Genomic DNA, 256,005 nt, shown 5'->3' on the forward strand with positions numbered 1-256,005 from the left:
CATGGCCGCCTATCTATATCTAGCTTACTGAATGATGACTAAGCGAGCTCGACCCCAGGGGCAGGCGGTACCAGAGGGCAGTATGCCCCGACATAAACAGTATGTTTAAAGAGGAGACGGACTAAATTACGATAACCGTGGTATGGCTCCCATTTAAATATGTATATCGGGTTCAAGGTGATTAAATTGTCGAGCGGGTTTGCTACGTATCCTATCAGATACCTTACGGTCTAGTCGTCACATGGAAGACTGCGAGCCTGGCATATAACCCTATCTTTATAATTTGCGTGGCTGGGCAGTGGCATCACCTTTAATTTAAGCACATCCTGATATGTCATTAGTGCTCGAGTTGATCTACCCTGTGTGCCGCTAAGACGGTATCTCTAATACCATTGATTAGGTCATTACTCTCAGAGCACGTCTTTTTTCCTTTTTTTTTTTCCTGTCTGGTTGTTCTGAGATTTTCTCCAAACCATATTGACAAGTGTATCAATGCGATCGCTAAAGGGCATAACAATGGTATACGTATAAAATGGTATGCAATACATAAACTCGACCTTAAGTTAGGCTAAAAACGACTTATTTGTCTAAATCTCGTCATGAATCATGTTGCCATGAATATAAAGCAGATGATGAATTAGACTAGTTCAAAATGGGCAGGTCCTCGGCGATATCTCTCATTCACCTACCAAGGTAGGTATAGGTTAAGCAAAAGCTTGGTGGCGGACAAGCCTTCTCCTAGCGAGGTAGCATTGCTTATCTCTCCCCTCTCCCCACTTCTCTTCTTCCTGAAGCGATGATTGGCATCTGGGCCTCATCTCCTGATCTCCCGTTGGGAGATCATGCCCGTTCCTGTCTTGGACGGCGACACGGAGGTAACCTCAATCTGTCCACCGCTGATCATAGGTCACCGGCTCTACTCTACCATGCGTTTCTCCACTGTTGCACAGCTTATAAATGACCGTTCCGCTGGTCGTGGTGATGGGGGTGTGTAAGAATTAACTTTCCGCTCTTCCCGCTCGAGACCGAAAGACAGGATTCGCAATGAGGGTCGGTAATGTGTTATCTGCTGCTGCTGTAGCTGTGTCTCTATGCACAGACTACGCTGCAGCATCATCGCCTCATGGCCGGTTTGGCCAGCGTGCTCGCGACTCGGTCAATCTGGCGAAGCGTGCCTCCCACCTCCATAATGCTACTGCCTCTGGAAAACTCCCGAAATCGGACTTTCGGTTCCTGACGGACCAGACATCGCGTACGTATAAGACTTTCCTAATTATTCCAATGCTGCTTCTTATGCTAAACATGCCAAAAGCCTTCCTCGTCGATCATCTTCCCGACGTGTACTTCGACGTGGGCGAACTCTACTCGGGGCTGATTCCTATCGAGAAGGGCAATGATTCGCGCGCGCTGTTCTTCGCCTTCCAGCCGAAACTCGGCGATCCCGTTGACGAGGTCACCATCTGGCTGAACGGCGGGCCGGGGTGTAGTTCGCTTGAGGGCTTCTTCCAGGAGAACGGCCGCTTCTTGTGGCTGCCCGGTACCTACCAGCCAGTGGAAAATCCCTATTCGTGGGTGAATCTGACAAATGTCTTGTGGTACGCACCTCTTCTGTCCCCGGATTTACGTGCGAGAGTATGTTCTGGAGGAGTATAGGGCTAAGATGTTGGATGCTGTTATAGGGTCGACCAGCCCGTCGGAACGGGCTTTTCGGTCGGCAAACCGACAGCCATTTCGCAGGAGGAGACCGCCGAGGATTTTGTCAAGTTCTTCAAGAACTTCCAGCAGACGTTCGGGATCAAGAATTTCAAGATCTACGTCACCGGCGAGAGCTACGCGGGGCGATACGTACCCTACGTGAGCGCTGCTATGCTCGATCAGAATGACACCGAGTATTACGATCTAGCTGGTCAGTCTCACCATCCGTACAAGTTGAAAAAAACAGAAAGAAAAAGAAATTATGCTAAAACAATGCAGGCGCCCTCGTCTATGACCCCTGCATCGGGCAGCACGATGTCGTGCAAGAGCAGATCCCCGCCGTTCCCTTCGTCCAAGCGAACGCCAACCTCTTCAATTTCAACAGCTCCTTCATGGCGCAGATCGAGGAAATGCACCAGACATGCGGCTACGCCGACTTCATTGACCAGTACCTCGTTTTCCCGCCATCCGGCGTCCAACCACCCAAGTACTTCAACTACAGCTCGGAGGCGGACCTTGCCTGCGACGTCTTCGACCTGATCAACAACGAAGCCTTCGCGGCGAATACCTGCTTCGACATCTACGAAGTCAATCTCATGTGTCCCCTGCAATGGGATGTGCTCGCTTTCCCAACAGAGCTTACGTACCAGCCCGACGGGGCGCCCACGGTCTACTTCGACCGGCCCGATGTGAAGCGCGCCATGCACGCACCGCAGTCGATCGAATGGTCCATCTGCTCAAACCACGCCGTTTTCATGGGCGGAGACGCTGGCCCCGAGTCGGAAGGTGATATCTCGGCCAATCCAATCGAGCACGTCCTTCCGCAAGTGATCGAAGCGACGAACCGCGTGCTTATCGGCAACGGTGACTATGACATGATCATCATCACGAACGGCACGTTGCTCTCGATCCAGAACATGACCTGGAACGGGAAGCTCGGGTTCCAGGAACGGCCAAGTGAGCCGATCTACCTTGGTGCGGACCTGCCAGATCTTGAGTGGGCAGAGGTCCGCGCGGAAAACGGGCTGGATGTTAACCAGCCGCAGGGGACGATGGGAGTCCAGCATTATGAGCGTGGGCTCATGTGGGCCGAGACGTATCAGAGTGGACATATGACGCCGGAGTATCAGCCGCGCGTGGCGTATCGGCATTTGGAGTGGTTGCTGGGAAGGGCCGAGAAGTTGTAGAGTTTATCTATCTCGGTACAGTTGGTTGCAAGCAGTGTTCTTCCGATTACTTCTGTCTTCTGGACCCTATGCCAAGATAGCGCAGCGCCTCTTTCGTCACAGATCTCCGATTTATTGAGTTGTGTATTGTATAATATTCAAATATGCCTATATGCTAAAGTGCAGGGGTTTCTTGAGGCGTAGCCGATCTATCTAACCTTGCCAAATGATCCTATTGTAGATCTTGTCAATCATATATTAACCAACATAACGGCACGATTTGCTCAGTCCACTATGAAGATAATCTCTAATATGATATGGGCAAAGAGTTTACGATGTCAGAGCCTGTTAATTGTAGTAAACAAACAGTCAAGAATCATGCGTCAATGGTTAAATATTCGGCAGCGTGACAGCACTGCCAAATAAAGGAAGACAGCCACGAAATTTGGCCCTCTTATGATTCAAGTTCTTTGGAACCAGTCACTAGACCGCGGATATACTCTGAAAAGATGGTTGTTAACGGTTAGAGAGTATCAGGACCTGTAACAGAATGGAGTGCCTCATGTACTGAAGCATGAAGGTTGGACAGAGAAGGCAGCTAAGCAAAAGCCAAGGACGCGTTCAGGATTTAAAGGATGTCTATTTCCGTCATACTTCGAGTTCATTGTTTCTTTTTCTCGTTTAAATCTTATATGGATGAGTGCAGACAAGATAAACGGATATGCTTTAGGAAAAGGGGTGGTCTCCCTGTCTCTCATTGTAAGTTCTATGGTGTTCAGGAATATCAAATCCCTGACCTTATGCACGTTGCAGGACATTCCTGCCCTATGTTTATCACGGTTAGCAGACTTCTTCATTCTCAAAACTTTTCTTACAAGAGTTACTGCATTATTATGGGGCATGGTTGGAATAAAAGCCTGTTCATGTTATGGATAATCCTTTGTTTCACTGCCTCGAAGAACTAAACAGTTATTTTTGCAAGCTGAGGGTCAATCTTCTACATTTGCCTCTATGCTTACCAAATTTAAACGCCATGGAGGAACTCTTTGCTAGAAATAAAGATTTTTTTACAGCATTGCGCGCCTAAGGACAATCTAGCCAAGGCTTTCATACATTCTGTAAGTAGTATGTTTAGAATTAAAGGAAACAGAGTGCCGTAGGACACCCCTAGAATTCAGGCTTGATTGTTAAGTACCTATGAGTTTCCATGCTCAGAAGGCAGACCAGGCAACTGTCTCCGGTAAGAAAACGTATACTCAGAAACGCGGGACTCATTACTTCCGACTAATGATGTACATAATGATTCTTTCAAGGACGATCTTGACCATGATTAAGTAGTAAGATAAGTATAATGTCCCTATCAAAATCTGCCTCAATAATTGCGATACTTTCAGCCAGCTCAGCGTCCCAGAATATGAACTGTACATATTTTCATTGTTTATTTCAGTCCCTGAACAAGGGGTCGTCCAAGATTTTTCTCGCCGATGCTCTGCCAGACGAGTCAAAACGCAGCAACTTTTGGATAATATGCCCTAGCCTGCCAATATCTTGAGCCGTCAAATCTTCTTTTCGTTCACCGTCAAAATACATCTCTTCCAACCATTCTTGTAATCTAGTTTTGGGATCTTCTGAGGCGACATCACCGCTCATCGTTCCCCATAATCCCAGCCATCTTTCAGGTAGTGGTTCGTCAGTTAATTCCTGCATCTGATCCACCAAGAATTTAGGTGTTATCAAGAAGCTGTCGAAGGGTGGTTGGCCAACGAAAATTTCAAGAATCTGCCACAAGTTAACCAGGCTCAAAACGCCGCAGCCTTTCTTACCAAGCACCTCAGGCTCCAGAGATCCACCCGATAATCCAAGCGGTCTCCGAATTCAGGCGCACGAACTGGTAACGGCGTATAGAGAACGCGGGGTATTTTGCGGGCAAAACGATTCACCAAAGTCGACAATCTTGATTATTTTGGACAAAGGCAATGAACTGGACCTTGCAGGCCTGACAATGTATTTGGGAATGCCTGATTCAAGATCTTTACCATTGCTTCTGTAGGCATGCCCAATTTCCGGTCTCCCTAATGTCTCAATAAAATCATGTTCTGACACGTCGTCGATAGCGTCTAAGGCGAAAGCTAAATTGCGAGTATGGAGATCTGTATGAAGTGAGCATCGCGTCAAAATGCTTTTTTGGGAGGGTAATATAAAAAAAGTAAACATATGAAAAACACTGGTGTGACAAACCTCCATGTGCGATCTTTTGTTGATGTAGAAAGTCAAGTCCAAGAAGAGCCTGCTCTGTAATGGATTTGGCGATTTCTCCTGGAAGTCTCCCATCGGAGGAGCGTGTATCTATCGCGTCAGAGAGACTTGGCCCTAGATGTTCGAAGACAAGACACTGATGTTTTCCGCTGGGTCCGTCTGTGTTGAAGTTATCAACCAAGCGCACGACATGTTGGGAATGAGCATGCTTTGATGCCAATTTCTTCAACATGTTTAGCTCTCGCTGGATTCTATCGCATTCTCTCTCAGACAAGCAGATCTTAACAGCAACATAAGTTCCCTCCCTGCATTCAGTATAATATTAAACCCAGATGAACCAGGAAATGTGACTTTCGATCTCTTGCAGCCCAGACAGTTGAGTAACCTCCCCATCCTAGCTTATGAAGTATCTTGTATCTCCCATCGGACAAGAAGCTTCCTAGCAATATTGGATGATAGCCACCTTTTCTATAGCGATCCAGAGGTTCTGCATCAACAGGACAGGCGTACATAAGTTTGTCTGTTCGAGGTAAGGTTGAGAGGAATGCGGTGGCGTTCAAGGTGATAGGCAGAGAAACAGCACTGCGCGAGGCATAATATATTTTTAGGACCATCCTCTAAATCCTGTTACGCACGATACCGCTATTCAAGAAATGAGGGCTCATATCCTCCAGGCACAAGATGCCACGCAGGCTCTTACAGTGGATAACATCTGGTGTTACCTCTCAAATACAGTAAGTACACAATAGAATAATTACGGGAGTATTATTAAGCCGCGTTATCTGATTATTACTAGCATATTCTTGACATATTGCTTGGGAGAGAAGAACGACTTCTAGAGGACACGCTTCTGCACCCTTTGTATATAGTGGGATGGTGACGGACATCGCAAATTTAGTGGGAGACTCTTCTATACACATCCTCTGGGCACTACACACCGTTAGAAGATTCTTTCTGCCTTCAACACCAGTTGTGATTGGGAGTCATTCTTTAATGCTGGGGAATGAGATTATGGGAATTGAAGAACTGCCTTTATGAGCTTAACAAGAGACTTAAGGAGCTCACTTATTCTTGGAGCCCGGTTTACGACAAAAGGAGTTGGCGAACAAAAGAATAGAGACCCAACGAGTACTGGCATCACGGGATTGACCTGGCAAGGGACGAATCTCTCCAAAAAGGTTATAAAAGGATTGTTGACCTCCGCTACTATCGCATCAAAGAACCCCAGTCGCACCATTCCCACCTAAGCAAGGAAACCCTAGTTGCTTCTGTCTACAGCTCCTGAACATGGGATCTTGGTCGACATCCTCATCACCAACTTCGAGTTTGCGAAGCCGTGCTTTGACTACAATGCTGGCTTCTGCCCAGGCGCATACAGTGCCCGACAGGCCCTCGAAGAGCGAAAATGGGTTGTCAGGCATTCGATGACTATTGGACGCGGTCTCCGGAGACGCGTTGTACGGTGGGCTCTCTCGTGCATAGAGCATCATTGCAATTGCCCGAGAGAGAAAAAAGTCTCCTGAGAGAAGACTCTCAGTTGCAGCCAGATCTGATGTTCGCGTGGTGTAGTTTAGTCTGGCTCTGTCTAGGATGGTGCTGCTATACTCAAAGACGTCATGGAGGAGGAGCAGAGGCCATGCATTTCCCGCAATGCCATGACACAAACCTCCGCCTTTCGAGAGAAGACCCTGCTCCCACACGCGATCCGTGGCAAGACAGACGGCACGGTTCCAGTTCGGCTCCCAGTGCTCCAGGACCAGCTCTGTGTGTTTCAAGGCGCAGCCAAGAAGGCCCAGGATGGCCGGTGCCCCATGACACATCTGGACTAGCGGTGATTGGCGAGATGAAGATCGGAGTGGGATCTTGGTTGGTAGATGGCCATTGTGCGCGATACAGATCCTGCATAGCGCGCTGATCGTTCCTCCAATCTCCGGCAGACAGTCAGCTAGTTCGTCTAAGTTGCAAGCAAGAAGAACCGGTATTATCCCGCCTGCCTCAGTCAGTAACTGTAATCCGAAGGTATCAAAAGTACTTACACAATCCGTGAGCCCTGCAGAATTGTACTGTTAGCGAGGGTTAACCCTTCCGGTGGACTACTTACCACCCAACTCCGTAGTACCCAGGCTTCCATGGCCACATCAATGGAAGGGCGTCGGCTTTGCCATGGCTCTTCTTATACTTTGCAGCCCCTTCTCTGCCAGCATCAGTGATCGAACGGACAATTTCAGGAATTTGACTAATTATTGGTTGGAAAATTTCCTTTTGCGCATGTGGAAGGTCAGTCGTCGCTGCCCTGATATTCAGAAGCGCCCACAGCAGCCCAGCACGGCCGAAGAGAATCTCATCCGCGCCCAGGTCATGGCCATGGTAGAAGGCAGTGGAACCATGACTTAGTGCCAGATGTACCGCATTACCAAGGCACTCAATATCGTGAGCGGAGATAGTTTCAACCCTCCCAGTGGCGCATTTATGGAGGATCCTTAGTACAACAGCAGCGATTGGCGATCTAGACGCCAGAGGTGAGAGACCTCCAATCCGCAGAGGGATTTCTGGACCACGAGTTGGGATTCGCGCACTGGCTAGACTTAAGAAGTCCGGCAGGGAGCTGGCAGTATCTTCTAGGACAGGCTTTTGTTGTGCTAGACGAAAGTATGCATCAGCGATTCCTATGAGATGCGATTAGGACACCAGATCATGAAAAAGCTGCTATGCTATTCAAGACTATGCTTTTTGGAAAGTTAAATGAAGGAAACGATACCTAGCTCTCCGGTATACAGCCCGCGGCCATCATACTCGCTACTCGCTAGTGCACTAGATTCGATGATACTGACGCCATTGCAAACCGCACTGCTGAGGACCTCAAGTGTCCGGCGCAGGGTTGCCTTCTCGATCTGAGGCAACTCAAGATTATTGCTGTAATACTGCAGGTAGTCTGACATTTTATTATGAGGAAATGTCAATTAAGATAAAAGAGGCGCATTGATCCGAGGCCTTGAACGTGCTGTTGCGTGTCGGGGAGACTGCAGGCATCTAACCCCACGTCACCTGTGCCTATGACGTATAAAGGCAGCAACATGACTAAATCGAAAGAATGAAGGCTCGGCATGTAATCTATGCCGCTCAATCTTAAAAAAAACTGAGAAACTGTGTGTGATAGTTAAATACGGATTACATGTGGGTTTTCTTAATGCGTATACCTTGATTGATGTCCCGATCAAAAGAGGATGGCATGGTCATCCCACAGCCCAGAATCTTTAACCAATTCATCCCACCAGGCCTACACCATGTCAGTACAAAGCTACTTATAACAAAAAAGACGACTGACCCAGTCGATGCCAGAGTCATCAAACAGACCATAGTCATGCCCACAACTTCCGCCGTGGCCGGGAGAGTGCAAGGCCTCCGGTTTTGTGGCTACCTTTTCACCGCCAGCTTGGTAGCTCCGGAGCATATCGTCCAAGATTTTGTACACTCTTGAAGTTTCATCACCAGAATCCGATGCACTCTTCCAAAGAGAAACAGAGATCTCCAGTGCCTGGATCAGAGTGTCAGATTCGACTTCTGAGAACTTACCCGACTCTCTTCGTCTTATCGCCAATTCAAGAGCGATAGTCATGGCCGCAGGCGCCAGCATTTGTCGTGTTCGAGAGTAGGCGTACCAGGACGGCTGCAGTAGTCTTTGGTACTGCAGCAATGCCAGAGATGATGTGAGGCAGCGAGAGCGGGATATGTCGCCCGGCCGGCAAGTTGCACGTTTTCGGACGAACCGTCGATGCAGGGTACAGATGCCATGGTGGTACATGCATGCTAGCTGTAATTTTGAATAGTCGGCCGGAGTCCGGGGTGAGCTGTACTTTAGGTCATTTGCATCCACCCTCATATGCATCGGAACATCCGACCACACATTGGTTAGCAACTGATCGATCTCAATCACCTTGGCATAGTCGTCCGGGCAGGGGCCATTGATGAAATCAATAACCTCGCCCAGAGCATGAAACACGCGTCCCTTGATAATCAGATACGAAGCTGACGTTGGTTCTGACAGTGGTCTTGGGGGCGGGAGGCTTTTGATATCTTCTCCTAGTTCCCAGTCGTGAACATTAAGTGGTTCCTTCGCATCCGAGTTAATTGCTGGAGTCATCCGCGGGAACCCAGACAGAAACGATGCCACTTCATCCATGCTCTTGACAGAAAGCCATACCCGTCGTCTATATTCACCTTCGACGGTCGAGAAAGCAGATGTATGTTCAGGGTCGCGGTGGAAACCCATATTTACTGCCGCCCTTACAATAACTCCTGTCATAATCCACAAGCCCCGGCTATTATCGTCCTTCCTGTTAAGTTCGGCGGTCGCATTGAAACGCAATGTCTCGACCGTATATGGCAAGCATTTGGCAATATCACCAAGTAATAGACACTGTGATGTTCGTAGTCGGTACAGATGGAATCTTTCCTCGGCCTCTTCTTGGTATCCTTGTTCCCCAAGCTGCATGGCGAGAGTTGCAATTCCAAGAATAGAGAAAAGCAGTCCGATCCAGATGACATTGCTTTGAGACGGATTGTTCAGGTGGGTGTTATACTACGAAGTCAGAGTCATATCACAGCAGTGGAGGACAGCCATACCTCCCGGATAAAGGTTGGTTCATGTATGATGGCTACGAAACAATGAGCTCGTTCTGTCAACAATATACGAAGAACTCACGAGGAACTGATATGGGAAAGTTCTTTCTATCAAAGAACCACTGGATGAGTTTACTCATTTCATTTCTCGGCGGCAGAGACGACAGGATCTCTGGGATATCTACCCGCTGAACATGGCCGAAAAGCAGACTGGTCCCATCAACCGAGTTCGTCAAGGTATGCGAGACAACTGGTTCGTCCGGAGGCTCACCCCACGCCACCTTCAGTTCGCTGATCTGGGCTAGTTAGTGTGGCGACCTAAGGCATGGGGTAACGAACTTCTCTCAGCACATCCTGCCAATCGTCCGCTGGTTTATACACAGAATGTTCTCCGTCCAAAAAGGTCCTGCCAGCGCGAGTTGAACTACGAACATCTACACCTCTCAGTGCTGAAGAGCCACTGAAAGATGGAGCAGCGGTTGACGGGTCACTCTGGTTGCTGCTGATAAGTCGCTTGACCATCTCCTCCAAGCGGTCAATCCGTTCGCGCATCGAGTGGCCATTCTGTTCCGTACGGGAAGATGACAGAGCTCCATGTGTCGATCCCTGGAAGATACATGCTGACTCCTCTCCCCGAGCTGTACAATTTTGACACGGCTTCTCTCTATTACATTTCAATCTAGTTTCGTCAGCATCTGGAGTGTTCTATGGGGCTCAAAGGTATCTAGACTTCCTGACACGGCAGGACTCGCAGGACAGTGGGATCCGACGCCGACGTCGCTTGGCAAACCGAGTCTCTGTGGTCAGAGTCTGCATTTTATGTCTTATTTAAGCTTCCGCGGGGTGTGGACGAAGCAAGAAACGGTGCCACGCTCGACGCCGCGCTCCATCCGTATCGAGAAATTTCGGGAATACACATTTTCCGGTGCCGTCATATCATCTGCCTGCTCACCATTTCTCTTTCTTCCTGCTTCAACATCTTGCAGCCTCTTCCACGTATTTCTTCCGTTGTCTTGTCTCCATGGGTAGGGAACGTTCCCCCAAGAAGATATCCCTGTCTCATTGCAGTTAGTAACGCATTCTTGATAAATAACATGATCTAAGCCTGGATTTGACAATGATCCTTTGTCCTTTGGTATGTCACGCTTCACTTTTGCGTAATCACAGGCCAACGAAAGAAAAACATGTATATTTGTTTGTTTGTTATGGTGTACATAGTTACTTCGAAGGTCATTCAAGGTTATTCTAGAGTAGAACTCATCTGCCCCTCAACTCGTAGGCACCTTCCTCTATATCCGTTCCCCCTGATTCTAGAATCTATCCCTGATATCCCAGCAAAGGAAAACCATCACCAGTGTGGCACGCTTCCCTATGTTCGACGAAGTGGTAATGCTGCTTAAGTACTTGCTCTCATGCACGACAAGCAATCTACCCTCGACCCAGGAGCATTCACAAAGTGAAAGACTAGATTCGACCTCAAGCCAACCTCTTTTGTGTCGAGTCTATGGACAACGCCAACAGGGTCCTTGGTAGGACACGCTGAATTAAGAGGTTGGTCTCCTGGCCGGAGGTTTATAGGGTCGTGGGACTGAGCAAGCACTTACTGCCTGATCTTGTTAGCCGAAGATATAATCACCATGCAGGGGGCCTATCAAAGTAAATCCCTCCTTGTCCTGGACTCTGTGTACAAGAGAATATTTAGCTGTAATTACGAAGGCCAGGGTCAGCGTTTACAAATCTGTACTGAGTATATTATTGATCATGCATTCACTACTTTGAAGGTGGCTACTCGACAGAGGAAACACCAAAGCCTTAAGAGTAGGCAGACCCATCTCTTAACAACACTCATCAAACAGATACTAACTCGATGCCACCTTGACCAATAGTCTTCTATCCCCACATGCAGTATCATCTCCCCGTCATCCAGATCATCATCACGTTAAATCGTCGACTTAGTCAGAGTAAGCCGCAATGCCCCGGTCGATCTCAGCGACAATCCCCTCAGACAATTCATTGGCGATATCCTGCAGAGCGGCCGGAACCTTGGGCGTGATCGCATCCCGCAGACCCTCAGCGGCAGCCTTCTGATCCTGAAGCGAGGCAAGAACATCGCCATCAAGACCATCTGCCACGAAGTTGGGCTCGGCGGCGATCACAGCATCAATAAGGTCGCTGATGTCGGCCGTCAGGTCCTGGATGGGAGCGACTAGCTGAAGGGCCTCGAGGGAGGTCAGAGAGTCAAAACCGGCGACGCTGGCCGCGCCGTCGTTGATAATCGTCACGAGCTCGGTTGACGCATCTTGTACGGCGGAACCGGGGGTCGAGCCCGCCACGTAGGAGGCCACTGTGGAAGAGACAGTGGCGACTTGGGCGCTGATAGCATTGAAGACGCCGGTGTAGTCGGATAGCGCGCGCTTCGCCTTGGGGATGGGCTCAGCAAAGGCACTGTAGGCCAGGGCGAGAGTGAAGAAACTGGTGGTGAACTTCATTATTGGACAATTGGGCTGACAGCGAGTCCTGATGGCAATTGGATTGTATTATTGGAGAATCTGGAGAGCTAGTCTTTTCGGTTTTTGTGGGTTGAAGACTTTGCAGAACTGAGGACCACGTCCGCTATTTATCACCCTGAGCAATGTATCTCTGCCTTATGACCAGTGCAACCTCGGAATCACATTCCAGAACCTCGATGCAACCAGCGAGGCTGATGAGCATGTGTTGGTAGGACGAAATGAGGCAATATTGCGCCATCTAGATGGCCCAAAGCTTCTATAATTCTCGCCTAGTCCAGTTCCCCCGCAAAATGAGCACTGTGGCTTGCATTCTTCACAATTCTAGCGCGCCACCGTGACTGTTGGTGGTCGATGTTATACCTGGTCGACCAGGACAATACCCCTGAAGGCCTCGGCGCTGCGCCATTATTGGGCAGCCGGTCACACATCACAGTCCTCATAAGATGCTGTCCCCCATCCCCCCCCCCCCCCCCACGGGGTACCCCGCAATATCGTATCGCTGAGCCCTACGCCGAAGATCAAGGGCGGGGTTGACGATCATTCCACATTCTCTTGATCGAGAAGACTCTATCCTAATCGTATGTCGATTCCTACCAGTTTCAAGAAAGGATTTTCGTAGGGCTGGGGATCTTCAAAACATACCTTGATTGGCTCTTCTGCTGCGAGCCATAACTCTGATCTTTTGACATGTCCTTCAACCAGGTGCCCGCAGTAGTCAAATACCTTTCGAATCTGATAGAATGGGCTTACTCCGCTGACGAGGGATCTTTTTTACGCAGGCTGGCGCCAGGTCGCACAGTTTACCTTAACAGGAATGGAACGAAGGTGCTTGGCAGGAGAAAGTAGCTGTTAGGCGCTTGCAATTCAAAGAGACACGGATCACACTACCCGGTACTTTGCCTACAGCTAATCACATCTTATAACGAAATCCCGTGAAGTGCGGGGGATGCAACTCTACGAGGAGGTCTTCAGAGATTAGTTTAGGCCTCGGCTGTACCCGTGATGACCTCAATTCCACCAATGCCAGGGGTTCTTTGGTTCTAGGGCCGCGAAATCAAGCTCTTCATTCCGATATATGGGTTTTTCATGCGGGGTGGCGGAATTGGGTATCTGTACTGTGGACTCTGTTCTACGAACTAGACTCTGAAGGCGGAAATATCTCCGTATTGCGCCTAATGAAGTATCTGCCATCACGTGTGTAATCCCCTAGTGTACCATTTGGGAGGAGATACACATTTTCCATAAGCGAGATTCCAACTAAGCACGGGATACGCAAAGCACGGGTACATGTTGAGATTCAAGCCTCCCAATCCCCCAATGGAACGACAGAAAAATATGACGGTGATGGCCATCCCCATTAGCGTACAGCAGCGTTATCCCAAGGGACCCATAGCAGGAACACCTATACCATGAACATTTTCAACCACACAAGACAACAATGCAAGTGCGTGATGGAATGTCCCAATAATTTCGCGAGCCACCTGAATCTGGGATCCCACTCTGCTCTCTACCGGCCTTCAGCGCCAATCTGATTCCCTCGATCACCTTGCCGGGCTGGCTCAAAAATGGTGAATGGGAGGCGTCGATATGAAAGGTCACTGGAGTGCCTAGTCTTTCTGCAAACGCTTCCTGAACCGCCAGCGGAATTCCTAGGTCCTTATCGCAGAAAAGATACATGGAAGGAATATCATGCCAAGGCTCATATAGCGCCGGCTCCGTGAAGGACACCATCGGCTGTGGCTTGAGCAAAGCAATGCATTTCTGCTGTTCTCTCAGAGTCAGAACGCTGTAGAACACGGTTGATTCGTTCGAGGTTTAAACATAGCCGTCGTCGTTCTTAAACCGCATCCAGGGCTCCCAGTTACCTCCGAGGAGATCCAGCATCGACTGCCCCTTGCGCGACACGAAGGCTGTCATCCACACGGCCATTATGACACCACCTCGAAGCCCGGCCTTTGATCGCCGCGCATACCCCAATCCTTCCATGGCACTCGCGCCGACGGCTCCACCGTAGGAATGCATGACGACCACCACTTCTCGCCCGTGGTTGACCAACTTCTGGAGGGTGGCCTTTGTGTGCTTGATATCGAGATGGAGACCGCTGGTGGGGTGGGCAACATTCGGAGGCTGCGCGCTGACGGAATGGTTGGCAATGGCTATCGATTCGAGCCCTTGGTCGGCCATGAGGCTACGCAGGCGATCGAAGGTGTCCAGAGTGTGCCATGCGCCCGGTATGGATACAAAAATGGGGCTTTCCATAATGGCCTGAGTATTATTCGAAGCCCAGAGAGTAAATAAGGGCCCTGGTACTCATACAGATTCGGAGAAGGGTTGATGGAGAATGGGGAGCAGTCATCGGACTGTTGCTGGCCTTGAGTCAATACCAGGCGTCACTACGCCGTTCTATTTATTCAAAACTTGAGTTACCCCTTCGCAATCGCGCAGATTAACCCCTCAACTGTCCCGCAGCCCGTTGGAGAAAACCGACCCCCCACTTCTAGAGGGGTCAAAGGAGCATAGCCACTTGTTCTTGAATCTCGAGTCGGGTGTCTTCTCAGTGCTGTCCCAGCCCGGCGCGGCGGCTATGTCACTATCCCGGCACGCCATGGTGAGCACCACTGCCTAGAAAACATTCATGATTGACCATGTAAGAAATAGTCAGTCTTCAGCTCTTTCGGTTACGGAATTCGGACTCGGTTTCGTCAAAACCGGCGAGTTGTCCTGAGTTTAGCTTCCTTTAGGAGGGGCAAGGGACAGCTGGCTTTATGTGCCCGATGCGGGGGACCATAAGCCTAGAACCCTAATCCCTGCAACTTGACGCTTGAAACAACTCATTTGAGTGGCTCATTAATCGAGAATTCCGTATGAGTAACTTCTGTCGAGCGACGAACACATTATCACTTGGCACTCCACTTTATAATGGAGATCGGTAGTTATGCGTTCGTATATTTCGAGTAGAATACGTACTCTGCCGTTATACCGAATCCGCAGCTCTGCATACACAACTCCCAGGAGAAACCTTTCTCTCCCAAACGAGAAAGTGCGCATTCCATGCTCTCATATACAAGGCTTCAGGAGATACATAACGTTTGAGATGCTCATATAGCAATGAGGCTGACTTTAAGGGGCGAAGCTGGGGAATCTTCAGAGCGCCTGAAGGGGAATTGACTTTGTACAGCTGTCTGGGAATTTCATTCCAGCCTGGTGACCATATTCCATGAATCCGCTGAAGTGGAAGTCAGTGCAACTATGCAAGTGGCTGCAGTTTCGACCATGGCGTAACTGGACTAGCTCCGTCTCGGAGTATGGTCTGTCGCAAGCTGTCCCCGTTACAAACCTGGTTCCACTCTCATGGGAACCAGAGAGCACGATTTATGGTCAAAACAGCGGAAGGGAAAGGCTTAAAATAGGCGTCCTTTGGGGATTCCAGAAGTCTATTTCATTGCGAGGGTATGCTTCAATTTATCTTCGCCTTATCCCACGAGACAACTGAAGATCCATCAGCGAGGACTGACACCCGCGCAGTCCAAACGAACTGACCGCGCCTGGGAAGAACTTCCCATGACAGAAACCAGTAGACTCCAGCGCTAGAGAAGACTAGAAGCGCAACCACGGAATACAGCCAAGGCGGCAGAGCTCTGCCCGGGTCTAGCGCTGCGGGCACGAACGGCGTGACGAGCAGGAAAATCTGGGACGCAAGGAATAAATAGATGACGGGAGTCCAAGCTCGGAAAGTGCGCTTGTGGGGTTGTTTCCGACGAATGATGAATAGTGCGATGACGACAAAGACGTTGATTAGGGCGATGGCGTACTGGCTGACATCTAGGAGGAAATTATATACTTCCCCTATCAAAAAAAAAGTCAGTTTCAGTACGCTGAGGCCAAAGAGAGATACGAGCTGACCGAATGGAATAAATAGAATCATAACTGCCGATGACAAGAAAACAAGAAGAAACGCTGCCGAAGGCGAGCCAGAGGAGGTCGTAGCCGCAAAAAACCGAGAATATGGGACTATCCCCTCCCTTGCGAATTCCCGAACTACTCTCGACATTGTAAAAGATGCTGTCATCAGGTTCCCGAATGACGATAAGGCCGCCAGGGTAGCTGTCAGCCAGAGCATGGTATCTCCGAAAACCTTCCCGATCAAGAGTGCGACTACTGTGACTCCAGTCTTGCTGATCTCGTCTGGAGTAGCGACAATAAAGTAAGAGATATTGGTGAGTGTATAAAGTATCCCTACCGTTCCCACGCCCACGACGCCGGCTATCTTTAGAACCTTGCGAGGGTTCTTCACCTCGTCGAGAACGTATGCGGCATTTGACCAGCCTTGGTAAGTGGCCAGGATTTTGAACAAGGCATTGGTGTAGTGGGATACAGAAGATGAAGATCCTGTAAAGGGGGACTTCAGGCTACTGGCCGGGTCAGGGATCTGGGGGAGATCGCCTCGAAGAGCACGCAGACCGGCAACGATGATCAAAAACAGGATAAGTAGCTTGACCGAAGCCAGCACATTCTATTATCGTCAGGATAAACTCCCAGTTTTTGCAGGATGACTCACCATAATCTTCACCCCCAGTGTGCTGAAATTGATATGTATTGTGGCAATGATCGTGAGGACAGCGATTGCCAGTCCTCGCTTTACCCAATCAGTTGCGGATCCGTTCAAAGCGAGCAAGAGGTTTTCAGCTACAACCACGCTGCCAATGCCTAGACCCTTATCAGCCGCTATAGTACTTGCGATTCTGGAGGACGAATGTTGACCTGTAAACCCAAGAAAAATAATATGTACTGCAAACACCGTCGTTACAAGCATCGGGGGGCTTGGATACGCAGCCTCCAAGTATACCTTCTCACCACCACTGCGCGGCATCAGAGACCCCAGTTCGATCCAGATATACAGACCGCAGAATGCTAGAATCAGGCCAACTACCCAGAGAGCCAACGCTGCGCCTGCGCTCCCGACACTGGCGGCAATGGCAGACGGTGTAGAGAAGATGGCAGTGCCAATCATACGGTTCGTTCTACAAGTCTATCAGAATGTGCTTTCCTAGTTTCTTTTTGTTAGACGCTTACATTAAAAAGGTCGTTGATAGCAGGCCTAAGTGACGGCGCTGGTGGGAGAACCCGTCATATTCGTCCCGATCGGTTTCTGGGAGCGCGCGAGGAAGGAGGACCGCGTGTTCGTGGCTATCCTCAGCCATCGGGCTGGAATCTCGCAATGAAGACTCCATTTGAATATATTATTGTCAGCACATGGGTGAAAGATGAGGCCGTCGTGGCCGAGTCGATGCAGCTGACCTTGGAGAAGGATGGAGGATGGAGCAATCGTTTTGTCGTCGTCAGTGTTTACTGACAGTCCCGGTCACGTGAGCACCTCCGTCAGGAAATGTACCGAGTTGGAGGCAGGTGTTGAGGTAGGCAGGACCGCAGCCCTAAGAGAGAGGCATGTGCTTGCAGCAATTATTGAGCATTCGGACGCCTGGCTACTCTTCCTCAAACAACCTTTGTACCTCTTTGGAGCAGGCAATCCTCAGTTGTCTCACTTGATACTGCTGTGTGATTACCCACTTCTACTCGGCAGCATGCTGTATATGCCACGGCAGACATGTGCTCTATTTGTTTTGTATTGGTAAGTGGTCCTGCCATGATATACCATCAGCCTATATGGATCTAGGAATATCAAATATGGGGCTACAAGTCCAATAAATAAAGCAAGGTACAAAGGAAAATGCAAGATAATGCGGGTTGCAACCGGTAACTATGCAAATAAGGCCCGCACCGCGCGGCCAACAGAACGAAGCCGTATCGAGATTGGACGCAATCTGGACTGCCGTCCTCGCTGTTTGTCATTTAGTAAGGGCTTCTCATCCGCCTGTTGTGGTCCGTCGACCACCGCAGACCGGGCAGTGCTCTCTTCCTCCGCCTGAGCGGATTCAGCAGGAGTTGGAATAGACTTGACAGCCTTTACTGAGCGGAAGCTCTCCACTGCACTAGACGTCGACTCACTTACTTCGTGCACAGGGGATAGGTTGGTGGGAACGTAGATGAGCTTGGCGTCTTCCACTGGCTGCAGTGCTACGGTGGCGGCATATTGTGGCTTGCCTGGCTCTGGGAGCCTGATCGCGTCGGCAGCAGGTATCAGGGGAATATTTAGGGAGAGCACTTCGGCCTTTTGTTCCTCTGGTGGTTGGAGTTCGGAGGCTCCGGTCGATGGGGGAGTCTCGCGTTCAGCAGGCTTAGACTGTTCAGGCCTGTCAATATTCATAGATTTGTCGGTCTCTACTAACGCCGGCTGAACAGCAAATGTTTCGGCTGTCTCAGCCTCGGCTGTTGGGGAATTATTGTGAATACCGGTATGATTAGTCTCGAGTTGAGGCAAGTTGTACTCTGCAATCTTTTGAGGCTTGTCAGGATCAGCGGGTTGCGGTAGCTCATCAATGATCGCTTGGTCTCCTGGTGCATCAGAATCAGTGTTTTCTATCTGAGACAGGTCATCCTTACGCTCTTTAACCTCGTCGGGGCGAACAGGCTCCGCGTTCTCGGCTTCGTAGCGAAACCAGCAATGTTCAAGAACCTCGTCGATCGTGATCCGTTCCCTGGGGTCAAGTGCAGTCATTCGATAAAGTAAGTCCGCGAGATAGACCTTCTCCTTCACCGGTATCAGTTCATGGCACCCGATGACGCCGTTTCTCCCCAGCGACTTGTGAGGATACGCCCAGCTCTCGGGAGTGCTGACGCGGTGTCCAATGGGCTCACAAACTGCCTTCCGGATATGCCACAGTTTGACCGTCGATTCATCCTGCAGTTCCTCTTCGTTTGCCGGCTCGGTCACCTTTTTCCATGTTTCCTTCCATCGAGACCACCAGGGTTCTGGCAGTCTGCCGCAGTATTTCACCATAAAGTGGACATAGGCCTCTACGCTGTCTTCCTGGATGCGGAATAGTCTGTTGCCAAAGCGGATTTCGTACATTGTTGCTGCTAGAGCAAAAATATCGGATTCCTTGCCGGCCTTTTCGTCTAGGGCAACCTCGGGAGCCGCATACTGAAAGGGGATCCCAGATCCATGGGGCGGCGGGTTGCCGGCGATAAAGGACTCCCCAAAATCAGCGATACGGATCTGGTGACAGCATACTTGGGTTGAAGTAGTGGACCTCCATGAGACTGGGTTGAGAATATAGCGCGGGGGATGTGCATCCAGGGGAGCGTTTTTGTACACGACGACAGCTGCTCCCTCGGGCTCGCCCAAGATGTCGATGACTTCTTCCTCTGACTTGCCATCCAGACCGTTGACTCTGAAAAGAATGTTTGAAGGTCTGAAGTCTAGCTAACAGTTAGCAGGTTTCAGGAAAGCAGTTTGAGCGACAGACTCACCACCATGACAGATATTATGCCGATGCAGCACAGACATAGCTTCAGCTGCCTGGCGCGTGAGTTTCCGCAAAAACGCATCGACATCGTCAACCACATGAGATATATTTCCCAGCCCTGATGCGGCGACTTCGTAGACAAAACACTGGTGGGTGCCGTTCGGACCGTCAAGCGTAAACTCTTGCCAGGGGAGAAGACACCATTCTTCGACGTCAGGATCACGGTCCGCTATTCCCTGCAGCCAGCGGATATTCTCCTGCTCCCTGCAATCCTCCCCGGACCACTCTGCTTTGAGGATCTTGATTGCCACGTATATCGTTGGGTCGGTTCCAACCCAGCTACAGAGCCAGACGATGCCGAACCCTCCGCTACCAAGCTTGTGGATGACCTTGAATTGTTTATACTCGCCGATACGGTCGCCCAGGTGCACTGGGTGATGGCCCCCCGGCAGGTACTCCCACGGGCCTTCAGTATGCCTCTTGAGAAACCCATTGAGCGCAAGTCCCAAGTGACAGGGGCCAACATGTCGGACCTCCTCGGGCTCGGATTCTTCGCTGGATGAACCAAACTCTGCTTCCCCCTGGTTGCTGACAGCTTCTGAGGGCTCTCTATGAGCCTGTTCTAAACGATCTCGAGGCGAGTCAGCAATGGAGGAGCCTTGTATGGCAGGCTCAACGCACTCCAGAGGTGACATGTCTACCAAAGCTCGGGGTTGTGAAGACAGTTTGCGGGATATAAAGGATGAATGTGAATGGTCGGAAAACAACTGGACTGAAGAAGAAAAGGCAATGAGGGAAAATCATGAGCTAGTTAAGTATCAGTATATGGTGTTGTGAGGCTATCATCGGGATGAAAGGACCGCTCCCCTTTGTTCTCTTTGTGGAACGGAACAGGGAACTCTGCACGCCATGGTATTAGGCAGGTCTTCAGCGACGATGAACCAGGCCTTTTATTGGACATTTAAGCCAATTCCTTTTAGTTTCATCAAGTACCTGGGTCCATTCACCCATTCAGATCATGATTCCAAAAATAACCGTTCCCTGCCATCGCTTTGCTAGAGCCATCACCAGAAGAGGAATCTTTCGAGCTGATACTTGAATAATGGCAAAGAAGACTCTATATTTAACGTTTATATACATCTAAAGCACCTTAAAACGGATATTTGATCCATATCAGATGTATTCTCGAGCGCCCGCTTCTAGGTTGTTATTTCTTAGGAAATTCTCAGCACAGCGTAAAGCCTGGAAGAGACGAAAGGCACCTGCATATGCACCCCTACCACTCAGAGGGACAATAATATCCCGGGGGCGATGCAACCGACAGTCACATAAATGGCAATGGAATAAGTTTCATTTTAATAATAGCCGTTGCCCAGGGGGACACAGTAGCCCTCAAGTCATTGTAACCTGCTTTGATGTTAATGGTGCATGAGCTATTCCTGCTTCTTAACCTTCCTCTCACTATAGGACATTGGCATAACGTTATTTCATCCGTTTCAGTTGAGACGGTCTCGCCCAGCTGGACTCGAAACGCTAGAAGATTTCGAAACTTGTTATTATCAAAGACTTCAAACCTGTCTGGTTCTCGATGTCTTCGACACGCCATTGATCCAAGCCTCTGACTAGCAAGCCTGCAATTGGTTGCAGCGAAGGAACGGCTACGAGGCGCATCTACACACTGTCTACAACCCACATAAGCCAGATACTCTCCTCCGCTTCGCCCAACGGCACGAAATCAAACAGGGCTTGGACAGGACCTGGTCGGCCCAAGGCAACCATCTGGACAGGATGAGCATCGTGAGAAAGCTTACTGTCCAAAACGTCTTCCACTGAAAAGCGTCAGTTCCAATGTACAGCTCTTCATAAACACTGGCGGAATACCTTTACCAAGGGTGAGGTTAAGATTATCAAAAGCATCAGTAACCTTATACCGTTCTAGGAGGAGAGAAGAGCCCTCCTACTACCCAACGCTCTGATTCGGTTGCCACTACTACCATCGTCTCGTAACTTGCCAAAGACTCTCTTAATCTCATGATGATGTCGACATTGGTAGGCACTGAAGTCCCACTGTATTTTGCTAGTCTGCTTTGGTTTGTTTTGGCGTACTTTGTTTCGGATGTTGCTGCTATCTTTCACGCCTTTTACTGTCTGCTATACTATTCCAAGTTCCTCTTACCTGTTATTTTGGATATATTATATAGCAGCGTGTTATCCCTTAACTGGATTGAGGTCTATATACCCTTGTACCGGAAAGCGTTGAAAGTTATAGGTTTGCCATAGTTAATGACCGGACCGGCGATCGGATAGATGTCTCGATGTCTCGATAAATAATTAGTTTTTTATTCATGGTAAGGCTTACTACAAGAACTATGTAGGGTTGCCTACGCCTTCACTTGACCCGTGGAGTAGGATATGGTTCGAGTCTTCATCGAAGATCCGGACGGTAAACATCATCGAACTTGCAACTTACATCCGCTATTTCGCGACTGTAGAAGACCGTCTGTCCAATATCACCGCGGTTCCTGGCCTGTACCGCCAGTGGCGTCGATATCTCTGCCTTTCCCACCTCTGTAATGCCTCGGCCTGTTCCGTTTGGCTGCCGGGCCCCCTACCTTCTTCTAGGACTGCTGCATGAAACTTGCGCCAACCTGTGGCTTGGTGAACAGCATAAACCCCGATCTAGCTGGATTGCCTATGGGAATTTCAATGTAAAACATACGCAGATTTGAAGGCGACATTGCGAAGATTGCGCGGAGACTGGGTGGCCGATTATCAATGTTACCTTGAAACAACCTCTCAGGAAGCCTCTGAAGCAGCTGCGACTTGACGCCGATGGCGAGCGAGACACCATCATCCGGAACGGTCAAGACGATGGGAAGTACAATCTCACCACTGATGTCCCGGGCATTATCATTAAGGTTGTTTGATACCCTTGGGGCGTTAACAAATACAGACTCTAAGACTGCATTATCCCTCGCACACAGAAACAATAGCCCTACCGTTGTTGGGGGGTGGACTTCCCACGGAGACTGGTGCATGCCCAATATCATGCAACTGCAGATGTATAGGCGGTTTCAGATAAGTATGTATACAAATGGATTGAAGCTATCATGTTATTAAGAATGATAGGGCTCATCCGGTATCCATTTTCGTGGAAATACTCACTAGCAAAACGACTGCAGGGCCTCTAAGCTGCACACTGAGAGGAAAGAAACCTACAGATTACATTTATGCTACCCAATAGTCTTTTGGACTTCCTTCTCTAATTAGTTATGACTTAATTCTCACCCTGGGGCGTGTTTTAGGGCTCAGCAAGCGCAAGTGCAACCCTTATTTCATCCAAGGTTTGATCTACCACATCATTATTAGACTCAATAACTACTTTCAAGTCGGATAACGCTGAAAAACCTACACCATTCCAAAAGCTGACAGAATAGCGATAGTATTACGGAACCCTTGTCCTTGCGAGCTCAAACAAACCCATTTTTTCTCCTCCGCCCTTGCCGAGTTCTGCCCAGTCAACCACAACACCTTCTACTTCTCAGAGATTTCCACTGTAGGCATCCTCCGATTGGATATACAATGATGTCAGGAGTATCCAACAGCTAGCACCGATAACGCCTATCTTGCATACTCGGAACGTCCTCAGTGCGGATCACCCTGCACATATGGCCCCATACCCGACGCTTGATAAACGGGCTCCTGGACTCTGAACAGGATCCGGAGATTTGATAACGGTACCGAGGGTACGGTAGGACCCAGCATACTCCGCATGGCATTCTGTGGCCGCTGTTCATGAGGACGTGCTGTTAGGGGAGAGCATGTTGCACATGTATCCACGTATCAGTACCGGCTACCCTATCGTGGATGCGGTATAGATGACTTCATTCGCGCATCTTTTATGTTACTCTGGTAGATAGCTGATGGCTGATGAACATATAAACCCATGAGGTCGTCCTTGCAGCATACCTATGTAGTGTACGCACAAAAATCTTATTTGAACTGGTAACCCTATTTCCAAGGGACATAAACCGGGCGAATATACATCCAGGGGCCCAAAGCAGACATTTATCCGTTTAAATGATAGTTAGTACCCTCATCGCCTGTGAAGGTGCTTGATATCAGAATCCTCTTCGGCTGAGTGACTTGCCTTTAACTAGGAAGCAAGATTATCTAGATGCTTCGTACTCCAACGCAACGAAGCAGACCTATACCAAAAGGTAAATGCGCAGAAGGAAAAGCCCCGGAGAACAATAACATTTCTTAATTTGATTCATAATATAAGATCAATGACTTCTATATAATATTACCATTGACTGTCAGTCATTCTGGCTGTCAGTATTGAAGTCTCCCAGAATTCTGGACAATACAGGCTAACCAGATTTGAAGATTGACACCACTATGGATACAAGGTATATTGCAGAGCTAGCACGAACCTGGAACTGATATCGGCATTCGGGATTCAGAGAAGTGCCGCTTTACTGACAGTTAGATGGCCTACACTGTATAGCGAAGCCTGGCGTACCTAGTCGGACCATCGAAGTCTCTACTTCGGGTAGGCTCGGTGCTCGCTTTACCTAATCCTCCAAAAATTACTCCGTCCAAATTACTCCGCAGCTCATTCCGCTATTTTGGCCTAATTTCGCGGATTTCAACTCGTAGGGCGTCGATGACCTTTCGTCAGTCCTAGCAGCACGGCACATCCCCCTTCATCCCATGATGCTATCTCGACATAACTTCATCCGTTTCCTCCAGCTTTTCCTAAACAAGCATGTGGGCTTCGATTCAAGGCGAGATCCACTCCCTCCAAACATATGGGGCGAGATGGGCACATCAAGAGGACCACAGTAGCACAGCGGGGTATATCCTCGATTGGCAGTCTCGCAATTTCCGTAAAGGGAAAATAAGCGACCAAGATCATATCCAGGATTAAGGTTTACGTCACAGTGACATCAAACGCTAGCATGGAAACTGTGGGCCCCGGCACAGACCCAGATCTAGCCGCGGTGGGACGGTCCATTTTTCAGCTTTGGGTCAGGACAGGAACTATTCCGGAGTAGATCGGGCCCGGTCATCAGAGCAAAGATCGCATGTAACGCGTGGACAAGGCAGCCCAGAACCCGCACGGGAGACTGGTTCTGTGCCGGGAGGCTGGTTGAGTCCACAATAGAGTCCACAATCACATCGTGGAGCTTTGACCATATACTCAGCAGTTGTGGTCTCAGCTCTGTAAACCGGATACGTGGGTGCTACACTGGCCAGCAGTCGGTCTCCACGTCGGAAACATCCCTTGTTTGCAATCTCGACTGGTTCAAATTGTTCCAGCGCACAGGCATTAGAGTCCACTAACTCGGCATCAGGATTTAGTTCACACGCGGCCGAACCGGTTCTAACAATTGGCGGGCATGGTTCGTCAGAGACGCCTCACGGGAGGTCACGGCTGGCGGAAGCCGCAGAATGCCTGGCGCTCTGGTCCTGCAGATCCCACTGCTGCTGCATGCACTATGCACCTTCCTGCTAGTTGTGACTCGGCGTTGTAGCTTCAGCCATCCCGCTGTAGGTACGGAGTAGATGCACCTCGCAAGTATTTTTACGGGACAACTAATTCTGTAGGGAGCTGAAGTCGATACTAGTCGAGGTCCAGCAGCTTCAGTTACAAATCGGAGATGGGCTTGCTGGGGTCTCCGACGCGGCGAGCCGCCCGACGATCGATCGGCGCGGCAAAGCCAATGTTTTTCAAATGGGGACGATGGTATTGTAACATTGTCATATCGAAATACGGCGGTAAAGAGAGATATTTTCTTATGGGATGCTTTTTGCCGAACCAGTGAAGCTTTTCAAGCTCTCTCGGATACTATTGATCGTCAAATGTCAGTCTGGAGGTTCAACCATGCTGTTTCCTCACTTCATTGGTCTATGTACCCGAAAACAACTAACCTATATCCCCTAATGGCTTGGATTCAGTTCCAAGCGAGAGAGCAGCTCAATATGGCAAGTAGAAAAGCCGATAGGGTCGAAGCGTGTAGAGTCTGGAAGACCGAAGCTGTAAGATGCGGCTGGTAGGCGAGACCCACAAAGTGAAGTGTTACGGAAAATTCCTTGATGTGGCTGACTACAACGAAAGCTTGTTATGGGCAATACCAAGGCCTTATGGGCACGCCCCTATCCGCGCCCAGTCAGCAGAAAGGTACGTTCCCCTTCTACAACTTGCCTTGCAGATCGCAGCTCTAACTCATACTCCATCAATCAAGCCAGATGTGACGTATCGCGGAGCCAGAGCTAGCTTGAGCTAGCTTTCTTCGGTTATGGAATTGTTCGGCAATCAAAGAATAGTCACTGAATGCGGCGGTCGGCGATAACGTTGATCCTCTCAGGGCGATTCTCATTCTAGAACACCACGACAGCCATCGAGAGAGTCAACTTCTACGTTCTTTGTCAAAGTCCCTTGATTACAGTCTCTCATTATGATCTTCTCTTCTCCCTCCTGGGTACCACAAATCCCCTGTGAAATCCCAGACTCTATTCCTGTAGGCCAATTTGCGTTGGAAGGAAACACCAATCTTCCCCCGCAATGCGGCGGACGGCCTCCGTTTGTCTGTGCAATTACCGGAAAGTCATACTCGACTAAGATACTGGTTGATCGAGTAGAGTTCCTGTCGCGTTCGCTTGCGCAAGAGCTGGGATGGTCGCCGAACGAGGGGGAGCCGGAGGATAAGGTTGTCGGTATCTACAGCTGGAATACGGTCGGTGACACTCCTTTGCAGTGCTCTTCTCCTGCTAACATGACTCATCAAAAAATAGCTTGACTTCTTTGCTCTCTGCTGGGCCGTCCATCGTCTCAATGGGATCTGTCTCCCGCTTCATCCGTTCAGTATCGTCCCCGAGGTCGTGGCGCACATGAAAAGAGCAAAATGTAGAGTCATTTTCACCTGTCAGTCTCTTGTCGCAAACACTTTGGAAGCTTCCAAGGAGCTGTCTATCCCCGAAGACAAGATCTATACCACGGCATTGCCCGAAGGGTATCTTCAGAATCCCGAGCCAATTGACCAGTTCAAATCGGTGGATCAACTGATCGCTAAGGGTGAGAAGTTGCAGCCACTTCCACCATTACAATGGGAGAAGGGCCGCGCAAAGACACAGGTCGCATACTACTGCGCTACCAGTGGAACATCAGGGAAGCAGGTCGGTGGCTCTTCTTGGGAATGGAGATGGTGTCTGACGCGCGATTGCAGAAACTGGCTAAAATCACACACTACAACTTCATCGCCAACGTTATGCAAGCGTGCATGCACGAGAGCTATGCTAAGAATGGCCGTAACGAGATTGCATTCGGCGCGATTCCGTTGACCCATGGATACGGACTGAACATTGGGCACATCATGGTCTACCGCGGAGACACCTACGTTATCTGCCCCCGGTTTGATATGCAGTTGATGCTCAAGACGATTGAGCGTTTCCGTGTGGAAAGATTATACGTGGTTCGTATTCTCAGGCCTAGAGAAGCAAGCCAGGCTAATTGCGCAGGTTCCTCCAATCCTTGCGGCATTAGCAGCGAACCCCTTCCTCCTTGACCTCCACGACCTCTCATCCGTCCAAGCGACCGTCACTGGCGCTGCAGCACTTGATCGTAGCATCGCCGCCAAGTTGAATGAACTGCGACCAAAATGGAAAATCAATCATGCATACGGTACTGCCAATACCCCTAGCGCTAATTAACAGCTGACATGAGACACATAGGCCTCACCGAAACCGGTGTGATAGCAACCCTCACAAGCCCCCACGATGTCTGGCATGGCTCCTCTGGTTCCCTTATTCCAAGCTTCGAGATCCGGCTCGTCAAGGCCGACGGTACAGACGCAGAGGGCCTCGACGAGCCCGGCGAAGTCCACTTCAACTCCCCCAGTTGTTTTGTCGGGTACGTCGGCGACGACGAGTCCAACAAGAACACCTTCGACGAAAAGGGGTGGCTTAAGTCCGGAGACATCGGTGTCTTTCGCAAATCACCTAATGGACACGCTCACCTGTTCATTCTCGAACGCATCAAGGATATGATCAAAGTCAAGGTACGTCTTTTCTTGAAAGGGGTAATTAAAATCTATGAGCAAGGTTAGTTTAATGAGTACAAAAACAGGGCGAACAAGTCCTCCCACGCGACATCGAGTCTGTCCTTCTTTCGCACCCAGCCGTCATTGATGCAGCCGTTATCGGCGTCCCGGACGAGCTCTCCGGCGAGCGTGCGAAAGCGTACATCGTGCGCTCGAAGTCCGTGATGGAAGATCTGGACGAGGATGATATGGCTGACGAGATCGACGAATTTGTGCAGGGAAAGCTGCATGAGTCGCACTGGCTTCACGATCGAATTGTGTTCCTGGAGAAGTTGCCGAAGAGTGAGAGTGGGAAAGTGTTGAAGAAGGATTTGAAGGTCATGAACTAAGCCCATCCCGTAGGAGAAATATATATACTTTTTTCTTAACTAGGTAAATAATGCTCTCTAGATGAATGATATAAATTCGATCTTGAAGAATTGCCTGTCATGCTCTACGGTACAGCTTCTGTGGAGCCAGCGTGGCCTGGTGGAATGCTGAACTGGTTAAACTTCGGCTAGCTCGGAGTCTCCGCCGATGGCGGTTGTTCACTGTTCGCAGTTTGCATAGCATCAAGAGCATAAGTCTAGTAGATGAGAGCTTGTATGGATTTATCTACTTGCTATTGGACTGGGATATCTACCTGCACCTGATGTTTGCTAGGTCACTTGGGTGCACATTCAAGTCCATTCCCTAAGGTCAATGCCCTATCCTCGCGAAAATGCAGTAAGCAAGAATATATATATTTTCAATACTCGAAAATTTTCAATTTAAACCTCATAATATACTAAGGATGAAAAAATCAGGTATATCAAAGCTCGAAATAAAAATAATTATGGGAAAAAAAAAAAAAAAAAGGCATCTTTACAGTTGTACCAATTCACGCATTATACACGGAAGCCCTCTTGAACTCACAATACCTTGTGAAAGTCCCATCAGCCTTCAGTCTCTCCACAGCCTCCACCTCACACTGAACCTGAATCTCAAAGCCTCCATCCTTATCTTGCGGAAACAGGTAAAGTAGACCCGTTTCTCTCGAATAAGACCTAATACAGGTCGGGATCCCCAAGCCAGCGCCCCAGTTCTTCTTCATGGCCTCGATATTCGAGATATCCGTAACACCGAGGTCAGGCCCGGGAAAGTAGTTGTATTTCCAAGCAACATCGGTGACAGCAGGCGCGTCGTTTACTAGACCGATGAGCGTGCGCATGCTTTGCTCGGCAGTGTTTTCGGTGGCGGCGCGCACAGCTTCAGCCAGGGTCGCTAGGGATTCTGGGGTGGAAGCGCGGCAGATCTCAGCTATGGGCATGCGCACGCGGGCTGTGGGCTCGTTGATGTTTCCAATGAAGGTATCAGGAAAGGGTGGCTTTGTTCTTGCGCGGAAGTCCAGGCGTGTGGTGAAGAGGGAGGAACCGTCCGGGTCGGATCTGTCCAGTTGGCGCGCGATGCTCATGTGTTTCCAAACGAGGGCCGAGACGGCCTCGACTTTAGTGAACTGGGTGGATTTGCCGTTTTCCACTTGTGCGAGGGCATCGCGGAGGGCTTTGAGCGATGATGCGCTGAAGTACCAGGTGCTTACAGAATAAGGGACTGTAACGGGGTTTTCGCGGTCGAGCAGGTAGGAACCGCTTGGGTCTTCGCGGGCAGAGCTATCGATCGTGTATTCGGGAAGTTGATCGATAGTAACCTCTCCCAGGCCGTGATCTAATCGCCACCGATCACGGCTGACTTCTGCTGGTGTCGCAGGCAGATCGGGTTTGCCGTTTGCTAGCGACGTCGCTGTATGCCTGGCCCAGGCATCGATCAGGATGCCGATGCCTCTTGCATCGCATACTGAATGGTGCCACGAGATCGCGATGATAACTCCGCCATCAATAATATTGACCTGCAGAAACGCAGCAGGCAGTCCGTCCGCGCTTGGTTGCGGCTGTGGGATGAAGAGGACATCGTGAGGAATGTCACTGGTGGGGAAGTGTTTCGCAGCCAGATCAGAGTAACTGCCATATGCCCAAGATTCCTGCTTCGTTTGATCCACGACCCTGAAAGGGATGCCCGAATTGGGCCCGATGCGTAGCTCCAGGTCCTTGCGGTGAGAATTTGGGACTGGAGCGATGGTCGCGGCGAAGTCAGGTATCTCGCTCAAGGTCACGGCGAGGCCTTGCTTCAGGTGATGAACAAGGTCAGTCGAGGCTTTTGAGGAATCGCGCTCAAATATTAAGACTGTCTTTGCATAGAATCGCATTATCTGTTGATCTAGAGCCGAGAGCTTGATCACGTCCTCGCTTAAAGGTACGCTGAGCTTGACGTTTGTTTCTTCCATGGTAAGTAAAACCCTGAGCTTTGATCACAGTGCCCAAGTCCAAGATAGAGCCTTGTATAGATGCTTGATTGACTGGATTCTTTGCAGAAAAAAAAAGTTGTATAGGTAAACGAGAGCATATATGGACCGCGAAGCTGGAGCTGGGCATAATGCGACGCACTGTCCAGGCTTAATACAACGCCAAGCCAAACCGCCAAATGTCGATTCTCCCAGTTTCCTCTCATGTTCCTTTTCTCTCCCTTCAGTTTCACACCGACAACATCCTACGTAACAGAGTGTCAAGGTTGATTCCGGCAGCTTAGCGCTCATCCATTCTTGGTAGTAAGAGCGCATGGCAGCGGAGCCCACTCTGCTTTCCTTCGCCTAGGTTAGGCCTGTCGATCTGTGATTCCTTCGCGTCAAATGGCGGGTCGATCGACTGCAAGTAGTTCAGCCGGTCCGATGGCCTGGGCATCGCAGATCTGTCTTGACTCTTCTGGACTTAGGGAGTAACTTACCCTCCTTCTATTTCCTTCGTCTCGTCATAGTGGGCTAACCTTGTTGTCTTCGGCAGTGATTGGCCCGTGTTTCCCCATGACCACTCTGCAACGGACACGTCCAAGGTTGCCTCGGACATGGCATAGTTCGGGAGCTGCAGGAAATGAAAGTTCGCCGCTGAGAGGGCACTGTCCGTCAATGATTCCGTGAAGGGAGAATGATTCCCCCTTGGTGGAAAAGCCCTGGCAACGACCCCGACCATGGCACGTAATGAAAACGGTAACCTGAATACTGGGCATGTCCTGTGTGGACCTGACATGACGGATTCGATCCGAGGATTCGTTCCCTGGTAGGGTCTGCTGTACTTAACGCTGGCCTGGTTTCTTTTCTTCAAACATCCCGTATCTTAATCACGATACCCCATGCTATACAGAAGGTCAACAATTAGCACCGTGCCTTCCTAATATTCTACAGCCATGAGCCTTGCATCCAGGCCCCGTGTTGAGAGCGCTGATAGCGAGTCAGACAGTGAGAGGCTTTCCTCCTCGCCGTGGTCAATACTTAGCGACAATGATAGTAATACATCTGATGAGCGCAGCACAAGGCCTGGTGCTGGCTCACTGGAGCCAATCGCAGTTATCGGCATAGGATGTCGACTATCAGGAAGCGCAACAGACGTTTCTGGGCTCTGGGATATGCTGAAAACTGGTCGCTCGGGATGGACACCAGGGCCTGGGACACGGTTCAACATGAAGGCCTTCCAAGACCCGACAGGGACCAGGTCTGGAACAGTAAGCGGCGCTTGATGGTTCAAGAGGAATACGTGCTAATTCTGATTCATTCATTTTCAGACAAATGCCACAGGAGGACACTTCATTCGAGAAGATATATCAAAGTTCGATGCTACATTTTTCGGGATCAACCCTGTCGAGGCACAGGTATGTATGAAACATGCATGGCGCAGGCCTTTGTCTCAAATTAGCGATCGAATGCGGTTCTAACGCTTCGTCTTTGCAATTAGGCAATGGATCCCCAGCAACGCCTGATGCTCGAAGTAGCCTACGAAGCCTTTGAAAACGCCGGTATCACGATGGATGCATTGTGGGGATCCAATACCGGTGTATACGTCGGTCAGTGGACTTCGGATTACCACGAGATAGCCACTCGTGATGTTGAGAGACCACCTCTATACCTCGTGACAGGCACGGGGCCTGCAATCACAAGCAACCGGGTCTCATACGTCTTCAATTTGCGCGGGCCCAGCTTCACAATGGATACTGGATGTTCGTCAAGTTTAGTTGCGTTACATCAAGCGGTCCTCAGCTTGCGGAACCGGGAAACCACACAGTGCTTTGTTGGAGGTGTTAACCTACTTCTTGACCCACAACGCTTTCACTACCAGAGCCGGCTAAAAATGTTTTCTAAAGACGGTCGATCCTTTCCATTTGATGCTCGTGCTAACGGTTATGGACGAGGTGAAGGTGTCACCGGCGTTGTCCTCAAACCATTATCAGCTGCCCTGCGAGATGGTGACCCTGTTCGGGCTGTGATTAGAAACTCCGTCCTGAACCAGGACGGCCGGACACCTGGTATCAGTGTGCCGAGCGCTGTTGCCCAGAAAGAAGCCATCATTAAGGCCTACAAACAGGCAAAGTTGGATTTGTATGCCGACTATGTGGAAGCCCATGGCACCGGAACCAAGGTTGGCGATCCAATCGAGACGAGCGCTATTGCAGCGGCCCTGACGCAGAGGAGGTCACCTTCTCGGCCTCTGCCCATTGGATCCATCAAGGGTAATATTGGCCACACGGAAAGTGCCGCCGGTCTCGCTGGGCTGATCAAGTCCGTTCTTATGCTTGAGAACGGTATGATTCCGCCTCAGGTGAACTATGAGACAACGAACCCTGACATCCGTCTTGAGGAGTGGAATTTACGAGTACGTGAGAACTCTGTCAAAAACATGACGACACTGACTTTACTAGATTCCTACAAAACTTGAGAGGCAAACACTGCGCCGCATCTCTCTTAATAGGTATGCTAGCGATTCAAAGAGAACTATTCACAATGTACTAACGGCGAATAGCTTTGGATATGGCGGGACAAATGCCCACGTAATTATAGATGCAGCTCATGAGGCCGTCTCTGCATTTGGGCGGCTGTCTTTAGGCAGACATTTGCAGTTAACGTATCACTCCGAGAAACCGCGAGTCTTCATGGTGAGCGGTGCAAGCGAAAAAGCGTGCCAGAGGGTGTGTGCCAGGCTGGCTAGGTATCTTGTCGTCAATCACCGAAACTCCATTAACCCTGATGCCCTGCTCGCTCGTCTGGCCCATACCCTGGCTAAACAGTCTGTTCATGCTTTTCGCGTCATTTTTGTCGCATCGGAACTGGACGAAGTAATCAAAGAGCTGATCACTGCCTCACATTCTCCTATTCCTCGACGAGAAAAATTCGGGCAACATCGCATTGCCCTTATATTCAGCGGCCAAGGCGCGCAATATGCCGAGATGGGCCGCGATCTACTCAAGAGCTATCCCTCTTTCGTCCGCTCTCTTGAGCGTGCACGTCAACAGCTGTCGAGGCTGGGCTGTACGTGGGATCTTCTCAGCGAACTCTGTCGGCCCAAAGCGGACTCTCGGGTGAACGAGCCAGCTTTCTCTCAGCCAATGTGCACGGCTATCCAACTGGCCCTGGTCGACCTCCTGAACGAATTTGGGGTATCGCCTTCGGCTGTACTAGGTCATTCTAGCGGTGAAATCGGCGCAGCATATGCTGCAGGCGCTCTTTCCTTCAGAGATGCCATGAGTGTATCATACTACCGTGGGAAGCTGGCCAGTGAACTCCTTGCTGAGAACCAAGCCCCAGGAGCTATGATAGCCGTTGGTGCACCGCCCGATGTTGCCGAGCAGTATATCAACAAGCTAGGTACTGATGTTGGACGCATGCGCGTTGCTTGCTTCAATAGCCCGTCCAGTGTCACTGTATCAGGTGACGTAACGGCTATTGATCGTCTAAAGGAGGCCTTGGATACGGAAGGGCTTTTCAACCGCAAGCTGATGACCCACGGCGCCGCTTACCACTCTCACCAAATGAAATCAATTGAGGACAAATACATTGCAGCGCTCATGGGTCTGAAAGCCAAACCCTTTAGTTCATCCATCCGCATGTTTAGTTCCGTCACAAGCAAGGAGCTGGACGAAACGACTGTTCTTGACGGTGGGTACTGGGCGCAGAACCTGGTCAGCCCAGTCCTCTTCTCGCAGGCACTACGAGCCATGTGCGAGCAGGACTACAATGGTTTGCCCATTGACACGATCATCGAGGTTGGTCCACATTCTCAACTCGGTGGTCCAGTGAACCAGATCCTCAAGACGATTCCAGGGCCCCATGGCCAAGCGTCCTACACCAACACGCTAAAGCGAGGCGATGACGCGGAAACTGCTCTTCTCAGATGCCTGGGATTTTTGGCAATCAAGAACGGCTCGGTTCGTCTCTGTGATCTCAACAACGATTCCAAGGACGGCGACATCCAGCCACTGGTTGATTTGCCGCCTTACTCCTTCGACCATGACCGTAGCTTTTGGCACGAAACCCGCCTGTCTAAGGACTACAGACACCGAGAACATCTCCCACATGAACTTCTTGGAAACCTTTCTGCGGATGTTAACAAACTAGAGCCCCGCTGGCGGCGGTTCCTCAGCCTCAAGGAATCCCCTTGGCTCCGCAACCACATTATACAAGGGCTCATCACATTCCCTGCGGCAGGTTATATCACAATGGCAATCCAGGCCATTCGCCAGCATATGCACGCAGCCAATCCGGCTTCTACGATTCAGTATATCCGTCTCCGTGATGTTAGCTTCGGGAAAGGCCTCGTGCTATCCGATGAGAACCCCGAAGTCGAGATCTCGCTATCTCTGCGCCCACAAGCAAGAACCGCTCGCGAGTCATCAGGTGTCTGGAAAGAGTTCCGTATCTTCACTGTGACACCCGACCAGAAATGGACGGAGCACTGTCGCGGTCTTATCCAGGCAGAGGTTGACTCTGTTGAAGGTTTCAGGAGTATATTCGCGCCTGTCGATATTTCTCGTGTCGACTCAGAGTGCACTCGTGAAACCATACCACAAAAGTTCTATGCCGTTGGCAAACGAAATGGCCTTGATTGGCAGCACCCTTTCAACAACATGCACCAAATTCGTAGCAGCAAGAATTCGTGCGTTGCCACTGCTCGCGTTCCCGAGTACGAGATGCCACCAGGCGGAATGGATGATTTGCTCCACCCGGCCGTGCTTGACTCTGCCCTCTTCCACGGTCTGTCTACTGTGATCTTCTTGGAAGATGGCCACTCATCCGCATACGTGCCCACCTTCATAAAACAGCTTTGGGTTGCGAATCGTCATGCGGCTCCAGGGAGCTATTTGACTTGCTCCACGATTCGCCGGAACGAGCCATTAGTCTTTGACCTTCATGCCAAGGATGCGATTAACCAAATGGCTGTTGTCGCGCAGGGTATCCGTGTCACCAACTTGGGAGGTGACGTTGCAGCAGGAGTCTCGAAAAAGGAGGCGTGCCACTCTCAGACGCTTGTTCCATATGTTGATGCTTGGACAACAGCACATCGAGATCGGGTCTGCAAGGCTAAAATTGAGCTGGGCTCTCTTACGGAGATCAACCGTGCTCTGGATGCAATGACAATCCACTTTGCGCAAAATGTTATACGTGAAATCTCGCTGAACGACATTCAGGAAACGTATCTCCAGCGCTATTTCCAGTGGATGGGTACTCTTGCAGACAAAGCTTACGACAAGACACTGCTCGAGAACAAACCCGAAGACCTTGGAGTTATCGGTGAGGCAATTGCTGTTCTGGGACCGCATCTAGTGGATATACTCAAGGGCAAGACGTCTGCGTTGTCATTACTGACCAAAAACAACTTGTTGTCCCGTGTCTATACTGAATGGTGCTCCTCAAGAGTATACCCGCAGATGGGCGCGTATTGTCACGAGCTAGGTCGTTTCAACCCCAAATTGAAGGTGCTTGAGATTGGCGCCGGTACTGGTTCAGCCACACTGCCCATTCTGAAGGCCCTGAACGGTTGCAGCGGTCGATTTATCCAGCGCTATGATTTCACAGATATCTCACCCGGCTTCTTCGAGCCTGCTAAGGAGCGGCTAGGTGACCTTGCCAACGTGGTCGAATTTCGCGTTCTAGATGCGGGGCGCAATGCCCAAGAGCAGGGATTCGAGGAAGGATCATACGACCTCATTGTCGCCTGCAATGTCATCCACGCGACGCCACGGATTGATGAGACCCTCCGCAACATCAGACCCTTGTTGAAGCCCGGAGGCAAGTTTATGCTCATGGAGATCTCTCGTTATACCCTTTACTGTAACTTAGTTTTTGGTCTGTTTGAAGGCTGGTGGCTTGGTTATGATGAAGGTCGCACGCGCTCGCCCCTTCTAACGGACTCTGAGTGGTGTCAGCGATTGGGAAAGGCTGGCTTTGCTCATGCTGAAAAGGCCTTTGTTGATTACCCCCATGAGGACGGCGGCAATCTCAGCGTCTTCATATCTACTGCGCCTTTCCCCAGGAGAAATGAGTCGCTTCCGATCCACCTCCTCACAGATTCAAATGCCCCCAATGCCACAGAAGAGCAGGCGCAAGAGGTTCAGCAGGTCTGTCAGATGTCGGTAGCTCTATGGCCCATTACTCATCCATGTAAGCATGGGGGAGTTGCCATCTTGCTTCCAGAAATTGCCAAGCTGCTATGCGCTGAACCCGATTTGAATGTCTGGAATTCTTTCAAAACCTGGATCCTGAAATCACGGGCCGTGCTTTTGGTCAGCAACTGCACCATGACGGATTCGTCTGATGCAGAAACCGGCTTGTGGACCGGCTTCGCCCGAACAATGCGTCTGGAATATCCAAATCTGCGCCAGGTTGTTCTGGACATCCAGACTCCCAACGTGCCAGTCATGAGAAAGCTTACAGAGCTTCTCCCGATAATCCTCAACAGCCCAAGCTTTGACCTCGACCGTCCCAGTAGTGAAGTCGAGAATGAGTTTACGGAAAAGGATGGGCAGTTGTTTGTATCACGCTACGCATACCGACCTGATATCAGTAGAGATGTGGATTTGACTAGTCGACAAGCGGCTCCCGAGCCGGTTCCGTTCGTCAGCACGGGCAGAATCTTGACTGCAGAGCTAGGAGTTCCGGGTCTACTAGAGACCATTCGCTGGAAGGACGATATTGAATGCCCGCCTCTTGGACCTGACGATGTTCGCTTCGAACTACGTGGAGCTAGTATCAATTTCAAAGATGTCCTCATCGCTGCTGGCCAGCTGGAGGGCATCACGGAGATGAGAAACGATTGCAGCGGTGTCGTCGTCGAAGTGGGTGAGAACATGAAGCACCGCTTCAAGCCCGGAGACCGGGTCTGCGCACTTTATTCCCGCTCCTACACCAACTATCCTCTTGTTCACGGAGACTGCTGTCAGGTCATACCCGACTCTCTGTCCTTCGCAGAGGGCGCATCGCTTCCGATTGTTTGGGCTACGGTCTACTATGGCCTTGTTGATAAGGGCTCTCTTTCCAAGGGTGAGAAGATTCTTATCCATTCCGCCGCAGGTGCTGTTGGACAAGCCGCGATCATGCTTGCCCAGCATCTCGGAGCCGAGGTCTTCGCCACAGTTGGGAGCGAGGCAAAGCGCGATCTTCTTCACACCAAATACGGTGTTCCCCACGACCATATCTTCTCAAGCCGTACGACAGCTTTCTACGGGGGAATCATGGAATACACAGGCGGTTATGGTGTGGATGTTGTTCTGAACTCTCTGAGTGGCGAAATGTTCCGCGAATCATGCAATTTGATGGCCTCCTTCGGTCGCTTCGTTGAGATTGGACGTAAGGATCTAATGGATGATGCGTTGATGCCAATGGAGTTCCTCCTACGCAACATCACGTTTTCATATGTTGACTTGACGGCTATTATTGAGCAAAGGAAGCCCTTGGCGAGAAGGTTGCTCCATGACATTGCGGATCTTGCAACATCTGGTTCTATTCGACCAGTGACTCTGACCACAATGCCGATTTCTGATATTGAGACCGCCTTCCGTCAAATCCAGGCTGGCAAGCACACTGGGAAGATTGTCCTCACGGTGGAAGAGAACCAAGAAGTACCGGTGAGTCCCAAATATTTCCTTCAAGTGAATATAACTTGCTAATTTGTCTAGGCTGTCCCGTCTATGCCAAATCAGGCCAGGCTTCACGAAGATGCTTCGTACATAGCTGTTGGTGGCTTGGGTGGTCTAGGACGCTGTCTTACCACCTGGTTAGCTGATCACGGCGCGAAGCACATCGTCGCCCTCTCACGCTCGGGTGCGAAGGATGCAGACAGCCGCGCATTCATCAGTGACATCCGTCGCCGCGGAGTGAATCTGATCGCACCCCCCTGTGACGTCGTCTCCGCTGACGCCGTGGTTGCGATGGCTCAAGAGCTGAAGCGCTCAGGATTACCGCCTGTGCGCGGAATTATCAATTCGGCCATGGCCCTCCGCGACACTCTCTTCGACAACATGACAGAAGACGACTGGCGCACTGCTCTCGCCTCCAAAGTCCGCGGATCGCAGAATCTGCACGCAACATTTAAATCGCTTGACTTCTTCATCATGATGTCCTCTATCGTCACTGTCCGCGGCAACTACGGCCAGTCGAATTACAGCGCGGCGTGCAGCTTCCAGGACACATTCGTCCGCCACATGGTGCAGCAAGGCGAGCCCGCATTCTCCATCAATATCGGCCCCATCCGCGATGTCGGATACGTCTCGGAGAATCCGGAAGTCGCTGAGGCACTCCGCCGCAACGGGCTCGGATCAATCGGTGTGTCTGAGGTTCTCATCGTCCTGAACCACGCCATCATGAACGCTCGCAGCGCCGACCCAAGCACCTGCGTTGCATCAATCGGGCTCATCCCCTCCGACGACGAAGCCGAGAACGGACGCGATTTCCTCATGACGGACCGTCGCTTTTCTCAACTCGTCAAGCACGACGGCAGTGCGCAGAAGAGCGCCGGTGAGGCTCTCGACGCAATTACTCTCCTATCAGCGGCAACACAACTCGACGAAGCTGTCCAGATCATCACAAACGCGATTCTCAACCAGCTAAGCAAGCTTATAGCCACGCCTGTGGAGATGCTTTCACCTGCGCAGAGTCTTGACAGTTACGGCGTCGACTCGCTTGTTGCTGTTGAATTGCGAAACTGGATTGGGGCGTACCTGCAGGCAAATGTCCAGCTTATGGTTATTCGCGGGACAGGGAGCATCTCGCAACTGGCGGCAATTGTGGCGAAGGAGTCGAGGGTTGTCAAGCTCTAATTTTGCTCATATCAACTTAGTAACTCTCTTTGCTGGGATTGGTTGATTAGGATCTAACCATTCTTTTGTACTCTCTCGATACACTCTGTGGCAGACTAATTTGTCCTAGTATTCTTTGGGATATATCCTGTACTACCTCTAATGTGCCTACGCGTATATATATAACTACGTATTCTTAAATACTAATGCTTTATCTCTTGGGTGCTCGCACATGTGTTCTTTTCAGATGATGGATTTGGCTGCTATAGGTTATAGGAAAAGCGCATAAGTGACTGACCATATACAAGCATAGCACAACTCCATAAGTCGAGTCCTCAATGTAGTACATCAATTTGCGGAGTGTTGAGATCAAGAATATGTTGGCAAGCTTGTTATTTTTCGTAGAGTGTTTACAGCTTCTAAGGGTGGCTATTATCTTTCTGCAGGGTATCTGTTATCAGCAGTCGGTGGCCTTGTATTTTCGCTGTGGGGAAATTGGACGATCTTAAAATCATTGAGCGCACTTTTGAATCGAGCATGCCCATGTCTAGAGTAAACAGATTCAATGTTACTGGTACCCTATATCTTTAGATCTATATGGTATACTGCCCTATCCTATCTGGAAAAAAAGTCCGATGCAATTAGGGTAGTCTACATGGTGTTACTAGGGTGTTCATGAGATCGGAACTAGCATCGGCTATCCGAACCATGTCCGCACCGCTGCAGTAAGCTTAATTTAGTCGAGCCATTTAAGTAAACTGTAATAAATCACAGCAACAATATCGCACAGGTTTCATTATCTATTTATAAAGGTGGATTACCCTACAAATGTTTGTGGTCCAATTAGTATCCTGTCAGTCCATGTCAGCCGCAGCGCTTGCGTGCTGTAATAACTCCTATCCTATTCCAAGGGTGAAAGAAAAAATGTTTTGCCGTCGCTCCAAATCCCAGCTCAGTGTATGTGTATATGTGCATTTGCGAAAGAAATCGGGTATAAAGTGTAAGTGATATCGTCCTTGGTCGGCAGTTCATCAGGCCTGTCGCGCTCGGCACCGGCCGTGCTTTATGTGTTTGTTCTTCGCAGTCGATCGGGTGAAGCGCTGGCCGCATTGCTCGCAGGTAAAGCTCTTCGCTCGTCCACTTTTCTCGCGTAGGTGTCGCTCATAGTTTCCAAGAGAAGAGAAAGCCCGACCGCCGCAGCTGTGTTCCCAGCATCGGATGGGGCCTTTCATGTCGCGGTTGTGCTTGGTCCTGAGAACGGCGGAGGGCGTGGGCGAGGGACGGCTGCTGCTGGACTCAGATGGAGAGGAGCGATCGGTTGGAGTTGATACGCCGGACGGCGGATTCGACGAGTCCTGGAACGGATTGCAGTCGGTTGTGAAATTACGGGCGCATGGAAAGGCTGTGGGAGCCGCTGCTAACACTGGAGCCCCAAAAGTGTCGGCTGGCGGTACCCAACCTGTGGGATCAAATTGGCTATCTGGAATTTGTGGGATATAGATTGGATCGCCAGTAGGGGCCAAGCTTGAGAAGCTATAGAGGGGCAAACAAGAATAATCCGGCATCGAGGAGATGGCTGACAGCCAGCTTGCATCTGTCTTCAGCTCGTCATTCTGGGGTGAAACGGGGAAATCATTAAAGTTCCAACTCGTCCAGAATGTTTCTGTGAAAGGCGAGGTGGGAAAGTTATAAAGATGGTTGTCGAAGGTCGCCATTATTGAGGTAAGCTCTGCGCGGACAGAAAGAAACCGAGTGTCGCGTTTCAAGGCTAGGTTTCGACAAAATAAATCAGAGGTTATTTACCAGCGTTTGAGAATTCAAGTTGTGAACGTCAGAAACATCCAGGAGAAGAAGGTATGAGAGAGCAAGACCAAGAAACTCGGCGAAGCGGCACGGAGGCACGGGAGAAGTGTTGCAGCGGAACACTGTGACTGAGACAGGCACGCAGACTGCGTCTGACTCTCGAGCTGATTACAGTGGTCTAGGAGTAGCATTCGGATCAGAGCTGCCAACAATTGCGGCCAGCCAAGTCAAAACGACTCCAAACATGGCTCAGCTGAGTTTGAATCATAGACTCAGCATGGCAGAAAGATTTCCCCATTGATCTGGCCCACAGCGCTGTAATTTACCGTGCAGCGTTCGATGGGAAAATATATTTGAATACTGGTGGCATTTGGCGATGGACTGGCGACCGGATAGGAGCTCAGTGGATCCAGTATGTCTTGGATTCGACGATCAACACAAGCTTGCGAACGAGGCTTAGGTTCAGGTTCAGGTTCGCGACTGGGGTACCTGAGGGCCAGGGACCTGTACTTTGGACACGTCGGCACACCATTAGAGCCACTTCATTGAGGTCGATAGTGCCACGGCCTTGCGTGGGAATGGACCATTGGTCCGGCTTGTTCTTGTGCAGGAATTGACGCAATTGGGTAAAAAAAGTAAGCAAGCCCTCGGAGTATCTCGCTTCTGGAACTTGCAGCTCTGCCTCTCCCCGCCACCAGTAGCTAGCAGGCTTGGAGGTCGGGGTCCTGACCTTTGCCAGCCCTGCCTTGTTGATCGTCGCTGCTCCGACAATATTGGGCTCGTTGCATCATGAACAATGTGGTTCTGGTCCTGCAAAATGGTCTCGGCGTCCCGCCCTTCCCGTGTGGGAAAAAAAAAAAATGGAAACATAAAAAAGGAAAGGGGGAAAAAGAGATAAAACGAATACGTAAAATACATAAAATAAAACTGGATAAGCAAAAGAAAATATATTGCAAATGACAATCCCCATGACAGCATGCTCTCATTGCATCAGGGGCACATCTGCCGATTAGATCGGGTTCCATCAGTCCGGTTCGGACTGAGAAAATCACTTGAAAATCAGAGCGAAAATGATTGAATGGTCAAGGGCTGTCCCGAGCTTCACGTACTAGCTCGCCGGATCGCTCGCGTGCGAACCAGTATCGGAGGGCGTCTCTCATGGTCAACATGATTGGAGTCAATGCTTCTTGTGGTTGTTGGTGAACACCAGTGGAATATATATTAAGTATACCTTGAGTATGATTGCAGAATAATGTCGATGTAAGAAACAAAGTCGATGTAAGCCTCAGCGTGCCTTGCTTTTGACATAGTGATGATGAAGCCGCTGTAGTGATACCCGATTTTCCTAAGGGAAAAGCAAGTATGTAGATGGTCGGGGGGTGAAGGTTTCCGACTATCGAATCTCACTTGACTCCTATGAACCTCACGAGGGACATGATTTCCTGCTCCTTGCGTTGCTAAATGATACGTCACGGGCATTTTCTTTATTCAGTTCAGGCTCCGGATTGAATTCGCGGATATTGCCTGAAAGGTTCAATACGTACGGGTACTTGGATCATGAAAGCGGCATCAGCTTCCTTCCAAGGTTCCTCTTAATTCCAACTTTTTCAGTCCCGGCCCGCTTTGCTGTGGATACCAGACATGTCGAGCCAAGGTGAGGAAGGTCAAGTGGGCCCAAGGTCAAGTGGGCCCAAGGCACAGATCTCGTTCGAGAGGTGTGGAACAGCGTGATCGACACTTTGGTGGATATGGACGAAGGATACGGAGCTAGAACTTTGGCGAATTGGAGTATACGATAGTCTGGAGTAGCGGCGTTGTCGATGCAACTGTCTTCGCGTAGGTCCAAGGCGTATGTACCGCTCACGGTTTTCATACTTCGACTCTCAGCTCAGGAATTCACCTGGATATATCGCTCTGTTGATGATCGCATTGTTGCCGGCTTGATCTTCGCGGAGACTGAGACCATTTTGGAACCGCAGTAACATTTTACTTCGTCTTTGATATCGGCCTCTAATCATAATCATAATAATTGTTTGCAATGGAGCAAAGTACGTTTGCGACAGCCGGTCCGCCAAACCGAACAGCTACGAATAAGGCGATTGTTGAGAAGGACATCAGGGAGATTTGCGCAGAGGTGCTGCGCCGGCCGGTGGGAAAGATCAAGTTGGATAAATCCTTCATCGCGCAAGGAGGGGACTCTCTGCTCGCAATCAAGCTGATGGCGCGCTGCGGGGAGGCGGGGTACACAATCACCATCAACGACATGCTCCAAGCGACGAGTATCCGAGAGTTATGCCAGTCTGTGAAACTAGCAGAGGGGAGCAGCGCGTCGGGGAAGCTCAGCTCAGGTCCAGTGCTGGACGGGCCTGCGCAGCCCGCCGAGATACGGACGACGCCATTAACAGAGGCACAGAAGTTCTATGCTTCGACGAAGGCTTGGGATGCCAAAATCTTTCAGCTAGGTGGAATCGCAGAATCGACGCTTTATGCGGCACTGAAATTGCTCGTCAGCCATCACCCCATCCTCCGAGCGAACTTTACAACACTCGAAAATAATGACTTGAGACTCACATACAACGATACGACCGAAGCCTTCGCCCATCAGAGAATCGAGATTCCGACGATCTCAACGCAAGCAGAGCAAGAATACCTGACTGTGGGTTGGGAAGCGGACGGGAAGAGAGAGGATGGACTCTTCGCCGCCACGGTATTTGTGCAGCGAGGCCGGGACCACGGCACGTGCCTCGCCCGCTATCTTCGGCTCGACTTGCACCGGGCCATCGTTGACGTCTCGTCTTGGGATATCCTTCAACGCGATTTGGACCATGCACTACTCGGAAAGCCGCTTGCTCACGGGAATCCAGAGACTTCGTTTGACTCTTGGGCTTCGATTCAAGACCAAAGCGACTCTACATTCGAACGTTCGACACCGGTCAAAAGCACAAACGACGCGCTGAACACAAATGAAAGAAAACGACAGAATGGACACCAAAAGGTTGGAAAAATCGACCTGGCTGATGTGGCTATCCTGGAAACAGATGCAGCTGGTCTGGCGAAGCTGGAGGATGAGAGCATCCACTCTGTGCTTCGCACTCAGCCAGAGGATTTTATCATTGCCGCACTATATATTGCACTTAAAGGAGTAACCAGATCGGAGGAGACGTTGAGCTTTGGTATAATCTCAAACGGCAGGCGCAGTGGCGGTCCTGAGCTGTCAGCGACAGTAGGGTGCTTCGACAATATCATCCGCCGGTCCGTAAAAAAAGACGAAGAGGACGGTGGACTTGGATTTTTACGGAAAATCAAGGATACACGGATGGGCTTCTTCAATGTCTCTCGCATATCAGGAGTCGAAGATCTCAGTCGATATGTTCTGTTACATATGGGGCAACTGGAGAGAACGGCAGCTCCCAGCGCTGATACCCTCCATGAGGTTTTCCACCGGGATGATTTCTCCACACTTCCTCACGGGTGTCTAGCATTTGCTGAGCCTTTCTTGGAGCAACAGCAGCTAAAGCTTCGCCTTCGATCCAGGTCTGCAGAGCTAGGGCGGGAAAAACTAGGTCAGATTGCTGGCTTGTTTCGCGCTGCCCTAAAGGAAGTGATTGCTGAGTGTGAGATGAGCGGAGTGCAGGGGACACTGAGCGACTTTCCCTTCCTCCAACTGACATACTCAGAGCTGGACAAACTTGTTTCATCTCGGCTCAAGGCTGTGACGGGCGACCCTTTCCGCGACGTGGAAGCAGTATTCCCCTGTGGGCCGCGACAGGAAGCCTTTCTGGTGGCTCAAGCTGTTTACCCTTATCTGTACCAGTGTTCCTTTGTGATTAAAATGAGCTCCGAGGATCCGAATGTCGACCTAGATTGCGGGCGGCTTCGAGACGCCTGGGTTCGCCTCGTGGCACGCCATCCAGCTCTGCGGACCGTTTTCATTGAAAGCCCAAATCGCCAAGGGCACTTCGACCAGGTGGTAATGAAGCAGGGCATCAGCTCCGTCACTTTCTTAGAGGACGACGGTGAGGAGGCAGCCCGCCAGCTCGCGTGTCGCCGTCCAGTAACTTTTAAGAGCTACGGCCAAACCCACCAAGTGACATTTTGCAGAATCTCACCATCCTCTGTCTACCTCCGTCTCGATATATCACACGCCGTTGTTGATGGGCTTTCCGCTCAGGTACTAATGCGGGACCTTTTTCAACTCTATAGCAAACAGAAACTGGCCAGTCGTGTTATGGCCTACCAAGACTTTGTCAACTACCAAGCACGGCTGCCTATGCAAGAATCCATGACTTACTGGTCCAACTACCTTGCAGGTGCCCAGCCATCCCATTTCCCATTGTACGGAGACCAGTTGAGTCGCGAGGACCTTCGTACCGTCAGGTCAGACATTCAACTGGGCTCTGATGTTCTAGGGGAATTCTGTGGTAAGTTTAACATCACGCCTGCTAATATTTGCCAGGTAGCATGGGCACTAGTCCTCAGGTCCTACACCGGGTTGGAAGATGTGTGTTTTTCGTATGCAACGTCGGGGCGGGATGTGCCTCTTAAAGGAATCAACAATACGGTTGGGGCCTTCCTGAACGCGGTGGTGTGCCGCATCAAGCTGCCTCCTACTGCAACAGTTCCGGAGACTTTGAAGAAAGCCAGGAACGACTTCGTGGAAAGCCTCTCACATCAATACTACTCAGCCTTGGACGATGCGCAATCTGGCGACTTTGCCCGTTTCAAGAGCAACACATTGATGTCATGCCAACGAAAAGCTGCAACTGAATTAGCGGGTTCTGGGCTCGCTTTTGAGCTTGTCGATGCTGCCAACCCCAACGAAGTGAGTAGTGATCATATCCCATTAATTCCATTCGATGCTAACAAGTGCGCAGTATGACATGTCCATCAACATCCAAGTAGGGCCTGAGGGCTTGGAAGTAATGATTGATTACTGGAACTCACGGATTGGCCAGCGTACAGTGGAGAGCGTCGCACAATCCTTCCAACAGGCGTTCCTGAACATCGTCAAACAAGAAGATGCCGTGCTGGGCGAGATTGATATTAGTACCCCTCAAGAAATCAATCAGCTTCGTGAATGGGCCAAGGAGATCCCACCAAAGGCGGACTATCGTATCCACGACAAAGTGTATGAACAGCGACTCCACCGACCAGATGCTTGGGCTGTTCAGGGCTGGGACGGCGACTTGACATATCAGCAGCTGGACGACACGGCTAACAAGCTAGCATCCTACCTCATTCACTTAGGCGTGCAGCCGGAGACTAAGATCCCAATTTGCTTCGAAAAATCGAAATGGGCAGTGATATCACAACTAGCGATCCTCAAGGCTGGTGGATGCGTTGTTCCTCTTGGAACGAAACAACCAGCATCGAGAACCATGCTAATCCTAAAGGATTTACAAGCCACAATCATCCTAACGACAGGGAAATTTGCATCCCGCTTCAAGGACCTCGTGACCCATACAGTGGTCATTGATGAAGCGTTCATGGCCGAGCTACCACCTTCCGAAATGGTTCCCTGCCTTGCAACAGTCGACAACGCCGCCTTTATTATCTATACCAGTGGATCCACTGGTGTTCCGAAGGGTGTCGTGCTCCCTCATGCAAGTCTCTGTACGAGTCTCGAGCATATGGGTGCTAGATTCAAGCTCAGTCCAGATACTCGCACAGTGCAGTTTTCGGCATACACCTTTGACATTTCTATTCAAGATATATACACCACGTGGCACTACGGCGGCTGCCTGGTCATTATTTCAGAAGAGGATCGTATCAGCAACCTAGCACGGGAAATGGTGAAATATCAGGTCAACTGTGCGGGGCTAACTTCAACGGTGGCTGGAACGATATTCCCGCAAGATGTGCCAACCCTGAAGAAGTTGGTCCTACTCGGGGAAGCCGTCAAGCCAGCGGTCGTAGATCAATGGATTGACCACGTAGAGGTCTATAACGCGTATGGACCGTCGGAATGTTCGATGCAAGCCAGTATCAACCGATTGACACCTGGTTGCAATGCACTGAACATTGGCTGGGCGTTTGCGGGCGCTCTTTGGGTTGTTGACCCCAATGACTACAATCGCCTCGTCCCAATCGGAGCGCCAGGAGAATTGCTCATTGAAGGGCCATTGCAAGCTCGTGGGTATCTTAACTCTCCCGAGAAGACCGCAGCAGCGTTCGTCGTAGACGCGGCATGGATGATCAAGAACGGGTTTGGATCCGGCCGACGCCTCTACCGGACTGGAGACCTCGTACAGCAGAACCCAGATGGTTCCATCACGTACATTGGCCGCCGTGATACACAGATTAAGGTGAGGGGACAGCGGGTTGAGGTGGGTGAGATCGAGCACCACCTCCTACAACAAGACGCAGTCCTCGACGCAGCGATAATCTACCCTAAACAAGGACCCTGCAAAGATCGATTGGTCGGGCTTCTCACCTTGCGCGATTTCTTTGCCGGAAAACGTTCAGGACAAGAAGTTATACCTGTGCCAACTGGAAAACTTTCCCTCACAAAAAGTCAATTGGCTGCTGCATCGGAAGAGCTCTCAAACCATGTCCCTGAGCATATGGTCCCAAAGATCTGGATTCCTCTGGAAAGCATGATGCCACAGAACGACTCATCAAAATTGGACCGCAAAAAACTGGGGGTGTGGCTTGAGGCTATTGATCCAGCGTTCCTGGAAGCTCTCACAAAGTCTTCTGATGCTGGCTCTGAAAGTCGAGAGCCCGGAACGCTTCTAGAAGGCCAAGTTCAACAAGCATGGGCTGATGTGTTGCGTTTGCCGCCTACTCAGATCCCCATAGAGCACAAGTCATTCCTAAGTGTTGGTGGAGACTCCATCACCGCCATGCATGTCGTGTCCTGGCTGCGGGTGCGGGGGATTACGGTAGCGGTGCGAGATGTGCTTGAAAGCAAGTCCGTGGCTCAGTTGGCACAAATCGCAGAAGTAAAGGATGGGAAGATGGACGGCCACCAACCTCTTTTGTCGCCTATGCAGAAGTGGTATTTTGAGTCGATTGCCGATCCTGAACTGCCTCTGAAGTCCAGTGGTGCCCACAGATACAATTCCAGTATCTGCTTGATACCTTGCAAACTCTTTGACTTTTCAGAACTAGCTCAAGCCGTGGGTGCCCTTGTCGAGAGACATCCTATTTTGCGTTCCAGATTCCAGCGTCATAACGTCGCTGGGTGGCAACAAAGCCTACACAGTGATGGTGATCAATCATTCGCCTTGAGACATTACACTGTATCTACCAACGAGGAGGCAGAGGCCCTTATTGTGGAGGCTCAGGGCAGTTTAGACCTAGAGCAGGGTCCTGTATTCTTTGTTAAGTATATCCAAGTGGAAGACGCTCGAAATACAGCTCTTCTATTCATGACAGCCCATCGCCTGGTAGTCGACGAAGTGTCCTGGGGCATCATTCGCCGAGATCTAAGTGTGCTTCTGGAAGGACACCAGCTTCCAACCTCTAACCCGCTGTCGTTCCAGACCTGGGTCAGACTACAAGCCGAACGAAGCCAGAACCTTGAAAGATTAGTTTTCTCATCTGATCTGCCACCCGCTGACTTGGAGTACTGGGGCTTGAACGATAGCAATACCCACGTGGACGAAACAGTCGAAGAAGTGATCTTCAACAGCCACGACACGAATGCATTCTTCAGGGACGCAAACAGAGCCTTACGTACAGAACGTGTGGAGATTCTTCTCGCTGCACTGTTCAAGTCCTTCCACAAAACTTTCTCCAATCGCCGACTTCCAGCCGTTTTTGACGTAAATGATGGCCGAAACGCATGTGATAATGGGCTTGACTTCTCAAACACAGTTGGCAACTTCGAAAGTATGACCCCTTTACACATCTCTCTCGATGAGCCACACAACGACTTGGATATTGTAAGACAGACTAAGGACGCAAGACGCAGAGCCTTCGGAAAGGTCCTATCGGACGGCCAACAAGCTTTCACTGGCCGACGAGTTGAAGTGCTCTTTCAATATTCCGAGGGACCTGCAACCAAAACTATTTTCGAGACAGTAGAGCTCACTGGGCCTGGGACATCTCCAGTTGGCAAGAGAACCCGTCGTGGATGTGTGTTTAATGTCAACGTCATTGCGCACCCCGATAAGTTGCGTATTCACTTCAAGTTCAATCGCAACATGAAGTATCAGGAGAAGATCCGGTATTGGGCTGACTCCTATGTCAATGCCATCAGTGTCCTTGGTACTGAGTTGTCAGGAGCGTCGCCGACTTATACTGTGACTGATTTCCCGCTGTTGCATTTAACCTCTGAGAGCCTCAGGGTCCTTCAAGATGAAATTTTGCCGGACGCCGGTTTGAACTGCTCTGATGTTGAAGACATCTACCCATGTTCTCCAATCCAACAAGGCATACTTCTAAGCCAAGTGAAATCACCATCCGAGTATTATATCCAGCAATCTTTTGAGATCAGACCAACCGCTTCCTCTGGCAAACTTGACCATACTCGCCTTCTTGCTGCCTGGCAAGCCTTGATAAACCGCCACCCCATGCTTCGAACACGATTCGTCCGTTCGGCATCTGGATCAAGTGAGCAATTGTTTGATCAGGTGGTCCTTAAATCGTGTAAAGCGGAAGCTGAGCATGTCGAGTGCACAGACGACGATCTTTCCAGAAACCTTGCCGTCAAGGCTACTCTAGATGAACGACATGTTGACAAACGCGTCGGCCATAAGCTTACAATCTATTCGACCTCTTCCAACCGGACGTTCGGCAACATCATTATCAGCCACGCACTCGTAGACGCCTCCTCTCTCATGATCATACAGGCCGAGCTTGCCCAGGCATATGATGGTAAGCTGGCGCCTGACACCATCGGCGCTGCTTATAGCAAATATGTTTCGCATCTGCAGAAGATACCCGCGGATCAGGCGTTGGATTACTGGACCAAGCGCCTTGCTGACGCTGAGCCATGCTACCTTCCAGCCCTGACAGAGGATGGAATGCAGCCAGCTACTGCTGATGACTCTACACCAAGGAGGCCCATGCAAACAGTATCAATTGACATCAACTGCATTGAGAAGCTACATAGCTTCACCGGAACCTATGGTGTCACAATTGCCAACGTGTTCCAGCTCGTCTGGGCCATGGTTTTAGCCCAGTATACCGGCTCGTCTAATGTGTCCTTTGGCTATTTATCAAGCGGTCGCGACGTCCCTGTCAAAGATGTTGAGACCATGGTCGGCCCCTTAATTAACATGATGGTCACTCATATCAGACTAGATACGGAGGCCAGTGCTCAGAACACACTTAAGCAAATACAAGAGAACTTTTTTGAGAGCTTCAACTACCAGAGAGCACCGTTGGTTGAGATTTGGCACGCCCTTCAGCTCCAAGGTAGGAGCTTGTTCAACACAGCGCTTTCCTATCGCCATATTGTTTCAGCAGAGAAACATCAGCTCAATCTCGCGCTAGAACAGATTACCGGTGAGGATCCCACAGAGTATGATGTGACGGTCAGTGTGTTCGCATCGCCAGACAAGATTTCCGCTTCTCTGCAGTACTCGCCAGATTTTCTTTCCTACGATAGCGCGAACAGGTTGCTCGGCTGTGTCCAGCAGGGAATCCAATCCCTCGTTGCTAACGGAGATACGCATGTCGGACAGCTCAACACCGTAACGCCAAAGGATATCCTGCAAGTCCGTGCTTGGAATGACAAGATTCCTGCCGTTGATGGATATCGTCTTATCCATGACTTATTCAATAAACAGCGGCTACTCCGACCTGACGCAACAGCCGTCTGTGCCTGGGATGGCGACCTAACATATCAACAACTGGACGAGATGAGCAATACTCTGGCTCACCACTTAGTGACACACTTGGGAATTGGTCCCGAAGTAATGGTAGCGCTGTGTCTGGATAAATCTAAATTCGCCATCATTGCTCAGCTCAGTGTCCTCAAGGCAGCTGGCGTCGTTGTGTCGATCAATCCAAAGCACCCAATGCAGCGCCTGGAACTCGTTATCAAAGATATAAACGCCAAGGTGATGCTGACGTCGCGTCAGTATTCCTCTCGGTTCACGAAACTCGTTCCGCATATTCTGCATATGGACGAGACCTTATTTTCTACCCTTCCTCCACAATCCCAACCTCCAAGTACAAATGTTACCCCCGATAACGCTGCCTTCATCATCTACACAAGTGGCAGTACCGGTATGCCAAAGGGCGTCATTTTAACCCATCTTTCTCTATGTTCCAGCATCCGCGCTCATGGCAAGGTTTACGAAATGTCTCCCAGTACTCGTTCACTCCAATTCGCTGCCTACACGTTCGATGCCAGCATTAGTGATATCTGGGGCACTATGTCACATGGAGGATGCGTCTGTGTCATATCAGAAGAGGAGCGCATGAACAACCTTCAGGGCGTTATTGAGGCTTATGGTGTTACTCACGCGCAGGTTACTCCAACTGTGGCTGGCTTGTTGGATATTGCGAACATTAAGTGTCTTACCACACTAATTCTCGGAGGAGAGGCCGTCAGGGAGGCCATGATTGAGGAGTACGCCAAGGCAGCGGGAAGAGTAAAGGTCTTGAACGGATACGGTCCGAGTGAGTGCTCGATTTACACGACCTGCAGTGCACCTCTCGTCCAAAAGAAACAGGCACTCAACATCGGCCGACCACTTGTGGGCAGCGTCTGGGTAGTTGCCAACGGCGAATCCATTTGTCCCATTGGCGCTGTCGGCGAACTTTGGGTTGAAGGCCCGTTGTTGGCTCGCGGGTATCACAACGATCCGAAGAAGACGGAGGCAACTTTTATCACGAACCCTAAGTGGGCGAAGGCAGTCAATCTTGAAGGTCATCGCTTCTATAACACCGGCGATCTCGTTCGTCAGTCTCCGAACGGCGACTTGATCTACCAAGCTCGAAAGGACTCGCAGGTCAAGATCCGCGGCCAGCGCGTTGAAGTAGGGGAGATCGAGTACCGCGTCAAGAAGTCATTCCCAGCTGTGAAGAGTCTTGTGGCAAGCCTTATCACCCCTGGTGGCAATTCCTCTAACTTAATGATTGCTGTTGCGATGGAACTCAACGACGACTTCCTTCAGAGACATCTGTTATCCGACCCAATTCACGAAATATTCCTTCCCAACGCCCCTCATCTGCGAGATAAATTTTCTCAGCTTCATGCCTCTCTACTAGAGGTCCTGCCCTCGTACATGGTGCCGCGGCTTTTCGTGCCGGTAGTGCACCTCCCTCAGACAGCGTCTAGCAAACTCGACCGTCGCACGATCAAGCAGATGCTGGAGAACCTGCCTGGCGATGTCCTTTTTCAGTATTCTCTTTCATCCAGTTTGGGTGTTGCACCATCGACTTATATGGAGAAGAAGTTACAGTCACTATGGGCCACTGTGCTTAATGTAGACCAGGACCGTGTAGGTGTCCAAGACCACTTCCTTCACTGCGGTGGCGACTCCTTCACCGCGATGCGCCTCGTTTCACTGGCAAACGCCAAAGACATCCCGATGAGTGTTGCCGACGTCTTCCGGTATCCTAAGTTGCAGGAGATGGCCGCTCATCTTGAGACTCAGATGGCGCGCCGCCGGGACATACAGGATATTCCTCGGTTTGGACTTTGGAAAGAAGTCCAACAGACAGAGGCTTCTGTCAGTGAGGAGGAGCTTCGCCGTGTTGCAAAGTTATGTGATACTGCAGTCGACGATATTGAGGATGTGTATCCATGCACACCCCTCCAAGAAGGTCTCATGGCTATCACCACTCAGCGCCCAGGGTCTTATATTGGCCGCTGGGTTTTCCGAATCCAAGAAGCCGTTGATACTAACTCATTCAAACGAGCATGGTCAGCCCTGACGCAAAAGGCACCGATACTTCGTACGCGCATTGTGCCTAGTCAGTCAGGTGGACTCCAAGTTATAGTTCGCGAGTCTGTTGCGTGGGGTGGAGACCTGAACCTCAAGCAGTACTTGAATAAAGACCTACAACAGTCTTTCGGTTACGGCCAGCCATTGGTGCGACAGGCCTTAATTTACAGCAGCAACAAACGATACTTCGTACTCACAGCTCACCACAGTGTATACGACGGGTACAGTTTAGGAAAGCTATTTGACGCGGTGGCTCTTCTCTATGATGGAAAAGAGCTCGCTCCAATTCCTGCATTCTCGCGATTCATCTCGTACATAGGTCAACAAGATCAAAAGGCCGCTAAGTCGTTCTGGCAGTCTCAGATCAAAGGAGAAGTTGGGGCACCGTTCCCCTCTCTTCACAGACCTTCGTACCGGCCACAGCCTACTCAAAAGTTGAGCTCGAGCGTCGAAATTTGCCCAGTTGGAGGGCCCAATACGCTAGCTTCCACTCTAAGGGCGGCTTGGGCACTGGCCATTTTCGCCTACGGTGGCAATGATGTCTTGTTTGGAGTTGCACTCTCTGGGCGCTCTGCGCCAGTTTCCGGTATTCTGGACATGGCGGCACCAACGATTACAACAGTCCCAGTTCATGTGCATATTAATCCCGAGCAAACGATCAATCAATATCTCGCCATGGTCCACAAGCAAAGCGTTGACATGATACCGTTCGAGCACACAGGCTTGCAGAACATCCGCCGCTTCGTTGGCCAGATCGATCTACCACATCTTTTCGCCGTGCAACCAGCGCAAGAACGTGAAAGTTATGTACATGGTAAGCTCCTAGCGTACGAGCATGGTCATGTTCCAGAGCTCAACCTCGACGGTTATGCCCTTACCGTCGAGTGCGTCACTAGTGATGTATCCGATATTCCAGTAACCATCGAGGCGCACTTTGACGAAAGAATGATTTCAGCTTCCCAGACGAATGATCTGCTCAGCCGCTTTAGTCACATTGTCACTCAGCTTGTTACAGCCAGCAAAGATCAAACGCAACGACGACTAAAGGATCTTGATTTATTGAGCAAGGACGAGGCCAGTCGACTCTTCCAGTTCAACCAAGGTATTCCCCCGGTCAAGCAAGCTTTGGTTCATGAATTGGTTTCTCAGCATGTTTCGACCAACCCTAATGCCCCTGCGGTTTGTGCTTGGGATGGCGATCTTACGCATGAAGAGCTAGACCACCTGGCAAACAAGCTAGCTCTATACCTCACTATGCTTGGGGTAAAACCAGAGACCATGGTTGCTCTTTGTCTTGAGAAATCAAAATGGGCTTTGGTCGCAAACCTCGCTGTTTTGAAGGCTGGCGGCGCGGTTGTCCCTATTCGAGCTGATCCCATCCAGCGTGTTCAAAACATCCTGCAACAGACTGGCATTACGACGATCCTCGCCTCTGAGGGCTTTGCCTCGGCGCTTGAAGGCTTAGTTCCTAATGTAATAACTATAGGCGATGATCTGATCCAGTCGCTCCCAAGCCCTGTCACCCAGCCCATCTCAACCGTCACACCCTCCAATGCTGCGTTCGTCATCTTCACTTCCGGATCGACTGGAAACCCCAAGGGTGTCGTCGTTGAGCATGGCGCTATGTCAACCAGCATGCAGGCACATGGCAAGAAGTTCGGCATGAACTCAGAGACCCGCGCCTTCAATTTCGCCCACTTTACGTTCGACATCTCGCTCCACGACATCATATCAACGCTGCAATTCGGCGGCTGTGTCTGCATGCCATCAGAGCGAGAGAGAGTAGATAACATGGCCGATGCAATGAATCGGATGGGAGTTAACTACTCGTTCCTTCCTCCACGTGTTATACATACCATCAAGCCGTCTGACGTGCCGGGTCTCAAGACTTTAGTGGTAGGTGGTGAAGCGGTGCAAGCAGAATACCTGGAACCCTGGCTAAATGGTGTTCGTGTATTCAATGCCTACGGCCCTGCGGAATGTAGTATCGCCGCCACCTGCAATGAGGTTGTCAATAAAGCGCATGTGCCGAATATCGGCCGGGCGATAGCAGGCGGTCTCTGGGTGGTGGATGAGAACGACTACGACCGACTTCTCCCTCTTGGGGCAGTGGGTGAGCTTCTGATCGAGGGTCCTTTACTCGCTCGAGGCTACTTGAACGACCCGACTAAGACAGCCAATGCATTTATTTGCAATCCTGCCTGGATCTCCCGGTACTCTAAACACGACTATGGTTTGCAGCGCCGCGAGCGGCGCATGTATCGCACTGGTGACCTGGTACGTCAGATGGAAGACGGATCACTTACCTATGTCGGACGACGCGATGGTCAAGTCAAGATTCGCGGCCAACGAGTCGAGATTGGGGAAATTGAGCACCATGTCACCGAGCATCCATCTGTGGTAGAGAATGTGATAATTTACCCTCGCCGCGGTCCAGCCCAGTCGCAGCTCGTTGGGATCTTGACATTGCATGGATTCATTTCTTCTGACGCAGATGAGGGAATCCAAACCACGCCCCTCGACCAGCTTCCCTATGCCCTGCAGCAAGCTTCATCCGTTCGTGAGCACCTACACTCTCGTGTTCCCGAGTATATGATTCCCAACTCCTGGATATCGCTTGCGGCAATGCCGCACAACACTTCCGACAAGATTGATCGTCGCCGACTCACGCAATGGCTGGAGACGATGGAGGTGGAACATTTTGAAACCATTACGCAAACCTGCACGGAGGATACGACAACTCCAAGCACATCTGAAGAAAAGAACATCCAGGCTGTCTGGGCCGAAGTACTCCACGCCTCGATCGAAAAGGTCCCCATGAGTCGCCCGTTCTTGGCTGTGGGTGGTGACTCAGTTACTGCTATGCAAGTCGTGTCAAAGTGTCGCAGCCAGTATTCTATCTATGTTACTGTTCGCGAAGTGCTGCAATGCGAATCAATTTCTCAACTGGCTAGGAAGGCTGTGATTAAGACCACGAGTCCCAACACTGACACTCAGCTCTCTTCCTCTTCAATCGATCAAGCTCCAGCCGCCACAAGCGCACCGACGGCCTTTGATATCGACGCCGGCGACTTGGCTAAGCTTGAGAGCGACGTGCTTCCGCGGACCGGCGTCGAAAACCTCTCTGCAATTGAGGGCATCTACTATTGCTCCCCTATCCAACAAGGCATCTTGATGAGCCAAATTAAGGACCACACAACATATCAAGTGCGCCAGGCCGGAGAGATTCGTGCCGCTGATTCTTCACCGGTCGACATGAACCGACTCCTACGCGCGTGGCAGTTGGTTGTACAGCGACATGCTATTCTACGTACATTCTTTGTCCCTAGTCCATCGGGACAAGAACTCTTCTACCAGGTTGTGCTCAAAAGATACACTCCAACAACACAAGTGCTGCAGTCTCGCAATAGTGATGATTTCTTCGCTCACTTCGAGGCATCCGAACGTCCGAAGTACGGCCCCGGGCAGCCGCCTTACCAGTTCACCCTAGCCCAAGCTTGTACAGGGCAAGTTTACGCCCAGGTCGATGTCAACCACGTTCTGATGGACGCCTCGTCCATGGATCTAATCCTCAATGATCTCATTTTGGCATATGATAATATGCTTCCTGACTCGCCTGCTCCCTCATATGGCATCTACGTCTCGTTCCTGCAACAGACCTCCGCTGTCGACTCCCTGCGCTACTGGACGAATCACCTTGCGGGTGCAGAGCCGTCATACCTTCCTGCCTCTTCCTATCTGGATTCTGGAAAGCGCTGCTTGAGAGCGGTCTCCCTCGAGATAGATAACATAAAACCTCTGCAAGATTTCAGAGACACGCATGGAGTTACGATTGCCAACATCACACAGCTCGCCTGGGCCACGGTTTTATCTCGGTATCTTGGTTCCCGCGATGTCAGCTTTGGCTATATTTCAAACGGCAGGGATGCTCCAATCGACGGGATACACGAGATGTGCGGGCCCATGATTAACTTAATGGTGTCTAGAGTTCAACTCGCATACCCCGGCACTACCGTGGCTGAAGCCGCGAAGCAGGTTCAGCACAACTTCTTAGATGCCTTCAATCACCAGCGAGCCTCTCTTAGCGATATCCAGCACGCCCTTCATCTTTCTGAGCGCGGTCTATTTAATACAACCATGATTTACAAGCCCAAGCCGATCATGGATACTCAAGAAAAGCGAAGTCTAGTGATTGAAAGTCTCGCCGGCGAAGATCCTACCGAATACGATGTACAAGTCAAAGTTGTGAGTGACGACAACAGTCTATCACTAGACCTGGAATACGCCACCACTTTTATGGACGAACCGTCAGCCCGACGCCTGCTGGGTAGCTTGGGCCGCGCACTATCTTCTATCGCCGCCAATCCCAACGCAAACATCGATGAGATTGACGTGATACCAACTGGCGACGTTGAATTGCTTCATACCTGGAACTCAACCGTCGAAGAGACTGTTCCCGGCAATATACACGACAAGATTCATGAGCAGGCTCTTTCTCAGCCAGGGGCCCAGGCAGTGTGCGGCTGGGACGGGGAGTTGACTTACGCTGAGATTACAGACATGTCCGACCGGCTTGCTCATCACTTACGAAGCTTAGGGGTCCGTGAGGAAGTGATGGTGGGGCTTTGTTTTGACAAGTCCATGTGGACCATTGTGTCCATGATCGCTGTTCTCAAATCTGGTGGTGTAGTTGTGCCTCTTGGGGCTCAGATGCCTGTCCAGCGTCTGCAGCATATCCTGAACGAGATCAAAGCCCCAGTTGTTCTGACCATGGACAAACATGCCTCCAAACTCAGGGATATCACCTCTGCCAGCGTCCTAACAATTGATGGTGGATTTATAGCAACACTACCCAGCCCTTGTCATCCTCTCAGCGAGAGTAGTCTGACTTCTGAAAGTGCGGCTGTGGTCATATACACCTCAGGTTCAACCGGCACACCCAAGGGCGTTGTCCTCACTCATGGGACAATCTGCACAAGTATAGAAAGCCATGGGCCAAAGCTTCAAATGGGTCCAAATACTAGAGCATTACAATACTCCGCTTATGTTTTCGACCTCAGTCTTCTTGACATCTTGTCTACCCTTCGCTTCGGCGGTTGTGTCTGCGTCGTCTCGGAGGAAGACCGTGTTGATATCAACAGTCTTACTGCAAGGATGGAGGCTATGGCCGTGAACTTTGCGGTCCTCACGCCCACAGTCGCCAGCCTTGTTGATCCCAAGACAGTACCGACGCTGTCGACATTAGTTTTAGCCGGAGAAGTTGTTCCACCAAGCGCCGCCGAAACGTGGGCAAGTCATGTCACCCTCTTTAATGGATACGGGCCAGCAGAATCTACCATTCTTGCGACAACCAACGGAGCGATTATTGAGAAAGAGCAAGCTTCGAGTGTTGGCACGGCCCTTGCTGGCGCTATCTGGGTGGTTGACACAGAAGATCACAATTGTCTCGCACCATTAGGCGTAGTTGGTGAGCTTCTCATCTCAGGACCGCTGGTTGCACGTGGCTATCTGAATGACACCGAGCGAACTTCACAATCTTTCATCACGGATCCTGCCTTTGTTTCTAAATATGGCTTCCATTCCTGGGCTGGAAAGCGAATGTACAAGACTGGTGATCTGGTCAGGCAAGATCCCACTGATGGTTCAATCATGTTTGTCGGCAGAGCGGATGGTCAGATCAAGTTACGCGGTCAACGTGTCGAGGTCGGTGAGATTGAGTACTGGCTTCGACAACACTTCGATACCCAAACCGTCGCTGTTGACGTTATTGGTGCAAGCACAGGCGACGTAGCCTTAGTGGCTGCCATCGAGTTGCGCAAGGATCGTTCCAGCAACGAATGTGTCTTCTTGGACGTCAACCATCAGCTCAGAGAATCATTCCTTCAGCTGCAGGCGGCCCTCATCAAAGCATTGCCCGCATACATGGTACCGTCGAAGTACATTCCAATCAAGAACATGCCACTTACAGCCTCTGGTAAGCTAGATAGAAGAACACTTCGAACCTTGCTAGGGGCCCTAAAAGAAGAGCAGCTTGCGCAGTACGGCCTAGCTGATGGTGGCAATGTCGCGCTTTCGACTGAGACCGAACGCCGCATGGCCAGCGTCTGGGCAGCCGCTCTCAACACCTCGAAAGAATTCGGCGCCAACGCTCATTTCTTCCGCGTTGGTGGTGACTCTGTCACTGCTATGCGCCTTGTCGCTCTTGCTCGAACCGCACAGCCTCCTATCCTGTTATCCGTCGGTGACGTATTCAAGCATCCCGTTCTCTCAGACATGGCCAATACAATTGCTGATTCGGAATCCACCGATGACCTGCAATATGACAATGATGTGCCACCGTTTTTGCTGTTGCCCTACCCTCAACACGAGAGGCAGGCACGTCTCCAGGAGATCGCCTCGCAGTGCAAAGTTGAAGTCGATGTCATTGAAGATGCTTACCCGTGCACGCCTTTGCAGCAAGGCCTCATGGCAATCACAGCTCAACATCTTCAAGCATATATCAGTCGCTGGGTCTTCCGTTTGGAAGACACCATCGATGAGTCTCGCTTCTGCGAAGCTTGGAGAACGTTGGTTGAACTTAATCCAATTTTACGTACTCGCATTATACAAGATCCTAAGGCTGGTGGAATGCAAGTGGTTCTTCAGCAGCAAATAACGTGGAATAACGTCCTGTCCGAGCTGCAGTCTTATATCGTGGAGGACTCTGCGAAGCCCATGGGCTTCGGCGATCCTTTGGTGCGATTCGCAGTTGTCACCAGCGGACAGGCGCGATTCTTCGTTTGGACCGCCCATCATAGCACGTATGACGGATGGACAGCCCGAAAGTTGATGGAGGCTGCTTTTGCACTCTACTCTAATAATCCCGCACCATCTTTCCATCCATTCACCCGCTTTGTGAAGTATCTGCAGTCAAGTTCTGCCGAGGAGACCCGCGACTACTGGAAGTCTCAACTCGAGGGTGGCATAGGCCCTAGCTTCCCCGAGACCCCGAAGAACGGTTCTCCCAGGGAGCTCAGAATTCAAAGCTGCCGCATTACCGCCAATAACAGCAATTACTTTACTCTCTCCACGCTCCTGAGAGCTACATGGGCACTAATCCTGTCCCAGGAAACTGGAAGCCAAATCGTAGGCTTCCCAACAGCCCTTTCAGGTCGCACTGCTCCAGTGGATGGGATTCTGGACGTCTTGGGACCTACCATTACCACTGTGCCTATTCGCGTTTCTATTGATCCTGCCCAGAGCCTCTCGGCGTACCTCGCTTCAATCCAAGAACAAGCCACAGAAATGCTACCGTTTGAGCATGCTGGTCTTCACAACATTAGCCAGATGACGTCGTTGCCTCTCAACTTCCAGCATCTGTTTGTCGTCCAGCCCGCAGTTGACCGTCTCGACCAGGCAAACTCCGGCTTCCAAGGACTTACGCCTGTGCCGTTTGAGACATTTGGATTCCACAATTATCCTCTTGTAATAGAGTGCAGCACTAACATGACCGACACTGACAGCGCTGTTGATCTGCAACTTCAATTCGACCCTGCTGTCCTCTCTGTGGAGAAGGCGACAACGATCTTGGAACGATTTACCCACGTATTTGGACAACTCCAGAGCGCTGCAAATGGAACGACATGTGAGGCCCTGGTAAGCGACGTTATCTTCATGACGCCGGAAGACCTGTGCCGGATCCAGAAATGGAACCGTTTTGACGACAGAATGGCCATGGCCGATGGTTGTATTCACGATCTCGTTCATCACCAACTACTTTCTTGCCCCGATGCGCAGGCTGTCCATGCCTTCGACGGACACTTAACATACCGAGAACTCGACCGTCTTGCCACCCGACTTGCCTCCTACCTTGACGGTCTAGGTGTTGGTCCGCAAGTGCCGGTCGCTACTATTTTTGAAAAAACCAAATGGGTGGTCGTCACCTACTTGGCCGTACTGAAAGCAGGAGGAACAATAGTGCCGGTCAATCATCAGCATCCCAAGCAGCGTATGCAGGCTTTGGTGCAGAGCATCGATACTAAAGTCATCCTGACCTCCCAAGACCCTGAACGCCTCCAAGATCTTGTCACTGGTCCTGTTCTAAAGGTGGACCAAGACCTTTTTACGCAGCTTCCTGCTTCCGACAACCCTCACCCCTTTGTACAGGCTACCGACTCCGCCTTTATCATTTTCACTTCTGGTTCGACAGGCACCAGCAAAGCCGTGGTGCTGCAGCACGGTGCCATTGTTTCGAGCATGGTCAAAGGCCACGGCTCACTCTACGCAAGCCCCGACACTCGAACGATCCAGTTCTCCGCCTTGAACTTCGATATCAGCATCGCCGAGATATTCACGACTCTTTCCTTTGGTGGCTGTGTATGCGTTATTTCAGAAGATGATCGTGTCAGTCGCCTCGCGGGGGCAATGGAGGAGGCTGCTGTCAACTTTGCCATCCTCACGCCTACAGTTGCTAGTCTTCTCAAACCTGAGCAGGTGCCTTCTCTCAGAAAATTGGTGCTTGTGGGTGAAGCTCTTCGCCCTGAAGTTGCTGAGCCATGGAGTTCCAGTCACGTCGAACTTCACAACGCGTATGGGCCTGCAGAGTCAAGCATCCTGACGACTTTCAGCCAGCGCATCATGGATCCAGGTCAAGCACCCAATATCGGCTTTCCCTTGGCACATAGTAATCTGTTCGTCGTTGATGCGTCCAATTACCACAATCTGCTTCCCGTTGGCATGGTTGGCGAACTGCTTATTGAAGGACCTCTGTTAGCTCGGGAATATCTTGGGGATGCAAAGAAAACTGCCGAGGCGTTTGTGACTGACCCAGCCTGGCTACAGCAATACGATCTAGGCCCCGTTTCTGGGAGAAGATTCTACAGGACTGGAGATCTTGTTCAGCAGAAGCTGGACGGCTCTTTCATTTACATTGATAGACGGGATACCCAAGTCAAGATTCATGGGCAACGTGTTGAGATTGGAGAAATTGAGTTCTGGGTGAAGAACAAACTCGCAGATGTACGTGAAGTTGTGGCAGGTCTGTTTAAGCCTATCCATGAAGAGGGTGAACCCCTCCTGGCTGTTGCTATGGAAGTGCCGTCAAGCTCTATTGAATCGTCCGGCTTGCTATCACTGTCCGACGACCTTCGCGAAGCATTTGGCGAACTCCGCCGAAACCTCCTTGCCGTTGTACCTTCGTACATGGTCCCCCAACTATACCTGCCATTCGCCAAACTACCACTTACAGATTCCGGCAAACTCAATCGTCGAGCAACGTGGGAAATGATCCACAGTTGCGGGTCGTGGTCGCAGTATTTACTGGTGGATGATATCAAGGTAGAGCCCGCTACCGTGACCGAACGCCTCCTGCAGGGTCTATGGGCGACGGTCCTCAAGGTTCCTGCCTCTTCGATAGGTGCAAAGGACGACTTTTTCCGCTCCGGTGGAGACTCTATCTCGGCTATGCGACTTGTGGCCAGCGCCCGTGAGGACGCTCATATTTCGTTGAAGGTGGCGGATGTCTTCAGTTATCCAAGACTATCCGACATGGCCGCATTGGTAGATCGAACTGTTGGAGAACCTACTCTGACCAAGTCAGCATATTACCCGTTCTCTACGATGGCTGATGGTCATAGCATCCGCGACTCCATCAAGCCTCTCCTTTCAGTACCCAGCGAGATAATTGACATTGCGCCTACCACAGACCTCCAGTCTCTTTCGATTGCCACATCGTTGCGACCCTCTCGAGACCTAATGGCGTACGTTAGTATTGATGGAATTGGCAGTCCTAATTTTGCCCGATGGAGAGCGTCTTGCTTAGAAGTAGTCAAGAAGCACGATATCCTTCGAACGGCTTATGTCGCGTACGAAAACCAACTCCTTCAGGTCGTTCTTCGAGACTACTCCCCTGCTTTAACCCACTATCAGACAGATCAGTCTATCGAAGAATTCACCAAAGAATTGATCGCGCAAGACATGCATCGACCACCCCACCTTGGTTACCCCTTCCTTGAGTTTGCCATCATCTGCTCGCCTGTGGCCAACCGGCATCGCGTCCTTTTCCGACTGAGCCACGCCGAGTACGATGCGATATCGTTATCGTACATTGTCAACACATTGAAAGAGATCTACCAGCGCCAGTCCAGCACGGAGTATGTTAGCTTCCCCCGGTATATGTTCAACCTCACGAACCAAGACACCTGGTCTAGCCGTGAGTACTGGCGCTCGCTACTCAACGGCTGTACAATGCCCACCATCACCTCATTCTCGCAACCCAGACGTCTACCATCTAGACAGATCTACCATGATTCTCGCCGTGTCAGTTTCAAAGCCCTTCCAGCAGGCATCACTCTCTCAACGATCGTGCGATCGGCGTGGGCTCTGACCCTAGCCCAACACGTAGGGAACCCAGACGTACTCTTTGGGGAGGTCGTCTCAGGCCGCAACGGCGACCCCATTGCCGAAAGAGCAGCCGGATGCTGCGCAAATCTCGTTCCTGTGCGCGCTACGATCCATCCAGCCTGGACCACACATGACCTCCTCAAATCTGTGCAGCAACAGCTTGTTTCCCGCCTGCCGCACGAATCCCTCGGATTCCGCGACTTGATGCGCAACTGTACGGATATGCCGGTTGGTACAGTCTTCACCTCTCTATTGAACCATCTGGACCAAGCATCCGAGTGGACGCTTGACCTTGATGATGGGAAATATAACGTTTCTGTTGCAAAGACTGAAGGTGCGGGTGACGTCTCTGATGTGTCGATTACATCGACTGCTGGTACAGACTATGTTGAGATTGCCATGGCTTACCTGGAAGATGGGGTTACTGCCGAGGTTGCGGAGAAGCTACTCACTCAACTGTGTGAGACTGTTGATGCGTTTACGAACGGGGCTCTGGATGCTGAGCTACCTACTATTGATTGTGTGTCTGAGCTAAATGCTCAAGGAGTGAATGGAGCTCCAAAGTTTGAAGGCGATCTGGTTGATGCCAGTCTGGTTGCCTTTGAGCTCCAGAAGAGAGGTCATAAAGTGACTGTTGATGAAATTGTTGAGCAAGGCCTTAGTCTGTCTGGTGTCTAATTCCTGTACTTTTGATATCTTTTTTTCTCATCTGTTCCGTAGTAGCTATATTGTTTTATTATTTATTAACAATGTCAATATTTTTCCCAACAGTGTCCACTTTAGATACGTCAACCAAACCCCTGTAGAAGCAGGCCCTCACTATACCGTGGAAACATCCTCAATTCTTTGTGTCTCTACCCCCTTCTCAGTCACAGTATCGCTCTCAACAGCCTCCTGCCTGTAAACGGGCACCTCCCCAAAGACCCGCCCCATCTCCTCTAGCGTCCGCCCTTTCGTCTCGGGAAACAAGAAATAAATACAACCGATATACAGCACACTCGGCACAATAAGCACAAGATAGAACTTCCACCCAACACGATCCAGCCCTACCGGCGCTGCAACGAGGGTCACCTCACTTGAGAGATAAAACCAGCCCAGTCCCAGCGCAACCCCCTGACTGCGTAGATGGTTGGGGAAGATCTCAGCGATGTAGGCGAACTGCGTCGCGTCCACGAAGAAACACCACCAGAAGATGTAGAAGAAGATGAAGAAGACGGCGGCCCGCAGTCCAGGGGTGTTGTCTGTATTCAGGAAAGATGCCGTCAGTGCGCACAAGAAGACCATGCACAGTGTGCAGCCTGTTGCGCCGGCGAGCAGGAAACGACGGCGCCCGAAGCGGTCAATGTACAATGCTGTCCAGGTGTTTCCGATGAGCGTGAATGATGTCCAGCAGGCATTCAGGAGCAACGGGATAGACCCTGTCAGGCCAAGGGAGGCGTAGATAAGGACGCCGTAGTTGGTCAGCACGAAGGTGCCCAGGAACTGGTTTCCGACCATGAGAGTCGTCGCAATGAGTGAGCGCTTACGGTTTGCGGGCGTAGAGAAGAGTGCTAGCGCTGACCACCTGGATTTCACGATACGCGACTGGTCGAGTTCGAACTGTTTCTCCATCAGTCTGAACTCTTCCCGCGCTTTGGTGCTGTCGTCGTTGCTATGCCCGTTGGTCGAGTGCAGTATCTGCAGCACGCTTAGGGCTTCACCCCCTTTACCCTTTGCCAGCAGCCACCGCGGTGACTCCGGAATAAACGGCGCGCCGACAAGCACGCACAGCGGGAAAAGCACCTGGAAGGCCAGCGGAAATCGCCATGCAAACTGCGCCGCCGGGCTCGTCGCCTCCATGAACCAGCACGCGTACCCTAGCCATCCGGCAAGACTATAGCCGACCGCATACATGACGCCCGTCACGCAGACCATGGCACCCCTCGTCTCTGCCGTTGACACCTCCGCCTGATAGATCGGCACACTACACGCTAGAATGCCAGCTCCTAGACCGGCGACTAACCGGCCGACCAGAAACATGGCCATATGCACGGCCCCGGCGCACAGCGCGCCACCTACAATCAGCACCGCCGCGCCCAAGCGGATGGTGGTCTTGCGCCCGTATGCGTCAGAGCTCCAGGCTTGCAGGATACAGCCCATGAAAGCGCCGGCGGAGTTGATGCCATTCAGGGCGCCGACCATGTTCGTTGTGTGCTTGTAGTCGGGATCGGTGGTGTCGGCTTCTAGGTCGAAGAACGCATAGAAACTCGGTTGGCCAACAGTGGACCCGATGACGGCGAGGCCATAGGCCGTCGAGATTGTGCCTATGGCCACGAGGATTACAACGGTGAGGTTGTAGGTGTTCACCGTGAGGTGAGGGAGGATGGGCATGGTGATGGTGGTTGTAGCGGCTGGATTGCGGATGTACGGATGTGTATTTTAGGAAGTAAAGACAAGGCCAGCCGATATCAGAGGCTGGTCTATTGTTTATAGGGCTTCTCGATATATAGATACATGCATGACGTACTTACTTGATCTTCGTCCAGCCCCGGCTACTCGGGCCCATCTCTTGTCTACCCCGCATATTTCCCCAGAGCCAAACCGAACGCTCATCTGTGCAGACCTGCATCCACTAGGGAATAGCACGGCCCTCGGCTGTAGAGCAAAAGCAGGAGGGGGGATTAAACCTTGATGGAATGCGGGGAAGCTCCAGATATGCCAGGATCGCCCTTGATCTACGCATCTACACGTACTCCAACGAGCGGTGGCAAGGGGGAGGGTTACGGCGATCGTCCTCGCACTACCTGACAGGGACTCGCTGAAGCGCATGGTTTTGACGAGGTCGGTGGAGATCTGAGGGCTCTGAAGATATGGCGGAGATGATAGTTATGATCGGCGTTTAGCTACTGTCATAGAGATGCAGTGTATGGCCACGATTGCTGCGCCTAGAACTGCCCCAGCATGCTCAAGCCGTAGTATACAGACTCGCCTTTAGGTGCTACGTGCAAATCTGGGTCGGCATTCGTATTTTTTGCCCGAGGTAAAGTAAAATCGTATATAGGTAGGGTCATTTGATGACGTCAAAGAGACAGACTCTAGCCGCCATTGAGGGGTCATCGGCAGAGAATAGTAAAGGGATCGGGTATATGGATGGAGGCGTCAGGGCAAGTTGGATAGTGCATCACCCATGGAAGGCGGCTACTGGCCGGTTGTGATGCATAGTACTGTACGTATATGGGTATATTTGGTGTGGGCAAGACTGGTATGCACGCTAGTAAACACGTTCAAGATCCTTCCCAATCAGGGTGAAACTGATCCAGCTGCGTCGTGCCTAGTGGTCGGAAATTTTACCTGCAGCTCTGCGTTAGGGCAAAACGTCTTGGTGATATTGGGAGGGATAAGCAATGGGCCAAGGCAAGGCTAGTGGTATGGAGTTATGGGGAAGCTATTAACAATAATCGGACAGACGAGAAGAAGAGAGGAGAAGGAGAAGAGAAATCTGAAATTGGTGAGAATACGTGAGTCAATGTTTGAGAAAATTGTAATCTCTAGCGAGCTGCAATTAGGACCAAGAGCTGAAATGACCTACAGATTCTGTACAGTCCCAAGATGGCTGTCAGGGAGAGACTTACACTCCGCAGAATGTATTTCCAGAAGGAATTGGGCTCGGAGCTATACATAAGCAGAGCGAGGCCAGGTATAAGCCAACTCAAAGCAATCAATTATTATCTGAGTAAAGAGAAATCAGTTTATCTGGTGATCAGCCTGTCAAATCAGCCACAGAATGCTCATGTCCTGCAGTCGCCTTAGACTTGCTGTTAATCTCAGCCACACAATTGATGCAGTACAAGTAAACACGGTGCGCTGGCACAATCTACACAGCCAAATGAAGCATCCGCAGTTTCTCCACTGGTATTCTGATATCGCCTAAATACAGTTGCATAAGGACTGCTTGAAGTCATCACTATTCGCCCCTTCAAGCGGGGCACATGGGAAGAATAACAAGAGTTCAATTTTACAGAATTAGTAAGAAAAAAAGCCTCGTACTGTTCAAGCATTCTTCTATGTCGAATTGGAATCACCAATATGGGCCCGCCAAATATCATTTCTTTCAATCGAATCATGGCGGCCCGCTACAAGCTCCTAGGTCTGTCTCTTGTTAAATAAGATATGGTAGCATCACGCGTATCCTAGCATCAATGCTGGACTAGACCAGGCTATTCAAGAGTAGTGCCCTTGATACGGAAGCTATAGGCTGACGTTAGAGACTGGTTGTAGTGGTGTGAGGTTGGTGACTTGTTAAGGCCGGCGGCGCTGCTTCGACCTGGTAATACCATTGAATTTCTGAAGTCGTCAGGTATCTGAAGGATTGAACACTGCCCAGGGTAGGAGCTACTGCTTAGATTCGGCTTCAATTCCTTTCGATGGAGAGGCCCAAGACAAGCGTAGACTTTAAAGCGCTGAATAGATTGACCTTCAAGGCGCCTCGATGAGCATGTCTGCCCAAAAAAAAAAAAAGGCCGGGCCAAAGTCATCGACATGACATAAACCCGCTGGTACATGGTCCTTAAAGATGAGATTTGTTAAGCAGATATCATTCTCTCTGGCCTTCATTGATGAGAGGCTTCCAGGCGAATATCCTTAGGGCCCTCTGGCATACTCTATGTATGTAATGAGACCTTCGCTGTCGATAAACTCTCGACGCTCAGCCACATTCATACTAAGTTTGAGGGCCAATCACTTCTGAAACATTAAAGGGGTCTGGGTTGAATCCTTCCGTGTCTGATCTTCCAGTGTTCAATTCGTTGCCGCATACAGAAGCTAGAGCTTTGAGAAGAATACCTCAAAGTATTGGGGCAGGGCTCGTGGATCGCTCTAAGGGCCAGGTACCAACTGACCGGGAGACAAGGGTAAACATGGTGAGAGCCTGCCCTGATTCCTAGACCGTCCTATCTCACATCCTTCCTCTCACTCTGCAACTTCGAGACCGCTGGAACCGCAAGGCTACTCTCGCAATATCTTAAAAGACAGTCCCTCTTCCGGACGGACCTAGCATAATCCCAAGCACTAATCATGCTAGGACATCCCCGCCCCTTTTCTGTCTCAGTTGGCCATCGGCATATTAGATCGGTGAAACCACGAGGTGCATATGACGTCTGAATGTGTTTACCCGACTGTCCTCACAATATCTTGAAGACGGCTGTCGGTGGAATTCAAGCGGGCTTCGCGCCGTTGTCAGCCCGACTGGCCGCTCTCTCCGCACAGTATGGCACAGACCGGTTCTGGGAGGAAGGAAGCTGTGTTGTATCTGACATCCATGGGCGGCGATGGTAAGATATAAAAAGTCTTGACACCATAATACTTGGATCTGTTATCCTATGTGCTTGGTCAGTCTCTCAACCTCAGACTGCGCCAAACAGTTAGGGCAAGACACTCCATGGTCCGAGAGACCGAGCCCGACCCCGACATTTCTGGGGGTAACCAAGTGACGATCAGTTTCTTCAAAGGGCTTTGCTCACGGGTAAACTATACTGGGATTTCCCCTACTCGGGGAATTGGTCTCATATAGATGATTCTATCGAGAATGAGACTGGGTATATAAAGCCAAGAACATCCCGTCTCCATATACCCTTCCAAAACCAACATCCATTGCAATTCTACAACCGACGCCTCGTAGCGACAAACAAACAATATGAGGTTCTTAAAGGCCCTAGTCAAAACGGCAGCGGCCGCATACCTCTATTCCTTCTTGTGTGGGGGGACATCAGCCCAAGACCCCCGGCCTATGGAGAACCTCGGCCGCGGCGTCGTCGCCGTGCGCGCAAGCACAGACTCCATCCTCGTCACCTGGCGCCTGCTGGGCCTCGACGATTCCGATATAGGATTCAACGTCTACCGCGCTGTCGGCTCCGGCGAGGCCGAGAAACTGAACGACCAGGTCCTGGGCGCGGATACAGGAACAAACTTCCTAGACACGACTGCCGATCCCGCAGACGACAATACCTACTTTGTCCGTCCTGTTCTCGACGGAGAAGAAGGGGACGATAGTGGCAGTTTTACCCTTCCTGGTGACAACGAGGTCGAACCGCTCATCCGGATCCCGATCCGCGAAAGCGGGCAGATCAAGTACGTCTGGGTCGGCGATCTCACCGGCGACGGCGAATATGACTTTGTCCTGGACCGCACCAACACGCAACAGAGTATTGAAGCGTACACGCGCAACGGAACATTCCTCTGGGAAATCAGTCTGGGGCCCAACAGTGAGAACCAGAATAACATCGAACCGGGGAGCACGGCGATCAGTGTCGGAAACTGGGACGGGGTGACGGTGTATGACTTTGACGGGGATGGGCTTGCGGATGTGGCAGTGAGGCTGGCGAACGGGGTCGTCTTTGGCGACGGGGAGGAATTCAGCGAGGGCGCCTCTGATGATGAGCAGTGGGTTGGCATCGTAGATGGGCAGACTGGCGCTCTAAGGGGGAGCAGTAAGCTGCCGACAGACTTTATCGAGGACGGGCCGCTGGCTGCGCGGTTCGGGGTCGGTTATCTCGACGGGAAGAGGCCTCATCTGGTTGCGTTCATGAAGAACAGACAGGATGGGGGCGACTTCAATCGGGTGATTGGCGCTTGGACGTTCGATGGAACGGACATGACTGAAGAATGGATCTCACTTGGTGATGCCCTCGTTGGCGCAGACGGACATAACACGCGCATCCTGGATGTGAATGGCGACGGGAAGGATGACGTCGTGGAGATTGGCTTCGTGCTGAATGGCGCGGACGGCTCGTTGCTATACAGCATGCCCGAGCCCATCGTACATGGGGACAGATACTACATCGGCAAGTTCGATCCCGAGCGAGAGGGACTGCAGGGCTACGGGATTCAGCAGGACAACGAGGAGTTGCTGATGGAGTATTGCTACGACGCCGCGGACGGCTCATTCCTTTGGACGCACTATGGCAGTGAGGTCGGCGACGTCGGACGCGGCCTCGCAGCAGATATTGACCCAACCTACGCAGGATATGAGGTCTGGTCCTTCCAGGGGGTCTACAACGCCGCTACGAACGAAACAACAACGTCCGACACCTCGCTAGCCCCCTGGCCGCAGATGAGCATCTGGTGGGACAACGACACTCTGGCGGAGCTGTACAACGATGGCAAGCTGGAGAAATGGGACTGGGAGAACCCCACTGACAGCAGGAGTCTGCCTCGGATCCTGACTATTGGCAGCTATGGCGCTCAAAATCCCAACAACTACAACCCGGCCTTCCTGGGCGATATCCTAGGAGACTGGCGGGAGGAGATCGTCACGGTGAACGAGGATCATTCGGAGCTGATCATCTTTACGACAGACCAGTATACTGATGTCCGGCTGTATACTCTGGCGCATAACCCGGCCTACCGCAACTCGATGACGCTGAAGGGATACATGCAGTCGCACAGCATTGACTACTTTCTCGGGCATGATATGGAGACTCCTGCGAGCCCAAATATTCAGTATGTTGGCCAGTAGCCGCTCATTATGCAACTTGCTATATGGTTTGTGTTGAAATGTCTATCTGTGTTTTTTTTACAAGCTGAGGTAGCAATGCAATGGAGGAATAACAATGCAATGCTAATCAATCACCACACTGGTAACCGAACAGCTGCACAAGGTATTGGTAGGAGTGCATCAAAACCGACAGACATGCTAGCCCTGACGCTATTCGATACAAGAAAAGAAAAATAAAGTAGGATATAATATAGACGGCCAGTAATAGGTTGAAATAGCATCCACTAAACGCAGGGTCGTTAGATGTTTGCTTATAGCTGTCAAAACAGTGCTTTTTGCGGGCAATTGCCGGCTATCACCTGAATCTCAAATTGCAGGCAGAGACGTGAAGACATATGGAGACGATAACTATATATGGCTGTACAAATAATGTAGTCAAGTACCAGAGCTAGAGGAAGTGGCTATGGGTATGGTAGGACTCCTATTCACGCCGGTGCCTAGCCCTAATCTTATAACGCGAACAACACTGCCCCATATTCACGATCTCCTCCAACGTCGGAGCTTTGAGCCATGATCCGGCCCAGGGGTATCAAATAGCTAGACTTTGACCTAAAGAGAAGACGGGAGTGTTTTTTCTTTTCTTATGTTGTCGGCCGGTTGAAAAGAGGGCACAAGTTATCTGCCTGCATTTGCGTTGTTCTACGTGCCTGACACTAGAAAACCATATCACGCGCCCAACACTCACCCCGAAAATTAAAAGCATGCTTCCTCTTGACTTGGCTTTGCTCAGATCGAGCAAGCGTCAAGGTGCGTGCTTTTAATTTTCGAGGGAGGGACGAAGCGTGATATATACATGTCGTGAGTAATTCAGACACTTGGTGAGAAGAAGAAAGGGAAACTTGGAGTCTCAGGGGGTAATATACCCACTCAAAGCAGCTTATCAGCCTCAGACAGCAGTTGGAGCTGAGTAAACCGGCCATGGCTAGGTTTTTGATTGATAATATATGGTTATGAAAGCCGGACGGGATTTGAAGCCGTGAAACATCTAACCCGTAACCAAAAGGCGTGTAGTTTGAGTGCAAAAATGCGCCTTTCTCCCGAATCAATCGGCTACTTGGGAGTTGCGGACCTGATGCACAATACTTCCTGATCGTCTGATGCCATCCATCCGACTCATATCTCAACCCTTCCCCTTCATCCCTTTTCTCCTCCCGCCGGGATCCCCTGCTCATTCGAAATTGAAAAAGTTGAAACACACTCATCTTCAAAAGCTCAACAGCCCTCTCCCCTAATTGATGGGACGAGGGTCCGGATTCTTCGGGGTGCAGGTGGACAGGGGGTCAAGCCGCCGAGAGCAGGCGGCCCAAGGCACAAGCTGCCGTCAATGTCGGCGTCGATTTGCATCGTTAGGCATGCCGGCTGAGCTGAAGATTTAGCTTCTGTTAGGTGCAATGTCGCAAGCGGAGCCAACTGCCCCGGCTGCCACGTACTCACAGTCGCTGCACCAACCCGTTTAGACATAGGGGTCGAGTATGTAGTTTGCGGAGGCTAGATGGGAGCTATGTCACTTCTGCACCAATGTAGACGAGGTTTCGGTCAAACGGCGTCAACATAATTGAGACATTTAAGATGGTGGTGTCGAGGGTTAGGGCGAGGGAAGCTGGAGAAGACGTCTTTATTCATGACGACAATGAAGCAGGTGCTGAATGCGAGGGAGGTCTTCCAGCCACTGAGCCCAGTGTTAACTCTAATGGGACGTCCAGCAAGTAATTTCTCCTGGCATCCTCGATCATAGATACTATCTAGTAGTGTCTGAATGGTGGTTCTTTAGAGGGCTGAGCAAGGGCGCCAGGAGACTCACTCACGGTGCGATCTCGATTCTGAGGTAAACGAAAGGAGACTGAACGACACTCTGCTACTATATCTGTTATCACTACTTCTTTCTTTACTCTGGTGGGCAGGCTACAGGGCAAGCTACAGGGCCTGACTCGAGCATCAAAACGGTTCATTGTCTGCAGCTGTTCTAGACGATCACACAGCCACGGCCAGGGGCACTCAAATCCAACAATCAACTGCCATCCATGTCCTCTAGACTCAGACTAGAGCACTGCCGCAGATACCAGAGCCAATTTAGCACGAAGGAAGGGGGTCGGTGTACTGGCAAGCGTCGCTGGGGCCGGTGCTGATCTCCTGGGGCTGTCGGCATCGCGTATCGTTAGCATGCTACACTTCCATCACGCCTCACTTGGAGATACGTACCTCCTCGTCATTGTTGTCGGTGCCCTCGTACTCCGTGCAGACAGTGTCCACATCCGTCACGCAAGTGTCGCTCTTGATGGTCGCAGTGTCGCCGTAGTTACTGTTGATGCCGACCAGCGACGCAGAGCCAGACACAGCAGTGACCGACTCCAGCGTAACATGGCGCTCGTACATCTCGTCGCAGTTGCCGCACGACCGGTACAGCTTGCCGAAGTTGTAGGCCGTGAAGCCGGAGATGCTGACCGTGCCGCCGCCGTTGTGCTGAATGACCTGTTTTTCTGTTTTAGCACCTGCATTTCACTTACCCGAAAACTCAGTAGGACGATGAGGTAGGTACCTTGTCGTCGGCGTTCTGCGCACCACCGCCGATGACGGTGAAGGGGCCATCACCGGTCTTGAGGGACAGAGCGTCCTCGCAGACGGCCTCCCACCAGACATTCTCGATCGTGCAGGATCCCTCGCAGTGGACACCCTCGATCTGATCAGCACCGATGATGGCGTTCTTGAGTGTGCCACCGTCCTTCACCATGAACACGGCATCCGAGTCGCCTCCCTCCGTCTGGCCGGAGCAGTCGACACCCCGACCGTAGGTCTTCATGCCGCCGTCAAAGGTCTCGTTGCCAGAAATCGTGTAGGTCTCCTCAAAGGTCTGGCTGCCCTGCGACTCGGGGATCGGGAAGGTGAAGCGCTTGTCGATGCGGTTGAAGTTGAGGCTGTTGGTGCCGTGGCTGCGGACGCCGTGCGCGGCCAGCGCGCTGGTGGCGAGAGAGAGAGCGGCGAGCTGCTTAAGGAACATTGTAGTTTATTGTACAGATAGAAGATTGGGAAAGAGTGTGTGTGCGAAAGGAAAGAAGGTGTTGATACCAGACCAACGAGTGTATAGGCTGAGTTTGATGCTGCCTTCCAACACTCGATGCTCGAGTGCTCTCTCTTTTATACCTGCTCCCTCTTCCAAGAGTCCAAAGTCTAGCGAACGCTTGGCGGTTTCAATGCGTTTCCCGCTTTAATCCCGTTGAAACGGATCAGCGGGAACTGCAGCGCGTTCTGGCGCACGTTGAGCCATGATTCGTAGTGTGCTTCCGGGTCCGTACGGAGAGCTGTCAAACTGGCACAACCCCCCTTCCTCCAGCCCAACCTTCCCTTCGCTTCCCCTGCTGATCGGCTTGGCAGGAAAAGCTTGGAAGGGTGAGAGTCAGTATCAAACGCCAAACCCTCTTGGCACCGTCCGTTTGCTTGATAGTCGTGCTGCTATCCATTTTCGGCTTACGGCCGACGACTAGACTGGTCGGTTGTCTCGGTTCGGATGGACTAGGGTTGTCTGATCCTATGCCGCGTGGAGAATGACATCGTCTGCTCTCGATCGACTATCTGTTGTGAACAGCTGCATTGATACGCAAATCTACCACGAAGAGAAGCAGGACTCGAGAAGCAGGACTTGACTGGCCTGCAAAGGCCTCTGACAGAGACTCGTGCGTGCTTCTGCCTCTATTTTTGATGGTATCGGGGACATCAGCTCGGATCTCATAGATACGAGGATACTTCGTATCTTGCGGAATGAGCGCAAGGACCCTGAAAATGAGCATAAGCCGTTGTGGGCCTTCCCCGTGGCTGTGCCGGCAGGGTTCTGTCTCCAGTAGATTGGCCTCGACCACGGCAACAAATCAAATTCTTCATCTGTGCCTACTAGCCCTGGGGGTTGCGTTATCAGTCAGTTTAGTCCAAGCTTCTTGGGGCTATTCGTTACGGCCCACGTCAGCGGTCCGGCCAACCCTAACTTCTGCTGCATTAGAGTTAAGCGCCGTGCTGTCTATCTGAGACTCAGACATGACTTCCAGAGTGTGACCATTCATATCTGAGATAGAAGAAGATATCAAGTCATTGATCGCAAGCGTAAAAGAAGTCAGACATGTCCTCTGTAAAACTCCGAAGTGAAGCCGACACGGATGCCGATCAAAATATCAAAAACTCTGCAACTCCATCAGTCTCTAACCGGCCGCTCCATAGTGCAGATCCAGTCCAAGTCAGGCCAGACCACGCCACGAGTCATGTATCGGGCCCAGGCCTATACGGAACATATTCGAGGCGGTGATTCTCCCGCGTCAAGAACGCTTTGTGTGCTCACAATGATGTCCTCCTTGGAACATAATACAAGGGCTGGTATTCTCAGTGTTTTCGTATCTTGCTCAATAATAGGCAGACTAGTTTCAGAGTATACTTCAGTTAATATCCTGGTATTGCGAATGTCAGACAAACGTCAATCATGATCGTTCCGTTTTATCCCGCAATCGCATTCTACCCTTTAGCCGTTATCGTGCAGTATACTCCGTACGAATTAGCTTCCTATGCAGAAGGTTCAAAGAGAATGAGATATAAAAGGGGGAAAGCTGGAGCTTGTCCATGCTCATCCATCTCGAGCTGCTCCACTGCTACGGTGTGCTTTGCTCTGCTAGCCAGTCTGTCCGGTTCCTCGCCTGAACAACACAACCCGACCAATAGACGGCCCTCGACCTCATTGACTCATCTATGCGCACTTGGATCCAGCAATAGGAGGTATGAGATGCCAGGTAAGTGCAATCCTTAAGATCAGCATAAGAGCAGACGGTAAAGATCTCACATTGATTGCAGCTCTGAAAATTTTCCGTCATTGCATCATTAGACATTTGGCTCAGTCGAGCCAGCTGCTTGCTGATCGCAGCAATCAACGTAAAAGTCTCTAGATGATAATGGTAGATCTGGCTGGGCTATGCACAGTTATGGGGTGCACTTGGTGGTCGTTGCAAGGACGGCAAGGGTTGTAGCTGGGATGATTAAGGTGCATTTTGCTGAGATTATGAGAGTCCGAATCAGTCGATCAAGACGGATATAATGGACATGGTCAGGTCATATATTGAGGAGTACTTAGACAGGGGGAAACTGTCATATGTGATACCCATTCGTAGCTGATTTTCTGTAATGTTGGTGCTTGTAATTGAAGGTCGCTGCACATATAGCTCTACGACGCCTCGCTATTGTCCTATACCTGCCGAGCTCCAGATCATGCGTATCCGACTAGACGACAGTCCCATTTTAGAACCATGGTATACAGCCTAGAAAGCGGCCCGCACCATAGACTCAATGGAGACAGCATCCCCTACAGAATCCTGTTTCCCACAATACAGGACAATAAATCGCCGTTCATTTCGAACTGGCGCTAGAGTCCTTTCCTTCTATCACAGAACTCAAAGACTATCAAAATACTAGGATGAAACCAACGACTGACAGTTTCGTGTGCGGTACTGGTTAGGGCGAAACCACGGGCTCGGTCTCGAAGAGTGACCAAGCGTAGTGGCCAGTGACAGACTGGGAACGCACAACCCTACTTCAGCAGTCCTGTGCGCTAGCCTCTGCCCTCACGCTTGAACGGTTTTCTGCTTCTCTCAGTCAGTGGGCTGCGACAGCAGTGGACGTGCATAGAGTCCGAGTTTCCTTTGCGGTTTCCCCTTCCCCGACCCCCCAACCTTCTCTTGAGGGAGATGTCCAATGTCTGGAGCGGTACAGGGACACAAGATGAGTCTTGTCTCATATATAGACTAATCTAATCTTATCAATAGATCCTCTGGAAATTTGGCAATGTTGGGAGAGCAGCGATTGCTGCCGAATCTTTCACTCTGTTGGTCTTGTTTTTTCGAACAGTGTCCATCTCTATCACCATACAGGAATCAGGAGGGTTTGCTATATTCCTTCTCATAGCATTACTTCCTATCCTACAGTGAACCCGTTCTCCCTGTGGGCCTCCCTCCCCATACTTTCTTTTTCGAGCATACTAACCGCATCGCCCATATTCAGCTTCCGCGACCGACGAGCCAGATCAATGCACGAAAAATTAAGGTACGAAAACAGCCAGCAGCTGTACTCGCTTGACTATGAATGAGATAAATCCACCGTACCTGATGTGGTCCACCGCAAACTCAACCTTACGCCGTTCCCGGGGATAACTTCCAGCCTCTAAATGACATCACGCCAACCTTCCCAATGCAGCGAACACGGCCATCACCGGCCCTGACGCGTGACTGTATGATGTCAGCGTCTCATTATGTATTTTGACAATTAAGCGGGTCGAGTTAGCTTTTAACCCATTGGAGACCTTGGGAGTTGTCGTGGTCAACACTCGGCCGGCAGACATCAAAGACGCGAGGCTAGAGGATGAAGATCAACCTTGCAACCCGGATGCTCGCAAGCTTCCCCAGTCTGACCTGGCTGGGGAACTGGAAACAGGCTCAGCCTGGACCGCCGCCGCTCGTCCCGGTCAACCTGACTATCTTGCGCGATGGCGGGAATAAGTCGAGTCCACTACTGCATGGGATCATGTTCGAGGTACCTTACCCCACCAACAACTGTTACACCCTGTGAGAGCTCTGCAGGCTATAGACGTAGCTTTGACTTACACTGGGCACCAGGAAATGGACCATTCAGGTTTGGCTACCTATCTACCCGTCTTCTCATATGCCTCCTTTCTTCTAGCTGCTCGGACTCGTCAAGATAGTGACGGCCAACAGGCGACGGCGGCCTCCATGGCAACCTTCTTATAAACAACGGCTTCCAAGGCGACGACCCGGGGCTGACAGGGTATAAAGCCATTGGGAGCGTCCAAATCAAACAAAGCCCTAGCATGCCCTTGTCGGCGGCGATAAAGTCGTCTCTGTCTGTCGCAGTGCGTGCGGACGCAAAGGGGCTCGTCGGGTTCGCAAACACTGGGTACAACGGGATCGCCGTGCTGAAGCAGACGTACTGGACCAGTTTCTACATGAAGGGCGAGTACGGTGGCACCGTTGTGCTGAGGCTTACTGGGACAGACAGCGGGACTGTCTACGGGAGCCGGAATCTCACGGTGAAGAGTACCGGTGGGAAATGGACGCAGTATGAGACGAGCTTTGAGGCGAGCGAAAGCCATGTCGCGGAGAATGAGTGGCAGTTGCTGTTCGATGCGGCCACTGCAAGAGGACATCCGTTGCATTTTGGGCTCGTGCAGTTGTTTCCGCCGACGTACAAGAACAGGTCGGTTCATTATCTCTAGAGATGAATAATGTAATTAAGAATAACTGATGTGATTTGGGCTAGGACTAACGGACTGCGAGACGACATTGCGCGGCCGATTGCAGACCTCAAGCCAAAGTTCTTACGCTTTCCGGGAGGCAATAATATGTGCGTCGCGGGTCTATTAGGAATGTATAAATCAGGCTAATGATGCAGCGAGGGACTCGATATCGACTCCCGCTGGAAGTGGAACGAGACGATAGGGCCGCTGATTGACCGGCCAGGACGAGCGAGTCAGTATATGACCTAATCCTTAGTCTCCTGATGAAAACAGGACAAGCTGACCGGCCAGGCGACTGGCACTACCCAAACACCGACGCCCTCGGTCTGGACGAGTATCTCTGGTGGTGCGAAGACATGGATATGGTCCCCTTACTGAGCGTCTGGGATGGCAAGTCCTACGGGGGGATCGTCTCAGGCGAGGATTTGCAGCCTTATCTCGATGATATAAAGGACGAACTCGAGGTATCCCTTCCCCTTACTCTTCTTTCTCACCCTCTCCAATCCTATCTAACCCCCAATACTAATGAGCAGTACCTCCTCGGGGCCCCATCAACGCCATTCGGCGCCCTACGGGCACGCAACGGCCACCCAGCCCCCTGGCCGATCCAGTATATCGAGATCGGCAATGAAGACGACTACAGCGGTGGGTGCGACACCTACCCGGACCGTCTCGTCCAGATCTACGACACAATCCACGCGTCGTACCCGAACCTGACCTTGATCGCAAACAACATGGACGAGAACTGTCTACCAGAGATCCCTCTGCCGGGCCTCTGGCACGACTACCACTACTACCGGTCCGCCGACGACCTCGTCGCCATGTTCGATTACTGGGATAACCATGACCGCGGGAACAGAGTCTTAGTGGGTGAGTACGGGTGTCGCAATGACAGCAACCCCGACGGTGTGTTTTGGAGCTTCATGCAAGGGTCCTGTGCAGAGGCGGTGCATATGATTGGGCTGGAGAGGAACAGCGATGTCGTTATGATGGCTGCTTATGCGCCCTTATTGCAGCATTTTGGATATACGCAGTGGTCGGTATGTACTCCCCTCTACCTCCCTGGCCTGTCTAGGGATATGCCCTGCTGATCGTGGTGAGGAACAGCCAACACTATTCGGCTTCGACTCGCGCCCCAACAGCCTAACCCTGTCAACGAGCTACTACATCAACCGCATGTTCAGCATGAATCAAGGCTCGACCGTGCACAAAGTGCACTCAACGGTCGGCTTCGGGCCTCTGTACTGGGTCGCCACGTCCAACGAGACGGCCCATCAGGTCAAACTGGCCAACTACGGCGCCGCAAACCAGACCGTCAATATCCGGGTTCCCGGCGTGGGGAGGGGAGTGCTGGAGATGATCTCTGGTCCTAAGGATGCGAGTAATCTGCCGGGGGATATTAAGATTGTGCCGGTATCGAGAAATATTAAGGCTGGGAAGGAGGGGTATACGGTGCATATGCCGCCCTGGGGGGTGGCGGTTTTGGTGGTTATTTTCAAGTAGGGGATACTAGACAGAGAAAGTGATACTTGATAATCGCTGAGTAAATCGCTTGTGTACGTCGATTCTCAAAGAGGAGAGAGAAATGTTAATAGTACCACGCATACTCATCAAACACGGCAACTGGCCGCTCGTCTTCGACACTTTCTAACAGATCCCTGCCTACGTATCTTCCCTGGCCGGGTGTTGAGCCGGTGAAAACACCCCCAAACTGATGAAATGCACACCACGCGCACCTCACCTCGAGGGTCGCATCAAACATCCTACTCGAGAACCTTAACCCAAAGTACCGCCGCAGCATGTACTCCACAAAGAAGCTCACCAGTGGAAGCGTCTTGCGCACAGGGTTCTGATCGTAGCAATTCGGGATCCCAGAAGTGTCCCAGATTTTCTTGAGATAGTTGTGCATGTTCGGAAGGCCAAGGTACATCTTCGCATGGGGATTTGGTGTGGAGAGGATAATCCCGCTGGTGAGTTTCGGCAGGACGGTATTTGCGTAGGCCACGCATGATCCCTCTGCTTTCCGTCGGATGTTGATATCCATGAGCGTGAATGAGCCGAAGAGAAACACGCCCGGGACAGAGTGGGTTATTGGGTCGTCGGGCCTCTCGGCTGGCGTGTCGCCGGGCAAGGAGACGAAGTAGCGGATATCGCCGTCGACTAGGTAGAGGAAGTGGAGGAGGTGGACAAAGAGGGTTTGATGGTGGGTATTGTCGAGGGAGTGCAGGTTTTTGGACTGGGCGCCGAATGTGCGGCACAGAGAACGATCTGAATTCTCTGCCCCTGGCGAGTGTGGTGATGGTGCTGGTCGCCTTTCTCGGTCTGGTGAGAAAGGGATCGAGTGCTTCCTGCTCTCCTCTACGAAGAGCATTTCGAGCGGCTTGAACGCTTCTTCCCACTCTTCATATCTCTGACTATCATACAACGGTATCGTGGATATATACCTTTTCTCCTCCTCATTGAACCACCCGGGAAATGAGTCTCTACTATTAGCGCTCCGGGGCACCTTCCCCTCTAATATCGAGAGCAGAGAAGAAAGAAAGCCCCCTGGCCTCGTCTCGCAGATAAGCGGCTCATAGTAAGCTCGACATAGGACTGCACCCGCGGTAAAATAGCGATATACTGCTCTATGATATCCCTCGCGCCAGAGATCCCATGTTTGTTGTGACCAGGCAAGGCTATCAAAATACCACCTGTGCGGGAGGAAGTCTTTCCTTTTGTCTTTGACACTGCGCGTGCGCGTTTCAAGGTACCTGGCTATACAGGCAAAGGACAGGACCTGTTGTGCTTCAGATAGGGTCGGTTTCACGTCGTCGCCGCTTAGCGTTTTGATGGGGAAGGGAGTTGGTGGGAGCTCGCCGCGGAGGACAGACGCTTTGGCTAGGTTTGTTGCGCGGACCTGCAGCTGTCAGTAAGAGATCATATGCTTACTTTCTGGGACAGACATACCGCGATAAGGGCGTCGCTAAATCCAGGTATTGTTGACTGGCCGACGTTCCAGAGGATAGTCCTTTGATTGTTTCGCCAAACGGTGTAGAGGGTCTTTGATGTGAGGGTCAGGGCGTGGAGTTCGGAGAAGGAGGAGCAGTTTTGAAGGATTAGGGTTAGGATCTCTTCTGGTACGGAGTTGAGCGTCATTGCGGCGTCCAGGCTATCAGACTATAATCGTCTTTGATCTCTCATCAATCTGAGACCATTTCAGCTTTAGTTCTAGTTCTGAGCAGCATACTTGGTTGGGCTCTCGCACGTACCTTGTTATATGGAATGCGAATGATTTGCGACCCCAGAGCATGCACATCCCCTGGCCCCAGGGCTAACCTCGCTTATGGGCTCCTCAGCTTCTTGCTTATGATCAATCAACGATCAAGGGTATGAGACGTGGCCGCCTTTCGAGGTCAGTGCCACCAACGCAAGTTACTGGTATCTTGTACTGGTGCAGACCAGAGCTCTTCAACAATGGAAAATCCAGCACAATTATCGGCAGTCTCTCTAATTTCTGAAGGATTGTCCAGTTTCTAGGATTTCGAAGATCCTCGATGCGGAGAGCGGCCATATTGAAGGAGACATACAACCCCAAGGTCCCCGTCGCGTTTCCACCAGGGTTCCTGGCGCATTGCGACATCATCAAGGTCGGTATGGAGATACTTCTTTGTAGATCTGTGACCATGCACCTGGGGACCGTCAGAGAATGACCGCGGGTCTTATGTTTTCACTGCTTAGGTATGGTCAACAACAGCTCTAACCGGTATACGTCACCAGACACGGTCCACTACAAGCAACCTTGACTGACCTTGGGCAATAATATTAGCACGACTGGAGAATGATGACAATCACAATGGCAGGATATCGTTATCTATCTTGCATTAGAAATGTCGCAGGGCGCAGTGAATGTCTTGAGAAGGCGTTGTTGATGTTGTCAGAAGGCGTCCCGCCTTTTATCTTGTGCCCCTCATCTCACATCGCTTCTCCAATTCATCTCCAACTCCACACACTCTGCTCTCCTGTCAACAACACCACAAGCAATTGAACAGAATCAGCCCTGAGAATGTCCTTAAGCTCATATCGCCTCCTAACCTTCGATGTCTACGGCACCCTCGTCGACTGGGAGTCCGGCATCATCGCGGCTCTCCAAACCTCCCTGCAAAAAAAACCCGCCAACAACCTCACGCGCTCACAGATCCTTCACGCCTACCACATCCTCGAGAAAGACCAGCAGTCCAAAACACCCTCGATGCTGTACCACGAGGTCCTGGCTACGATCCACGCGCCCCTCTGCAGAGATCTCGACCTCCCACCTCCAACGGAGCAAGAATCAAAAGCATTTGGCGAGTCAATCGGCACCTGGCCTGCCTTCCCAGATACTGTTGCCGCACTACGTCACCTCAAGAAGAAATACAAGCTCGTTGTACTGAGCAATGTAGACAGGGAGTCCTTTGCGAAGACGAACGCCGGAAGTCTGGAGGGGTTCGAGTTCGATCTGGTTCTTACGGCGCAGGATATAGGATCTTATAAGCCAGCTCTCAGGAACTTCGAGTACATGTTGTCGGCTGTGAAGGAGAGGTTTGGAGTTGAGAAGGATCAGGTGCTGCAAACGGCGCAGAGCCAGTTCCATGACCATCATCCGGCGAAGAAGGTTGGGATTAGGAGTGTCTGGATTGTGAGGCCTGGTGCTATTATGGGGAATGTGGAGGAGAATGTCTTTGACTGGAAGTTTGAGACGTTGGGGGAGATGGCGGATGCGGTTGAGAAAGAGTGAGACAGCTGTTACTTGATAGGTCGACATGGGAGAGGATGGTGAGGGAGAAAGGACGACTTGCTTAGACCTGCAAGAGTGCAGTATTTGCATATATGCGAAGTATATAGCTATTATAAATTTTTAAGCAGCTGACTGCGTGATAGCCATTCGGATAGCCATTCGAGGCCCTCTCTGTAATTAGTGAACTATGGAAGTAAACATCAAGGGCCCAGAGCTCGATACCCAGCATAGATGAGGCGAACTAGATCTGAAGAGCTTGAAATAGCGCTCCTAGTTGTTGCTACGGAGATAAACCCAGGTTGGACCGGAATTAGAACTGGTATTGGTATTATCATACTTGGAGAGCAAATGGGTATACATAAGTGGTGAATTCGAAGAGACGCAGTTAGCAAAGAAAAAGGGGCCCAATCATAAGGGGCAGAATGGATTCTGAAAGAACAGAAAAGGAAAGTCACGGTTGGAAAGGCTAGTCTCCCTCGAGCTATGAACCTCGAGCTAAGTGAACTCGACTCGACTCAATTCTCAAGGAAAGCGCTGACTAGAAGGGAAAGGAAATTAGACTCGGTGAGTGTTTTTAATGACTAGATCGATGAGTGAATGACAGGATAAGTCTGCCGCTGCCATTCCCGTTAATTATGCCACCGCGGGCGATGCGTATCGACCGAGGTTAAAGCAGGTGCATTCTAGTGCTGTGCCGGTGCTGGCACCGGAGCGGTCGTTACAGACTGAGGCTGAGGCTGAGGCTGATAATACTCAGTTGGCTTGGGGGTCTGGGTCATAGAAGGCGCCGATTGCGCAGCGTCATCATTTGCGGTATTCGCACCGGCAACGAAAAGTGCACTGACAAACGAAACGGCATAAAAAAGTCTCGCGAGGAAGGTCTGTGCATCACCAGATTGTTCGAAGTATTTGCGGGAGCGGTCTTTATTGCCGTAGACAGTGTCGGCGAACCCCCCCATCAGAATCAAGGTAAGGATCAAGGTTGAGAGGGCGAGAACTGGAATGGTGATGAGGGTAAGCTGTAGCGCGAACAGCGGATTAGCTCATGTAACATGGTTTATTGTTCAAAAGAGGTGGAGGAAACATACCCCCTTCCGAAGATTCGCCTTCCTCACTAGCGCAATGCTCATGTTCACCAGGGCCAGCAACGCAGCAATAAACAAGAACACGGAGTACGCCATAGTCACGCCATTGGAGGCCTTTACTAATTTGAAGCTGTCTCGGTCGCCGGAACGGACGCGGGTGGTGATTGCTAGGCTGACGATGAGAAAGATGCCTGTGAGGGCTAGCCAGAGAGAGTGAAGGACCAGGGTCAGGGTGGCGAATATGCCGCCTCCTTGTTGGAGCTTGCGGCAGATGGGGAGCATAATGATGACAATCAGCAGGAAGACGGAGAGCCTGCTGAACCACTGAACAGCTGTTTGGGCATCCTGGTATTTGTCGCCGCGTATCATGACGCATTCTGAGAGGATGAGGGTTATCGTGTCGAGGAGAAGGTACCTATACCGTATCAATCAGTCATGTTCCTCTTTTGACTTGAGAATAGGGCCTTACAAAATAGTGAAGAATAGAGAGATCGGAAACAGAACCCATTTCGCCATGCCGCCACCGTTCCTCTTGATCTTGAAGAGGCGGATTACAGTAAAGACAGCGAGTCCGATGAAGAGAACAAGGAAGATCACGTCGAATGCGAGATCTACCCTTGGCGCTGTGGCCTTGAATGCAACCTCCGAGACGCACGAGTCGCTGACCTGCTGGTTGGAGAAGTCAGACCCGAACGCGCCACCCAAGCTAGAGGACAGGCCGTCGCTGCTGGAGTCTCCGTTGGGAGGGGTCCCGTCGAGGTTCATGTCGTAGTCAGATGAACTAGGGGTCGTGTTGTCGCCAGCATCACCGCTGTCACCGCTATCACCACCGGACAGCCAATCGTAGCTGGTCGAGGTAGGGTATGAACTCGAGCTGGTCGATGAGGGAAGATAGTCGGAGTAGTCAAAATCAAAGTCTTCGTCGTCGAGGCCATAGTCAGAGTAGTCGAAGTCATCATCATTGAGACCATAGTCGGAGTAGTCGAAGTCCTCATCGTCGAGACCATAGTCGGAGTAGTCGATGTCGTAGTCCGACAGGTCGTCGAGGTAGTCGTCCAACGAAGAAGACATGGTGGGCTACTTCAGAGACAGCGATGGCGAAGAAGAAACGGCAAGCAAGACGCAGTCAAAAGGGACAAAACGAATTGAAAGTCTCTGCTAGGTTAAGAGCCCCATTTGTACCCTCAAGGGGGTCTCCTGTAAACTTTCAGCGCATGCAAGCCTCAGCGAGGGTCCTCGTATCCCAGCAATCTGTCGCGACGATCTCTCGGCTGTGGTTGGTCCAAGACGACGATATCGCGGCTCCAGCACAGCAATACGAGGTGTATTTATGGTCACTTCATTATCAACACCACACGCCGAGCAATCAGAAGCAGCGTGAACCGTACTTACCCGCTAGTGGCTTTGCCATCGTATTCAACCTTTGTTTTTGGGACAAGGCTGGGTCACCGCGTGCATCTTCCAGCCTTTCCATAATTTCCGAGACATCAGGATGTTGAATAGCTTCTTGCCTCTGCTCCATGACCTGGCATAACTCCTGCAGGTCAAATGTGCGCCACAATGTTCCTGTCATTTCCCCAAGCGCCAGGTTCTCTGGGATCCATTCAGTTGGCAGCCAGGAATGGGCAGACTGCAGTTGAGCGATGGCACAACCACCTGTCCGTACCTCCAGCCCGCGAGCCCGATCAGTTTTGACAGGACGAGCAAGCGAACACCACCTTGTAGCGGCCCGTTTGGGGATTTCTAGATCAGTCTTTCAAACTAGGGCTCAAGTGATCAGCTCCGAACCCAATCCGTTGTTCAGGCCAGGGTACAACCTCGTATACCAGAAAGCAACGGTTACTCAGAATCGGAAGGATCGTCCAGCTGAAAGAAGGCCGTGCGGTGCAATTCACCTCACCGATGCCCAGGTACAAATTAATGTGACGAGGGCTTGATCAGCCATCCGTGAAGATTCTGCACACTAGTGCAAATGTGAGGCCGCCACGGATATTCCTGGCGCTATAAATCATAGATGTGACAAAGGCGCTTCTGACATCAGGTTCAAGGCAAGGGTCTGCAGTGACCTGAACGCGTTCGGAATTGTTGACGAACATAAAGTATGTCTTTATACGAGGGATCAGCGCTGGCTCGTATACACCGGCCTGACCCGACAGAAGCGAACCATGGGTCCCGGCCACGGTAATTTGAAAGAGGGCTAAAACCAATCAATTTAGCACTCACTACCGCGTACTCATGAGGAATGTGTCAGTCTCAGATGTGGTGGTGGCCGAGGAGGACTAACTTACTGCATAGGTGTACGCTCGAGTACCAACATGGTCCGATTAAGATGTGCATGCGGTGACACTGCTCTCACATCATCGCTATGTGAAGTTTATAAGGCATAACGGTGTCGCTTTGAGCCTTTCTTTTCCCAGGGCTCGCATGTGGTACCCTAATGGCTGCAGGATCTCTCTTTAGTTAACCGAACTCGCATCGGGGACTGAACTCTATATGGATAAGTAATAGCAGGCGCGTTTGGGACTTGGAGAAAAAATATATGGCAATCCTAACGCAGCCCAGGAGATGTCCTACAGCACTAAGCACTCCAATCCGTTGTCGCGCCGATCTCCTCCCCATCAGCCGGCAACAAAAATTCACTTGGCTCAATCGTGCCATCTGCGTTACGCTCTCCTTGCACCAGAGACACATCAACACTCACAAAACTCCCATCATCCCAATCCTCATCCCCATCCCACGAGTTCCCCTCCGAGATCTGCTCATCGCTCAACGAGGTAGGAGCCTCCCCATTTGACGCCGCAATATTCCCTGTCAGCGTCGCGACGGCCGTAATTTTAGACCCTACCGCCGTATTATCCCATGCTGTGTTTCTGGTGAGGACGAAGTTTCCTGGCTGCGAGTTGTCGGTAAACCCGTCCTTTGCGTTAGAGAAGGCGATGCAGTTGGTGATGATGTGGTTGGCTGGGCCGATATCGGCATCATCGCCGCCGCCGAGTTTGAAGCCGTTGCCGTCGCCTTCGAACGGGGTGAAGTCCCATCTATAGCATTGTCAGGGGTGGGTGGGTAAGAAAAGAAGACAAGGTAGGGCTTACCGGTTAAAGCCGTTACCCCAGGCGATTGTGTCTTCAATCGTTACCGCAGATTTGAATTCCCTGTTTGTGTTAGCGGAGATACGGGGCTGGACTGCGTTTACAGCATACCAAAGGTCCAATCCATCATCGACGTTATTCCACAGCCGTGCACCGCGGAGGATATTGCCCTCGCCTGACCCCTCCTTGCACGCGAACCCATCGGCGCTCTCGCCGTTCTTTCGCGGGTCACGGTTTCCATATGAGTCGAGATACAGGACGACGTTGTTTGACGACTCGCCCTGGAGCTGGAAGCCTGCACCAATCAGTAAGTGAGGCTATAAAACAGGAGTGTATGTACCTGTTTCGTAGTTGTCCCGTGTAGTGATGCGCTCGTAGTGGTTGTTCGACGCATCGCGCGCATAGACACCATACGGTCCGTTGATCAGTTCGAGGTCGTAGAACTCCCAGTATTCTGCATCTTGGATATGGAGGATACCGCGGTCCGCATTGTCGAGCGACGCATCTAGGTCGGCGGGTGTTCTGAATTGATCAGCTGCGCTCCATTATCTAGGTCTCTGTACTCACCCTGGTAGCTCTTCGCCGTCGATAATCACCGACTCTCCTTCATACGCGCGGAGAACGTATGGTGCCGAGGCCGTGCCGCTTTTGGTGATCTGGATGTTACTCGTCGGGGTGTATGTTCCGCCGCGCAAGTAGATCGTAGATCCCGCAGTAGCTTGGTCGACAGCTAGCTGAATGGACTGGAGCGGTGCGTCAATCGTACCGGCGGCATCGTCCGAGCCATCTGGTGAGACATATATATCCGCCGCAAGGACTGCGGGAAACAAAGCGGCAAAGACCCAGATCGATTTCCCCATCATAATGCCGCTGGACGTGTGGGCTTGAGGACTTGTTTTGGGATGAGTCCGATACTTATGCCTGGAACGACACACGGCATTGTCTCCCATTGTTGGGAAAATCAGCTTGATTACACGGGATATTCGTGCTCGGCCAAGCCTGCAAGGGCCGCCAGCGTTTCATCTTGATTTAGGCTCGCATGTTGATCATCTTGGCTCACTGTGAAGAATTAAGGCCCTGACCCTGTTTCTCATACTCCCCCAGCGCTCGCGCAAGCAGCTCAGGGTACCATCTCCGGCCGACATCCTGGTGACTGATGATCCGGTGGATGAGCGTTCCTTCGCCAGTGCGACCGCAAAATATTTTATTAAAGGTAGCCTCAGCGTCCGACCGTGCCTTCTCATCGCCAGCCAACTTCTTGATATGGTCTGGAAACTCCAACGAGATATCCTCAGCCGACAGATCCAGACTCATCCCCTGAAAGACCGGGATTGAGAACCGGGGGCCCAACGGCGTCCCCTCCGCATCGACATAATTTGATGGCGCAAGACTCACGCGGTGTGTCGTTGCCGTACACACACCACCGGTGATTGCTTCCAAGGCGCGCCCGATATTAACGACCAGCGACCCCTCGATTGGTGGAGCCGAGATCCAGACTCCGGATTTATTCTGCACTTCGAGTCCGTGATGCGGTGTAGCTTGCAGGAGGAATGTCAAGAACTCCGAGTCTTTATGGGGTCCGACACCTTGGGATTCGGCGTCGCTGGGTGGCGGGGGGTATTTGATCAGTTTCATCTTCTGCTGCACCGGCTTATCAAAGAATTGCTTCAGCGCGTTCGGGGGCAGATCCAGGGCCTCGGCGATGAGGACCTGGAAATTCTCCGCCACCGGGCTCAGTTCCGCCAGGTATGCTTCGACGGATTGGCGGAAGCCTGGGATTGCATTTTCATCTGGCCACTAATCAATATCAGATTAAGGCCAAGCTATAATGCGGGGTGGGAATCCAGTACCTGGTTGGGGCCTCTGATGTTCCTATACAGGGGCTCGTCCGGTGCAGGGGCAGGTAACTCCGTCGCAAACTATATCGCAATCAGTATATCGCCTGAACCTGGATTTTAGATAGGGAGTCCCCTTGGATATGCGCACATCGAACTGTTCTCGGTAGTCCTGCTTCCGCGCGGTGATTTCGGCCCCAAGTCGAGAGTAGCCGAGGAAGTGCTTGCTGTTCACCATTTCGATCTCGAGCTTCTTCTCTAGAGGAAGCTCAAAGATCGCCCTGCACTTTTTCACGAGGTCTTGTCTGATTTGTGGTCTGATGGGAGCGTTCACGAGATAGAAAAACCCCACGTTGACCAGCGCATAGCGGAGGTCGGCCAGGAAGGCTGATTTGTTGGACGTCGACAGAGAATAGTCCAGGACAGGGATCACCGTGAAGGAGTCGGATTGGTTGGTCATTTTGGCTATATTGATGATAATTTTTATGGGATGAGGGATGGAAGTTGAGAAACAAGGATCGTGTTGTGTTTAGCGGGGCCAGAAATCGATCAACTGCTTAATTAAGAGCTTCCAAGACAGCCGATTCGCCATCGTCCCCAGACTTTGCGCAACTCACACTACTTCAGTAGTGACCCGGTAAGTGCCGTCTATTATCTTTATCTTTGTATGTACAGTATGCGTTGGTATTATGCTAAAAAGGCAGAACACACCATTACAAAGCCAGAAAAAGGAGAACAGAAAGAAAAGCAAGAGAAAGCTGCTCCATCATTCATCGTCATTGGTCAAGCGCACCGTTTTAGAGGAAAAAGGCGAACGCCATCGCACCAGCAGCGAGAGCGACATTAGCAGAAACGGTGACCGCACCACCTATGGCACTGTCAGGAAATACTCTTTCAAGTCAACTGTCGCGAAAGCTTACTGCAAACGTCACTGGTCTTGCTCATAAGTGAATTGACGTTTAAGTCGGTGAGCTGCTGAGTCTCGGAAGCGGTGCAGTTGGAGTTTTTGACACACAAGGTCAGGCCGTCTTTGAATGTACTGATAGCATCCGAGTCCGGTGTGCCGGCTTTGCAGACACAGTCCGTGTCAGACAAGTCGCAGCCAGTCATTTTCTCAAGCACGTCGGTAAAGCAGGATTGCATGCATGGGGGGATCGTGTCTTGAAGCAGGTCCTGAGGGGTTTCGGCTACCACAGTGGTGGCAGTGGCACCGAGGAGAGCAAGTGGGACGAGGAAGCGCATTTTGTAGGTATCCGGCGGTTATAAATGGATGCGGATGGTAGAGAAGTTCTTGGGCTTGATGAGAAGTAGTGAAGATGTAGGGGTTGATGGACTTGATGTTGAGAAGTGGAAGTGAAGGGGGAAAGAGACTGTTATATAGATGCGGCCCCTGCCGTAAGGGACTCAATTTCAACTGAACGAGTCATTCGAGGCTCAAAGGGGGCTCGAGCTAACAGTAGATAATGAAATTGAGTGGCTGTGGTTCTGGGGCAACTGGAGCATCGTGGTCCCGGTTCAGACGCTTCGAGTCCCTGCTGCAACCTTTTCTCGGCTGTGTTGCGGAGATCGAATGATAACCAACGAATCCAAAGATGCATCCAGACAAACCTATTAGGATCGACGGGACCGATCATGTCTAGGCGCGCAAATCTATACAGCGCCAAGTTGGGGGCTATTTCAGCCGCGACGTCGGGACGACGTCGGGATTTGAGAAGCACCATGGCCCTGGAACGAAGCTGAAACGATTCGACGCCGTGAGCTCTGCGCGGTTCTGCGCCAGGGCAATGATCAGGACGATGCACTACAATGTATCTTCAGGCTCATGGGAGTCCGTCAGGGTGTGCGATATGAACCTGGCTTCTGGAAAATGACGGTCGAGACTGCCGCCCATATGCCGGGGTAGCCAAGCAAGTCTAGCGCTGGGCCAACTGAGTTGTCGCAGATGAGCGATGCTCGGATTGGAAGGAGACCCGAGCCGAGAGAAACGGTCCCTGGATTTGTGGATCATAAGCTACCGACGGTGAACGGTCAATGTGCATCGAGAAGTCGGGTACGCTTGCCTTCCTCCACTGGCTCCAGCGTCACTGCCGCACAATCATCGATACCCTTCCGTGGGCCCCTGGGCCGTAGCGAAGGCGCAGGATGAACGAATGAAGTACTGCCCTGTCTCAGCCGCATTCCATGCCGATCGTGAAGTTGAAAGGAGATAGGATCACCAAGGCTAGACCAAGGCTAGGTAGCCTGGATTAGCCTTGAGCTGTCTTGACGGAAAGGGCTGTTATCAAAAATATCTTAGGCTTCCACGGTCTCTTCACGGATTTTTCACAGATTACCCCCGTTTATTTCGTAATTTCTCGCGGTTTGGTGGTCGTTTCTACTCGCGTCAGTCGATGTGTGATCGGAGAGAATTCAATATACCAAGCAACGGATAATCCGCACGCCACGCATACTTAGCGTAGACATTGGCGGGGCTGAGCCATGTCAGCACTGCTTCGCCCTATAGGGCGCATTCACGATGCCCCTAAAACCTCAGCATCAACAGAGAATCGGACTGAAATGGTTGAATCGTTGAAGCGATTGAATCGGCTCAAGCGCTGCGTCGTTATCCCTCCCAAGCTCTGAGGGAGGGAACACCGTTCGTTGTCCATCTAATGCACCAGTCCGATCGGGATCAATAACCTACCAACTATTGACCTACCGAAGAAAGCCATTGGAAAAACCATGGAAGTCATTATTGAACAAATCTTGTCGAATCACAAAGACAGCCCATAAAGGCATCTCCGGTCGATGATGGCCGTTGACATCATGCTATCGCCAACTCTTACGTTGCGTCACTGCCAGTGTGTGTGGATGACTAACCCGCTCGAAAGCCGTCTTAAAGAACGATCTGTGAACGACCTCAGACACAAGAGCAATTGGATTCTCATATTCGAACAATCAATTCGAGAAATAACTATCAAGATGAACAACTTCGCACAGTTCGGCTCCCACCTCTCTGACCAGCATCAGGGCCAGCAGACCGGCGCCAGCGGCGGCAAGACTGGATCTGCCGGCCAGACAGACTATATCGACAAAGGTATATCTGGTCGCAGACTTATCTAAAGACCACTGGCTAATCGAAACGCAGGTCTCAACGATGCCGAGCAGAAATATGGTGGCAAGTACTACGATGCCGAGAAAGTGAAGCCTGCCAACAAGATCGGCGACAAGGTCAAGGGCAAGTTCCATGACATGACTGGGTATGTCGATTTGTTTGAATGTAGAGAAACAGTCTGCTAATTGATAACAGGCATAAAATGCCCGGAGATCATTAGACTGAAATCCCTGAAGTGATGCGATATGGCTTCTTATATGATGTATTCCATAGTGCAAGACTGCACTAAACACCTTGTATTTTAATGCGTAGTACGGTCTTTCTTTGATTTAATACAACTACACCGAGCATTTTTATGACTCTACCTAGATTGACCATTGTCTTTATTGACTATCAGGTGCGGCCAGTATTTGATCCTTCCTCTTCGAGCGCTTCTGAACTCTCATCTCTTCAAGAAAGCTCCCCCATTTCTCCCATCTGTCTCTACTCTACATAACTGAGAGATGGTTTCCCCCTTCCAAGATAAAACTACCGTGAACTAGTCTTTGCTAGCTGTCATTGCTTTTTTTCCGTGAGAGAGTCACCTGCAAATGCCGCGGCCCAGTCATCTTTTCAGCACCCTGCCGTTGATACGTCTCGTCAACATCCCCATTCTACCTACCTAGTAACTCTACAGCTTATCTCGATCGTCTTTCTCTGTAGAAGATCACTTGGCCGGCTTGTATCATGGTCATAATGTGCTTGTCTCAAGCCAAAGTCATCGATTGCGAATCAACTCCATTCTCTCCAGGCAAAACTCTAGATAGACTGATGATAACATATCCATTGCCGCAAGCTTGACAAAGGTAATCTCCTCGATACGCCTTCTAAGTAATAGGTTGTCAGCAGCAGTAAAGACACAAGACTCCGAAAGCGCTACAAATCAATCTATTTAATCGACTCCGAGAGCCCTAGACGGGAGATGCCAGCAATGTGACATTGTCACTGTTCTCGCAACCTCAGAAAAGCGGACATCCGTTCAAGACAGATTATACACGGCGATTGCACTAGTCAACGATAAGCCGGAGTGGCCGGGGCCAAGAGCATTAGAACGGTGTCATCACCGTGCCCCTGCCCTAAAAGGTCATGCTTACCATAAGCACCTACAGAGCAGCGAGCTAACAAATTTTCTCTTTTTCTTCTCGACGCGTTGTGACCCGGGGCTATATCAGGGTTTGCAGACACAAACTTTGTACGACTCGCAGTACCCACTATACCGTGTCCGTCTACGGTGGTCTCATCACACCCGCCAGAGTAGCACTTACGACCTTGTACACAGAGAATAATCGACTACTTGGTGGACTGAGTTAGAATCACAGGACACCTGCAGTTACCTCCATAGCCACTAAAAACACACGGTTTCGCCGCGATTCGAGTATACTCAATCGACTCTCAGACAACAGGCCACCCGCTCGAGAAGTCAAGAACGTTCCATCCAAAGAGCTTCTGGCTATCAGCGTAGCCAATAGTGGTATCAACATAGTGGTAGTACAGCACAGGGCCGAGCGTCGGGTCGGTGAAGACACCCCTGTTTACGTTAGTCATTCCTGTCAAAGTTCCGGGGATTGAGAAGACATACTGTCCTCCAGGTCCGTAGACATTGTCGTGGCTTTCCAAGACGATTGTTCCACCGCCGGAAGTGCAGGAAACACCACTTGCGTCAACCTGGACTCAATTAGATGGGTCCGAAACTTGATCCAGTATCGAGGCGGAGAGCTTACAAAGTTACCAGTGGCCGTGGTCGAGCGGCACACCTTGATCTTGTATTCCTCCCCGGTAGCCGGCCTGGACGAGTCATAGCCGCAGCATTTGCCCTCGGAGAAGAAGAGGTAGTAATAGTTGCCGTACTTGTACAAGTACGCGCCCTCAACCGCGTGCTCACCAGCCGGCTGGTATGCGATCTGGTACGAGGACGATGCGACGGCTGTGGGAGGAGACTTCATCTGCGCTTGGTAGATGTCGTTCCAGAACGAGCCGAAGTTCATGTACCAGGTTCCGCTATCATCCTGGAAAAGGTTGCCATCGATGGCATTGTATGGCTTTGAGGAGTCGGACCGGATGCCCGTTGAGCCGTGATCCGTCCAAGTGTTGAGGTCCATCGTGTCAGAAGTCGCGAGCCCGATCGCGGAATTCTGGGACCCAAACGTCGAAACTGAATAGAGAACATAGTATACGCCATTGACGAGCTGGACATCAGGAGCCTGCGAGAGTATGCATTAGCACTTATTTCGCCCGAAGAGGCAGAACTGCCGATCTTCCGGTACTTACCCAAAGATCGTCATTTCCATCCAGATTGATCGACGAACCGTCCGGCAAAACGGACCCAATCGCTGTCCATGGGCCCTCAATGGAGGAAGCAGACGCATAAGAGATCTTGTTACCGGTCGAGAAGCGGAAATACTTGCCATCAGACTCACGACGGATCAAAGCCGGGTCGTGGATATTGCACGCACCCGAGCACGCCCCGGGCGACGCATAGCCATGCGCCACGCCTAAAAGGAGAGACGCCGAAGCTGCAAGAGTGGGTAGATGCATAGCGACAAGAATGCAGGACAAGGCTTGACAAGGCTTTCACTGCGACTTGGATGGGTCATACAATCCCCATTCTCGCAGCAGAAAACACTGGTTTTATACGCAACCCAGAAAGCCCAGGGGTGAAGCTATTTGTGGAAGAAGCCTCCAAGGATCACTTCTGGCGTAGTCAAACAATAACAGCTTGAAGAAAATGGCGAAGCGGATCTCCGCTCCATACCGAGAACAACTCCGGTGGGCCTAGTTGTGTACCTGACACCCAAGACTCCTGGGCATGAGAGGTAATACGCTTCGCTTCAGCAGAGCTGGCTGACAACGCCACTCCTGAAACCTGGGTTATCCTCTTTCAGCGAGACCCTCGTGTGGCTGGATTCTTGGTACAAGACATGCCGGACGGCGGGTGTTTCACGTCGCTCACTCATCTCCACCCGGGCATCCAGAACTCCTTGGCTGGATTGGGAACGGGTGACCGCTTCATTGCTCCGAGAATCGAGATTCGGAGGATAGCTTCCTCCCACCTGAAGCCAGCTGGAGCAGGGATAAGTGCCGAATCGGCCGCCACCGCGTCGATCGCGGAGAAAATGCGGGGTGCTGAAGAAGGCACCAGATGGAGAGCGTCGGTTAAATAGGCAGCATCAGTCACACCACTTCACCACTTAACCGAGGCAAAAGCCGCCGGAAGATGGACGAAGCAAGTGCGTCGAAGATTCTGCATAGTCAACGGGACGTCTTGGCTCTGCGGAATCAAGCCTGATGAGGAATGACATCTACCTGCCACTGCAGGCTTCATTTCCACCAATCGTGCCATCGACAGATCGTTGCGGCGGCAATAACAGAGTATAAGAGCAATCATGTACCGGACATCACCCCTTGACCTTTCAAGACTCAGCGGTAGACGAACAGTCAGTCCATCTAGGACAAGATGATACCCTCTCTTCGCAACGTCCTCCGCTTCCTCGGAAGCGGCCTTCTTGTTTTGGGGGCCAATGCTGCCTCCTTTTCCAATCCGCTCAAGGACCCCAATGGCAGTGACCCATATATGGTGTACGTGGATGGATACTACTACCTGACGACGACAACCTGGTCAGACGTCCAGATCACCCGGGCCACGACATTAGAGGGATTAAAGACGGGGGAGTCCAAGGTTGTTTGGAGCGACAGCGAACCCAGTCGATGCTGCCACATGTGGGCGCCAGAATTCCACCAGATTGACGGCACGTATGTGCAACTCCTCGTAGAAATAGTGGGTGTTGATACTGATTCATGCTAGGTGGTACTTGTACTATACTGCCGGTACGAGCGGTGACAGTGTCGATAACCAGCATGTGCATGTTCTCCAAGGTAGGCTACCATCAACATGACCGTGGCCTCTTGACGACCATTGTTCACCGTTAACTTGGTATATCTAGGCGGCTCCTCTCCCTGGGACTCATACACCTATCTCGCTCAGATAACACCCGAATGGGGCATTGACGCCACAGTTCTGACCGTCAACAACCAAAACTACCTCATCTGGTCCTGCATAGCCAACAGCATCCAAAGCAACTGCATTGCAACTCTCGACACCCCCTCCACGATCGGCGAAACGCACATTCTCTCCCAGCCCCTCGAGGACTGGGAGACTGTAGGTGCGCCTGTGAACGAGGGCCCGGCGCCGCTCTACCACGACGGAAAGATCTGGGTTGCGTACTCGGCCAGTTACTGCTGGACGGCGAACTATTCGCTTGCACTGCTTGCGTACGACGGGTCTGGAGATCCGCTAGACCAAGCGTCTTGGACGAAGTCGGATGGTCCAGTGTTTGTCTCTGCGGATGGGAACTATGGGACGGGACACAATGGGTACGCTCTTCCTTTCACCATCTATCGACTGAGTATAACTTGAATGGCGGCACTAACCAAGCGCAGCTTCTTCACCAGCCCTGATGGTACGGAGATCTGGAATATCTATCACGCCACTGCGATTGCGGAAGGCGCATGCGATGGGAACCGGTACACAGCAGCGCAGCGGGTTGATTGGAACGAGGACGGATCTCCAAATCTCGGCGTGGCTCTTGCACTTGGTACAGTGTTAGAGGGTCCGTCGGGAGAGCCTGCTTAGCTTACTTAGCTTATTCTTGTACATTCTGTGGCGGCAAAGGGCAGCTATACGAAAACTGCGCGATACAGACCGCTAGAACTGGCGAATCCATGTCGAGATGTCTACTAAGTCGCGCATAGACGTATCACTTATTTAGGAAAATATAGTAGAATAAGTTCGCAATGCAAACTTTATAACAACCCCGCCATGACCCTCGTCAGCGCTTCATCCTCCGCCTCGAACGCCCCAAGTGCATCGGTGAGCGCACCTTGCGAGAGCATCTCATTCCCATCACCAGTCGTAGTCGCAGAATCAGTCCGAGCATCGAGGGTTGGCTCAATCCTCGGATCGAAATAGAGTCCGCCAGCCATCTCGAAGAAACTTGTTAGGTCTTCGCAGCTGTTTTCGTCTGTCCAGGTGGATGTCTGTGGCGACGATAGGGGCCAAAGTGAGTTGGAGTGCGAGTAAGAGTTTGCAGGCTGCTGCGTGAGTATGTTGGGCGTTGAGTTTGGATGACGTTGGTACTGGCGGTAATAGCCGCCATGACCCTGACCATGGTCGGAAAGAGCATAAGGAGTAGTATTATTAACAGCAGGTGTAGCTATGCTGCCATTTCGGGTTTTGGAAACAGACCCGGAGCGATGTTCGATCTCAGGACCTTCTGAGCGGGGACCAACACGAGACGGCCTGGGTGTCTGCTGCTGCGATCTCCTCGCCGGTACATCCAGCCCCAATCGAATAAGCTTTAGACTCCGAATTATTTTTTGCAGCCGCCGACTCGTACGTGACCTGGTACTCGAGCGTCGGACCATATCAACAGCCGCATAGAACTCATTCTTACATACCTGGCTAAACCGCGCCGGGGCATGCAGGACCGCGAGGAATAATGCTGCCAATGCAGAGAGAAGAAAATAATTGAATGGTTCTGGCCGCTGGAAGTAGATGTCCGAGACACGAGAGAAGTAGTCAAGCATGTGGACGGTTGACTTTGCGGTTGCGACTGCGATCAGTGCACCGGAGGCGTTCGTTTCTATACTTTCTGTAGACAGGAGATTTTGACGGTAGACCAGGATACGGAGTTGGTTTGCTTGCAGGGCGAGCAGGACTTGTAGCATGGTGTTGTTGGTACGGCCAGTCGAGTCGGAGTGTGCTGTGTCCGTATTCCCACCCGTTCCAGGGGTAGTAGGAGGGTCTGGGTTGAAGCGCAATTCTCTGGGAATAGATTGGATCCATTGCTGAACTTGGAAGTCGAGGTAAGAGCAGTAATCGGACGTTGCGGCCTTGGGTCTGCTGCGCCAGCCCATGACGAGACTCCAAATCTTTGTGCTCAGTCGAGCGTAGTTGATCATGCAGGTGAGGTATGGAGTTGTGGCACCGGGCTCAGGAAGGTTTGTGTCCATGTCTGAGTCTTGAATTGCAAAGGGGAGGCCTGTCCCGAATGACCATTTGCGGTCGAGCACGTAGATGCACCAGAAGAGGCGGCTGGCAAAGGTCCATTGCAGTTCGCCGGGGAAGACCCCCCCTGTTCGGAGCCAGGTTTCTTGTCGATGTAGGCCAAGTTGCATGGAGCCTCGCACTGCCATCCCGATGAGGCGCCAGGAGATGACTTCGTCGTCGCGGTAGGAGTGGAAGATAGACTACATGTTAATATTAGTATGCCAAAATCTGTATGATACGGAGAACATACCAGCAGGGTCAGGATGAGAAGTTCCTTCATATCAACTTCTGGTATTTTCAGACGCGTTGCGAACCGGTCCTCTACGCTATCGGCCAAGAGTGCAGCCCGTTCACTCCGGCCATGGGATTCAGCCAGCAGCGCCGTGGCCAGCAGTATCTTCAGCACCTCCACATCTCTAGCGAAGAACCAATCTTGGTCCGTTATCACCGGCGGCGTCGGCCCTGGTCCCTTCCCATCTTTATAGTAATCATGCACATAACTCCGCACGCTATCAAGGTCGATACACGGGTACATCACACCCACATTGTTCTCGTACACCGTGACCAGCCGGAGCGCTTCTTCCTTTCCTAGACACCCAAGAGGATCATTAGACATCGCCTCGGCGTCCGACATAACAGCAGGGCTAGTTGCAGATGTTGAATCAGACTCCTCAACATCACTCTCATCCGCCGCGGCTACAGGCCTCTGCCGCGGGGTGATTCCAAACTCCGCACTCGTAGGGCCCACGTAGTCTGGAGAACCTGGCCGGTTCATAAGCCGCTGTAGCCCAGCGCTGACCGACGACGACGAGACAGAAGTATTGTGACTGGCGCTCGGCGTGGCGGATGCCGATTCCAGCTCACGCATTCGCGCGGACATGGCCTGCATCTCACGGCGTAGGGCCTCGATCTGCTGATCGACTGTTCTAAACTTATTCGAGAGTCTAACGTCACCCAATGAACGTGAGCTTAGCCTGTCAGAGGTTGTATGATCCGATCCTAAATGGATTTAACTCACCCGTCATCTCGATTCTCGACCGTCGGCGTTGCAGGGATATTAGTCGAGGCATGGCTGCTAGGGGTGTAGATGCATTGAGCTTTCTGGCGAACACATCGCGAGCATACTGGTAGACCATCGCATTTTAACTTGCGCCGTTTACACTCGTTACTTCGGCAGTTAGAAAAGCACAACAAGTTGCTGTGAGGAGGAACGTACCAGGCCAGCTGCGTGTACTTGGCTCGTTTTCTGCTCCGAGGCAGTTCGGAAGGGCTCGATCTTTTGGATGAGCTCTCCATCGTGCGATGGAAAGCGAGCCCAGGCAACCGCTATTTCTGGAAGCTATCTCCACCTTCGAATGAGTATGATCCTTAAGACGTCAGGGCGGCGGAAGTGTCTACCGCGGCTGGCGTTCGGAAATTGGAGAAGAGGTCGGTTTGCATTCCGATACGGACGGTTAGTGCGGAATTGCAAGGAAGCTTATGCATTCACAGTTATGTGCATAAATATTGGATAAGGTCTTCAGAAACGAGCGCTACAATATTTTGAGTTCATGCTTATACATCGCATCGTTATCATACATCAAGATTTCTAGTTTAATCTGCTTTAAAGTTGGGCAGTTCGACAGCACTCGGATTTGCCTACCACCCTTGACGCCTCGTTCTTCAATGAGGGCACATCCAATGACGGATTCGCCGTGAAGAAGTCAGCCGGTTTGATCATGAGCTGGAAGATTTCCACAGGCCTAACCTACTGTCAGCGCTGAACTCCGTACGAGAAGGGAGATGCTTACATGACGGGCCAATCCTCGATGCGAGGGTTGTGAGTTATGCCAAACGTATTCCAGACGACTACATCCGTGTCAGCCACTATATCGCCACGCTTGACGGCGTCTGATACACCATCCATCTCGCTCTGACTCTGAAGCGTGTAGCGACCGCCTGCATACAGCTCGCCATCCCGGTGCTGTGTCACCCAGACGTGGTGCTGCGCGAATTGCGCTCGCTTGGCCTGGATGGAATTGGGGTCTGCCAGCAGCTTCTGAGTGGCCAGAGGGATGAACTTGTACCCAATAGGCTTCTGGCTGATAGGGTTAATCTTGTGAGGGTTGATCATCTTGACGGTTCGGTTCAAGTCCGGAGCGGCATCAAAGTAGCACGCTCTTTCCACGGTCTTGGTGTCGACTTTGTAAAAGTTTCCGTTGGGATTAGTAGCCTCGTTCATCGGGACTGGGTGCGATTCTTCGATCTGGACCGAGTTCTTCGCTCCATCGATGGCCGGGTCTATGCGGACACAGAAGATGTGCTGGTGATTCTGGGCCAGGACACCTCCACTGACCACATTACCGTAGTCGCTGACCTTCCCAGCGTCGATATTGACGACGTTCAGAATACCCGTCGCGCGCGCCTCCACGGTGATACCAGCGGACTGGTCGAACTTGTAGGCGAATACGTACTCGTAATTTGCAAGAGTGATGATAAACTGAACCACTAGCTCACGATGTCTTGTAACCACGGCACGACCCGTCCTCCAGTTAGAATGCTTCCAGCCAATGCCGTTATCTTGCTCGTGCAGACAAATGGCATTAGGGAGTTTCTTGGCAGTACCGTCGGCGCCTGTGATGATGGCGTCGAAATACTTAATGACTCCAAGACAGTCGCACCCGATAGACAAATTGTTTGCCATGTTACCACCGCCGCCGTCGCCGAAGTCGAAAGCCTGCTTACGGTGGTAGGGGGGCCGAGGATCGGCATATGGGACAGTCTAGGCAACCGAAAAATTAGCTCGTTCTTTTGGTCTGTCAAAGCGACTCACCATCTCGCTAATACTCAAGCGATGCATCACACTGCGGCCGTCGTACCACACGTCGTGGATGGTCGCGCCTTCCCTAGGATTGAAGGCGACGCGGAAACGCCACTTCTGCCACTCGACTAGCGACTCGTCTGTGATGCGGAATGAGGGACCCTCGGGTTGAACGACGTTCAGTGGCTTAAGATCCTTCCGGGTGCCCTCGGGAAGCAGTTCAGGCACATAGTCCGACCCTTTGCAATGTCCGATAATGTCACGTTTGAAGGTCTGTTCTCGCAAACCGTCTCCTTTACCACCCGTAGCCGGACGGTCGACTCGGATGATCTCTTGTGTATGAGCGTCCATGACGGGAATGAGCGGTAGAGGGTAGGAGTAGAAGTTGGCGTCGGGGTTCTTCTTCGTAGCATCTTGGGCGAAGCACAGTCCTTGGAAGAACCGTCTGTTTGGCTCAGCCAGATCCAGGCCACCGTACGGCCAGGGTTCAATAACGACCTCGAAGCCCGGCGGTAGGTCGAACTCGGCGAGCGCTTCTTTGAATAGTGGCGAAGCGAAACAACGTTCCACAAGCACATCGAATTCGCTCCTATGGATATGTTAGCGGGTCAGGTCACATGTCCCAGGCAGATTGGCTTACAGAGTCAGAGCAGCATGATGCTGTTTTCCAACGACCGTATGCTTAACACACTTGGATGCCACAACATCTACGACTGACTCTTCGTACGAGGGCACTCGGTCCGCTCCGATAATATCGTACTGGCACAGAGCCAATCGCGGAGGACGAGGTGTTGTTGGGCTCAGACGACCGGCATGCTCAAGAGCAAGGAACTCAAGCAGCTGGCCTTTTGGTGGTTCCTGAAGGTAGATCTCGCGGAAGTCGATAACGGTGTTGGGGTGCTGCGCAATCACGATGTCGCGAGCAAGGTTGATTTCATCCTCAGAAAGGATGGCGAGGGGATGGGGTTGAGGAGCCATGGTGTCAGTTGTGGAAGAATTGATTGAAAGAGTCTACAACGAGGGAAAGCAGTCGTTTTGTAGTAAATCATTCAGGTACTTTGGCCACGGCCCATCCGACCCCTCTCGGAATACTCGGAATATATGCGGAACTTTCCGACCTCCGCACTAAAGCTTGAGGGGAGCTTCAGAAGTCGGCTGGACTTGCTGGATACAGTTTAAACCTCAAAGCTATGTCAGGCCATCGATATTGATAAGTTAGTGCTGATAAGCTATCGCCGCTCGATAACGAACTCTGGAACCTTTGTGGGATATCATTTAAGACAAAGTCGAAGCCATCGTTTAGAAAGACTAGGAAGACTCCAAGTCACGTAACTTTTACTCGGTAAGAAGATAGGCTGGAGACCCTCGTTGATCTGGGAGTAATTTACGTAGTTTAATGTCTATATCTTACCTCCAATAGTACGACTCGTCGACTACTAAAGGGAGCTTCCCGACCGCCCAGATATCACGCCCGCCTACATATGGATATCCACTATATATCTGTAGCGCACAGAGCCATTGTCCTAGAAAATCCAATCATCATCAATGGAGTACAATCTCCTTTGCTACAATTTGGTCCGTTATGAGATAACATAAAGGCCTAATGCTGCCATTAGGCTACACGACAGTGCGGATTATTTCGTGTTATGCTGTCACTCCCAAGTTGTGGATGAGCGAATCCAAGGCCAGCGTCGAGGGGGCGGTTGGTGGTGATGACGGCATCGGCGGCACATAAGCAGTCTAGGGTGCCGGTTCGTTGCATGGAAACTTGAACAATGTATGACTTTCTCAAGTCATTGGTCGCGTCAAGTCGGGCTTATCTGATGGTTCCAAGGAATGAGCCCAACTACGGTTGCTTAGAAATCCCAATCGGCCTGCGAGTCAGCCAAGAACACACACTGTTGCTCACAGTCTTAAAAGTTCCAGCTCAGACCTCCTTCCCTTCTCAATCCCTCAGAAGGAAAAATCTCCGGCGTCAACGTCCATTCGTCCAATGGGCGATTTCTCCAGATTATTGAACATTTGCAAATTTATACGTCCGCAATGACTGCACGCCATGATTTCGAGGCCGAGCCTGTTTCCGAGGAGGTTGCACACGATGAGCAGACGCCTCTACTCGAACGCGATTCCGAAAGGTCAGCGGCACCGCCGGTCTCGGTATCGCGCAAACGAGGCTTGTTGATATGTCTCGCCATGGGAGCATTGATATTCATTCAGGGTATTTGATTGAGGAATTCATGCAAAAGTCACCAAGAACTGAAATATGGCCTAGCCATGAATATGACGATGATGACAACGGCGCAATCCGAGATCGCGACGGATCTGAATGCCTTCGCGGACACAACGTGGTTCAATTCGGCGTTTATGGTATTTTTGATCAGCTCCAGAATTCTGTGATCTTCGAGTCCTGACCGTTTCAAGATCGCTGCGTCAAGTGTGACTCCAGTCGCTGGACGGCTCGCGCAGATATTCACACCTCGCAACTACGTTCTCTTCTCTTGCATTCTGCTAGCGATTGGTCTATTTATCACCGCTGCAGCGCCGAAGCTATCCGTCTTTCTTTTGGGCCGGGCTGTTAGTGGTACCGGCGCAGGTGGTCTTATGGTCACTGGCATCATATTGACATTGGATCTGGTGAACAAGAAGCGACGCGGCGTATTCATTGGCATAGTTAACTTTGGAATGACTATTGGAGTCTCTTTGGGAGCAGTCCTCGCCGGGTTAATAGTCCCGAAACTGGGATGGGTAAGCTTTCCGCACTTTACAATGAGGTCCGAGCCCTAACATGCGCCGTTCAGCGAGTTATATTCTGGGTCCAGGCGCCAACGGGCTTGGTGCTAGGTTTTATCTTGTTTTTCGCCATTCCCTCACATCCAGAGGTCGGATCTGGGACAACAAAATCAGCATCTTTAATACAGAGGCTGAAGAATATAGATTATGCCGGGGGATTGACCTTGGTAAGCCCTGAGCATCTGCATCTCAAAATGCGGCTGGCCATTAACTTCTCTAGGCAATGTCTATCTTCCTTCTATTATTCAGCCTCGCTTCCCCTAAAATACCGGTTACACCGATCATTTTGTCCTTCGTCGTCTTCGCTGCATTTTGGATCATCGAGTCGAGATTCGCGGCTGAACCCATTGTTCCAACGGAAGTACTGAAGGCGCGCAGCGTCTCACTCACATGCCTGGCTGCACTGTTAGCGATGACTGCCCGCTGGGCAGTCCTATTTTACACCCCCGTATATGCAATGGTGGTTCGAGGCTGGTCTCCAGCCTCGGCAGGATTGATCTTAACGCCCACGAACATAGGTTTTGGTTTTGGAGGATTATTGGTGGGATGGCTGCATATTCGCCATGGAGAGAGTTTCTACTGGTGAGATTACCGTATGGCTGTCTCCTTGCGCTCTCATTAACAATAACCCAGGTCAAACATCATTGTATATCTCTGCTTCGCCTTCGCAAACCTTCTCCTCTACAGCCTCTCCACCCAAACCTCCCACACAGCCGTGTACATAATCGCCATGTTCGTCGACGGCTTCGCAATCGGCGCATCCATGAACTACACCTTTGCCCACATCCTGTACTTGACCAAGCCAGAAGTCCACTACATCGTAACCGCTCTCGTGGGCATGTCCCGCGGCTTCGCTGGCAGTTTCGGCTCAGCGATGGGGGGAGGGTTTTTCCAGCGTGAACTCAAGGCAGGCCTGGAAGATGGATTCGCGAGGCACGGGTTTTCCGGGGAGGAAGGGCTGATTCACAAGCTTCTCGGCAGCCCCGCGCTAGTTGGATCACTTACTGGTGCAGAGAAGGAAGTTGCCATGCAGAGCTACGAATACGCCATTAGGATGCTTCTTTTGGGTGGCTTCTGCATCATGGTTGTTGCATCAATTGCTCAAGCAGGGACGGGCCGGACGGCGCCAGCTCCGTCGTTGTCCGAAGAACCCAGTGCGCCAGGGGTGGATAACTCGAATAGGGACTAGAGCGTTTACTCTACATCCGGTTGATGACAAGATATGTTAAACAGAAAGACCGACATAGATTTCCTGGTTTAATCATTCTCTGAATGGATTCCAGGGTACCAACTGCTTACGTGCTCGCCGCGCACATTCGCGCTTAGTACAATCTTTCCGCAGCTGCAGAAACTTGCACACCCTTTCAGCAACGGCCAAAAAGCGAAACCATGTATATATGCATGGCTGCACAGCAAAAATATAAAAAAAGAATCGACAGGACAGAGATTCGAACTCTGGACCCCGAAGGGATTAGATTTCTAATCTAACGCCTTAACCGCTCGGCCATCCTGCCAGATTGCTGAAAGTTTAGTGCTATTTAGGCACTATGTGGTTACTAAAACACTTCCTCTTACCACGTGGTACTAGCAACTCTTTATACTACCCTACTTTGTACCCAGTAAAGAATTCACATCCACTTGGCAAAGAATCCACGCTTGCGGAGAGAGCTTGGAACGAAAGCCTAAAATTATAGCAATCAGTATGCTGACTTTAACGCCAAAGTCCGTTATAGGAACAATATTGCCCCCTTTCTTAGCCTTGAAAAGAAGTAACCATTTGCTAGCTAGGTATTCAGCCTTGGCCCCTACACAAAATTAAGCAGTCTTCAGACCACTTGTCACAGCGGTATATGGGAGCTGTTATTCTTTAAACTATAAGCTCAAATGGTACTTCACGTTCACTAGCTGATTACGGCTAAGAGGTCACCAAAAGACAGTATGATGGCGTACTCGAGATTCAGGGACTGAAGTATAACTTAGCCGAAATTTCACGCCTTAATATTTAGGCTGTGAGCAGCTGTTATGGCACGTGATCAGTCCAGATAGCGCTAATTCGCTTCTGTATGTCTTGACTTTCGACAAATCCTACCAAACTTGATTCACAGCATTGTTGAACTTTCTACACCATATTTCGCATATCACAGTTTAATAGAACACACATCGATATGCCACGCGCTGTCCGAGGTAAAAATATCCCCGTCTCTGCCCGACCGATCGCACTAACAGCTGAGTAGGAGTCCTCATCGAATGCGATCCGTCAGTGAAAGCCATCATTCTAAAGTACGATGAAGAGCGACACGATTACATCGTCGAGGATCTGGACGATGACCGCCACCTTGTCATCAAGGAGAGTCAACTACAGAATCTAAAATTACGCCTAGGAAGGGTGAGGAGGGTTGCATCGTCATAACCGGATTACGGTCGCTAACGGGTGTTACTCTTCAGGAACTTGACGAGAAAGTTATGCAACCTGAGGAAGAGGATTCGGAGTAAATCACCCATACACCACATACGCTCCACTCTATTGGATTCTCTTTACTCGAATTCAAGCCTTCGCTTCCAGACGACTCCTTGCCGCATACGACTATAGAACAACTGGCTGGACACGTACAGCCTACTGGAGATGCGGCGGGAAACAGGTTTTGGGCCACCTGATGGCGACATTGAAAACGACTGGCGAGCTTAGGCCTGGCTGATGTAGCTACATCAAGGATCTATGCTGGGGGCCGGCTTGTGGCGTCAGCACTCCTGGATCAGGCCATGGATTCTGGTTTTTTCAGCGATAGGCCAGTTTAGAAGTCTCTGCTACTGGCTGAGTAGGCGTCTTCATCTACGTATATGCGCTTGGAGCTGGTGCTCAGCCAAAACCTGCTTACCTGGATATGTTCATGCTTCTCCATGCATGTGCTCCTTTCAATGTCAAAAATCATTGAAGTAATCACTTGAGCAGTCATCAGCGTTCGTTTTCCTCATCCTTTCCTCTTCCTTCGATCAGCTCTGTTGTGGCGAGCTTCTTTGTTGTCACGTGATCAGTCGAAGGACCCAGAATTATCGGGAGCTTCCGAGAGGCTTGATCTATAGGGGTCTTGGCGCTTCTTGAAACATCACGATCTATCCAGAAGTATCGCCCCATATCGAGAAACCACGATTCTGGCGTCATCGAGACGTCTCGTATGCCACCCAAGGACTTAAATTGCTCCTGGACTCCTCATCTAGCTCGACCATCATCAAGCAGAGCAAGCAATCATCTAAAGCATTAACTCAAGAACAAAGCAAAGCCAACAATCCGAAACCACCACACAAACACTTCACCTCTTAATACCATCACAATGTCTCTGTTCAGAACCATTCCTACCCCCGGAGACTTTGCTCCTCTCTTCCGTCTCCTGGATGACTACGACAACCACCGCTCTACTCGCGGTCACACGTCAGTGCAGTCTTTTGCGCCTCGCTTCGACATCCGCGAATCCAACGAGGCCTATCACCTTGACGGCGAACTTCCTGGTGTTCCTCAGAGCAACATCGACATCGAGTTCACCGACCCACAGACTCTGGTGATCAAGGGCCGCTCCGAGCGCGAGTACCACTCCTCCAGCGACGATAACAAGACTGATCAGGCCGATACAGAGAACCAGGCCCAGGGTGAAAGCAGCGAGGTTGCAAAGACCGGCGAGAAGCAGGTATCCACCAAGAAGGCCGCCAACAAGTCTCGCTACTGGGTCAGCGAGCGCTCTGTCGGCGAATTCCAGCGCACCTTTACCTTCCCGACTCGTGTTAATCAGGATGATGTCAAGGCCAGGTTGAAGGACGGTATTCTTTCTCTCGTGGTGCCCAAGGCTCTGCCTCCGACTGCGAAAAAGATCACCATTCAGTAAGGTGGTGTGAGTGCAGCACAGCGAGCCGACCACAGGCCGTCCTGAGCTGAACATCCAACACGATTGTTTTACGAGGTTACGACTTTCCGACTTTTCCGCCTTTCGATCTGGATTCTCGGCTATTTCGAACATTCAATCCAGCTTTCGAACTTTCAATGAGTTGCAATTGTTTCGCATTGGGTCGTGGTGTTTGCTGTTTCACTTTATCTTTCTGTCTCTACTGTGCTGAGTCGCTAATGCTTGCACTGTCCTTACCTACTGTACATTAGTAGTACAATAATGAATGATCAAGAATACAATCATATGAATATTTATTACTACTTTCTGTCCGTTCGTACAGCTTGAAATCGTAGCCGATAAAACGTAGAACATGAAAGGTAGAATAGCGTAAACAAAATAAAAGACGGAAAATGAGAGAGAAGAAAATTAGAAGGAAAAAAAAGGATAGCTAAGAATTGAGGTGAAGAATTGTGTTAGATACAGGAAGCATTACCTAGCGTCTATTGTAAAGCAATTTTTATTTGTTTTTGGGTTTATATTTTATTAAAACTAACCGTACTTTATCAATCCGGCAGGATGGCCGAGCGGTTAAGGCGTTAGATTAGAAATCTAATCCCTTCGGGGTCCAGAGTTCGAATCTCTGTCCTGTCGATTTTTTCCATTTTTACATTATGCTTGATTTTCAGTTTTTCTTCTTTCAAATATATATTGGCTTTAGATCCAGCTCAGTACTATAAATGTGTAGTAGACAGTTTCCTCAGAAGATCGTATGTTCGAAACTATAGTTTCTCAAAAGTTGGCTTCCGTTTCTGGATACCCGACAGTAACGCCGACTGAACGTCACTGGTCTGCAGCGCGGCACTGTTCCATACCGCTGTGTATCGGAGGCCTGAAACATAGCTATCAGTACAAACTGGGAGCTTGGTATTGAATGGGATACTCTCCAACCCCTAGCGAACGCTCTGGAGGAGGAGAAGACGGGAATCTGAACTCACCATCCTGCACCGTATGATCCCTCGACCAATTCAACAGCTCTTTCGTCCCTTGCACCGCGACAGGACTCTTACTCGCAATAAGGGCCGCAAGCTCAATCGCCCCCTTGACAGCCTCCTCCTTCGATTCAAACACACGACTAACAAAGCCAACGCTCAGTGCCTCCTCCGCCCCGAACAACCTCGCTGACAGCGCAACATCCTTTACCCAGCCATAGTTTCCCACGATCTTGGGCAGTCGGCTTAGAGTACCCACGTCCGCGGCAAGCCCAATATCCACCTCCTTAACCGCAAAGCGCGTGTCTTTCGCACAGAAGCGCACATCCGCAGCAGACGAGAGGTCAATCGCCAGACCGAGCGAGAAGCCATGCATGGCGACGATGACGGGCTTCTCGCATTTCTCGATGGATGAGACGCAGTCTTGGAACGAGCCGACTTCGCGGCGCAGGTGCACAGCCTTGCGCGCGGGGTCACTGGCCTTGGAGTCTGATGATAGGAGGCCCTGCGAGGCGGCTTTTACGTCGAGGCCGGCTGTGAATGCTTTGGTGCCGGCGCCAGAGATGACTATTGCGCGGACGGCAGGGTCAGTGGAGAGCTGGCCGAAGAGCTGGCCGAGTTCGAGCCACATGCTACAAACCCATATAAACATTAGCTTATTACTGCTCCGTAGGGCTATGAGGACCGGGGGGGTAGCTTGTATTGCGGACATACGCCTCGAAGAACGCATTTAGCTGGTTCGGCCGATTGATCTCGACGTGGGCGACATATTCTTGTGGGAAGTTGATATTAAAGTACTTGGGCGAGTAGTTCGGGGCCATGGTGTGCAGTTTATGCTCGCTATGTGTGGCTGTTGTGTTGCTGGGACTTCGATGTAATATGCATGTAGTCTCAATATATATCCAAAAGGACAAAGTTGCACAACCTCGGCTAAAAATAAATGCAACGCGAAGCGATGATTAAGCGGGCCTATTGCACTGTATATCAGGATATAGGAGATGATTTAGACAAATTCTCGCTCGCAAGAGAACTCCAAGTATAGCAGGAAAACAATCTGTGATCGCATTAATAGCCAGGCCATGGTATAATCACAGCATGCGGAGATGGAGGCAGCATGCGGGGAGCTGAAGCTATTTCGGTCATCGGCTTCACGTGCCTCGGCTGCAGATAGCAAGCAGATTCGCATCCAACAAGCTTATGGTCAGTCATTGGGATGCGCCATCTGAACAAGGCAAAGCAGGTCTAATGAATATGTTACACTTCCTCTGCATCCATAGCGGTCACCTACACCGCAAATCAGGCAACAACAGTGCCCATTCGCGATTCAGAAGCTTTCAAAGTCAGCATGGTAAAGCATGGAGGAATATGAAAATACAAAAGCGGAAGGAACAATCATGACGGTGAAAAGTCACTTTACATAGGGTAATGATTATTAGGTAGATGCCAACAATTAGATGGGGAATGAGGATATCAAAAAAACGGAATAAAAAACTCGACAGGACAGAGATTCGAACTCTGGACCCCGAAGGGATTAGATTTCTAATCTAACGCCTTAACCGCTCGGCCATCCTGCCAGATTACTGTGCTAGGCAGTAGGATGTTTAATATATAAGATTAACAAAAAGCTCTATGCTTCTATATCAACGTCGGAACGCTATCGTCTAAGGATATCTGAGGAGCTATTTCCAACCACGCGAGCATCTCCACTTCCCACTAGTCAGTACTACAATGCACTCTCTACCGATTACAGGGAAATCCCTACACAGAGATATCTTAATAAGATACCAAGGACAACCCCCCAAGGAGCGTGTCTTCCAAGAATGCAAGCAAGAAACAAGAAATTGATCTTTCCCTTGGCCCGGCATGATCACTTCGCTTGCCTCTAACCCGAAACCAACCTGCACAGGGGTACTCCTCCGAACTATAGCCTACAGTGCAGAGTCATGCAGAATAACAAGTGTGTTGCTCCGCTCATCCTCATGCACCCACAGTGAATAATGTATAGTAGACGGGGTTTCTGATAGGTGGAGAAAGGGTCTTGGTGGTTTCACCGGGTCGGCCGATCTTCTTCAGCTGGATAGATTCGATGCGGGGAACAGGCGCTTGACAAATTCTGCATGACGTGCAGTCCACAGAGTATGAGACCCTTATGTCGTGCTCGGCGTTTCGTTGCTGCTGAGCGGTCTGTGCGAGCGCCTCCCCCTTTCTTCCCTCGTTCTGTTCGTCTTGCGGGTTGGTGTACTGACGGTCTACTGCTGTAGGTTGGTAGATGACGGTTCAACAGAGCAAAGGTCCTGGTATCCTGCTTGACCGAGGTTTACCCGTTGTGAAGGAGAGGAGACCGTATACGAAACCGACACGGAGTGATTGAAGAGTTCTGGCCCCAAAACGACAAGGCTGACTGTTGCAACTCTGGAGCTATCCGACTAGTCATGACAGACGTCATGAAACAGGTCTCCGCTGGGCCGAGTTTCACACATCCTTCCCCGGAGTTGATGTGGGGATCGGGAAAATGTTCGTCAGCCTGACAGGTAAACCCTGCGTCGGGGGCTCAAACGCCGAGGCTGCCAACATGTTCCACGTATAGGACGTTCTACCGTACTGAAGGGAATTTGATGGTGCCTGGATTGAGGTCTGTCTATGGGGCTGGAGGTTGGCGGGTATATAAAGAGGCATAGGTTCGTTGGCGTTAGGTTTGTATCTACATTCACCAGAGCAAGCCAAAGTCTCGAACCACGACGCAATCGTCTACTGCCAAGATGAAATCCATCGCTCTTACTTATCTTTCTCTCCTCCCGTCCGCGCTGGCGCAGACGATTTACTTGGCTGGTGACTCCACCATGGCGTCCAGTACTCCTGGTAAGTGTGGCTTTTGAGTGACCTTAAAAGCATCATGCTGAGTGGCTGACTTTACTAGGATGGGGTGACTACATTGCCGACAGCGTCTCAATTGAGATCTCAAACCAGGCCATTGGCGGTCGTAGCGCGCGCTCCTACACCCGCGAGGGCCGCTTCCAGGCTATCGCCGATGTCCTCCAAGCAGGCGACTATGTTGTCATCGAATTTGGACACAACGACGGCGGCTCTCTCTCCAACGATAACGGCCGTACTGACTGCCCTGGCGATGGCGACGAGACTTGTGAGACCGTGTACAACGGGGTGGCCGAGACTGTCCTCACCTTCCCGGCATATATCGAAAATGCGGCGCTGCTGTTTCTGGAGAAGGGTGCCAACGTCCTGATCTCCAGCCAGACGCCCAACAACCCATGGGAGAGCGGAACATTCTCCTACACGCCGAACCGATTTGTCGGGTATGCTGAGTTGGCGGCTCAGAGGGCAGGAGTTGACTATGTGGATCATGGAGCTTATACAGCTAGCATCTTTGAGGCGCTCGGCGCAGACACGGTCAACTCGTTCTACCCGAATGACCACACGCATACCAACGCCGAGGGCTCCAGTGTTGTCGCTGATGCTTTCCTCAAGGCCGTTGTGTGCAGCGGGGTTGCGTTGAACGATGTCTTGACAAGAACTGATTTCGACGGTGAATGCTTGTAATTAACTGATGGGTATAGTGGCCATGTATCTGGGCAATATAATAACAAACAACGTTGCAACAACAAGTGAGCCGTATATATGGTTACGACTAAACAGAAGCTACGCAATTAACTTAGAAGGTCGTTAAGTTTGTCTATGACACAAGATGATCGTAAATCTCATTCCGTCGTAGCCAGGAATTTAATCCAGCCAGGTGTGGGCGCCCGCAATCATTTCATTTCTTCGAGGACTGCCCTGACAATGCCACGTTTGCCAACTCGTGTATAGTACTGGGCTAAGTTAGGATACGCCTTGTCTGAGAGTGGCCCTGTCTTTTGGACAATCTCCCTTAGAACTGGCCAGAATGCGCAGTCATCAATCGCCAAAGTGTTCCCGCCAATGTAGTGCTGCCCGGTTAAAGTTTGTTCCCACGGGGTCAGCGTATCAAAATCTGGCTCGCTGCTATTGTAGGATTCTCGCCATTTCGCGAGAAGGCCGTCAATGTCGGATAACTTATGGCCACCGCGCAACACCTCCACGCCCTGTCGTTCTGGATCGGGAGAGCGCTGCGCTAGGTATCTCAGTATTGACTGATCGCCAGCGACCTTTTTACCGTCCGAGTCGATGTACAAGGGCAGCTTGGCCTCACCACCTATTTGTAAGGTCTGACGCGGGACGGTATCATATCTAATACTATTTTCGTCCAAGCCAAGTTGAACCCGCAAATTGGCTACCTCGTCCTCACCAAGGACCAGTTTTGTACTAGTGGCTGTGACAAAATTGACAACATCGAAGCCTTTGCCATAAGCGGCGTCCCAGTCAAAATCAATAGACCTGTTTTCTTCTCCAAAAGCGCGCACCAGCCGCTCGGTTTCTTCTGCGTTGCCATGGATTACGGGGCGCGCTTCACCCTGGCATTTAGCGACGGCACCTTGACCCCAGATAGTGTCATTGATAGGGTCTAAGAAGGTGCCAATGTGTCGGAAAGTAAGCGAGATCCTTTGACCTCCGTAAGCGCGCTCCTCCACCGATTTCTCGGACTCTTGACGCTTATCGGCCTTAATGCCATGAACCCAGGCAGTATTTGTCTTTTCGCCCAATACGAAGAGCGACTCGTGAGGCATCGGTATTCGTTGTGTGACTCTAGCTGTGCCTTCTTCGTTCGTCGAGCCCTTCTGCCGGAGTATCATGACTCGTTGGGCGCCAAGGCTGACATTGCAGATAGAGGAACCACGGACAACGTCGAGGGTCTTATCTGAATGCTCAGAGATTCGGTCTTGCCCGTCACGGTAGAGTTGGATGAGGACATGATTCAGAGGATGTCCAAGGATACGTTCCACGAGGACACGTACCTGGTCGACTGTAGGGGAAAAAGGCTCAAGTGGAGGTGATTCGTCTGCAGGATGACGGTAGATCGGTATGGAACCATCTGACGAGCGCTTTCCTTGAACGGCAACGAGACGAGGTACCTGTCCGGACATGTGGTACATCTTCTGCCAAGCCACTTCGTCACGAATGCGTTCAAAAGCATTCTCTGGCAAATCAAGTTCATAGACAATCCGGGAATCACCCTCTCCGATAACATCACCAGGGCGACAGACGTTCGTAGCTGGCTTCAGCCTCCTGGCTCGATGACGTTCTGTTCGAGAGGAGCGAGACTCGCTCTGGTCAGGTCGCTTGCGGCGGGTGTTTCTCGCCGAATTATCTACCGACTCTGGTCCATGGGACTGTCCGTCTCGCTCGACGCGATAAGAGCGGACCTGCCCACGACTCAGTTCTGCCAGTTCCCGGAGATGGCCATGCTCGTCGTCAGACATTTCGGCCAAGATATCTTCTAGCCTCCGGCGTCTCAAAAGAGGCTCTGGGCTATCTTCTTTGGTGTTCGCGGTGTTGAGCTTTACGTCCAGATCCCCCAGATCGCCTTCAATGCCAGCCGGGGGTAAAGGCCGTGCCAGCCGGGGCGCACTGCGTGCGATCTGATCAGTCTCTTCGCGGTCCAGCTGTTCTAGGAGCTCCTGAGAGGTAATGCCGTTCGCTCCAAGAACATCGGCCATGCGCCGCATGGTCTCCTCGTGGCGAGAAAAACTCCGGTAACCTAGACAGTCCTCGATTAAGAAAAGCGAGAACCCGTGACGGACGGCGTCAAGCGCAGTCGCGTAGACCGAGGCGTTGGAGAGAGAACCGCAGAGATAGATTTCAGTCACAAAACGAGTGCGCAGGGAGAGGACAAGCGCTGGAGACAGAGCGGAATACTCTGATTTCTCTATTAGGATATCCGACTCGGTATCGATAGCCGCGAGTAGCGGGGCGGGGAATTGGGCTCCAGCGGTCTGACGAAGACAGCACTGGGGAGTTTCGGTCGAAAGAAAGGCCTCTTCATGAACAGGGCCTTTCAGCTCAAAGTCTGCTGTTCGTTTTTTGACCGAGTCTTCGGCGCGGCTTATAACAACCAGATCTTGGCCGTCAGCGTTGAGCAGCGGTTGGCGTGACTCATAATACGAGCGGCCCCAGACGACATAGCCCGTGCGACGGAATGCATTGGCAAGTGGAGGAATGATCTCGATAATATCTGTCGTGCTCGGCACATGAAGAGCTCCATTTGGGCGAACAAAGTCGTTTTGGAAGTCGAGAAGGAGGAGTGCTTGTCGGGTTGGCAGATTCCCGAGGGCGGAAAGAAAATTCATCTTAGCTGTACATGGCCAGAGGAAGACACACACACGGAGGAAATACGAATAAAGAATATACTGGTGAGCTCGTCCAGGCGGCTCGAGTTGAGGTGGATAAGCTGTCGGAAAAAGATTGCGAGGGGAGGCAGGCGAAGCTGCAAATTAGTGAACTCCCAAGACAACCGCCAGCAGAACATTCTGTGAGACGCAAGCTAATCGCGGCACATCACCTGAAACGTACACTTGAAGGGGTACTTTTGGCGCCTTGATCATGATATGCAGAGTAATACGCAGTCCAGAGTACTTTATTGAATCGACACCTTGAATTTCACGCATTAAGCCTCAGGCATTAAGGAACAAACATCAGGCATCCACGCGGGGTCCTGCTAGTCGGAGCTTCTACGGAGCGTCCGCTAGCAACCTGCTTGTAATAGCACAGGTGTCTAAACTTTAAAATACACAAAATGCGGAGCGGCCATGGAGAGAAACATGCGAGGCTAATTCTCACTCTATAAAGAAACATCGAGGTCCCTGGATCTGGTCCTAGCCTGTAATAATACTGCTCGGGCCTCGTCGGAAGTGGACGATGACTCCGAAAAGGCGGACCGACATCGGGACGATCTGCCCCATTCACCGGGGAGGATGAGCTCGACTCCGGATCACGTGCGGCCCCAGGAATTTGCCTCTCCCCCAGCAACCACTTTATAAGCTGTGGCTTGCCCATCCTCAGTGACTCTTTTTTTCTCTCTCCTATCATCTTTCACATCTTCAGTACTCCTCAATCCCTCCAATCTCCCCTCCTCTCCCTCAATCCTCACACAATGGCTTCCCGTGGTCTTCCCCGTGCCCTCCGTGTGGCCCGCGTCGCCGCTCCCCGATCAGTCGTCTCCGCCGCCCTTCCCCGGCCCTCTCTCGCTAAGATTGCTGCCAATGCCGTTCCCCGTGTGGCCGCTCCCGTCGTCCCCGTCCGTGGTGTCAAGACCATCTCCTTTGCCGACTCCCAGGAGACCGTCTACGAGCGTGCCGACTGGCCCCGTGAGAAGCTGCAGGAATACTTCAAGAATGACACCCTTGCCCTGATCGGTTACGGTTCTCAGGGTCACGGCCAGGGTCTGAACCTGCGTGACCAGGGTCTCAATGTCATTGTCGGTGTCCGTAAGGATGGTGCTTCCTGGAAGGAGGCCATCCAGGACGGCTGGGTTCCCGGCAAGAACCTGTTCGAGGTTACCGAGGCTGTCCAGAAGGGTACCATTGTCATGAACCTCCTCTCCGATGCCGCTCAGTCTGAGACCTGGCCCACTCTCAAGCCCCTCATCACTAAGGGCAAGACTCTCTACTTCTCTCACGGTTTCTCTCCCGTTTTCAAGGAGAAGACCAAGGTCGATGTCCCCACTGACGTCGATGTCATCCTCGTCGCCCCCAAGGGTTCCGGCCGCACCGTTCGCACTCTCTTCCGTGAGGGCCGTGGTATCAACTCCTCCATTGCCGTCTTCCAGGACGTTACTGGCAACGCTAAGGAGAAGGCTATCGCCATGGGTGTTGCCGTCGGTTCCGGCTACCTCTACGAGACTACCTTCGAGAAGGAAGTCTACTCTGACCTCTATGGTGAGCGTGGCTGCCTCATGGGCGGTATCCACGGTATGTTCCTTGCTCAGTACGAAGTCCTCCGTGAGCGTGGCCACAGCCCCTCCGAGGCTTTCAACGAGACCGTCGAGGAGGCTACCCAGTCTCTGTACCCTCTGATCGGCGCCAACGGTATGGACTGGATGTACGCCGCTTGCTCCACGACCGCCCGTCGTGGTGCCATCGACTGGTCCAGCCGCTTCAAGGACAACCTGAAGCCCCTCTTCAACGAGCTCTACGATAGCGTTCGCGACGGCACAGAGACCCAGCGCTCTCTGGATTACAACTCCCAGAAGGACTACCGCGAGAAGTACGAGAAGGAGATGCAGGAGATTCGTGATCTCGAGATCTGGCGCGCCGGAAAGGCCGTCCGCTCCCTCCGTCCCGAGAACCAGAAATAACTTAATACGATGTATAAACCTGGGTTGGGAAAAGTTACGAATGTACCACGACTTCATTTTTTGTTCTTATATTAATACCACTAAAGCATTGACTGGTTACCGAGTTCAATTGATTTCTTTCGTCCTCATTCTTCTAGAATGGTAAACTCAGCAAATCTCGAAGCGCCCATGACTCACATATTCCGATTTCGCAATATTCCGCCGGGATGATTCACGACTCCAAATAGATCACTCTCCAACTCCGCATAACCCCACCAGGACTCACTTCCCCTGTAATACCTGTTCAAAATCAACAGAAAATTCACTCTTTCCAGACAGACCCAAAATGGCTCCTCATCTCCCGACCCCAGCCTCCATCCAAGAAGCTTACACCCTCATTACCCCGTACATCCACCGCACCCCGCTCCTTACAAATCGCACCCTCAACGCCATTGCTTCAGCCCCGCAGTCGCCCGATGCGCTCCGCGGAACACCTTTCGAAGGCTCGACACCAGCGCACCCCAAGATAAACTTCTTCTTCAAATGCGAGAACTTTCAACGCATCGGCGCGTTCAAGGCCCGCGGCGCATTTCACGCGCTGCTGAGGCTGATTGAGCGCGAGGGCGAGGAGAATGTGCGAAGGAGGGGGGTAGTTACGCATAGTTCTGGTTTGGCCCCTTCTAGCTACCGTCTTACGGGTGGTGAGATGGGTATGAGCTCACCGTTCTTCTACTAGGAAATCATGCACAGGCCCTTGCACTCGCCTCCTCAACTCTCGGGATTCCCGCGTATATTGTCATGCCGAAGATCAGCACTCCCTCCAAGATTGCAGGGACGCAGTCGCACGGCGCAGAAGTGATTTTCAGCGGCTCAACGAGTGTAGAGCGGGAGGCGGTCGTTGCGGACGTCCAAGCGCGCACAGGGGCGATCCTTGTCCCACCGTATGACGATTATCATATTATTTGCGGCCAGGGGACGACGGGGCTAGAGATGCATGCGCAGTATCTTGATGCTGTGCGCGAGAAGCCTGAGTTGAGTGTACATGAATCCGCGTCTTCGTCCGCTAGGGAAGGTCTGGACGCGGTGATTACGCCGATTGGAGGAGGCGGTCTCAATTCCGGGGTTGCAACTTTCTTCTCGGATAAGACGACGAAAGTTTTTGGCGCGGAACCGATCTTCGAGGGCGCGGACGATTGTCGGCGTGGGCTTGAGGCTGGACAGAGGGTTCAGAGCGTGAATACTCTGACGATTGCGGATGGGCTAAGAACACCGGTGGGCGTGTTGAATTGGGAGGTTATCTCAGACAAGAGCAAAGTGGCGGGGGTGTTCTCCGTCACTGAGGAGCAGATCAAGGCTGCAATGAGGCTTGTTTTGGAACGGATGAAGGTGGTTGTTGAACCAAGCGCTGTTGTGGGGTTGGCTGTTTGTTTGTATAATGAGGAGTTTCGACGGCTTGTCGAACGCGAGGCGCCGGCCGGCTGGGATGTAGGGATTGTGTTTAGTGGTGGGAATACGACGGTTGAGGCGATTGGGAAATTGTTTGGTTGATTTGGCCTGAGAACGAACAGCGGTATATACGGTTGAACATACAGTCATTCTAGCAGCGTAGCTGAAATAATCAAATATACAGCATATAAATGCCTACATAATATAACTCCTTCTGCTGCTCAGGATCACTCTAGGAACCCGAAAATAGCACTTATAGATGGGGTTTTCGGTAGACGGCAGCTCAGTCCAACGTGACGCCATTTCGCCCAACATTAAACGTGAACTGCGCTCCTCGCCTCTTCAGCTCTTCCAATCTCCTTCGTGGCCAATCCTCTCGTCCCCACCCATTCACAAACCCCAAGAACTCCCCTCGCATAACCACCTCCTGCCGCATAGGCGCATCCCTCTCCGCCTCTTGGACAGTCGCACCGGGTGGGAACGGACGAAGCACTTTTCGTTGCAGCACCAGCCGGAGTGTAGGAAACAAGCCCCAAGGAGAGGGTAACGGAGAACGAAAAGACGGTGTCTGGAGTGCAGTATCTAGCGGGTCATACGAGCCATACGGCATAGATGGATTCTCCGTTGATCTACCACCGAAAGAGGTAGCAGTATATATGACATCGCAATCAAATCTGCTCTGGAGCCGTTTCAAGCTTGTGACCAAGTCCGCGTATATATCTGCGAGGTAAAATTTCACTCTCTGGAGACGCTCGCGTTCTATTTCCGCCGCTGACCGGCCAATATCCTCGGTGCGCGCGATCTCATCTTGCAGCTTGTCTTGCCAGAGAAAGGCAGTCGCACTGTCGATTATTATAGCCTGAAGGGCCCGGTTACCTGAAGCATGACGGGAAAGGTCAAGCAGATATGCGTCCAGGGAATGCAGTGTAGCGAATAGTGCCAAAGACGACTGCGGCCGAAAAACATGGATGTGCTCTAGAGACGCAAAAATCATAGCTTCAACAGCGCCGTGTTTTTCAGTATCAGCATCAATTGTATTTTCTAGTTTGTCCAGGACAATCCCACGGGCGACGGTGCGTAGACGCTCAGCATCGAAACGGCCGTCAGTGTCAATGAAGACGACGGCGGAATTGGATCCATTGAGCGGCTTTCCGTTGAATCTGGACGGTAGCACTGCTAGAGCTGCCAGATAATATAGTAACTGAGACTTGCCAGCCGCAGAGCATGTGCTAGATATCTCTAGAACGGTATAAGGCCGACTAGGAAACGCCGGGTGAACGGGCACTTCGAGATGTGCCGGCTCATGGTTTTCTGCAGCGAGGGTGTCGCCATCCGGACCAGCAACAATATCCTCCCTTGTTCCGGGTAGGTTAAGTAGTGGCTGAGAAGGTGGCCCAAAAAGCTCTAGAAGCTCATCAATGGGCGAGACACCAAAGCGGGCTTTGGTGCTCCCCGAATGCTCTCGATGTAGCACGTTCAAGTCATGTAGCAACTGAGTCAAGATTAGTACAGCTCGATGTACCACCACCTTAATTACACTAACTTGAAGAAAGAGAGAAAAGAAGTACCTCATCCAAAACTTCTTCATGAACCTCTTGGAGCAGTTTTTCTCCGAAACTGGCAGACATTTGAAAGAGTTTAGTATTCAGATGTCATTGACTACATGTCAAATCAGCAGCATGTGAGCAAGTCATTAAATGATAGCCTATTTTATTGACTCAAAGACAGCTGTGAATGAGGAGCGTGTAGTCTAAAAGGTGAGAGTCGATCGGTTGACGGTACAGCATCGGCGGGTGTAATAGTCCACCTAACTCCGACGGTTTTGATTCCGCACCCGGACACCCACTCCCTCTATGCTTTTCTCTACAATAGACACTATTCACAGCACTGCAACACACTGACACTGTATATCAACTTCACAAATCTCGAACAGCATCAATGGCACCCCTCGTCCCCCTTTTCGACGTGGAAAAGCTCCCGGAACACGTCAACATAGTGACCAAGAACTTCCATCAAGAAAAGCGGCGCAAGGGCGGCGCAGTGGACCTCGAGAAATGCAAGCTTATGGAAATGGTACAATACTCGTGCAATCCTCCGCCAAAACCTCCTGGGCCGGGGGTTGTTGTCTGCAATCAAGTTGTGCGGCTTTTCAGAAAGTAAGCGGTTGAAGGTTTGATGTGCATTGGCGTGCGAATAAGCTGACCTGGCTCTGTAACAGATGCGCGGACGGTTTGACCGTTGAGACGACCTCGTGGGAACCTCTGCGACAAGCGGAAAGAGATACGACGCGAGAAAGCGAGGCTCGGAATAAATCAAAGGCTTGATATCAGCAAGAGCACGGAATACAATGTCGCATTTGACGGAGTTTAGTTGGATTCTGCATTATACGCCGGTAGAGTGCATGTTAGCGATTCTCGTGACAATTACAAATATAATTCACATGGGTATCTTCGAATAATGCTATAAAAAAAGACGAATGCGAAACGCCCGACGCCGCTACGATGCCTCTCGCTCCCAACAACTGTCCGCGTCTCTTATGTGCTTACCCAACTCTCAACTCTTGACAGTTCTGGATTATGCTTTGCGCTTGAATTCTCCTCCGGCCTTTGTCTCCCTGGCGCCGCGGTTCGCCGCCAAAAGCCCCGTTCGCAGTTTATAATGGGGGGTAATTCAATGCCAGTTAAGCCTTTGAATACGACGGGCTTTCGTTCAGTGTCCGGGTTGGTGCCGAAATCGATTTCCATCGCGTTGGAACTGCCCGTGGGGCCTGCGGCTTCATTATTTGTCGCCGTTTTGGTCAGCCCCTTGACCGTCTTGTCAAACATGCTCTCGAAGCTCTCCGTCTTCCCACCCCACCGTTTCTTAGCACGACCACCAGATCCGGCCTGGTTGTCTTTGAACGCCGCCCGAGCGAGCTTCCGCAACGCTTCCTCACCATGCCGGCCATCATCGGCTGCTCGCTCACGGATCTTACGAGGATCTCGTTCCCGCTCGGTATAGACTGGCGTGTGGCGGTAGGTATGTTTGCTCGGGAACTCTGGAAAGTGCTTTGGGATGTACGTGCTCCTGGCGCGGTCATCCTCACCACTTAACTCTGGTTCGAGAGAAGGTAAGATCTTGAAGTCATCCTCTTCTGGCGGAGGACTAGGTAGTAGGGTAGGGGTGGGTCCGACTTTTGAGGTAGGCTGTAGGTGCGGGATGAGGGAGCCGACAGGCAAACGGTGACGTTTCAGAGCATATTCGAAGTCGTGAGGAATAGGTTGGAGGCGTCTGCATGAGAGCATAGATGTGCGCACATATGATGCAAGCCGCAGAAGATCTAACACAGTATGTCAACAAGGCTCCTTAACAATATCCAACGTATAGCATACACTCCTCCGCTGCATCGCGGAAACTCTCCACCGCTAGTGGATCAGCGATGTCGAACCCGCAGCTTCGTAACGATTGCCCTATAACGCGTCCCATGACCCGGTCGACGTAGGCATCATCGGCAATAGCAGGCTCCGGCAAGCATGGGGTAACCGGTTCATGTAAACGATGGTGGTGATGGTAATTGCGCTTGATTCGCTTAGCGTCAGGCACAGTCTGCTTTTCAGAGAAGGATGAAAGTGACCGTTTGACGGCCGGCGAAGAGGGCGCCATGGCGGAGTCTAATGAGGAAAGAGTGAATGGCTTTTCAAGGCGGCCTGCGATAATGAAGCCGAGCAGCAGGTTCCGTGGCTACACGTGATTTATGCCTGAGGCATCAAGAGTCAACTGCCTCGGAGCATAATACCTCAATATAGGCAAATAAACACCCAAGATGATTTTGATTCATGATCTTATAAGTGAGCACTAAATAAGGAGTTGCCCAATGCTTCGTTGAACTGTTCTGAAGATAACTGGGTGTAGTTCTTGTAGTCGCAGCGTATCAGGCCACTGAGAGCGGTCGCTTACTGGACCGCGCCGGAACGGAAAGCTTCACTCGGCTCGACCTCCAACATCACCACTCACTCTTCTCCCTCCACTCTCACCTCACCACCACCAACCAAAGCAGGTATTTTCTCTGCTGTATTCTTTAGGATAGACTCTCCTCGTTACCTTCTATAAAGAACTCGTCGCAATGGCTACCGCTATCGCTCCTATCACCGGCGTAAGTCACTCTCCCCACTGGACTTCCTTTCCTACGGCACTTCCGCATCTGCCCTTGACATAGGTGATGTCGCTTGATCACTTAGCTTACTTATTTCCCATATAGATGCTCCGCCGTGGTCTCGTTCTTGACCTGAGCACCGCTTTTGGTGAGTCTCTCGACCCCTTCGCATCAGCCCACTCAAAACGAAACTCGGCGCCGGCTGCGGGAAAGAAAACTCGCATTGGGATAATAGGATGCCGGATTGTCCGTGTTTCAAAGCTACAGTGTCCATGCATCATATGTGCTTGAACAATTACTCCGTCCCCAAAAATTCCGACCTCCGCAACTTGCTAGCAAAGCTTGACTGCGACTAATCGCTCTTCCGTTATAGGTTTCGGCACCACCTTTGGCTACCTCTGGTGGTACGGTAAGTTAAAAATTTGTTGACTTACGTAGCGTTTTGAAAATGTGTTACTGATATAATATCGTGAATCAGGCTACCACCTCCCTCGCGTCCGCGCTCGTGATGAGTATTACAGCCGCCTCGAGCAAGAGCGCGCCGCCGGCCAGGCGTAAGCGGCTCTTTTCGCAATAATCAATCTCTCGATTAGCCGGTCGACACTTTCTCGATGCAGATATCCATACACGTTCTCAGATCCCACTTCTACATCCTCTGAAAGTCAATGAGCCCTGCCCAGAAGGAGCAAAGGAAGCAGATGCTAGGACATATACCCGTTTCCATTCGTCCTCCTCTGTTGTCTTCTCAATCTTCCTCTCTTCACAAATGTTTCCAGAGGGCGGCCGTCTGAGAGAGAGATTGATATATTGTGATATGACGGGCTTGAGAGAAAGAAAGAATGCTAGACTATTTATCTATTCACTTATCTTTCACTTTTGTTCTCTGCTCTGCGCGTTGTATATATACTTGTGCTCAGAACCTAAGGGGTTGTATGCTTCCGTCTTTGAACCCATAGCGTAGAAAAGAAGAGTTCGATGGTCATGGCGTAGGTTCAACGTATACTTGATAGAGAAGTGATGAATCATGGGATCAGGGAACAAATTTAAAGAAATCAAAGAATTCATGTTCACCAGGGAATCTATCCAGTCGCTAAAAGTAGTTCATCAGGTAGTCATAGAGAGTCCGTGTCACAAAAACAAAATCAAGTCGGCCCTCTTCCAGTGTTCGTTCAATACGTGGCTTAAATATTTGATCATGGTGTTGCTCCTCAAAACCATACTGCATCGCCGCCACCAGTGCCAATACCCCAGGCTGTTGACTTGCAGGCCTTAGTCGATGTTAATCCGTTCTCAACATCACAGAGTCCAGGCTTATCTCCATCCGGCCTAGAAGAGAGGAAGCGCCGGCAAGACAGCGTTTTCTCATATAGCTGCCGCACACCCGCCGCATCATCGTAGAACCCTATCAAATGTAACACCACGAATGTTTCCACCAGCCATTGAATTGCGGACATTGCGCTTGAAAAGGTCGCGGTTCTGTCGCAGGTCCTCCGCAGCCTCTTTATTTAACGGATCGGAAGCATTCGGCTCAAGGAAAAGGAACTGCCGACAATCCAAAGCATGTCAGTAACATGACTAAAGTAAGCTTCCCAAGCAGCCAAGTGCCGCGTAGAAGACGAAAGTCATGGAGGGTGCCAACTAACCTGCATGCCCACTATGACTGCATTCAGATTCAGCACGGGCTTCCAGTCCTCACGCAGAATATTCAGACAAACATTCCCCTCCAGGTCAATATTTGGATGGTAAATCTTCTGCGTGCACTTGACTTTCGGCGGGTCATGCGGGAAGTTCTGGTTGACGGCGAAGGTGAAGATGAATGAGCCACCCTTGTACATGCCCTCGTCCGGCTCAATGGTCAGTGTAAAATTCAAGATGTCGTCAGGGTTTGGAAACGCCATTTTCATTGTGCTTCCGAGGGTGAGTTCTTGGAGATCTAGGCGTGGTAAAGTCGTGTAAGCACTTGCGGGGTGGACAGGATAGGAGCGCATGCAGGTGCAGATGCAGACATACCTCGCTGGACACGCAGCTGAGCAGCTGTGACCTTCTTCTTCTTCTTTCCTGCAGCGCCTTCAGCATTTTCAGCCTGCTGCTGCTGTTGTTTCTGTTGCGAGGCGAAGCGGTTAGACGTCGTTTGCTGGATTGACTGGCATCCAGTCTAGGTTGCAGGAGGGGAGAGTGCATACCATAGACCAGATTTTTAGCATGATGAGTATTGACCGACTAAGCTACTGCCACGAGAATTGAAATCAAGAGAGGAAATTGGAGTTGCTGCGGAGGCGAAGTTGGCTGCTGAGGCTCTACGAGGGGAAGTGAAGGTTGGGTGGGGTTCGGCGCGATTACTAGTTTTCTTGCCACTTAAGGCTGGGTCAACAATCGCCTTTTGACAACGAAGACCTTCACTGGAAGGAGTGAGTTCAGGATTTATGAAGGTAGAAGAAACGCAAAGCCACAAATATAAAAGCTACCTGGACCTTGCATACGGACATAGCCTAGCAAATAGGTGGAGCCGTAGCCTGACTCTTTGCACACAAGCCATCGCCTCTACAATACGGGATTACAGTAATAGTAGACTAGAATTGCTATGCAGGTGTGATCACGCTTCAGGTCCCATTGAATCTAACTACAAAAGTCTACATAATAGCGAGAATTTGCCCCTATCCTAAGGATTTGAGCGGGCGTACTGGCTAACGAAGAAACAGAGTTTGAGCATCATATGTAGAGTACAATATCAAAACAAAATGTGCCAAGAATAACTCCTCGGACCCATGCAATACATACAATTGCAAGGCCTCCCGTGCTTGACTTTCCATTTAGACAAAGCATGCTCTTACCGACGGGCGAAGCAGCAAAGAAGACCTGTCTTTCCGAGGAACCAAGTGGCTCCGATAAAGCGAATAAGAGCGACAACCGCATTAGACCACAAAAGGGCTTGGAAGAAACGTGAAGTACGCTCAGTAGAGGTGTTCTGCCAGTTATCTGTCAGTTATACTTCAAATAAATAGATAGGGCGCAGCCAAAACATACCGTAAATCCGAACTTATCCAAACCCTCGCTGGTAATGCAGACAGCGAGAAGACCGTTACTGAAGAGCCAGAGCGTAACCAGTCTCGTACGGAAACTCTTGTACGAGTCGTCCAGACTCTTCTCTTCCTTCTCCTCGGGTGGCACATACGGAGTCAGGGCTCGCTTGACAGTTGCCTCAAATTGACTATCGATATCAGCCTGCGGCTTATCGATTTCCTCGATAACAGCTTCCTCCCCTTTGCCTCCTGTAGTCTTGGCAGAAGGAAGGGCATCCGCCTTGTCGGAACCTTTGGTACCCCACGACACATCATGCCAGTTGCTGAAGGCGTAAACGTTCAAGATGTTGATGTAAGACGACTGGACGGCCATGTATGCGGGGAAAGACGTGAACATGTGCCAAGGATCAAGATACATGAACGACGCAACAAAGTAAAGACCGAATGTTGCGGCAAGAGCAATGATAATGATACCAGCACCACTAGATCCGAAGAATGAGCTCAGGAACGCACCGATACCTTCGTCAGTATTGAAATCCATGGGAGCCCCTCCAGTAAAAGCGCGGACGACGAGATACAGAGCATCGACAACTACATAAAGCTGGATAATACCAAAGGCGACGAAAGATGCGAGGTATGACAACTTGGATCCCTTGGGACGGTTTCCGAGCGCAAGGATAAACTGCAAGAGCAGGAACGCAAGGTAGATGTATTTCACCAAGGTATTGATGATTGGAGTCGCCGTTTTACCGAATGGGAAAGCAGTGTGGCCGTTGCTGGAACTTGGAGTTCCGACCAGATCCATGATGACCGAAGTCGTAAGCCAGTAAGACGCTGTAGCCAATATTGTCAGAATTCTGCAACAAGTAGGTAGGCAGCTGCATGACTCACCAAGAGAAAACCAAGTTAGGAAAGTAGAGAACCAGTTGTACAACATTTGGAGGTGGAGGAAGAACATGCGGACGATATTGTGTCCGCTCTTATACATACGACCGAAGTGCATGAGCGAGTAGATACCGGCGGCAAAAGAACCGTTCAGCCAACGACGACGTTGGGAGATGAATTCAGGAGCACCCTCCGGCACATCAGTTTCACCCTTCGAAGCCTTGACGTACGAAAGATGCCATTTAGAACCCGCTTTGGCGACAAGCTCGAAACAAAGGATACGATCTTCGGCCAAGAACATGTTCTTCTTGAAAATGTTCATGCCCTCGATACCTTTCTTGCCAAGCTGCTTTGAAAGAGTGTGATCACCATGGAAATATTGCTCCAGAGGGCGGCCCATAATGGCACGGAATCGGTAAGCCGAGAAGGCACCAGGCAACACACTGACATATCCAAAGGAACTCTCCAAAGGCTTGTCAAGAATGTTACTAATCTTGTACTCGAAGTTCTGCGCGGCAACCAAGGGATTGAGCAATTTCTTCCAGCCCTTGCCCAACATGGCGTGGATTTCACCACAGGCACCTCCGAGATCCTTGTCGTTGTAGAAAGCCTCCCACAAGTAAAGCAGAGACTTAGGCCCAGGCTTGGTACCAGCATCGAGGAGAATGCAGACCTCGGGATTAAGGATACGACCGAAAGCGTTGAACAGCCATCGATGGGAATTGATCTTCTTACTATTTTTCTGCTTCAAACAGAACATCATCTGCACGGGAGGAAGGGTGCTAGGACCGTCATCCGTCGGCCGAATGAGTTGCTGGTTTGGAGTGACAGAAAGTTGGGTGGTGTACTCGAACTAATGATTATTAGCTGGGGACTTCAGGGGGAAACGGTCGCAAAAATGTGCATACTATATGAGCCACGGTTTCCTTTCCATCAACGTCACGCTTCATGACACCGTCTTGATAGATACCAACGGTGGCGAGGACATCCAATGTGTCCTTGTCGCAAGGGTCGATACCATCAAAGACTAGGCAGACGACGATCTTCTGCCAGGCAGGGCCACCTTTGTTCCAGAATTCCGACTTCTTCAGGTTGACAATATCGCGAATGTTTTGCATAACACCGTGCAGGGTACGAGCGGTAAGCGTTTTATCTTCGTTGTAATACGTGATGGCAATCAATAACTCAGTATGTCTGTTATACATCGCTGGACGCAGGTTGTAACCGTTGTGGAGCGTAAACTCGTTGGGATCACAAGTCGCCGCCGTATCTAGTCAAATGCTTTAGTTTCGATTCCAGCTGCCAAGGCTTTTGGAGGGTGAGCTTACATCGCATATGCGTAAATTCCTCACTTCCGCCCTCAAGGTCATTCCGATACTTGGCTTGAATTGCATTTTGAATGGCGCTAGGAACTGGGTAGTCCACACTCAGGACAGAGCCCTGAACCAGCTTAACCTTCCTTGTGGCATAACGACGAAGCCCGTTTCCACCGCCGGCAGCGCCGACCTGTCGCTGCCGCCACGCTTCTGTAGACGAAGTTTCGCTACGAGCGTAAGGCGATGCTACACGTCCCGGAACGCCAAAAGCGGCTGCAGGGTTCTCTGAGTGGCCGGAGTAGACCGATTGATTGGCGCTGTACGGATCATGGTAGGCGGCGTCGGGAGCGTAAGACTCAGTCAAACTGTATCCAGATGTCGGGCGCTGTACGGGTGAAGCGGTAAGGCCACGCTGCTGGTGAGGGTCATCGAAGGGGCCGGCAAAAGGGCTTTGTTGGCTGGATAACAATCCATGAGAGGCTTCTTCTTCGTACTAACAAGCGAAAATCACGTTAGCTAGAGTCAAAGGAACAGGTACTGCGAGGAAATCCCACAGAGGTATTAGAGTGCGAGAGGTCGCGGAGCTGATGGCCGTCATCATAATTATGCTCGCCAGGCGACTGGGGACCAGAGCCGTGGTAGGCCATGGTTAAACTGGTAGTATGTGCGAATAGGCGGCAGTATCTGCGAACTGAGCTTGGTCGAGGTCAAGCAAACACAACTGGAAGCAGAACGCAAGGACGTGAAGGAAGGGGTATCAAAGAAACGAGAACGAGGTTTTGTCCCGACTTAGAAAAGGTCAAACACCAGAGCACGCGTTATAGGACCACGCGGCACGGTCAGGCAAATAAAAAATAAAGATGGGCTAAAGTGAAGTGATGGAAAGGCGAGATGAAAGCGAGAGAAAGCAATCAGAAATAAAAACCAGCGGGAGGAAGCGTGAGGGTCCAAAGCTGAAGAGGGAGAGGCGCAGGTCGAGCAGGAACGTGGAAAAAGCCGCCAGGGCTGAGGGAGGAGCGGCCCCGAGTTCGCAAAAACAGCAAGTGAGACACCGTTGAACTTGAACTAGAGAAGTGGCTCCAGTATCTTTAGGTGCGACTAAGTGCAGTCTTTACCCGTGGTTAAGAGAGAGCGGAGGCGCAGGATGAGAGAGGAGAGAGAAAGAACCGGGGTTCAGGTGAAGTCAAGAGAAGTGCCACCCTTTTTTTTCTTTTACAAAATTCAAGTTCTCTTGGTGGTGACTTGGTGAGGAGGGAGGACTGAAGAGGGATGGCCAGGATTCCTTACCACTGGCCTGGCCTGGCTACAGCTTACTGGTAGACTACTGCAAACTGCGTGAAGACTCGTCTTTTTGGCTTTTTCACTCATCAACTGAGGTTGTCGTCCTTTTTCAAATTAATCAGAAGGTATATCTAAATCAACACACTCCGCCAGTTCATTCTTCATCTACAACTGTTCCTGAATTTTGAGTCCTGAAATTGATGCTCCCTACACTATACCTGTACAGAGTATACAGACAAAAATTGGCTGCCTCGCCGCCAGGGGTACAAAAACTGAGGTGCAAAATTTCAGAGCCCACTCCCCCCAGCCAATCTTATTGAGTACCAAGCAGCCTGGTGGTAATTTAGTTCTTTCCCGTCTGCCTCCCGAGTCCCGCTCACAGAGAGCTCATGTCTTCAGACTTTCACTCACCGTTGTTCTTAGGGAGTATAAAACTCTGCGCGCTCTTCTCATTTGTTGACCCCTGAGCTGCCTTTGCCCATTGACTCCATTATTACGATTTGGGGGATATGCCATCCATCTACTTCATACGAAATTCTGCAGCCAGCAAATGTTGAATGTCTTGGTTCTCTTGGTCTTCTGGAGAGTCTGCATTCCTATCCCTAGCCAGCATCGTTGACCGGGCTGGACTTCCGAGGAAACCAAGTATGTGGCAGGCATGCCATTCTCAAAATGCTACCTTGTTGACCTCCGTCATAAGTTAGGTCTTCCCTTGGAGTGCACACTCATTGGTATAATGTGAAGCTTCAGTGTACTCCGTACTAGTGTGAGTTGACCTGTACTTGTACTGTCAGCTTAAGGTTACAGTACGGGGACAAACAGAAATATTTCAGGGGGCGGGGTCATCCGACGCTCCTGAAAAGGCTTAGATCCCACTGGCAACCAAATATAGCTGTGGCTATTGACAGACTCAATTGTGTTTCTCTGCTATTGGCCAGCACACATACAGAGTGCCACAAATGAGACGCTATCATGATCCCTAAAGATCTTAATTTTCCAATCAGAGGAATCGTGAATTTCATGGCGGAGCTGTTAAAAGGATCTGCCTGGCTTAGTGGACTTTAGATTGTCCCACCTCTGTTTCAAAACACCGGCTGTTGGACTGAGGCACCCGCCGCTTAATTTCCTCTATACGATATTCATCTGAAATTTGCATACGTGCCGTTTTTCTGGTACGCTCTCAGATTCCACCAGTGGCTGAGCAGCCGGCCTAACCGTCTTCTAGCTGTCTTTGTTCCTATTCTTAGAAATTTTAGCGCGAGCATTGCTCAAAGATGGATAAGCAGCCATCACAATCATGAATTAGAACAGTTCTATACTGCAGAGCCGCAGCTTTGACTGCTGAAGCTGCGAAATATCTCTACTACCATCATGAACTATGTACTATTGTCCAACAACAATGTCTGGACAACTACGGGTTCTTCGAAGGAGCGGTTGCCCTGGCTCTACTGTGGTTAGTTTGTCTATTGAATGTCAGGGTAGCATCCCCCAAACAGCCCGCACCTTTACCTCCGGAAATTAGAGCTGAAGGGGAGCTGAAATTCCGGTAGCCTTGGGCTGAAATCTCAAGTTATGTTTCCTGTTGTTACTACGTTTTACCTGTAGAAAGCACAGTATTCCGCAACCTTAGGTATGTCTTGTTAATTATCACGATATTATCTAGAACATACAACTTCATATAATGTTACTCAATGACTTTCTGGATACCTGGAATAACTAGAGGTCAACTACTTCAGGGCACATGTCCTCGTCAAGGAATGTTTGTCCGTGATGTATTTTGGTCCTATGCCACAGCCAGCTAGGGCACAACGCACAGTTTCTGGCAGGACATCATATATGTATTTCAACTGGCCATTGTTCTCCAGCAGAGAAGATCGACGCAAGCTTTTTGTCCCCTTATGTAGCGGGTCACCGCTCTTATTCCTAACCTCAGCAACAAGAGTCTTGTTCTCTTGAAGGGCTCAGCACTGATGCACGTGATTTTATAGCGTATGTACATCCACATATATGTGCTTCTTCCACGTATTGTCTATTACCTAATGCAAGTGCAGTTGTAGCATCTGAAAGCGAGGTCTAGATCTGCGAATATATGTAGACCTAGTAAACAACGAGGTGTAGCCTACTGAGGTTCCGAGTATCCATATTCGGCACTCCAGGTGCTGGGAAAATTGATCTATGCATCTATTCTCTAGCCGAAGGCCTTGTTGCAAGGCAGAATAACACTGGGTCATTTTGTTAGAGACGAATGCGTTTGTTTACGAAAGAGAAAAATATATATATATATATTAGAATATGGTGCGATCCAATGTACTTAGGTTTTGAGGGCCGGCGACTGCGGAGACATTTATTACAACTCACACTGCACGGAGCAACTTCTCTTTCCCAGTCAACGACCAACAATTAAGGATCAGAGCAGAAGCCCCACTGGGCGACATTCATGTATTATTCCGGACGCTTTGACAGATCGAGCCGGACGCCTGATGCTGGGCAACAGCCCTGCATAGATTGGCCAGACCAGGTACTCCATACCATGATGGCATCGCGCATGACGAGCCTTTACCTGTGCATTCATCTATCGGACTGCTGACTACAAATGCAGGGAAACGTGTTTGATCAGCCTACGGTCCTCCCACAGCCAGATCCAAGCCGACACTGACTACCCATGAGCGACAGAGGTCTATTACGCCCCGAGGGCGACCCTTGGAAAGGCGACAGGATGCGGATGCGTTTAACCCTAGGAGCTCTTGTTCTGGACTGGGCAAACCCGTTGAGCAGAGGTGTTGAGCAGAGGTAGGAGCCAAAGCGAGTGAAACGGAGTAATTGAAGAGTCCTTGATCAATCGGCCTCCAACTCCACCACCACGATCTGGATTTCTGTTACCGCGGCTGCTACAAGACAGAAGGAGGAAAGATCGGAGATGCCTGTGAACGTTGGCGTGAGCGCCGCCGCCTTCTTTGATTACTTGCCGTCCGTGCCTGAGGCTAAGAGACGATCTGATTCGACCAGGCGTCTCCGTGTAATCTCCCTAAGCTGCCGGAGGGAACGTGGGATGGTCCAGAACCACTTGAACCAGCCTTCGGACACGGCCTCGATATCTTCTCGCACACGGCTTTCCCAGCCGGAATCAGTAAGGACAACGGACGGATGAGACAACGGGCTGGCGAAACATCATGCTAGGGGCCTGGATTTGCCTGGACGGGGCGAAATGGCTATTGCGTTGTGTGATCGTCTCTCGCTCATGCTAGAAATGTTGTAGCACAGTAAACTCACTATAGCGAAGCTAGGGGAAAATCATTGTCAGTGTTAGCCCTATACTATTTCCAGCTGGCTTCGTACGCTTCAGGCTCCTCTCCCAAGTCAACAATAGACTTCGATAGCCGTTTGGATTCTGTCAATGACAGTTCTCAGCTGGCAGTTCTCTGCATGAAATAATTAGTGTAGATAGAGGATGAACTCAAGGAGATCTCAACATATTCATTGGAATTGTAAGTACATACATTTGTGATACGTTTGTGGAGCGTCCGTGGCGATAGTCGAAGTGGGTGGGCATAATGCGCAACCTTCGGGCTGTGCCAGGTGCCTTTGATTACTATCTCCTCTCAACTCCACCCAACCGCCAACCCCCCAGTTGAGAGACACTGGGACCTTTTCTCTTTCACCTCCTTCTCTGCCTCATATTATTGCCGTTACCTTTCCTTCATTTCTCCCTTCCAACCCTCCGACTTGCTCAATTTCTTCGTCCTCCATTCTCGCATCCAGGAGGGTTATTTTTCTTAGGCCGCTCCATTTCCCCTGATCCATAACTTGCGCTCGTACTTAACTACCGTAACGCGTGTCCACGACGTCAACCTCTTGACGGCGATTCTCAAGGCTATATCACGCAGCAAAACGCTTGAGTGGGAGAGTCCGGCCTCGAATCTCGATATATTGAATATCCCGCATCCACTAGACGCCGCACTATGACTATCGCTGCTTATAGTCTCCTGCTCTAGTCTGCCAGCCTTCGAGATATACGCTCATTTCCTGCCACTGAACATTGACTGCTTCATGAAACGATTATAACTCACGACTTGAAGTCTGGAGTATTATCACACTCGTTTATACCATTAAGATCACGCTCTCTACGCCGTTGACCGGCAGCCGCTCTTTTATCTTTTAACTTGTTACCTCATACCCATCGAAGCCTTGATCCTTGTCACGACAATAGCTTTTGTTCTTCATCCATCTCTGTTGCTAACCTTCTAACATGTCGCCTCACAATCTCGACCCACTCTCCCCGCACGGTGCGTACTGAATGTTCATCAACCGCTTACCACAAGCGAAACTAACAAGATGCAGCCTTGTTCGCTCGTGCCGAGTGTAAACAATGTCCGCAAGAATCGCCTTCATGCGACTGCCCGTCGGGTACGAAATGTGTGATGACCGCCCAATCCTGTACCGAATGTGCAACTATACAATGTGTCAAAACATCCACTAGCAGCTCGTCAGAATCAGAAGATAATTCGTCGGGTGGAGGAGGAACCAACGCGGGCGCTATAGCGGGTGGAGTTATCGGAGGTCTTGCGGCGGTAGGAATCATCGTCTTCCTCATCTGGTGGTTTGTCATTCGCAAGAAGCGCAACCAGCAGCAAGCAGAAGAGTCGGAAAAAGCCAGCTCGTACGCCGCTCGGGCCCCGGCTTCCAGCGCTGCACAATCGAGAAAATCTACCCACTCCATTGCATCGACTGTCTTGACTCGCGCCTCAAATGTCATCCAAATCGCGTATATTCCTGGCGTAACGAACCGGTCCCCACCAGACACCCCCCTCGTCCCGCCAGTTCCCCCTCTTCCTGGTGCCTCAGCCGACCAACATTTCTTCATGCCTGGAGATCTACGCGATTCATCTTGGTCTGACATGTCGGACCGACGTTCCATGGCCAACACTCTACGAAGCAGTGTCGCTACAACTATTTACCGGAACGATGCCATTGTCAGCCCCATGCCGGCTCAGCAGGTGACTCGCACCCGTGCTGCTGTAGTCAGTATTCACAATGGACCAAGCACCCCGTCATCCTCACAGCACCTGAGCCCTGACACACCGGCCGTTCCGGCTATCACTCCTTCGCAGCTTGCCAAGGCGGGTGTCACTGACGCAAACAACAACAGCTCAATCGTGGCTCGTACCGTCACCGCGAAGCCTGTGATGGTGAAGACTATTGGGAAGAAGAACAACACGGCCAAATCTCCCGTCCAGCCTATAGCGGAGCAGCCAGAATCTACTGCCGAGTCCTCGGCTTCCAGCCAAAAGCCCGCCAAAGCTCCCAGCATCTCGTCGAACGACGGAAACGATACCCTCTCTGCTGCCAACAATCGCACATCCACACACGCTGAGACACCAATATCAGCCAGGAGATCTCAAGCCCCGACGGTGATTGAAGACTCACCAGCAATCGTCCAGAGCCCCTTCAGCGACCAAACACCAACAGAAGTGGAAACAGACAGGCGCAACTCAGCATTCCTAGAAGGGGCTAGTATAAGCTCAAAGCGACACAGCGGTGCGCCGCCTCCACGAGTCGAGAGCCCCTTCGCAGATTCCAACGAGGTGAAATAGGCTCACAAATCACCCCGTTCTCTTTCTCCCCAATCACGACGTCTGATTTTTGGTTTGTGATTTCTCTGGGTTGTTCATCACATTTTCGTTTGGCATGGCGCACGAGGGTGGAGGTTTCACCATATACTCATCTTTTGATCATTTTTATCAACTATAGATGCAATGTTGCGTTTTACCCTTTTTTGGCATATAGTATGCCACCCTTTCTTGTATATGATCGGCTACGCCTCCTTTTTCTTTTACATATCCAGGTCCGGCCTTTTGTGGGCTGTGAGCAAATGTATCCTTCTTTTTCTCTCTCTTCCTCTTTACTCACCCGCTCATTATTCCTGCTGCTGTAGTTGCAATGGAGGGCACCGTAGCCTCTTAGTGATACACTGTTCCGTAGTCTAGACAGTGAACTTGTCGAGCTGTGAAAGTGATTCAGCGAGAGCTAAACGGAATATCCTCAGCTTTCAACGGGTGCTTACGCGAGACGACAGGACTATTTTCTCGCGCTGGAATTTAGGAAGCTCATTCAGATAATAAGATTATGTATGGCGTCGAGCTCAGAGCGCCGATTCGTTAATGTCTTGCTTGCTGTAGTATCACGATCATGTTCTAGCCGTGATCAGCTACCACTACTAATTCTAGCGGCAAAATAGCCCACCTTTTCTTTCAAAAGTGTCTATGGAGAAATAAATGACTTGGGGAATGGTCATAAGAGAAGTATATACGCTTTCATATCGCCATAAAGTCTATAGATCAATGCGAACAAAAGCACAGCTAGTATTCCTCTAGACCCATACCCTTGCCAATCTTCCGAATCAACGCACGCTTCAAGAATGCCTCGCGTGCTAGACCGCGTGTATGACGAGACCAAGTATCGACGCCGATAACACCTTTAACGAGGGCAGCCTGGAGAGCATAGATAGCTTGTTGAATGCCGCGTTCTTCGGCGACAAGGTCGTAGAGCTGTTTGCCCACGACTGTGGGCGCGACAAGAATGTCGTCGATGGGTGGAAGGCCTGAAGAAGATGAAGAATCTGAGCTGGAGGATGGCTGAGCGGTTGAGACACGGGACTGAGCGTCTGCAATGACGGCGTCGGCGCGGTGGAGGGATTGCGTGAGGATTGAGGTGTTGGATTCGAGAGTTGAGTTCAAGTTTTTCAGGGAGGAGATTTCGGCTTGCAGCGTTGCAATGGTGGCGTGGAGGGAGTGGGACTGGGATGCTAGAGAGTGTGCAGCGGACTCGGAGTGGGCAATGTTTGCATGAAGGGTTTCGGTGAGAGCTTTGGAGACGGCTTGGAGGAGCGCATCTTTTTCAGGGTTTGGCGGGATTGGGGGCGCGGGGCCCGTGGGCGTGAAAGACGGGAGCTCGAGCTCGAAGGGGGATGTGAGTAGATCTTCGGTTTCGGGTTTTGGTCGCGGGGCTGCTAACTGGCTGGTTGGAGCAGCTTGAGTTGGTCCGTGAGGTGGTAATTGGGGATGCACTTGTTGAGCTGGTGGAGGTTGTCGGTGATATGCTGGGTGAAGAGCCACATGTGTTGGACCCTGGGTTGGACTCTGGAATTGAGGGGGCTGGTGTTGTAGAGGTATACCATGTGTCTCATTCGCAGCCTGATAGTGAGCAAGTGGTCCTGGAGTGAATGCGGGCCCTGGATGAGGACCGTTACGCTGCTGTGGGGGCTGTTGTGGCGGAGGATATGCGCCTCCAGGAATATGATGAGGTAGATAGTGCGGATCTCTGGATTGTTGATTGCTTATAGAGGCCTGTACTGGAGATATGTGCTGTCGAATATTCTGCTCCTTTGGCGGTAATGGAGGTAGCGGTGGCGAAGTGTTGTGCTGTGCTGGGGCAATCTGTTGCTGCAGCCCTGTAGGGCTCGATAACTGGCCTGGTTTGGGAGGAGGTGGTGGAGGAGCCTGCGATGCGGGCTGAGGAGGGCGAAGCGATGATAGCTGAGGCGAAGGGGTATGGCTAAATGTATTGGAGAGTTCCGGCGGTAATGGAGGACGAGGGGGAGGTGTCTGAACAGGTTGCGCTTGTTGCGGTACAGGATGCGGTTGTTTGTACTTGACGGGAGGTTCTTTCGCGAATACGTCTTGAAGAATCGACAGAAGGTCAAGGATGGAAGAGCGCTAGACAGGGAAGTCAGAAGTCGGTAAGCGATATAACCCGGCTGCTCCCAATTGTACTCACCTCCCAAGCCCCGCCCCAATGCGCCAGATAATGGTGGTAAACCCTCCCCTCCAAGGTCACATGCTGGCCTACCCGAACGACCATATCCTGAGTGGGTTTCACATAGACGATGGGAGGTTCACGAGGGTATGTGTTGGGAATCCATAACGCGATAGGGAACTTGTAGACTGTGCCGCGAAAGGTGACGGGTAGTGTGCCCGAGAGTTGCAGGAGCAAAGCAGAGAATCCGTTCTCGTAGGCTAGAAATGCGATACGTCAGTGACCAGCTTGAGAAATCCTAGGATAATCAGCACTCACTGTAGACTGCGGTTTCAGGGGCAAGTGTAGGAAATTTAACCAGGACATTTGCTACATCGTAGTAAGTCCGGTTGGGGTCCTGATATGTTTGCTTGGGGTCGTAGTGATCCTGGTAGAGTTAGCACAAATATCCGCAAATGACAATCCGAAATCTCACCCTGATCAGAACGCTGTACAGCCAGTTCAGCGTCCTCTGTGGGACTGACGCCATATCGAGGGAGCTCTGGAGTAGAAGTTGGGGAGAGCGAGTCCGACAGCGATACCGCAGCGCGAAGGCAGAGAGCATCGCATCCCCGCAGTCTTGGCCATTAGTCAGTGCTCTCCACCCATAGCTATGGAGTCAACAAACCCTTCTATCTACATCTTTATATGATTGACTATTCCAATGCAGTTCGAGTACAGTCAACTTTGCGAGCACGCAAGTTTTTTTCTTTTTTGACGGGGTATTCCACAGACCAGCCGGTTTTGCTTGCCACTATGACCATCTCACGCAGGAATGCCAGATGAGCGAAAAATAGTCCACAATGGCTGCCTCGACGAGGGTACTCGCAGTCTCTATGCGACCGTTGTGAATACACTGGCGACCGGAGAAGGATCGAAGACTGCTATTTAATTATGAGGTCTTTTGCAAGGGTAGGGGATAGTTGAGGTGTGGGCAAGCTGCATGTTCTTGTCGGGACCGTTCTTATTCCCCTCCAGGCCACAGAAACCGCCCCCAAACCGAGAAGTCTGTGACAACAACACTTTGGACAAACCGCGCTCCCAAAAGGAAGGTGAAAGCGATCATTTAGACCCTCGAGACATTGTCATCTCTTCATAATGAGACGGGCGTGCTGGAATGTGGCGGATCCGCTTTTCGGCTGTGTTGGGCTCGTCTTGGTCTCCAATATTGAATGGCCCCTCAGAGAAACGATCTGAAAGAGTTACAATCATGATGGTCCATGGGAGACACTTATATTAACTGCGTCATGATTGCGACTGTTGGATGATTGAGGCGTTGTTACATTGTTCTGCCAAACGGGGCTGCTATTGTCTGTCTCGAACTCCGCTCCCGACAACAATCAGTCCAGATAATGGATTGGGTTGACAATCATAATCGCCACGGCTTAGCTTGGCCTGCAGCAAATCCTGGTATTGTTGGATCTCTATCTGGTCTGTTCTTCATATTGTTTGTCTCGGGCGTTACACGAGAACGAGCAGCCATGGCCACAACTTAACCAAGTCAGCGACCAGTGTCAATGGTCATATCCAGAGACATTCACCACACATTAAGGGGTGATATGCGTGCTTAAGGTTCTTATACGGACCTGCCTTTCGACGCCAAACCTCAACCTGCAAACTTCTTCCCGATAAGTCTCTGCTTTGAGAAGAAATACAGGGCCTTGGAAGAACCGACCGACGAACCCGCTTCGCCTCACCTTCACTCTACGTTGACTATCATGGCTTCGAATTTTAATCCCTGGAATCAGACTATTACCTTCCGTCTCGAGGACGGGACTCCCTTCGACATAAGTGTTGATTATCTCGATGGGATTCTCCAGTATTCTATTCGAGCATGTGTCAACTATGCTGCGCAGCTCGGAGCGTCTGTTATCCTCTTCGTCATACTGGTTCTCTTAACTAGAGCCGAAAAACGTGCTTCTTGCTTATTCTGGCTTAACAGCCTAGCACTACTCCTCAACTTTGCCAGACTGCTATGTGACGTGCTCTTCTTTACGGGCAACTTCGTAAGAATTTACACGCTCATCTCCGCAGACGAATCCCGAGTCACCACGTCCGATCTTGCAACCTCCATCGTGGGTGCTATAATGACAGCTCTACTCTTGACGACGATCGAGATCTCGCTGGTCCTCCAAGTACAAGTTGTGTGTTCGAATCTCAGACGCATCTACCGACGAGCTCTTCTTTGTTTATCAGCTGTTGTTGCAACGGTAACCATCGCCATTCGATACTCGCTGTTGGCCGTGAACATACGGGCCATTCTCGAATTCAGCGACCCGACTACCTACAACTGGCTGGAAAGCTTAGCCACCGTGACTCTCACAATAAGCATCTGCTATTTCTGCGTAATCTTCGTGACCAAGCTCGGATTTGCCATTCGACTGCGCCGCAAACTCGGTTTGAGCGAGCTCGGCCCGATGAAAGTCGTCTTCATTATGGGCTGCCAGACCCTGGTCATTCCAGGTATGTCCTTCTATGCTACCTTTCTACTCAGACCACAGGAAAACGAACGCCCAGCTCATTAATTCTGCCAGTCATTGTCTCGATCACCCACTACGTTAGCGATGTCCCAGAGCTCCAAACTAACGTCTTGACCATCGTTGCCCTCTCCCTCCCGCTTTCCTCCATCTGGGCTGGCACAACAATCGACAAACCCGTAACGCACTCAAACGTTCGCAATCTGTGGCAGATTCTCTCTTTCTCAGGATACAGGCCTAAGCAGTCGACCTACACCGCCACGACAACTACAGCCACAACCAACGCGAAGCAATGCACCCACTGCTACTCCGAGTCGCGGCTGTTGACGGAGAAGGAAAGCGGGAGGAACAATGACGCAGATTCAAAGTCTTCGTCGCAGTATGGGATTGCCGTTGAACATGACATCTCGGTTCACAGTGCGAGAAGGGAATCTTTTGATGTCTGATGTGCTGGGCCTCTTTTTCCCGTATCTCATTTCTTTCGGTTCTCATTTCTTTCGTTCAGAAATACATATACATCAAATTTCAGCCCATCGTCATGGACATGTTTATTTCTGGATCAACCGCTAGTGACCTACTACACCGGGTGATTGTCTACATAGTATGGGTGAACATCGGGCAGGTAGTCATGAATGCATTATGCATAGCGAGACCATTGGCCTCTGAGCTGCTTCATGTCTTGTTTCTTTTCGTCACTCCCTTCACATAACAAATGTTTCAGATTCCCCGACCTCTTTGCTCGAGGTTATTATCTTTCAGTTTTCCAGTCCTTTTTGGGCAGGTGGTTCCGACTTGCGATGGTTGTTCTGATTCGTCCTTAGGCGATACTAGCCCAGACAGATACATCATATCAGAAGTCACTGCCTTCTTTACGCTGCATCAATTTAAAGAAAAAAAAGTAGGCTCTAAACTAATGCGACAAGCAAGAAGGGTAAAGTTTAGCCCATCCTTTTCATAAGGCTAACCTATCTAGGTATTAATTAACAGAGGGTTCGGGAGAACAAAGAAATATTATCGATTCTTAACAGGGAGAAAGAAAAGAAGAACAACTTAAGAGCTAACCCTCCCTCCCTAATTTCGCTAACGACTCGGTCAAGAATTCATTGGCGTTCATCAAGTCAGTACTGCCGTAGACAACCCGCCGCCTCGGACCACCAAGAGGTTCATGCCCAGTGCGGCCGTTACCTGCCCCCTCATGGCCCTGCTGCCCGCTCGTGCGTTGCACCCAGTCCTGTAAATTGCCGTACTCGTCCATGCTGCCACCGCCAACAGTGAAGACAATTGCTTCATTGAAGGCCTGGCGGCGCTGCCCAAAGCTAGCCTGTATACCTGAGCCGCTTGATGATGGGCCTTGCTGAGCGTTGCGGGCAGCAGATGCAGGAGGGATGGTTCCGCGTGCATTTGTGCTCCTGGGATCGAAGTAGAGGTAGTTCTCTGTTTTGGCAATTGCAGAGCTAGACGCGGAGGCGGGGTCCATGATTGATTCGGTGATTTTAGTGAGGGTGAGGTCTTTGTTGGCGGGGAGGAAGTTCTTGACTCCTGAGATGAGGGAGTCGAAGTTTGCGCCTAGGGCGCCGGAAGTGATGCGGTCTGTGAGGCGATTGGAGAGGGAGGAGAAACCGCGGAAGAGGTCCGAGGATTGCTGCTGTGGAGCTGCAGTGGCCGTCGTCATCATGGTCATGCGGGTGAGCTCGCGGACTTGCTTGACGTAGGCGATGGGGCTGATGTCCTGGACTCCCGTGCGGGTAAGAGCTTCTTCGAATTGGCTGATGTCGGCACGGGAGAGTTCAGTTTCTGTGCTCAGGAACCAGATGAGGAATATCCGGAGTTTGTCTGTGGGGTTAGTGCCCTTGGTAGGGTCACTAATTAACTCGAGAATCTGTGCTTTAGATTGCTTGGTGATATTCTCTTCAAGCTCGAAGAAGTTATCTAGTTGGCGGTCTTTGATACCCTTAAGCAGAGCGGTGGCAATGTTCATGTGCATGTCGAGAATCGATTTCCGCTCTCGTAGCTCGGGTAGAAGAGTAATGGCGGCTTTGAGGTGCTGCGCAGAGGCACTCGTATCGGCTTGAAGGTCCTCGATCGAGGAGGCTCCGGTCTTCCTTGTGATTTCGGTCGCATCCTCCTTATACCGTGTTAACTCGGCGTCGATATCCTCTGCCACGTGCGGGAACGGGGCACCGGCGTTACGCTTCCAGAAGAAGTCATTACTGCCGAGATCATAGGCCTTCTTTGTGGTGCCAGCGGCAGGATTTGATTCATCTACAGGTGTTTCTACCGTGATACGGTTGAGTCGCATCTGCAGAACATCTTGCACAAGCGATTGATAGGTCCACGAATGTGAGAGCATAGGAACCAGATCAACGTTGCGGTCAACGATGATGAGAACCGGCCGTGATGAAGGTACACCGGGAGTGGACTTTTTGTTAGCTGAGAATAAGTTGTCTTTGGAATTGAGAATGTGATCGCGTAATTTACGATCTAACTTTGTCGCGATAAGCTCAGCTGCACCTCCTTTGGGACAGCGTATGATCGGTATGGCACCTGGTCCTTATCAGTAAGAATGTCGCCCAGCGGTTCAGTAGTTACGCACCCATTGTAACGCTGACGCTGAATAAACCAGTGACAATTTTATCGACAATTTCGTCCAGCTCGGCGTCGCTGGTCTTTGCGCTGTTGATCTTCCAGTAGGCATCATTTCCGAGACCTAGGCTAAACAGATCTGGTTCGGCGACAATGAAATTCAGATACTGATCGTATACCTGGGCGATATGTTCGGCGGTTCCAGTGGTTGCTATTTGGGATGCGAAGTCTTCGAGGAGAGGCCGAGGGATGGAGGATAGGAAATTGACGTAGGCTGGGGAGTAGAGGCCGCGCTGGAGATCATTTGCGATTAACTGGATATTGGAAGCAGTGGGCTGGACGAGGTAGACAACGGGAACATCGGGGATAGGGTATCTATTAGAATTGATATTCCTATGGAGACTTGGTCAGCTGCGGTGACGTCGAAAGGAGAGGCGCATACAGATGGATGGTGACCCCCCAAGCTCTAAGATCATTGACCCGTAGCACGCTGCTGATAACGTCCCGCCCGAGGTTGTCAAACACCAACACTTTCCAGATCGGGTCGCCATCCTCGTTAAGTATAGGGGTCGAGATGAGGCCCTGCGCCGAAGCCTCATGGGTGGCATCCTCTGCGGGGCGCGGATCGTGGTTTAGGTTGAGGATTTTTTGAATAGAAGCTAAACATTGTCAATTATAAGCGAATTAATATATTTGATAGATTATGAGACCTACCGACCTGACGGTCTCGGAGAGACATTGGTTGTGATGCCATTGCGCGTCCTAACTGTTTATGTAGCTCTAACGCTCATGGCATGAAGTTACCGATGCCGCTAGAACAAGCAACTGAGGGGAGAGTAAACCACCGCAACGTGATCACAGCCACGAGCTTGAAGCGCAAGAGATCAGATAGTAAATCAGGACTCCAGCCGAGGGAATCGAAAGATCTAGATAGGACTAATCTACGGAGTACATCTACACTCCACCTGGCCTCACTCTGAGGGCCGCGGGAAAAGCTGCTGACATAATTGAGGGGCTAAGCCATTTTTGAGAGGCGACAAACAGGACAAACCCATCACGTGCTTCTTGTCATGTCCTGCTGGCAAGGTTCCTCCGTCCCAGTCTTTCCAGCCGTCCCATCGTCACCACTCCTCCTCCCCTATCCTTCCCTAACTCATCAACAATCCCCGTAAAGCACAAGATTATGTTGTTTAACTGCAGCTCAGAGCGGTTCCTGTGACCGGGACCATTTCTTTCCACTTTCTAAGGAAACATCAAAAATAAGAGTGGCTACGAGTGAGTCGTACGAGCAGAGAAGAAAAGGAGTCAAGGCTGAGAGTGAGAGGCCAAATTTAAGGGTATTCTGGAAGCGAAGAACTGGAAGGAGAAAGAGACAGTCCCAGAGGAACGGGACCAGAATTATCGAATTATCATACGTCTATCTACTTGGACGGACAGTACTCCAAGCTTGTGCATCACGAAGAGCCCTTTTTGTTCTGGTTTTTCTATTAAATAAGAAAAAGGGGAAGGAAAGGGTGCAGCAACCTTCGTGAAACGTGACTCGCAGGATTCTACCAGTCTCGTCCACAGTTCACGGACAGGTATTTTCGACTCGTACCTTAAGGATTGAATCACACCATCTGAGCCTCTGAAGTCTCCCCCCCCCCCTCCGCACAGGAAAATCAACTCGCCCCCAGTCCTTGGAACCAGCTGAGCTCTGCAGTCTGCACCACCGTTGCTGCTGCTGCCGCCGCCGTCTTCCGGTTGTGGCCAATCAAATCGCGCAGAAGTCTTCCGATCTTCCAGCCGCTTAACGCGGCACTGGGTCCTTTCCTAACTGGGACAGCAGCACAATACACTCAACTGTGATCCAGGTTATCCTTCAGACTCCAACTACATCACGGACTAGATAGTATCTTAACTTGGATTTCACTACAAATTGCCCTTCTAAGCCAATCTGGGCTGGTGGGAGGAGCGAAGAAGCGGCGACATCATGGACCCAGTAAACCCGGCCTCGTTGCCGCCTGAGTTCTGGAGCAGTTTGGATCCGTATACGAACCCAGATTCTTCCCAACACCATCATTCACATCCTCCTCAGCAACAGTCGACTCCCCAACAACCACAACATCAGCCTCTGGGAATTAGTTGGGACCATCCTGCTCTGCATTCGCAGTCATCTCACCGTGATTCGGCCCATGGACTGTATCAGTCAGCAACACCGCAGTCATGGCAGCAGAATCCGTTGCATCACCAACCCATGGTCTCACCAACACCGCAGGACCTTGGGATATCTTCTCAGTATCGCCAGATTCCGCAATATGCTCAGGGACAAGTGACTTTTGACTCTCGGGCGGTCGCCGCGCCGGATAATGCTCACTATCAGTCCTACTCATTCTCCCCCAACTTCTATACTCCTCAACACATACCTATCCCAGATGCATTCCCACAAACACACTCACCACAGCCCTCTCAGCAGTCGTCTCGACCTGCTTCATATCAGCCGCAGCCGCTCCATCAGAACTCGTTATCGCAATATACGATCACCCCCGGATTCCCTGACGACCCCACAGTAAGCATCATCCAGGCTACATCAGTTCTTTTTTTCTCTTCTTTTTTTTTTCTTTTTACTGACAGTTTCAGCATCCCTCGATTAGCTTTCCAAATGAATTTACACAGCCTCCTCAACGTGCTCCGGAGCAGACAATCAACCCACAGTTCATCAGTACCCCGCAGCCGATGAATCAGAGCTCCTCGCTCAACAACCAAAACCAGTTTGTTTACGTAAATCCTGCCGAGGATCCAAAGTGCGCTTTCCCCAGTTACTTACTTTCTGAGCCTCAAACTGATGGGTTCTCCTAGAATGTTCAGTTATTTCCCGGATAATGTACATCTGCAGCCGATTTTACCCCAACCTGAAGTGAATAATTCCCTTGCTTCTGATCATATTTCGACGGTTGGAGGTCCTGCCATAAATGGTATGTCTTTGCCAATCCTCACCCCGTAAGCTATTAACCAGGGCAGGTATCAAATCTGTACCAGCAATTGCGCCGGCTAAACCGGCGCCTTCAAAAACAAAACAAGCGGGGGTCAAGAAGCAACCTGTGACTAAGAAAGTACCTGCCAAAAAGGCAGATGGGAAGGGCTCGGCCTCTTCCGGCTCAGATAGCTACGAGTCTGACTCGGATCTTGAAATTCAGGAACCAGAGGAGCCGTCACCTCTGCCTCCTACTCGTCCTGCTGAGCCCGAAGCTGCGGCACAGTACGATGTCCTAGAGGCTGTGTGGTCTCCGCGTAATAGACGGCCCAAGGTCGACAAGGTTAAGACTGCATTAGTCGCATTCAAAGACGTTGTTAAAAACCTTAGGGATTCGTGGAAAGAGACTGCTCAAGCTCTAAAAGCGGCGGAAAATAAGGGTGAATCCAGCGATACAGCTCAACTAAGAAAGCAAGTTGCTCATCAACGACGTCTTATGGAGGTGGCTGTGATTGCGACCCTTGAGAAGGGCCACCCCATGATTGTCGAAAAGTATGTTATTCCCCTTCTCCTTGGTTTTGCATACCTGGCATATTGCCGCCATGGCCATAGAAGTCAGAAACGAATTGAGGGAATCTCTCACGTAATCTCCCTAATATGGTTGCCATCATGTCTTAAAGAATCTTATAGAGGAAGAGTGAGCTTGACTCTGCGCTGAGCGACGATTGTCCTCGGTAGCTGTATAGAAGAGAGGAGCAAAGAACGAGATGTGGTGTCTCTTCTTGCTTCTCCCTCGAGAAACAGCAGTGGCTGCCACAAATAAAGGGCAAAGTTACCAGCAGAACAAAGCTTGTTCATTCAAAACTCTGGATTCTATATAACGCCGTTTTGCTGCCAATGCTATTTTGAACTGAGTTGGAATCTGACGGAAATCCTAGGCTCGGTGAGCATCCGATGGCAGTCGCAGCCATTTACTCGTTTCTTCTGGATCGGCATCAAGCCCTAGATTTCAACGGATCTCTAACTGTGAACATATTAAAGGTGAGTATTCGCATCTTTTTTTCGCCGATTCACTACTTTAGCTAATTATAATCTCCAGCTACTTGCTCGGTTCGTCACCATGGATGACGACACCCTCACTAAAACAAATGTCGCCAAGGTGCTTCCAAGGTTCGCGAAAAAGGGAAGTGCTGAAGTAAAAGTCCTCGCACAAACTATACAGGCCAACGCCGCTGCATCCACCAAGCGCAAGCAGGAGAACGGGAAGCCGGGTTCAAAAGAAGGCTCGCCGGCTAAACCTCCGGTGTCAGGTGCCGCAGTCGTAAATGGGTCTCGTAGGGATATCTCTGGCTCTAAACGGCCACGAGATGGAGAGGCCAACGGACAGACGGCTCCAAGGAAAGTAGTAGTGACGTCCAATCCTAAACCCGGTCCGAAACCCAGCGGCGCCTCTACCAATGGCTCCGTCAAACGCACGCAAGAGACTGGTCAAGAGAGCAAGCCCACCGGAAGTACCGCGTCGGCTGCATCACGCCCGAAGGCCAACATCATCGCTCCCAAACCCACGAATCTTTTTGGAACTTTGACTTCGGCATCCAAGAAGCCAGGGACTTCGAATGCAGAGAGAGCTGCTGCCGCTGCTGCTGCCAAGACGAGGTAATAAGATCCACCTGCTGAACAGGCTGTTGATCCTTTGTGCTGACATGATAGCAGTTCCGAAAAGAAAGAAGCGCCGCGACCAGCATTCTCTTTTGGAGATATAATGGCAGACCTCAACAAGCAGAAGGAACCTTCCCCACAGGAATCGTCGGAGAGTAAAACTCCAGAAACGGAAGAGGAGCGGACGAAGAGGCTCCGTAAGGAGGCGCGAAGAAAGTTGCGCGTTACTTGGAAGCCTGACGACTCGCTAACTGACATTCGTTACTTCACTCACGACCCTGACGAGGAACTTGGACCAGGTGACCGTACACGGCAAGTAGGCGATGTGAAAGGTGAAGGGAGTGTCCTCAAACTTCATAAAAACCTTGACGAATTGGAGGAGGATGACGACAATGGTGTGCGTGAGGAGCAGCTTTTCGACTATTATGTTCCCTCTCGTAAGGACCCATCCATGTCCAATTTTGGTGTTCTTAGTCTAACTCGCATAGAAATCGACGATAGTGAAACTTCAGCTGAAACTCGAGCTGCGAACTATGTCAAACGAGGGGGCGCGCAGCAGCCTATCAGCTCCGAGGCGAAGGCTCAAGAACAGCGAGAGGCTACCACGCTTATGGTTTTCCATACTTCACCTGCGGACGTGCCACCATCAGCTAAGGAGCCACCCCCACCAGACAGCAGCGAAACGGCACCGGAAGTCCTGCCATTCGGAGAGCCGCCGGACCATGTCAAGGTATGCTGGGTATTAGTCTTGGTACAAAATATGGTCTAATAGTGAATTCAGGATCGACAAGAGCGGTATTATGCGATGATTAGGCCCCAGCCACCGCTCCAGAGCCAGCCTAGTACACAGAATAACCAATTCGTCTTCAATCTGCTTAAGTCGATACAAAATCCAGGCCAGCAACAGTCAACGCCCCCTCCTCAAGTTACTCAGCCAGCTCAAGCTCCCGCCTTCAACCTGGAGCAGACTATCAACATGCTCCGCCAGCAAAACCCACAGCCGCAACCACAAGTGCCCCAGGTTCCTCAAACTCCTCAACCACCAGCGATTGATCAGCGGCTTTTGGCTATGCTCTACGGTCAACAACCACAGCAAACCCAACTGCAACCGCAGGCACAGGCACAGCCACCGGCCCAGCCTCAGCCTGGCGTCATTCCACCATACCTCGCTGCAATTATAGCTCAGTTTGGTAATCAGAATCAAACGCAGAATCAGCAGCCGGCGGCTACTGAGGCCCCTCAGACGTCAAGCCATTACGAGAATCCGGATCGTAAACGCATGCGCGAAACCGGTGGCTATGATGACGATGATAAATGGAAGCGGAACAGAATGAATGCTCCAAACAAAAAACATCCCAAAGCCGGATCCGTCCCATGCCGATACTGGGCCGAGGGAAGATGCCTCAAGGGCCAGGACTGTACATTTCGCCACGATCCGCTTTCGCCATGACTTTCCGTGATAACATTGTACTCCTGACAAAGCCCTTCGATACCCCGTCGCGTTGTTTTGTTCTCTTCTGTCTGCCTATGCATTTTGCATCACGTCTATACTTCCAACTATTGGTCCCTTAACCGGACTAGATTCAGTTACTTTGACGGTGTTTGGCGTTGTGACTCGCTTCTTATGCTACTGTCATACTCATCTCTCACGCTTTTTCTTTCTACCATTCTAGCATCTTTATTTCACCAGCATATTTTCCTCATACATCACCGGCATAATGGTTTCCTCTGTGGAGTTCGGGCTGTTATCTATCTGATTTTGTGGGTGGAACATGCATGCTCATTATTTACAGCGGCCATCCGGCGCCATATTCTGTTTCTGTTCCTTGCATCCGGCCTGAGCCGGCCAGCCGCATATTTGGGCAGAGCGAGCATTGTACATTAGGCATTTAGTAAGACAGGGTAGATATCTTGCTGAGACTAAATGGCGTTGTTTTCGTCGCTCCTTCCGCCGCCCTGTATGTATTGGATGTAGCTAAGTCCTAGGAACCTGGGCGGTAGTCAAGCTCGAATATTCCAGGGATGCCACGATTGGTTTGTTTTGAAGCCGACTCGTTTTGCTGGTCATATTTCAGGTGGAAATATGCTAACCCTTGCAGGAGCACTGGGTAAGCATGAGAAGACAGTTCCATCTCACATCATATGGAATTCGCATACTGCACCACTATGGGTAAAGTCAGCATGCGTGCTCTGTTTTGGCCCTCACAAGGTTTGTACGGAATGGATTAGAATCAATAGCATCAAGAGGGAAAAGTGTGCTCAGTAATATCGGATGGCAACAGAATGATTAGAAGCAGACCTGCTATGTGCATCAACAAAGATATCCCACTCCAGCAGAGTAAAAGAGCATTTGTTTGATGGAACGCAAGTGCTCGGCAGGCCATCATCGGCCAGTCACGGGTCATGGCACAGCCACACTGTGACCCCTCTTATGTCATACCCGGTAGGCCAAGCCACAGCAAGGCCAACTGAGCGTCAGCGGTTCTTGGACTTGGGTTCTAGAGTAGTCAAGGCACCAGCAAACTGGGCGATTCTCACTCTCTCCCCACTTACTTCCTCCAACACTACTTCCCTCTCCTCTTTCCTCTAACCCCAAGACACCATTTTTCACGGCTATTCCCACGACTGCTTCACTCGCATTTGAGAGTTCCGCCGCCTCCGAGCCAGAAGGTGCGAGATGAGTTTAAAGGGTTTCCAGAAGAGCATTGTCCGCGCCCCGCAAACGTTCAAGGCCAGGTTCAACATCGGCGACAACACCAAGGATCCTGTCTACACCGATGCCGAGCGCCGATTTCAGGAACTCGAAAAAGAGACAAAGAAACTCCACGATGAGTCTAAGAAGTACTTCGACGCCGTTAATGGTAGGTTTCTTCCAGACGCCTTCCGCCTCCACTCCGGCTAATACCCCGCTTAGGGATGCTGGATCACCAGATTGAGTTCTCCAAGGCTATGACAGAGCTTTATAAACCAATTTCCGGCCGTGCTTCCGACCCGAGCACCTATACGATTGAAGGAAACCCTGAAGGCATTCGGGCTTGTGAGGAGTATGAAGTTATTGTGCAGGATCTGAAGGAAGCACTAGCACCGGAGCTTGAGATGATCGATTCTCGTGTCGTCAGCCCCGCGCAACAGCTCTTAGAGGTGATTAAGGCCATTCGAAAGGTTGCTGTGAAGCGAGACCACAAGAAGCTCGACTATGACCGTCACAGGAACACTCTGAAGAAGCTGCAAGATAAGAAGGACAAGTCGCTGAAGGATGAGAAGGCCCTTTACAAAGCTGAGGGGGACGTAGAACAGGCTACTCAGGATTACAACCTATACAATGATTTGCTGAAGGATGAGCTGCCGAAACTCTTCGCCCTCGAAGCGGAATTCATCCGGCCGCTCTTCCAATCCTTCTACTACATGCAGTTGAATGTCTTTTATACATTGCACGAGAAGATGCAAGGCATCAACATTGGTTACTTTGATCTGACACGCGACATCGAAGAAGCGTATGAGGAGAAGCGCGGGGACGTCAAAGAGCGCGCTGAAGAACTCACCATTGTCCACTTCAAGACCACAGGTGGTCGCCGGCCGGGCTCGAAGCTCATTGGCAAAGATAAACTAGCCGCAGAGCACAAAGGCCGCTTCGGATCACGGCCCAGTGACCCCGATGTTGTCGAAAACCCGCCGCCTCCGTACTCTCCTGGCGCCAGTGGAAGCGCCCTCGCAGCAGCCGCAGCCAAAAAGCCGGCACCCCCACCCCCAAAGCCCAAGCCTTCGCAGTTCCGTGCCCCCGTCGAGACAGTTACGGCCTTGTACGATTACGAAGCACAGGCCCACGGTGATTTGAGCTTCTCGGCCGGCGACGTCATCGAGATTGTACAAAGGACCGATAACCAAAACGAGTGGTGGACAGGCCGTGTTGACGGACGAGAAGGGCAGTTTCCAGGTAAGCATTGCCTAGAGAATTTCTCTGGACTATGCTAATGTCTCGCAGCGAACTACGTCCAGTTGAATTAGTGAGGATCAGTAAAATTATATGTTCGCTTGGAGTCTCATCAGGCTTTACTCGCATCAAGAATTGTTGCTTGTTCATCGCTCTACACTGCTGTGTCCATGTGGCATTAACTGTCGCCGTGTATATATATACCTTGGGGTTTGAGCAATGATCCACGAGCTGCTGCGCGCTTTGTCAGCGGCGTTAATTATTGACCTAATACCTATCCTAGAATGTTCTTGACGTTGTGTACGAAGTTGGACAAACAGCTTGGACTCGCGCCAAGATATCTAATGCTAGATTATCCGTCAATAAATCGGTTATTATCCGTGACTGCGTGAGGCTTGAGATTGATAGCAGCCCCACTACCAACAATCGATGACCTCATCTGTATAAATACCCCAACTCCCCGTTCCCCAAGGCACACTATCCTATTTTCTAACACCCCAAGGAACCATGGCCGCCCTTCAGAGTCTCCGCTCCACATACCGCATGAACTCGGGGCATGAGATCCCGGTCCTAGGTTACGGCGTGAGTAACATCTATTCCACCAATAACATCCAATAGGCCATTAACAAAACCTAGGTCTATCTAATGTAAATAACCCTTCGCCATCCCTCATAAACACATAAGCTCACATGCTCCAGCCCGCCTTCCAAAACCGAACAGACAACCCGGGAAGCATTGCGCGTAGGATACCGCCATGTACAACAGTCCATTCTTCATCCTGCTCGATGCAAATGTCTAACCAGCAATACAGGTCGACTCGGCCATCATGTACGGCAATGAGAAAGCCTGCGGCCGCGCAATAGCTGCCTCGGGAATCGATCGCTCACACATCTTTTTCACTACCAAGATTCCGCCAGAATCGATGGGGTATAATGCTACGAAACGGGCTATCGACTCGAGTCTACGGACTGCAGAGCAGGAATACTTTGACCTGTGGGTTGCGCCGACCTATTCATAGAATTCCCTCAGCTAAAATAGGCATGTAGAATCCTCCTTCACGCCCCCTACGGCGGCAAAGAAGCCCGACTGGGCTCATGGAAAGCGCTTGTTGAGGCCCAGAGAGCCGGAAAGACAAAGTCAATTGGTGTCTCTAACTATGGTATCCACCATCTCGACGAGCTAGAAGCGTACATCCAGACTAGTGGCGATGACGGTGTGAGAGGAAGTAAGATTGATGTTGGGCAGTATGAATTGCATCCGTGGCTCGATCGGTCGGATATTGTCGAGTGGTTGCAGGAAAGAAATATTGTTGTCCAGGCTTATTCGCCGCTGGCGCATGGGACGAGGATGCGCGAGCCGTTGTTGAAGAAGTTGGGGGACAAGTATGGAAAATCGCCAGCGCAGATTATGATTCGGTGGGGATTGCAGAAGGTCAGTGTCCTCTGCTCTCAACTTCGTTTAGCTCTATAGAAGACTGTCTTTGTACTGACTGTTCCAGGGTTTTGTTCCTCTTCCCAAATCAGTCACTCCCAGTCGCATCCAGGAAAATGCCGAAGTGTTCGACTTTGAATTGGATGAGGAGGATATGAAGTCCTTGCATACAGGGGAGTATTCGCCAACGGACTGGGATCCTACTCTTGATTATGATTAGTTGAGAGATATAGTGTATACGTATAGTGGGAGGTAGTCAAATTGATAGCTCGATAAGAACAGTAGATCGGTCCCGCTGCTTAGCAATCGATCATTTTGGATCTCCAAAGTCCAACCCCACCACGATCACTCCTTCAAGGCGCAACTCACCCAGACCGCTGTGCTGTGAACAGGCAACCAAACTACCATACAGCAATAATCCTCCCTCAAATACAGCCCTATCCAAGCACAATGAAGTTGGTACTCTCGACCTCGTACGTTTTTGCCCCGCCATCCCATCGTTAAACCCCTCAGTTCAAACTCCCCAAGCCGAACCTATCCAAACTCATTGTTCTCCCTCTCAACAGGAACATAATGACCTCCGGAGGTCCGTCCGTAATCCGGCAGCCGTCAACATTCAAGTCAAATGTCGAACTGATCAACTCACTTCGCGCAAATTTCCAAGCCGCACAGCAATCCATCCCTTCCGAACCCAGCACAGCAAACAGCTCCGCCTGGACAAAACAAGAAGACGACACACTCTACATCCCCGCCGTAGACTTCTCCCAGCGTGGGCTCGCCGAAGAACGCTCACAGTACGACATCACTGTCAAACTATTCTACCTCCCGGGAATTCCCGTTTCCCGACGTTGTGCACACACAAAGCAAGCGATCGATCTTGTCCTGAAAGAGCTACACGTCGACTCGATTGATTTACTCATTGTCTCATTTCCGGGGATCCACTTTGATGCGGAAGACGACAGTGAGGAAGAAGAAAGTATCTCCGTTGACGGCGGGAGCAGCGTCGAGCACGAAGACGACTTCGATAGCCTCGTGCAGACGTGGAAATGTCTTGAATCCTTACAAGAGCAGGGGAATATACTGCAGCTTGGGGTTGCGGAGTTTGGAAGCGAGCGGTTAGCCCGGTTCCTGGAGCACACGCGCGTTAAGCCCGCAGTCAACCAGATCAATTTGAAGGACTGCTGTGTTGTTCCGAAGAGTTTGATTCTGTATGCGAAGGAGCAGAAAATCGATTTGTTAACGCATAATGATTGTAATGATATCTTGCCGAAGGGGACGATCAGGGAGTTGCTGGGGCCTGGGGAGCGTGGGGCGGGGATCCTGGCTTCAACTCCGGAGTTGGATGGCAAGGATGGTGGTTTGGTCGATATTGAGACGCAGTGGGTGGTTAAGTATACGGCTGTGGTGAAGGACCGAGGGGTTGTTGAGAACAAGGGTTATTTTGCGCTTGCGGATGTTGGGAGCTGCGTTGAGGCTTGACCGGAATGGCTGGCCTATTTCTGATTAAGAATATTCCGTTTCTTTTGCATGTAAGAGCGCGGCGTTGTCATTTGTCCTGACATTCAATGCAACCATTCGATACCTGTTATATAGGTAACTACCCAATCATGCTCCTCTTCCTTCCTCTCATCCTCACATCTTCCAACCTCTTCAGAGCCGAGACCGCACCCTTATAACTTTCTCTATACCCGACAAGAACTTCCTCGAAGAATCTTTCCGTTCGCGGATGCGAGCTCCCAAAAGCCCGTTCAAGGACATAGAGATCCACTGCGCGGTCCTCATCCTGGGAGCTCTGCATCGCGAGTCCAAAGTCAATCATGACGATTTCACCTGCCATAGAGGGTGACCCCTGATCCCTTTCTTCTATAATTCCAGTCGTATCTGCAGAGCCCAAAGGACGCAGCATAAGATTGCTCGTTGTCAAATCCCCATGTATAACACCCGCTCTATGCAACCCCCCAACAGCCCTCCCAATCCTCCGCATAAGCCCGCGAACCTTCTCCTCCTCGCTCCCTTGCACGCCCTCTCCCAAGCCCAGCCCCTTTCCCCTCTCAATGCCTTTTAGATATGCCTCCCATACCTCCAGAATAACCCTGACAGGCTCACCCTCAATCCATTCCATAACAAGCCAAGAGCTCCCATCTCTAGCACTTGGCTCCCAATCCACACCCAGTAATGCGGGGACCGATACACCCTCTTTCACTAACTTCTGGAGACAACGCGCTTCTTGTAATATGCGGGCGCGGGTTAGGCGGCGATCGAGGATCGGGTGTCGGTAGGGTTTTGAGGGGCGGATTTTGAGCGCGGCGGGCTGGGACGGTGAGAGGAACGTGGTTCTGTAGAGGTGCGCTTCAGCGCCTTGATATATTGGTGTTAATTCATTTGTTGAAGAGGAAGGAAGGGAGGCGGAAGAAAGAATGGTGGAGAATGGTGGGGGGTGGTTGGTTGGTGGCATTGTGGTCGCGGCGGCTGATCTGGTGTGTTTTGAGGTGTGTGATCTCGTAGATTTCAGCTTAAATTAAGGCAAGAGTTCGTTTCTGCTCGAAGAAAAGAGAGCAGTTTGTTTGAGAGGGCGGTGAAGGTGAGGTGAAGTGAAGAGAAGAGAATAGAGGAGGGGGAGAGGCTCGGACTCAGATAAATTTGTGGTGGGGAACTTTATCTTAAGACCGGACCACCACCACATCCCATATCCCATATCCCATATCTATGAGGGACTTGAGACTCGATTGGCAACAATCTTCGTCACTATAGAATCCATTGTATATATCTATTCTGACGGAAATCAAATGATATAACCACCATATAAACCATCCATCAATCGTACAAAGCAACGCTAAACGCCCATAATGCTACTGTACTTTTCTAGCAGAGAATAGATCTACATCTTCCTCTTTTTCGTCTTTCGCTCACCGTGGACATCATTCCATGCATCTTCAAAGATTGTCTTCTTCGGCCCAATCTGGCCCTCGAAGAAGTTCATCTTGCGGACTACCTCCATCGCACCGGTACCAAGCGACACCGTCTTTCCCATAATGATACACTCAGAGACACCCTCAATAAGATCGGTCCGGCCCGCTCCACCAGCATCAAAGAGATGGTCCGCAGTCTTCTCGAAAGAAGCAAGTTGCAGAACAGAATCCCGCATTTTTGCGAGACCAAATCGCGTGATACCGAGAACTTCACCCTTGTAAGTCATGACGTCGGCAAGGAGCTGCATATGACGCGGATCGATGTCCATGTCCTTCATGACCTCGCTGATTTCCTGGATGATAGTTGACCGGGCTGCCTCAATACCCAGCACCTCACGCGTTTCCATGACATTGTTGGATCTGGTGCGTAGGCCGTCGATACCGACGGTGTTCATGCACTGGCGGAGACCGTATCCTTCGACGAGGAGGGTGTTAGTATCTGATTTGTCGTCGGTACGGATGATGGCACGGTTAGCTTGCGGGTGGCCGAGGACTTGGATGTCTGGAAGCAGGCGTTTGAGGGCCTTGAGGCGGAGGAAGGGGTCTGAACTGGTAGCGGCGATTTCAGTCTTTGACAGCTTCTCTTTGCTGGCAGGATCCAGGTCAATGTGGATGTGAATGTGGGAGCGGGTTGACCGCAACTTCAAGTCTTCTGACTTGAATCGTCGGTGGTTCTCAATGGCCTGACGTATTTTTCCCACTGTCAAATCGAGTTCAAGGGCGCTGATTGTGTCCCAGTTGATTTTAACTGTCAGGTATGCCTCTTTGCCAGTCCAGGTTTCGCGAACGTAGTGGATGATATCGCGTAGGAAGGTCTTTTCGATGCGTCCCTTCGCCATGCGAGCCGCGACGATGTTGCGCTTTTCAACAAGCTCGCAGGAAATAACAGGAGTACTGATCTCCTTGGAGGCGTTGATGATTTCCTTGATACGGGGAACACCCTGTGTGATACTCATACCGGCGACACCAGCAAAGTGGAAAGTCTTCAGTGTCATCTGCGTACCCGGTTCTCCAATGGACTGCGCACCAACGGCACCCACAGCGTGTCCTGGCTCAACTTGAGCTTTCTTATACTTCATCAAACACTCGGCGATGAACGTCCGAAGCGTCCTCTCCGTCAGCTTTCCAGTATGGTTCAAACCCTTGATGGTCCTCTCGTCAGATGGGTCGCTGTCACCACCTCGGGAGATCAGTTTGTCCGCCTTGGTCTGGACGTATTGCTGAATTGAATCGAGGAAATCCCGAGCGCTCTCGAACTGGTCAATACCATGGTCACTCCGATCCATATAGTCGAGCTCAGCACCCATCAGATCATGTCGCGCTAGCTTGGCGCGTTCTTTGGAGAGCATCTCCTCACATACTTCCATAATCTCGGCAGGGGACAAGCTTCGTTCCTCGTTCTTATACGTTGTCGTTTCAGCATGGATGAAAGTTCGATCGAAGTGGACCGGCTTGGCTTTGCCCTCCATATCGACGGGGTCTAATTTATCGTCACCGTACTGGAATTGGACAATGCCCTGGGACGAGTTTCGAACAGTGTCATCATAACCAGTAGAAAGGTCTTCCAAAGATTTCATCAGACGACGCGACATGTAACCGGTTTCAGCAGTTTTGACCGCAGTATCGACCAGACCTTCACGACCGGACATGGCGTGGAAAATGAACTCGTAAGGAAGGAGACCCGAGAAGAAACTGTTCCGCACGAAACCCTTGGAAGGGGGCTGTCGGGCGTTTTTGGGGAAATGAGGTAGAGTCCGGTCCTGGAAACCGTCCTGCACACGCTGACCACCGATAATTTGTTGACCGACGAGAGCGACCATCTGAGACACGTTGATACTAGAACCTTTCGATCCGGACGTAGCCATGATCAGCGGGGAATTGTATTTGCTCAGCTGGGCAATACACTCGTCACCGGCCTGCTGACGGACTTTACTCAGAATACCAGATAGTTGGTTTTCCATTGTCTGTAGTTCGTCACATCCAGGATACTTTTCAAGGGTTCCAGCTTTGTACTTGGCAATGACTTCGTCACACTGTGCGTACGCTGCTTCAACGAGGTCGTTTTTCGATTGTACTAGTCTATCGCTGGGATAGACATCTGTGATACCGATAGAAAATCCCATGTTTGAGAACCAACGGGCTGACAGTTTCGACAAACGGTTCATTCCCTCGGCCGCAGCAGCAGGGCCAAAATCACGAAGCATGATATAGAACACATTGTCCTTCTTTCCGGAACCGACAGTAGATTTGTCCATCACACCACACATGACCTCGGAATTTCGAACGACGAGCCACGAATCGTTGGGGTCCAGGTCTCTTGGTTGATTCCCCTTTGGCGGCTTAAACTGTTTGCACGCAGCGTCGAGATTGACCAAGACCGGGTCATCCTTATTAGGCCGCATCAGAATATTGAAGACCTGCTTTCCGGTCCAGAGCATCTGTGGCTTAAACACTGCGGGCGGAGGAAGGTCGAAACGCGTTTGCGGACCAAGCATGTATAAGCAGATCTGGGTAAAACTACGCCGGTCGAAGAAATTATCCTTGCTGCTAAGCAAATAGGCAGCACTAATGAAATCTTGAATGGCGCCAATGATAGGCTCTCCGTTCTTGGGTGTCGCCAAGTTGTTTTTCACACCCATCAACTCCATGGCTTCAGCTCTCGCCTCCTCCGTCTGAGGAACGTGAAGATTCATTTCGTCTCCGTCGAAATCCGCATTGTATGGGTTACATACACACTCATTTAGTCGGAATGTCCGGTGCGGGCGAACTTTGGCAAAATGGGAAAGGATACTGAGTTTGTGGAGGGAGGGCTGACGATTGAAGAGGACAATATCGCCATCTTCGATATGACGCTCGACGATATCTCCTTCTTGCAGCTGGTCGGCAATAAATTTCAGGTTACCATACTTAAGCATGGTCTTTAGGGGGTTGCCCTTTTTGATGATATAGTTGGCACCCGGCCACTTCTTCTGTCCATTTCGAACACACTGCTGTAGCTTTTCTTTATTGTACCTGTTAACCACTTCGGGATACGTCATGTTCTTTGCGACCAATTCTGGGACAGCAACCTCATCGACGCGAAGGTTAGGATCGGGCGAGATGACAGTTCGACCAGAGAAATCAACACGCTTTCCGGACAGGTTACCACGGAATCGACCCTGTTTTCCCTTCAGACGCTGCACGAAACCTCGAATAGGCTTCCCGAGGTCTGCCTTGTTCAGACCGGGGACATCGCTGTTAATGTAGACGGCAATCTGAAGCTGCATATAGTCCCAGCACTCCATGATCGTCTGCACTGGAGCTCCTTTTAGCAAAGCATTTTTGAGGTTGATGTTACTCTGGACGATATCTCCCAGCTTAGCCGTCAGATCATCCTCAGTCGATGAAGCGTCTTGACCGACCGACGGACGAATACACACTGGTGGCGCAGGGATAAACTGCCAGAGGAACATCTCCGGCCTTGCTTCCTTGGGGTCCAGTCCTAATAATTCACAATCACTGTCCGAGATGCGCTTGAACAGATTCAACACCCGCAGCGCATTCAAATCGTCCTGAGCTTTTTTGTAATGTTTCTCGACCTCCGGATTAGAACTTCTAGCTTCCTCTAATGACCTATCGAAGACGATCTTGCTAGGTGGCGGGATCTTCTTCGCGGATGTCGAGGCATTGAACGCACGGAATTTGTCATGCGTGATCTTAAGAGAGCTAGTACCTGTCTTCTTCACCACCCCATTAACAGCACCACAGTTTTCGCAGGTTCGGGTCTTGCGGCAGCGGTCGTTGACTCGTTTGGCAATCTGCATCCGTCGCAGGTTATCCAGTCGCGGGCGGCGCATCTCACGGAGAAAGGCCCGGCGTTCTGCTTCGGGGAGCAGAATATGCGAGCACTCCTTGCAAATTTCCTGCAGAATACTAATAACACGCTTGAAGTAACCCACATGAAAAGCGGGCAAAACAAGCCGCACATGACCGAAGTGGCCGTTGCAAACCTGCAGTGCGCCGCCGCATGTCTGGCAGGTCGAGGTTTTATTCGAGATACCCATGCGCGCGTCGAGCGGGCCATTTGGAACAATAGAACGGTCATTTTCGAGGTTGAAGAATTTCCTGTCGGACACTTCGACTACGCCTTGGCTGACAATGTCGTCGTTGGACCTGCGGAGAAGCCGAACCGTTAGCCTGTCGCTGGCGGCTTCGCAGAAAACTTCTGGCAAGCGGGCACTCACAGCACACCAAATTTGAGTTCCTTAATCACTTTGGGGACACGGTCGATGACCTGGGCCTTACCCAGGTCCGCCTGCACACCCTCCAGAGGCTGCATCGCGCTATCAAGGAATGACCATGGCAAGGCGGAATGACTCAACGGGTTGAGGACCGGAGGCTCGAAGTCGCGTCGAAGATGACGGGAACGACACAATAGTTCAGATCGGTCTACAGACAAGTAGTGCCGTTGAGAAGCCTTGCGAATCCCTGAGAGCGGACCGTGAATGCCGAAAAGGTGAAAGAGGGGAGGCTGCAAGTCCAGTTTAACGGCGGGGTTGGCGACGAAACTTTTTTCGCGGCCAGAAGAGCTCCCTTCGATCTAGCCAATCAGCGACAGCGTAACTATACCAGCCGTCGGATCTAAGTAGATTGCATGTTCAAAAAATGTTAAATCGCTATACAGAATTCAATAATTATTGTATTTGGGGTCTCTATATATTGTACACTGCTAAAGTCGCTACTTTGCTAGGAACGCTTGGAAAGCCTTATGCTCAATCACCACATTTCCGACGGCTCGAAGCCTCTTGCGACCTTCTTTTTGCTTCTCCAACAACTTTCTTCGTCTACTGACATCGCTGGCATGGAGTTTCGCCAACACGTCTTTTCGGTACGGCTTGACAGTCTCACGTGCAACGATTTTTTTGCCCACCGCAGCCTGGATGATAATCTCAAACAGCTGTCGGTCGACGTGCTCTTTGAACTTGGTCACCCACTGCCTTCCCAGTCTGTCGGTCTGGCTGTAATGTACGAGCCGGGCGACAGCATCAACCGGAGCTTTGTTGACAAGGAGTTGCAGCTTGACGATGTTACTAGGCTTCCAGCCGGACTCCTCGTAGTCCAGAGAGGCGTATCCTTTCGTCCCTCCCTTAAGCTTGCCAAAGAAATCGTCGACTAACTGCGCCAAAGGCAATTCATACTTGAGAATGACTTGCGTCGGGGTGAAGTATTCAAGGCTTTTCTGCTCTCCGCGGTTCGCTTCGCACAGTTCGATGACTGTTCCCAAATACTCATCCGGGAAGGTCAAAGTAGCCATAACGTACGGCTCTTGCAGTTCCGCAACCTTCATGCGCACGTCATCCTCGTCGGGGAAGCGATTGGGGTTTGTGATGATGTCTTCCTTACCGTCCTTCCAAACGACCTTGACCGGAACTGACGGCGGGGTAATGATAATACTGGCCCCATGCTCCTGACGAAGACGGTCCTCGAACACCGAGCAGTGCAAAGTACCCAAGAATCCCAGTCTGAAACCGGCTCCGAGCGCTTCAGAAGACTCTTTCTGCACGGTGATACTCCGGTCATTGAGAACGAGTTGGTTAATACTGTCCTCCAAGTGTTCGAAATGGTCCGCATCTACGGGATATGCAGCGACGAAGACCATTGCCTTGGGCTCCTCGAAACCGGGCAGCGGTTGTACGGCCTTCTCGGACCCGACCGTTGTGAAAGTATCACCAATTTTGGCCTCTTTGCTTCGTTTCATACCCGGGTTGAAGAAGATGTATCCCACTTGGCCAGCACGGAGAACTGTTTGTGGCGTTTCAAGCGGGTATTGGATACCAACTTCGCCCACGTAGTACTTAATGCCGGTTGCGAAAGAAACGACTTGCTGGCCAGCCCGGACCTCGCCGTCGAAGACACGGACAAGACATATCACGCCTTTATAGGAATCATACCAAGAGTCGACGAGTAGCATACGGAGAGGTTTCTTACAGTCGCCGACCGGCCTACTCAGTTGTCAGTATCTCAAAACAAACCTCTAAGAAATTCAAGACATACGCGGGAATCTTCTCTACCACTGTAGGAAGCAGCTGTTCAACATTCAAACCAGTCTTGGCTGAGACAAGAACTGCATCCTCTGTATCAAGTTCAAAGGACTGTTCCAATTGTTCGAGAGCCCGTTCCGGTTCGGCTGACGGGAGGTCCACCTTGTTGATGACGGGAATCAATTCCAGGCCTTGCGAAAAGGCAAGGTAGAAGTTCGCAACAGTCTGCGCTTGAATACCTTGACTAGCATCGACCAGAAGCAGCGCTCCACCACAGCTTGCATAACTTCGCGACACCTCCGCGCGGAAGTCGACGTGGCCCGGGGTATCAACAAGATGCAGGAGGTAGTCCTCCCCCTTATGGTTGTATATCATGGTACATGTCTGTGCCTTGACTGTAATACCTCGTTCGCGTTCGACATCGAGCTTGTCCAAAACCTGCTTGTTCATGCCCGGTTTAATCGTGCCGGTGAGCTCCAAAAGTCGGTCGGAGAGCGTGCTCTTTCCATGGTCGACGTGCGCGACAATACAGAAGTTGCGGTATCGTTCAATCGGAATCGCAGAGATCCTCGCTTCAAGATCTGTCATAGGCACCTTTGACGGTCCCTTTGCTTTGTAGGAGGAAGTGGTGGTGAAAAGACGAGTCGCGAAGGAAGATCCGGGCGCCTTAAGAAGGCTGGACGCAGGCCAATTTGGAGCCGCGCTCAGCCATCTGGCTAATTGCAGGCATCCTCGCATTGGGATTGCTGCAGTAGCATGGGAATGACTTCCAAGCTTGACAGGAGTGGGATGGGTCGTGGATCGTGACAGGAGACGCGGCCGGAGATTGATCGGCAAAAAAGTTGACTTGCGGAGAGATGATCAGTCAACTTAGGCGGGCGGTCGGCTAGATTGCTGCGGTGACTATCACGAGTAAACAAAGCTGCAACTTCTTTCATTCATTTTCCTTCAGCAACAGAAACGCAGACGCCCATATTGTGCTCAGTTCTATCGAGTATATACGAGCAAAATGTCAGCATCAAAAGACAAATCTAAGGACAAGGTCCACAAGCTCTCCATCAAAGGTGAGTGTTCTTCAGTCCCCGCATCTTCAAAACTCACCAGCAATAGGATCTTCGAAGCTTGTGGCTGAATTTGTGAGTGCAACTCTACTAGTACCATGAAGAATGCTAAGACTTTTAGTTTGAATACTCGATCAACTCAATCCTGTGAGCTCTATTCAGCGATTTCGACGCCGATCAAGTGTTGACCTTCAATTCCAGTTTTCAACGAGGGGTGTATCCTCCTGAGGATTTCACAACGTAAGTCCTTTGCGCTTGACTCGGTACTTGTGCTAACTTTCTCAGTGTGAAGAAATATGGATTGAACATGCTCGGTTAGTCGACCTCCCCGTTCCAATAACACTCATTGACCGGTCTAGTTACCGCCGATGACCAGGTGAAAGCGTACATCAAGAAGATTATGTCTCAATTGAACAAGTGGATGTTAGGCGGCAAGATTTCCAAGTTGGTTGTGGTTATTACAGACAAGGAAACTGGGGAGCATGTGGAACGGTGGCAGTTTGACGTGCAAATATTCGGGAAGCACAAGAGTCAATCAACCCGGAAGTCGGGCGATAAAGAGAACGATACGCCGGGGTAGGTCATCTCGGATACGCAATTGAGACATGCTTGCTGACCTCTTTTTTAAGGGATGTCGGCCAGCCCGAACCAGTCGAGAAAACCGAAAAGCAGATTCAAGAAGAGATCCAAGCCATTTTCCGTCAAATTACTGCTTCCGTTACATTCCTTCCTGTCTTGGATGGAGACTGCACATTTAACGTCTTGGTTTATGCGGATGCGGACTCAGATGTTCCTGTTGAATGGGGTGACAGTGATGCCAAAGACATCAAGAACCCTGAGAAAGTCCAGCTCAGGAGCTTCAGCACAAATAACCATCGTGTGGAAACCATGGTCAGCTACCGTCTAGCTGATTAGATGTGGCATGGTATCAAGCCAGGAGTTTGGAGTTTTTGTCATTGTTTCTACGCTATTTACGGGTATATGACAGATCTTTGTCTCATGCATAATGACTTATCAATTCTTTATGTTTCTGCACCATGGCAAGTCCATTATATTAGGAAACAACCCATTCCCTGTACTTCCCCCATTCCAATGGACCAACTCCTCCACCACGGGCTCCAACCCTACACCAACCCACAGCCCCTTCTCCAAGCCGTCAACCCACCCCCGCTTCATCCTCTTTTCCTTCAACTCAGCACCAACACCATACCTATCACGCTTCCACAACCCAAGTCCTCTTTTCTCCTCCCCGTCCAGCAGCTCTTTCAATGGTGTTACCTCCTCCGGCGGGTTAATTCCAATTACACTCCCACTCCCGGGCTTGTCCAGCCCCACAGCAGGAAAATGGCAACTCATAAACCGCTCCCGCTTGAACTCGTGCGTCACTACTGTTACCTGGTCTGGGTATCTGCCCGTGTGTAGGCGGAAACGGAGAATCGAGAAGAGCACGTTCTGGTACGAGTCCGTGGCGTGCGTTTCAGCTGCTACCCTGCTTGGGTCTATACTTGGTGCGTAACCGAAAAAGGCATTATCTCTTGCGAGGTTCTGCAATCGATCAGTTGAATTCACGTTTTTCATCGTAGCATCCCGGCTTATAAGATTTCTCAGCTGGGCGATCATACCAAATACGACTCCCCTTCTGCCAGTTCAGTCGCAGGCCGTTTCGTTGCGCCTCTATACCCATACATATTGTCAGCATTCTCGTTCTCACCTTCACTCTTGTCCCAATGCTTAAGGTAACGAAGAATCATTTGGCCTGACAAACGAATGAAACCCGATAGTTAAGTTAGACATACCCAGAAAAAACAAGCAACGCCCCCTCATCCCCCGCCAAAAGCCGAATCCCAGCCTTGACATGCTCTGTGAATGTCGGTGTTTCCCCACGCTGAAACCCCTCGATTAGCCTGACGATGGCTTGTTAGCTATACGCGTTTCCCGTAGATTACCCGTGCATTTCCAAAATGGGCGTCCGTCCAATTATGGTCCGGTACTGACCATTCCTCCTCGTCGCGACCTTTACTGGGGCCACCGAGGTAAATTGCGTGGCAGCAGACAATTACTAGGTGGTTCGGCATCTGCATTGTTATTCTGATGCTGGGATTGTCCGTCCAGCTGGTGGAAGGAGGGGTTATTTTGGAGGTTGAATCCAGCTATTGCTGATTTACCGGTTGGTTCCCGTCCATGGACTCCACTACGGTACTGTGCTAGTTATACCACTTTAGTAGCCGCCTGTTCGCCAACCTGTGATATAAGCAACTGCTACTGCAAGCGGGGCTATCGGTACTATGATATTCCTATTCTTTATACTCTGTTTATCTAAAGCTCAGATACGTCCGCTGAGATCTACGTGATTTTGGCCAACATACAGATGTCCTAATTGTTTGAACCTCGCGCCACTAGATCAGTATCAACCTTGAAAGCTAGAGAGAAATTTAACCATGTAGTATCTTGTTTTGGGATGTAGTTATCACTAAAATATTTGTTTTTCCTTTAAAAAAACAAGCCTTCCTATAGCCTCTGATGCTCAAAGGCTCGAGGATCCTTAGTAACTATCTGTCAGATAAGGCCAAAAGAGTCCTTCTTAGGAGTCGGGCTCAACAGGTCCTAAGGATATTCTGAGATCAGACAAGGAAGGTAGGATGAAATGCAGTAACTTGACAATGTTGGCTATCTTGGTTGTTCCGAAAATAAGACACGAAGTACAAAACTAATTACATGGTAAATGAGCGTCCTTAAATACCTTGCTCCATCATATCCCCAATATGCCGGCATCATACTTCCAGTATGCCCTTCATATTGTAGATATGACCCTAGTCCCCTTCGGGCCTTTAGCCTCATATTGCCAGTATGATAGCTCCGGGCCGTCATTCTTCCGATATTGTCACACGCTGGCTGCGGCGCAGCTGGTTGATTGGCTGACGTCGTTCAGTCACTTCTGACACTATCATAAATAATATTATTTTTATAATACCTTAAAAACATTATTAGCGGGTTTATTTTAAGGAAATATTTTTTAATCAATAATCTAGGAAAACATAATTCTCAAAAAGAGCAGTAGCCGAATCCAGGCTGTTTGCAAGTCAACCACTTCTTCGAGTTCAACCCTAAGTTACAGTTCTGCATCCACTATACCCCAAATGCCATGCTCGCTGGGACATATCCATCAACAACAGTTATATAACTGCCATCAGGCAGAGAATACCGAAGCCAATGGAACCAATGTTTGTTGCAGCTCTCCTAATTTGCTACCTAAGTATGTACAGGTAAGAAGCTCTAATAAGCTCCCGGGCTTTGCTTCGTCAACCGATGCATTGTAGTTCATTATGTCTGATGCACCGTATCCTCAGCGTCCTATCCTTTGGTCAGTGCAGAGAGGCTAGGAATACCTCGATCAACCTAAGCACCCGAAGAGGAAACCTAGCTGTTGCTTCACGATGATATGTCGCCCAATCTTTGAATCCCTCTAGTAAGCGCCTTCGCCCTTCTTGAATTCATCTTGATCTGTCTATTCAGCTATCTTGCGCTGACTTCATCAGCGCCACATTTAGCTAATAAATCAGTTATAGCCTGGTACCTGTGCGTGATACGGGTGGCCCTGCTTCATTTACCGAGGTGAGCCGGGAGTTCTTCATGAAGGTTCAGCTTGGCCAGCCTCAGGGAGCAGGCGATAACGATCAGCTTCATGCAAATGGTTGATGTCAGCCTGAAATGGGACATGAATCTCCATCCTCAACCGTGCTGAAGGAGAATTTTTATGACCACAATTGTCACCTCGCAGGATCGCAAACAGCAACAGAACTATTGAACTTTGTCCCACTAGCCCGACATCAACCACAGAGATCGTTTGCGTCGCGAAAAGTACGCACTCAGATCGCCCTCGTGTTTGAACAAGAGCACTATCTTGTTCAACACAGGAACGCGCGCTATCGCACCTTATAAAGGGGTGTAGCTCTCCATGGGCAGTGGACAGTTGACGTTCACGCCTCATTCAAGAAGGGCCTGCTTCATTTGATCATCGTCTCCTCTTCTCTATTTAGGTTTATTCATGCACTCTGGGTGCCGTGAAGATCATCACAGCGGTAGTTGCACACAAATTCAAAAGTAAAAGGTCTACCCTGGGCTGGGCCTACTTTAGCAGGGAGGCAGATCGGGTACGGATCTCACCTAGCCTCACACAGGAGGCCGTGGAAATACCAGGTTGAGGGGAACAATGCATACATATGGATTGTACCTGCCTGGTTCCTACCCTAGATCCTGGCACAATAGGTCAGCCTAGAAGGCCCAGGTCAGACACGCGTCCGTGCCCTTTTCGTTTCCTTCAAAAGCTTGTGTGAAGACACAGTAACAAGGACGATGGATTCACTGGCTCACTTCATGGCTCGGTGTCTATTGTCTAGTCTATTGCCCATTGTCCATTATCTGATTGCCCGCTCTAACGTCTTTCGCAGCATCGTGCAAGCCACTGCGCTGGAAATACCGAACAATAGGATTCACCCAAAAAAAGAAAGAAAAAGAAAAGAAGAGAAGAGAGAAAAAGAAAAAGAAAATTTAATTCAATTGGTCCTGCTAAATCGGGCTTGTTTGGAATCCGTCAAGCGGGGCATAGCGAGGCGAAGAAGAGTATGGAAGCAAGGATAGGAGTGAAATAGGCAAATCTCAAGCAAGAATATGATGCGCGCAGAAAAAAAAGATGCATGCGCCAGGTGGCAAGGCTGCACTCGCACACGAACCTACATCTGCATACTCACGGTGCGTCTGGAGTCTGACAGGTTGGGAGGGTAAGCCGGGCGAACGTCCCAAACTTGGGTCCTGATGTCTGGGGTTTACGGAGTCATCTGTGACCACACTTGGAACAAGAATTGGAGGCAATCGCGTGAGTGGCCTGACGTCCGAATAGGAAGGCTAGCCCCAGATATAGGACAGGGGCCAGGAATATTGTGCCGAAGCGGCAGTGGCCGTGAAGGGTCGGCTAGGTAGGGCAAGCAAACTAGAGGATCCTTATACATAATATCGGCTCCGGAGTAGGGACTAGTCGGTCGGATGACTCTCATTGCTTTTTCGATTGTCAGCCCAGTTCCTTTCTCCTGCGGGGACAGCATAATTGCGGAAGTTTTGACCGGGATTGCAGGACTAGACGCGATTGATTGTAGGACTCTGATTACTACTAGTCCGCATGCTGATGAGCTGTACCCCATGGCACACATGGCTCAGAGCCCAGTCAAGGCAGAAGGCTCTCGAACTTGTCAAACACGCTCCTGATTAAACTTCAGAATATGTAATAATACGTACAAACCATACAAAAAACGCCCAAAGTGAAGTCAAGGTGAAAGTGAAAACAAATCTGGCATCGCGCTCGGGTATCGTTGAGTCTAAGTCTACCAATGGCAAATCCCCCCTTCACTGTCAGCCGCAGTCCATGTACCAGCCAGGCCCACTACTTTCAGGTCTCCATCAGGTTGCTCACCAAGTTTGCTCAGCGAGGCCCAGCTGGGTTCCACGGAACCGGTCGTCAGCAACCGTCGTGCCCAGGAGTCAATCATCGGCTCGCCCGTCTCGTTTCGAGCCTGCTTGAGGAACGGGATCAATGCAGTGCCGCCGGTGCCCCGTAGTTTGCTGCCATCGGGCTTCTCGCCGTGGCGAGCGGTGGCAAGATTCAAGCTCGATGGGCGCGATGGCTTCTCTCGTGCCTTTTGCGATGGAGTAATGATGTATCGCGACACCATTTGGATGTGCTTGGTCCGCATTGATTGCAGCATTGACAAACATGCGTCGTAGGCAAGGCTGAGGGGTTTATTGGAGCGCCGGGCCTCCACGTACTCTCGGATGTTGGCGACCGCCCCCATGTGTTCTAGGAACTTCCGATGAGGACCTGGCATATAGGAACGCATCTCCTGGATGAAACCGTGACGTGGGCCTGCAGCGACGCCACCTTTCTCCGACGAGCTAGGGCGAGTCTCTCCAGTGGGCCGGTGTTCGATTCCCAGAGCAATATCGAGGAACTGAATCAACGAGCTCTGAGCATTACTCCCTCCTCCGTATTGATGATACTCCGGCTTCTTGCCATCATCATAGAGTAGGCCATTCGGCAAGCCCGCATCGGCCATGTTCTTGCTTCCTGCCAAGTAGGGCCGGATCTTATTATAAAAAACGTAAGGATCGTTATGTTCATACATCCTTTCCAGTACGGCTCCAATCTCATCGATCATCTCTGCGAGAGCTTGCAGGTATTCTATCACGACGGCGGTGTTTCCGACCCGCGCGGCGGCAATCGCTTGGAGTACGAGTGATATCGCCGGGCCACCGCGGGCTTCGATGGCGACAGACACGAGGTAGAACCATTGCTCGTCCAGGGTCCCGGTTATGGTGTTGATACAGGCGAGGTTATCCAGGTCATCCATAGGCTCGTCAGAGAAGATCGGCTTAAAGTTCCAAAGAACCAAGCCAGCGTAAGTGGCGACCGGAGGTAGGTCAAGATGGTCGCACACTTCGAAGAGAGGAACAGTCAACTGAGGTGGTATCCTCTGGTATGGTTAGCACGGACCGTCAAGTAGAGACTGCCAAGCATGGATCATCATCGGAGTTTGGCCACTTACTTCCGCCGGCGTAGATCCACCCCATACATAGCCATGAAGGATAAACCCTAAAATCGAATAGGCCCTCCTCCATTCGGGCTCAGACTGAAGATATGAGGTTGAAAGCATTGGCATGTTGTCAACTACCCCCCTCATTCTCCTGCTGAGCAGGAGAGGTTGAATGTTTGCCACAATCCATTCCCACTTGGCGTAATATGGATCAGGCAAACGCTCCAGAGGGGGTTCCGAAGGAAGGAAGCCGGTGTCTGGCGAGATACCATAATCTGCCGGGATGGGAATCGGAGGAAGCATGGTGAAAGGAATGAATGCGGAGTTGGGGTTGGAAGCGAGCAATCGGGGTATAAATATGGACAGAAAGTTCACGTGTTCGTTGAAGGTGAGACCTCAACTTGCAGTAGACGGCAAATTGGAATAGAAACTCATGAACACAAGTCGTAGACAAATAGTCTCAGCAGGTCAAAGCTACCAAAATTACCATAAACAACTCATCGGAAAGAGTCTGGCAGCTGTAGTGAGACAATGAAGAGAGCCAAGCGATGCAAAGACGACCACAGTAGCGAGCGGCCGGAGGTTAAATCAAGAATCCTGCCAGTCCAGGCTGGAGGGAATATGGCGCGTATGGCCTGATTTGTCAAGCCCGGATGTCAACGGCGGTAGATCCGCCAGACTGAGGGGGATCTCGGGGGGCGTGGAAATATCCCCGATGCAGATGCAGGACAAGGTAGGACAGAGTACGACAAGAGGCTGTCCCTGGAAAGATGGAGCGATGCACGATGATAAGCTCAAGACTTGAAGCCAACGCTGCGAACTCCTGGCTGAGAGGAAGAGAGGGGAGTCCCAGAATCCAGGAGAAAGAGTGAAGATGAATACAGAAAAAGAAAGCTCGGGCGTCCTGGGATAAAAGAGCGGCCTCAAGAAAGATCAAAACTGATTAATAAGTGCGGTTAATAGCTGAGGGAATGGTTCAGGTCGGAACAGTTGCGAGAACCATGTGGGCCAAGTAGGACGGCGAGCACGGGATCATTATATTTGCCTCCATGGTACAGAGCAGTTTTAGAGGGGTGACGGCTATTGAACGGAATGCCTTCTCCAGGGTAAGAGCGTCTGGAAGGTGGGCAAGAATGGAAGTCAGAAGCAAGTGTTGATGAATTGGGAGATGGATGTCAAGTCTGCCGGTTCCCAGTTGTATAGTTGTATAGCTACTCCAGGCGAAGCTTCTCCAGAGCCCGTTATAGATATAGTCCGTCAATATGCATGAGGCACCAGCAAGGCGTTGGGTGGAAGCGAAAGGGGTCAACTTAGAGTGAGTGGTAGCGTAAGTGCTAGAGAATGAACCGGAAGGCGCGCTGTGGGTGCAGAATTCGTCTACCGAGCCTTAAGCGAGCGCTAGCCCGTCTCGCTGCCACCCACGCCACCCCGTTGCGGCCTGCGGTGAGCTCGGCCAGGTGGAGGTCGCCTCAAGCTAGCCATGGTTGGATTGGGTCTGCAGTGGAAATCCGGAGTTCCTGATCTACGGACGTCCACGTGACGAGGTGGCCAAGGGAGTCTGGAATCTACGCAAGTGGACGCATAGATAGATTAACAAGTCATGGATTACAAGTCGAGGTTTGGCGATCAGACAGTTTAATTCAAACGGATTAATGATCGTATCATTGGAATCATTCTGTACAATATGTTACATCCAACGCCATATACTAAAAGACAACCAGCTGGTTTTGATATCAATGTCCACTCCACTCAATCGTGTTCAGGTCAATCCCCTCCTGCACCAGCTCCCACAGCGGACTCAATTCTCGCAAGAAATGCACCCGCTCCTGCACCGCCTTCAGCACATAGTCGATCTCAGCCTCTGTTGTGAACCGCCCGATTCCGAAACGGATACTGCTATGGGCGCTCTCGTCGCTGCTGCCAAGCGCCCGAAGGACGTAGCTAGGCTCTAAGGACGCTGAGGTACATGCGCTACCGGAGGACAGTGCAATGTCTTTCAGGGCCATCAAGAGGGACTCTCCCTCAACGTAGGCAAACGAGACGTTGACACATCCGGGGTAGCGACGTTCGGGGTCACCGTTGAGAGAGGTGTGCTCCATGGCCAAGAGACCGTCTGTCAGGCGCTTGGATAGCCGTGAAATGTACTTGGAGTCATACTAAATGTCTTGTCAGCCACATTCACATCCAAATGAGTAATCAAAATCCGCAAAAAAGCGACTCATCACCCCTGCTGTATTCTTCATCCGTCAAGGGACACGCGGAGCGTGTAGCTACCCCCATGACCTCTTGAGAGCATAATCAAAAGCAAATAATCATCGTCAAATGCAACTATCGCTCAGGGCAGCTTACCTCCATATCCTGAGCGGCCACGCGGCACGCCTCACCGAATCCAACAACCAGGTGGGGAGCCAGAGTACCGCTGCGCAGACCTCGTTCCTGTCCACCACCGGAGATGATCGGTTCGAGACGAACCCTGGGTCGACGACGAACGTAACAAGCGCCGATTCCCTTGGGGCCGTAGATCTTGTGGCTAGAGACGGACAGCAGATCGATGTTCATCTTGTTAACATCGATCGGAATCTTGCCCACGGCCTGGGCAGCATCAGTGTGGAAGAAGATCTTCTTGGAGCGGCAAAGCTTTCCGATCTCCTCCAGTGGTTGAACAACGCCGATCTCATTGTTGACGGCCATGATACTGACGAGAGCAGTGTCCGGACGCATGGCAGCCTCCAGATCTTCAAGCTTGATCAGACCGTTGCTTTGAACAGGAAGGTAGGTCACATCGAAGCCCTCATCCTGAAGATGTCGGCAGCTGTCAAGAACACATTTGTGCTCGGTCTGACTGGTGATGATATGCTTCTTCTTTCCGGATCGGCCAAAGAACCGCGCCACACCCTTGATACTCATGTTATTGCTCTCCGTCGCACCACTCGTGAAGATGATTTCCTTCGCATCAGCCCCAATCAAGTTCGCAACATATCCACGGGCCTGCTCCACGGCCTTTTCGGACTCCCATCCGTATGCGTGCGTCCGTGAATGCGGGTTGCCGTAGATGCCGGTGAGGTACGGAAGCATCGCGTCGAGAACGCGGGGGTCGGTCGGGGTGGTAGCCTGCGCATCGAGATAGATCGGTCGTGTTCCTTGGTCCATGATCGTAGCCTGCTTGAGGATGCCGGCAGCCGGGCTCATCGCGGCATCGCCCGTAATACCGGAGGCAGGAAGCTCAGCATTCTGCGGCTGGACGCCAGTCTGCTTCGTAAAATCCTTCTGTTCCTGCTTGATGGCCGTGTCGACTGAGACTTGGGCATTTCCAGCCTTGGTCTCCGAGACGAAGGTCCTATAGCTAGGGGTGGCGAGCGCCCTCCGGGGAAGGGCGTGCTGTGCCGCCGTCAGCCGGCGGGCATAGGCTCTTGAGGCCTGTTTCAAGGCAAAAGGAGCCACACTAGACATGATGGAAAGCAGTTTATAGCCTCCACATAAAAGAGTCAGCAGGGTGTGAGGGAGGAGGGCGAGAAGGCAAGAGGCGCTAACTGTGACGTGGGAAAAAAGTCGGGAATGCTCTCGGCGGTTATATCATGCCAAGCCGCTATCCCCGATCAGTATGTCCGACCCCGACCCCGACGCCGGACTTCCAGTATAGCCCAATCTCTGGCATTCCAATTTCACCTCACTTCATCTACATCTAAGATCTGCCTCGGGCGCGTAAATTTGTATCTTATAATTTGGTCGCTATGTTGGTATCATATATAGGTCGTTTACCAAGGTGACAGGTAATGGACTGGAATGAGCCACGGATTTGCTAACTCTTACATCCTGACATTTATGTGTCAGATAAGGCCAAAAGAGTCCTTCTTAGGAGTCGGGCTCAACAGGTCCTAAGGATATTCTGAGATCAGACAAGGAAGGTAAAGTGAAATGCAACGAACTTGATAACGTTGACAATGTTGGCTATCTTGGTTGTTCCGAAAATAAGACACGAAGTACAAAACTAATTACATGGTAAATGAGCGTCCTTAAATACCTTGCTCCATCATATCCCCAATATGCCGGCATCATACTCCTATTATGTCCAGATCATACTTCCAGTATGCCCTTCATACTGTAGATATGACCCTAGTCCCCTTCGGGCCTTTAGCCTCATATTGCCAGTATGATAGCTCCGGGCCGTCATTCTTCCGATATTGTCACATGCTGGCTGCGGCGCAGCTGGTTGATTGGCTGACGTCGTTCAGTCACTTCTGACATTATGAAACAGCATACCATTTTTCTGGACCGATTTCATCAGTGCCCTGAAGTAAATGAGCACAGATTCCGAACATGGACATGAAAAAAAAAATACTTAAGACGTACGTATGGCTCGTGTTTGATCAGCACCTAACATATATTGCGCTGATTAAGCCACAAGTGTATTCTAGTTCTCCAAGTGCACTCAGAAACCAGGTATCTTTCGACGGCTTGAATGAATACCTAAGGAGAATTGCACAATGATTATTAAACTTCGTCATCTTTCAATATACCCGGACGCAGCACTCAGTAACGCCCGTCCTCGATCTTGCCGAGGCTTTAGAGGGACATGGGGGGACTGTAGCGGAACCTACTCTTTATCATCTCATCCGCGTGCCGATGAAGAACAATGGAATTCTTTGTTAAGAAAAAGACGGTAATTGGCGAAATCATGCCACCGCAGTCTGGACACAGGATCAACAGGAAAGTCCTCTTTGCTGCGCAGTCCCCTGCATCGCTATCCTCTCTATAAGCAAAAATGGATTCTTCGGTGCTCACTTCAGTTTTCGAGCGTGACTGAGTTTGAAGCGAGGCAATGAAGCGACAGTAACGCGACAAGACAATACGGTAGGATCAGAGCATCTTAAGTAGATTGGTACAGAAACAGAGCCCAAAAACTCGAATAGTCTCAATGCATATAGCTATCTAAAAACATGACTAAATGCCCCTACAGTCAAAGCCCTAGAAATGTTAACTCGCTCATGTCCTATAATCCCTAGGTGGTAAGTTATGCTGATACTAGATCATACAGAGCGGATAAGTAGACCGTTACACTCCTTCGAAGTACAGAATATGGCAAGTCTAAATCAGCCGTTAGAATGGTAGGAAATATCTGCGCATAGTAAAGACCAATTTGGTTGATCGCAGTAGGTACTCAGTGTCTGATAGACATCCCGAAAGTCCATTATCCCTATTGCTGAAACAAATGCGGTCTCGTCTTTTTGCATAAGAACAGTAAACAAGAATGATAGAAGGTATGGAACCAGTAATGTACACGAAATCACCAGAGCGTTGTTGGCCACATTGAATCAGCCTTTGTTTTCTCCGCCACACCTAAAATTAGGGCTGTACTTCTTCGATCGAATAATGGTAATATCCGCTACGATCAGTCATTATCTCCATTGACTTCAGGGTTTCAATGGTCAAGGTCAAAGAATAACGAGAAACACCAGTTATTATTAATATAGCTAGCTCCCTCTCAACCCAGCAATCAATGGAAACTACAAACGAGGTAGAGATATGCTGAGTTTGCGTTCGACTTGCTCGACGAGCTTCCATACATTTGTTATTCCTAATCTGAGTGTCTAATAAGCTGTAGTATTCAACATGGTAAGATATTCTTTCCCAAGACAGGCGTGAAGTATTTTGTGGCTAATGTCAGCAGGTTGTAAACCAGAATCCCAGCGGTCAATCTGGTCCTGGCCCTGACTTCACTCCTGTTGCTATTGATGCCGCAACCCCCGATCTTCTTGCCGCCATTGGTGCTGGCACTAGTTTTGCTCCAGATACATTTCCTGCTGTTTACCCTGTTGCCCCAGCTCCTCCGCTTCCGCAACGTAAGCAGAACATAAGCGAGGGGTTCGCGAATCCAAGAGGCGACAATCTCTGCTATCGAAACGCCGCCCTCCTTGCGCTCCTTCATACACCAGCCTTCAGAACATGGGCCATGGGAACTCATCTGCGCTATAACCCCCTCTATCCTCACCACCCAACATGCAAAGGTCCCTCGATCCCATTGGATGATGTCCTGTCTCCCAATGAGAACAAGAGTGGATGTCTTCTTTGCAATATCTATACGCTCTTTACTTGGTACCATTCTGGCAACCGTGATAGGGATTGCTATATATATAGGCAGGTCGAGGGCACGTCGGTAACAGTGAAAGGGTTCCACAACTGGGCGATGGACGCTCTTTGGCGGCGATACCGGAAGACGAGAGACGGGAAATGGGCAACATTGGGGTCTCAGCAGGATGTCTTTGAAATGCTGGAGAGACTGATCAAGGCCCTGCACAGATTGGTACAGCATCTGCCAGCGCACCCTATAGCGGGCCCCGATATGGGGCAGCCCATGGGTCTCTTTGTCAGCAAGATACAAGACCTCGAGCAATGCAAGAGCTGCCCCAGATATAGGAACCTAGGTGCCGCGGATTACTACATGTATGTCGGTCTGCCGCTGCCACCTAGGGCTACATTCGTGCCCAAGTTCCAAGACATGATTAACTGGGCCTGGAATCATGATATCGTATCAAACAACTTCTGCGAATGTGGTGATCTAGAAAAGAGAGCCGTCCGCAAACGACGCTTGGAACTTGCTCCCGAGGTGCTCATGTTCCAAATTGAGCGAACGGTCCAAAATCAAAAGTCACTCCGTGCGTTCAAGCTCGAGGACGAGTTCGAGATTCCCTCTTTCGTGTTGCCAGAGGGTCAGGCTTCGATCAAGTACAATGTGAAGGCAGTCATCTTCCACCAAGGTCCGAGCCTGACAACCGGACATTATGCCGTCGGCGTGAGAGAAATCGGCACCCGACGGTGGGCGTTTCTTGACGATGACAAGCCACCAGTTACATACAACAACCTTTGGAAGCTTGTTAGTAGCAAACAGCAGCAAGACCCGAACGCATTCCAGGTCTATGCGGTCATTGCTGAGAAGGACAAGGGAGAGGAAAACGCACCGCCATCAATGCCAGTTACCGAGAGAAATGTTGCCAGCCTGCTGCCACTGCACAGGTTCGAACTTGATATCCAGATCCAGGCTCGTCATGTAGAGCTTGGCTGGCTTAGCGGTCGAGCGAGGGTCCCATTACAGCCTGGGCAGCTTCCAGAATCACGAAACCTCGTAATTGAAAAGATGAAGCTCGAACAGGAACTTGCAGAGACCCAGCGGGAGCTATACGAGCTTAAGAGGCTTAGAGACTGCAGAACAGGCTCCGGACACCCAGCAGACCAACACTACTAACAGCACGGATAATGGTAAAAACCCCGGCACTGGCAACAACAGACCGATGAAGCCACGAACAATGCTATAAACCAAAATGTAAGCAGTGACATGGGTATGTTATGAGTAACAGCAGGAGCAACAGCGCGCAATACCACAATTCTTATCACGACAAACAGCGCGCACAGTGCTACAGCTTTCACGACAGATACTGGCGCAGAAAGAAACAAGCAACGACATAAACAACACATGAGTGGCGGGAACGACGACACCAAAGACTCTGTTAAAAAGGTTGGGATGAGCACGAGTTCTGAAGATAGCATAGACGTCCTGTTTGAGAAAAGCAAGCCCAAACCATCCTCTCCGGTATTGGCGAACCTAGATGTTTCACTCAAGGGCACGAAATCATCTCCATAATCCCATCATCCCTTGCCAGCCACCGAGTAAAGATGTCCTGAAACCCTGGCTAACCTGGTCAAGGGCTATATATCACTATTTAGGGCTCAATTTGGGATCCCCCTGAGAAGGGCTGGGGGGAGAGAGGTCCAGACGGCTCTGGAATATTTGCTGGACGGTATTCCTAGTCTGACCAGAGATATTTGGATTAATATTTAGGTTCAAGTTGGAGTATTATTATACTCAACGGTTGATTCTCTGCTTGTCATAATGTATATAGGTTCCTTCCGTTTTTATGCAATATATAAACATAGCGCGCTTAGGGTTTGTCAAGCTAGGGAGTATTCCTGCACTTTTTGACATAGCTAGCCCAGCAGCAGGAAGTCTCCTTTTCGGGTAGAATGTACCCAATAAGCGTCCTTTTTGAGATTTCAGAGACCTATGTTAATAGCCCTAACATTGGGCGGGTCAGCGGGCGCCTGGGCACCGGACTCACTTTCCTGTTTGACAAGAGGGGAAGATCCGACGACTCCAACGTTGACCTCACGCAACCACTAACTCAGTAAAATGGATTCAGCTGCCTAGACTGTCAGCACTTGACGCCGCCTTACTCAGTAGTGGCTAGTTACTTATTTTTTCTAGCGAAAGAGTCCAAGACGAGCTAGCAAGACACTCGGCTGTCAATAAGATACCTATCTCAACATGTACCGGCCATACCAGGATAAAAATAATTGAATCCACTCAGAAACATCGTCTGATCTATATGCTAGATGGTTTAACCGCTAAAAATCTTCCTATTATAGTGTCCGGGCTTCAGCAGCAACAGTCTCAGCAATATAGTCTCCTAATGTCCCCTTGACTGGCTCCCATCCCAACAGCTTCCGAGCACGTAGAGCTCTGCCACGCGCATTGGTGCCTAGGACCACAGCCCCATGGGCAAAGAACAAACTGTCGCACTCCTGCGGTGTGATAGAGCGAACCGAGCACGGCTTGTCAGTGTATCCCAGCTTGTTGATTTCCTCAGCGACAAGGCCAGCTATATTTTTGAAAGACTATTGGTGGTCAGCGCAGGTGGGAACTGATGCTTGAACATGAGAGCATACCTCTTCCCCAGACTCGGCAAAGTATAGTCCGCTTTCATCCCAGAAATCATCATTTCCACCGTCAACAGCCTTCTCAACAAGTTTTACAAACAGCTGCGCAAGGTCCGCGATATGGATTGCGCCCCATCGGCTCAGGCCTTGACCAACATAAAAAGCTTGCTTTTCCTGTAGCGCGTTCTTAGCTATTGAAGGAACTTGAATGCTCCGCTGGTTCACCGGTCCGCTGCCGGTGCCGAAGATAATCGGCGGGAATATGATTGCCGTTCTGGGACCGCTTCCGGCAAGACTGAGGATGAAGTTGTCGACAGCACGGCGGTCCGGATACATGCGAATCAAGTTGCGGACGGCTTGGATTCCGTCGAGGTCATCGTAGACTCTGTCCGATAGCTCGCCATAGGCATTGGTGTCGATCTCAGGGCCTCCAAGGACACTGGCACCTGTGACCTGGACGTAGTATGCTGCATTTATTCCTTAGCTACTCGTTGTGGGAAGGAGTAAGAGGAAAAGGCTTACCGTCACGTCGGTCTTTCAAAGCTCTGGCAATGGCCTCCACACTAGCAATGTGCTTATTACTTGCGGCATCTGAACTTGATCGTCAGAATCACAGCAAGACGTGTAAAGCAAAGCACAAACGCACGAATAACAATGTCACTCTTCTTGGCTTGTTCCTCGATGATAGAAGTATCGTCCAGGTTGCCGCTGATCACCTTGACCCGAGGATAAGCTGCGACGACCTTGCTCGCCTTCTCCGCGCTCCGGATCAGCGCTGCAATTTCATACTCGGGGTGAGTATTGTCTAGTGCGTGAAGGACTTCGCCTCCAATATAGCCTGTAGCGCCAAGGCTGCACCAGTCAGGGCCGGGGAATAGAACAGTATTGCTGGCGAACTCACAGAAAAACCCGCATTATAGAGCTAAATACGTGCCTTCTGCCTTTCTAGAACAAGCGGAAAGTTGCAGATTTATTGCAAAGTCGAAACGGAGGATTCGCTTATCAGCACTTTGACTCTTGTCACTATCAGATAGGGCAGGCGTTTCCGATACAGATTAGGAAGGCCATATGACGCTTTTACAATTCAAGTAACAGAACTGCAATACTGCGGACACAATTGGCCTCTCAGAGCGGGCTACAAATGTCCGTAGCATCTCCTTGCAGGGAATGTGGTACCGAAACCTCTTGGTTTTCCCTAAAGTGGCAGCATATTGGTGTAGATTGGACCGTTCGATAATGAGCCTATGCTTTGTATATCAGCTCTGGGGCCATTAAACACTCCATACTGGCATCGGAGCACCCATATATATGGACGACCATGTACTAACTGACAAGAACTTACATGCTCATCTGCGATCCGCACATCCACAACATCGAGCCTTACAAAGAGTTGGGCGGGGCCAAGCCGCTCGCCAGCCGACAAGAGGCTCGACACGTTGAAGATGTCTACGGCCGTCTTATACATGGAAGCAGCGATGTTGTCCGGGAGACACATGTGGAACGAGAGGCACAGTTATTGGAGCGTCGAGGTCGGCTACCTCATGGAACTGATAATGGAGGAGAGATCAATCCGGAGTTGGTCTCTCAGAGCTGAGAGACCCGTTTCGCGTTCTGGACAAGCCAAAAGAAGGTCCTGATCAAGAGAAAAACGTAGATGGCTTCATGGGAAAGCGTACGGCTTCCTGCCGTATCTCAACAAGAGATTCAAGGACAGCCAGCTGCTCCCGGCCGAGCTGCATTGTCTGACGCACTCGTTCTACTTTGCTGAGCTGAAAGCAATTTGCAGGAAACACAAGAATCATTTGGATAGAATACTCTGTATATTATTTTCGCATTAGCATACTTTGAACCAGCCGGATTATGATTCAACTTGCGCTCTCTTCAATGACTAGAGTACACTTTTGAACCGAGGGTCTTCTTTATGCATCCATTTAGAGCCGTTCATTGCGAGGTTTCGACTTGCCGGGAGAGTCACAATCTTCTGCCATCTGTCTCCCGCGTATTTGTTCAAATCTCCTTGTGGATCTCCTAGAATCGTACTTAAAAACGCCGCAGTTCAGCGAGGTGTCTGCCGGAAAAATACTCCAAAATTCTGTACGGGCCCTTCGTCTCTTCCTTTTTTTTTCAGTCGATCAAGAGAATATACGGAAGACCTGAATGATAGCAAGTTTAAAGGATGGCAATCGGAAGCTGCTGGATGTTGAGGTTGGCAATGCGGCGCATGTCCTCACGGCAAGAGGTCTCGTGGTACAATATATAGGTCTGGATGAAACGGTCAGTTTCGTATGCTCCTGCAGGATTGTTAGCGATTTAGGCTTGATCCTCGTAGAAATAAAAGTTAGAAGGCCTATGCACTTGCTCCCCAGAGCCGGCACGACTGTCTGGAGGGGAACTTTGCTTTCGTAACAGGCCGACATATATATAAACGCGCTGGCGGCTCAACTCGTGTGCGCACTGTTGGTCGATAATAGCTCCATAAGCAATGATGACGGTCACAGTGGTCAAGGAAGGAAATTGATGCTGATGGGTTGCAGTAGACCAAACGGCAAGGAGCATCCTCAGTGGATATTGACAACGGTCCTGCAAACAATTGTGACCCAGCTCCAAAGGTCGACTATCCTAGTTGCGATGGTGTATGCATGGTAGTTTGGGACAATTCTTGTGCCCAAATCAATGAAAGACATGCTATCATTGCGTTATTCACTCTCACTCACCTTTACCCTCTCTTAGGCGCTTTCTCATCCTCTTTTTTTTTCCATTCTACCTCTTTACCACTATTCTTTCATCTCCCCTTCCCTCTACTCACCCATCCTCTCTTACAGGTCCACGTTCTGGAATTGCCTTTATTCCCAGTTGACAATCATGCGCGTGCGAGAAGAAAACCTCGCAAAGTCTTAGCCAAAGGCGCCTCTCAGTCGCCGTCCGGTGGCTCAGAAACAATCGACCTCCTGCATTCTTCGTTGCTGATAGTGATGAGGCCGGTGGAGGCCATGGCAGCATAAGAAGCAATTATTGTAAGTAGAAAACCTCGTCTTCTTCCAGAGATCCCGTCGCAAGAAACACATGCTCAGTGAAATACTAATAACCCAACATGTATACCTCTTACCTGAACTTCTTGTACTATAGACAAACCACTCACCTTCACTCAGGAAACCGGAGCCAACTCTATTGCCGGACTGTTCAGCCCAACCAACGCAAGCTTGCTGGCAACCACGGCTGACCTCAAAGCCCACGTTGAAGACTACATTCATTCCAAGAAGTGCGAACCCATCCTCGGTGTAGCAGAGTACAAGGTAACTGGTAACGGCAATGCCGCTGTCGACGACTTCCTGGCCGGAAGAAGAATCGATATAGATCAGGCTCTTGCGCAGATTTACCACGAGATTGTACCTGAAACTGCGGATGCAACCAAGAAACGACCTGGAATTTTGGAGCTTCGGATACGGTCGATGATCTAAAAACTCGCAACCAGTCACTCAAGTTCGAGATCGGAAAGTTGATGAAGGACTTGAAAAGTTGAGGCAAAAGTACAACGTGGAGGAATTGGACTACCGCGATAAGGCCTTGGAGGAGGATAAGAGAGCTTTGGGTTCACCCACCGATGGACTATCTGAACCTGGTCGATCTCGGTCCGGAAACCAATGAGTATTGCCTGGAAGTCTTATTGCCATTGTACCTATGGGTTGCTTCTCGGTATATGCTCTGTTTGGAGACGATGCGTGCAGTCCGTCAATCTTCCTTGGCCCGTTTGTCCTTCTGTACTTCTGAAGAAAACTATGGAAAATTCGGTGTGATCAACATAGGCCTTCTATTTTATACCAAGCAAGCCGCGAATAAATACTAACAGTAATGGCCACCCTCAAGAATAGAGCAGCAATAGCAGCTACAGGAAACAACAAGAAGCTCCAGCTACACTCTCGTATCCAGCTGTCTCTCCACTCGCCCCCGTTCCCTGCTGGCTAAGCATACCACTTACAACTAACCGTTGAGCTGCTGGAACGCGACTGTCTCTGCTGGCAACATAGCATGGACTTGAACTGCAAAGCTGGGTGCCTCAAGTACTATGACATGAGTCGCTAGGAGCACTCTCCGAGTTTACCTGTGCAGATAGCTGTGATAGACTTTTTACCATATCACCGGACACTTTGAAGATGTTTCTGGCTGTTTGACGGGAGGATGAAGGTACAAGAAGGAACTCGACGTCAACCGCACGGGGATAATTGTAGATACAGCCTGCTGGAATCTTGCCGAAACCTCAATGGCCACGTAAGCTGAAGGAAGCAAGCCCGAAGGGGCGTGAGGAAGGCCGAAGCGAGGGTGGACTCCTCTATTCAACTTGATAGAGTAATTTAATCCTTAACCTACGTATTCATTCCGTCCATTGCCACTACTGATGCTGCTGCTGTACCTACCTATCACGTTTGGTCTGGTATGTTATATCTGTCGTTAATCAAGGAACAACTTGGTAGATTTGTTAGGTCAGTCCAAACGGGGTCAAGTTCAGTCCAAACGGGGTCAAGTTCTTCAGTCTACTTTGAGCTGGAGCCTGAGCCCGAACCATTCCAGAGAGTTTGGTACCAGCTGGATTGCTTTTTGTGGCAGATCGTGCCGCGTCATGCCATAAAATTCCTGGTCTAGACTCTCCTATTGGTTTACTTGAGTCCAGTTTGTGGATGTCTATCAGAATGGTATGGCAGAGATCCGTCGCATGGATTAACTCCGTCTAAGTGTCTGTCTGTGCTCTACGTGGTATGAGGTCAAAGTGCAGATAATTCGAGTCATAAGATTCTGCACCTAAAGATATGGGTATGGAAACGTAAACTGTATTAATCAATGAGAGTAGATGCTCGGGAATAAGGAGAGTGTAGTATCGTATTACCGTACCCACTCTAACGCCAGATGTTGGGTCCGTGCTGGACGGTTAATTGATACCAATAAAACTTGTTTAGATATTGGTTTCTCGAGGCCAAAAAGGATTCCGAAGCCCATTCATGAGTCTCTTGGGGGCCGTCGTGGATTTGAGGCTTTCGTACTTCGTACAGTTAAGGGTCTGGACCATGAAGAATCTTGATAGCCAAAAGCATGCCGTATGAAGGACTCGTCCGATTGGTACGCAACAGACTCAGAATGTATGAGCAACAGGTGGCTTGTAAGATGCATGCGGTTTCCTTCAGTATCAGGCTCTGAAAGTGATGTGACAGATCTGCTCTTCGCTGCATCTTGTCACCTTTTTCAAATGCAGAGAGGCTAGCAAACATTCATCTCACAACTTTGAACAAACAACATCTTGTAACAAGTGACTGGTCAATTAACTGTTTTGTGTCATGTTTCAAATCACGCCTCGGCAGTGCAATTGAAGCACATAGTTGGGGGCCCAAGAGGCACGGACGCTGAACCGAGGGACCATTGATGTGACCATTCTAATTTGATCAAGTGCAGTTTCTGACACGACAGACGAGCATTGTACTCGGAGTGCAAAAGATCTACGTCGATATGCACCCGACTACCCTAATCTGACCAGCGGCACTGGTAAAGTAAAGCTCGTTATCCACTTTAGCAGGAAATCTGTTTATAGTCGGGCAAAAACTCGAACGCCACAATACTCGGTGTGTCGGCGGTGAAACCTGACGATTTGGCATGATTAAGACGTCAATAAGTCTCGTTGGGTTAGCCGGCCCACTACAGTCCGCAGCCGAGAATGACGCAGGACGGAACAGACTGGTATGGAATCCTCAAAATGTGCATTGACGTTGGCATCCCATTGAGATCAGCCAATCACGGTATGTCGAACGGTCAGTAGCCTCACTGAGGCTCTCCCGTGATGGAGCCAAACGGGACAGTGTACGAGCCATGCCCGAGCCTAAGCCCAAGATTCGGTCTAGGCTTAACCATAGCAAGCAACTCACTTGATCGTTTTTGAAGGCTAGCTTGCTCGTTCAAGTGTAATACTGCAACTGGCTTGCATGAAGGAGCCTAAGCTGGTAGCATGGCCGATACTCCACGTAGCCTGCTCCATAGGGCCGCCAGGGCTCGTATTCGTTAGCCATGCTAAAAGTGCCATCGAAGCGGGGGAAAAACGAGAAATCTCTGGGATTTGCTCATCACTGATACCAAACAGAGATAGAAGACTGCGCATTCTCACACAGATTGCGTTATTTTTCTGTAGGATGGGGTCTACATACTTCGCACATGATCATATCCTGACCGCCTGTTTTGATTCTCCTCTGCGTTGGCGTCTGCTTACGGAAGATTCTTGATGACAGTGCACTGACAAAACAAGACTCGAGTGCCCCAATGGTTCGTCTGGTCTTGTCCTGGTTCTGAGTCTGAGTCTCAGCCTCAGCAGCTAGCGCCAACTTTCGTATGGAGAAGATGAGAGTTCAATTGGTGGTTTTGAAACTTGGATAAGCGGCTCAAGTGGCAGCGGCGAGGTTCGAGGATCTGCTGACGGAAGGCCGTACATATAGACCGAGGGCGCATGTTGTGTAAATTAAAAAGTGGAGCTAATGACATTCGTGCAGCTCTGAATGTCATCGCTCCTATCTCGAGAACCTGAACGGCAACTATCGGCGTGGTATGCAGGGTAGCCGTGAGAGAGCGAGGCCGGTGCCACAATAGTATTCCTGTTTGTGGCGTGACTGGAGTTCGCCACGCTGAGACTGAAGTCTTTGCCAGGCCGTGGTGGCTGATTGAAGGGATGGACCTTCAACCAACAGGCCTTCGATCTGCAGTTGTCTGCGTCTGCAGCGCCGTTACAGTCGTTGCAGATGACTGTCTGATGTGGATACGGCAAATGGGCCCGAGTAGAATCATAAGGTCAGTCACGAACCCGTTTATGAACAAAAAGGTGCATTCTGCCATATCCCAACCCGAATAGGCTTACCTTATTAGACTTAGCCTGTAAACGAGGCTGAGTCCAGTCCGTTAGGACCCGCTACCCACACCACCTGTATGCAGGATATTATTCAGACTCATAACTTAGCTGGGCGGAAGGTGATTTGTGTACTTTGGCTTTGTTTGCTTGGCTGGCATTGACTGGTGTTCTGCATCGGCTAGGAAGGGCATATGCGTTTCATTGCGTGTCATTGACTGTATGAAGGAAACTGATGTAAACTGATGTGGCTCGTACGCCTGTACTTAATTTAGTTAGGATTACCAGATGCTATACGCTACCCGTACCGTAGTCCAATCCTGCTGCCTGGTGGCTGTGTATCACCAACTCCCAAGTCTTCACTCCCTGCGGCCAGCGGCTCTGCCCGCAAGTGCAGGCCCGGCAGTTTAACGGAGCCAGAAACCACGGGCAATGTCAAGGTACATCGCTCGCTCTTCTCGGACAGCTGGCACGGTTTGGCTCGCTCGCTTTCCCGCAATAGGCGTGTGCATGGATGCCCGGTCTTGCTGTCCGATATCGCTGGCCTGAGGCCTTTCCATACCAACTGCCTCCGCCTTTTCAGGGGTGTCAGATTGCCTGCCAAGATTCAAACGCTTGAGGCCCGGGAGCCGCAGGGTAGGATCAAAGTTGATGAGGACAATCGCCTGGTCAGTGGAATTGCGTTCATCTTGGTTGACAGAGTATACAATTGAACGATCGTCAGCATAGGCGTGAACCTGGCCGGTCCGTTTGGAAGGACAGAGTAAGTGGTTCAGCTCTTGTGGAGCGTCATCCGGGGGCCAGAGATGGACGCCTCGAGTCTCAAAGCGCTCTTCGCTGTTCTCTACTAAGCGTCCATCTGGTTCGCTGAGTTCACGCTTGAACAGGAGCCCCGGTTTCTCCTCAAGACCTTCCTCGTCGATGGGACACTTTCGCTTCCGAGATACCACGCGTACCCTTATTCGATCCCGAGGTACAAGGCCGCCGCCACCAACGCTTCTGGGAAGCGGGTCATTTACGAGGTCAATATAGCTGGACGCGGAGATATTGTACGAACGGAATTTCGTTTTGGCTAGTATGAAGTCGCGCCTCGGTTTCGGTTCAACACCTCCGTCGTACTCGGAGTGATAGTGTCTGCGAAGTCGTTTCCGTGGAGGCTCATAGTTAGGCTTGGATGACGGGTCCAGGGTTTTGGTGAGGGGCTCGTCAGGTAGAGGCGTTTTCAGATAATAATCTGCTGGCGGCTGTTGTTTGTCCACGTCGGCCGGTGCAGGTAGAGGCTGGACGTAGTACGTCCGACAATTCTCGCTGCCACCATCTCGCCATTCCCGGCGGCACTCAAGGATCATGAGTTGCCCCGTTGTTTCGTCTTCCCTGAGTGAGAGATCCGACCAGGTATCATTGATTGGGCCTTCACGATGTTGCCGACGCCAAGTTCGATGAGTCTTGATACCTTCCTTGGATAACTTGAGGCTAGGGTCCAGGCAGATCCAGACGTAGTATGAGGTCCAATCCACTTCCTCTTCTTCAAAATCCACTAACGTGGAAATGGCGTATAGATGATCCTGATAGACTTCAAAGCATACTGTCTGGCCAATTTCGTTACCAGCAAAGTTATCCAAAACGATCATGTTTGGCTTTGCGACTTTGCCCGTATTGAGGTCTGCACAGTTCACTTCCCATTGATTGTACCCGCGAGTCCCCATGGCCGAATGAGTCCCATAGTAGAAATACGACCTGTTATGTCGTACAAACAGCCGGTTTGTTGACTCAATATGTACTTTCAGCCTGAGACGACCGCTCTTTCCATACGTCGACCGGCGCTGGAGGTCGACCGCGAGGATCCAGCCTCCGGGAATCTCAGGCGTCGCCACCAAGAATGCAACGACCCAGTTGCTATAGTTCAAGAGAGAGATGTGGGCCATCCCAGTCTCTGGATTGCACTCAGGGACTGCACGACGTAGGACATTGGGAAGATTCAGGACTTGTTCAACGCGGCTGGCACCACGCACGTCCAGAGCGCGAATCTCGTCATTATAGATATAACAGAGCGAGCCGCCTGCGTAGAGGAACGAGCTCCCGTAAGCCAGAATCGATGCCGAGTAGGGTTGAGCAGTGGCGAAGGATTCCTTGACGTCGTACAGACGCCCGATGGCTTCGCGGTAACCAGCCTTGGCCCGGTCGGCCTCTTTCCCTTCTCTTGTATGAAGTAAATCGCTCTACTATCGAATCAGTGTTTTGCCAGAGGAGACGGGGGCCAATGTGGCGTACTCTAACTGTGTTCCGAGCAATAGAGTCGCTATTTGTCAACTCATGAAGTGCGCGATTGACTCTGCTGAGATGAATGAAGTCATGACAATCAAGCTTGGAGGCCACTTGATAGAAGACATCGTAGGGAATGGAGTCCAGGTTCCTGGTCATTTTTCTCTGACCAAAAAAGCGGACGAGACGGCCTACGAGCTAAGGGAGAGACGAACCGGAGCCGTTAGGGCGCGTCAGACATTGGAGTAATACTCTAACCCAGGCCGGTGTTGTGGAGAATGAGTATGAGCCGCGTGCATTGAGCCTTTATGTCAACAAGTTGAGCCTCATCAGAAATACAAGTTTCACAAGAAGTGGATCATATAGAGTGAGTGGATAAACTCCTAGCTCTAACGGAATTTAATTATCACATTTGAGAAAATAATGATCCTGCTGAGACAAAGAGCCTCAATTCCGCAGCTGAATTCGCGCCTGGTCCCCCCCCCCCTTTTTTCTCTCCTACCGTCAGCCCAGCATTCTCACATTCTCGTCATCGTTCTTCAGCCTTGTCTAAATATATTAATTACCGATCTTCTTGCTTGAAGTTTCCCCATTTTGCTTCCAATTTGCCTCCTTTCTTAGAGCCGCACTTTTTATTTTCCCCATCTTTTTTTACCAGCCTACGGTATGAATGCCCCAGCTGCCATATCTCAGCCACCAGTATATCGGTGGCGATTGCCTCTGGAATGAGGCTGGCCTCAGGCCACCGCCATTGCATCGATGGCAAACATCACCACTGCTGTTGCTATTTTCGACCTACATAACCTCAGCTATGGTCTCTGCACTTCAAGCCTGCTCAAAGGAGGATCTCGGGCTGGCGTCTCCCAAAGCAGGCTGTGTGCCTGACGACATCTGTACACTTGCGGGACTTTCTGATCGCCGCTCTGTACCTTAGCTGCATCTGGTTTCCGATTTGGAATTCAGAAAGTTTACTTTGCCATCTATCTGCTGGCGGCCGCAGACCGTGGTCGTGTGACAATTGCTGACAGCGGCACGGTCGCGTTTCTCGAATGCTCATGGGGCAGTGCTGGTTTTGCAAGGTTTGAAGAGAAGGCCTCCACTTTGGTATCACCAAGTCCTTGCTCTAGTCCTTGCTCTTATCTATGTATAAAGAAACCTGCAGATACCATTCCTTTTCTGGATAGGTTACATTTGCATCGGTTTCCGGGAAACAGCTTCCACCTGCCGCACCGCGGCCAATCACACAATGATTACGCAATAGAGCTCAGACACCGGCCACAAGCACAGCGATTGCTCATCAATAATGAATGAATTCACTTACCATGATCTGTCAGACCGCATGACCCTAGAGAAGGACTAAACAGAATGTCCATGCGGGGCTTGCAAAGACCGTCGATCACCCTTGCTGCTCCTACATGTGTTCGCAGGCTCTGGTACAATCGCACGAGGTTTTCCTTGTTTGCTTTCACCCAGAGACGATAATACTCGGCGCAATTCTAGACTAGACCGAACACTAGGACCACCAAACATGGTGGCATGCGCAGGCCGCGCAGGCTGCGTAGGCATCCCTTCCTAATAGATTGGCCATCCGTTAAACAAAAGAGGGGTATATGCTTCACAGCCTTGCGGTTGTGTGACTTGGCGCAAAAATTGGCAGAGGAACGTACAGTTGTAATGTGAGGAGCCCGACACACGATTAGCTGGCTATTCTAACCGCGAGGATTGTCCCCGGTACTTCCATTGACTGCGCCCGTTGCCCATAGCTCATGCATTAGTTTTAACCCGGGTGAATTGCTTCCCCTCTTCTGTATTGGGTTCGTTTCTGGACTTTTTTCCCCCAGAATTTCGACCCCATGAGCAATGCTCAGCATGGAAGTCTTCGAGAACGATTCTAGAAGCATTCGCGAATAGTTCGAGAATCGTTCTTGAATGCAGTCTTCCTTCTAGAAGCCGCAGATCCCTTGAGGTGGTCGCAGCCTTTTAGGTGGGAACCCTGCTGGCGGTATCGGCGACCGGCCCGTATACGCGAGGGTCCACCAACACCCCTTGTTGAAGCATATACATTCCAAAACAAGCTTCTCATGTAGGTCAGAATGTCGGCATTTTGATGCAAGCGTCGATCATTCCAATATTCTACCACACTGCTTTGCCACGGATCTCAAGCCACCGACGTCCCTGCCGTTTCGCGACTCTTCTCTCACCGGGGGGCCAAAAGCATAATCGGACCTTCCTAGGTCCGTAAGAGGTGAAGATGCTGCGCGATAGAGTTCGCCAACGAGATCTAGGTTCCATGAACGTGGTCGAACGGTATGAGTTCGCGCCTCTGCCGCCGCAACCGCTAGTATACTCGAACAAGGTCAAGCCTTCATTTCCTGGTCGCGCGGCGCAACAGAGCTATGCCAAAGTAGTGTCTGATGACATGGAAATTGCGGTCTGCGGCAGAGAACGTGGGGGTGGCGTCAGTAGAGAGCGAATACAATCGTCTATTCGTCTGTTGCAACGCTATACAGTCAGAGATTCATTATATGGAGGACAGAACTACTCCCTATAGTTGTATAACTCTGATTTCTGCTATTCAATCTGCTATTCAATATCTCCTATCTATACCTTTCTTAGAAAAGAACAGAAAGGAAAAGAAGAAGGCCTTTACAGTAACTAGTCTAAGACATTGGTTTGTCATGGGGTTGGTCATAGATATAGATAGCATGACTTGGTATAACAGCACTATGGGATTGATGCAATCAATGCATACATATACCGACCGGCCGCTGTACGGCGCCTGCTAGCTTTGATTCAGGACGGCAGAGCGCGGGATGGGTGTGGGATTTCTCTCTGTCTCTGTATGGAGGCGGCAGCTTGTCGTGCCCGCTCCGAGCTCTAGCTCTTCGAGGTTCTGACGGTATACGACGTCGTGGTGCATAACTGCTTAGGGATAAATGTAGATCTGGCACGGAATGGTGCCTCTGATCTGTGTTTGGGATTGACGACTCCTATCAAATTTTATCACGCATTAAATTGGTAACTGATCACTGATAATAGAGCATGACGCAGTGGTGTTTAGGCAGATGAGTGGTGAAGCAAATTATGAAAAGTATAGTCCATAGATAGGTAGGTGAGACTCCGTTTCACGTCGACATTGGATTCGCAATCAAATCAACCTCGAATTGCAACTTATGACGTACCTTGATCAGCTCCTCATCTTGCGTACCAGCTCAAGCTCTTGTGGGAATTGGACGGGTATTGTTGCAAAGTGTTTTCTAGAAGTTCAAAAGCTGAGGCCCTTGCATATCATCGTCCCTCATAAATCTGGTGGAATATAATATGACCTTTCTGGAGAACGGTAGGTACGTGACTATTGTATCTTATTGCGTCTGAAGCCGTGGGCGGATCTGAGTAAATGCGTCTCCATAATTTGTTTGGTGATTTGGTGGGGTTAGGGATTCGATGTTAATTGACCCTTTTGCGGCTGTACTGGAAGCGAGGAATACTTGTGTCGGAGAGGGAAGCTTGCTCCAAAGGGGTTTGTGGAGATTGAATTTCGGTTCGGAGTCTCAGTCTCTCGTTCATTGCTTCTCGACTGACCAGGACAGGGCTATGCGTTGATACTGACTGGATCAATAACCCCTCACTCACTCACTCGTTTAGAAGGTAAGCGAGGGCGCATCAAGCGCTTACTCACAAGCACAACTCGATCTAGCAAGTTCCCATAAGAATGTTGAGATCCGATGATCCTGACTGGTGGCGAAGACACAATGTCTGAATAGAAGTGCCGATGGACAGATTCCTGGGCTTCATACGAATGATACATGCGGCCGACACCAGTGATATTGTCCAATATTCCCGGCTAAGAGACAACATGAACAGAAACACATACTTTCCCTTTGGCAGTTGGAATGAGTGCCCACCTGATGTGGCCAGGGTTTGGCTGCGTTCAGGGTAATGCTGCCCTGACAGGATCCTGAGATGTCATCGCGCGGTCTGGAGAAGGATGATTTAGCCCTGGTTCAATCTCTGACAGAATGCTCATGTCTTACTTTTTAGGTGCAGCTACTTACATTTTCACCAAGACAGATCCTATTCAACCACAGCGTTCATCACAAAGACAATCGCAGTCTTCGTCTGCACAATACTGTCTGCCAGACTGTTTAATCACAAGAGGTGCCCAGGGAACGGCAGGACATTGGCCAGCACAAAATCGGCCACGGTCTGGCTTGTAGACCAAATCCTCACAGCCAGTTTACCACCGATACAAGTTACAATGACCGGTATTCAAGTTTGAGCACGAGGGGGCTGGACAAGAGGGTTCCGTTTTCAATGTAGTTTATGTTTATGGACAAAGGAATGCCGAAGTAGCCAGCGTTGATATAGAACTCAACGTTGTACTGGTCGAGAACTGGTAGGTGCAGATTAGCGTGGTTTTCAGCATGCTTTCGCAATGGTACAGTGCCGTCGCCCATTGCTCAAACCAGAGAGCTTGTGAAGTAGGAAGGTCGACGCGCCTGGTTGGAGGAGTATGGAAGCCTGGGTGGCCCAAAAATGATAGGGCCGTGCTCTCCGGCTCGACCCGCCAAAGGAGGGTGCCGCATATCTTCCAGAGTCAACCAATAGAAAGACGACGGTCACTTCACCGTTGATTGCAGTTCTCAAGAAATTCTGAGGACGAAAAGAGATCAGTCCAGGAGTGGGTTGGACATTGGAGACTAGATCTCATGGCGTGCTCCATGGTGGGGTCGGACCCCCAACTCTCTTTATAAGCATCCTCATTCTCCAATTCAGCATACACCCGACGCTGAAACCAAGAGCAATATGTCAAGGCCAACAATTTCAAGCGTCAAAGAATCCCCTCCAGGAACTGCGGCACAATCTACGCGTTTCGGCTTCCCGAAAGCGGGCCGCTATTCATTATCGTACTGGCTCCAAGGCGTACAAGGAGATCCTCTGCTGAATCATCGAACGACGCCCGACCTGCCCTCATCGGCTGATATCGTGATAATCGGCTCTGGTGTAGGTGCCCGGTCAGTCGCAATCAAGCTTCTAGGATCGGTGCTAAAATGAGCGAGACAGATAACTGGAACACTAGCAGCCAAACTTTGCAAAGAAGCATGGGCCGAAAAAAGCATAGTCGTTCTTGAAGCCCGTGAGTTCTGCTCAGGAGCTACTGGTCGGAATGCCGGACACTGTAAGCCAGACCAATGGCGCGGGTTTAGCGAATATGAGAAGAAGTTTGGGACTGAACAGGCTCTTAAGGTGGGCGAACCTGAGATGCCTAGGCAAAATAGATTCCGTTGACGCCTCATCAGATTCTCGACAACGAGCAGCAGACGTGGTTAGCACTGGTGGAATACGTACGGCAGAATAACGTCGACTGCGATCTATGGGTTGGCGACACCCTGGATGTCCCAACGACCCCAGACGCCGCAGCTATTGCAAAGAGGAATTTCGAGCATTTTCAGGCCGCCGGTGGCAAAGTTGACCATATCAAACTCACGCACGATCCCACGGAAGCATCCAAGGTTTGTAGCATCTCAGCCAACAAGCATCGCTAACGGCACGCATAGGTATCACACATCAAAAATGCCCAGGCGTGCTATGCCTGGTCAGCTTCAACGCTCTACCCTTGGAAACTCACCGCTCATATCATGCGCGACAATTTACAGAAAGGAGTGAATCTTCAGACTCGCACCAAAGTTACCCAGGTTGTTAAGTCTTCAAAAGTACTAGGGAATTGGACCGTGAAGAGCGACCGCGGCGACATTGAGTGTTCCCAGGTCATTCATGCAACAAACGCGTATAGCTCTGCACTGGAGCCGTCTCTGCGCGGCCTCATATACCCTCAGCCTCACATGTGCGACCGCATTATCCCCCCCGTGGCATTTGAAGGATCCGAGGGCCTCACCAACTCGTACGGTGTCCTCCTCCCAAATGGAGGCCTGTTCAGTATCAACCCGCGGAATACGACAGAAGGTTCGATCCTCTTCGGAGGCAGCAACCCCGGTCAGCCTGAGCTCGAACGATGGCTCGAAGCTCACCCAGAAAGGGGGATAGACGATAGCTTGCAGGGGTTCAAACCGGTGACCGAAGCCGTCCGAGCCTTCGCCGAGTCTCAGATCATCGGGTGGAAGGCCGAGTTCAACAATGACAGCTGGAGTGGCATCATTGCTAGGGAACGTATTCCTCACTTAAATATAGCAAGAAGCTAATCGATGGATAGAGCGCCGACGGAGTGCCGTGGGTAGGAGAGTTGCCCGGGCTGCCGGGGCAGTGGCTTTGCGCTGGCCATAACGGACAGTATGCCCCCTGAATGCCACCTCGTTGCTCAAGTGACCGTGACTGACGAATGCAGTGGCATGGCACGCATCTTCACAGCAGCACCCGGGCTGGTCAAGCTCATGGGAGGAAGCACATGGGCAGAAACACAGCTACCAGAGGTGTACCAAATCACTCCAGCGCGGGTTCAGAGACTGAGGAAGCTTCTCGCTGAAGACGATGAACTTCAATCTCGCCTTTGAGTCAAAGCGGTAAACTTGTAGATGATCAAAGCGGCGCCAGTGGGAAGGATGATTGGTGCGAGACTCAGCTGTCAAGAAGTGACTATTGTTGATCCAGCAAGCTTGTGCATGCTTATTCAGGTGCATTAAATACTGCATTAATGACAGGACATAACTATGTCGTAGTTTCAAGCCCATCACCCTGTGAAAGAAACACTTCACAAACTCAACTCCCACAGTCTGACTCGAGTGAACATGGCATACCCTCCAATTTCGCAAATATTCAAGGCACCAAATGTCTACTGGTATTAAGAGCTGACTTATCGAGATCGCCTTAACCCGTTTGCATGATACTACCGATAGGGCTGAACGGCAATGATACCCTGAGCCCGACGTTTCAGCCGCGAGCGAAATCTACCGACAGCTCTCCCATCTCTAGGTTATCCTCCCATTGATGATCGATTTCTGTGGTGGGCTTAAGCTGACCTGAATAATGTTGTCATCAGCTCACGGCATCCTCACTTAAAATGACTATCTGAGAATGTCCCACATCCCGTGCCCAGCAACATACGTACTCTACGGTGACTGAGATCCAACTCGATGCCGACTTCCGAGAAAGTCAATGCTACTGCCTACCATGCATCTTCAAATCATGGAACAAGCCATGTGTTCTGCCCTACGGATGGAGACTCAGCGAGCTGCACTCCAATGGAATCGTTGACCGACAAAGATGTCCCCGCCCAGGAACAGTCCAGCGAATCACCGCCCCGCTTGGTGTAGGCATCAGCCAGCCCTGTCCAACGCCCCGTTGATCTCCAAGTTCGAACGGTGAGCGATCTGAGTGACTCGAGTTTCTCTCCTCCTGCTATATTCTTAACTTCTTGTCTTCGCAGTCATTGGAGGTGCGCTGGATTACAGTGTTTGACCCTGTTGCGCCTAGCCGAGGAATCCCCGAGAACAGTAAGCAGCCTTATAATCCACGAGGCTCAAGTGCACCTATGAATTGATTTCGACACCAATATAACATATACCACCTCATCAACTGCTTCTTACGACTCCAGACGAATATATGTACTATCACCACCCCCCTCCCCCAACGCCGCCTCGCCCGTCGAGTTGGAACGGCCACGGCCAGCAATGGGGGCCTCCGCAGCCGTACAGGTACATTTTCCCTACCGCACCATACATCTATACATGTTGATCATGCTGGACAGTCCCCAATATGCCCCCCCGCCATACCCCCCGCCAAATTCCTACCAATATCCGCCACCAAATTACCCTCCAACTTCAGCACCCTATGCACCCAGGGACCCTCGATACTCACCTTCACCCTACGGCACACCGCCGCTTCCACCCCGCCCATCGTCAGAATCTCACTCTCACTCACCTAGCTTACGCTCGTACCCAAGTGCGCCACCTTTACCAACCCCCAATCTATTCGTCTACCCACTTTCTAACTCTACCAGCCTCCCCATCCCCCTGGGGTCAACCGCTCCCACCCCGGCCCCCGTCAGGTTTCCAGCCCTTCGGCCATGGCGCCCCATCAAACTACCACTTCCAGTACTCCAGCTGCACCGGCCGGCGGCGCGCCCTCTTAATTGGGATAAACTACTTTGGCCAGCCGAACCAATTGCAGGGATGTATTAACGACGTGACGAACGTCTCGACATTCCTGGCGGAGCGGTACGGGTATCGGCGCGAGGACATGGTGATCCTCACGGACGACCAGCAGAACCCGAAGAGTTTGCCAACGAAAGCAAATATCCTTCGCGCGATGCAGTGGCTTGTTAACGGGGCCGTTGCGAACGACAGTCTTTTTATTCATTTTTCCGGTATGTCTATGCCGCCGCGTTCAGTTCGTGGTGGGATTTGTTTTAACAGACTCAGGACATGGTGGTCGGACACCCGATCTTGATGGGGATGAGGATGATGGTTAGTCGTACTCCGTATTCTCCTTACTGTACTTGTCACGACATGGCTGTCAAGTGGCAAGGCGACCAGACTCTGACATGGGTGTCTAGGCTTCGACGACGTGATCTACCCGGTGGACTACCGGGTAGCCGGGCACATCGTTGACGATGAAATGCACGATATTATGTTCGTCCACTCTTTTACGTTCACAACTACCATCTACTAACGCCAGCAGGGTTCGGCCCCTTCAACCTGGAGTGCGCTTGACGGCCGTCTTCGACTCCTGCCACTCCGGAACAGCCCTCGACCTCCCCTACGTCTACTCCACCCAGGTCGGTCTTCTATTTCCTCCTCGCCAATTCGCAAGATAGCATCACTGACAAGCGTACGGCAGGGCATCCTCAAAGAACCGAACCTCGCCAAAGAAGCTGCATCCGACCTGTTCTCAGCAATCACCTCCTACGGCCGCGGCGACTTGAGCGGCGTCGCGCAAACCGCCATTGGGTTCTTCAAGAAGGCTGCGATAGGTGATTCGGCGCGGCGCCGAACTGTGCGCACAAAGACCTCACCAGCCGATGTAGTCATGTTTTCGGGGTCGAAGGATTCGCAGACATCGTACGTCCGTCCGTCACCAGATCAATATTCAGACGGAAGAGGCGACGGTAGCAAATGCTGACATTGTACAGGGCCGACACATTCCAGGACGGCGAAGCACGGGGGGCCTTAAGCTGGGCATTTATCAAGGTGCTGCAGCGGCATCCGCACCTGAGCTATGTGCAACTGCTGAATCTGATCCGAGCGGAGCTGGAAGGGAAGTATACGCAGAAGCCGCAATTGAGTTGTAGTCATCCGTTAGGTAAGTTCCTTGCTGGGTTCCGACGAGGAGACTCCACATCTAATCCAACGATTCTGTTAGATACCAATTTATTGTTCGTGATGTAAGTGCGGTAGAGGACGCGTGTGGTTAGCGTGGCCTCGAGCAGTGGCTAGGCTTGGACCTGGATCTCTCAAATGGGACTCTGGATGCGTCGAGTTTCACTTGACCTCGAATATTCGAGAATACGTGTGTAATTGCGCGTCCTGAGGGGGTGATCAAGGCCATTCCATAAGACATCTCCTAGTCCATTAGATCGAGAATAAAAGACTTTGTGCCTAGGAAAGTCGACGCAGGAAAAAAATAGCCGGCATCCAGTTAACGGATCATCCGATCCTGGTTTAGCATCACTACCGTAGGCACACCGCTCTGAACGCGGTCATATACATCCATAATTCGTTTGCCCCGATCCCGATGCCCGTTTCTTCGTTTTCTTCAGGCAAGCATGATTCGCTCACGAGTCCTTCTAGAAATAACACAACTCATCCATGGAACGCCGATCGAGATTCGTGGAAGAGTCTGGATCGAGAGGACTTGCAGGCGCAGCCATTGCAGCCAAACCCGTTGGTGAACTGGCTGAACCACGGACATACACAACAGCGACCCAGGGATCATGCAAGGAAAAAGGTAAACAAAAAAAAATAAAACTAAAAAATAACCACAGACATCTGCACACAGCTTTTTGCACGAGTAGTCGCCGGCCACACTCTCGTCAGGATATCGACATTGAAATGCCATAACACTTGATTGTGACGTCAGATCAAGGAGGTACTGTTGATCGGTCGATCTTGACTGCCTTTGACTTGTAGCATGGAGAATACGGGGTTCAGAATGCTGAAAAGACATGGACAAATCCACCGAACACCGACACTCGAGCGAGGCAACGGCGAGGCCACGGCAAGGCACGGCGAGCCACGGCGAGACCACAGAGTTCATGAGGTGGCATTGCGGCCATGTCATGCGATCTGGAGTCTTGTTCATTCACCTGCAGTGGTACGGCGATGCCGACTCGGAGAACCAGCCTAATTCAAAATCCAGACAAAGCACGTAGCACGGACAGCGCATATCTGCAATGTGGACAGACCGAGAGGGGAACTGTTGAGGTAATCCTCCGGTATATGATGATCAAACAACAAGTGCACTGTGCGGTTATGTACCCCGTATACTAGCTCCAGCCTCCAGTCTCCAGTCTCCAGTCTCCAAGTTACAGTAGGTCCCGATAGGAGCCGCCGTTTCACTGACGAGTGTCATGTCTCAGTGGCCTCCCGGATCGGTGCGTGTAGACGACGTGGTCTCAGCGTTGAATCTCAGAGACTCGGACGCTTACACACTATTGTTGCCGAACAATGAGCCAATAAGGGGCGTCTGCTGAGCACGCACCCCATCGCAATCAATCGCATTTCCGAAAACCGAGAGGAGATGAGCCGATTGCGAGAAAAATGACGGGAGATGAGCTGCGGGTGGGGGTGTCAGAGATTCGGCGCTTTTTATAGGCAGCAACTCTGGGACGACCCCCCACAGTCTAAATCTCTGCTGGGAGCGCCACGCCATGCCTATTGGCATTGGCGCTGGCGTGATGGCGGCACTTGGCGGTGCCGAATGGTTAAAAGGTTTTCTTAATTTTCTTTTTTGGGATCAGACAGGGATACGCGCTTCGTTTTATTCGAAAAGGTTGTTTGCTAGAAGAAGAATTTGGACGATGCAAAATGATACTGCCGAGTGGACTGGAATGCTGACGATCACCATCTGCTGGGGCATGTTATTGTTAGCGACTCCGCCAGGTCCGCCGTGGTTCCACGCTCGCGGTCTCTGGACAGCCAGAGTAGTTTTTTTGGATGACTACGGAGTAATGAGTCTACGCCGGTACATACGGAGTACGTATGCCGTGCTTTAGCTACGGTCTTAACTCGACGACGTTTGAAGTTGAGACGCAGTGACCATCAATCACGACCCCAGCTTGATAGTAGCCTGATGCTCAGCCGCGTAATGTCAACGTTTTCATTGTGGCATTGCTGCTATGCTGGTATTTCGATCCGAGTCAGACTCAGACACTGCCAGACACATTCCGAGTACCGCTGAGACAGTGTCATCCAACGGGCTTTGAGGCAAACTCTGCATCAGGTCGACCGTGACCGCACTTGATGGATTAAGATGGATTCAGTCGAATGGGCGGCTGGTGGCGGGTCGGCTGGTTGGGATCTCATTGTAGAGTAAAGACATGATAGAATGATGCAGCGACGAGCAGGATCCGACCTTTTGTACCACTTCTCCGTATCCTATGCAAGGCGAACCGAGATCCTGAGCAGTGAGGGCACTGGGCAGGCCCGCCAGTGAGAACTGTGGACTGGATGGAATCGCAAGTTCCACACCCTCCCCTTGGTCCTGTTTTCCTTTCTTTTCCCTCGTCGAATGCTATAATTATATTGTATCCCCCCGGCGATCGCCTACTGTTCTGCTTTTCCGTCAGTGCTGCGCGTTGACCTTACATTACCACTTTTGAAACATACACGTCCTGACTTCTACCCTGACTTCTACCTTGACTTCTACTCTGGACTTCTACGCTCTACTCACTGCTCTATTTCTGCTTCTGCCAATCCTACTTCACATGTCGTTATAACAGAAAATGCTGCCCTCAGCCTCATCGAACTCGTCGCAGTCTTCTTTCGACAGTCCCATCAGCCAGTATCCGCCTCAGCAACATGCCTGGTTCCCGGCCCCCCTTCCGTCCATGCCACGCCGCAGAGAGCTGCCCAAATTCCCACGCTTCTACTCAACGCCGCTAGACCAAGACCACCCCGACTCAACACCGCTGAATATCTACGGCCTCGAAGAACGCGAGCCCTCGATTGCCGAACGGCCTCGCCGCTTCCTCCGCTTCTCCCGCGCCCTCGACGATATCAAAGAAGATTTCACCTCGCAACCGAACCCGCGTAACACCGCCGAGGCGATCCGTGCCCGCCGCCAGTCTACGTTCTCGTCCTTCTTTTTTGATAACAATTCAAACCCAACACTGAGCAGCGTCGGTCCAGCGTCCGCGTCGGCAAGCGTTTTCCACTCGTCGGGCGCTAGCGTTGCGTCGGGAGCCGGCTCGATCAGCCCGGATAGTGACAGTGCTAGCTCTGCAGGTGCTCGGCCGTTTCCGCCGCCGCCGCCAATCCCCGAGAACTCGACACAGCGTCCGACTCTAGGGAGGCGGCTAAGCCGCCGGCTTTCGCGCCTGAGCTTTTCTCAACGCAGGGCCAGCTACCGCGCTGGGAGTGCCAGCATCTCCCAGCCGAATCTGATCGGGAGCAGTAACCAGCTCTAGCGCCCAGCTCGCCCCAAGCCTCCCACTGCGGACCTGACCTGACTTATGCAGGGGTGCTGACTCCCCTTGCATCCGTGGAGTCAAGCCGACTACCAAACAATAATGCTCATAGCCAGCCGTCCGTTCTCTAAGATATACATAAAACTGACGGGTCATGTCTTCCTCGACGCAACCCAACCACTTTCACAACCACTTCCACCGATAATCCTCGGCGAGCGCACGCCACCATAATATCTCTTTCTCCTCTGGACCCCCTGACTCCAGTCCTTGCGCTCTGGACAATCTACAATACTCATCCGTTTGCATCCATCCGTCATCAAAAGAACTGCATTTCACTCAGAATTCAGTACTCAGTCCTCAGCGTGGAGTACATTTCCTACTCTTGTCCTTGCTCCAGCCATTTCTTAACCTGCGATTTAGCTGCATCTCTGGCGTTGGCATCTTCAACTTTCTATCTGGCTCATTTTTCTTTAAGAACTAACTCACTCCTTCAGTTGGATATTGTTTGCTCGTCCATATCTTCCTCCAGTGTCTGGCACTTTTCTTTCATACTATCCGTCCCGTGCTGTCATCCAACAACACCAATAATGACTGCTCTTGGTTAGCCTCTATCTCTGTATATTTCAACCAACCAACCTCGCTCTCGAGGCATGGATGTATCTGTTCTCGCTTCTCGTTCATATGTACAGTTGGGTTTGCACTATCATCTAGAGGTCATGTTTTCGTTCTGGTCAATGACATCGATACCGGAGTCCGATGGTACCTCGAAATCAGACATTCCATGGTTCTAGCACTTGATATGACTGATCTCCCTGGCTAGGGTAAACCGCGCGCTGGCTTATAGTGGAGCCTTGCGGACTTCGTTCGGGACTCGGGCCACCTGGTGTACTTCTTAACCTTGACGGTCAAGTATCTACGTATGGATCACGCTCGGAAATCTTGTGGCCTAATTATCAGTAGTGTTTTAAGCGTACAGTAGCGAAATGTGGGCGCGAGTATCAGACGCATTGATGAATCCTTCCCCAAAAATTAGTCCCGTCTGTACGGTGGACCCGTTATACTGCGCAAACTTTTTTAGTATATGAAGACAATACCAGTCTACCCAGATGGTTCTGAATATAAAATAATGTCTCATCCACCGGAGCGGAGTCGAAAGTCGCCAGATACCAGTCGAGACGGACGGGTTCCATTCTTTCTCTCCCCGGTTTCTCCCTCTCGATATCGATTGATCTACCTTAGCCTACCCTATCCTATGGCACCTCATACGCACGTTCCGATACGTCGACCGATTACAAGGCAAGGATTGCTTCAAAGAATGAATCGAAATATAATAGAATAGAATTATAGGACCTCAAATATGTATGTGTATTAGATCGGTTTATAGTGGTTCCTTTCGTGTATTCGCGCGCCTTATATTCCCTGCTCGTGTCTAGGTTGCTTCTCTAAACACCCTGTAAACTAGATATCTGTGACTTGCCCGAAATAAATGATGACGCCGGAAACAACGCGATAGACTGGTAAAATAAAATGCTAATAGGTATAATAAGACGTTTCTATCGTAAAAACTCCAAAACTCCCTCCCCATGGGCTGGGAAGATCGAGGTGGAGGCGGAGAGGAAGACACAACTGTCCAGCCAGTCAGCCAGTCAGCCAGTCAGCCAGCCCAACCCCGCCCCGCATTGTAAGGACATGGACGGTGTTGCTGTAGGTGCACTCTGTACAACTCCGCAGAGATTCGTTATATCGACCCCCTCATGAAAGGAAAGCTGCTCGTTAACTGGATCATTGTTGGTTCTTCGATAAGGCGAGGGCTTATAATGAAACTCCCTCGAGGTCTCTGGTCACGATGGCTATCTGCGCCCGTTTCGCAGCCTCAGCGACTAAACTAAAGTCTCGCAGGAAGGGTGCTGTCGCAGTAGGACCGCCATTACCATGTATTTGATGCGGATATTGCGCCGGGTGTGATGTCTGCGTGTCCTGATGGACTGGAACTTGTTGCGGTTGCTGGCTGGTCGCCGGTTGGGACTGGCTCTGAGCTTGCATTTGCATTTGGATTGCCGCGGGCGTGCTCAGGGTGTTCGAGGTCGAGGGCTGGGGGTTTGAGGAAAACGTGAGGGTTGCACCCGCTGGGTTGTTCATGGTGTTGATGCGGAGGTTGGGATGCGAAGACTGAGGCGGGGGTTCCTTGTGTTGAAACTGATCGTAGGCCAGGACCTCGGCGGAGTACGTTTGTACGCTGTAAGCTAGGCTGATGACGTGAGTGCGGAGAGGAAGAGAGAGTTGTGGAGGATGATTTGGACGCTGAGGGTGAAGTTCAAATAAGGCGTCGGATACAGAGCAGCGAAGGAAGAGAAAAGTGAGGGTGGGTTGATGGTTGATCAGAGACTCGATGGGCTCCACGTGGGGCGCACGTCGGGTATACCGCGGTATGACGTTCGGCACTCTGGCCAGTTTTCGCCGAGTCCAGTGGTCAATGTGATAATGATGATAAGATGAGGAGCTACTATGGAGTTCAGCCTTTTGTGCGTACCCCGAACCAGACAGTACTTTGGATAGGGTGATTTGCCGCGGCGTTGATGCAAGATTAGGGGTTTGGCTCGTGAGACGGTGAGATTCTAAGCGCTGCACTGATCGACGACTTCTGATTTTTCCTCCAATCCGAAGACGGCCCAGGGTTCGTGCTCAGCTGCAGTTGATCGAAGAGCGGTTCAAGAGCTCGGAACCTTGCGCAATTTTGGGGCTTGACGTTACCATTCAAACAACCGCGTTGAACTGCCGGATAAATTCCGGTGATTCGGAGCCCATTCGACCGGCGCTATCTGCCTTAACCCAATTACCCAAGTGTTCACTGCGGCTTCTTCACCTGCGGCGCTTTATACCATGCAATCCCACTCTCGCGACCTGGTACTAAGCTTCCTGAATCTTCTCGAGCCTTGAGTGAACAAATATCTATCTCCCTTTTATCCGGAACATGGATAAGGACAAGCGGATTGTCAATCTGACTCCGTGCTTCCTTAGGAACGGACAAATCTCGGCGCTGTCTCCGAGTCGGATCTGGGGAAAAACCACGTGATATCATGTGCCTGCAGACGGACACCAAGCCCGATCTGTACGTGATGAACGAGGGGCAGCCCCACCACGAGGAGAATTCAGCTGATTTTCGCGATTCGTGGTTGATACATATCGAATTCATTTGCATCAGTCACTTGGTATATCAAATTGTTGTCTGCTGATAAAGACAATATCAGACACAATGGCAGACGACTTCGATACAGGGGACATGTTTAAGGACCCTGAGGGCTTCTACCCGCCTGAGAAAGAACCTACTTTTGCAGAGCACAGGATGCTCTCAGGCCAGGTAGTCCGCGTGCGCCTGGTTGGCAGTCATCCTCTATATGTAGCTATTCCCAAATTGACTCATGGGTTTTGGGCACTAACATCTCTATGGAGGGAAACATGCTCTGGAATGCCGGCCGCATAAGTTCAGAATATATCGAGACGCATGCCCCCACACTCATCGCCGGAAAGGACGTCCTCGAAATTGGCGCCGCCGCGGGAGTGCCCAGCATTGTCAGCGCAATTATGGGCGCCCGGACCACTGTGATGACCGACTACCCTGATCCGGATCTCGTCGATAATATGCGCCAGAACGCCGATGCCTCTGCGTCGATGATACCTACCGACCCGCCGTCGTCGCTTCACGTCACAGGTTACAAATGGGGCAGTGATGTTGAGCCGCTCAAGGCGTATTTACCTGAGGAGTTGAGGGCTGAAGGGTTTGATGTGCTCATCATGGCGGACGTCGTGTACAGCCATCGCGAACACGGGAATTTGGTAAAAACGATGCAGGCGACACTGAAGCGACAAAAGGACGCTGTTGCACTGGTCATTTTCACGCCGTATGAGCCATGGCTGCTGCCGCAGACCGAGAGGTTCTTTCCGCTCGCTGAGCAAGGTGGATTCACGGTGACGAAGGTGTTTGAGAAGTTGACGGAGAAGGTCTTGTTTGAGAATGATCCTGGGGTATGTGCCTATTGACTATTGAAGGAGCATATTGCTAACAGGCTGAAGGATGAGAGATTGCGAAGAACAGTCTTTGGTTACGAGCTTCGATGGAAGGATGATGAATTACGATAGACATGATACCTTATAGATATGCTTGGCTGGATAGACATCGTCAATTATGTAAATATTCCCTCCCGCCTGCTTGACCATTTCGAGTGTCATTGAATATGTCACGGATAAACCACGTGCACAGATTATGCATCAGACAGATAAAAGGGATGATAAAGGGATGACCTTATAATATTCAAATCTGCGCAGTTCAGTTTGTCAAAGTCCAAAGAGCCTGTATGAAAAACTAGGAAGGCGGTCAACACCAAAATTCCGCCATCCCCGCTCAAAAATTACAGCAAATTATCCCAAAACCCCCATCCATAATATTCATCAGCAATCATGCCAGTACGTCGCAACCCGATAAGATCCACACTCATCACTACTAACAAAGCGCCATTACTCAGCTCATAATCCTAACCGGCTACCCCTGCTCAGGCCTCACCTACCGCGCCCAACAACTAGCAACGCGCCTTGAAGAAACTCAATCCCAACTAGTCGCCAACGGCATAATCCCCCCTTCGAAATCGAAATACAAGATCCACATTGTCTCGACGCACGATAATGTCAACTATCCGCGGACGGTATACGACACCGCGCGCCCAGAGAAGGAAGCGCGCGGCGTTGCATATACAAAGGCTAAACGCATGCTGGGAAGAGATAGTTTTGTGATTCTAGATGGAATGAACTATATCAAGGGGTACCGATACCAGCTTTGGTGTGAGGCAAAGGCGTTGGGCACAACGTGCTGTGTTGTATGCTCGCACATTTCCCAATTTCGATATGAGATTGGTCAAAGTGCTGATGGTTTCTTGCTAGGTCCACGTTGGAACGCCGATTGATCAATGTATCGCGATCAACGAAGCGCGACTGCGGAAAAAGAACGCCTCTCAACCGGACTCCGCGAAAGAGAACAAGGACGAGAACCCAACGCCAGCCACTAACCCTTCGTCCTCACCCGACTCCACCTCCTCTTCCACAGAAAGCAAAGATGAAAGCGACCCCTACCCCCCGGACCTCCTCAACAACCTCATCTACCGCTACGAAGAACCTTCCATGAACAGTCGTTGGGACAAGCCCCTCTTCACAGTCCCCTACACCGACGCTGAGCCACCGATCGCCGAAATCTGGACCGCACTGACCGGCATCCCGCACCCAGAAACACAAGAGAAAGGAAACACAATATCAGAACTCGCAGCCTCCCTAACTTCAACAACTATCTCCCCTTCCTCCGCCGCCAGTACAACAACGACAACCCCAGGGGCGTCACGAGGCGGACTTTCCAGTAGACCGCGCGTCGCGATAAAGCCGCACCAGGCCACCGTCGCCCCCGCAACAGCGGACTCCTCAGCCCTCTACAATATGGAAAAGCGCACGTCAGCAATCATTCAAGCAATCCGTTCCTTTACGCTCGCCAACCCCTCCGCAAAAGCTGCCCTCGCCTCTTCGAAACAACAGCAACAGGCCTCCGCCCTCGACGACGAAGACTTCACCCGCCAAGAAGAAGGAATTCGCATCCCCGTTCCAGACTCCTCAACGCCGGTCTTCATACCGGCACACATCGCCTCGGGCAGCGTAACCGATGATCTCGCCGCTGCGGGCGGGATCCTTGCACTCCCCCGGTTACAGAGGTTACGCAGGCAGTGGATTTCGCTGAATCGCGCGTACATTGCGGGGCCACACGCGGCGGTCAAGGGAGGAGGTGGGTTAAGAGAGGGGGAGATAGGGGATGCGTTTGTGAGGTTTCTGAATGCGGATTTCGCCGATGAGGTTGAGGAGCGGTAGGAAGCCCGTTCAGCAGTTCATTACCTGTCGGATTTGTTTGGTGAAATTAGGCTGTTAGAATAGGTTGTTTATCTTTTGTCTAGAATTACTGCATACAGCGAAGCATCAAACTTTGGAAAGCGTTTAGAACACGTTTTTACTAGAAGAGAGTGAAGTTATCCAAACATGTATTTTACGAAACCATCACTATATAGATAACCCGAAAGTAGACAGGGCATGCCCATCGTCAAGAGCACAGAAAGCTGACGAGGAGCAGATCAACTGCACTCCGACTGCATCCCACAAAGAGTATCGGAAGTATTTTCACAAAAACCAATCCAAAACAATGAGAAAATAACAACACATAAAGTCTAACTCGCATATAGAAGCTATAAAATCCCGAAATGAGTTCCTTCCATTCCGTCCTGTTTGTTTTTTGTCTGTCGGTCGCTGAAGCGCTGCGTTGTCTGTCGCTGTATACAAATCTCAATCGAATCGAATCGAATCAACCTTTTTTTTGCGATGGTTCTTTTTTTGTCTTTCCCAATGGTTTCTCGGTGGGAGGAGAAAATCAAAAAGAGAAAAAGCAAGTAATAGGCAAAATCCACCAGAACTATAAAGCAGAATAGAAAGTAATATAAAAATCAAGCGTTCGCAAAACTGGCGATGGCGCAAAGGTAAGAAAACTAGAAGCAAAGATAAAGGCATTCTCGGAGATAATGATGAAAGAATAAGAGATAGCGCGAGGGCGCTAGAGTCCCGCACCGGAACTCGACTTCAACCTGCATTGAGGTTGGTTTTTGCCTGCCTGGATAGCCAGGACAAGACCAGCCCGTCCTGTCCAAACGGGTCCTACCGCGATTGAACATGGTGCGCTTCTTACCAGACCTGAGTCGTGGTCGATCCCTTGGAAATAGACACAGGTGCAATGCAAATTATTCCTGGCAGTCTGATAATAATTCGTTGTAGGCCGTTTCATTCAGCATTCATATAGGGAGGCGCAGTGCCCCCGTAGCTGGGATTTGAAACGCCTCTAAGCTCCATGGAATATGCCAAGCAGTCCTGATCTAAAGGGCATCCTTGTAAAGGAGAAAACAAAATGGCAGCAAATGCAAAAATCATCTTGCTCTGCTCATGGCCATGCTGATTCAAGCGGGAATTCCATTGGCGATTTGGGCAACGGCCTGGCTGGCTTGGGCCTGGCGGTATGTAATTCCAAGGGTAATGAGTTCTTGGAGACTTGCGTTGACCTTGTCATGCATGGCGGAATCCTGGGGTGTGATGTTGTTGAGCTGCTCAAGGAGGCGCCGGTGGCAATTATAGTAGTTTCGTTCAGCGGCCTGGATGTTCTGGCCGTTGTGGACGGATGTCTGCTGGACGGCAGTCTTCAATGGGTTTGTCTGGGACTGTGTGGAGCGGGTGCGCTTCATGGTTTGAGCGCCGCTAACGCCAGGGACTCTGCGCTTGCGTCCAGTGGATTCCTTCTTCTTGGGCTGGGTGGTGGGGGAAGCATCCGGAGAGCTAGGGCGCTCAGACGAGGCGTAGTCGTGGACCCGCCTCATGTGGTCAAAGAGGTTCCAGCGACGGGGGAAACCATATCCAGGGATGGAACGGTCGCATCCTTCAAAGAGACAAAGATGGGGATTGTCTCCGTGGCCATGGAGACCGTGGGCTTCGCGCTCATGACGGAATAGGCATGCATTTGAGGAGAAGTGAAGCTGGGCATCCATGCAGCTGGGGACCCGGCAACGGTATGGCTTCAAGTGGGAATCCAGGTATTTGCTGTTGATGTTAGTTTAGATTCAGATATGCCGGGCCATGTTTGACTCACTGGTAAGCACACTTCTGGGTAGTGGGAGGGTGGTTGCACGGCTTGTCTCCAGTGGCAAATGGGCAGTAATATTTTGAATCGGAGTGCGGTGGCAGAGAGTAGAATGGGTGGTCACGCGGGTTGCGCGATTCACTACCATCCTTGGACCTTGATCCGAGTGGCTCCTTGACGGGAAGAGGTGGGAAAAACTCGGCATCCTGTTTAACCTGTGGTCGGGTCGGGGACACCTGCAGTGCTGGCCTGCGTGCACCTTTCGAAGGGCGAATTGTCCTGCTGCAGGTCAGAATTTAGCTTGGACGATCTAGGCTGCCGAGTGTAACTAACCTGTTGGGGTCCTGTTCATTGAGAGGCGGTGTCAATGGGAAAATAGGGTCTCCTAGATTTATCCCTTGGGTTCCAACTGGGGTCGTCGTGATGTCTTTCAACATGGCATCCTCATGCGACATAAAAGCAGGGTATCCAGACTGAGAGCAGGAAGAGGTAACGGCGAGATCATTGCTCGCTTCCGTCAGTGGAGGGGAAACAGGCATGTTAAAAACATTGCCAGAGAATTGTTCCATGGATCCCTGGTTATATCGGCCGTCCGAGACAATAGGGTTCCAGTTGTCTCCGGCAGGAGAGCCGTGATCAGGAGTGCATGATGGATGAGTTCCATTCTGGCCGTTGACATCATTCTCAAAGGCAGAAAAATCAAACAGGGAATTGTAAGGGTTAAAGTCCTGCTTTGAGAAATCCATTTCGGCCTGTTCGCCAACGTCAGGCAGACCATGAAATTCGGAACCGGCCGAGTACATGATGTCGCTGGCGCCTACCCCCGAGTGGAGCAGGGCATGTTGTGATAATGAAAAAGAAAGCATCTGGACTGCTGGAGAGTCGGGTTTGCTTGACGCAATGGAGTTGCTGTCAAGGGATTCCACGTCATTCATCGACCACGGCTTGTCGCTTTGGGCAGTACTTGAACACAAGGAGAAGCTATCCTGGCTCAAAAGTTCATCATCCTGGGATCTTGAGGCCAAATGTCCTTGGATATGCCTTGATTGTGAGTGGTCCATATGAAGCATTGTTTGGGATAGAGAAAGGTGCTCTGAGTCGGTCTTGGCGGCTGAGGCCATTGTGAGTATGTAATCCAGTGTGCTGGGAGAAATGCAGTGACTAGAATGAATGCCGAGTCAGTAAATCTACAACAAAAGCTCAAAACGACAGAAAGAACAAAAAATCATGCGTCCGAGGGAGCGCCCAGGGTCCATATCAGGATTCCTAGCCGATTATTAGTTTCAACTTCCGCAGGGCAGAGGCGCAAGAACACGAACCATTTGGTTGAAGCCACAAAAACGATCCTCAGGTCGCCAGTTTGTTAGGTCATCAGGTCGCCTAAGTCGCCAAGGATTGCACCACTGGTCCATATGGGGCGAAGTCATCCGGGATCCTGGTCGAATCGGCGAGGGTAAAAAGAAACAGAAACGGCCTGCGTTCTGTTATCGAATCCTGGGTCATATGTCGACTTCGTTCCTGGGAGCTGAGGTCATTCCAAGGCTGAGACTGTTTCCATGCAGCCGGATATTCACGGATTACGGTTTAGACTGGGTCAACGGAAAGTGCAACAACATTAGATGCACGCTGAATAGTCCTTCTGTCGAGATTGGTCAAGGATACCATGGCAATCAGAGAAGTTTGAAATCCAGGGAAATGAGAAATCTGGGTCATATTCTGTACTTTTTTCAAGGTCCATGTGTGGCTCCAACTCCGGCCGGAGTTCAGTTCAGTCCAGGTAGTCACATCAGGTCATCAAGTCACAGATCAGGCAACCAGCGGTTCATTTAAGGCAATGTCCAAATCCTCCACTTCAGGCTTTGAGTGGGAGGTGGTTAAATCCAGAGGGTAGAAAGATAGTCCCAGTTGTCGAAGCGAGTGTGCCAACATAAAACAACACTCGTAGTGTCCAGTCTCGCAGCGGCCGCCGCAGACATATGGTCATGGCCATCATTGTCATCAAGATTCTGGGTAACCGCGATGCGGCACCGAAGATCCAGGTAGAGGCAAAAGGAGATGTTCAAGAGATCCAGGGAATTGTTGCTATGTATGGTCGACGAGGGTCCTTAGGGTGATCCATCGGAGTGGCGCGCATGTTGCAATGAAAAAAACACAAAACAATGGGAGTAAGAAACGATCGAGGGAACTACCTGTTATGTGTCGAACTGCTCAGACAAGAAGCCTGGGAGTAGATAAAAATGAAAGAAACAGAAACAAAATCCTATCCAGGGCACGGATTGAAATCCAATGGGAAAATATCCGAGGCTTTAATTGTGTCCAAGATATCCACGGGCGAGACTGCCGAGAAAACAAGACGGTCCTTCAGAGCAGAGCAAGTGGAAGATTTGACTGTGACAAATCTGTGTGGGAGAGAGTATATATATATAAAGGTGCGAGAAGAGGAGGGTATCAAGTGGTATCAATGAATCAAGTCCTTGGAAGTCGAAGGTAAGGTGAAAATGGTCGATCAGGTCCTGCTTAAGAAGGGAGTTGAGGTGAAAAGGAAAAGTCGAGAGTGAGGGGGGTTGGGCAGCCTTATAGTAGCGACGAGCACATAAGAAGACAGAGGGACACGCACAGCGGCAGAGCGAGCATTAGCAACCAGGGAAGTGGAGGCAGCCTCACTCTCATTGTCCTTTTTCACCCCAATCAGCACTCTCCAGCGGGCTTGACGTGGCCCTGAGAGCGAGAATGACTGGTTCAGAGGGAACGGCACGTCCCGATTCGGTTTCCTTGGTCGAGAGGCGGTGAAGCGGTCATGCCCCTATTGACTACTATTGGCGAGTGGCCCCGACCGGATGATGCAGTCTCACGGCGAAATGAGGCTAGCTTGAAACTATGGGAAGCGGACGGATCAACCCTGAGCCAGTCAGCAGTACAACTAGCAGTACTCCCGGCCCCGCCTGCCCTGTGATACCCTTCATCCTTTGGTTGAAAGGCCATCCACGTCAACGCGCGGAACTGCAGGAGCGCAGGCTGAAATCTCACGGTCAAGATGTCACCGTGTCAGAGCAGACCCCGCGCTGCAAGTCCATCACGCATCAAACCGGGGGTTGCAAAGGCGAGCAAAAAGTACGTTGCCGAAGGTGATGATGCATCGATTTTATCGTTTCTGATTAACTTACGAGAATGCTGAAGAGAGAAGCACGGACAGATTGGGCAGCAATGCATCCTAAGCACCACTAATTTGGAAAATTTCGGAGATTTCGACTCAGGAACCAAGATGATATTCTTCATTTTCTACCAGTGACAACTATCTGAGAGACCTAGACTTGTATTCATTCGTCAGCTCATAGGACAAGCATCAAGCAGGGTCAAAATAAAGACGAAAGAGCAGTATCAGAAATAAATGGTGATGGTACTGTTGTCGTTCATGAATTTTCAGGTGAACTATGCTTTTTGGGTATGGTGCTCATCATAATAGGAATGGATCTAAGAAGCTCCGCTAAAAAGGAGAATCAAGATTGCTTACCTTGAGTAAAATGAGGTGAGTAATGGAGGAAAACCAGAGAGGCTGTCCAGTGTTGGCTAGCTGGCTTCATCTTTTATCCATCAGCCTTTCTGGGTAAATCATGCAACCCGGGCGCCTAAAACAGGACCAATTGCTGATCGGAACGCTTCAGCCTCGAGGAATTGTCCTCATGAGTTGGCTGCAGCCTTCAGCTGGCGTTTGAGTCGACATCTCACCAGAATTGACAGAGAAGAAGGTTGTTTGGCGTCAAAAAGCGGATTTTGTGGACGAAAATGTGGAAGCGAGTCACGTGAATAAGCTTAGTCACAGAATATAACCCGATGCAGCCTCAAATGTGGCTCGTACTCGGCAGCCTTTCAGTCAACAAGCAGGACGCTCAGTTCAGCCAGCAGCTGGTATCTTGGGGCTCAAATCATCATTTCTGTAGGGAAAAAAAGAAAGAAAAAAAGAAAAAAAGAGCCGGTAGATGAATTGAACAGCCTGCCTGATGAGAAACTAACGCCTAAGACATGCATCGGAATAGGACAAGTTGTCCATATACCGTCACAGGAGACGGTCGATTCTTTCTGTGCTTTTCAAGCTGAGTTTGTGCCGTTCTGGTTCTGCGGCATCGAGATACAGCTATCTGGATGTCTCTCAGTTGTCGAATCGCTTGGTGCAACTAGCCGAACTGTGAATAAATTGATCGTGGTGCTGGAAAACAGACAGAACATCCCTGAACCGCTGGCTGCGGTCACTGAGGCCAGAGCCTGTCTTCAACGACGATCCAAGAGAAGATCTCCCAAGCTTCAAGACACTCTCCGTACCTAGTGAGCGTGTTCTCACTACTGATCCTGAGGTTCGAGCCAAATGAATCCTACCCAGCAGCATCAACTGCGAGGAATTGGCGCTGGGATGGCTGTTTAGTATATCACGACGTCTTGTTGACTTGCCACATCATTAAGATCAACAGTGAATCAATGCCTTTGTTCTATACTGAGTTGCTAAATTATAGTAAACCTCATCGTTCTATCGCTGATAGTATACAGAAAGTCCTCATCTGTTCAAGTATGCAGAAAATGAGTTTTCATCAAGACCACAACTGAAGCACTATATTTCTGTATCTAGTGCCCCTCCTGGTCCACAAGGTGAAACTGCGCAGGCGGAAGATCGACCTCCACGGGCCCAAAATACTTCTCAAACACCTCGACCAAGTCCTCCTCAGCCAACTGCATATGTTCCCCCGACAGCGTCTTGAAATCCAATGCTCCCTTCTCGTCCAACACTCTCAACCCCAGCCAATCCTCCTTGTAGATGTCCCTCTCCCGCAAGGGCGTCACCTCCCCCGTAGTCGTGTTCACCTCGGCAAACCAGGAGCTCTCCTTTGGATGCACAATAGTATCATCCTCAAACATGAACATGGCAAAGCGATTCAAGGTGCTCAAGTTCTTCTTGTAAGTCGCATTCTTCTGCACCCGCTCGTTATTCACATCCGCCAGGAAATTGCTGTTCGCCAAGTACTCGCCTAGCTCTGCAGGATCTCGGAAGTACTGCGCCGGGACGAAGCGCGACTGCACAAGATTCGACCACCGTCCGACACGCAGCAGGGCTTCGGCTCCCCGGCAGACAAAGTCGCCCCAGCTGCACGCCTGGAACTCAAAGATCCCATTATGCTGACTGCCAAAGGTGACGAGGTTCCGGACTGGAGGGCTATTGCATCGCTCGACGTATGCGCGTAGAAATTGTCCGCCCTGTGAGAAGCCTAAAGCGTTGATTGCGGGCGCAGTGGAGAGAATTGGTTCGGCGGCAAGCTGGGAGCAGACGGTAGATAGTTGCTCCGTGACGTTCCCTAAAAACGTGGCTTGACGATCGCTAGAGGCAGAGTCCCCAATATGGATTATGTGCACATATGTTCCTGGGTTGGTTGATTCTGCGAGCGATGCAACTTGTCTAAGGCCTGAGCGGGTGTAGTCGTCGCCAAGCCCGTGCCAGATCACAAGCGGGAGAGGAGTGAGTTCGGAGGAGGCTGGGGAGGCAGGAAGGGCGGCAGTGAGTAAAGGCAAGGCGACGACAGAGGTATAAGCTAGGAGTCTCATATTGGAAGTTGGTGAGACGAAGTGTAGAATGTAGCAAGAGATGTGAGGAAGTGAGAGAGCCTAAGAGGTTGGGTTAGATATGGAGACCAAGTGCGGAGAAGCTCCCGAGTCCTCCCCACATGTGATCTGACACCACAGTGAATCACGGAAGTATACACTAACCAAGTTTTTAAGGTCCAGAATCATTACTCCGAGAGCATCAATAGTGCTACACAAGAGCTTGGGTTCTAATCACGCGAAGCTCAACAGCACAATTTCCTTTAATAAATCCATGTACGCAGACCAGACTGGAACATATCCTTAATTAACACCACTGACCATGAAGATTATAATCAAGCTAAAAAAAGTTATATATACGTACAAACTATAAATTTCCGTACAATGTACCATGACAAAGAACTCATATAACAGGGATATAGTATAAAAGGAAATCTAGAGGGGTGCAATGTGCAGAAGGTATGGATACCGAGCCTCCCAACAGGCAAGGACAGAGAAATAGATAGAATATGTGCAAGAGTCCCAAACAAAAGAACATGATGTGGTTGAAGTAGAGCCGTTAAAGGCTGCAGTTGGAAGGAATGAAAGGTAAGACAGAAGGTAAAGACAGGTCGACTAGTAAGGTGGGCGGCCAATGCCACCGGTCACACTACGTCGGCCACTGTAGTTGGAAGCAACTCTCGGTTGAAGAGTAGAAGCTGGTTCTGATGATGATAAAACTCCTTCTAAGAGTTTCTGCACGTCGCGTCGCTGGGAAGTTTCTTCTACTTCCTGCAAGCCGTACGAGTGAGCTCCTGTGGATTTACCGTTGATCGCTACCTCAGGAACTTCGATGTCGTTTACTAACCCGGCACCAGTCCGAGATTTCTGCCTATGCAGAGTCTTGCCATCCGCAGGGGCTGCGATGCCGGACTTTCCGTTGATCAAGCTTTGTATGCGTGATGAAGCAGTTGAAGGGCGGTCAGGTGTAGACAGCGAACGCTGAGAGTCGTTGGGAAACCCGCCCGGGATAGATATGCCATGCGGAATTGGTGGGACTGGGGGTATGGAGGAGGACGAAGCCCGAAACGCGGTTTGCGGGTATCCGTAGTTACCCCCATTGCTCAGAGGTCTCGGTGTTTCCATACCATCGCCATCAAGCGGCTCTTGTCCATCTCTCGTGGGCGGTCGGATTGACCCACCGTCCCCTTCGAATTCAGAATTGGAGAACCCGCTAACCATACTCTCACTACTAGAAGAGATGATGCTGCCGTTAGAGGCATCTAGTCGGGCCCGTAATGGGCTTAGTCGGCGGTCCCTATCGGGGGCCTGGACAGAGAGAACACGCCTCAGCTCGTTCACGCGAACAGGAGAGTCTCTGCTTGAGCTATGATTTGGTGTCACCGTTTTGTCTGGCATACTCATGCGACGAGAAGCCTGGAGACCCGCTGTGGCAACATGGGCTGTAGAAGGTGAGTTTGTTGAGATGGAACTGCCGGTACCATTGGCGTGCGCATGGCCGCGCACAGGTAAGGTCCCTGTCCTCGACCCGTTGAGAGAGAGAGCTTCAGCCTTCTCTCGCTCAGCAGCTTCCAGGGCGATCTGTTTGGACCAGGGGGACAGCATTTGCTCTCTAACTACTGGTGGAAGAAGGTCGCTTGGTTGTTGGTTCGCGGGTGGTAGATATCCTCCTATTACCGGCTTCCCCAAATTGCGCCCCGGAGAGGTTGGCGGATCATGAGCAGGCACGGTACGGTTGTAGGACTCCTCGATCCTACGGACAAACTCCTCAACGCCATCTTTAAACAGAGTCATTTTATCCGTCTCCCTAGGATTATGGCTGAGAGCATGTCGATCATCTTTGATGATACTTTCGAGACTCTCCAAAGAGAATCCAATGCTATCCAGCCAAATGTTTCGGGCTTTGCGTTTCTCAATTTCGGTGTAGATCTCCTGTCCGACCCTATGGGTGTCCAGGCCGAAAGTCTTGGACAATACCCATAGGTATGAATGCACCAGGCTGCCAATATTAACTTTAGCTGCAGGCGCACTTGAACTTTCTAAGGTGGTCATGTCATCTTGTAGCTTCAGGATCATTGGCAGTCCAAACCTAGCCGCATTTATGCCGAGGTTCTCAACGAGGCTGGCCAAAAGTAAATGGAGTATCCTAATCTCCTTCTCTTGTGTTGAACTCTGCAGAGCAACGTCATAGATTGTTAAATGCAGTAAACGGAGGAAGTTAGACTGAGCCACAACCAGGGCCTTTTCCCTATGATGAGTTCCTGTTGCTCGTTTAGCAGCCCTCTCAGAAGTATCGGAGAAATCACGCCTCGCTGATATTATAGCAGTTGTGGTAGATCGATCCTTCAACTTTAGGTCGTTTTTGTTCGTCTCCAAATTCAGCCAGTATAGGAGTGCATCAACGTATGCATATCGGACCTCCTTCTGCGGATCTTGGAGGAGCCAGTGAGTTCCTTCCCAGACGTGGATTCCAACAGGGTTTCGCGATTCAACACCAGCTGATGTCATAGGCCGTTGAGAATTAGCCACTAGTAGGATGTTTTTGATAGCCCTGAGAGCACAGACTTTCGCGCTGGTTGAGAAAAAAAAGGCTGGGTTCGCTTCCGATAAAAGCCCGTCTATCTGTTCAGGCATTACTGGTGAAACTTGATCTTGGTCATGCGGTTTGATTCGAGTTAAGACTGCCCTGAGCATATCAACAACTTGATCCCCGTAGTAGATATGCGTAGTAAGATCACCGATGCACTTTTGGAGGAGTACAAGCAGGTCCTTCTTCTTCTGAGATAGGTTCGTGCCGTCATCGTGGCCTGGCTTCTCGCTGGAGTCAGGCTGTTCATCTGTCCCTTTCGCAGATGCTGGTGATACCAACATTGCCATATAGCGCATCAACCCCAGCAGAACATCGATCACGCTTAGTCCGATCATATTCACTGAGGATTTCAAAAGGTAATCAATGATATATATGACGGTGAATGCTTCGTCAAGAGTGTCTTCCTTCGGTGGGATCTCGAACAGAACTTCCATGGCAGCACTTGAGATAATGAAACGTGCCTGAACTGGACACCATTTGGCTACGACTTCAATCAGTGACGTAGCCCAGTTGTTCTTATCAGTATCCAGTGACAAGTATGTGTTATTTGACTGTCCTTTTCGCAAAATGAAATCGAGCACGAGTCTGGTAGTGAGGCGAATCTGACCACGGCTGCTACCGTTGACAATGACCTGATCTAGACAGCGAAGAGCAAGCAGCCTCATATCTAACTCAGCTTTCCTGTCAACATCCGCAATGTTCTGGGCAGCCAATGCCGGATCCCCTTCCGCAGTGTCAACGGTTTGGACAGTAACAGCGCTATACCTCCGTCGAGCCGCAGGGTCCGGCACATTCCGCTCCGCTTCTTGGAGTTTGTGCTCAAGGGACTCAATAAACGCATTTTTCCCATTGTACAAATTTTCCATAATGACGGGGAGTATTATTCGCAGCAAATCACCGCCGTCTGCTGCCAAGCCAGCTTCAGAGCTGACTACTCCCTTAATAGCTCGCAGTCCTGCATTCTTCCACCGTATCGTCTGCGGAAGGCTAGGGGTCTTCGACTGAGATTGCTGTTCTTCATGAGCAAAGCCAGCGTATATCTGTATAACATCCCGGTATTGATTCGCAAAATCCTGCTCAGCGGATAGTGCAGCCATGTCCTGGTGTCGGCAGAAGGTCTCAAACGTCGCAATCGAATCCTCTACCATAGAGATATCGCGAGACCGAAGTACGGTTTCGATGATGGTCAAGACAGACCGCGCGAATATTGGTAGATCGCGGGGAACTTTTTCGATGAGCGCGCTGAGTATTTGAAGTGTGACTTGGACATTTCTAATGAAGAAAGTCCGAGTCAGCGAAATTCAGCAGTCAAAGAATAACAACAAGTAGCCATCTCCTGATTTATGGCCTCCCTTAACTCACCCGATTTTACGGCGCCAGACATCTCGGGCGGCTCTCTTCTCTAGGAAAGCGCTGACCTTGGGTAGCTTGCTGCGGCGCGTGCTCACGTAGTAAAGAAGGTATGAGAGTTCGCTGGAATTCGGCTTGACCTCTTGAACTCCTTTTTGATATTGAGGGTAACACTTGAGTACCAGTATCTGGTGCTTTGGCCGGCATGTCTGGCGTACAGTTTCCATCGGCATGTTGAAATGGCGTCCGTAACGATTTCTCCAGCGATAACGGTGCCGGTTCCACGATAACTGATTCCAAATGGATCAAATATTGAAGTCCAGAGATAGCCAGGAGTAACGAATGAGCTGGAGAGGGCGATTTTCGATAAGGTCGTAGTTAAACCATCGGGGCTTCAGGAGAGCTTGATGTCACTTCGCAGCTGTGATGAGCGGAGATTGGTGAGATTGCTTGGCGAGAGGAGTTCGCAGTCGAGGCGGATACTGCGGGATCTTCAAGGAGAGAGAAGGTCCATCTGCAGCGAAAACCCAAGTGCGGTCAATCTGCACGTAGGGCAATGCTATTGAGAGACGACAACCTGTCGTTTGGGAGATGAGGGAGGCCCGATGGGGGACAGCCAAAATTAACGTGGTTGGGTCGGGGAGTCGGCAGTTTCACCCTGTCCGCGGACCAACGTGACGATCAAGTCTCCTAAAAGGCCGTCTAATCTGAAGGACTGTCCAGCAGTCTTTTTTGAAGGATATATGCTATTACTTTCGGGTTCTATGCATACTCTTATTTATGCTATTAAGCATTGTGGATTGATGTACCGCCCCGCCGGCCCTGGTTCCTTCTGTTTGATCGGTGTTACCAAAGACCATCCAAATAACGTATTTCTGATCGAAACCCACAGCATCTTTCCCGATTCCCACTTCTTTCGTTTGCCTAACACTCATGCTTTAGCCGTCAACTAGTGCGTTTGCCAATATGTTTTCAAGGGCAAGGATGGAATGTACGGCTATATGCCTCCGCGTCCCATGCTCCCCCGCACTATTTCTTCTTGATTGGGAAACAAGCACAGGTGCGCACCTCGGAGGCTTGGAGCTCTAATACTTTGGCGATTGCTGGGAACTTGATGGGCGTGCTCGTACGCGGGCGACTGGGCGTCCGAAATCCTCAAAGATTACCGGCGCCGTCGACGATCACAGGAGGGATACCTCGGTCACACATGATGCACCAAAAGCCCGAGCGGAGTGTCAGTGCACGAAATCGTCTTTGCGACAAGCACCACATATTCACAACATGCGGAGTACATGGTTCAAGCCTAAGAAGATCATGCTCGACCGACACTTTCTCGGAACTATAGATCTCTTCCACTTGCCGGGAGTCCATCCGATCTCCGGCCACACAGGTCCAGCAGCTCCGAATGGCTATAGAGCGAGAGCACGGATTTGGTTAAGCCCGGCCATGACGAGTGCAATCAGGTAATCAGGCCTTTCCATGTTGATTCTCAACATTTCCTTTGTCCCCTTTGTTTTGCTCCGCATTCTGTTCCCCCGCTTCCGTGGCGCTCTGCTCGCCGTTGAGGTCCACGCCCGCCAACCTTTCAATCACCTGCGGACGGATGATATCATGACGAAAATTCTCCTCTTGTAGAAGCCGTAGCGCGCGGAGGGTCGCACCGGGATGTGTCAAAAATTGCGAATATTCGGGCGTCTTCCAGTAGGAGTAGAGATAGGCGAGGTACGCTGCAAAGGCCTCGGCGTCCGGGTCTGAGTTGTCGTCATTGACTTCGTTCTCGTTACCAGATTTAGAAATTCCTAGCAGGCTTGGATAATTCACTGCAAGATGAGACAGGTAGTACGGGTTTGCGAGAGAGGATACGAATTCAAGCTCGAGTGTAAATCGAGGATTGGTGAGAGTCGCCGGTGGTGGCTGCGCTTGGTCGTTTTGTGGTTGAGCCATGAGGAAGTTGGGGAGAGTTATTCTTTATCAAAAGCGAGAAGGATTGGCGTGAGCTAGCGAAGGTCTTTGAACTTCTTCAAGTTGCTGAACATAGGTTGTTGTTGCGGGGGAAGAGTGAAGCTGCAGTGAAGAGCAACACTAGCTCGCCAAGACCGAATATGCCCAAATTGGCCGAAGGTCCCAACTCGGCATTCTGCTCCGCAACCACATACCACATATCACATATATGCATTTCATGGAACCTCCCAGGTGGAGCCGATGTATACTGTTCATTCTTTTTTTATTCCTGGAATGACATAATTTTATACTCTCAAACATCTCATATCAATTTTGGGATTCCGCCCCGAACTCCTGGACTATCCACGCACACCATTCGTCAAATGCAGTCCTCCATTCAGCTAACCGAGAAGCCTTCAGACCATTTCCTTTACCATCGATTCCCTGGAGCCACTCAGACTCTGTCTCGTCCTCAAAGGCTGCCCATCGAATACTATCCTCCGCCATCGTTGCAAGTCCTGCAAGCCCTGTGTTCTCGAAGGCAGCTGTAACCTGGTAGAAGTCATGGCTCAGTCCATTCTTCCCGTGCCCAAGGACGGCCGGGTCGTCGTTGTTCAGCGAAACAGCCACACCGCGCGCCTGTAATGCAGGCATCGGGTGCATCAGTATATTTGAAGTTAGGCGGAGTACTTCATGAGATATCGGGCACATCTCGATAAGGATCTTCTTGTCCTTGACGAGGTCGATAAGGAGGGGGTGTTTGTATAGCGAAAAGGCGTGCCCAATTCTCCGGGAGTTCAGCAAAATGGCGTCCACCAGATTGCTGTCGGTATCATTGCCATCGCCTAGGCACTCACCGGCGTGGAAGAAGAAGGGTATTTGGAGCTGTTCATCGGCGCATTGTTGTCGAAACCATTTGCAGAGGGGGAGAAGATCAACCAGTGAACGGCCTGCATCTTCCTGTCCGACGAAGTCAAAGCCCGTGATGACAGATGGGTATACCTTCTTAGAATTCAAGCAATGAATCATGGACTTTTTGATTAGATCATCAGGGAAACTTCGTATGGCCGTCCAGATAATCCTTGCGCCCCAGAAACTCCTGCCTGTCGGAGAAGATATATAGGCATTCACTTCTTCTTGGAAGCATTGCAAGAAGTACAAGAAATCGGGCTCGGCCTCGTTCGAACCTTCTCGGTAGAAAGGGTTGGGAGCTAGACGCAACTCAACATATTTGATGCCGTCGTCGTGAAGCTGCTGTAAGAGCCTCGGTATACACCGTCGAAAGATCGGCTCCGTAAAGAACAACCCACCGATGGCAAGAAAGCATGAGCGAAATTTATCCCACACATCATCAATGCCATGATGATGCTCCAAAGCCTCTTCTTCATTGATAGTCATCCTCGAGACAGCCCACGCTTTAAAGGCTTCCACACCCCCAGGATACGTCTTAGCAGCGGCAGCAACCGGTACCAGTCGATCCGGAGTATATTCCGCCTGCCAGATACTGACCTCAGACTCACTCCCATTCTGCGCATTTGTACCAGACCCAAGTCTGGGCCGGTACGAGAACTGAAACGGCTCCGACCACTTCCCTGCAGACCCCGTTCTCGGGCACAGCGGCACTGGACTCGAGATATAATACCCAGGCAATTCAATCGCCTGCTCAATCATCCAGTCGATATCAATCATAGCTTCCATGTGAGCATGCAGCAGGCAACCCTTCGGCATGGCACTAACAATCTTCCACAGCTTAGTCTTCTGCATCCGGTCCCTGGACAGCGTAAAGGACATTCCGGGGAATGTGACATCCTTTATATCGCGCTTCCCATTGCTCGTAGTCGTAGGACTCCAGATCGACTTCAGTTCCTTCTTGCGGATGTCTGCAAGGACTTTCGCGGCTTTTCTCGCGACCGGCGACATGCTCTGCTTGAAGGCGTAATCATGTCTGCTCGCCTTTTCCTGCTCGAGTAATGCACTCCGTTTGGAGAGGTGGTTTTCGATAGTACCTTGTGCCATGATTAAATCGCCTTTGCTAATATATTGATGATGCCGTGTTGCTTCCAAAATCCGTAGTTAAGAGGCCCGCGCAATATCGTACCTGACTGCAACGAAAACTGAATTTTCTGCCAAGACGATAGTAGGAACGGATTGCAACGTCGGAAAGGTTCACACAGCTCTAGACTTCCTTAAGCGATAAGCAATGGCGCGATATATATAGGAATTTGAGGGGATTATCGCTTATCAATCGACCCCGCCAGGATCCAAGGAGTCATCCGGCCTTGCGATTTTGGCCCCAAACTGCTTTTTCTGGAGTTCGGAGCTTGCCGGGGTCAGATCTGACTCGGAGATTAACTTTGAATTGAGACTGGGACAAAAGGCATATAGATAAAAGTCCCCTTGATCTAAGACTAGTATTTTGGTTCATTGGTCAGTCTAGGTTCGATAATGCATAAACGGGTTCGTGGCTGTTACGTAGTAGGGTTACCGAAAACTGATACACTTCCATTTTATATTGGACCGCGATAGCTATCCGCCTACACATTTTGATATTGGGCCAAGTAATCTATTCACCGGGCGATAGATTGCTACAGACGGTTTTTTAAGAAAATTAATGATCCTCTAGAACCAAGGGTTCTCCCAAGGTTCAACTATCTTTCTCACTCGAATTTGTTTCTTTACTAGAGTTTGCCTACGGTATGGCGATGGAAGGCCGACTATTCTAAGTGAATCCACGAATGGCCTATCGCGAACCAGAGACACAACACAGAGGCTCAAGCAAGTTGATTCAGTACGCACTGCAAATAGCGAACTATGATTCTGACGGAGTAGTTGCAATAGCACACAACACTGTCGGAGCTGGTACACACTGACTCGGCCCTATCTAGAGGTATCTTTGGGCTCAAAGTACGGCGATTATGTCATCAAAGACAGACCCATGTTGGCGAGTTCAGTCCTTGCCATATATGCAAGAATTCGCTGTTCCCAAGGTGACACTGCAGAGCAATTTGAGGACACAACGCTGTCGAGGACCTTGGGGAGATCGACAGGGGCTAAATAAGCTTGTTCAACAAGCTTTCGATCCGGCGAACAAGTACTTCAATGCAGACGTTGTCGTTTTGTCTTAGGGCCAGGGATAGCAATAATTGGGCCGAGTATATGGCATTAGCTCTTCCTCAAGAATGAGGGCAGGCCAAAGTGAACACCACATCAACATTCGGAAGATCAACAGGGGTGGGTGGGGGCTCTGCAGCTGTTCATGCAGAAGCCTTCTAGAAAAATACTGCAAAAGACAAGGAACAGGAACGCATGCCTTAGTATCCGATTGAGCCTGCCGATCCTTGATTCATGATTGCTCGGCGGGTGAATTGGGACATCTGCTGCCCTTCGAGTGAATTGGACAGAGCTCAGAAATGTGAATGCAGACTAGCGTTCGTGTTGCTTAGTAGTTGCCTGTGAGAAGGGTGTCCGTTCACCTGGATACTATGTCAAGATAGGAGAGCATGCCGACTGCAACTGTAGCTCTGCAAGTCAACTCCTCCGTCGCTTGGTATCAGCTAAATCAAATGCGCTAATCAAATCTGCGATAGCCGTCAACAAATATCCCTCACATTCAACGCACTGCCACCGACTTCAGACAGCCAAATCATGGACAGTAAAGGATGATGCATCCATAAGGCGAGCCCCAAGTGGATATAACATCTTCCCATAGGACCGACTTCATTTCCAGGATCCTGTTATTCCTGGGCTGGGCAGAGCATGGTGAATCAAGCCATCCAGATTGGTGGAGTGTACCTTGAGCTGCATCGCCTGATGTGAGATTCCATCAGATATTGGAGGTTGAGTATTGTGCCGAAGGATTCTTGGTCCAACCTTCCATGCGTCGACTCCACTCGTGGCAGATTGCCCCGAGTCATTCTCCAAACGCGTTGGAGAGAAGTACGAGGAACAAATGCAGGGAGTGGCAGCACGTGTAGGGAATACCTGCGCAGGGATACTTGGCGCCAAGCAGCCCGCCGGAGCGTGACCCAATCCAAGCTTCATGGCAACCTTTAGCTACCGCACGTGGATGTCGTCTTCCCTTTTCATTCGTGTTGCCTGACCAAACCTCACAATGCGTCGCAATGCCAAGTCCTACTAGACAGGGTCCGGAGATGTGTTTGTCACTGCTTGCGCCTGCAGGTGAATTATGGGAATTTCCTCTCCAGGAGACAGCCCGCAGCTGCCATGCGAGCGCAATCTGTCGGACTCGCCCGCCTCTTGGTTCGGTCGGTCATAATAAATAGAGGAGACCGTTCCCCTTCTTGAGAGCTGTACCACCACTGCCGGTCTAAATCTGTTGACAGAGCTTCACGATCAGCATGAAGCCTACCTCTTTTGCCGGTGTGGCATTATTTGCTTCTGGCGCTTTCGGCCAGCACTTTCAGCGTCTCGGAGGCTGCCCTTCCCTGGGTTGTGTCTTCCCTCCCGACCAGTGAGCTCTTCCTGCATGATTCGCAATTGCGACAACATTGACAATTGAACTTTTAGGGCCGATTTCCTCCCGGGGCAACACTTTGATATTCGTCTGGAGGTTCACTCTCCTGTCAACGGATCTGAGGCACGCGATGGTGTTCCCGACACCAACTTCAAGTTCACCATTGGGAAGAAGGGTCAAGAAGGTGTCCCAGTAACCGAGTTCTTCGACATCGAGGATACTGAACTTGAGAACTGGCAGTTCAGCTGGTACGAAGGTACGGACACGCTTCCTGAACAGCCTGTTGCTGTTTCAGATACTGATTGACTGCAGATCTGTTTGCTCAGGATGCTGAGACGCCCTCTGTTGTCAACGTCACCTCGAAGGCCTACAGAAACCTCGCCTTATACGAACCGGGCGAGTATGAGGCTATCCTGACTTACTATGGCAAGGAACAGACCGTTGCGAACTGGCTCGTTCGTGATATCCCGAAGAAGCGCCGCGCTAAGAACGTTGTCCTCTTTGTTGGCGATGGTATGACCACCAACATGATCACTGCTGCTCGCCTAATTGCGCACAAGAGCATAAACGGCAAATACCAGACCAAGCTGCAAATAGACAAGTTCCCTGTTCTCGGTCACCAGATGACCCATTCCATGGACTCTTTCATCACCGACTCTGCCAACTCCGCCGCTGCTTTGTACGGCGGCCACAAGACCACCGTCAATTGTCTCGGCGTCTATGCGGACTCGTCCGAGGACCCCTTCGATGATCCCAAATTCGAGCTTCTTCCTGAGATCTTCCGTCGCCAGCATAACGGTGGTATTGGCATTGTCTCGACTGCTTTCCTTGCTGATGCCACCCCTGGTGCTATGACGTCCCACACTCGTCTCCGTGGTGAATACGACCACGTCATCAGCACCTTCCTCGAGGGTATTACCAACCACACCTGGACTGAGTTCGATGGCCCCGACGTTCTCTTCGGTGCTGGTGCTGAGAACTTCCTCACCAGCGAGGATGCCCCTCGTGACTACTACAAGTTATTCACCGAAAAGGGCTACAGCCTGAGTCTGAACAAGACTTCGCTTGAAGCTGCGTCCAACGAGGACAGGGCTCTTGGAGTTTTCTCTCTCTCTAACTTGCCCACTTGGCTTGACCGCAACGTCTACCAGGATAATCTCAAGGAGCTGGCCAATCATCCCGATGGCTCGGGACGTGATGCGGAGGATCTTCCTGGACTCAAGGATATGACCGTCAAGGCTATCGACATTCTGGACACCCGTCACAGCAAAGAGGGCTGGTTCTTGATGGCTGAAGCCGCCAGCATTGACAAGCAGATGCACAGTCTTGATTACGACCGCTCCCTTGGTGAGCTCCTTGAGCTTGACGACACAGTCCGCGCTACCATCGAGAGGCTTGACAAGCTCGGTATTCTTGAAGACACTCTCGTCCTTGTCACCGCTGACCACGGCCATGGGTTTGATGTCACTGGTGCCGTCGACACTGTCTACCTTGAGCAACAGGAGGATGACCGTGATAAGCGCCGGGCGATCGGCGTCTACCAGAATTCCGGCCTTTCGCAGTACACTGTTGGTGGTTCTAATGCTCTTCGATACTCAGAAGGCGTTCACTTCCCGGCCCGCTGGGATCCCCGCTACGCTATCCACGCAGGCACCGTCGCTTTCCCCGACCACCGCGAGAACTACAAGGTGCACAAGGACGGCCCTCGCACTCCCGCGGAGGAGGGCGGTGACGGCACTGTTTACGCCAGCTACAAGGACGCCGTCAGCGGCTTCCTGATTAACGGAACGCTTGCTCTCGATGCCGACCAGGGCGTTCACTCCTTGACCGACGTCCCCGTTTATGCTCGTGGCCCTTGCCAGGAGCTCTTCGGCGGTACAATCAACTCTATCGACATCTTCTTCAACATCGCCGAATGCCTGGGCCTGGCTGAGACCAAGGGTGGAAGGAGCAACGGCGCTGGGGGTCACCGCAATTCCAAGTAATAGCGACTGGTTTCATGACTAGGATTGTTGTTAATTTCTAGCTTCATTTACCGCATTACTTCTGGCAGACTGTCGGAACTGTACATTATCTTCAATATACATATTAGTAACAATCAAATGTTCATATTGTCTCACCTCGCTTTCCTTTTCGAACAGCCATCGGATAACAAATGTTTCGGACAACTGCATGCTCAGACCAGCGAAGTAACACCCTAGGCTATCAGTAAAAAGGACGTAACGTAAGCGCCTTGTTGCACCTTCGTAGCTAGCCAAGAAAGATACTCGATCATAACACAACCCGCCCGCAACCCGCCAAGAAGCCCAGCATTCCAGAGCGGACAAAACCTTGGGCCAGCATCAAGCTGTCGAGGCGCTTCCACGCAAGGCGGTATTGGGATGAGCACAATCTTTCAAGGTGGAAAAATGTAACGACAATCCCCTGGATTGGGCTCGGGGTTGCGTTGCTTGGGCGATGCCGATCGATAGCTGGGCTGGACTGGGCCAAATGACGGGCACCTGGCAGCACAGGCGAAGGCAAAGGGTGGCACAAGAATCAGGATACGTAACTGTCTTTGATATCTAAGGATGCCATGTTTGCGTCAATGGGTTCTCGCATTCCTGCCTGCTTATCTATATACAAACATACCTGAATTGATGGGGAGTGATATCATTGTGAGAGGAATGTACCTGGGCAGAGCTGACGTAGTCACATAGCCAGGCCAGCACCGGGAGTCCCAGGGGTCTGGGACTCTGGGTGTGCCTAGTACTCTGCAAGAGTAAGGTAAGCTGCAGGGAAAAAGTTCAAGGACAGTGTCTAAAAACAGTCTTCAGAAAAATGTACTCTTGAGTAGTTTACTAGTAACTAACTCAAGTTAACTCAAGTTAACCTAAGTTATTAACTGCCACTGAAATTAATAATCACGAGACAATCCGCATCCCCGACGATCACTACTCAGAGGACTCCGTACTGGCCACTGCTTCTTCTGTCAATCTTCAAGGGGCTGCTCCATCCATCCTCCGACCTCTCTCGGTTCTTCTCGCCTTCGCCTCTTTCCCTCCTTCTCTTCTCTTCCGTACTCCTGACTCTTCTGTCTCTCCTTACCACGTACTACACTCTCTTTCTTTTCTTCATCGAAGACATTTTAAGAGAGAGGCAGCAAATTTCCTTTGGTCTCGACTCTTCGAAGCTAAACCCCACTCTGGCCATTCGTGCTTAAATCGCACCCCTCCAATAAACGAATCACCCCTGACCGACTCCCGCGGCATCGCTGTTTCAGGCGGGACCTCTTGCGCGCTCTCTTGTCATCGCCCGTTGACCTCCTATTATTCGGTGGCCCTTTCTCGACCTCCTTTGTATCTATCGTTCTTTTTTTCTTGATAAGATCTTCTCCATCTCCAATCAACCCGCCCAGTCCGGTTGTGAATCGTCGCTGCCTTGCGCATTGCTGGCAAAATGAGCGCACCTCAACAAACGACTCTTTCGTACTATCCACCGGGCGTCTCGCTGGGCCCGCAAGGTGCGTCATCTACTTACTTTTTCTTGTTATTGTCATCTTGCACCGTCCAGTGTTATCCATTATCGCCACCAGCGATCTGTTTCATGTCGGGGGCGGTGTTGTCCTGACACGCGGTTGCGACGGCTTTGATCCCTTTCATCTGTGGTGTATTAGGCTGGATCCATCGCCACTTCTGTCGAGGTTTGTTCTGGCATACTGACTTTATCTCGTCTGTCTAGCCTCTCCCTCTCCTTCTCGCCAGCAGTTTCCTGTCAATCTGGGCTCCAATAACCCCTTTCGCACCCGTACTCTGTCTCCCTCTAGCTCTATCACGTCAGGAGGCCGACCTGAACGACCGAAGTCGACAAATCCTTTCCTTGATGATACAGAACCTATTTCCCCTCAATCAGCTCCAAGCAACTCTCTGATTGAGCAACAAGACATGACGCAGAATACGCGCGACCTTTTCGTAAGTTCCCCCGGCGTCCGAATTAGAGCAGACCTGACCGATTGCCCTCGGATGATAGGAGAACCTTTCGCTGAACCCGGCCCCGAAAACCAATGGAATGCGACCAGCGCCCCCGCGTCCTGAGAAACCGTCGCAAAATGGGCCGTTGAAGAGTCGGCCACCCCGCCCCACGAGAGAACGCTCTGAAGGCGCATCGGATGACCCCTTTAATATCTTCGCAGATCCCCCGTCCAGACCTAAGCCTAGTGGATCCGGATCTCGATCTCGAGATAGAGAGAGACGACCTCGTCGAAACTCTGAATCATCCATTATGGAACGGAGGCCAAAGCTAATTGATGACGATGATGAGCGACGACGACGCGAGAGGCGCCGACGGGAGCGAGAACGCGAGGGTCGCCATAAGGATGGCAAGTCCAGTTCGCGAAGGGGCAACTACCAGCTCGATATCATTGATAAACTGGATGTCACTAGTATCTACGGTACTGGGAGTAAGGACGCAACACTTATCTCCTTTTGGCACTCAGGCACTGACAGAAACTCTAGTGTTCCATCATGATGGACCATTCGATGCGTGCAATCCCAACCGCAACCGCAAAGGCCAGCGCGCTGCCCCTATGCAGGCATTCCCCGAGGACTCGACCAACATGGCTCTTGGTGGCGCCGGTCCGAATAACGACAAAATAGACCTTGATCGTTTCCATGGCAGAATGGAGGAAGGATACAATGACTTTGCTTCTACTGGCATAGATAGAAGCAGAACGGAAGGCGGGTCATTTGATCCCACATCGCGCATCGAACCAATTCACGGCGCAGTGACGATGGGCTTAGGCACCAGTACCTTCTTAGACGGAGCTCCTGCCAGCCGTGCGGCAATTCGTGAGAATCAAAACGAACAGAACACTCTTAATGGCTCGGGCGGCTTGCAGCGGAAAAAGAGTCTTGCACAGAGAATCCGTGGTGGTATCAACCGCCCCAACCCTCGGGTCACATCTCCGCAGGCTGCGTACGGGTCACCTCACGCTTCCACCTCCCCACGCAATGAGAAGAACCCGTTCTTCCAGGATTATGATGATGCTTGGGATAAGAAGGGTGCTCGCATAAACTCGGAAGAACCACGGGCTGTTCCGGAAACTGGCCGGGTCCGCTCATCCAGCAGTCCTAAGCAAACGACTTCTTCACTAGAACGACGGCATACTGATGATCGATCCAATGGGGTTGATGAAAACAAGAACGCAGGTGGAGGTGGTTTCATCAGTCGCATGAAGAGCTTGCGCAAACCGCCTCAACCAAAGAGACGGGTCACCGATGACTGAACCGTTTGATTATATTCCTTACGCTGCCAGATAACGTGTTTGTACCTGTCGTTGACAGAAAAAACCGAACGGGTTGAGTGCGTCCAGTCGGCACTCATGACGTCAATCCCGTCGTTTGATGCCGATCGAGATATTTCTAAGGTGTGCTACTGTACGAACGCTACGTATCCAGTTCTACGATTCTCCTTGGAGCAATGCATTGAATGTACCTTTCATGCGACTTATCATCTCGACGCAATCTGTTATCACAAATACCTAGCATGGCGGAAAACTGGTGGACACGGTGCAATGTCATTTTGTCTTTTTTATTCTTTGCAGGCTCTCAAACAGCGCATTGAATCAAGGGATGGTTGGGCGTTTGATGATATTTGATTCGATTCGACAGCTCGTGGTTGGAAATTGGTATGAGGCTGGCCTTATTTGTTTCTCACCTCTCTTCGCTCCATTTGTTTTGTGCATTCCAGCTAGCTACCTACCTCGAAATGATTGCACTGCGTTTATAATATCTTATGTCCTTGTTTCGCCCTCAGTTCGCTTTGGCGTACTTAGATTGTCGACCATCTGCCTGATACTGTCATTGTTCCTAGTAGCATGCCCACGACAGCCTGTGCAGCTCTATCTGAAAACCTGCCTACAATGATAATACTAGCTATAAAGCCGTTGCCTTTAAACAGACTCCGAGTAATAGCAGAGATGCTTTTTTTATTGTTAAATGCCCGAATTATAAACAATATACCATATTTTAATTGGTTTGATAAATATCCCTAAACTCTAACCTAGTAACCGACCCATAGCCCTAACTTTAACTCCATAAACCAACTCGAAATATTAATTGAGAGTAAAAATCATCACATCAACGTCAGCATCAGCATCCAACCCAGCACCCTAGCGTCATCAAACAGGAGAAGCGCAAGCGCAAACACGCAAGTAGCGCATCGACCATTAAAGGAGTATCATATGTATGCATGTATGTATAAAAGAAATGCAACTCAGACCGCCGAAAATTACGCGGTCTGGTCTACGGCGCCAGGTTTCAAACAACCGGTCTGGCATAGCATGGCATCACATGGAATTAGAATCTACATGGCCGCCTGAGGTCTTCTCTCGAAGGAGGCAGGCGCCGGGATGCCAGCTCGTCGCTTTGACTGCGGTTTTGGGCGGGAAAGGGTGTATCTAATTTTCGACCGTTAGCTTTCTTTCTTCAATTGTCGTGACAAGATGCGATGACGTACTTGGCGAAAGCTCTTGAAAGAGCGCGCTTCGCGCTAACCTTCTGGCTGCCGATGAAGGAGTCCACGGTCACTGCAATCGCGCGGTCGATATCCTGAGCAGAACAGTACTCCGACAGACGCATCTTGCAGAATGCTTCTGCGATGCGCATTATGGCTTCGAGGTGGCGGACCTAAGTGGGTTAGTATTTTGTCATGTAGAATGTGGTTAAGCGAAACAGGACGTACTGTTATCGGGTAGGCGCCGGTAGCAAGAGACTCGCGACGCATGTCCGCGAAGAGACGCGCGACCTTGTCCTGGTCGATCTGGTAGAGTTTAGGGTGGCAGTGTTCCCTCGCGTAGAGGATGTACTTCCGGAGAAGTTCCTGGGGAATCTCGCCTTCCTTCTCGTCGTCGTTGCCCTTAGCCGCATCACGGGCTTCTATCTCGTCTGGGCGGAGCGGGAGACGGATTCCGTCGTCATCAATGCGGTATCCTTCCTCGTCGATCCGTTCCCCGTCGGCGTTAATGAGGTTCCCGTGTTCATCACGCAGCGGCTTGGAGGGGTTCGCGCGGTGGTGAGACTCGATGACGAAGCTGGCAAGGCGCTCGTCCTCAGAAGGGTCAACAAGGTCGCGCACGACACAGAGGATGTCGAAACGCGAAAGGATGGGTTCTGTGAGTTGAACGTTCTCAGAAAATGGGGCGCTGCTGTTGTAGCGGCCGCCGATGGGGTTTGCGGCAGCGACGACGGCGCAGCGGGCCTGGAGTGTTGTAACAATACCGGCCTTGGAAATGGAGATGGTTTGCTGTTCCATGGCTTCGTGGATGGATGTGCGGTCTTGGTCGTTCATCTTGTCGAATTCGTCGATTAGGCAAGTGCCGCGGTCAGCCAGGACGAGGGCGCCTCCTTCAAGTGTCCATTCACTGGTCAAGGGGTCGCGACGGACACTGGCTGTCAAACCTACTGCACTGGCTCCTTGACCTGTCGCGAAGACAGCACGATGGGCAGTCTTTTCGACATACTTGAGAATCTGGGATTTGGCGGTACCTGGGTCACCAAGGAGGAGGACGTTGATGTCTCCACGGATTGACATTTTTCCTTGTGTTTCTTTGCGCACGCCACCGAAGAGAGAGAGAGCAACGGCTGTCTTGACGTCTTGGTGGCCGTAGATACTAGGGGCGATTGAACGGATGATCTTCTCAACAATATCCGGGTCCCGAGACAAGGCGCGAATTTCACGCTCATCTTCTTCTGTCAGCTGGAAACCGGCCTGCTGGTCGTGGGACTTGATAACGTGGTTGGCCTCGATGATCGTTGCGAAGACTGGGAACCCGTTCTTGTTGTTTAGTTGCGCGTCGTAGCTGTTGCGGTAAATACCGGTGATCTCGATCTCGTCTCCAGGCTTGGCTGAGTCGATGAGATCTGCAAGGAGGATCACCTCCCGCTGTCTGGGAAGTCGACCGGCGGGGACCGATCCGGGGGATTCTTGCAGAGTTAATTTCTGGTAATTGCGGTACACTGTCTTCTCCGAGCTGACAGTGAATGGGCCTCTAGATTGACAGTTCTGACACATTGTAACCTTCACTTCAGAGCTGCTCTCCTGCTGGTAAGGGCCCAGCGTCATGTTACACTTTTGGCAGATGAACATCACATATTTAAGCTGTGGGAAGACACCCGTCCGGCGGGTGACGACTCCACTGACGCGAACAAGACAGTTTAGGTGAGACTGGCGCAATTGGCGGAGGGTGTAAACAATGGGAAGGTCGGTGATCCGGACATGAATTTCATTGTGGATATCGTGGTACTGAGGGTAGTGGAACAAGGTAACATCCAGAGCAACCTGGTCAAAAACCTTGAGAACTTCTGTGGGCTCGTTGGCAAGGAAGTACCCAAGAACAGCCTTGGTGCTGCTCAAGTGTGTATATGAAACCTCAAGCGAGGCAGAATTAACCTCACCAAGAGTCTTGATCTTGTTTCCGTAGACGGAGCTACCAGTGGGGTCAGTGAACTCCGTCAAAAAGGCCTTGAACTCTCGGTAAATAGAGCGCAGCACTTGAGGCTGTGTCACCCAGTCCGTGATATTAGATGATTTGATATCGACTAGCTCCTCCAGAGAAAGCTCTTCGAGGCCGTCGTCAGCCATTTCGATATCATCGCGGTCCTCATCGTAGGCGTGCCTGCGACGGCGTGGCTGTGCAGTCAAATCGATATCACCGTCCTCGTCATCTTGTAAGAAGGCTGCGGGCATTCGGCGGCGCCGGGCAAGTTCTCGATCTCTTCGATCCAGGCGAGCCTCCAACTCTCGTCGGGCACCAATGTCAATTTCTTCTTGCTCATCGTCGTCAATGTATCGTCCGCGGTAGCGGTCTTCTTTTCCGCCCCGATAATCGCGCTCGAATGTATCTCCAAAAAGGTCAATGCCGTCCTCATCCTCTGCCATCTCCTCAATGTCATCAATGTCAAGTTCTGCTTCCTCATCTCGCTCGTCCTCGTCTTCGTCGAAGGGCAGCATAGGAGGGGAAGAAGGGGGCGCTTATATTTCAGTTAGCGTCACTGCGACATTTCCTTCTAATTGGCCTTCCAGAACTTACGGCTTGAAGGGGGAACCACGGACGAAGCATCGTCATCAGGCTCTCTGGATCGCTTTCGCCGATTCAGATTTCCCAAGCCGCGGTTTGCAGCGGATGTGCTCTGACGGAGCGGTGAACTATTTTTTTAGAAACCAGAATAAATATGGAGATTTAGGTCTGGGACATACCTCATTGTGTGAGTGCTTTGGTATTTGAAAGAATATGAGAGCTAGGTCTCGATGCTATGAGTTGGAACAAAACGTATTGTCGAGTCTGGGTTTGCAAAAGACGAACAGCAAGGGTGCGAGTTTTGCTTGGCAACACGACCTGACGCGTTTTCGCGCGAGACACGCGTTTTCCAATTATACCAGATTGGGACATATAGTTTTTGACACCTGGAACCGGGACACTACGATTCCCCAGCCACTCTAGCCTGCAAAACTGTGGGGCGATGTCTTGAAGTATACCTCAGCACTGTCTGGAGAGTACAGCTTTTGGGACTCAGCAGTCATCAATAAGAGCACTGTTACCCTCAGTCACCTTGGCGGAACTTTGAATACAGAAGGTGCAAACAGGACAAACAAGTGTCTTCTCGCCTTCCGCGTTGGCTTCCATCTGGAGTAATTGATCGCAAGCCAGCCATCCAACTTTCACTTATATTGACTATTTCATCTCTCCAATTCCTGAGAATCCGTTCGCAGATAGGTTGCGATTACTGTCAAGGAAGATGAGCAACGAGGAGACCGTCGCATCCCCTCCGGTTGCTCCGACGAGCGATGGGCAACATACCATCAGCCGCCGTCAAAGCTGCAGCTCTGAGAACTCGCAGACTGCGAAAGAGTGAGTGAGAAATTGGTGTTACTTGGGCGCGTCATTGTGTCGCTCTAGTACTTATCATGTTATATCCTAATGTGTATCCCAGATTCATCGAATCTCAGATGCGCCTTGAGGCTGATGCCCGCGAAGTCCTTCCATATGTGAGTCTATTCCGCACAATCCACTCTCTGCAATCAAATTGCGCGCAACCGAACTAACTATGTAGTCATTTGACTCGTGTACACAGCATCTAGGGCCGCTACGGCAGACACTATACGCTTGTTTGACCTGCAATCCTCCCCCGGCGACTCCTGATTCGCCCTACACTGCTGCCGGCGTCTGCTACTCTTGCTCAATCTCCTGCCATGGCGAACATACCCTTGTCGAGCTCTTCAACAAAAGAAACTTTGTGTGCGACTGCGGAACCACTCGTATCACTTCCTCGACCCCGTGCACTCTGCGTAGCGATCCTAATACTGGCACAAAGGGGGTTCGGTCGGAGAAGCCACACTCTGGCAATCGATACAATAGGAACTTCCAGAACAAATTTTGCGGCTGTGGTGAGGACTACAACGCACATGAAGAGAAGGGTACAATGTTTCAGTGCCTTGGGTTAGGGACGACAGACACTGGTGGTTGTGGTGAAGACTGGTGGCACCCTGAGTGTCTTATTGGACTCCCACGAGACTGGTACAAGAATTCAGTCGAGAAGGGAAAGCTAGATAACGATGACTCGAACGAACAAGCTGAAGACGACAATGAGACGCCTCTGCCTCCCCAATTTCCTGCCGAGGATGATTTCGAGACCTTCATATGCTACAAGTGTATCGAGGCCAACCCTTGGTTGAAACAATACGCCGGTACACCAGGATTCCTGCCCCCAGTATTTAAAGAAGGCGGACTGCAAACGACCGTCAAGAAAGAAGACGCGCCCGCTCCAAAATCCCTCCATGTCCAATCCGACGACCAGCCCAGCGACAACCCGAAAAAACGGAAGGCAGAAAATGACGCCGAAGACGGAGATGGCAGCGAACCCTCAAAGCGACACAGAGAGGAAAACCAATCTCAAACCACAGCTTCAACTTCGGAAACCAAGCCAGAGCCAGAACAACGAGAACAAAGCCAGAAACCCAAACACGCCTTACTCCCCAAAACCACCCCAACAGCTACCTTCTCCCTTTTCCTCAAAGAAGACTTCCGCGACCACTTTTGCCGCTGCCCGACCTGCTATCCCAATCTTGCACCACACCCGCAACTCCGCGAAGAAGAAGAAACATACGAGCCCCCTCTCTCTGAAGGCGGCGACGGCGACAGAAGTACAGGTACAGGTAGCCTTCTTGACCGTGGGGAAGCGGCGCTGAGCAATATTGACCGTGTGCGTGCCATAGAGGGGGCAATGGTCTATAATCACCTGCGCGAAAAGGTGAAAGAGTTTCTGAAGCCGTTTGCGGAGAGCGGGACGGCTGTTGGCGCTGATGATATCAAAGCTTATTTTGAGAAGCTGAGGGGTGACGAGCAGCAAATCAAGGATGCTGCGGCGGCGGGAAAGGCCTCTGCAGATGGAGGAGGGAATGAAGACGATGAAGACGAAAGTAGGGATGGGTTTGGGAGACGGGAACAGAGTGGTATGTAGCCCGAGTGGTAGATTGCATGGGGAGACCTGCGCTTCTGTGTCCTCTGTTTCACTAATATGTAACAGGCTACTGAGTACTGTCTCATCTGCTGAAGGGATATTTGCTGATTCATGGCCTGATGTTATGACATAAAATTTGGGAAGGCGTTCAGGAGCACTTGAAAACAAATGCGAGATACTCACCAAATAATAATCCACGCTTTGAGAATCTGTTGACACCAATAACGACACCGGATCTTGAGGAGCTCGAGAACGAGGGAGCCTGATAATAGATATCTGCAATCTAGGGAGAATCTTAATGGGTTGACCTGAGACCATCAAAAGTGCCCAGGCGGGTTGGACTGAAAGCGGGTGAAGGTGAGTTATAGAAGCCTACTTACTCGGATGGTCCGAAGTGCACAAGCCTGGGAATGTTTCGCCTCAGAGCTCGTTAGGTGATAGGTCGTGTCTATGCTGTGCTTCTTATAGTAGTAGTTATCGGAGGGTTGTAGCGCTAGCAGCTAGGAGCTCCTCACCGCAGTGGATGCAGCGAACGCGATTGTCAGGATGACTGCAGTTGGCCGCGGACGAATGCAAAAGCTGTTCATTGGCCATAATCATAAGATATTCTGGAGCATCACTGGCTAAATCAATTCGAATCGACCGCAAGGGCTCAACGAACTAAGTACCAGGTCGCCGTTAAAGATATTAGGGAAACCAATAGTTTCGACCAGGTAAATAGAAGTTTGGTGAGTAGGAAAAGAAAACATGAGACTTAAGTAAAAAACCTTGTATTGAGATCCAGGGTCTATGATAGTATAGAGTGATTTAAAAAACAGTATACGCCAGAAAACCCGGTTTGCAACTCCACTGAACGCCGGTAACCTCTAGATCAATATAAACAAAGTTATGGGCTCTGTTAGTGTACATCACTCCTTCATCCGCTTTGCCGCACGGCTCATTAAGCTATCGTCAGGCAGTCCACTCCGTTTGGTTCCCGGAAGACTCCCACTGCGGATATCATTGTCGTCGTGGGTAATGCGCCGGTGCGGGTATTTGCCCTCGAATCCCTCAAAGCAATTGGCCGAGATCGGTCCGCCATTCTTGAAATATGGATGTTCCAAGGCTTCCTTTGCTGTTATCCGTGTGGTTGGATCGTAATCGAGCAATCGCGAAAGGAGGTCGAAGCCGTCATCGCCAGGCGTGCCAACGCTGGAGGTGGCAGAGTACCCGCCGTTTTTCAAGCAATTCTGGTACCAGCTTCCAAGATTCGAGGTTCGGCTAATATGGTTTGGGGCGCGGGACATTGCCAGGGATTGAAGCTGAGAATATTCTGGCATGTGGACGATGCCGGGCCAGTTATCCCTGTGAGGTAACCCCATTATATCGATAATTTTCATCATTTGGTTGCGCTGAAACGGAACTGTCTTCTTGCTGTCCATCTTGGCTTCTTCACCTTTGAATATTGGACGAAGCGAGAGCAATTCCGCGAATATGCAACCAACAGCCCATAGATCCACAGCAGGGGTGTAATGCCGACTGCCCATGAGAAGTTCTGGAGCACGATACCAAATGGTAACGACGACCTTATCGCCGGAAAAGAGCGAATTGAGAGGCTTGTAGAAAAGACGCGCGAGGCCTAGGTCTCCGATGCGAATTGCGCCACCGGACGTTACCAGGATATTTGCTGGTTTCAGGTCTCGATGCAAAACCCAGTTCGTGTGCAGGTATAGTAAGCCGTTAAGGAGCTGGAAAAGAATTGATCTCACCATCGCTGCAGGAATTGGGTGTCTTTGTGGCTGAGTGTGGTGATGAATGATCTGAAGCAAATCATGCTCTGTGTACTCGAAGACCATAAAGATGCACTTGTCTTCTAAGATGATCTCAGCGAGTTGCACTACGTTGGCATGGTCGAGTTCGGAACAAAGCGCCATTTCTCGGATAGCAGACTGCGAGAGGCCAGTATACTGAATGATATCACCTTCTTTATCGGGTTTGAATCTATTGAATGTCAGCAACAATATAAAACTAAAAGCGGGATTCTGACTTCTTGATGGCAAACTCTCCACCCTGGCCATTTCGGCCGACAGCTTTGTATACTCGACCATAAGTACCACTGCTGATAAAGCCGACGATGTGGTATTTATCCCGAACACGGACCTTGCTGGTGTAGCCAGTTCCAGGTTGTCTCCTCGAGTTTTCTTCGCACGGGCGACAAGTCAGCATCACAGGGTCAGCAATTCGCGAACAACACGAACGATTATGTTCAGGAGGAATATGAGTGAAAAACAAGAGCCGAAATGAAACCTAGAAGCGAACGAACAAGAAACAACAATGTTGGAGCCCTCTCAAGCTAAGCAGCTACGAGGGTTCAAGGGAATGCCATTACCACGTGAATAAAACCCGCCGACAGAGTTGAAGTACGGGAAATTCCTTCCAAGCATGATGAAAGAAAAATACAGGCAGTTGCAATCGAGAAACCGCCGTTAAGCGTTTTGAAGTCCGTAGAGGATAGAAATAACAGATCCGTTCCCCTTCAGTCAGTGTACATGCTGATACACGCAACCAGATAAGAAACGGTGGCAATAGAGGACTGATTTAAGAAGAGCCAAAGGGGGCAGAAATAACGATATGAATAGACTAATCGGTATTACCCTCAACAGCAGCCTGCAGACCTCTTTTCGAAGACAGACTCTGGCTGACGGTGGCCACTGCAGGCCTGGCGGTAGCAGTTAGAGGACCAGATGATGAAGGCGGATTCGTAAGACTCATGGATAGCACAGCACAGTCAGTGGGCAGAAGAGTTGCAGTAGCCTGTAGGTAGTTTGGCAGGTGGAGGTGGAGGTGGAGGTGGAGGCACCACGCTGTCCGGTCACTCCGGTGCCAGTGGTCAGCTCGAACTATCAATCAGAGCCAGGCGGACAACTCAAAGGCCCAAGGAACCGGGAAAGCACGGCGACGGCGGGAAACAAAGCGGAGAAATGAAGTTCACTAGAGCATCCTGCTCAACAGATGCGGGAGGAGTAATTTGTTGAAAAATGATTAATGAACGAACAGTTGGAACTGCGTCGCCGGTGGTTGGCGGTTGAGGACTGCGGGTTAGTCAGCAGCGCTTCGCACACAAGGGTCGCTGAGAGTTGTCAACCACAACCGGGGCATACTCCGTATCATACACGGAGCTAGTTCCAGCTTGGCTCAGAAGATCTGGGCATTGCATTGACACGTTGATCATATATGCTGCTGATAGTTATTTTGGGTCTAGTAGGTCATACTCGTGGTACTTCCCCGTACCAAGCTAAGTAAGGCCGCCCGATAAGTGATAACGGGACGATAAGACGGACTTATCCATCCAACCCAGACCATCCCTCCAACGTCACCGCGACCCCTGCATCTCAGCTGTGACACCTCTCGGCTTCTGACCATTCGCCCTCGAGTTTGGTGGACTCGGTCAGATGCTCATAGGAGAATAAATTCTTGATTTCATCATGGCGTCCGGTGAGATGGCTCGTTCCAGGGTCACTCCGTACCTGATATACCTGGTGTTCATCACGACTTTGGGTCCACTTCAGTTCGGTTATCATCTGGTAAGCAAACGAGAGGACACATCATGGGCTATGTTTCGATATTTCTGACATCAACATTGGAATATAATAGGCGGAGCTCAATGCACCTCAAGCAGTCATCACCTGTGAACGGAAGAGCATCCATTCTGCGTGGGACGGTCTACCACAATGTATCCCGATGAACTCGTCGCAATTCGGCCTGGTCTCGTCCATATACACTCTAGGTGGACTTCTGGGAGCATTGATGGCAGGGCCCGTGTCAACAAAGCATGGACGTCTATTCTCCCTACGTGCAACGACTATATTCTTCGTCCTTGGGCCGGTAGCCGAAACTCTTGCCTCCAATATCCCAATACTCGCCCTTGGCAGATTGTTATCCGGTGTTGGATCAGGAGCAGCAATTGTCGTCGGTCCGATATACATTTCAGAAATCGCTCCGCCAAGCGCTAAGGGGTTTTTTGGCGCTTTCACGCAGGTCATGACGAATGTTGGTATTCTCTTGACGCAGACGCTTGGCTACTTCCTCAGCAAGGATAGCATGTGGAGAGTTATACTTGCGATTGCCGGAATTATCGGAGCTTCTGAGCTTCTCGGCCTGACTCTGGTTCCAGAGAGTCCTGCCTGGCTTGCTGATCATCAGAAACACGACCTAGCCAGACGCGTCCTCCAGCGGATACGCGGCAGGAACGCAGACATCCATGGCGAACTAGAGGCGCTCGGAAACTCCACGAGATCTGATGATGACGCTGGCGAACAACAGTCCTTGCTCTCACCCCCTTCCAGCAACCTGCCTCCAAAGCAGCCTCCTGTCACAATGGCCCAAGTAGTGATGGATCCAGGCTACCGCCCAGCCATTATCGCCGTCGTCGGGATCATGATAGCCCAACAATTTACAGGAATCAATAGCATAATTATGTACAGCGTCTCACTGCTCCAGAGCATCCTCCCCACTGCCGCCGCCCTTCTCTCCGTCTTGGTCTCCGCAATTAACCTCATCATGACCCTGGCCTGCTCCCCGCTCCCCGACAAGATCGGTCGCAAGACTTGCCTTTTGTCCAGCATTTGCGGAATGGGATCCACTTCCATCCTCCTAGCTATGGGCATCTACTTCAACGTCAAAGCCCTCTCTGCAGTGGCGGTCCTACTATTCGTCGCATCATTTGCCGTCGGCGTAGGACCTGTACCATTTATCCTGGCTTCTGAACTAGTCGGCCCGGAAGCCGTTGGGGCTACTCAGAGCTGGGCACTGGCAGCCAACTGGATCTCAACTTTTGTTGTGGCGCAGTTCTTTCCGATGCTGAACGACGCGTTGGGCGGGCGGGGCAAGATCTACTGGCTATTCGCGGCGATGGCTGGTATTTTCGCAATGTTCATCTACTTCCGCGTGCCAGAGACGAAAGGCAGGACGAGCGCGGATGAGGTCTGGGGGAGGGGAGATCAGCGGAGGAGGGATTAAGCTTCCCTTATCCCTGAATTTGTTGTGTTTTGATTACGACGTTTGCTTGTCTCTCGCCCTCGTCTAGATTTGATAGAGTATAGTAGATCAAACTCTGGAACGTGACCATAGCAGGTGGTCTTGAGGAACGGTGCAGCGCAGCGCTATCGCAGAATAGAAACTGTATATAGACAATCAGCTGTAGATATGGCGACCGGGCCTAGCCTTTGTAACTGCTCGTTTGTCGGAGTCGTTATTATTGAACGGTATCTGAACAGCATGGTCGATTTTGTCATCACTGTACTTTAAATAGTTCCCAGAAATACTGGATGGCAGTAAGGCCCGGGAATACACACCTGCAACTGCTCCTTACATCGATTTGAACTACACAATGACATCATTTTGATCTGCAAAGCCAAGTATACAGCGTCTATCTTGTATTAGATGCCTGCCCTGAATCATGACAAGAAACTACATAGAATGCCGTAGCGCCGTGAGAAAGGTTTAGCTTCAAGGTTGGGCTCAGAAAGTATGCTACCGTAGCTTAGACGTGTAGGGATTTGGTGGGCATTAATCATAAGATTGATTAGGCTGGTAGCAGTAGAATATTACATAGTAGACTTAGTAGACTACGGTTAGACATGACAATCGGTATATCAGACATGACAAAACAATTAGGTAAGAGCAACCATCCCATCCACACTTACAAAATCACAAGCAAGTGGATATCAATGCACCCCATGTCCGTATCCATCCTCGTTATTAGTTTCTGCCAAAACAAACTGAATACCTTCAGTGATAGTTTATATAGGCAAGGTATCCAATAAGTAGGCAAGTAAATAGACGCTACAATCGCATACCCGCAATTCATACACCAGCCAAGGGAAGGAAGCCGCAGCTGGTGACCTTGGCAAGTGAGATCATTCAATTATCAGTCTTCGAGATTTAAGGAACGGCTGTAGCAGGTGCATCATGAGGGGCGTTGCCAGTGCCCGTGGCGCCATGGCCATGCTTCTCTACAACGGGATTGGCGTGCTCCTGACGGTAGGACCAGAGGGAGTAGAGTTCGAGGAGCATGCCAAAGAAGGTGAAGATGCTGCGGCATTATTAGTCATGAGAGAAACGAAGGGGGTGCGAAGGAACATACAATGCGAGGAAGATGAAGGACTCGTTTGCTTTCTTCCTGCTGCAGTTCATGTAGGGAGGAGCGTTCAAGTAGCAGTTGTGCCAGTTGTAGTCTTGCGCGGCGAAGATGAATGCCGTGAGCCAGCTTTTGAAACGTTGGTTAGCATGTATGTTGTCAAGGACACATGGCAGCTAAGGACGTACAGATAAGAGAAGACGACGTCAATGAAGAAGACGAATCGACTCAGCATGTTGGGCATGAATGGGGAGAGGAAAGCCGGGAGAAAGAAGACAACCGAGAGAACAGACTACATTGCATTAGCTCTGGAATGGTTCATCGGAGAGCAGCGAGACGCACAATGACTTCCTGGTATATGATATGCTGCCCACGGGGCCCTTTGCTGATAAAGTAGGATGTTATTCCCATCACAATCACAGCACTAGCCCATTGGAGAGCCCGGATCAAGAGCATGACCGGCCTAGCGAGAGCTTGACGAGGCATGTTGACTGATTGATATGAGTAGTATGGATTGGCGAGTATGGATTGGAAGCGTGTCCGTCTACTCTAACGTCTGAGTTGAAGCAAGAGGTTGGATGTAAGCAGGATGAATGTGCAACACACCTTGACAAGGCGGCCGGGACGGAGCTTTATAGTTGCAGAAAGCAGGAAAACAAGGATCTTGAATCAGGCTCGTCCAGTCGCGGTCAGTCCACGGGCCAGCTCCAGGTTAGGGTTTGCGTCAGGATGCCTTGAGGTTGATCGACATCGTGCCGGCAGGCCAGGTGCAGCCAGGTGCAGGACGACCCACGTTGGGCAGGGCTGCCATTGTCCATGGTTCTAAGCTACTATCCCTTTCAAGTTAGAGATAGAGTTGGCACAAGAGCTCAAGCTGGGGGCAACACGGCTGTTTGCGGATAGGGATGGGGCAGATCATCTCTGCGTCATCGCGAAGAATCGAGTAGAATCGTCGGCATACACAAACACGGCATTCGCGAAGAAACCACGAGCGGCCGTGATAGCCGGGGTGTGAGGCAAGGATTGACGTATCATGGGCAGAGGCAAGCACGAATGGTGTGGTTGTGTGACCCGAGCTGGATCTTCACTGCTAAGTAGGGTTAGCTCTGAGAGGTTGCATGACTGCCGGATCGAGCGGAACCACGGGATACATCATCGACAGACTCATCGTTGACAGGCCAGACCAAGATGCAATCCGACTGAGCCGAGCCGACACCACGCAACAGCTGGCGATTGGATCGGCGTCTGCTCAGTGGCATCAATTGTACATCAGACACCGTCGTGCCCCTCTTCAGAGACAAGAATACGCAGGATTCCGTTGAAGACTACCCGAAGTAGACTTGGCCCACAAGGCTGAAGAATGAGGCCCACCGACGTCGTCTATACGGAGGATCTGCAATATTTCTTCATATCGTACAATTTTGGTAATGATTATTAAATGATAACAAGACGAAGATTGCGATGATCGATGACGAAGGGAACACAAGGGACGTTCAACACTCCCGTCGTGCAAGGCATTCATCGGCCGAGGTCGGAGCGCAGCGAAAATCCCTGGGTTCTTTCCCAACAATGACTTCAGCCTAAAGTTCGAACTTCTGACTTCAGGTCTGGGCGATGAACCTTGGAAATTTCTGGAGCCTGCTCGAGCCCAGCTATAGAGGTTGGTCGGTTGCCCAGGTGGGTTTCGTTGTTTATCATGGATGGCGGCCTCTATACTCGGCCCAGAACCAAGGTGAACATCGTACTTCACATGACACTTCGCGATGAGGCAAGTCTGAATTACATAATACAAGAACCAACCGGCTGACCTGTAACCAGTCTTTACCTCGCTCGTGCGTCACATGACCACAAAAGCCATTACATATGCCATTTCGTCTCGAGCGAGCGAAACCAGTACCCCGGCTGACCTGTAACCACAGTCTTTGATAGTAGTCACTGCAAAATGGAAATTCGAGTGCAAAATCCCATCTGGTAATGATTATGTCCTAGTCTAACTAAGCAACTAAGCAACTTGCCTGACGCCCGACTCCAAGCTACGCCTGTGCTCCTTCCATCACCACGACGTAACGTTGCCCAAATCGTGTTCCTGTTGATACACCAAGTCAGAACTACAAAGATGAACATGTAGTGGCAGTGATATCCACTTACCTTGAGATATTCACTGCCCTTTTCCAGGTACTCCTCGCGCGAAATAGATGACTTGGCCAGCCCCGATCCAGAGGCCCATTGCGCTGCTCCCTTCCAGGCGTCCAAGATTGGATCCGAGGCACGACGGACGGTCAACTGTGCCTCGAGAGGGAGGCATGCCCGGAAATCGTTTCGGAGCCGTTCATCAAAATTTTGGAACAGAGTGTTGCCGCCAGTCAAAAAGACATCGCGCAGTAATCTCGCCTGTTCCTCCGGATTCGAAAAGCGCTGATTGACAATGTCGGCGGCGATCTCCACTATGCCTGCCTGGTCAATTCCGGCAATGGAAGGCTTGAAGACTACTTCGGGTACTCGGATTCGCTCCACATTCAGGTGTATTTGGTGGGCCTCGCGCTGGCTTTCTGGGTCGAACGGCCAGGGACCACGCAGAAACACGTGGATCAGACTCTTCGTCCAGTCCGATTGAGCAGCTAGGGTGTGGTTCTCGGTGAACTCCGGGTCGTATTCAAGCAGCTCCTTTTCGACGCTGTCAAGCATTCCACTGAGATCCTCCTCTTCTTCGTCGTCGCTCTGCTCGCCGGTAGCCACTGTACGGTAAACACCCCAATCTTCATCATTGGCGCCGAAATCATCATCATCGCCTCCTCTTCGTCGCTTTTTAGGGCCGTCCGCTGCGAGGTTTGCGAGAGTCTTCATGCGCATCTGGCTTGCTAATGACTTGCGGTTGCCTAGATCGGCTTTCATGCGGTCGCGTTCCTTGATCCGTTGAAGGAGGTTCTATTGCCCTGTAAGCTAAGTCTTGTAGTTCGCAGCTCGAAAGTCCTACCTGGCGCTGCGCTCTCCGTTCAGCGACCCAGCCCTCAGGGTCGTTCTCCCGCTTCTCGCGATCAAGCCGGAGTTCTTCGTCCTTTCGCGCTTGTTCCCGCTCCTTCTCTTCCTTAGCACGTTGCCGTGCGTCGACGTTGGATTTCATGAGTCGTTGATGACGCTTCTCCTTCAACCCAGCCTCGTCTAGCTCTTCGTCTGGTACATCCAGTAATGGGAACGACATCTCCTCCGCTGGTTCTTCCTGCTCTTCATTTCCTAGGTCTTTGTTTCTCGATCTCTTAATTGAGCGCTCGAGATCCCGAATTAGCCGCTCTAGATGTGCTTCGTCTTTCAGGTCCTCGGCATCTAGAATGCGCGTCTTCTCCTTTTTCGTCTCAGACTGGAGACCACGCTGTAGGTCCTTGTAGTACTCCAATTCTTGCTCCTTTTTCATCAACTTTTCGAGTCGCATCTTCGCAGCTTGTTCTTGCAGCCGTCGCCCGCTCTCTTTCTTCCTCTCTGCGATTCGCGCAAGTTCCTCCTCTGTTTTCTCCGGTACGATGTGCTCCGTAAATGGATACTGGATAACATGATCACGGTCTTCCAAACCGGTCCAGTCCAGATACCCACTCAATTCCCGATCGTAGTCTTTTGATACATAACAATGGTTATGCATCAAGTCTTCCATCTGATGCTCCGTCATCTTCCCCGGGAAAGTCGGGTATTTGAGGCGCATAAGCTTTAACAGATATTCTGAAGCGTGCATGCCACCGAAATTCAGACGCGAGCAGTTGGAAAGTAAAGCCTTCGAGTTGAGCACCGGGATGACATGCGTCGAGGTATGCGAGGAGTCAACTATAAGACCGTCTGTTCCGCGGTTATATCGGTACGAAAACAGAGAGTCGATTCCGTAGGCAACGGACGGGGCGGAGTAACATTCGAACAGGATTTCGTTCATCACTATAGACGTCAGCACCAGCTTCAATCTCGCATGCGGTCTTCTCACTTTTTCTCGGATAGTTTGGGTTTGCGATAGGCTCCGTCATAACAATGGGCCTGTCAATGCCTCCATTGGCCCCGTCCACACCGAGTTTGATGAAAAGATAGTCCAATACCCCTTCCATCACGTCCCAATTTCCCACCACGCTAGTACCGGGGTCGAAGGCGTATCGGAGCTGTCCGCGCGTAGTCGCATCAACGTAGGCATCGTGTCCGATAAACTGGCAAGCCTTGTTCAATTTCCGGTCTCGGTATCGGCTCATCACAGGAGGCAGTATAAACCGGGGATTCTTGTCAAACGACCAGCCGGCTTTGACGAGATGAGAGCCTAGCCAATGATAAGGAATTAGTTGTCGCCCTAGCTTGATATCACAGGACTGAGGTCCGCTTACCATTATCGATGACTATAGCGCTCGTATCGGGTCTGGATTTGCTCTGTTCGTAACCATCGGGCTGCGGAGGCTGATAGCCTTTGAAAGGACGCTCGTAGACATTAAATATCTTGGGAGGCGGCTTGGCGGCCCCCTGCTCGGATGAATTGATTGAGAACCGAGCAGGGAGAATAGACTGTATTGATGTGATCGCCATCGTGTGAGGCGAAAGTCACGGAGATCTCAGGAGCTTCCAGCGAGAGATTACCACATTGCTGTCCGTCGCGTACGTCGACGAAGTAAGCTGCGCGAGCTCTCCAGGAACAGCGGTTTGCGCTCGATACACAGTTGGCAGGGTTTGAGAGTTGGTTAGTGGTGACAATGAAGGATGGGTGGGACCCCAGCTTTGACGCGGTGGAAAGTCTGCCACCGCCGGCGTTTGTATCTATCGCCAAGACCGGTCACTCAAGTATCTCGGCGTCGCTATGCTCCTACAAAGCAGCAGTTCGACAATAATATTTCCCTACTGACTAAAATGTACAGAATTCGAGGAACAACTGGCTAAAGACTCTAGGATTGATTCAGTGGTATCATGGTTACTCTATCATGGTTACTCATTAACATCAAACGGCCGTGAAGTACCCCAGGCTACATCACGATGGTTCCTTCAAGTTGTCCGTGGCTATGACTGTTAGATACAAGAGTAAATATACCTAATCAAGCCTGGCGCGTACCTTCTAAGTGGAATAGAACATTTGACTGGTAGTTCTTGAACATCTGCGCGACTAGCTCAACATCCATTGTTTGGATATTGGCCGCCTGAATTCGGTACGTCAATGACCTGAGAGATAGAGGCTATTAGGCACGCTTACCTGGAGGCGCTGATTCATCTCCATAACAGCTTCATTCAGCTTTTGCTGGGCGGTTGTCAGTTCCTTATAGTCTTCAGCATCAACAAGTGAAACATACAACGTTCTCGATGATTCGTGACAGGAGAAGTGTTTGCTGTTGCTCATGTGGGTTTTCCTGGCAGGACTCAAATCAGATTCATAAAGAAGGGATCAGTGCAGCCTCTTTTTCAAGCTTACCATTGTTGCGTATTAGACTTTGTTGCTGTTGTTGCTGGAGGAAACCCCATGTTTTGTCGATTATGCAGCAAGGTATCACGTGATTCGATGACTGCTTGGGTCGGGCAGCTGATAGCGTCTCTTTTCTAAACGTTTCATTGGTAGAGCGAGTACCTGTGAATTACCTGTTTTGGTTAGTTTGCCTGCTTCGGGATAGCCGCCCGATATGTGGTATATCGTCATTGCCTGCCGGGACATCTTGACTTCATATACACATTTCTTTCTCCAGTTTACGGTTGCCTTGGTTTCAGAGAATTTGTTGAATCCACCAATAATTATTCACTCTGGAATGAACGAGCATCTTGGCTCTTACACAGATAAGGGTGACAAACGCCTAAACCTTAATCGTTTGTGGTGACGGCGAGTCTGACCCAGCCGAGTTAATCATTGCCTGAAGGCCATGTGTTAAGAGTAGCTCATCACAGCCTTGACGAATTCACTTCACACTTCCAATCGGCCCATCACTTTCGACTTCTTTGGCTGGAAAAGTGCTTGTTTGAATTATTCTTCAAAGGGTTATACCATACTAACTGAAAATATTACACTAAGCTATTTCAGCGAGCCTTGAAATATCCCAAGGGGTTAACGATACTACTTCAAATCGTTGCTCTCATGCGTGTTATTGGCATTCGATCATGACAGGACCTCCAGCTCTCAAAAACGGGACAGTTTACAAGCAATTCAAGAACATCCATGACTGACACAATGGCGAATTCATCTGTTCTCAATCTCTCAACTCTAAACCCAGTACCCGGTTACTCCTTCCTCCTCGTCTTCTTCCCCCTACAGAAATTCGACACCAACCTCTGCGACTAACAACAGACGCAATTTACTCCTCACTACTGGACCTTGTACCTGGTAAAGCAAAAATGGGATTATCAAGTGCACATGTCCCTCGGGGTCCTCCATTTCAGCTTTTGATGAGTTGACAACTCAGGCAGAATGTGATACATGCTCGCATCCTCTTTCCCTTCAACTCGGTTACTGTTAGTTTCTTTCACTGTTGATACTCCACGGCTAATTTACCCAGCAGGCTCTCCCGCTTCTCCTGATTTCAGCCATCCACCCGCACGTAGAGTTAAACCTGTGGGTAAGCGCCTCTGTTGAGATACATGACAAGATAAGTGCTGATTCTTACAGGCACTGCACATCATGCTGTTTCCCGAAACAAGCTGGTCGATGAACTCATTGCCCGAGTGAAACACTTTCACGTTGTTCGAGTCAACGGGACCCCCGCTTCGGGTAAGACAACTCTATTGAATCTGATGGCCAATAAACTACTTGTATGTGACCCATCGACACCTATCTATGTCATATCGGGCTGGGGAGAGGACGCTGTTCGGAGTGCAAAAGGCTGGGCTGCTTATCTCGAGAACAAAACTGGTATTGATGGCCGCGACTGGATGACACATTGTGGCTATCTCTTTATCGATGAGGCCCAACAATCCTATTGGGACGACGAACTATGGGCCGACCTGTTCAAGGCCGTCGAACCAGGATCACAAGCGTACATTATACTCTTCACGTCTTATGGCTCCCCTACGAGGGATTTGATAGGATTTGACCCGGAAAAGCATGTGGAAACACCGATGATTTTTGGCGCTGAACAGCAGATATCGCTCAGGCCAAACGAAAATGCTATGTGGCCTTGGAATCCTATTGGTCTGCTGCTCGATGAAGATGAAGCAAACGAGGTCGTGGAACGATATGCGCCGATTTTCATACCAAATTGTGGCTCTATCTTAACGCAAGACTTGAAGCAAGGTCTCTTCCTGACTAGCAACGGACATGTAGGGTTGATTACTTCCCTCATACATCTTCTGAGTTCTGTACCGGTAAGTCCTGGTCCTAACGTTGAGCGTCTGGAAGTATTACCGATCAGTTACTGATCTTGATGCTGTCCACAATAGGCACTTTATGACATTGTGCGGAGTTGTCAACCTATGGATTGGTCAACAACAAACAAAGCTCTATTCAGTGATCCAAAGAAATTCTTCAAATCCTTGCAAAATCTTCCGTTTGCCAGAGGCCTACCTCCATCACGACTAATTCAACAGCCCGGTCCTGCTAGTGTCCTCAAGAAAGCCATTGCTGTGATGGAATCCACGAGTCTAGCTTCAAGAATAAGGGCGCAGATCTGAAAAAAGATCTTGCATACATCTGGGCAAACGGGTGGCTCCACGCGAAGAAATCAGACGACGATATACACTTTGTATTCGCAAGCCAAATCCACCGTTGGTAGGTGCATGGTCTATGACTGCTTTATAGCTCTTGCTAACACAGTGGTGTAGGTATTGCCAGTGCCTTTTCTCAGAGGAACATATTGACACCGAACTCGAGTATGACTCTCCCTTACAATTGGCACTCGATGCTATTAGGCGTTTCCAACCTCGTCAACTGTCGGATGCCCCACGTTCTCTGACAGGAAATCTTCCGCCACTAGAAGATCAATATCAGAAAGAGTTCTACCGCTGCCTATTTCCGTTGCTAGATGGCCATGTTATAATGTCTCCAGAGTATGTAATCAAGGCGGGTACTAATGGCGGGACAATTGACTTCCTTGTCGCCCAGAAGAAATGGGGATTGGAACTCCTGAGAGACTGCGATCGGATTTCCCAACAGATGCCAAGATTTGAACCAGGCGGACAATATTTTACCATGATACAAAACGGGAAGATGGAACAGTACGCTGTTCTCGACTTTACTGACAAACTCCCACAGAAATTCCGTCCAGTATTTCTACCTCCTCACTTATAGCTTAACTAACATTCTCTCTAGAGTTTCGTGGCAATCTCTACCATGTCGTGTTCTCGGAAAATTTCCGAAAGGTCACAGTGATCGATGCCTCAGATCTAAGCGAAGTTTGACTCCTTTGTTTTGATGGAAAATGCAAATCCCATTGAATGACAGCCTGATGTCAATTGTTAAAATTGAGAAGCAATGGCTATCGTAACTTCAAAAGCCTCATTGTGCATCTTTATCCTTTTATTCATCTATTATAGCTAAGCTTGCAAAGTATCTAACCAATTAGGAGTCTTGCGAGCCGTCTATGCCTCTCTTACTCAGATACACGCATCTTCAGCATTACCATGGGTAACACAGGCCACTCATACCTTGCCTAAAGAGGTATCTTCTGGGTAAAGTAATCAAGGGCCTCTACTAACCCTGTATTATCTTTTTGTCTTACCAAAACCATAAAAGAAAAAAACATATTCCTGAAAACACACTTAAAGCTATCTTAGCAGCGCGCTTTTTAAGTGCCTCATCATGTTCTTGTTAATCAAAATGCCCTTGCAAGTTCCTACGAACTTGGTGGACACCCATGTTTATATCGATTTGAATATAAACTACCTTTCTTCCTAAAGGGGTTCCACAACTCTCAGAAGATAATAGGTTAGGCCAGCGAACGCAGGTAAACAGCTAGAGGGTCCGCTTTAGACATTTACTACTAGCTCCAAAGAGCTGGCGGATTATGATTGTGACTAACTGGGCGTTCCCAGTCGTGCTCTTAAATTGGCTTGGATCAATATCGGTGCCCAGCTTCAAGTCCTGGGCGGCTCCAAATATTTAATGGCATTAATAGCGGTCATTTTCAGCGCTATTCCACAGGTCTTCACATTCCTTACGTAAAACATATATTCCCTTCTTAAGATATAACTACCTTCAGTTTGCGCAAAATAGGGACTATTGTCCGAGATCATTGTGGGCTCGTTGACTATCCATTCTTTATCAGCCGCGCCAAGGCGGGTCTCTCTTAAATCTCCCCAGCCATCCCATGTTTCACAACCACATCATTCCCATATACATCGCATTCTTTCTCAACTTCACCAATCCACTCATTATGGCTCCTCCTACTGCTGCCGAAAGTGAAGCTCATCAAAGACTCCTTGACCGTCTCGATATCGCAGCCGTTCCTCGGCCGTTCCGGAGCCAGACCTGGAAGCCATCTCAGCGACGAAACAAGAACGTTAAGCAGCTTCTCTCCGACAGCTCAAGAAAGGAGGCGTCTTCGATTGCTACGCAGGTTAATTCCGGTGCAACTACTCCCGGAGCCGCCGCTAGTACAGATGGGAGCCAGACCCCGGCGGAGGGCAACCAGCGCACCGCGAACATCGCCCAGGCTGCGCATAACCTGCAGACACTTGTCTTAGAAAAGAATGCACGCGCTGCATATTCTTCCGGACCATCCGTAACCTACACCAATATCGAGTCCGCGCCTTCACTGCACCCGTCGCAGCAACGGCCGTATTGCGACATTACTGGACTGCCGGCTTCCTATACCGACCCGAAGACCCGGCTGCGGTATCATGATAAAGAGGTGTTCGGTGTAATTCGAACCTTGGGGCAAGGTGTGCCGGAGAGTTATCTTGAGCTGAGGGCTGCCCATGTCGTGCTCAAATAGAGTCTCGGGTTCTGCTCAAGCACATTCCATGACAGGATAGATCTACATCAGAGTGAGATACCTCTTACACTATAATCACCATCGCCTAGCTAACATTGCTTGGTGAAGAAGGCTACTTTTCAACGAATATGTACGACCAACACAGTCAAGCCCTTCCACCCACCATGCCCCTTTCAGGACAGGCTCAAGAAAGTGCTCCGGCTTATTCGTGATCTTGTATATTATACGATTTGATCTTCGCCTTGTGCTCAAAGCACTCGACTCATACCGACGCTCCACGTACGGAACATCAGTTACAGCGCCCGAGGATGCTGTTGCCGCGGCGTATGGGCTGGGAAGCCAGCCTTGGTATGGGATTAAATAGACCCAGATCCATTTGTCAGTGGGTTTTGAAATTTGCGCATCGCGCTCCCAGAAAGTTCGTGGTTCATTGTAGTTGTTTTGGCCTTCTTGACGGCACAACTCCGAATTAGAACTTCATAACCCATCCATCATTATATTTCGTGTTCAATGTATTGTAAGCTGTTAGCAACGATGCTTTCATTATTCATCTGAAACAGCTAGTCCAGCAGGCGTAGTTGTACACAGAATCTGGGTTGACAAGAAACAGAAATGAAGAGCTTTTCCGCTCGGCGTTGATTGTTGTGCGGTCGGGATAGTTAAGGTAGCTTCAGACCGCCTTCCGGATGCATATTAGTCCCCAATCGCCTAGGCTCAACACGGCAGAATTTTTGGACTGTTCATCGCGATCGCGGTGGTCGTTGATCAAGCACACCAAAGTTTGGCCGAAACTCGCTGCGAGAATCAAAGGCGACTTAGTCATACTCGATTATTAGACAAACCTAACGACCGCTGTACTCTCCATGTAGGTAGCCTACAGTTATGCTCCTTTTCTTATTCTCAAGCTCCTTATCAGCCGCTTGCTAACCTTCACAAACAAATCCAGAATCCGCTGCGTTTCCTCAAACTACGCTCGCCGTCGCGCACCTCTGTTTCCTCCTAAACGTCACTTTGACTTCGTCCCTATTAGTATATTTCTATCTTTACTCGATCTCAAGATGCCGTCAGTGTGGATGACAGACAACCAGAGTAAGGAACCAAGGTTCCCTCATGCGGCCCGCCAAAGCCGTCATACACGTCCACGTTTATTCTAACGGTTTTACTCAAATGAAAGAAATTGGTGTCATATTCTGCTCCGGTGGTATGTTCAACCGCCTCTCAGCACTTCCTGACGCCTCCAACCTACGTTTCAATGCGCCGCGCCATATTCTACTTTGCGCTGTTCTGCCCTATCCTATTCCGAGTCGCTAACAGTCGCGCGAGCATAGGAGGGCTATTCCTATTCGGAGGCGTATTGATGTTCTTCGACCGCTCATTGTACGTCCACCCAGCCAGCCCGTTGCCCCCAACCGTCACTAACCGATTCGCTTTTCCAGGCTTGCAATGGGAAATGTACGTCCAATGACCCCTTCCAGAGCTAGACGTTTCGCGATCATAGTTAACACAACATCAAACAGATCCTCTTCCTAATTGGACTAACCCTAATCATCGGCCTCGAAAAAACCATCGCCTTCTTTTCCCGCCGCCAAAAGCTCAAAGGCACCGCCGCATTCACTCTCGGGATTCTTCTCATCCTTTTCCGGTGGCCGCTGACAGGCTTCTTGATTGAGCTCTACGGTCTATTCATCCTCTTCGGCGATTTCCTCGTCACGATTGGCCAATTCGCGGCAAATATACCCATTGTCGGGCCGGTTATCCAGCGGGTCCTAGAGACGCTGGCGGGGGGGAGGAGGAACGCGGAGTTGCCAGTTTAGTGTGCTGGTGACCGGGTTCATGATTCTTGTTTGGTTATGCAGGGGCTTGGCTTAGGCGGGATGGAGTGCGTTGAGAATTCAAGGAGACAGAAACTAAGTAATGCCTCCTTACGAAGATGTGAAGGCCTGAGTGGTGCTCTTCGATAATGTCTAAATTACTATGATAACGAATTTACATATCTATAATGACCTTGGCGTACTGGCTAGGTGCATCGCTTAACTCCACCAAATAATAACAATATCATAGTCCCTACTACTAGCCGAACGGAAATGCATGACCATAGCTAGAAGCAAATTGCAACATCAGCACATAAAGACACTAACCAGTGACCGGTGTCTATATAAAATCATGCGTACACTTCTATCCACAGCTACAGGGATTGTAAGCACTGTGCAAAGCCATCAATACCCACAAGGGTTCATTCTGTACTTATAGGAGTACATATTACACATATTTACGCGTCGAACGCAGAAGATGGAAGAGTAGAAAACGTAAGAAAGCGCCCCATCGTGATTTACAATAGGCAAACAGATTGTCTGTCTGAATCCAGGACTAGCCCAATGCAGCTTTGCTATGTTTATCTGCCGCCGCGGAGGTAGTCGCCGACCTTCTCAATGGCAGCAGCGGCGTTGGTGGTCTGGACAGCCTCGGTGTGGTGGCCGATCATGATGCAGGAAGGTGTCCTCACAATGACAACGCCCTCCTTGCCCTAGAATTGTATCTCAGTTAGTACTGCGCAAGCCAGATAGGTGGTATCTTATGGTCAAGAGGTTACCTTCTTGCCGTAAACACTCTGGTCATCAGCCTTAATAGCGAGGAACTTCTCTCCACCGATTGTGACACCATTCTGCATGGCCCAGGTGCTGTCACCAAAGGCAGATCCGATACCTTGGATTTCCTGGGGCGAGATCTGTCTTTGTGGTCAGCGATGACAGTCGAGACGAGACGATCCGGCCGGTCGGAAAGGAGGCGGAAGCTGGCCGCGGAAGCTGGCCGGGGAATATGGAATGCGTACCGTGAAGCCGGGAGACGAAGCCTCAACGCCGGAAAAGTCAGGGCTGAGGATGGCGGCTTTGTCAAATTGGCCGGATCCCATCAGACTGTGAGGTATCTTGGGTCAGAATCAATGCGGAGGACGCGGGGGTTCCAATATTGGTTGAGGCGGGGTAATGACGGAGGCACGGTACCTGGAATCGACATATTCTAATGCCGGACAAATGTTAGCCGCCGCGTTTCAAAAGAATTCAGGGTCTTGGGTAAACAGTACGTTGCCAGACAGCAGAGTGAGCACCCATGGTAACGGTTGGATAAACAAGCAGCAGTGGAACGCAGAATGGAAAACGGTGGAGAAGAGTTCGTCTGGAGACGGACGGCAACAACTGTTGAGTAGGGACAGTAGAAGATTTCAGAGAAGCAGAAAGAGATCGACCAGCGACAGAGCTGTTGAGATTATTATTTGTTGCGATAGGGAGAAGAGGAGAGATGTCGGTGGGAAGCAGAAAGAAGGTGAGGTAAGGTGGGGTGGGGTTAGCTCAGCGCCTGAGGCAACTAGAGCTGCCCCGCCATTCCGTCTTGGATCAAGTGCCTTTGCGCAATTCTTCATCTGACATGCGACAATTGCAGTGTGAAATGCGTGGTTACGAGAAATGATACAACTCTATTTTGTTTCGTTACTGCAGTGTCATTTCCTGATATCTGAAACTGCGCACTATAAATATAACCTCAGCATGCCAGTAATACGAGGAAGGAGACGACTCGGCCCTCAGGTCACACCGCTGCGAGAAGGGCCAGCCGGAGAGCTCCATCCAGCGGCAAGACAGCCCACGTCAAAACCACTGCTCAGGGTCTCCATCTAAGAACTCGCGGTGAGCCTCTGCTGAAATGATGGGCGCCGGTATTCCACGAGATCCCCAGCTATCAAAGACCACAGAGCCTGTTTCCCTAAGCCCTAACCTCGCCTCCTCAAATCCATCCAAACCACGCTGTCTATTATGCAAACCCGATCTTGCCGAACCAACCTGATACGGCAGTCCTCAATGCACTGCTCTATATATTTATGTCTTCTAACCCAACATCGCAGCAGACTGCGCTCCGTAACGGCACGGCACGTGTGGCTCGCATCAGGTGCCGATCATTCGTAACACTAGCCCGTTTGGAGATCGTCCCTGCATCCCTTTCTTGCACGCATTTTCCCAATTCTCGACTCAAACTCTGTCAGCAGAGTCGGGTTACCGGTTTTCGGTACTCTCTTCTCGACAAACGGAGTGGAAAATGCGTTTTACATGCCCTTTCGCTATCGGCGTGGGCTTGATCTCAAGGCTATAGAGGGCGTTGAGATGGCGATTCCCAGGTACTAACAATAAGGCCACCCGTGCTTTTCAGCCCGTCGCATAACGTGCAGACTGGCAGAATCGCCGCAAGCTCAAATTACTACGATAGCAACAGTAGAGGCGAGGACATTAGATCTGTGTGATGATCTAGGTTCGTTCCTGAGAGCATGAGTTTCGTCTAAATTCTCAAGCACTGCGGCCCTCTGTTGCACGAACGGTGCACTGAGCGGGCATCGAGATTCGACTCTTCTGTTCCGCCTATAGATCGGACTGATCTTTTCCTAGGGAGACTACTACTATCGCGTTTGATTATGGATCTCTGGATGCCAGGCGCTATCCTCCTTCATTGGTCGAGCGGGCCGAGTTTCAAAGTAACATGAAACCAATAATGAATCAGCTCAGCTCCTCAGCCCGCTATGATAATTTAACAGCCGCGCAACCACAACGCCCACCACTACGCTCTGATATATGCACCGAGTGCGGCTTCTGATGGTGCTCGCTGTATCCAAAGATGACTGGACCGGCTAATATCGTTGGGCTCATGGCATACCAATCACCATAACTCCTATCGTCTGGTCACTCCCTCTCAATCTAGCGCTAACACTCCTAGATTGTCTCGTCTAGATCCTAGATGTGAGACTATGGCCCACCAAACCCCCGACATTGTGTCACGGACACCGGGGGTGTTCAGCTAAGGGCTTATTGCCCTTATAATATCAGGGACCGCCACTTTCTTCTTCCTTGGACGGCTTACTTTCGCTCCTTTGGTTTGGTTTTTCAATTCTCGTCTCGGCCTTCTGGAAGGCTGTCCATTCCTTATATTTTTATTTCGTATTTCATTCTACATACGCTGCTAATCGGATACTGACTCATCTTTTATGGACCGCGTCTATTGAGAATGGCCAAAGGAATACTTGGAAAATCACGCTCGCCACCTCGAGCGCCGGGCATTTCAAATCCCCTCTTGAACTATACAGATGCCCTACCAAGGAATGACCTACGCGAGATCCAGGCCGGCGTCAGTTACAGTCGTCCAATCCATCAGGTCGTCAAAGAGGGACAGCATTCTGGCATGTCCGATAAGCATAATCGCAGCAGAAAGCCAGATTCTCAGGTGCCTGGCTTTGATTTTCAACTCACTAGCACACCAGTCGAAGCTGAAGCGTCAGACACGCACCTGGGGGTGGATGAGTCAATGATTGGCATTGCTCTTGGAAGCCCTCGACTGTTGGAACAATATAATGCTGCATCTCAGTCGCAACGAATACCGCCGCCCACGCCTCCCGAGGAAGAAAGGCCCAATTCATCATTGCAGCGCAAGCCAAGCAAGTGGAAGAAAATTGGGGGCCTGTTTAAGGCGAAGAACGCCGTCGCTCATAATGCAAACAGGCCGTTCTACCAGGTTCAAGCTCCGAACGACGGGCCGTCGCAGGGGTCTACGCATTCGATAGACTACAAACCCCGGCGGAGAGCAGGTACCAAGACCGCACCGATTGAGAACACAGAAGTATGGCCGTGTCTTGCTTCGGAGAGTGGAACCATGGCACATCAGCAAGGGTCTAAGCCAAATCCCGGATCCTTTCTCCAGGTTGAGATACCTCAAGTTGAGATGGAACGGTACAGCGTAATGTTTGGTGGCCTTCTAAACAATGATCGGCCCCCCCTGTTGGCTAGGCGGAGCAAAACACTGGATAATTTGACAATTCCTGACAAGGAGGTGAGTTCCGGACGCCGTCCACCATGCAATAACTTACTTATGGCCACACGTCCCAGTCATCTCCACCGTGGTGTCCGCCTCGACGACGAGCAACTTCCCCAGCAATATCCCCTAGTTTTAACTTGTTCCCAACTGTACCAGCCAACAAGGCCGCAAAAGTTCTCGGAACTCAAAAGGCATCCGAGCCTTCAGATCAATCGCGAAAAGCATTGACGGCGTCTCGAAACCAATCCCAGGAGGCAGTGCCTGGCTCAAATGGCTCGACTCCAGACATTTGTCCTAAAACACGATCATCCCACCGCCCCCAGGCCTCCATCACATCTTTCCTCTCTGCAACCTCAATTGGTTCCGATGACGAACCACTTCTCATACATAAGTTCGAACGAGTCCGAACATACGCCGGCATGAAAGAGCCATCCTGGGGAGTATCACATTCAAATCAAGCACCAGTAACAATGACAGTACCGTCCTCAGAAACCTCAACAAAAGCAAAGAGCCTCGCCATCAAGACGCGAGAGCTCCATTCAGGTTCGGACTCAAGCAGCGTCAGCTCAACAGAGACCTACTCGGACACACTCACAGTGACATCAGCATCTTCCCCGATCCTCTCACCTTTAAGCACGACAATGTCTCCGCCCAGAGACAGGAATGCAGCTACAGCAAGAACCATATCCACGTTGCCCCCGCCACGAACAACATCCCGAGCAGGCGATAATGCTCAAATCCCAACCATCGAAGTGTCCGTCGCACGCTCCGTCTCCGTCTCAAAGGGCAAGAAGCAGGTCCTTGTCCCTGTCA

General features: G+C 50.7%; 86 protein-coding genes and 3 non-coding genes across 89 annotated transcripts in view; 41 read left to right on the top strand and 48 right to left on the bottom strand.

Moving 5' to 3' along the window:
• The first annotated feature begins 730 nt into the window (after positions 1-730).
• sxa2 (putative pheromone processing carboxypeptidase (Sxa2)) lies at positions 731-3,086 on the top strand. Its single transcript, XM_073743643.1, has 4 exons — positions 731-1,252; positions 1,313-1,595; positions 1,680-1,906; positions 1,975-3,086. Exons 1-4 carry the CDS (start codon positions 1,045-1,047, stop codon positions 2,880-2,882), a joined length of 1,626 nt encoding a protein of 541 aa, XP_073597188.1. The 5' UTR covers positions 731-1,044; the 3' UTR covers positions 2,883-3,086.
• Positions 3,087-4,209: 1,123 nt separating this feature from the next.
• On the bottom strand, positions 4,210-5,768 carry BDW70DRAFT_166880 (serine protein kinase). Its single transcript, XM_073742111.1, has 5 exons — positions 5,456-5,768; positions 5,100-5,418; positions 4,802-5,011; positions 4,685-4,749; positions 4,210-4,640 (listed from the first exon to the last, which is right to left on the bottom strand). The coding sequence occupies exons 1-5, from the start codon at positions 5,729-5,731 to the stop codon at positions 4,305-4,307; spliced, it is 1,206 nt and encodes a 401-aa protein (XP_073597189.1). The 5' UTR covers positions 5,732-5,768; the 3' UTR covers positions 4,210-4,304.
• Positions 5,769-6,075: 307 nt separating this feature from the next.
• BDW70DRAFT_27075 (lanthionine synthetase C family protein) lies at positions 6,076-8,167 on the bottom strand. Its single transcript, XM_073743645.1, has 4 exons — positions 7,876-8,167; positions 7,219-7,783; positions 7,154-7,167; positions 6,076-7,107 (listed from the first exon to the last, which is right to left on the bottom strand). The coding sequence occupies exons 1-4, from the start codon at positions 8,054-8,056 to the stop codon at positions 6,332-6,334; spliced, it is 1,536 nt and encodes a 511-aa protein (XP_073597190.1). The 5' UTR covers positions 8,057-8,167; the 3' UTR covers positions 6,076-6,331.
• Positions 8,168-10,737, bottom strand: BDW70DRAFT_27074 (Zn(II)2Cys6 transcription factor). Its single transcript, XM_073743644.1, has 7 exons — positions 10,468-10,737; positions 10,077-10,416; positions 9,820-10,033; positions 9,741-9,772; positions 8,443-9,696; positions 8,315-8,394; positions 8,168-8,261 (listed from the first exon to the last, which is right to left on the bottom strand). The coding sequence occupies exons 1-6, from the start codon at positions 10,551-10,553 to the stop codon at positions 8,332-8,334; spliced, it is 1,989 nt and encodes a 662-aa protein (XP_073597191.1). The 5' UTR covers positions 10,554-10,737; the 3' UTR covers positions 8,168-8,261; positions 8,315-8,331.
• A 952-nt stretch (positions 10,738-11,689) lies between these two features.
• Positions 11,690-12,226, bottom strand: BDW70DRAFT_149235 (cell wall mannoprotein 1 family protein; the record flags this gene model as incomplete). Its single annotated transcript, XM_073738977.1, has 1 exon — positions 11,690-12,226. The coding sequence occupies one exon, from the start codon at positions 12,224-12,226 to the stop codon at positions 11,690-11,692; it is 537 nt and encodes a 178-aa protein (XP_073597192.1).
• Positions 12,227-13,620: 1,394 nt separating this feature from the next.
• BDW70DRAFT_149236 (alpha/beta hydrolase) lies at positions 13,621-14,506 on the bottom strand (the record flags this gene model as incomplete). The annotated part of the gene is made up of 3 exons (XM_073738978.1): positions 13,621-13,649; positions 13,747-14,033; positions 14,091-14,506. 3 exons carry the CDS (start codon positions 14,504-14,506, stop codon positions 13,621-13,623), a joined length of 732 nt encoding a protein of 243 aa, XP_073597193.1.
• Positions 14,507-15,499: 993 nt separating this feature from the next.
• BDW70DRAFT_27129 (APC family permease) lies at positions 15,500-17,541 on the bottom strand. Its single transcript, XM_073743646.1, has 5 exons — positions 17,321-17,541; positions 17,009-17,268; positions 16,806-16,954; positions 16,151-16,760; positions 15,500-16,093 (listed from the first exon to the last, which is right to left on the bottom strand). Exons 1-5 carry the CDS (start codon positions 17,476-17,478, stop codon positions 15,705-15,707), a joined length of 1,566 nt encoding a protein of 521 aa, XP_073597194.1. The 5' UTR covers positions 17,479-17,541; the 3' UTR covers positions 15,500-15,704.
• Positions 17,542-18,005: 464 nt separating this feature from the next.
• Positions 18,006-20,309, bottom strand: BDW70DRAFT_166882 (kinase-like domain-containing protein; the record flags this gene model as incomplete). The annotated part of the gene is made up of 2 exons (XM_073742112.1): positions 18,006-19,567; positions 19,619-20,309. The coding sequence occupies 2 exons, from the start codon at positions 20,307-20,309 to the stop codon at positions 18,006-18,008; spliced, it is 2,253 nt and encodes a 750-aa protein (XP_073597195.1).
• A 5,769-nt stretch (positions 20,310-26,078) lies between these two features.
• On the top strand, positions 26,079-28,048 carry BDW70DRAFT_149239 (acyl--CoA ligase; the record flags this gene model as incomplete). The annotated part of the gene is made up of 6 exons (XM_073738979.1): positions 26,079-26,357; positions 26,416-26,796; positions 26,847-27,092; positions 27,139-27,301; positions 27,352-27,677; positions 27,746-28,048. The coding sequence occupies 6 exons, from the start codon at positions 26,079-26,081 to the stop codon at positions 28,046-28,048; spliced, it is 1,698 nt and encodes a 565-aa protein (XP_073597196.1).
• Positions 28,049-28,578: 530 nt separating this feature from the next.
• BDW70DRAFT_158718 (transferase) lies at positions 28,579-30,018 on the bottom strand (the record flags this gene model as incomplete). Its single annotated transcript, XM_073740565.1, has 1 exon — positions 28,579-30,018. One exon carries the CDS (start codon positions 30,016-30,018, stop codon positions 28,579-28,581), a length of 1,440 nt encoding a protein of 479 aa, XP_073597197.1.
• A 953-nt stretch (positions 30,019-30,971) lies between these two features.
• BDW70DRAFT_158719 (type I polyketide synthase) lies at positions 30,972-38,867 on the top strand (the record flags this gene model as incomplete). Its single annotated transcript, XM_073740566.1, has 6 exons — positions 30,972-31,286; positions 31,347-31,433; positions 31,517-32,431; positions 32,478-32,527; positions 32,579-37,676; positions 37,728-38,867. 6 exons carry the CDS (start codon positions 30,972-30,974, stop codon positions 38,865-38,867), a joined length of 7,605 nt encoding a protein of 2,534 aa, XP_073597198.1.
• Positions 38,868-39,704: 837 nt separating this feature from the next.
• On the bottom strand, positions 39,705-40,870 carry BDW70DRAFT_27167 (uncharacterized protein). The gene has a single exon (XM_073743648.1). The coding sequence runs from the start codon at positions 40,559-40,561 to the stop codon at positions 39,878-39,880; it is 684 nt and encodes a 227-aa protein (XP_073597199.1). The 5' UTR covers positions 40,562-40,870; the 3' UTR covers positions 39,705-39,877.
• Positions 40,871-41,748, bottom strand: BDW70DRAFT_27166 (uncharacterized protein). The gene has a single exon (XM_073743647.1). The coding sequence runs from the start codon at positions 41,625-41,627 to the stop codon at positions 41,181-41,183; it is 447 nt and encodes a 148-aa protein (XP_073597200.1). The 5' UTR covers positions 41,628-41,748; the 3' UTR covers positions 40,871-41,180.
• Positions 41,749-42,687: 939 nt separating this feature from the next.
• BDW70DRAFT_158721 (uncharacterized protein) lies at positions 42,688-63,556 on the top strand (the record flags this gene model as incomplete). Its single annotated transcript, XM_073740567.1, has 3 exons — positions 42,688-45,471; positions 45,524-54,775; positions 54,836-63,556. The coding sequence occupies 3 exons, from the start codon at positions 42,688-42,690 to the stop codon at positions 63,554-63,556; spliced, it is 20,757 nt and encodes a 6,918-aa protein (XP_073597201.1).
• A 141-nt stretch (positions 63,557-63,697) lies between these two features.
• BDW70DRAFT_149243 (general substrate transporter) lies at positions 63,698-65,248 on the bottom strand (the record flags this gene model as incomplete). Its single annotated transcript, XM_073738980.1, has 1 exon — positions 63,698-65,248. The coding sequence occupies one exon, from the start codon at positions 65,246-65,248 to the stop codon at positions 63,698-63,700; it is 1,551 nt and encodes a 516-aa protein (XP_073597202.1).
• A 3,301-nt stretch (positions 65,249-68,549) lies between these two features.
• BDW70DRAFT_166888 (uncharacterized protein) lies at positions 68,550-70,738 on the top strand (the record flags this gene model as incomplete). The annotated part of the gene is made up of 2 exons (XM_073742113.1): positions 68,550-70,358; positions 70,667-70,738. The coding sequence occupies 2 exons, from the start codon at positions 68,550-68,552 to the stop codon at positions 70,736-70,738; spliced, it is 1,881 nt and encodes a 626-aa protein (XP_073597203.1).
• A 1,741-nt stretch (positions 70,739-72,479) lies between these two features.
• BDW70DRAFT_166890 (pectate lyase) lies at positions 72,480-73,771 on the bottom strand (the record flags this gene model as incomplete). Its single annotated transcript, XM_073742114.1, has 3 exons — positions 72,946-73,771; positions 72,609-72,878; positions 72,480-72,545 (listed from the first exon to the last, which is right to left on the bottom strand). Exons 1-3 carry the CDS (start codon positions 73,402-73,404, stop codon positions 72,480-72,482), a joined length of 795 nt encoding a protein of 264 aa, XP_073597204.1. The 5' UTR covers positions 73,405-73,771.
• A 3,485-nt stretch (positions 73,772-77,256) lies between these two features.
• BDW70DRAFT_149246 (alpha-L-arabinofuranosidase A) lies at positions 77,257-79,185 on the top strand (the record flags this gene model as incomplete). The annotated part of the gene is made up of 4 exons (XM_073738981.1): positions 77,257-77,642; positions 77,706-77,800; positions 77,956-78,726; positions 78,758-79,185. The coding sequence occupies 4 exons, from the start codon at positions 77,257-77,259 to the stop codon at positions 79,183-79,185; spliced, it is 1,680 nt and encodes a 559-aa protein (XP_073597205.1).
• Positions 79,186-79,270: 85 nt separating this feature from the next.
• BDW70DRAFT_166892 (uncharacterized protein) lies at positions 79,271-80,820 on the bottom strand (the record flags this gene model as incomplete). Its single annotated transcript, XM_073742115.1, has 2 exons — positions 79,271-80,581; positions 80,632-80,820. 2 exons carry the CDS (start codon positions 80,818-80,820, stop codon positions 79,271-79,273), a joined length of 1,500 nt encoding a protein of 499 aa, XP_073597206.1.
• Positions 80,821-81,673: 853 nt separating this feature from the next.
• BDW70DRAFT_133671 (putative haloalkanoic acid dehalogenase) lies at positions 81,674-82,613 on the top strand. Its single transcript, XM_073736366.1, has one exon. The coding sequence runs from the start codon at positions 81,728-81,730 to the stop codon at positions 82,436-82,438; it is 711 nt and encodes a 236-aa protein (XP_073597207.1). The 5' UTR covers positions 81,674-81,727; the 3' UTR covers positions 82,439-82,613.
• Positions 82,614-82,996: 383 nt separating this feature from the next.
• On the bottom strand, positions 82,997-85,054 carry BDW70DRAFT_27222 (uncharacterized protein). Its single transcript, XM_073743649.1, has 4 exons — positions 84,916-85,054; positions 83,993-84,860; positions 83,527-83,938; positions 82,997-83,457 (listed from the first exon to the last, which is right to left on the bottom strand). The coding sequence occupies exons 2-4, from the start codon at positions 84,592-84,594 to the stop codon at positions 83,122-83,124; spliced, it is 1,350 nt and encodes a 449-aa protein (XP_073597208.1). The 5' UTR covers positions 84,595-84,860; positions 84,916-85,054; the 3' UTR covers positions 82,997-83,121.
• A 1,047-nt stretch (positions 85,055-86,101) lies between these two features.
• BDW70DRAFT_158729 (uncharacterized protein) lies at positions 86,102-88,907 on the bottom strand (the record flags this gene model as incomplete). The annotated part of the gene is made up of 8 exons (XM_073740568.1): positions 86,102-86,561; positions 86,616-86,675; positions 86,724-86,907; positions 86,953-87,134; positions 87,180-87,611; positions 87,673-88,409; positions 88,463-88,531; positions 88,599-88,907. 8 exons carry the CDS (start codon positions 88,905-88,907, stop codon positions 86,102-86,104), a joined length of 2,433 nt encoding a protein of 810 aa, XP_073597209.1.
• Positions 88,908-89,244: 337 nt separating this feature from the next.
• BDW70DRAFT_158730 (CFEM domain-containing protein) lies at positions 89,245-89,689 on the bottom strand (the record flags this gene model as incomplete). The annotated part of the gene is made up of 2 exons (XM_073740569.1): positions 89,245-89,315; positions 89,368-89,689. 2 exons carry the CDS (start codon positions 89,687-89,689, stop codon positions 89,245-89,247), a joined length of 393 nt encoding a protein of 130 aa, XP_073597210.1.
• Positions 89,690-91,408: 1,719 nt separating this feature from the next.
• On the top strand, positions 91,409-91,726 carry BDW70DRAFT_158731 (uncharacterized protein; the record flags this gene model as incomplete). The annotated part of the gene is made up of 2 exons (XM_073740570.1): positions 91,409-91,523; positions 91,575-91,726. The coding sequence occupies 2 exons, from the start codon at positions 91,409-91,411 to the stop codon at positions 91,724-91,726; spliced, it is 267 nt and encodes an 88-aa protein (XP_073597211.1).
• A 1,246-nt stretch (positions 91,727-92,972) lies between these two features.
• Positions 92,973-94,307, bottom strand: BDW70DRAFT_166895 (arabinan endo-1,5-alpha-L-arabinosidase; the record flags this gene model as incomplete). Its single annotated transcript, XM_073742116.1, has 4 exons — positions 93,849-94,307; positions 93,302-93,781; positions 93,160-93,245; positions 92,973-93,108 (listed from the first exon to the last, which is right to left on the bottom strand). Exons 1-4 carry the CDS (start codon positions 94,113-94,115, stop codon positions 92,973-92,975), a joined length of 969 nt encoding a protein of 322 aa, XP_073597212.1. The 5' UTR covers positions 94,116-94,307.
• A 727-nt stretch (positions 94,308-95,034) lies between these two features.
• Positions 95,035-96,210, top strand: BDW70DRAFT_158733 (glycoside hydrolase family 43 protein; the record flags this gene model as incomplete). The annotated part of the gene is made up of 4 exons (XM_073740571.1): positions 95,035-95,330; positions 95,383-95,453; positions 95,522-95,951; positions 96,018-96,210. The coding sequence occupies 4 exons, from the start codon at positions 95,035-95,037 to the stop codon at positions 96,208-96,210; spliced, it is 990 nt and encodes a 329-aa protein (XP_073597213.1).
• A 170-nt stretch (positions 96,211-96,380) lies between these two features.
• Positions 96,381-98,922, bottom strand: BDW70DRAFT_158734 (transcription factor domain-containing protein; the record flags this gene model as incomplete). The annotated part of the gene is made up of 4 exons (XM_073740572.1): positions 96,381-97,826; positions 97,877-98,570; positions 98,645-98,794; positions 98,843-98,922. The coding sequence occupies 4 exons, from the start codon at positions 98,920-98,922 to the stop codon at positions 96,381-96,383; spliced, it is 2,370 nt and encodes a 789-aa protein (XP_073597214.1).
• Positions 98,923-99,139: 217 nt separating this feature from the next.
• On the bottom strand, positions 99,140-101,541 carry BDW70DRAFT_27291 (putative copper amine oxidase). The gene is made up of 4 exons (XM_073743650.1): positions 101,067-101,541; positions 100,439-101,015; positions 99,417-100,387; positions 99,140-99,368 (listed from the first exon to the last, which is right to left on the bottom strand). Exons 1-4 carry the CDS (start codon positions 101,402-101,404, stop codon positions 99,230-99,232), a joined length of 2,025 nt encoding a protein of 674 aa, XP_073597215.1. The 5' UTR covers positions 101,405-101,541; the 3' UTR covers positions 99,140-99,229.
• A 742-nt stretch (positions 101,542-102,283) lies between these two features.
• Positions 102,284-104,927, top strand: BDW70DRAFT_133685 (putative MFS multidrug transporter). Its single transcript, XM_073736367.1, has 6 exons — positions 102,284-102,644; positions 102,699-102,793; positions 102,848-103,171; positions 103,225-103,383; positions 103,437-103,798; positions 103,850-104,927. The coding sequence occupies exons 1-6, from the start codon at positions 102,470-102,472 to the stop codon at positions 104,403-104,405; spliced, it is 1,671 nt and encodes a 556-aa protein (XP_073597216.1). The 5' UTR covers positions 102,284-102,469; the 3' UTR covers positions 104,406-104,927.
• Positions 104,650-104,730, bottom strand: BDW70DRAFT_t86. Its single transcript has one exon. It is a non-coding gene; the product is annotated as a tRNA-Ser (tRNA).
• A 454-nt stretch (positions 104,928-105,381) lies between the features above and the next one.
• On the top strand, positions 105,382-105,709 carry tfb5 (TFIIH complex subunit TFB5; the record flags this gene model as incomplete). Its single annotated transcript, XM_073740573.1, has 3 exons — positions 105,382-105,400; positions 105,451-105,602; positions 105,662-105,709. The coding sequence occupies 3 exons, from the start codon at positions 105,382-105,384 to the stop codon at positions 105,707-105,709; spliced, it is 219 nt and encodes a 72-aa protein (XP_073597217.1).
• Positions 105,710-106,545: 836 nt separating this feature from the next.
• Positions 106,546-107,091, top strand: BDW70DRAFT_158738 (Hsp20/alpha crystallin family protein; the record flags this gene model as incomplete). The annotated part of the gene is made up of 1 exon (XM_073740574.1): positions 106,546-107,091. One exon carries the CDS (start codon positions 106,546-106,548, stop codon positions 107,089-107,091), a length of 546 nt encoding a protein of 181 aa, XP_073597218.1.
• A 570-nt stretch (positions 107,092-107,661) lies between these two features.
• Positions 107,662-107,742, top strand: BDW70DRAFT_t82. The gene has a single exon. It is a non-coding gene; the product is annotated as a tRNA-Ser (tRNA).
• Positions 107,743-107,776: 34 nt separating this feature from the next.
• On the bottom strand, positions 107,777-109,435 carry BDW70DRAFT_133690 (enoyl-CoA hydratase/isomerase family protein). Its single transcript, XM_073736368.1, has 3 exons — positions 108,795-109,435; positions 108,087-108,712; positions 107,777-107,980 (listed from the first exon to the last, which is right to left on the bottom strand). Exons 1-3 carry the CDS (start codon positions 108,899-108,901, stop codon positions 107,871-107,873), a joined length of 843 nt encoding a protein of 280 aa, XP_073597219.1. The 5' UTR covers positions 108,902-109,435; the 3' UTR covers positions 107,777-107,870.
• A 138-nt stretch (positions 109,436-109,573) lies between these two features.
• Positions 109,574-109,654, bottom strand: BDW70DRAFT_t85. Its single transcript has one exon. It is a non-coding gene; the product is annotated as a tRNA-Ser (tRNA).
• Positions 109,655-109,950: 296 nt separating this feature from the next.
• On the bottom strand, positions 109,951-110,792 carry BDW70DRAFT_133691 (uncharacterized protein). The gene is made up of 3 exons (XM_073736369.1): positions 110,342-110,792; positions 110,089-110,216; positions 109,951-110,037 (listed from the first exon to the last, which is right to left on the bottom strand). The coding sequence occupies exon 1, from the start codon at positions 110,754-110,756 to the stop codon at positions 110,553-110,555; it is 204 nt and encodes a 67-aa protein (XP_073597220.1). The 5' UTR covers positions 110,757-110,792; the 3' UTR covers positions 109,951-110,037; positions 110,089-110,216; positions 110,342-110,552.
• Positions 110,793-110,839: 47 nt separating this feature from the next.
• On the top strand, positions 110,840-111,635 carry BDW70DRAFT_158740 (rhamnogalacturonan acetylesterase RgaE; the record flags this gene model as incomplete). The annotated part of the gene is made up of 2 exons (XM_073740575.1): positions 110,840-110,939; positions 110,998-111,635. 2 exons carry the CDS (start codon positions 110,840-110,842, stop codon positions 111,633-111,635), a joined length of 738 nt encoding a protein of 245 aa, XP_073597221.1.
• Positions 111,636-111,707: 72 nt separating this feature from the next.
• BDW70DRAFT_27364 (isochorismatase family protein family) lies at positions 111,708-114,501 on the bottom strand. Its single transcript, XM_073743652.1, has one exon. It carries the CDS (start codon positions 114,296-114,298, stop codon positions 111,845-111,847), a length of 2,454 nt encoding a protein of 817 aa, XP_073597222.1. The 5' UTR covers positions 114,299-114,501; the 3' UTR covers positions 111,708-111,844.
• A 538-nt stretch (positions 114,502-115,039) lies between these two features.
• On the top strand, positions 115,040-116,964 carry BDW70DRAFT_27366 (Ketol-acid reductoisomerase). The gene has a single exon (XM_073743653.1). It carries the CDS (start codon positions 115,102-115,104, stop codon positions 116,302-116,304), a length of 1,203 nt encoding a protein of 400 aa, XP_073597223.1. The 5' UTR covers positions 115,040-115,101; the 3' UTR covers positions 116,305-116,964.
• On the top strand, positions 116,494-117,899 carry BDW70DRAFT_27374 (threonine/serine dehydratase). The gene is made up of 2 exons (XM_073743654.1): positions 116,494-116,951; positions 117,020-117,899. The coding sequence occupies exons 1-2, from the start codon at positions 116,630-116,632 to the stop codon at positions 117,829-117,831; spliced, it is 1,134 nt and encodes a 377-aa protein (XP_073597224.1). The 5' UTR covers positions 116,494-116,629; the 3' UTR covers positions 117,832-117,899.
• A 113-nt stretch (positions 117,900-118,012) lies between these two features.
• Positions 118,013-121,371, bottom strand: BDW70DRAFT_149259 (uncharacterized protein; the record flags this gene model as incomplete). The annotated part of the gene is made up of 6 exons (XM_073738982.1): positions 118,013-119,221; positions 119,298-119,346; positions 119,675-119,874; positions 119,933-120,030; positions 120,272-121,048; positions 121,101-121,371. The coding sequence occupies 6 exons, from the start codon at positions 121,369-121,371 to the stop codon at positions 118,013-118,015; spliced, it is 2,604 nt and encodes an 867-aa protein (XP_073597225.1).
• A 460-nt stretch (positions 121,372-121,831) lies between these two features.
• BDW70DRAFT_158747 (cytochrome c oxidase subunit VIIa) lies at positions 121,832-122,419 on the top strand (the record flags this gene model as incomplete). Its single annotated transcript, XM_073740576.1, has 4 exons — positions 121,832-121,861; positions 121,967-122,009; positions 122,235-122,270; positions 122,340-122,419. The coding sequence occupies 4 exons, from the start codon at positions 121,832-121,834 to the stop codon at positions 122,417-122,419; spliced, it is 189 nt and encodes a 62-aa protein (XP_073597226.1).
• Positions 122,420-123,250: 831 nt separating this feature from the next.
• Positions 123,251-124,065, bottom strand: BDW70DRAFT_149260 (NEDD8-conjugating protein UBC12; the record flags this gene model as incomplete). Its single annotated transcript, XM_073738983.1, has 4 exons — positions 123,251-123,403; positions 123,505-123,794; positions 123,872-123,953; positions 124,045-124,065. 4 exons carry the CDS (start codon positions 124,063-124,065, stop codon positions 123,251-123,253), a joined length of 546 nt encoding a protein of 181 aa, XP_073597227.1.
• A 376-nt stretch (positions 124,066-124,441) lies between these two features.
• Positions 124,442-128,288, bottom strand: chsG (chitin synthase class III). Its single transcript, XM_073736370.1, has 6 exons — positions 127,637-128,288; positions 127,095-127,575; positions 126,675-127,036; positions 125,773-126,619; positions 124,886-125,715; positions 124,442-124,826 (listed from the first exon to the last, which is right to left on the bottom strand). Exons 1-6 carry the CDS (start codon positions 127,727-127,729, stop codon positions 124,689-124,691), a joined length of 2,751 nt encoding a protein of 916 aa, XP_073597228.1. The 5' UTR covers positions 127,730-128,288; the 3' UTR covers positions 124,442-124,688.
• Positions 128,289-132,388: 4,100 nt separating this feature from the next.
• BDW70DRAFT_27445 (uncharacterized protein) lies at positions 132,389-134,035 on the top strand. The gene is made up of 2 exons (XM_073743655.1): positions 132,389-132,646; positions 132,702-134,035. The coding sequence occupies exons 1-2, from the start codon at positions 132,610-132,612 to the stop codon at positions 133,952-133,954; spliced, it is 1,290 nt and encodes a 429-aa protein (XP_073597229.1). The 5' UTR covers positions 132,389-132,609; the 3' UTR covers positions 133,955-134,035.
• Positions 134,036-134,719: 684 nt separating this feature from the next.
• BDW70DRAFT_158751 (putative endosomal sorting complex protein TSG101) lies at positions 134,720-136,644 on the bottom strand (the record flags this gene model as incomplete). The annotated part of the gene is made up of 4 exons (XM_073740577.1): positions 134,720-136,075; positions 136,137-136,375; positions 136,434-136,542; positions 136,591-136,644. 4 exons carry the CDS (start codon positions 136,642-136,644, stop codon positions 134,720-134,722), a joined length of 1,758 nt encoding a protein of 585 aa, XP_073597230.1.
• Positions 136,645-137,470: 826 nt separating this feature from the next.
• On the top strand, positions 137,471-139,210 carry preB (alpha-factor pheromone receptor STE2). The gene is made up of 2 exons (XM_073743656.1): positions 137,471-138,617; positions 138,689-139,210. The coding sequence occupies exons 1-2, from the start codon at positions 137,873-137,875 to the stop codon at positions 139,075-139,077; spliced, it is 1,134 nt and encodes a 377-aa protein (XP_073597231.1). The 5' UTR covers positions 137,471-137,872; the 3' UTR covers positions 139,078-139,210.
• On the top strand, positions 139,211-139,639 carry BDW70DRAFT_27459 (uncharacterized protein). The gene has a single exon (XM_073743657.1). It carries the CDS (start codon positions 139,344-139,346, stop codon positions 139,587-139,589), a length of 246 nt encoding a protein of 81 aa, XP_073597232.1. The 5' UTR covers positions 139,211-139,343; the 3' UTR covers positions 139,590-139,639.
• Positions 139,639-142,142, bottom strand: sly1 (syntaxin-binding protein). Its single transcript, XM_073743658.1, has 4 exons — positions 141,929-142,142; positions 141,657-141,873; positions 141,225-141,607; positions 139,639-141,175 (listed from the first exon to the last, which is right to left on the bottom strand). The coding sequence occupies exons 1-4, from the start codon at positions 141,966-141,968 to the stop codon at positions 139,689-139,691; spliced, it is 2,127 nt and encodes a 708-aa protein (XP_073597233.1). The 5' UTR covers positions 141,969-142,142; the 3' UTR covers positions 139,639-139,688.
• Positions 142,143-142,810: 668 nt separating this feature from the next.
• BDW70DRAFT_27480 (uncharacterized protein) lies at positions 142,811-147,363 on the top strand. Its single transcript, XM_073743659.1, has 9 exons — positions 142,811-143,762; positions 143,834-143,997; positions 144,053-144,168; positions 144,215-144,719; positions 145,106-145,208; positions 145,267-145,823; positions 145,881-146,263; positions 146,315-146,556; positions 146,608-147,363. The coding sequence occupies exons 1-9, from the start codon at positions 143,187-143,189 to the stop codon at positions 147,274-147,276; spliced, it is 3,315 nt and encodes a 1,104-aa protein (XP_073597234.1). The 5' UTR covers positions 142,811-143,186; the 3' UTR covers positions 147,277-147,363.
• Positions 147,364-147,862, top strand: BDW70DRAFT_27500 (uncharacterized protein). The gene has a single exon (XM_073743660.1). The coding sequence runs from the start codon at positions 147,451-147,453 to the stop codon at positions 147,709-147,711; it is 261 nt and encodes an 86-aa protein (XP_073597235.1). The 5' UTR covers positions 147,364-147,450; the 3' UTR covers positions 147,712-147,862.
• A 482-nt stretch (positions 147,863-148,344) lies between these two features.
• Positions 148,345-150,286, top strand: BDW70DRAFT_133718 (amphiphysin). The gene is made up of 4 exons (XM_073736371.1): positions 148,345-148,687; positions 148,741-149,760; positions 149,809-150,198; positions 150,260-150,286. The coding sequence occupies exons 1-3, from the start codon at positions 148,504-148,506 to the stop codon at positions 149,829-149,831; spliced, it is 1,227 nt and encodes a 408-aa protein (XP_073597236.1). The 5' UTR covers positions 148,345-148,503; the 3' UTR covers positions 149,832-150,198; positions 150,260-150,286.
• Positions 150,018-151,585, top strand: BDW70DRAFT_27530 (aldo/keto reductase family protein). Its single transcript, XM_073743664.1, has 7 exons — positions 150,018-150,198; positions 150,260-150,339; positions 150,394-150,404; positions 150,456-150,513; positions 150,569-150,750; positions 150,804-151,188; positions 151,256-151,585. Exons 2-7 carry the CDS (start codon positions 150,265-150,267, stop codon positions 151,406-151,408), a joined length of 864 nt encoding a protein of 287 aa, XP_073597237.1. The 5' UTR covers positions 150,018-150,198; positions 150,260-150,264; the 3' UTR covers positions 151,409-151,585.
• Positions 151,508-152,726, top strand: BDW70DRAFT_27516 (putative gamma-cysteine synthetase regulatory subunit). The gene is made up of 2 exons (XM_073743661.1): positions 151,508-151,661; positions 151,755-152,726. Exons 1-2 carry the CDS (start codon positions 151,639-151,641, stop codon positions 152,665-152,667), a joined length of 936 nt encoding a protein of 311 aa, XP_073597238.1. The 5' UTR covers positions 151,508-151,638; the 3' UTR covers positions 152,668-152,726.
• Positions 152,727-153,810, bottom strand: bud32 (serine/threonine protein kinase BUD32). The gene has a single exon (XM_073743662.1). It carries the CDS (start codon positions 153,641-153,643, stop codon positions 152,786-152,788), a length of 858 nt encoding a protein of 285 aa, XP_073597239.1. The 5' UTR covers positions 153,644-153,810; the 3' UTR covers positions 152,727-152,785.
• Positions 153,811-154,066: 256 nt separating this feature from the next.
• BDW70DRAFT_158759 (DNA-directed RNA polymerase III core subunit RPO31) lies at positions 154,067-158,475 on the bottom strand (the record flags this gene model as incomplete). Its single annotated transcript, XM_073740578.1, has 2 exons — positions 154,067-158,309; positions 158,381-158,475. The coding sequence occupies 2 exons, from the start codon at positions 158,473-158,475 to the stop codon at positions 154,067-154,069; spliced, it is 4,338 nt and encodes a 1,445-aa protein (XP_073597240.1).
• A 382-nt stretch (positions 158,476-158,857) lies between these two features.
• Positions 158,858-160,988, bottom strand: BDW70DRAFT_133725 (GTPase GUF1). Its single transcript, XM_073736372.1, has 2 exons — positions 160,191-160,988; positions 158,858-160,138 (listed from the first exon to the last, which is right to left on the bottom strand). Exons 1-2 carry the CDS (start codon positions 160,913-160,915, stop codon positions 158,875-158,877), a joined length of 1,989 nt encoding a protein of 662 aa, XP_073597241.1. The 5' UTR covers positions 160,916-160,988; the 3' UTR covers positions 158,858-158,874.
• Positions 160,989-161,118: 130 nt separating this feature from the next.
• On the top strand, positions 161,119-162,269 carry BDW70DRAFT_133728 (spindle checkpoint protein MAD2). The gene is made up of 7 exons (XM_073736373.1): positions 161,119-161,241; positions 161,288-161,313; positions 161,360-161,385; positions 161,440-161,478; positions 161,524-161,552; positions 161,598-161,814; positions 161,868-162,269. Exons 1-7 carry the CDS (start codon positions 161,187-161,189, stop codon positions 162,151-162,153), a joined length of 678 nt encoding a protein of 225 aa, XP_073597242.1. The 5' UTR covers positions 161,119-161,186; the 3' UTR covers positions 162,154-162,269.
• A 4,258-nt stretch (positions 162,270-166,527) lies between these two features.
• BDW70DRAFT_27570 (indoleamine 2,3-dioxygenase) lies at positions 166,528-168,458 on the bottom strand. Its single transcript, XM_073743665.1, has 2 exons — positions 167,832-168,458; positions 166,528-167,759 (listed from the first exon to the last, which is right to left on the bottom strand). The coding sequence occupies exons 1-2, from the start codon at positions 168,120-168,122 to the stop codon at positions 166,614-166,616; spliced, it is 1,437 nt and encodes a 478-aa protein (XP_073597243.1). The 5' UTR covers positions 168,123-168,458; the 3' UTR covers positions 166,528-166,613.
• A 1,007-nt stretch (positions 168,459-169,465) lies between these two features.
• On the bottom strand, positions 169,466-171,345 carry BDW70DRAFT_133733 (IscS subfamily cysteine desulfurase). The gene is made up of 2 exons (XM_073736374.1): positions 170,169-171,345; positions 169,466-169,975 (listed from the first exon to the last, which is right to left on the bottom strand). Exons 1-2 carry the CDS (start codon positions 171,267-171,269, stop codon positions 169,553-169,555), a joined length of 1,524 nt encoding a protein of 507 aa, XP_073597244.1. The 5' UTR covers positions 171,270-171,345; the 3' UTR covers positions 169,466-169,552.
• A 1,997-nt stretch (positions 171,346-173,342) lies between these two features.
• BDW70DRAFT_158764 (ubiquitin carboxyl-terminal hydrolase) lies at positions 173,343-175,059 on the top strand (the record flags this gene model as incomplete). Its single annotated transcript, XM_073740579.1, has 3 exons — positions 173,343-173,349; positions 173,422-173,432; positions 173,488-175,059. 3 exons carry the CDS (start codon positions 173,343-173,345, stop codon positions 175,057-175,059), a joined length of 1,590 nt encoding a protein of 529 aa, XP_073597245.1.
• A 1,172-nt stretch (positions 175,060-176,231) lies between these two features.
• BDW70DRAFT_166901 (uncharacterized protein) lies at positions 176,232-177,443 on the bottom strand (the record flags this gene model as incomplete). The annotated part of the gene is made up of 5 exons (XM_073742117.1): positions 176,232-176,486; positions 176,538-176,995; positions 177,051-177,119; positions 177,175-177,380; positions 177,430-177,443. 5 exons carry the CDS (start codon positions 177,441-177,443, stop codon positions 176,232-176,234), a joined length of 1,002 nt encoding a protein of 333 aa, XP_073597246.1.
• A 6,170-nt stretch (positions 177,444-183,613) lies between these two features.
• fbx15 (F-box domain protein) lies at positions 183,614-185,991 on the bottom strand. The gene is made up of 3 exons (XM_073736375.1): positions 185,671-185,991; positions 183,708-185,618; positions 183,614-183,659 (listed from the first exon to the last, which is right to left on the bottom strand). The coding sequence occupies exons 1-2, from the start codon at positions 185,818-185,820 to the stop codon at positions 183,807-183,809; spliced, it is 1,962 nt and encodes a 653-aa protein (XP_073597247.1). The 5' UTR covers positions 185,821-185,991; the 3' UTR covers positions 183,614-183,659; positions 183,708-183,806.
• A 208-nt stretch (positions 185,992-186,199) lies between these two features.
• BDW70DRAFT_133751 (uncharacterized protein) lies at positions 186,200-188,136 on the top strand. Its single transcript, XM_073736376.1, has one exon. It carries the CDS (start codon positions 186,332-186,334, stop codon positions 186,593-186,595), a length of 264 nt encoding a protein of 87 aa, XP_073597248.1. The 5' UTR covers positions 186,200-186,331; the 3' UTR covers positions 186,596-188,136.
• A 2,068-nt stretch (positions 188,137-190,204) lies between these two features.
• On the top strand, positions 190,205-191,943 carry BDW70DRAFT_27747 (NAD(P)/FAD-dependent oxidoreductase). The gene is made up of 4 exons (XM_073743669.1): positions 190,205-190,665; positions 190,726-190,908; positions 190,962-191,174; positions 191,220-191,943. The coding sequence occupies exons 1-4, from the start codon at positions 190,468-190,470 to the stop codon at positions 191,859-191,861; spliced, it is 1,236 nt and encodes a 411-aa protein (XP_073597249.1). The 5' UTR covers positions 190,205-190,467; the 3' UTR covers positions 191,862-191,943.
• A 1,428-nt stretch (positions 191,944-193,371) lies between these two features.
• Positions 193,372-195,002, top strand: BDW70DRAFT_158768 (caspase family protein; the record flags this gene model as incomplete). The annotated part of the gene is made up of 7 exons (XM_073740580.1): positions 193,372-193,981; positions 194,037-194,081; positions 194,171-194,246; positions 194,296-194,392; positions 194,455-194,675; positions 194,747-194,916; positions 194,977-195,002. The coding sequence occupies 7 exons, from the start codon at positions 193,372-193,374 to the stop codon at positions 195,000-195,002; spliced, it is 1,245 nt and encodes a 414-aa protein (XP_073597250.1).
• A 2,194-nt stretch (positions 195,003-197,196) lies between these two features.
• BDW70DRAFT_27687 (uncharacterized protein) lies at positions 197,197-198,317 on the top strand. The gene has a single exon (XM_073743668.1). It carries the CDS (start codon positions 197,558-197,560, stop codon positions 198,239-198,241), a length of 684 nt encoding a protein of 227 aa, XP_073597251.1. The 5' UTR covers positions 197,197-197,557; the 3' UTR covers positions 198,242-198,317.
• Positions 198,318-200,053: 1,736 nt separating this feature from the next.
• Positions 200,054-200,380, bottom strand: BDW70DRAFT_158770 (uncharacterized protein; the record flags this gene model as incomplete). Its single annotated transcript, XM_073740581.1, has 1 exon — positions 200,054-200,380. One exon carries the CDS (start codon positions 200,378-200,380, stop codon positions 200,054-200,056), a length of 327 nt encoding a protein of 108 aa, XP_073597252.1.
• A 971-nt stretch (positions 200,381-201,351) lies between these two features.
• efm7 (putative nicotinamide N-methyltransferase Nnt1) lies at positions 201,352-202,505 on the top strand. Its single transcript, XM_073736377.1, has 3 exons — positions 201,352-201,638; positions 201,692-202,264; positions 202,313-202,505. The coding sequence occupies exons 1-3, from the start codon at positions 201,495-201,497 to the stop codon at positions 202,376-202,378; spliced, it is 783 nt and encodes a 260-aa protein (XP_073597253.1). The 5' UTR covers positions 201,352-201,494; the 3' UTR covers positions 202,379-202,505.
• Positions 202,506-202,696: 191 nt separating this feature from the next.
• BDW70DRAFT_158772 (putative RNA polymerase II Elongator complex associated protein Kti12) lies at positions 202,697-204,139 on the top strand (the record flags this gene model as incomplete). The annotated part of the gene is made up of 3 exons (XM_073740582.1): positions 202,697-202,702; positions 202,762-203,109; positions 203,174-204,139. 3 exons carry the CDS (start codon positions 202,697-202,699, stop codon positions 204,137-204,139), a joined length of 1,320 nt encoding a protein of 439 aa, XP_073597254.1.
• A 1,127-nt stretch (positions 204,140-205,266) lies between these two features.
• On the bottom strand, positions 205,267-207,061 carry BDW70DRAFT_158773 (putative C2H2 finger domain protein; the record flags this gene model as incomplete). Its single annotated transcript, XM_073740583.1, has 3 exons — positions 205,267-205,900; positions 205,950-206,219; positions 206,274-207,061. The coding sequence occupies 3 exons, from the start codon at positions 207,059-207,061 to the stop codon at positions 205,267-205,269; spliced, it is 1,692 nt and encodes a 563-aa protein (XP_073597255.1).
• Positions 207,062-210,382: 3,321 nt separating this feature from the next.
• BDW70DRAFT_133778 (palmitoyl-protein thioesterase family protein) lies at positions 210,383-211,581 on the bottom strand. The gene has a single exon (XM_073736378.1). The coding sequence runs from the start codon at positions 211,524-211,526 to the stop codon at positions 210,555-210,557; it is 972 nt and encodes a 323-aa protein (XP_073597256.1). The 5' UTR covers positions 211,527-211,581; the 3' UTR covers positions 210,383-210,554.
• A 344-nt stretch (positions 211,582-211,925) lies between these two features.
• Positions 211,926-216,082, bottom strand: BDW70DRAFT_166906 (uncharacterized protein). Its single transcript, XM_073742118.1, has 2 exons — positions 215,476-216,082; positions 211,926-215,385 (listed from the first exon to the last, which is right to left on the bottom strand). The coding sequence occupies exons 1-2, from the start codon at positions 215,694-215,696 to the stop codon at positions 212,139-212,141; spliced, it is 3,468 nt and encodes a 1,155-aa protein (XP_073597257.1). The 5' UTR covers positions 215,697-216,082; the 3' UTR covers positions 211,926-212,138.
• Positions 216,083-216,215: 133 nt separating this feature from the next.
• BDW70DRAFT_133781 (mediator of RNA polymerase II transcription subunit 31) lies at positions 216,216-217,512 on the bottom strand. Its single transcript, XM_073736379.1, has one exon. The coding sequence runs from the start codon at positions 217,405-217,407 to the stop codon at positions 216,931-216,933; it is 477 nt and encodes a 158-aa protein (XP_073597258.1). The 5' UTR covers positions 217,408-217,512; the 3' UTR covers positions 216,216-216,930.
• Positions 217,513-217,626: 114 nt separating this feature from the next.
• BDW70DRAFT_133782 (uncharacterized protein) lies at positions 217,627-219,564 on the bottom strand. The gene has a single exon (XM_073736380.1). The coding sequence runs from the start codon at positions 219,418-219,420 to the stop codon at positions 217,732-217,734; it is 1,689 nt and encodes a 562-aa protein (XP_073597259.1). The 5' UTR covers positions 219,421-219,564; the 3' UTR covers positions 217,627-217,731.
• A 1,881-nt stretch (positions 219,565-221,445) lies between these two features.
• BDW70DRAFT_133786 (alkaline phosphatase) lies at positions 221,446-223,939 on the top strand. Its single transcript, XM_073736381.1, has 3 exons — positions 221,446-221,875; positions 221,932-222,134; positions 222,191-223,939. Exons 1-3 carry the CDS (start codon positions 221,763-221,765, stop codon positions 223,861-223,863), a joined length of 1,989 nt encoding a protein of 662 aa, XP_073597260.1. The 5' UTR covers positions 221,446-221,762; the 3' UTR covers positions 223,864-223,939.
• A 928-nt stretch (positions 223,940-224,867) lies between these two features.
• BDW70DRAFT_166908 (Pal1 family protein) lies at positions 224,868-227,141 on the top strand (the record flags this gene model as incomplete). Its single annotated transcript, XM_073742119.1, has 4 exons — positions 224,868-225,380; positions 225,599-225,828; positions 225,887-226,316; positions 226,363-227,141. Exons 1-4 carry the CDS (start codon positions 225,317-225,319, stop codon positions 227,139-227,141), a joined length of 1,503 nt encoding a protein of 500 aa, XP_073597261.1. The 5' UTR covers positions 224,868-225,316.
• A 1,079-nt stretch (positions 227,142-228,220) lies between these two features.
• Positions 228,221-231,117, bottom strand: BDW70DRAFT_158780 (MCM DNA helicase complex subunit MCM2; the record flags this gene model as incomplete). The annotated part of the gene is made up of 5 exons (XM_073740584.1): positions 228,221-228,314; positions 228,374-228,543; positions 228,599-230,886; positions 230,946-231,061; positions 231,113-231,117. The coding sequence occupies 5 exons, from the start codon at positions 231,115-231,117 to the stop codon at positions 228,221-228,223; spliced, it is 2,673 nt and encodes an 890-aa protein (XP_073597262.1).
• A 466-nt stretch (positions 231,118-231,583) lies between these two features.
• Positions 231,584-234,021, top strand: BDW70DRAFT_133792 (putative metaphase-anaphase transition protein (Mlo2)). The gene is made up of 3 exons (XM_073736382.1): positions 231,584-231,764; positions 231,847-231,901; positions 231,967-234,021. The coding sequence occupies exons 1-3, from the start codon at positions 231,652-231,654 to the stop codon at positions 233,371-233,373; spliced, it is 1,575 nt and encodes a 524-aa protein (XP_073597263.1). The 5' UTR covers positions 231,584-231,651; the 3' UTR covers positions 233,374-234,021.
• Positions 234,022-234,127: 106 nt separating this feature from the next.
• ssn3 (cyclin-dependent serine/threonine protein kinase SSN3) lies at positions 234,128-236,444 on the bottom strand. Its single transcript, XM_073736383.1, has 3 exons — positions 235,742-236,444; positions 235,400-235,553; positions 234,128-235,353 (listed from the first exon to the last, which is right to left on the bottom strand). The coding sequence occupies exons 1-3, from the start codon at positions 235,794-235,796 to the stop codon at positions 234,282-234,284; spliced, it is 1,281 nt and encodes a 426-aa protein (XP_073597264.1). The 5' UTR covers positions 235,797-236,444; the 3' UTR covers positions 234,128-234,281.
• An 86-nt stretch (positions 236,445-236,530) lies between these two features.
• BDW70DRAFT_28088 (putative MFS glucose transporter) lies at positions 236,531-238,586 on the top strand. The gene is made up of 2 exons (XM_073743670.1): positions 236,531-236,936; positions 237,007-238,586. Exons 1-2 carry the CDS (start codon positions 236,838-236,840, stop codon positions 238,369-238,371), a joined length of 1,464 nt encoding a protein of 487 aa, XP_073597265.1. The 5' UTR covers positions 236,531-236,837; the 3' UTR covers positions 238,372-238,586.
• A 709-nt stretch (positions 238,587-239,295) lies between these two features.
• Positions 239,296-239,977, bottom strand: BDW70DRAFT_158784 (uncharacterized protein; the record flags this gene model as incomplete). The annotated part of the gene is made up of 4 exons (XM_073740585.1): positions 239,296-239,446; positions 239,498-239,620; positions 239,680-239,783; positions 239,834-239,977. The coding sequence occupies 4 exons, from the start codon at positions 239,975-239,977 to the stop codon at positions 239,296-239,298; spliced, it is 522 nt and encodes a 173-aa protein (XP_073597266.1).
• Positions 239,978-241,544: 1,567 nt separating this feature from the next.
• Positions 241,545-244,033, bottom strand: BDW70DRAFT_158785 (actin-related protein ARP5; the record flags this gene model as incomplete). The annotated part of the gene is made up of 5 exons (XM_073740586.1): positions 241,545-241,577; positions 241,640-242,416; positions 242,466-243,406; positions 243,453-243,773; positions 243,838-244,033. 5 exons carry the CDS (start codon positions 244,031-244,033, stop codon positions 241,545-241,547), a joined length of 2,268 nt encoding a protein of 755 aa, XP_073597267.1.
• A 436-nt stretch (positions 244,034-244,469) lies between these two features.
• BDW70DRAFT_158786 (DASH complex subunit DAD4) lies at positions 244,470-245,141 on the bottom strand (the record flags this gene model as incomplete). The annotated part of the gene is made up of 5 exons (XM_073740587.1): positions 244,470-244,498; positions 244,551-244,635; positions 244,689-244,733; positions 244,786-244,842; positions 245,058-245,141. The coding sequence occupies 5 exons, from the start codon at positions 245,139-245,141 to the stop codon at positions 244,470-244,472; spliced, it is 300 nt and encodes a 99-aa protein (XP_073597268.1).
• A 753-nt stretch (positions 245,142-245,894) lies between these two features.
• BDW70DRAFT_149291 (uncharacterized protein) lies at positions 245,895-247,810 on the top strand (the record flags this gene model as incomplete). The annotated part of the gene is made up of 6 exons (XM_073738984.1): positions 245,895-246,033; positions 246,084-246,778; positions 246,854-247,036; positions 247,066-247,181; positions 247,235-247,676; positions 247,724-247,810. 6 exons carry the CDS (start codon positions 245,895-245,897, stop codon positions 247,808-247,810), a joined length of 1,662 nt encoding a protein of 553 aa, XP_073597269.1.
• Positions 247,811-248,706: 896 nt separating this feature from the next.
• On the top strand, positions 248,707-249,767 carry BDW70DRAFT_133823 (uncharacterized protein). The gene is made up of 2 exons (XM_073736384.1): positions 248,707-249,397; positions 249,457-249,767. Exon 1 carries the CDS (start codon positions 248,719-248,721, stop codon positions 249,343-249,345), a length of 627 nt encoding a protein of 208 aa, XP_073597270.1. The 5' UTR covers positions 248,707-248,718; the 3' UTR covers positions 249,346-249,397; positions 249,457-249,767.
• Positions 249,768-250,130: 363 nt separating this feature from the next.
• Positions 250,131-251,355, top strand: BDW70DRAFT_133825 (Got1 family protein). The gene is made up of 6 exons (XM_073736385.1): positions 250,131-250,210; positions 250,292-250,434; positions 250,520-250,546; positions 250,674-250,722; positions 250,782-250,797; positions 250,863-251,355. The coding sequence occupies exons 2-6, from the start codon at positions 250,404-250,406 to the stop codon at positions 251,157-251,159; spliced, it is 420 nt and encodes a 139-aa protein (XP_073597271.1). The 5' UTR covers positions 250,131-250,210; positions 250,292-250,403; the 3' UTR covers positions 251,160-251,355.
• Positions 251,356-251,455: 100 nt separating this feature from the next.
• On the bottom strand, positions 251,456-252,629 carry pfy1 (profilin). The gene is made up of 5 exons (XM_073736386.1): positions 252,428-252,629; positions 252,348-252,363; positions 252,176-252,260; positions 251,936-252,070; positions 251,456-251,869 (listed from the first exon to the last, which is right to left on the bottom strand). Exons 1-5 carry the CDS (start codon positions 252,453-252,455, stop codon positions 251,738-251,740), a joined length of 396 nt encoding a protein of 131 aa, XP_073597272.1. The 5' UTR covers positions 252,456-252,629; the 3' UTR covers positions 251,456-251,737.
• A 1,301-nt stretch (positions 252,630-253,930) lies between these two features.
• Positions 253,931-256,005, top strand: part of BDW70DRAFT_28196 (uncharacterized protein) — a 2,304-nt gene continuing 229 nt past the window's right edge. Inside the window, exons 1-2 of the mRNA XM_073743671.1 lie at positions 253,931-255,207; positions 255,264-256,005. The exon at positions 255,264-256,005 is cut by the window's right edge and continues 229 nt beyond it. Coding sequence (XP_073597273.1) covers positions 254,389-255,207; positions 255,264-256,005 — 1,561 coding nt within the window. The 5' untranslated portion in view covers positions 253,931-254,388. The remainder of the gene's footprint in view (positions 255,208-255,263) is intronic.

Source organism: Aspergillus foveolatus (genome assembly GCF_047715535.1).
Source record: "Aspergillus foveolatus strain CBS 279.81 unplaced genomic scaffold BDW70scaffold_16, whole genome shotgun sequence".
Taxonomy (NCBI): domain Eukaryota; kingdom Fungi; phylum Ascomycota; class Eurotiomycetes; order Eurotiales; family Aspergillaceae; genus Aspergillus; species Aspergillus foveolatus.

Coding starts and splice junctions, on each gene's coding strand:
- sxa2 (XM_073743643.1), top strand. CDS start 1,045: ATGAGGGTCGGTAATGTGTTATCTGCTGCTGCTGTAGCTGTGTCTCTA. Junction 1,253..1,312: donor CCTGACGGACCAGACATCGC/GTACGTATAAGA, acceptor ACATGCCAAAAG/CCTTCCTCGTCGATCATCTT. Junction 1,907..1,974: donor CGAGTATTACGATCTAGCTG/GTCAGTCTCACC, acceptor AAAACAATGCAG/GCGCCCTCGTCTATGACCCC.
- BDW70DRAFT_27222 (XM_073743649.1), bottom strand. CDS start 84,594: ATGTCTTCTTCGTTGGACGACTACCTCGACGACCTGTCGGACTACGAC. Junction 83,939..83,992: donor TCTCTATTCTTCACTATTTT/GTAAGGCCCTAT, acceptor GATACGGTATAG/GTACCTTCTCCTCGACACGA. Junction 83,458..83,526: donor AGGCGAATCTTCGGAAGGGG/GTATGTTTCCTC, acceptor TTCGCGCTACAG/CTTACCCTCATCACCATTCC.
- BDW70DRAFT_27747 (XM_073743669.1), top strand. CDS start 190,468: ATGTCAAGGCCAACAATTTCAAGCGTCAAAGAATCCCCTCCAGGAACT. Junction 190,909..190,961: donor GGACTGAACAGGCTCTTAAG/GTGGGCGAACCT, acceptor ACGCCTCATCAG/ATTCTCGACAACGAGCAGCA. Junction 191,175..191,219: donor ATCCCACGGAAGCATCCAAG/GTTTGTAGCATC, acceptor CGGCACGCATAG/GTATCACACATCAAAAATGC.
- BDW70DRAFT_133733 (XM_073736374.1), bottom strand. CDS start 171,269: ATGTCTAGTGTGGCTCCTTTTGCCTTGAAACAGGCCTCAAGAGCCTAT. Junction 169,976..170,168: donor TGGCCGCTCAGGATATGGAG/GTAAGCTGCCCT, acceptor CAAGACATTTAG/TATGACTCCAAGTACATTTC.
- sly1 (XM_073743658.1), bottom strand. CDS start 141,968: ATGGCATCACAACCAATGTCTCTCCGAGACCGTCAGGTCG. Junction 141,874..141,928: donor TCTCCGAGACCGTCAGGTCG/GTAGGTCTCATA, acceptor GACAATGTTTAG/CTTCTATTCAAAAAATCCTC. Junction 141,608..141,656: donor TGGGGGGTCACCATCCATCT/GTATGCGCCTCT, acceptor AAGTCTCCATAG/GAATATCAATTCTAATAGAT.
- BDW70DRAFT_27516 (XM_073743661.1), top strand. CDS start 151,639: ATGAAGTTGGTACTCTCGACCTC. Junction 151,662..151,754: donor AAGTTGGTACTCTCGACCTC/GTACGTTTTTGC, acceptor CCCTCTCAACAG/GAACATAATGACCTCCGGAG.
- preB (XM_073743656.1), top strand. CDS start 137,873: ATGGCTTCGAATTTTAATCCCTGGAATCAGACTATTACCTTCCGTCTC. Junction 138,618..138,688: donor CCAGACCCTGGTCATTCCAG/GTATGTCCTTCT, acceptor TAATTCTGCCAG/TCATTGTCTCGATCACCCAC.
- BDW70DRAFT_133671 (XM_073736366.1), top strand. CDS start 81,728: ATGTCCTTAAGCTCATATCGCCTCCTAACCTTCGATGTCTACGGCACC.
- BDW70DRAFT_133782 (XM_073736380.1), bottom strand. CDS start 219,420: ATGGCACAAGGTACTATCGAAAACCACCTCTCCAAACGGAGTGCATTA.
- pfy1 (XM_073736386.1), bottom strand. CDS start 252,455: ATGGGTGCTCACTCTGCTGTCTGGCAAC. Junction 252,071..252,175: donor CTTCGTCTCCCGGCTTCACG/GTACGCATTCCA, acceptor CCACAAAGACAG/ATCTCGCCCCAGGAAATCCA. Junction 251,870..251,935: donor AGAGTGTTTACGGCAAGAAG/GTAACCTCTTGA, acceptor ATACAATTCTAG/GGCAAGGAGGGCGTTGTCAT.
- BDW70DRAFT_27129 (XM_073743646.1), bottom strand. CDS start 17,478: ATGGAGTCTTCATTGCGAGATTCCAGCCCGATGGCTGAGGATAGCCAC. Junction 16,955..17,008: donor TATTTTTCTTGGGTTTACAG/GTCAACATTCGT, acceptor ATAAGGGTCTAG/GCATTGGCAGCGTGGTTGTA. Junction 16,094..16,150: donor GATTCTATTTATTCCATTCG/GTCAGCTCGTAT, acceptor TTTTTTTGATAG/GGGAAGTATATAATTTCCTC.
- BDW70DRAFT_133778 (XM_073736378.1), bottom strand. CDS start 211,526: ATGAGACTCCTAGCTTATACCTCTGTCGTCGCCTTGCCTTTACTCACT.
- BDW70DRAFT_133691 (XM_073736369.1), bottom strand. CDS start 110,756: ATGCCTCTTTATATACCCGCCAACCTCCAGCCCCATAGACAGACCTCA.
- BDW70DRAFT_27374 (XM_073743654.1), top strand. CDS start 116,630: ATGGCTCCTCATCTCCCGACCCCAGCCTCCATCCAAGAAGCTTACACC. Junction 116,952..117,019: donor GGTAGTTACGCATAGTTCTG/GTTTGGCCCCTT, acceptor TTCTTCTACTAG/GAAATCATGCACAGGCCCTT.
- BDW70DRAFT_27166 (XM_073743647.1), bottom strand. CDS start 41,627: ATGCTGTCATGGGGATTGTCATTTGCAATATATTTTCTTTTGCTTATC.
- BDW70DRAFT_166906 (XM_073742118.1), bottom strand. CDS start 215,696: ATGCCGATGGAAACTGTACGCCAGACATGCCGGCCAAAGCACCAGATA. Junction 215,386..215,475: donor GTCTGGCGCCGTAAAATCGG/GTGAGTTAAGGG, acceptor TTTCTTCATTAG/AAATGTCCAAGTCACACTTC.
- BDW70DRAFT_27167 (XM_073743648.1), bottom strand. CDS start 40,561: ATGGCGACCTTCGACAACCATCTTTATAACTTTCCCACCTCGCCTTTC.
- BDW70DRAFT_133685 (XM_073736367.1), top strand. CDS start 102,470: ATGACTGCACGCCATGATTTCGAGGCCGAGCCTGTTTCCGAGGAGGTT. Junction 103,172..103,224: donor TAGTCCCGAAACTGGGATGG/GTAAGCTTTCCG, acceptor TGCGCCGTTCAG/CGAGTTATATTCTGGGTCCA. Junction 103,384..103,436: donor ATGCCGGGGGATTGACCTTG/GTAAGCCCTGAG, acceptor TAACTTCTCTAG/GCAATGTCTATCTTCCTTCT.
- BDW70DRAFT_27687 (XM_073743668.1), top strand. CDS start 197,558: ATGCTGCCCTCAGCCTCATCGAACTCGTCGCAGTCTTCTTTCGACAGT.
- BDW70DRAFT_27366 (XM_073743653.1), top strand. CDS start 115,102: ATGGCTTCCCGTGGTCTTCCCCGTGCCCTCCGTGTGGCCCGCGTCGCC.
- BDW70DRAFT_133786 (XM_073736381.1), top strand. CDS start 221,763: ATGAAGCCTACCTCTTTTGCCGGTGTGGCATTATTTGCTTCTGGCGCT. Junction 221,876..221,931: donor TGTGTCTTCCCTCCCGACCA/GTGAGCTCTTCC, acceptor TTGAACTTTTAG/GGCCGATTTCCTCCCGGGGC. Junction 222,135..222,190: donor GCAGTTCAGCTGGTACGAAG/GTACGGACACGC, acceptor GATTGACTGCAG/ATCTGTTTGCTCAGGATGCT.
- BDW70DRAFT_133823 (XM_073736384.1), top strand. CDS start 248,719: ATGTTTCACAACCACATCATTCCCATATACATCGCATTCTTTCTCAAC.
- BDW70DRAFT_133792 (XM_073736382.1), top strand. CDS start 231,652: ATGAGCAACGAGGAGACCGTCGCATCCCCTCCGGTTGCTCCGACGAGC. Junction 231,765..231,846: donor AACTCGCAGACTGCGAAAGA/GTGAGTGAGAAA, acceptor TGTGTATCCCAG/ATTCATCGAATCTCAGATGC. Junction 231,902..231,966: donor CCCGCGAAGTCCTTCCATAT/GTGAGTCTATTC, acceptor CTAACTATGTAG/TCATTTGACTCGTGTACACA.
- BDW70DRAFT_27364 (XM_073743652.1), bottom strand. CDS start 114,298: ATGAATTTTCTTTCCGCCCTCGGGAATCTGCCAACCCGACAAGCACTC.
- efm7 (XM_073736377.1), top strand. CDS start 201,495: ATGGCAGACGACTTCGATACAGGGGACATGTTTAAGGACCCTGAGGGC. Junction 201,639..201,691: donor TTGGCAGTCATCCTCTATAT/GTAGCTATTCCC, acceptor ATCTCTATGGAG/GGAAACATGCTCTGGAATGC. Junction 202,265..202,312: donor TGTTTGAGAATGATCCTGGG/GTATGTGCCTAT, acceptor AACAGGCTGAAG/GATGAGAGATTGCGAAGAAC.
- BDW70DRAFT_27074 (XM_073743644.1), bottom strand. CDS start 10,553: ATGCAGACTCTGACCACAGAGACTCGGTTTGCCAAGCGACGTCGGCGT. Junction 10,417..10,467: donor GAGTCCTGCCGTGTCAGGAA/GTCTAGATACCT, acceptor TGACGAAACTAG/ATTGAAATGTAATAGAGAGA. Junction 9,697..9,740: donor AACCAACCTTTATCCGGGAG/GTATGGCTGTCC, acceptor CTGACTTCGTAG/TATAACACCCACCTGAACAA.
- BDW70DRAFT_27500 (XM_073743660.1), top strand. CDS start 147,451: ATGCTACTGTCATACTCATCTCTCACGCTTTTTCTTTCTACCATTCTA.
- BDW70DRAFT_133751 (XM_073736376.1), top strand. CDS start 186,332: ATGCCCCAGCTGCCATATCTCAGCCACCAGTATATCGGTGGCGATTGC.
- BDW70DRAFT_133725 (XM_073736372.1), bottom strand. CDS start 160,915: ATGCGAGGATGCCTGCAATTAGCCAGATGGCTGAGCGCGGCTCCAAAT. Junction 160,139..160,190: donor GTGGTAGAGAAGATTCCCGC/GTATGTCTTGAA, acceptor ACAACTGAGTAG/GCCGGTCGGCGACTGTAAGA.
- BDW70DRAFT_27530 (XM_073743664.1), top strand. CDS start 150,265: ATGGCCGCCCTTCAGAGTCTCCGCTCCACATACCGCATGAACTCGGGG. Junction 150,514..150,568: donor TGCGCGTAGGATACCGCCAT/GTACAACAGTCC, acceptor CCAGCAATACAG/GTCGACTCGGCCATCATGTA. Junction 150,751..150,803: donor GAGCAGGAATACTTTGACCT/GTGGGTTGCGCC, acceptor ATAGGCATGTAG/AATCCTCCTTCACGCCCCCT.
- BDW70DRAFT_133728 (XM_073736373.1), top strand. CDS start 161,187: ATGTCAGCATCAAAAGACAAATCTAAGGACAAGGTCCACAAGCTCTCC. Junction 161,242..161,287: donor CCACAAGCTCTCCATCAAAG/GTGAGTGTTCTT, acceptor CACCAGCAATAG/GATCTTCGAAGCTTGTGGCT. Junction 161,815..161,867: donor AAAGAGAACGATACGCCGGG/GTAGGTCATCTC, acceptor CTCTTTTTTAAG/GGATGTCGGCCAGCCCGAAC.
- chsG (XM_073736370.1), bottom strand. CDS start 127,729: ATGGCCTACCACGGCTCTGGTCCCCAGTCGCCTGGCGAGCATAATTAT. Junction 127,037..127,094: donor GGAATTTACGCATATGCGAT/GTAAGCTCACCC, acceptor GCATTTGACTAG/ATACGGCGGCGACTTGTGAT. Junction 126,620..126,674: donor AGGAAACCGTGGCTCATATA/GTATGCACATTT, acceptor AATAATCATTAG/TTCGAGTACACCACCCAACT.
- BDW70DRAFT_133718 (XM_073736371.1), top strand. CDS start 148,504: ATGAGTTTAAAGGGTTTCCAGAAGAGCATTGTCCGCGCCCCGCAAACG. Junction 148,688..148,740: donor GTACTTCGACGCCGTTAATG/GTAGGTTTCTTC, acceptor TACCCCGCTTAG/GGATGCTGGATCACCAGATT. Junction 149,761..149,808: donor ACGAGAAGGGCAGTTTCCAG/GTAAGCATTGCC, acceptor AATGTCTCGCAG/CGAACTACGTCCAGTTGAAT.
- bud32 (XM_073743662.1), bottom strand. CDS start 153,643: ATGCCACCAACCAACCACCCCCCACCATTCTCCACCATTCTTTCTTCC.
- BDW70DRAFT_166880 (XM_073742111.1), bottom strand. CDS start 5,731: ATGGTCCTAAAAATATATTATGCCTCGCGCAGTGCTGTTTCTCTGCCT. Junction 5,419..5,455: donor ATCGAAAGTCACATTTCCTG/GTTCATCTGGGT, acceptor GAATGCAGGGAG/GGAACTTATGTTGCTGTTAA. Junction 5,012..5,099: donor ACAAAAGATCGCACATGGAG/GTTTGTCACACC, acceptor CACTTCATACAG/ATCTCCATACTCGCAATTTA.
- BDW70DRAFT_133690 (XM_073736368.1), bottom strand. CDS start 108,901: ATGGCCCCGAACTACTCGCCCAAGTACTTTAATATCAACTTCCCACAA. Junction 108,713..108,794: donor CTAAATGCGTTCTTCGAGGC/GTATGTCCGCAA, acceptor ATGGGTTTGTAG/CATGTGGCTCGAACTCGGCC. Junction 107,981..108,086: donor GGATCATACGGTGCAGGATG/GTGAGTTCAGAT, acceptor GCTATGTTTCAG/GCCTCCGATACACAGCGGTA.
- BDW70DRAFT_133781 (XM_073736379.1), bottom strand. CDS start 217,407: ATGGCTCAACCACAAAACGACCAAGCGCAGCCACCACCGGCGACTCTC.
- ssn3 (XM_073736383.1), bottom strand. CDS start 235,796: ATGCTTGGAAGGAATTTCCCGTACTTCAACTCTGTCGGCGGGTTTTAT. Junction 235,554..235,741: donor CGGCGGGTTTTATTCACGTG/GTAATGGCATTC, acceptor GCCCGTGCGAAG/AAAACTCGAGGAGACAACCT. Junction 235,354..235,399: donor GGAGAGTTTGCCATCAAGAA/GTCAGAATCCCG, acceptor GACATTCAATAG/ATTCAAACCCGATAAAGAAG.
- BDW70DRAFT_27480 (XM_073743659.1), top strand. CDS start 143,187: ATGGACCCAGTAAACCCGGCCTCGTTGCCGCCTGAGTTCTGGAGCAGT. Junction 143,998..144,052: donor AATCCTGCCGAGGATCCAAA/GTGCGCTTTCCC, acceptor GGGTTCTCCTAG/AATGTTCAGTTATTTCCCGG. Junction 144,720..145,105: donor CACCCCATGATTGTCGAAAA/GTATGTTATTCC, acceptor CGGAAATCCTAG/GCTCGGTGAGCATCCGATGG.
- BDW70DRAFT_27291 (XM_073743650.1), bottom strand. CDS start 101,404: ATGGCTCCTCAACCCCATCCCCTCGCCATCCTTTCTGAGGATGAAATC. Junction 100,388..100,438: donor GCTTGAGTATTAGCGAGATG/GTGAGTCGCTTT, acceptor TCGGTTGCCTAG/ACTGTCCCATATGCCGATCC. Junction 99,369..99,416: donor ATCGAGGATTGGCCCGTCAT/GTAAGCATCTCC, acceptor ACAGTAGGTTAG/GCCTGTGGAAATCTTCCAGC.
- BDW70DRAFT_28088 (XM_073743670.1), top strand. CDS start 236,838: ATGGCGTCCGGTGAGATGGCTCGTTCCAGGGTCACTCCGTACCTGATA. Junction 236,937..237,006: donor TTCAGTTCGGTTATCATCTG/GTAAGCAAACGA, acceptor GGAATATAATAG/GCGGAGCTCAATGCACCTCA.
- BDW70DRAFT_133825 (XM_073736385.1), top strand. CDS start 250,404: ATGCCGTCAGTGTGGATGACAGACAACCAGA. Junction 250,435..250,519: donor GTGGATGACAGACAACCAGA/GTAAGGAACCAA, acceptor CTCAAATGAAAG/AAATTGGTGTCATATTCTGC. Junction 250,547..250,673: donor TGTCATATTCTGCTCCGGTG/GTATGTTCAACC, acceptor GCGCGAGCATAG/GAGGGCTATTCCTATTCGGA.
- BDW70DRAFT_27075 (XM_073743645.1), bottom strand. CDS start 8,056: ATGTCAGACTACCTGCAGTATTACAGCAATAATCTTGAGTTGCCTCAG. Junction 7,784..7,875: donor GCTGTATACCGGAGAGCTAG/GTATCGTTTCCT, acceptor CGCATCTCATAG/GAATCGCTGATGCATACTTT.
- BDW70DRAFT_27570 (XM_073743665.1), bottom strand. CDS start 168,122: ATGCTTCCTCCGATTCCCATCCCGGCAGATTATGGTATCTCGCCAGAC. Junction 167,760..167,831: donor GTGGATCTACGCCGGCGGAA/GTAAGTGGCCAA, acceptor TAACCATACCAG/AGGATACCACCTCAGTTGAC.
- BDW70DRAFT_27445 (XM_073743655.1), top strand. CDS start 132,610: ATGTCGCCTCACAATCTCGACCCACTCTCCCCGCACG. Junction 132,647..132,701: donor CGACCCACTCTCCCCGCACG/GTGCGTACTGAA, acceptor AACAAGATGCAG/CCTTGTTCGCTCGTGCCGAG.
- BDW70DRAFT_27459 (XM_073743657.1), top strand. CDS start 139,344: ATGTTTCAGATTCCCCGACCTCTTTGCTCGAGGTTATTATCTTTCAGT.
- fbx15 (XM_073736375.1), bottom strand. CDS start 185,820: ATGACCAGGAACCTGGACTCCATTCCCTACGATGTCTTCTATCAAGTG. Junction 185,619..185,670: donor TTGCTCGGAACACAGTTAGA/GTACGCCACATT, acceptor ATTCGATAGTAG/AGCGATTTACTTCATACAAG.